Source organism: Megalops cyprinoides, chromosome 20 (genome assembly GCF_013368585.1).
Source record: "Megalops cyprinoides isolate fMegCyp1 chromosome 20, fMegCyp1.pri, whole genome shotgun sequence".
Classification (NCBI taxonomy): Eukaryota; Metazoa; Chordata; class Actinopteri; order Elopiformes; family Megalopidae; genus Megalops; species Megalops cyprinoides.
Genome location: NC_050602.1, coordinates 19,027,331 through 19,285,000, shown reverse-complemented (window position 1 = coordinate 19,285,000; position 257,670 = coordinate 19,027,331). Strand labels below are relative to the sequence as shown.

The following is a 257,670-nucleotide window of genomic DNA, read 5'->3' as shown; positions in this document are numbered from 1 at the left end:
CTGGGGACAGATGTGTACAAATTGTCCCAAAAACACAGTGCTAAAAATAGGCGGTCAGTCCTTGGCATGGACACTCAGTCCACGTCTCTCCCTCCCTGTCCTCCCCCTGCAGGTACTGCTGCTGTCCTTCTCCCTCATCCTCTTCCCCAGCCTGCAACCTTTCTCTCACGGCAAGGTCAGCGCGGCGGAGGACTTCAGCGCAGTCAGGGGTCAGTGTGCTAACCTGCGCTCTTTCACATCACTGCCGGAGACGCAGGCTTCAAGTGTGCGGTGCTGCCATTAGGGCCTCTGTGCCCCGCGAAACACATTAACAAGTTATAACGTACATCAAAGCTGACATTTACAAAGAGAATGTGGGATCGTGCTTCACTGCTTCAAGTTTCTTGAACTGCGAAAATATCTGATCGCTACCTCAGGCCCCTTAAAAGTAATATTAAATTTGTGGCGGCGCTGTTTAGTGACCGCTGATCACCTCTCGAGCCCCTGGGGTTTTGATTGCCAGTGTGCCGCCTTCACTGTCTCTCTTCTGCCCCCTGCAGTCCAGTCACGGTCCCTGCGCTCGGTGGTAGAGGGGCAGAGGACGCTCCCTGGGTTCTCGATGGACAAGGGGGTGGAGACCATCGCGTCCCTGCTGGCGAAGCTGCAGCTGAAGCAGGACGTCTCCGACGGGGTGCCCATCCCTCACAATCTCAACCACAGCGTAGAAGAGGGAAGCCATCGCCATGGCGACCCAATCACTGGCCACATCGCCACCGTGACTTGGACCACGCGCAGCGACTCCCGGCTCCGCCCCCATGCCGACGATATGTGAAGACTGCGGTGAGCCGGGACCGGGCGGTCGATTAAGTGGACTTCTGCTGTCGTCATTATTGAATGTGCTCCTCGCTGTGCCCAAGAGATTTGAGAGGACCATCACTGCGTTTGTTTTATTGATGTGGTTTTCTTTTACTATAGTGTGGTATTTTGTTTTTGATATGCTGTATTAGATCCACCAAGATTTGAGCCTAGGTTTTATGCGCCTGAGAGAAGCTCGTTGCGCAAATCTCAAACCGGACTGGAGTATCGGAGTTAATTTTCCATAAACACGTTCTTTCGCTCACCGCTTATCACATACACCCTAATGAATAGATGAGGCAAGGTCAGTAGACACTGGGAAACACAACACCACAAACACCAATGTCCTTGCACAACGAAATGAATAAATGTTTATCCCCCATACCGGGAACACACCTGCCTCAGAAAAATAAACGGAGGTGGAGGTGAGGTGGATTATACGTGAATGCTGATAATAAGAGACAGAAGGTGAGTCTATTCAGATAGTAAAGGTGCAATAATGCTATTTGAATGCATATGGACATGTTTCTGTATTTTTTATTTGTTGTAAATCGTAAATATTGTAAAAAAAAAAAAAACAAAGTAAATACATGAATAAACCATTTAAAACATCTGTTTAACTCTATTATATAGTATACGTTGATTTCATAAAAGAAAATGATTAAGTTTATGAGGAAAAAATTCGTTCTCGTCTCAGTTCGTGGTGTGTTTTAAGACTTCAACATTGCGCAGTTTTGGAAGTGTTCCAGGCAGGGCTCCTGCAAAGCATTCCGCGTCGCTCTCATGCTCTAGATAGCTGTTCTGAATATTCCCTTTACCGAAACACTTGAAAAAAAACCCTTTCCTTACAAAGGATAAAGCGAATCTACTCAGACAGCGATCATAACATCCAGATATAAATAAATACGCGGAGTTGCGGGTATCTCCAGCAGAAAACACGCTTTTGCAGAATCGCAGCACGTCTGCTTCTGTTGACAAAGGCCGGCGCTGCACTTGTACAACCTCTGGAATAGGTTCTCCGCCCCCGTTGCTGCTAATCAGAGCAGACACTTGGCGCTTTGATCCTGCGCCCTCCACAGGCAGCGACTCCACTACTCTAGAGAAGAGAGCGGGGACGTGGCCGGGCAGTCCACACGCACAGGTGCGCCTCTGATTTTCGTCCTTTTCATGCGGGATTTGTGTTAAATTCCCAGAGCATCATTCTCAGTCGAGTATGGACTCTCCATACGAATTGGCGAGAAGTCAACAGTTGGTTTTTCGCATTTTGTCCAAATAAATAACGATATATTCAGCGCCAGCAATATGGGGATGTATTGCACCCCCAGACTAACCTCAGTGTACCCCCAGTTGTCTCCTTATATCCCGATGTCTACATAGGATTTATTAGTACTATTTTGCGTTTGAATATCCCTACAGCAGTGGAGTTAACCTATGAAGTGACACAGTGCTGTCATTTACCCTATGCATTGATGTCGGTGTCACCCAGGCCAAAGTGCTGGCTATTAGGTGAGATCTGAATGTGATAGCTATAATTAACATAGGCTTATCTAGATTTGTCATCATGTAATTTATTTGCTCAACGTCATGAAGTTTATGCAATGAATTTGGGTGCAGCGATGCGAGTGCTAATATAAAAAGACAAGTAGGCCACTCTTGTTCTCCTTGAATCGTGGTTGTATAGTTTTGCTCCTTGAAAGTAATCAATAGTAGAGACTTGTATTCAGTCTAATTAAGATAAATTCGCTACCTAAATCATGCTGTTGTAAAGCCTAGAGCAATTAATGTATTGGGTAGTGCACTAATCTTAATTGACGAAGATGAAAAATAATCTGTAATTCTTATTTAGTGGATACAAACTGGAGCTGTGTCCATTGACCCGCCTGTAAGTCACTCCTCTGTGAGTGACTTATGTGATCTCAACTATTGCCCAAGTTCTGATGGTCTTAGAACATGCTTTAGCTATTGCTGTTTAGAGAGAGAGACAACTGCAACATGTGACTGGTAAACGATGCCGGTATCATACAGTTCTGGCATGTAGGCTATCATACAGGGAGATAATTGTTCACGGTCTATTTGAGGATGGGTGATCATGATGCTACATAACCGGGAGTATGCATTGTTGAAGGTGCTTTCTGACTGTGGCATTTTAAAGGACACATCTACACAAACACAACGTCTTCTGTCTTGGGATCTGGGGGGGTAATATAAGGTCGAATCTGAGGTTGGCCAGGACATTGTCAACCACTGCCAATTTACTGGCGGCTGTATCTGCCCTGAAGCATAGCTGACCTACAGGTAAGGCAGGTCAGCAGTAATCGGTCTCAAGTTACAGCTCAGTGTCGGGCTTTGCCCACAAGGTCCAGCGGGCTGCCGCAGGTGTATGCAGGCTGATTTGTGCCACAGTTCAAAAGACATGTTAAATGAACATTTGGAACCTCTAAGGTGGGACAATGACTATACAAACGTGAGAAAAGGCATTATCAAAACAGGGGAAATTTAAATGTTAAACTGCACAAAGGAAAGTTTAAAAAGTTGGACATTGCGTTTCATTCCTTATTTTTCCAGTTTCTCGTTAAACACTGATTTAAACATTGAGCTAAACATCTTTTGAAATTGCGCACAAACCCCCCTCCGCACATGCAATTTATTCAATTTGTCCAACAAGTTATGGTGGCAATTAGGAATAGCCAAACCACCCAATCGACAAATTCACCTAAAAATATGCAAAAGCGGCTTCGTCGTTCATGCAGTCTATTCGGACTCTGGTGCCTTATGACCTTAACTTTAAGTAGGGCCGCCGCTATGGGGGTGCTTAAGGGTACACTGCACCCCAGACGAACCTTGGTGCACCCCAAGTTGTCTCCTTATATACCATAGTATTTACTACGCTTTTAAAAGCTATGACGTTTTGTGCCCCTCGTGGATTGCAGTTGCCTCCTCTGTATTTTCTCCTGGCGCCGTGCCTGATCCTACCTGAAAACGGTTCGTGTGCAGTTACAAATAAACTATTCACATTTGCGTATTCATGCGCATTCATTCATTGCATGACTATGTTGTAGAATGGGCGTGGAAAAGAAAAGAAACAAAAATAAACACATGTGTGCGTCAGAAACAAAACGAAACAAAACAAAAACAGCCAGCCAGGAATATAACCATAGGCGTCATTTACGCTGGGGACGCTGGGGACATGTCCCCACCACTTTTTGTCGTGGCCCATTTCGTCCCCACCACTTTTTGAAAGCCTTTAGTTAGGTGTGAACACGTCGAATCCGTCGTTGTCCCGAGCACTGTTCAAAACAAACGGACGCCCATAAATATAGCGGCACATTCTGCGGAACATAATTCACTGGGAAATTCGTGAGACACTGTGTCCTTGCAATGTTTTTGTCCTTGCAATGTTTGAACACAAAGCCAACATGTTTACAACGAAAAGCCCATTCAATACAACATTTTTCTTAATAATGTGTTCCTCAAGGTTTGGAACAACGCGTAAAAGCACACTTTGTTTCGTCTGCAAGCCACTCATGGAACACGCATTTTTTAAAAGTGTCAGCCTCCTCATAATTCAATATGTCTCACCCATACTCACTGAAGTGTTATACAAAGAGCATCCAAACTGTCATCGTCAATGGCCGTGGTGATGTTTTGTTAATTTTCTAATTTTCCTACGTTTATCATGCCTAGTTCATTTAATGCCTAGTTCTTTCACTGAGACTTTCTATATGCTGCCTATTTTGTATGAGAGTAAAACGTCACAATGGACACGCATTGATTTTGAGCAGCGCGGCAGCGGTGAGCCCGAGGCATGCGCATGCACGCAGCAGGTATATAAAGCAGTGCATGCTCCGCGCAGCTCAGTGAGGCACGGGAGAGACCGGAGCGCCGACAAGCTGACACAGCTCGCGTGGAGGAAAAACTTGAACTGACGGGCTGGGAAATCTTCGCAAGGAAAAGTCAAGAGGAAACCTACTGTCCAAAATGGACTTGAAAAAATCTGCTTCAGTTTTCCCGCTGGTATTAACATTGCTTCTCCCAAGATAAAAATCCCAATCCTTCTGAGCAGTCTGGTCTGTGGAGTGAATGTGTGAGAAGCTGAGCTATGCTGAAGAACAGCACGTCGGTTCCATTGGGTCTGGGAGTGTGCGGACTGGCGCTGGAGGACAGCAGCAGTCTGTTCAACCGCACGGACGGGGCTCTGGGGAACCTCTCCCTGCGCTGCTGGCTGCAGCTGCTGTCGAAGGAGTCTGACGCCGAGCTGCACGGCGACGGCGCCAACGTGGCCTTGCGGGTGGTGATCGCGCTGGTGTACTCGGTGGTGTGCGTGCTGGGGCTCGTGGGAAACCTGCTGGCGCTGTACCTGCTGCGGTCGCGCCACCGGCACAAGCAGTCCTCCATCACCTGCTTCGTCATGGGCCTGGCGCTCACGGACCTGCAGTTCGTCCTCACGCTGCCCTTCTGGGCGGTGGACACGGCCCTCGACTTCCGCTGGCCCTTCGGCAGGGTCATGTGCAAGATCGTCAGCTCGGTCACCACCATGAACATGTACGCCAGCGTGTTCTTCCTGACCGCCATGAGCGTGGCGCGGTACTGCTCCCTGGCCTCCGCCCTGAAGATGCACAGCCCCCGCAGGGCGGCGGCCGGCGCCAAGTGCGCCAGCCTGGGGATCTGGGCCGTGGCGCTGGTGGCCACCCTGCCCCACGCCGTGTACTCCACCACGGCGCAGATCTCGGACGAGGAGCTGTGCTTGGTGCGCTTCCCCGACTCAGGAACCTGGGATCCGCAGCTGCTGCTGGGCCTGTACCAGACGCAGAAGGTGCTGCTGGGCTTCCTCATCCCTCTGGTGGTGATCAGCGTCTGCTACCTGCTGCTGCTGCGGTTCGTGCTCAGCCGGCGCATCAGCGGGGCGGTGGGCTCCGACGGCGAGCTGGGCCGCCACAAGCGCCGCTCCAAGGTCACCAGGTCCGTCACCATCGTGGTGCTGTCCTTCTTCCTGTGCTGGCTGCCCAACCAGGCGCTCACCCTCTGGGGCGCGCTCATCAAGTTCGACCTGGTGCCGTTCAGCAATGCCTTCTACAACGCCCAGGCCTACGCCTTCCCTCTCTCCGTCTGCCTTGCCCACACCAACAGCTGTCTCAACCCGGTGCTGTACTGCCTGGTCAGGCAGGAGTTCCGCAAGGGCCTCAAGGAACTGTTGCTCCGGGCCACGCCCTCGTTCCGGAACCTGGCCACTCTGGTGTCCCGCAGGAAGAAAGTGGCCGAAGCACCGCCCACGTTGGTCCTGGCGCAGATGGATGTCGCTGTCTGATTGGCCGGCTCTTGCTGTGGCTCACAGATAATGGATAGTGGTATTTATCTGAATGCAATTTATTAGAATGGTTTGGTGTGATTGATAGAGGCGCATTGTTATTGGAAATCTCCACTGGGCCCTGCCCCAGATTCTTCCCTTTCACTTTTGTTCAGGAAGAAAATACAATTCTGTGGTAAATGTGATTTCTGTTTTGATTTGCTAGTTTTAGCTGCCTTACATATTTTTGCATGTGAAACTAATTCACATTCATCAGGTATACAGCGTGGGACTCTCCTCTCCTATTCCACCTGCTTGTTAGCCCGCACCTTAGCTGCGGATTTACCCGAAGGAACATAGAAACCATTCAAAGGTGTCAATCAAAAGAGAATCCAGTCCTTGAAACTGTCATAACAAGTCACTGGATCCGGGATAATAATCAGGGTCTCATGTGGAAACTGGTGCATCGGATACGCATGTCTCGCTGTGAAAATGAATTGTGGTCATCACCAATTATGATTGCTCCTCTTTCCCCAACACCTATCTCCCTCGCGGGTATCGCTGCAGATGTTTGAGTCATCGAGGTAATTATAATAACGTCTGAATGTCTTAAAAATATTGGGGGAAACGGATGAATGAGAAAAGGAATATTTCAGTGGCGGCTGATAAAGTATACACTGATATTAAGCTATTATTGAACAACTACCCTGGTGAAAAGGAAAAAAACACTCACGAGCGCACTTAAGCTATCGACGGATAGATTTTTTTTTTCGTCAGACATGTCGCAGTGACAAATTTAAGTGTTGGATAGCCAAGGTGCATCTCCGTCAAAGCAAAGCAAAAGCCTTGGCTCTGACTGCATGGGCTTGACAGATTGAACGCTACGGTGACCGTCTCCCCAGTCTCAGCGTCTCAAGCAATTATTTCTTTCATATTTCATGGCTTTGTAAAGGAAAAACGTATGCTTTGGTTTTTTTTTTGTTATAATAGTTAGAGTGGTACAAATCTGACAGCTTTAAAACACGTCTCGACAGTTTATGATCCATGCAACTTTTTTGACACTTGCTAAACTGCGCATGTAAGCGATGGTAATAACCGCATAAATAGATTCACGTTTCAAAACAGTTAACAGCATGATTTATAATTTATAGAGCTCCGGGATTGACAGGTCGTTGCTACACATCCGACATAGAAATTTGAGTATGAATTTAGTGTATTTCTAGTGTTTCAAAAACGCACTTTTGTCAGCACAGTTAAGGACTTGAAGGTCCAAAAGCAACGGCGAAGAGGACACATCTGGAAAATATACGCATAGGACACGTCAAACTGGTAATGAAGCATGGCATCATTCTGTTCGCAAGTTTGCCACATTAAAATATATACTTATGTTATATTATACGATAACATCTGAGATTAAAGAAGTACTTTTCCATTTTTCTCTGAGGTAAATATAAATCTCGTGGTGTGTAGGTTACTGCAAAATGTATGTTCGTTTATTTTTGCCTTGCCTCAGAATGAGTACGGAGACTATTTAGAACAGAATGGCTGGTGTGAGAATACCGGGAGGACTTCGGACAGAACCAATTACTCACCTTACCAGGTCAAGATAATTAGCAAATGACTTCAAAAATACACACATATATTTAGCGGGTAATTAAGTCTTGTGGGAGGTGTTAACTGCGGTGTCCTAGAGATGCAAGCCATTAACTTTTGTTACGGTGTATCCCTGTATTGCGCACGGCATTCATTGAAACACGAAACTAGAAAACAATACAGAAACACAACAGGAATCACAAAAAAGAAGGTAGACGAAGGCAGAATTTACAAAATGTACCAAGCGCTTTTGCGTCACTGTCCTTCAGAACGAAGCAGGCAGCATCACCCGAAGTTGCCTGCCTTGCGCACCGCCGTTTGTCCTTCATGACAAAGAACCAATTGCCCATGCCATTCAGACTGTCTCAATTTACTCTAATTTCCAGATTTAAAAATCAAGGGCGTCTCCGTCCAAACCTTTCTTGCCCCACAGTCTATCTCAACAAGATTCTCTCGGCAGCTACGTGGCTCCACGTCGCTGTGCCTATCGGCCAGACTTCATGGCGAACAGTGGGACTGCTCAGGTCACCTCTTTGTTTCTCGTATTTGATTTTGGAAATATTAAATAAGTGTTATTTCTTTTTTGAGCCTGAAAGCGGTCAAGCTTGATCTGTGTCCTGTTCTGCAGCTGAATTGGAGTTATGAATAACAGTCTTCACCTATTCCCGTTACACATACCATGTTCACATGAAACCACAATAAAATGTCAGAACACCTCTCATTCGCTGTCTATAATACTTCACTGTATACTTGCATTTGAACTTTATGTACGTACGTAACTTCAAATAAACGGTGAATCTTGAATTTCCCCCTCCTGTTTGTTGCCCAGACCCGAACACAGCAAACATTCAAGATTGCAGTATTGTGGGTTACAAATATGAATTTGCATAAGAATTGAAAATGAAATATCATTGTATTAGAACGGCTAAAGAATGAACTAGAAGAAGAACTAGTTAAAATGGCGATAGAATTCATGCGCTATAGCGAACTGTTTTTGAGGTTCTCAATAAAGAATCATAATTTTGCCAATAATGGCAGAAGCTGAGATTTCCATTATGGACAGAAACACACCTGTTAATAATCTCCCTGCAAGCGCTTCATCACAGCACAAAACGTGTAAATAATGTGCAACAGGTGTGCTACATTATTATAAAATTATGAAACATGTTTGAATAAGGTTCACCCAAAGCAAAGTTTAAATGTTTTGAAACAATGACATAATCCTATCCATAAAAGGTCTGGACTGGAAAGGAGGTTCAAGAGTGTTCCTGGTAGTCAATCAATCTGTCAAACTACAAATTAATCAATCAGTACTTGTTATGATGCATTTTTACTATTCCACACTCACAAAATGCTGGGCAGCATACATTTTGAGTGAATTAAGAACAAAAGCTCCTGAGCCAAAGAGAAAGAACAGGAAAATGATTCTCTGATAAAGGAAAAAGATATACCCCAAAAAGTGGAATAGAGACAAACTCAATACCAAACTAAAAGTATCAATAGCACAAATCAGATACTAAAAAACAACAGCAATTGCTCATGTAGCACACAAGTGTTTGTGGTTCTGCATAATTGCCCCGTTACTGGTCAGTTTCACTACTGGTTACCTTCTCTGTCTTCTGTCTCTCCTGCCAGTGCAAAGTGACTTTGGTCTAGGTCCCGAGAGCAGCTAGACTGAGCTCCGGGTCTTTGTATCCGTGGTTGTAAAAGATCATCATCTCAGAGTCTGGTCTCTGGGGCACAGGGAAAATGATCAAAAATGTTTCTCTTTGTCTCCAGCTAGGATCAGACAGACACACTTCTCTGACCCCCTTTCAGGGTTGAGTAAGTTTTGCCTGACTAAAATGACATTGCATGTTTGGTCTCTTGAGGATCCACCAAAAGAGCACAAAGCCCTTGTTTTAAAGAATCTTTTAATCATAAAGTCTATTTCCATATGGCTATTAGAAATTTTTTGAGCTGAAGATATTTGATTTCACCCGTGGAAAGTTAGTTTGACAGAAAAACCATTAAACAGGAGGAATCTGTACGCACATCAGGCTAAAACATCTTTAAAAAATGACTTCACACTCTCCTGCAAGCCAATTAGGAAAGCCCCCATGCTAGCTGCAGGTCTGTTGGCATAGCTGTTGCTGGATCAGGCTGATCTCAGAGTGGGCAGCTGTTACTCCGATATCTATGTAAAATGTGAAGTGATCTTTCGAGTGGCATAAGCCTGCACTACAGTTGACTGCTTTTTTCTTTCTCATTTTTCATTCCTTCCTTCTTAAGGTGTTGATGAATATCTTCAAACGCTCTTCAAATATTTCGATCGGCGCCGGCCATTCAAATGGCAAACGCGTTCACTTTTCTATTCCATTTCTTTAGGTTTTATAAAGAAGTCCAATTTTTAATGAAAGAAAAAAAAAACTTTGCAGTGTATTGCCTGGAGGCAGGAATGTGCTTATCTGAGAGTGCATTAAGAGCTCTGTCAAAATGAAGCCAGTAGACAGCACCCAGGGCATGATTACTCTTCCTGACATCAAACCCCATGCATATTTATTACACACCACCATGACAGACTACACCACCTCCTTAAACCTGCTAACTCCACATGCAGAATTAAAGCGTACCTTGGGTATTCAACTTTTGACACATAGTAATTAAAAACATTTAAAAAATCATATTTGCACATCCATTTATAAAAAAACATAAAGCCCTTCCTCTTACAACATCTTGGAACACATCAGTTCATTGATATATACCCTCTCAATCTTGGGACCTTTTTTAGAAACATTAGTTATATATTTTATAAATATACAGACTTTTTGAAACAAGAAGAGTAGAGACATACACATTTTCAGGGGAATTTTAGTTTTTTTAAGCTTCAGGTGAACCTGAAGCTTTATTTTTTTATTTTCTATATTTACATTTACATGTATTCATTTAGCAGACGCTTTTATCCAAAGCGACTTACATAGGTTACAGTTGTTTTACAATGTTATCCATTTATACAGCTGGATATTTACTAAGGCAGTTGTGGGTTAAGTACCTTGCCCAAGGGTACAGCAGCAACGGCCCAGCGGGGATTGAACCAGCAACCTTTCGGTTACGAATCCTGTTCCTGTTCCTGATCCTGTTCCTTAACCACTATGCTACACTGCCGCCCCTATATGATTTACATGTCAAAGTTAAATTCCAACATAGTACTCTGCAAAAAAAATGATGCCTAATATTAAGAATTATATGACTGAACTATATAATTTTGCATAACAGTACAGATGAGGCACCACCCATTGCTGATACTGAGAGTAATGCTAGATGCTAGATGCTAGATGTTCTTGCCATATAAGTAAATGTGAATGACTTCTCAGGAGAATGTTTTCTTTGTAGCTTCTCTGTACCTATATGCTTGCAACTTGTCAGATTTTTTGGTCATACAAAGGCTTCAAGGTAACCAGCCTTCCGTGCTTTCTATGTGGAAAATATAAGCAATCAAGCAATAAACAGACCTATTTTTGTCACATTTTAAGAGAGGTCTATCAGGGTCAAGAAAAAAAAGAAATAATCAAAGTCAAACCACCTCCTTGATCCCTACGGGTTTTAATTTTAGATGAGCCAATTTTAAGAAGATGAAAGAGACAACTTCTACACTGCAGAACGGCAATAGGGAATGGTGCAAATTCATAGAAATTATTCTGAAAGCAGTCATTCCAAAATTTCGGAAAAAGAAGCTGACTACGGTACGCATGGATCATTATGGAGGAACTTCAGACAGACGAAGAGACTGTAAAAAATAAATAAAAAAGACAGCTGAGAGACTGCATGAGTTAGCATAATATAAAATGCAAGCCAGTATTAAAAACAAGCGAGGGTCATTAAAAGGCTCTTGGAGAAACAGAGCGCTGAGGATGCAAAAACTTACATTTTTTTTACAATACTGTAGTAGAAAAATTAAAGTTAAGTGTGTTAAACCAAGAGAAGGGGTTTTGCTTTATAACAAAATATCTCGCAGATTCAACAGTTACCTAACAAAGGAACATGTTAATCGATGTGATAATCACAAATTATTGGATAATAACTGTAAACAAGTGACGTATTGTGGTTGTGATGTATTGGAAAAGTTAAATAAAACTTCTAATCAGTCATCATGTCATCATGCTGATATACAAAAAATAGTTCTTAAAAAAACTACAGGAGATTACTGAAAAACCATTAACATAAAGTCTTCATGCCATCTCTGAAAATGACTAATGCCTGGAAACAAGGCAGTATGATGTCAATATGTAAAACAGGAGATCACAGTGACCCAGGAAACTACAGGCCAGTTAGTTTTACTTCCAGCTCCTGTAAGATTTATTTTGGAGTCTAACATTAGGAGTGGGTTAGATTTATTCCTAGAAAACAATAGTATCATAAGGGAAAGTCGACATGGTTTGAGACATGGGGAGATTGTGTTTGACAGATCTCCTAAATGTCTTCAAGGAGACTACAAAATGTGTTGACTCAAGACACGGCATATTAAAGATATTACGTACTTGGACACACACATACTGATCAGTGTGACACATGGGGGCACAGCGCTCATGAAGCTCTGGGACATCCTGTTTTCTCCACACTGTTTTACGCTAATTACGAGCTGATCTCGAACAACTGTGTTGCTTTCCTGCTTCAATGAGGAAACACCAATTATTTCAAATGCATTGATAAGAGCTAAGAGGGGAAAAACACTGATTAACTCCGCTGCTATGTTCTGTTGCTGAAACCTCTTCACCAGGCTGCTGTAGAAAATTCACCTGGCAGAAATTCAGCGCTACCTAGTGGGACGGACTTCTCGGCCCAAGGCTTGACCCTTGCGGGTCAGAACTGGCACCGGGGTTTCATTGTACATTCCACCCGCGTCATCTGTCAAACAGTTTTAATACACGCATAAATTCCAGGCCTTGGCAAGAGGTTCGGCAGACAATCAGTGGGTAATTACGGTGGTAAATGCCAAGCCAGGACGGGCGATGCTAATGGCAAAGATTACCCCGCGATCTGTGCCCCATCTGACAGCTGAGGATCATCGCCCGCTTTTTTGGCACACGAGGCAGCGGGCGCGCGGTGAGCGCTCATCTCTCTGAAAGATAATAAACCCCACGATCATAATTACCGTTCTGCTTTATTACATCAATGGAGAGCAGGATGTCCAGGAGCACTGTGCTGTGACACAGGTTATGCATGTTTGCTCTCTGATGCGCAACTCCCACCGGAGCCTGCACCCTGCATACCGATGGCTCATCTCTACCCATGCATGTAATCCCAGCCAATGAATTTATTTTCATCTTAAAGAACCTTATTTCCCTGCAGCTTATTTATTTATTTATTTACTTACTTTTTAGAATAACATCAAGAGGCATTTCGCCAACATGACTTATTTATTTTTTTGAATTTAGTTATTTTCCTCCCCAGAGCCACATGCAAAGCTAATGTGGGATCATATATTCAATATGTGTCACAGGATTAACAAGAACAATAACAGCATTGGTGCAGCCTGTCTAGAGTGACAGTAAATTAGCATTAAGGCATCATCACATGCTATTAAAAGCATCCTGCCTGACACTTATCCTTCAGAATAGCACATTAACATCATCCTAAAGTCAAGACAGAGCCTGACAATGATCCATAAAAGAAACCTTAGCTGAAACCATAGTGTAACAAAGGGTGAGAGCAGCACCCCACCCGGCCTTGAACCCAGGTCTACGGGGCACCAAATTGCAGCTTTGACATCAACGCCAAAGAGCCAGGCTTACTGGTATGGCAGTCAGAGCACATACTCAACTGTAGTGACATCACTCTGTTACACTGTCACACTGCCCTCCCCTTCGGGAAGCGCGCCCATGCGCTTCACGCACAGAGGCGTACCTCACGCATTCCCCCACCGTACTTCTCCCATCCCAGGGTGCCTCACTCACCAGCCAGTGCTTCACCCACCTCTGGGGTCCCTCACACCGGGGTCAACCTATGTGGCATTGCGGTCAAAGCTGCAGTTTGGGACCCCGTAGACGCGGGTTCGAAGTCGGGTGGGGTGACTGCTCTCGCCCGTCGCTACACATAGTGTTTGCATGGTGCATAACATAAAGCAGCACTAACTAGCATCATACTGTCATTCTTATAGTGAATAACAATGGTGTGAGAGAGCCACAGACCACTCCCCAAGAAAGCCTAGTCCCAGCACTGATGGAGACTAATGCACAGAATTTTCTAGAACACTACAGATTCTCCAATGGACTAGTTGGTGTGCCCATGAAACCCTGAGCAGTTAAACTGTGAAAACAAGACAGCAGCTGCTCACAGCTTGTGGGGACGTGTTATTGTGACGCGCGTTACGTAGTTTTCCATAGTTTTCCACAACTCACAAACCTTAGAGTTTCTGAAATGATTAAAGAATATTTTTCATACAACAGTAGTTCACGGGTTCACGTCTGTCTGACAGAACTTTTCAGTCTGGTCTCATAGGAGCCGTCCCTTGTCTCGAGCATAACTGATTGTTTACTAAAAATACTCAGTGCATTCTGATCAGATGCAGAGGATATATGCATACACAAACAGCATAATTTAATCGAAATTTACACCTGTCCCTTGATAGATGTCCTCAAATAACTTTCTGTGATCCTAGAGCCTGCAGTTCTTCAAATTTGTTCGTGAAATTACCTTCTCGTTTAATGAAAGACAAAAGCGTGTGGTTTATTCTGGGATCAGGGCTAATTGAGGTGCACGGCATTCCCCAGTGATCTGCGCCCCCAACAATCTAATAACAAAAAAAAAGATCTGAACACATCAAAAAGTGAGGCAAATCAATACCGGCTTGCCCTTTCTACACAAGTAGGTCATCTAATAGTTTTCCAGGCTGAGCTCCATTTAAAAAGAGCTACTGAAGGCAAATCAGAATTTCAACTGTAACAGGTGGCTGTGGCCTAACAGAATGACATCTGGCATTAAATGAATCATAAAGAAAATGAGCAGCATGATGTCTTTCATATGTAAATTAATCTAAACCAAATTAAACAAACCCTTTGTTGCCATTTGTATATTGTGACTGCTCTGATCATTTCTGGCATTGGATGAAAAATCTACAGATTCAATCTACTAATATTTAAAAAAAAACATTAATTAAAACAGAGTAGTCACTCAGCAAGACAGTATTAAAAAAACAAACTAAGACATGCTGTTAATGAACAGAGAAGACTTTCCAAAAAGGCTGGATTCACCTGAATTGCAATCACTTTGAAATTACAGCTATTTCTTCCATATCAGAGTGTCCCCAGATTAGGGCATATTATTTTCAATGATGAATTTAAATTGATTAACAAGTAACCACCCATACATTTGCGGGTAACCGCCCAGCTTCTGAACATGGCTGATTGGTGTAAACCCATTTAATCCATCAGTTTTCGACATTCCCCCCCGCTCCCAGAGCTTTCTGTGAATTAACACGACTATAATGAACTGGCACACAGTGATGACAACATCATAGCATGGCAATCGGTCACACAGCCAATTATCTTCAACACGTCAGTCTGCTCAAAAAAAAAAAAAGTGAATTTTCTCTGATGTCCCCATCAGCATGTATGATGCAGGAATGCAAACAACATTAATAAGCAGACATTCTTACAGGGAGGAAAACAGGATAAGGAGAACGGCATTGAATACTGTTTACACTGTGATTAGAAAAATGGAACGCTGTTTAACCTAGGATGATAGCTGTTAGCTTTCATGCTTAGTTGACAGCATCACAAATATGAAAGGAAATGTGTGGGTATGGCATCATAAAAAGGGAAAATATCATTGTCATTGAATCAGGGACCCCGCACCTTGCATTGGAACTCATACAAACAGGAATATGTATATGACAGTCTACTGACTCACTGACACCTCAGAGACAAAACCTCTATGAACAATAAAACAAAGCTACAATGAGAAGTTCTATAATTCTATTTCATTTGGCAATCCAAGCATGAGGAATGTAATGATGAAATGGCCCCATAAAAACATATAACACATGCACTGTATTGATTTCATTCTGCTTGTCACCTGTACGGAGCATTGCAAAGTTACTAAACTAACTTCATACAGGAATTGATGCCCATGAACAAGCTAAATATTTCAAATCAATGTGACACATTGATTTCAGAAAATACCAAACTAACAAACTACCCTCAAGCCAGAATAGAAAAAGTTAGTCTGGAAGTAGGAATAGCACTGTTTTACCGTTGATAAAAGGATGTGTGCCTGAAACAAGCCTTTTTACTCTAGGGAGAAGCTGGAACTCCTAAACAGCAACATCAATACACCCCGAATTGAAGTCAAAAACAGAAAGTCCATGAACCGGGTCCACCTGAGGACAGTGATTCTGGCAGGTTCCCTGAGGCTTGGTATAGACTGTCCTCAGACATGAGGGCTAATTAGCGACCAGACCAGAGTAATGAGGACCTTGTTCAAACTCAGCCTACTGTTTATCAGGAAACAACACCACAGACAGGACACAATAACTGGAATCACTCAACTACGCAATATAACCATAGCAAACCCTCTCCCTGTAATGTCCTGACACAGATGAAGCACAACACAGAGAAGAAGATTCTTGTCCAGAGGAAAGACAAAGAACTGATTCTTTAATAACCGCTTGAATGCTAATACACTCAGAGCTCAGGGGATGAAATGCTCTATCAATAAACATTGCCACGTCTGACTCCGTGACTAAAATGTTGGCATTAACATGAATTAAAAGTAGTAGCTCTTTCGAGCATGAAGATACCCTGAGGAATAATTAGTGCACAATTAAATGCACCACGTTCTCACACTCACAGCTTCAGCATAAATGGTCACCCCGTGTGTCTCCTATGTGTCAGGTGAAATATATCTTGTAGAGTGTCCTTCTGGAAAGTAAATGTGATCAGTGCAGAGACAGCTGTACAGCAACGACCAGGAGGAATCCAGACAGCTGAGTGACACTGCATTTCAACGAGGTAAAACACACAGTAACACGGTGACAGAGTTGGCCAAGGACACTGTCTTGCACATCAGCAGAATAGAAGTTTGCGGAAAGGAGGTAACGTGAGAGACATGTGACCCATTATGCACGTAGCTAGTAATTTCTGGAAATAAATATGTTAAATATAGCATTTCTGTTGTTGTTATTGTGGTGGCAGGCACCAAAGATTTTGGCTTTTTTTATTATTGTTATTATTGTTATTGTGCATCCTATTCTTTTGCAATTTTCCCAGAAACAATTGTAATGCAACTCCCTCGGGACAGTGTGATAAAACTGCAGTCTTCCTGTGTACCATCCAATAAGATACATGAAAGCCACAACCAACTGAAAATTCAAAATTTTAAGCAAATTTTAGTGGCAGAGAAAGTAAATGTAAAAATTTAATTAGTATGTATGTAGGCATGGCCATCATTGATCAATCTGTTTGAAGAGTTGATTTTATGCGTGATAATGAGCAGGCAATGTTTAAATTGAAACACAGCACACTTCTGGTGGGCTATGGTGTTTTCTGATGAGAGACTCTCATTTCAATAGATCATATGGTATACGGACCATATTAAATTAGTCAGTTTTCACAATTTTCAGACTACAAATGTAAATCTACATTTGAAACATATTTAAACACTGCATAATGGTTTGTTGTATTTCTTATATTCTTGCTTCTTCCTATTACAATATCAGATTCTCAGAATAAATACAAATATTGTTTTTAAAGATCTTGCCATTCACATCGTGGTATTTTACACATTTTTCTGTAAGTTTTTCAGTGATACTGGACACTGAGGATGGGAGCAATTTAAAGCCTTAACTGCTTCACTTTAGAGAGTTTAAGAAACCAAAATGTCTGTTTTTTACCTACCCCTACACTAGCAGATTGAGGCTGGTTCTGTTCTGCCGCAGGGGGCTTCCAGTCATTGTCAGCTCAGACTCCGGCTATAGGCCTCTGCATGAGCTTAGAATGGAAATTTCCACTGTTTTGATAACAAAGAAAGAACTTCATGTCAACCGCAAATACTGGAATATCTGTAGCTGTTGGATCTTGGTCCTTTTCTGGATGAAACCCCCCCCCTCCCCCTCTACTTCTGTAACTGGTGAATGAAGATCAATCAGTTTTGCTCAAAGGCAGAACTGCAGAATCCCACCTGGGATTCAAACTTGCTACTGCAAGCCCCATTCCCTCACCAGTGCAGAACAGCTCCATACCGCAAGCACATTTAGAGTTGATAATTGAGGAAGAGGGGAAATGGTGATCCGTGATGACACCTGGAGAGACAGGGGACTGTCTCCATATCCATTGAGCGCAGATCACATCTCTCTGGTTATTTTAACATTCACTTTGGACAATTTCTTTTTTTTCTGCTGCTACAGCATGGTGGTTCTTCCTTTCTGGTTATATCCACTCTGTCTTGAATTATTTACAGGCACTGTGTGTCTGATGCAGCTCTGTGACAATGCTTTTGTAAAACGCATGTCAGAAAAAATTGGTTTAACTGCTGAAGGTGAGACTGTAGGTGAGGCTGAGAGACAGCTTATGAGGAGAAATAAGGTGGGGACTGTGTAGAGATGTAGTTTAATGATGAGAATGGGTCATTCAGCTCAGCTAAGCTTGCCAACAGCTATATCTAGTAAAGGATCAATCCTAGTCTTGGATACTGTATACTGTTTTTTTCCCCTACTTATTAAAATACTTATTTTTATTTATAACTCATATTCCCCTATCTCCCCTTGTTCTGCTGACATTCAGCTTGAAATAGTTTCTGTAGCCCACTTTATTAATCCATTTTAAAAAATTTAAAACCTCAGTCAAATCTCCCGAGTTTCAGTTGCTAAAAGTGAAGATATGTAGTTCATATCTAGTATCTCATGAGTATTTCCCTTGAGAATGTCTACTTTTGATACCTGGAAGCAGGTATGTACGCGTGTGTATGTGTGTTCAGAGGGGACAGCTGGGTACAGGGCACAGAGTTCAAACTGAAGGGTCTACAGCAAGAGGGCCGTGCATTGTGCATGTTCTCACAACAGCCATGAGCCACCGGGCGGACCAGGCATTCCGTCATGGCAGTTTGCCGCCGCTGCCGCATGTTCTTGTATTACTGCCGATGCCTGCGGGTCATTGTGACATCACTTCACTCCTGCGGAGACCAAAGTGCCTCTCTGAAAAGTTCAGGCATCTCCTAATGGAGGGAAATTAGGGATGTCGCTACCAGCGCGGGTTTTAAGCACCAGTCGCTCACAGAGGCTTTGCAGTGGCAAGGCACGCCGTGCACCTGCATCCGCAGCTCCTTATCTCTCAGCACAGTGGTGTCCTTTGACACTGTAAGCCTCTCAGAGGTTTGCCATTAACTCATTTATAAATATGCATTTTTTCATTTGTGAATACGGAGCTTGGGCTGTGGTACACCTCTTATTTCTATTTCAAAGGCGTGGAGCCAGTACAGCGTCACGGCCTGGCCCACGTTCATCGCCCTGTTCGGTGGTATCTCCTCTGATGATGAACACAGACATGTTGCGCTCACCCATTCACAATCAGGCACTGCGTGAGCGCAGCATTTAGCTCTTATCAGGCGGGGAGTCCTAAAGGTCACGAGAGGATTGGTTACAATGCTGGGTTTGAACCACGGGTAACCATGGCGACGGCAACGTGTTGGAACGGAACGGCTCCTGGACGTCAGGTCTGGGCGGCCTTACCTGGTCACAGTGACTCTGTGGTGGCGGTGCGCGTGACTGTGGGTTGGCAGGTTGTGGTGTCCTTTGCTTTGCCTTCTCAAACATTCATCAGTCTCTGCGCGGTCCATTGTGTTATTCCAGATGTGTTTACCCTTTCAATGTGCACGCGTACAGGATGAAATTAAAAATTTATTACATTCTAATGAGAATTTAGCATCTCTGTACTTCCACTTCAACATAGTGTCCTGAAAGCCAGAGATACGCATTTTTATTCCTGCTTGACTGACAGAGCTGCCTGATTGAGTTATTTGAATGCTAAGGAAAATGAGTCCTTCTCAGTTTTTGAGACTAGAAAATGAAATAAATTAATAAAATTCTATTTCGTGCCTTCTGTTAATGCAATACACTTATGTGACATTGTAATTGCCATGGTAATTGTAAAATAGCCAATAGATATGTGTTGGATGTCAAGGTAATTTCTCAGACGGAAAACAAATAACATTTCCTAATTTAAATAATTAACTTAAAAATGAAGTCTGATGCAATCCAGACCTTTAAATCTGGCCAATTCAAATTCAGTTAATAAGACTTCAAGTGCTAACAGCACAGTACAATGGATTTCGTTTTAGCAATCAAATGTGAGCCATGCTGAAGTGTTTTCTTTTCAAATCATAATCACTAAACAGCTCCTCAAACGGAGAGACACAGGGAATGCTAGTTTGTACATGAATTCAAAAAACTTACCCAGCTTACTCCAAGCAAGTACTTACAGAACTACAGATGTAACTTTTAAGGCCACTGAAATGACTGTAGACAGCACACAAAAAATAAAAATAGAAAACTACCATCTACTCCATAGTAACTGGAGGGAGCGGAAGATATTCCCACAAGGCTGGCTCCTTTATTAGAACAAAGGCAGACGTAGGAGCAGTACATGGGAAGGGATCCATTAAGAAGGAGCAAAGCAACAGACCTTAAAGGACACAGAGCTGAAAGGGGGGGAAGAAATGTAGAGAAAGTCATAGGCAGAGAGCCAGAGAGACACATGGCAGTGAAGCATGAAATCCCCTTATACAGCAAAACTTTGCAAAAAGGGACGAACGCCTCACAGAAACCCTGCATGCCAGAGGTCTGCAAAAGCATCCTTTCGCGTACAGACAAAAACGCCAAACCACAAAAAGCGGTGCAGATTACATCAGTAATTAACACTGATAAAGAACCCATTCAAATCTGGGAATGCCCACAAACAAGAAAACTCCTCTCTGATCATGATATAATCCCAAGAGCTAAGAGCTAATTTGGAACCACAAATCAAAGCACAAGGCAAAATGGAAAGCTATCTATAGGCCCCAAAAAGTGAATAGTCTCTTGTAGAGAGTACGTGACCATCATCTGCCAATGTGGTCTGTTTCTTTGGCCAGGCTGAGCCTACACTTCATCAGTGTTTTTTTTTTTCGGCTTTTAATTTCTGTCCTAAAGGGACAGGTCGTGCTCACGCTGCAAACGAGATGGAGACAACAAGGTGTAAGAAATACAAAAAAGGTATCTTCAGCTTTCCTCTGAAAAATGAAAAAACATTATAATTTTCCCAACCCTGCGGTACATTCACAGAATGAGAATGAAAGCTATGCGCATCTTTTAGGCAGCACAATACATCACTGACTGTCAAAGCCTGAGGGAGAGACAGAGAGGCAAGAGGAAACAGCCAAGGGAGGCAGTTTAGGGGAACTTTATTTTAACTTCAATTTGAACAATTTTAGATAAATCCAATAAAACCAAAAAGGCAAACAAAATAAGCATACACAAAAACAGCTGCGGAAACAAAAAAGGATCCCGCATCATGATAAAAAAAGGGGAAACAGCCGAAATTCAGATGATTGCTAGGCTTATAAAAGAAAATGGCTCATAGGAAATCAGAAAGGAAAACACATCTGAGGAAATAACAATGCCCCCCCCCCCCCCCAAAAAAAAAAAAAAACTTGTATCACTTTATAATACAAAATACACAATACAAAAATTCTACCTAAAGTCACACAGAGACAGACCTTTTTATGACCTCTACAAGGTCGAAGAACTCACCTTGTATTTTATTTCTACTACCTCTGCTTGACCAAGCACAAAATCGAGGAAGCAAACCAGCCATCTTTGGAGAAAATAATGATAAAAAGAAAACACAAAAACACCTTGGTCAAAAAAATAACAGTGGTCGAGAGAACTCCTCTCCGGTAATTCTGGACCACCCTTGACACCAGTGATCACACAGTGCAAAAACATGAGCTAGTGCTTTGATCTCAGAGCAGATACCACTTCTCAGTCCACACTCCTCAGCCAACTTTGTGATGAGGGCTCTCAGCAAAGCCACTTGCCGAGTATAAGCACCCCTGACTCAAAACAGGGCGTGAGGGGAAAAAAAAGGTTCCTCCAAGACCCATGTCCTTGGTCCAGCCCTCTCCTCTCTGGACAGTGACAAAACCAGGCACATGCCCAGAAGAATATAATAAAAGGATATTACGCCTGTAATATCTATTTCATTTGGCCTCATCACAAATTGTCCGGCCCCAAACCTCATTAAAGCATGGGCGTCCCTCCAATAACGGATAATCTGACACACTGTACGAGTCTTAGGGCTGCTTGGAGCCCAAAAACATGCCCCCCGCCCAGCTGCAGATATCAATCGGACCTTGCCCTCCTTCCTCTAAGGGAAAGTACATCATGGCTGCATATATCCAGTGATGTCTGTAGATCTGCAATAAACCCAGCACAATCACAGTGTTTTGGCAGACGGATGAGGCAATAAAATCGTTAACAGAACTCTTTCCTTATCATAGAGCTGGCATGGTGACCATTTCCATCTAGGGAAGAGGCAGAGAGCTCAAGAGATGATGAGAGACAGAGACAAAGACCACCCACTCACACCTTAACAAAGCCCTGCAACGCTGTCTGTTCCTAAAAAGAGAACACACCATAACAGACAATCTGACCACAGTGAAAGGCCATTAACAAAGAAAAATATTGACAAAGGATGGGCTGAGAGAGAGGCTGATGTTCCTCTGGGGAGAGAAGGGGGAATGTGAGGCATTAGCTGTACAAAACGCTATAGGGCAACAAAATGAGAAAATAAAGATGTGTTTCTTTTTGGCCCCATGGCTATTTTAATGTAAACATCTTTTTAAAAGACATTTTTTAGGTTTTTAGTGTTGACCCGTTTATTATTTCAACATATGCTTTGGCATATGAAAATGTACACATTTAACGGCCAATAAAACCGACTGAATTGAACTGAAAGTTGAGAGAGCAAAGCTAGGTAAATATGAGCAGCAGTGAGGCAGACAGAGGGAGGGTAGAATGGAAGAGAGCGAGAAAGGAGGAAAGAAAGAAGAGAGGGAGGGAAGGTGGGAGAGAGAAAGAACGGGGATGGGGTGATAGCTGCTGGTGGTGGGGAATTAATGAACAGACAGGGGGTCTGTTTGTCGGTGAAATCTCCTGTCCCTGGCTGTGAAGGAAAGAGTGACATCAGCCGCCCCCGTAGCGCCCCGCGCCCCTGCCCTCCCCTCAGACAAACAATCCGCCTCAACATCTCCCCCGTCCACGGTCCCCGTTTCAAACAGGTAGACAGCTCCCCAAAGACTCATTTCCAGATCAAACAAGGTTTTCCGGCTTGCAGGCTGGTGGATCTCTTTGTACAATGTCATCCATCACAGCTTCCCCACACATCTGCTCAAGAGAGCGCAGGCTTTGCACTCAACTCTCCATGAACTCTGATTACTCCCCTTCCCCCACAGTGCTCATAATTTTGGATTGCTGTCATAGTTTAGAGGAGTTCATAGTTTATTTGCCATCTGCAAACAGGACGGTTTCTCAAATGAAGAGAACTCTTTATTAAAAGAAAATAAGACTCTTCGATATGGACTCCTACATTAGTCCTAAGGTATGGAATGATACATTAGTTTGATAAATTGTGGTGGAACTACAATTTAATTACTCTGTAATTACAATGTTATTACTCCACAATTATAATTATTTTCTTCCCAGAGGGAATCCACTCTAGAGGCGGAGTTGACTGTTGTCCCTGAGACAAGAGCTTTTGGCAGTTAAGGAGCAATTTAGAGATTAATTTGCGTGGTGGAGTGTCATTTTAAACTTGGGTCCCCGGGACTGCCTTCTTCCACACAGCCTTGGAGCACGTCTGGAGCAACAACTCTGCATAAAATGCTCACTGAAATAATATGCAGTCATTTCTTTACAGTTGGAACTCTGATTATGATTTCCTGTTAAGTTTAGACCGACCGACTGCATTTTTTCCCCCACTTATTGTTCATTACTTATTTTCAGGCACGTCTGAGAAATGGAGTTTTCCTTTATATTCTGCCACACCTGAAGGTTTCTAATATAATCGGAATATACTGTACAGTTTGATGAATGGGGCTGCGCTGTGCCTCCTGTTTTGAGGCGTGCATCAGCGCCCAGGGTGGTGATGCGAGCAGATTAGAGGAGAATGGGAAAGCCAGCCAATATTATGTATTGCTTTTTGAAAATTGCTATTCTAGACTTCTTGGGAATTTTATGAAAGTTACGTTTGTGAAAGTGTTTTTTATAATGGCAGGTGTTTTTTTTGGCATTCAGTTGATTGCGATAGTGAAATCATTGTAAAAGTCACTCATCCTTATAAGCTTGTTGTTTGTGTTTTAATTTTAAAAGGTCATAATGCAACTTAGCCTGAAGCTCCGCTCATGTCTTGGACCTTTTGGTAGGCATGGCTGTGTTAAAATGATTAAGACTCAAAATGGCAACAAAGTTAGTCGGGCTGCATTTAAATCAAAATTAATCATTTGCCTTTTGCAAAAGCAAAATATCTAAATGTCAGCTGACTTTTGCTTTCATAAACGGCAATGGATTCAGGCAGTTAACTTGTGCACAACAATGGATGGTGAGGATATCCGTCATTTTTTACACATGCTTGCCAGGCACAATAATGCATCCCACTACCTTATGTTCTATGCCTTATAGCATTCAACAGCGCTGGTTCGGAATCAGGAAAATCTGCTGGAACATCTATCGATGCTAGAATCTGATGCAATAATAAGCTGACACCATAAGCTAATACACCTTTTATGACTCACTGGCTAGGGAGTAGAGGCCACAGCAAAGATGATGTCTCTGGTGATGGGTTCTGCACTGCGCTTTTTACAGCACTACTTAAACACTTGTGTTAGTCATCAACCTGATAACACATAACAGTTTAAAGAACAGGGCTGGGATCAAGCAATTACAATAATAGTAAAGTGGCATCAGAGAGCTTGATTTTTGTCTCTTCACAAAGAGTAAATGTTACATTAGCTGATGGAATACCATAAAAGATGACTAATTAAGACAAACTCAAAATTACTACAACTCATTTAAAAAACCAAAAAGCCTTTTAGAACGCATTTATTCCATCCAGTGAACTTTTCTAACAGAATCCATCACGTTAAATAACAAAGCTAAGTGCCCTGTATTTTTTGTTTTTTAACAGACTCAAACCACATTTACTGCCACTTAAACAGCCCCAAAACATTCATTCTGTAAACGTTATGGATGACTAACCAAAAACTTCAAGAACAGGCAGTTCTCAGATTGGCTACTACTTTCCTGGGCCGTGACATTGAGCTTAGCTACTAGCATTTTTAAGATCATCTGACAGGTGTTTTTTTTCATTTGACTCAGAATTATTGTTTACTTGGCATGAGCTGCAGAGAACCTTAAACAAACACTTTCAAGGGCACAGTGACTGTTCAAAGGCCTTGACAGGGTTAAAGGCTGCTGCTTCTTTTAGAAAAGAATCAGCAGAGTGGACACCTACGGTGGCGCGCTGGGAGAGCCCTGGGAGGCTCCAGTTAGAGCACTGAAAATAACGACAATAGCGGAGCCAGGGGAAAATAACCGCCTTTGTGGCTCACACACACAGAGTTTGATTTTGATGCGAGCGCAGGGACAACCTGAAATAACTGAACAAACAGAACAAACACAAAAAACACAATCCCCCCCCAGCAGCAATAAGAGGTTATGAATTTTGCACATTACCCGGCTGTGAGTAAGCTGCGCTGAGCACCAGGGAACGGTTAGGACGTGAAGCACTCTCTGGCAGCCTTCTTCCTGCCATCACTATCATCCTGGGTCTAAAACCGCTGGTCCAGAACCAAGGCACTTCCATAATATGCCTCACGTCACCTGGAGACACAGCTGCACAGACCACCGATCTTCAAATTTTCTGGATGGCTGGCCGCACGGTCTGTGGCTGTTCTCAGCTCATTCAGGTTGTATTAGGTTCAGTGGACCTGGACAGGCTTGCTCTTGCTCAGGTCTTAGGTGACTGAGAACATCAGGGAGGCTAGGACTCAGAATCACACTTGCTTCACAGAAAAGGAGTAACATGACTGCTCTGTAGTATTTCCCTTTTTTAACTCTGGCAGTTGTTGGCAGCCGTAACGTCTTGCAGCCCTCTAGTGTCAAACGTTTATGCTAAATTGGGTTGAGTGTGGTTAGTACTTATATAGGATACCTACTGGAAAAAGCAGTTTCATGCTGGACATAGCATTGGTTGGCCAGTAAGGGGCAGTCTTCCCTCTGGAATATAATAAATCCAATGCCCCAGCAGTGATTATGGCACTGTGATGGTGTCATCCTTTGGGTCTGACTCATTGTTTTCATTAAGGAACCCCGGGGCACTTACTGAAAGTGTTTGGGGTGTTAAACCAAAGGGAGAAAAGAATGAAGAGAAACATGAAGAAAGAGAAGGAAAGAGGAAAGGTGTTCTGGCCAGAGGGGGGCAGGGAGATCAGAGAGATGACACAGAGGAGGGAACACAGTTTGCGAAGAGAGCTTCTTCACAGAGTTCCCTTTCCTGATAATGATTCAACATCAGTCTGTCAAAACTTTTGCTGCCAAAAATTAGCACAGTTAACCTCTTTTTCTTTCATCTCATTTCCAGGTTTGGAATAAAAAACCCCAGAGGAGGTTAAATGGAGTTGGATGAATTATATGAAGACTTTGCAGAAGGTCAGTATTTGCTAATAAGCTCTTGCACTATACTTAATTCAGCTTGTCATGGTTGCAAGGGGGATCAGGAGATAGGCGCAAAACCACTTAGACAGATAAAAACTTCTGGGGGGAGGGGGCATTGGCAAACACACACACACACACACACACACACACACACACACACACACACACACATTGCTCCACAAATTCTTTCAGATTGCTTCAAAAAAAAGCTATACACACAAAGACATTAGTTAATGGACTCTAATCCTCGGAACAGCTCCTCCCCACAGCAGGTTGCGACAGCCCTGCACTTGAGGCTTTTTCTGTGGCGCTTTGCCATGACAGGAGGGCTTTGCCATTCAGCTCCCTCATACCCATGCGTCTGGTGATCTCGGTGGAAGGCTGGAGCAATTATCGCCCGGCGGTGCATGGTTTACGACGTGCTTCAATGCGCTGGCAGGCGACCTCACAGAGGTGCCCCTTTCCCAGGGGGGGCCGCAGGGGGGACGCTCTGCACACCTGCCTGCCCGTCTGAGTGCAAATTGAATCCCTTTCCCCACCGACGGAAAGCAGGTGCGAACTTGCCCTACATGCTTTTAGTCTCTCTCAACATGCCTTCACCTTGAGACGGGCTGGTTACAGCCAACCACAGGAGAGGGAGTTTATTATTTGAAGGCACTAAATGTGAACACACATAAATAAGCCTTTAATTCAATATTGTTGAGACTGCTATTGATAAGTATTACTAAGGATAGTCCAAAACACCATAATAACAGTTCCATCTAAGAGAATGTTTACAGGTAAAACATTGACAAGTTGCTGCCTCTACAAGTGACCCATCTTCACTGGTCAACTGAACTGTGACAAGGGGTGCGCTGTGCTTCCATGAATTCATACATGTCAAAACAACCATCTTTGAAACTATAATTAACCTTCAGATGAACGCACTTCCAAACACTTAAAACACCTTATTTAAAAACAAAACAAACCCCTCTGTTTAACATGGCGTCAAGCGTACCTCATTCATTGTGAAATACACTTGACAATTCATGAACTCTTCAAGGCATGGAGTTTCCAGGCCACCCAAACCGCAGTTCCACAGACAGCCTAAGTAATTTATTACCAACACGACAGAGGAGGACAGTCACACTGGGTTTATTTGAATGTAATAAACTCTAAAGTGATACTTGGATTGATCTTGGCAGGTTTGGATTCTATTTTATTAACTAGTGGAATAGAAGCATAAAATCCCAGGATAACTGCAGGACAGAAGACTGCTCTTTTGTCTTCATTTAAGTATGGAAGTATGGAGCATCACATAGTCTGCACAAGCAGGATGCTCAATTATTCTCCCCCCCCCCCACACACACACACACACACACACACACACACACACACCACCCTTCCTCCACAATCCAGTTAAAAATAAGAGTGCGCGCACACACAGCAAAAAAAACGAGAATAGTTTATTATAGAACGTATAAAAGTAATAAAAATAAAAGCATATGATGAGGTGAATGAGACGAGATGAAATGGAATATGCGTGAGGCGAGTGATTTTTTCTCCCCCGAGCAGAGCCAGCGCAGCTCTCTGCCACGCACGCTGGAGTGAAAGGACTCCACGCTCCGCGGAAGACCTCCCGCGGCGGCCCCTCACTGATGAACCCTGCAGAGATTTGGCCCACATCTTCCTCCCATTCACTTAAGAAACACTTATTCATTCACTTTGGGGGGGGAATAAAGGAGCCATGCAAATAACGGTGATAGGACAATGGTCGCAATTAACTCACAGTATGGGGCTTTGGAACAACTGCAACAAAAAAAAGAGAAATCATTTCACAGAAGGCGTTAAATGTTTCAGGATGGACTTTGAAAACGAGCTTTGATTTTTCCACCCAAGTGCTTCCCCGGTTTCAGTGTATAGACTAGGGGCTTTGCAAATCCCCCCCAAAGGAGACTTCAGAATTGGTTTTTCAGAATCCACACAAATGGGACAATATAACCAAACTGTGAGAACTACATAAAAGAAAAATAACAGACCTTTGATTGCTAGATTAAATCTACACAAGGGAGAAAAAGGCTATTATAAAGCACGGCTAAGGAGGGAGTCCTGCCTGGACCAGTGCACTAGTAACAGACAGTTCATTGCATCTCATTTCTCTTTGAGCCCCTGGACCACAGCTATAAGTGGAGGGTTTACACACAGGAAAGCCTCCTGGCTGTGGACTAGCTTGGTGTGCGTAGTGAAAGGTTCCGCGAAGCACTGTTTTACACTGCTCCGTCACTGTCAGTCTCCACTGCGCCCCCTACAGGATGTTTTGTTCACTGCCGCTCCAGCGCGTGCTGAAGTGCACACTAGGTCATACACAAGGGCTCTTCTGTGCCAGGAGACCAGCTGTGCGCGGGCTGCTCTCCCCCGCGCTGGATCCCCACGGCCGAGGCTCTCTCAGTGGCTGCTGGCTGGAGGTGGGGGCTAGGGCAGACCTGGCTCAGTTCTGGGTTTTTTGGGCAGGGGAGGGTCGTCTGTGCCGTCAGAGGGGTCGGAGCCATTGGCAGAGGTCAGCTGCTCTCCCTCGTGTTGGCGGCGTGTGTTGTCCGGGGGAGAGGGCGTGTCAGTTGCGGAGGCGGGGCTGTCGTCACTCTTAACCTCCTCTTTCTTTGCCACAGCAGACTTGTCTGCTCCTTCCTCCTTCGTTTCCTTTTTCTCCTCCGTCTTCACGGCAGCCAGGAGAGGGGGCTTGGCGTCGGTGGAGCTCTCGCACAGCGTTGGCCCCTCCCACTTGGGAATTTCCAGTCCCAGCAGCTTCATCAGCTGGCCCATGACCTCGTCCACGTAGCCGCTGATGCGCAGGTCCGCGTGCTTGTCCTAACGGGACAAACGGTGTACAGCTGTGTTGGTGACCGCATTCAGAAAACAGGGCAATGTCACAGCGTAGAATATTCTAGAACTAACAATGTGACCGATAGCAAGGGAATATTGAAATTCTACAGACAAAGTGCTATCCTCTTTGTACAATTTCATTCCACTTCATTAAATGCATTTTGCACTCGTAATTTGTAAGTTTCTGCTGATAAGAGCGCCTGCCAAATGACAGTTTGAATGCAAAGGGCACGACAGCTGGTTTATTTTATTTGGCAACAAAGACACACACCCAAAGAAAATAACTCAACCTTTCCAATGATAAAAAGTACTAAATAAAAACCTTCAGACATCAGAGCAAACAAATGAAGGGAAGGAAAAAAAAGCGAGGGTTAACAGCAATGGCAGCAATCACAAGCACAGAAAAACACTTAGTAAACCGAAGGAAACCTTTAAAGCTGAATGACATTGAAGGAGAACGGAGCCCGCTTTGCCAAAACGCCGGCTGCTTAACACTCACAGCACGTCTGGCTCCAGTGGAGCCTCTCACTTCTCTGCTTCTCATTCCAGCAGCTTTTTTTTTGATGGCTTTAAACAGCCGATTTACCATGGACTCAAGCCCCCGTAATTCAATATTGTAAAATCGTTAGCTTTGGTAAGTGATAATATTAATCTGTGCGACCGAAGCCTTCCTCTTCGTCACTGTCACCGCTCTCTGCCACACACACACATACACACAACTGTTAATGATCTGTAAACAGAGGGCCGGTCAACACCTTCCTGTAACTTCCTGTCACTTCCTGTAATGTTGCACCCTGCCCCTGTCTTCCCACCCGGGGATGAGACCAGATAGCAGGTCCCCTGCTGTTTCAATCCTCCTTTTTATTCATGAGGTGGACTTCCCTCTTCATTCATCATTTTCATTTGCCTTGCTCACTCCCAATTCAAAACTCCTTGTTCGGAAATTCCTCCCTGGATTTGAATTTCAGACTGTTGGCCATTTTTGCAATTAAGGGCTCACATATTTCTTGGCCCTCCCTCTAAAGATAAAACGCTTGTGAAAGCCAGCCCCCAGGACATTGGCTGTGCATATACAGGCAGGTTGACACATGTGTAAAATCAACTCAGCATGTACAAAAACAGGCCACCTACATCTGAGATATGGAGGCGTGCATCTAGGATGAGAATACAAATAAATTAAAACTGTGCACCTCAGAAACCACATAAAAGCATGGGAAAAAGCACTTATCTCCTCTGAGTCAGAACCCGAGAGAGAGATAATGTTTTACGAACATTTCAGAATCGTTTCATGAGTTTGATAAATTAAATTATCTTTTAAAGCCATCTGCAAACTCAGTTATAGCTATAAATTGGTAACACCATGCCATAATGTCAGATGTGCCCTTGTCAGAGAGAGAACAAAGAATTCTGGAAGTTTCAAAAACAGAGCTATTTCCGGTAGAGGAACATCAAGTTTTTTTTCCAGAATATGTTTGTGGTTTTATTTTATGCCTTATCTGAATTGAAAATTTTCCAGGCTTATACATTAAAGAGTACCATGTATTGAAATGTAACCATGTTGAAAGGATTTAAAAAGAAAATTTTCCTGTTCAGGCAAGTTTAGAGGTGATTTAATGGGTTTTCTGTAATCTCCAGAGATCTTCCTTCATGAGTCAGGCAGCAAAAGGTTAGCTCAAAATGAAAATAAAAAATTGCAGATGACGAAATCATGTTGATGTGTTCAGTGACCCATTTTGTGAACTTATGCCAACATGATGAAAGTTCATTTTGCTTTACAACTTCTGCTGGGCACAGAGTAACAGCAGATAGAAAATTAACCAAAAAAAATCCGTTGTGGAAAAACATGCCTTTACCCCCTTGGCCACTAATTACTACCACATTACTTTTTTCTAAAAACATCCATAATCATTTGAGCACTGTGGTGTTCAATTATACATCATGTATCTGATGCAGTTCCACTCCAATCTTTCCCAGCGTTATCTTGGTTTTAGACAGACATTTGGAATGATATTTTTGATAACATCTTAAAAAAACAACTTTGGTTAAAAGCATTTTGGCATTTTATCTTTTAAATGGCATTATGATTTGTATGTGCTTTTATGTCTGTGGGTTGGAATGCTAGAGCTGAAACCAGACTGGCTCATCTAGCAGCCACCACTTGGAACTCATTTGAGCCAGCTCTGGCCCTACAGTGGAAAAGGGGTACGATGAGCCTGCCTGCTTTCAGCTCTACAGCACAAAAAGGATACAATGACCCACACTGGGTCCAGCTCTACAGTGGAAAAGGGCAGTAATGAGCCCTCCTGGTTACAGCTGTACAGAGCAAAGTCTGATGAAATATCCTCAACAGATTTTTGCGTCTGATAGCCATGGTGATATTCTTGACAGCAAGCCTGACGATTACCAATGCATCTACACATAGTCTTTTCATAAGCATCATCAAAGGTTTGGCAAGAAAAACAAATATATTTGGACTTCTTATTTATTGAAATCCCATGTTTCAAAAAACTTGACATTCTCCATCAAAACAAAACGGCTTAACATCTAAAATAAATGGTCCATTCTTAAAAACCTGTGTTGGAGTTGGACACGTTTCACTGACTGTCAGTACTTTATGTAGGCATATTTTACACTTCCCACCCCCTATTTCATCTTACATTAGACAAAAGTACAACACGACATGGTTTCTAAAAGGACAGCTGGATTACTGTCACTGCCTTTCCTAACAATGGAAATCACTAAACTGTAAAAACCCTACTACTGCAGCATAAATGCAGACATATCCTCCAAACTAGTTTGTAACATGCTTACACCACCGATAGATAACCTAGTTAGGGTTACTATATTTACAAGCAAGAATTAGTAGAACTAGTCTATTTGCATATTTAGCACATTTAACAACTATTGCATTGTGTATCTCCACTGCTCGGTCTAAACACTATTTAGCAAACAACTATTGCTGGATACACATCATTTTAAAGTACGAATCAAATACATCTGATTTTCAAAGGGCATACTTTGATGTGTTAAGGGAGCAGCTGTGGCTTTTTACGTTTAACTGCAGCACGCCAACCCACAATCAACTCAGCGATACAATCGACAATCATGACATTTTCCTTCGCAGCCCTCAAACAAGCCGGGGTGAGAGCTTTGGTGACCGCTCGATGTTACGGCTATGCAAGGAAATAAAATTTTCTAGAGCAACTGATTTGATAGAGAACTCGGCCACAGCCTGTCCAAGGCAGCTGTATACACTACTCTACTCAACTGCTGCCACCATGTGAAACATCATGTGAAATTTGAGGTCCATCTATGGGACTTATGAATGAACACTTGTTTCACAGACCCAGACCGCAGAATGCACATGTTTATATTTCCAGGGATGACGAGGTTGTTTTCATGGAAGGCTGCTTTATGGCAGCCTAATAAAACACTGGCATATGATTGGTAGGAGGAGGGCACATGCTGACAGGTTAATAAAACAGCATTATCAATACACTGGTCAAGCTCTACAACGAACCAGCTTGGTTCCACCTCTACAGTGGAAACCTGCCAATTCCATTCATTTTCCTCAGTACATTTTTTTTAGCCAAGAGAAATAACAAGACATTAGTTTCAAGGCAGGCTTTGCTCCTCCAGCTTGTATTATATGACTCATTGATTTACAGATATATTTGAACTGGAACGTTCTAATCATGTGAATGTTTTGATGTCACTCAGCACTTGATAGCTGGTGCTATGGCAACTGTAAATTGCAAACGCCTCAGGCAAACAAGTTGTTCATATTTTCCCTTATCTTTTCCACTCAGTGATGTTCCAGGAATTTTACATTTTCATCTTTTTGTCCTCTTTCTATCTGATATGAACTTATTCATGGGGTGCTCAACAACTTCAATCCTCTGCAACTTTAAAAGTCGAACTTTTTAGAACAATAGCGGCTAAAAATAAGATTGCTGAGCATATACGTCCCACAGAAATATTTAATACAATTTCCCATGTGAGATGCACTATGATCTCTGAACGAAGGCACTTTCCCATAGCTATCTGTGAAAGCAATAAGGGAGACTGATAAGAAATCATATTAAGCTTCGGTAGAGGTGGTACATCCTCATGATTAATTTAATGAAACTGCCAGGTGAGGAAAAAGCATCCAACTGTTTTCATTTAGGATTCCACCTTGGAGTGAGACATTCATGCTACGTTCCATTTCTTGACATTGAATCTGTGCTTAACATTATACACCATTCACACAGAACATGCTACACGCTGAAAACATTACACCATCTACAAGGATATATATATATCTTATATCTTATATCTTATATATATATATATATAAGAGATGTTTATTTTCCTCAAGATGTACGATGGCAGTGTTCTGCCTTGGATTCAAACCCACAACACTCTGGGTAGGAGTTGTGTTTGCTAACCACTGCACCACACTTTGCAGTGTCTACTGATTAGCTAGACTGCCTGCCCTCTGCCTCTGTCTGCGGTGGGTGTGTGTGTGTGTGTGTGTGTGTGTGTCCATTTGTCCTTCTATCCCTGTGTCTGTGTGTCAGTGTGTTGGTGAGTGTGTTGCGCCACCTAGTGGCAGGGTGGGGGCGTGTAATGGCACTCACGTGCTTGGTGGGCTGCAGGTTGACGATGACGAGCTTGCCCCCCTTGCGCTTGGTCACTAGAGGCAGGTTGCCACTGGGCTTGATCTGCAGGGAGGTGCCCAAGGTGAGCGCCAGGTCCGCCCGCCTGCACATGCAAAAACACAGACACACACCACCCTCTTAGTAACGGTGCTCCCTTAACCATCTTTGTGACTGTCCTCACACTACTCCCACCCCTGCACACACAGGCACGTACGCACACACACACCCCTACGCACGTACACGTACACGTACACTCACACACACACACACACACACACACACACACACACACACACACAAATACAGTAGGAAAACCAGAAAGAGGAAGCTGGATCGCACCTGCAGGCTTCATCAGCACGGTTCAGGTCCCGGTCCGGCAGAGCATCCTCCCAGTCCAGGATAGTACTGATCAGCTTCCCCCTGCAGACACACATGGTGCGTTCACACTGTTCTAACTCAGCGTCTGGACACCACGTTCCTTCGGCTCTCATAACCGCTGATGGCGAAATGAGATGGTGAGGGCTACACCTCCCCCTGCCACTGCATTATCACATCTACCCATCTTATGCAGAGTGGCTTACACGGGTCACATTTTAACATATCCACTTACAGAGCAGGATATTTTACTGAAAAAATGTTGATAACCTTGCTCAAGGGAACAAAAACAGTGCCCCGATGGGGACTTGAATGACAATGACACTAAACGCCTTACAATGACACTAAACATGTGAATGCATGCACGCGCAACAATGGCGGACCCATGAAACACGGCTCGGGTGTTTGTGGGCGGAGCAGCGGCGGATCAGGAGGGAAGTGCTACCTGCAGGCGCGGAGTCCGCGGGATCGGACCACGTCACAGCGCCGGCCCGTCGGCTTCAGGCCCATCGTCCCGATCACCTTGTCCCGCACGTACTGCCTGTGAGAGCGAGATCGCACGTCACACGGCAACGTCGGGGAACGCAGAAGAGAGCACAGAGGTACTGTCAAAGCTGCAAAACTGCGAGTGCAAGTAAAGCTGCAACAACAGGCAGCCTACCTTTTACGCAAACTTAGCTGGGTGGGTGAGTACTGTAGCACTGTATTTGTTTAGCAATTAGCATGACTTTGGATACAATACACCTTCCATCAGATAACACTGCAGCTCATCTCCGCTTAACCAGCGGGCATCTGTCAGCGTGCCAACTCTCAAGCCTTCTCTTCACCCACACTTCTTTGTACCAAGGTTTGCCAATTAAAAACAAGACATTTCAGAAAACATTCTGTCTGGGGCATTATCTGATTCTGTGCTGCTGCTTTGATATTCAGGTGGACTTTCTGCTCAATTGTCCCGGTTGCAACAGCACCGCGCACCTGCCGATACCTGCTACGCACCTGCCACATTTCCCACACTCCTCCACAAACATGTTCCCATGCAGCTCAGAGAGCAGGTCCCTGAGAGAGAGAGGGAGAGGGGGAGAGAGAGAGAGAAAGAAAGAGAGAGGGAGAGGGGGAGAGAGACAAAGACAGAGAGAGAGGGAAAGACGAGGGGGGGAAGAGAGTGAGTGAGAACGAGAGAGAGAGATGGGAGAGAGAGAGAGAGAGAGATGGGAGATTAATGTAATGATTTATTCATTGCAACCAACATTAGGTACAGAGTCTGAACACATTCTCATAGCAGGACAAACAATGCTTGAATGATTATTTTTAAATGTGAAGTAAGAGTAAATAAACAGTACGCTAATCTGTGCCAACGAGCAAAATGACACACAATCCACGAGGAACAAACATGGACTCTGATTTCTTCATGAAACCCCTGCTTTACTGAAGCTGCGTTTGAAGTCTCGAGCCACCCCTGGTCCTGTGTACCAGTGTGCTAATTGCAGTAAAAGTCTCAGAGAGAAATGAAAGGTGAGTTAAAGGGCGTGATGAAGGCACTGAAATCAAAGCCAGTGTATGTATTTTTTTTCTTGAAAGCAAAGATGAATTGGAAGGATCTGAAGTAGAGGGCAGCGGAGGAAATGAACGTGGGTGCGTTTTTTTTCAGCACTAAGCTGATTCAGCACAGATTCACTGATCTTTATGTGATCAAGACTACTTGTGCTTAGCGAGCCCACCATATCAAACCAAATCGCATGCTATTAAAATCGGTGCCTCTTTAGCCCTGTCATCCTACTCCCCTGTGGCGCGTACCACAGATATTTATTGAATAACTTGTGCGCTGAGCTTTCCAAGTTCGGTATCCTCTGCTGCTGAAGCGTTCTGATTTAGTCTCATGAATTTTCATAAAGAGCCACAACAGGCAAGACAGCAAAGCCATGCCTGGCCTCCTTAGATCCTGACAGAACTGGAACCACAGACATTCTATTTAACGAACAGATATTCAGCTCCAAGCGCATAACAGTTAAAATTCTGTCTGCCTGAAACTTTCTGTCTTACGAATATACATAAGCTTAGTTTATTAGTTCATAAAGAGGCGTGGTAACATACACGTCATCCGTCACAATTTTCTCTGAATGCCAACAGTACTGGGATCTTCCATTACCAACCAAAATCTCCCTAAGTAAGACAGTTTGCAGTCTCTGGTTTAGTGCACTCTGGTGGTACCTGGGGAAGCCTGAACGCACATGCAGGCCGTCCACGTTTTGGCTGATGAGGTATTTGAGGTAGCCTGCTCTCTGCAGGGCCAGCAGGGCCATGTGGGTCAGGCTGGGACGCGCGTCCTCGAACGTGGTGTCAAAGTGGGGCGACTCGCCCCTCTCCTCCATCGTCCACACCCCATTCGGGCCCCTGTGGGGGAACACGGCACACTGGGTCACACCCACACACGCTGACACACATACATGTTCACCCACACACACGCTGACACACATACATGTTCACCCACACACACGCTGACACACGCTGACACACATACATGTTCACCCACACACACGCTGACACACGCTGACACACATACATGTTCACCCACACACACGCTGACACACATACATGTTCACCCACACACACCCTGCCACAAACCAACTCTCACACACACAAACACACAGTTTCACTTGTATCTAGGTGTGTAGGTACAGGGACGCTATGATGTGGTAATAGTTTTAGGACCAGAAAAGAGGAAAAAAAAAATCATACCAAAAGTCTAAGGGTAAGGCCAAATGATTAACTAGTTTCCTGCCCCAAAGAAATGTACTGAAGCATCTGACGAAAAACCTCTCGTTTCCTAATGTTTAAATGAGAAAGGGACATTGATTTTGCTGTTCCCTTGTACCTTGTGCAGACAGGGCTGGTCACCCCTGCTCTCACACATACAGGCCTGTCCCCAATGCACAGATGCGTATCCCTGATCAGGGACATCTGATTAGGGATGCGCATTCTAAATAGAAGTCATGAATATTCTACAGCCCGTAAGAGCTACTAATCATAATCTCCCCCCTCCTGCATAAAACTGCAGCCTTTTCTGTGTAAACAGTGACTTGCAGCAAAGAAACCTGCATTCACTCACACTCTCAGGCAGGGAAACTGGCAAGCAATTAATTATCTTTTATATAAAGCAGCTCTGCTTCAAGAATACTGATGAGAGACAACTATGGATTTTTATGGGGCCAAACAGCACCGGGCAGTACCCTTTTATTTTAGCTGAGATTACATTCTCCCTTCTTTCTTCTTCTGCCACTTTGGAAACTTTTACTAATTGGCAGTTTGGATAGCACTCTTCAAATGGTATTCACACATTTTTTCCTTTACACTGAACAAAGCCGTACTGCTTCGAGCCAATCAATTTCTTGTATTTTTTGCATAATATGCAAATAAGACCCCCCAGGCTTCATACAAAGCAATTTTCAAATGTAATACTAGGGTAAACAGTACGCTAATCTATTGCAAGAAACCAAATGATACACAATCCTTGAAGTACTGACATTAAAACTGATCATTGACTGCACGTTCACATTCAAAGAAAATGAGCATCTCAAAGTGACCCTTTTTCAGAAATACAATGGTGCGACTGGAGTTTTTCAAACAGAACATTTACACACAAGAGATCTCCTGCTTTCCCTTTCTTGCAGAGACACTCCATGCTGGGAAGTTAACAAACAGCAATTTTTCCTGGGTTCTAATGATCTTGCGTTCAAAGCCATCCTTCATCCAGTGTGTCAATGCGCTAACTGCAGTAAAAGTATCAGAGTGAAATGAAAGGGGAGTTCACTGGGATGGTGAAGGCACTGATATTAGGTTAGTTGAACATATACACCTATATTTAATATTTAGTTCTAACCGATCGGAAGACATGGATGTGCAAATTGGAAGTGAACTGCAAGACAGAGGTGAAGGCCGTGATGTGGCCGCCTGATTCACTGATGCTCATTTTGTTCTCCGTCTGTCACCTCCCAGCCGAATTCTGATTCGATTTTTTTTTGCAAAGCTGGTCGCAAGGCGATTCGCAGAAACCCCCACCTGGCACAAAGGCCACGCAGAGCATGCTGAGGGGAAAAACCCGAACACGGGTCAGCTGTTCCTCATTTCTTTCCAGCCTCATCTATTTGCCCGACAGGTGGTGTAAGTCAGATTCACGGGAACATTGAGCCACCTACAAATCATCCACTTTTGCTCCAAGGTTGCTAGTGAATGCACTTCAGAGCAGAGCACTCGAAGGTTACATTAGCACCACAGTGGCAGAATATCCCCATGCTAACATAATGGAATAAATGAACTGAAACCAACTTCAAAATGCTGCCTTACGTTGCTGAAAGAGGCACACCCCCCGCCAGCCAAAAACATTATCACCTTATTGGACCACAAACTGTCCCATTTTGTCCTTTATTTGAGACTGAAATAGCAGCGTGAGTGAAAATGGCTAGCTAGATGAAACTGTAGGTCAAACAAAAAAAAAAAACACAACCAACATGGTTCAGACACATCTGAGACAAGATAAAAATGATCACTAACAACAAATTATATTTTCTTTCTCTGTTGTGCACAGAAATTTGCATTGCATTAGAACTGCAGTTCATTATCTCATTTAGTTGTCTTGCACAATAAAAACAATGCAGAACAATAAACATATTCAAAAACATTTAGAGACAAAAGCTGCCACCTATATTGTAAAAAAGAAAAAAAAACTGAAAGAAAAACATCCAATAAGTACTCAACACAAGTTCACAAGAATACATATAATCATGGCATTTGGACCGATTTTTTATACGTTATACAGGTTATACATGACAAACCAAGTGATTTATATCACCACAGCAGCTAGACACAATGAATAACCTATTTATTTATTAATGGCACTTGCAAAAATTGTACCTGGATTATGGCTCAAGGGATCATGTTGGGATGTCTACAAGGTTATATGTATTGGTTGTTTTTTTTTAGATATTATGATCTAAAATTAATGGGATAAATGATTGGTTTCATCTATAAAAACCAAACAAATTTGGAGAAAAGATAAAAAAAGTAATTTGTCTTCCTTGACAATTGAGTGGGATCCTTATAACTCCACTATTTATTGAATACATGCACCTATTACACATGCACACAAAATCTAGTAGTTTACCTGTATACCTATGGTGAACATGCTTCTTCCTGCTTATTTAGACAACAGCAGACAATGCAACGTGAAATACTGTATGACATGCAGCAGACCCATACGGACACCTGTGCGCTCAGATATTTCATGACCCAACATTTTCATACAGAAAACAAGAACTGAACACTGAATCACTGCTGCCACAAGCCTGGACTCTTCTGCTGGGCTTTGCAACCTCTAGCTCCTCTAGATGTCAAACATAACAGCACAGGTTGCTACATCAGTCAGTCAATCGCTGATGCTCTGAGCGAACAGCTACTGTTTCTAAGGTGCAGGTCTTCCAATAACATTTAAATGTGTAGAAACATTTTAGTGCTATGTCTCCCCCTGATGGTGATGATATACTACCACAGCTGACTGGTTACTGGCTCTCCTGTGGGACTGAATATGCACACTGAAGGTGCTGGTAGGCAGACAATTAGCTCCTTTTCATTGCCTTGCCAGTAAATCACCAAGTCCCACAAACGCAGATAAAAACTGATACAGATAAATAGTATGAGGACTGAAAGAAGCATTAAGTAATGCATTTACTGGCAACACAAAATAAGACCGCTTTCCCATTTCCGCTGATGGTAAGTTACCTTCAGAACCAAGAAGTTTCCAGAACAGAGGCTACTCTTTGAGAAAGGTGCAGCGTTCATTACATGACAGGATGTGAGAGAGGGAAATACAAAAGCCCCAAATCAAGTGGAAAGGAAAAGCACTGCCTAGCTTTAGATTTTTCAGACTAACTGGCTCAAAATTTTCTTACAGGTTGTAACTTTTTTTTTTCCTTTTTTTGCTTTTTCCAAAGCAAACCTTGTTGAGACCTTGTTGGGCTTTTATTATGGATGTGTCATGGTTTGGTCTTTTTCCAGTCTGACGATGACACACTGCTGGCTCGGGATGTGGGTGAGGGGTGAGGGGTAGTGGGGGGATGCGGGGCACATTGTAGCTGGGACAGGGTGTGGAGTGGTACATTGTGTAGTGTGTGTGGAGTGGAGATTGCCGTACCTGAAATCAGGTATCCCTGTGGAGGTGCTGATCCCAGCGCCACTGTGCACTACCATGTAGTGGGACTCCCGCACCAGCTGGGCCAGCTTCTCCACCTTGCTCTGTAGCTCCTCGGGAGTGTCAAACACCTAAAAGGGGGGGGGGGGTAACTCCTGTTACCACATCTCCAATGCACCCTAGCTTACCTGCCTACACCAGTACCTTCTACATGCATTCAATTACTGAATGTATTAAACCCTGCAAAATGGTAAACTACAAATTACTGAGCTCCTTTTGAATCAGTGGAGTTGGGAGAGGCCTATTAATACAGGAGTGTTTGATATAATTGAGGTTAAGAACAGTGGCACAGCAGACAAGACGCCTGCGCAATTTTATGTTGTCTTTAATGTAGAAGTGCATGGAATAAAACAAACAGCCTACTCATCATGAGCTAAATCGGACAATTCTCGAATCCTAAAATGCATGTTTTGATCTTGCACCTCGGTCACTGAGGCTTAGAACACGGAGGGTAAACACAATCCCTAAAGCAGTATGAAGCTAACGTTAGCCAACCGCACGCGTTATTACACCTGTGCGGAAATCTTAATTAGAATACGGTAGACCTGAAAAGGAATTTAAAATTGACGTCCACAGACTGCCACTTTGAAACTGTTTTGTAGATTTTTTCCAGATCGCTAGTTATGGTAGTCTCTGTGAAGTTTATGTGAAGACTAGTAAACTAGCTAATGTTTTAAGTCTTTACCACAACGTTATTAGCTACAAAATGTTATGTAAAGCTAAAAACCAAACGCTTTCTAAAACAGCAACAGTTTAGCACTGTTACGCTGGTCAGCTAACCGGGCTAGCTAGCTCGCTTATAAATTAATTTCTAGGTAAGCATCCTTAATTTAAAAGATTTAAATGGATAACCGCATATCGTATGGAAGGTCCAATAAATACTATATATTAAATGTTTTCATTTATACTTCTACACACGCTGCTTCGCGGCACACAGGAAACCTCAAACCGGCTATCTAGGAAAGACCGAGGCTACGGCCTATCTTCCCACCGCTTACCTCTGGAAGTCCGCATATGCCTTTGTCTGGGTACGGAGATAGTCCTGCCGCGTAGTTTACAGACATGGTGGGTATGCGTTTACTAAGTGGAGTGTCTTTTTTGTTTAGCTATTTTTAGAAACTGCTGCAACCACAACGCTCCTTTTCTTATTAATAACTGTGTCTCTCACATCCTACAACACACCGAGCATGGTTTTTCTTGCCAGATTTTGCAGAAATTTGCAGACGCCTTACGTCACAGTCTGCGCAGCTTCTTCTTCTTCGGTGGATTCAGTAGATACAGCCAACCTCAGTGTGCATGCTGCCACCTACAGTACTTGAGCGCAGATCAGAAAATACCCAGAAGAAACTTGTTCCTTCACCCCCGTGTAGAATAGAAACCTCAATGCCCACTTGAGCATGTAAGCACGACCCTGTGCGAATCTTAACCACCCACGCATTGTCAACTCTGACACCCAAGGCGAAGATGACTATCATACATCACACATACACAGGCAGTATACATTGAGGTCACTATACATGCGCCACCTTTTAATGCACTATGCACACATCACAACATTCTGCAGAATATCCTCAGCTAATACTACCTTTGTTTAATATCATCAGTCCCTTCAACATTTCACTATGAAACATGGACACTACTACTACTACTACTACTACTACTACTACTACTACTAATAATAATAATAATAATACTTTAATAATAATAATTTACTGAGGCAATTGTGGGTTGACTACCCTTCCCAAGGGTACAACAGCATTGCCCCAGCAGGGAATCAAACCAGCAACCTTTTGGGTGCACGTCTTGCTCCTTACAACTATACTACACTGCCACTGTGCTACACTGTTGAAAGATACATGAACACCTGGGGGAAGAAGTTGATATTGTAGTACAAATATTCCTGTGGTGAGAAATATTTGCATTACTATGGTGACCATCCATCAGGTGTGGTCGGGCTGGCTCGTGCTGATGAGGTGATTGATGACAGCTCGATCAGGCCTGACCTCTTCAACCCAACAGCAGAGCCCACGTGAAAGCTGACACTGAAGCTGTGTAGACAGGCAGCCCATCAGTCAGCCGTTTACACACTCCTGCATCAAAGACGTATAGATAAACCGCAGAACCTTCCTCATTTAAATCCAGGCCTCTAGATCAACCTATGAAACCTGAGGAAAAACATCTTGTACAGCTATTTTTTTTAATCAATGTTGACTGATATTTACAGCTCAGGATTGGCTAATACAGAGGGTACACATAGTAGGATGATCCATCCTGATGATAGACAGATCACTGAACGTGTGCAGTATTGAGTGGTAACAAGTCCAGAAACAATGATGAATATGCATGGCAGTTTTGCTGCGGTTCGTTTCCCATTTTTATTTTAAAGACAAATAAGCAGTGATTCTTATTTATTTATGAGATGCACAACTCAACATGTTTGAGTTAAAGTTCTCTCCCTGCATCGTTAAGCCTGAAGAGTTCTGGGGAACGATTTAAATATTCAGCTCTAATGAGGCTGGTTTAGTGAGGATGTGAATGTCATATAGAAACATACAGCACTGTGTTTTTCCAGTCAGTCAAAGTCACATCTTGACCGGTGCTGCGCACGGCTCAGTGAAGAGTAACACGTTAGCTCATAACACAATCTGTTTCCAGTTCAGTTTAAAAATGTTTAAATTCATATTTAATCACTTAGCAGATACTCTTATCCAGAGCGATTCACAAAAGTGCACCCAAAAAGCTTAGGCTAAGGATAGAGATGGTACCCAATCATCAGTATTGCAACCATTTGTAGGAGGGAATTTGAGGCTGCAGTGCTTTTACTTAAATTATTTTTTATATACATATATTATATTTTACACATACTATATCTGAGGATATACTACGAACGATCAGAGTGCAGGTTTGCCTGAACAAAGATGTGGTTTAAACAGATGAGATTTCAGTCTGCGGCAGAAGACGGATAGAGACCCAGCTAACCTGACTGCTGTGGGGAACTCATTCCTTCACTAGGGGGCCAGAGAAGAGATGAGACATGACCAAGACTGCAGATCCTTGTGGGAAGGGATGGCAAGGAGACCAAAGGGTGTGGAGTGGAGTGGTCTGGCAAGAGTATGAGGTTTGCTAACAACTGTTGGTTGCAGCTGTGTAATGAAGCAACTTTAAATGATCTAAATGGACCACAGTTGACTGCATTTTGTCAGCAGGGCAAGGGAAACATGTCAGCAGCAACAATCATTTCTCTGGCTTTCGACACAGACACAGGTTTATGCGCTACCCTTCTTCACCACATGGGGGCAGTAGAACAAAGAACAGCTGAGAGTGGGCGAACATTGTCTCAGATGGCTTTGTTTTCACTTTAGCAGGTGAACTTTTGTTAGGCTGATTTACCTTCTGCATAAAATTAAAAAGCAAGTCTGGAGCCTGGAAATAGAAATTACGCTTAGATTAGCTTGTGATTACTGAATTCTAAATTCTCCTTGCAACACATGTGTTGCCCTTCCCCACAGAATAACACAAGAGGAGGTATGTTAAGAGTGTTTTCCAAGACGGCTCTTGGTTGACATCCACAGGGGCAGGTGTCAGATGCCAGATTGGAAAATGACTCTTTTCACATGTGTTCTTGCAACAGTGACGTGAGTGGCTCATATTTTTATTGAGATGTATCTAACCAGGTGGTCTCACTGACATCAAAATGTCTCTTTTCAAGAGGCTGGCCCGTTGGCACACTGAATTTGTAGACCCTCCACACAACGCTGTTGCTTGGATTTGATTAGCAGAAAATGGACATACTGTAATATTGGAACAGTCACTGCAATGCTCTTTTTTATAGCTTGACTTTGACTCCAGCTGTTGCTGTGCCAGTCAGTAGGCAAAGTCAGCTTTTGAAAAGGTGACATATAATTTGTTTCATTCACACCACCTACCCAACAAACACCTCTCCCCCTGCCTGCTCCAGCTTAATTGGTCCATGTAGGGCAGTGATCTCTGTCCTTTGTCCTGGCAATCTACTACCCAGATTGTTTTTCTGCTCACCCAAAACCACTGATGATTAACAAGCCTATTCTGAAAAAAAAAGAAAGGTGATTTATGCCTAAATGGTATTCTGATGTAATTCTATGAAAAACTGTGTGTTGCTTATACTTGTTTGCATTGAATGAGCACTTGTTAACATTTAAGATTGGAAGATAACGATAAATAATGTATGAATGTATAATGTATACAATGTATAATGTATAAAAATGTGCACTTAAAAAAAAATCAGAATAAACTTGCCTTCTGGTTGTTATGGAAAGTTAGGGCTAATAATTTCTTGACTTGAATATGTAAGTATCACAACATCTGGACATCATTTATTACTTTATTCACCCTACTGTAGTCATCATAAACAGCGGAGTGGTTGTTTATCCATGTTAATCAGGTGGTGCCACAATGTATGAATTATGTATGAATATATATGCATGTGTGTGTGTGTGTGACTGTATGATGGGGTTTAGGTTTTTAGGTGGTTGTCAACTGTACTGGATTTCATAGGAGGTATTTACATAAAAACCACTAGATATATGACAGAAAACATGTCATTATGTAAAACTGTACTGTGTTGATCAGTCACTCCTCTTCTAGTGACACCCACAGTGCAGGGCTGTGGTGTCAGTGGGTCCTAGCGCTCTGCTTCTCTCTAATGGCAAACCATTGAGAGACAGTGAATACTTCAGATGTGGATAATAATCCAGGGAAAGCACCCCCTGCCTATTTTAGCAACTTACTGTCACAAAGCCTGCAAACAGATCATGAAAAGGCACTCAGGTTTGTCAGTGACAAAGTCGGGACAACAGTCCAAAAAGTCGCTCAACGTGACAGCAAAGTTGCTAAGCCGGCAACTACAACCAAGGCTGCTGGGAGCGAGAACGGGTCATGTGACCTCCTCGGCTGCCTGCCTGCCGCAGCTCCCCACTGGAGTCCTGTCAGGGTGGACGGAGCAGATCAAGGTCGGCAGGCGGTCCTGGGGCCGTGCGGGCGTGCAGGGATCGGCCGCGCTAACGCGACCGCGTCGGACTGCATGTAACTTTTCAGCTCACACCAGTTTCTGTGGGTCCTATTGATTTCATGTCTCACCCCCCCTGGCCTGGCCAACCATTACTGGCACTGGTCAATAAGCTACATAAACTCCCCTGCTCCGCTCTGCCTTTACCTCCCAGCTAAAAATAACTGTTCAGCATCCCTGCCAGGCTGCCTCTCTACAGTACATTACCCATGTGACAACATGCAGACCTCTTGCCTTATGGCTTCTGCGCTGGTTAACCCCATCTGAGTCGACTCTCTCCTGCCCATCAAAGCGTGCCCTTCAGCTATAATAAGGCGATGAAGCTTCGGCCAAAAAAAAACTGATTTGTGCAGTAGGTCACTGTCACACGCCATAAGTGCCTCAGCTCAAATGGCAAGGAACACCGTGTTCCGTGTGTCAGGATCAATACGCCATTGGCAGAAGTGTCTAGCGGAAAGACCCAGAGCCAGCTTCATCCACACGTTTATAGTGTGCTCAGAGATGCCCACGGTCCCACTGACAGTGTATTTTTTAAATGTAAATGTGCATTGGCTATATGCCGGCACACTGACACTGATGGATTTTTTTGCCAGCGAAAGCAAAATACACCTGACATACTGATCCCATAGCAGTTCCCCCTGACTGAAACTCCTTCTGTGCTAATTCTCTGAAAAACTCTGCCATGCACTTTATATTGAGTCCCTGAGCCAATGTGAGCACATCTAATGAAGGCCCTTTCCCCCATTACTTTCTGGTGGCATTAGGAAACCCTGCACTGTATGTGCTGTTGACTCTTTGCAAATGGCCACAGAAAATAAATTTTACATGTCTGACCAGACAGTTAGTTGATTATACATGCTTATTCAGAAATGATCAGAACAGACAAAACATGGGTATGTTCTTTAAAAATAAAGCATTGAAATTTTTAGACAACAGCACCACTATCATTCATTCATGCGGTTGTCTGACCAGCGCAGGGCTCAACAACTCAAACACCTGAAGGGGAAGCACAGAGAGCCCTTCTTCAAGCTTATGTTCCTATACTGCCTGTTTTCTTTCCTCTTGTTTCCCCTTCTGTAGGCTAAACCAGTCAGGACTACACGCCTCCATTCTTGTGTCAGGAAAGCTCCCTTTGTAACAATAAATAACGGCCTCAAGATGGCCAAATTTGTTCTGTAAAGTTTTTTAACGTCCATTTTTTGTGACTTAAAACACATTCTGAAGTCCCTGCCTAATTGTGTTGTTGTTGACCAATGCTAACATTTCACATTCAGTCAAGAATTGTACACATTTTGTAATGACATCAGCTGAATGTAATTCCAAGTTTGCTTTGAATTGTCAGACACCGAGGTTGCTTGTTAGACACCTTCGTAGTGCGCTGTCGTACGAGATGATAGATTTTGAAAACGCAATGATGCCCATGGTGTTTTTTTGTTAGTCATGTATGTACTACCATAATTCCACCAGAGGATGTCGCACAAGAGCGGTTAACGGGATGATAAGAGAGACCCCCCCCCCCCCCCCGCCCCCCGCCCCCTTTTCGTGTACTAAGTGCGAGCGAGCGTGTTATGTGTCGGATAGAAAATGAGCTTGAGTTTCCAGCTGAGTGCCTGCTCTTGCTCTGTGTGTGTGTTATTATTATCCCGCTTGCTCCCAGCACAGAATGGCCAGATTCACCCAGACTGAGGCGAGACGGCAGCAGCAACCACCGCAGCCCAGCCTGGTTTTCACTGGACCAGGGTCAGCGCCGACCCAGCCTCCTCTGCTCCTGATCCCACACCAGCACCAGTACGCGCAGATCACATTCCCCAAACCCATGAACGGATCCGAATCCATAACCATCCATCCGGACAGCGGCAACATGAAAGACCAAGATGCCATAAAGCTGTTCATCGGTCAGATACCGCGGAATCTCGAGGAGAAAGACCTTAAGCCTCTTTTCGAGCAGTTTGGGAAAATCCACGAATTGACGGTTCTGAAGGACCGGTACACAGGGATGCACAAAGGTAAACGTGTGTCACTCTTCAAATTATGCAGAATTGTGAGGGTTTATGGTGTAACATCAGTCTGTTTTAAATGTGCGTATGCGCGTGCATTTATTAGGCACTGATATAGTTTTTGTATTGACTTGCCTACTGGTAGATTATTCAACCTTTTATGCATGTATCTGTCATATCAAGCGTTTTGACAGGAGTTGTTGCCTTAACTGAGTGTATCATTGTCTCATAACTTATGCATATTGTAGGCATCACGAGAAACAATAGTCCTACCGTTATTCCTGTGCTCGTGTTACATACATTTCCAATATGCAACATTACTCTCTCTATCTGGAGTGATCCAAACAGATAGCTGTCATGAATACAACATATTTTGCTGGATTGATTCCTACGAAAAGCTATATGCTGTATAAACGTGATCGTGTGAATCGATCTTAGTTCATTTGAGCTGGTCTACGTTCACAACTGTACAATAAAAGATCAGCAAGTGTGGACTTAGCGGTTATATTTGATGTGATGTATTGAAATTGTGTATTCCCCTGTCGCCCCTCATCTTGTTCTACTACAATATATTTGCTGTCCCAAAACTAGGGCAGAGACGCTCATGAGACGCATTTTAAAAGAGCCTACCACGGTCTGCCCCATCATTTGAGGAGGGGGTGGGGTCTGGCATCATTCATTTCTCCATGTACTTTTTTTTTTACCTAGCGGCATGTACCAGCAGCGCTTTAAAGAAAAAAAAAACACATCTCCGCTTAATTGGCTACTGAATCAGGTTTGTGTCATAAATATTTTCAAAAACACATTTCCTCTGTTCGTCGGTGCTGTGTTACTGCCTGTGAGAACATGGCTTAAGAGCGCTGGAAGATGGCAAATACGCAGCCAGTAAGCCAAAGGTGATCATGCTTAGATTAGATGTTGTACAGCCTTGTCCAGTGTACATGTCACCGCCATCTGATGATGCGACTGTCGACAGTTATTATTGTTAAATCCTAATATCAATTAGGATCACCAGTTATCTTAGTATGTTTCAGAGAGTAAAACCAATGTTTTAATTCAACTGGATTCGAAATCTTCGCATTTTGAAAAGCGTCGGCGGGTGGAACGGAGCGCTGCTGAAAGTGAATTAGCGTCGTGCAGTTACACTTAGTCGTTCATGTTCAGTGAAACCTATAGCATCTTAAAGTTCATCCGTGAATAAAGTACTGTACGTACGTCCAACAAATGCTGAGTTCATCATCTTTTGTCAAAGCATACAAGCAATGAAAATTAAATCCTGCTACGTCTGTACGCACGAGGTATAGGCCATGTCTTACACTCAAACTCACTCATCTGATGAAGCAAGTTATTTGACTTCTGAATCCAGAGAATGCCATATTCTCACTTATTTTGCAATGCTGTTTTTTTCCAAACTAAAGACCCAAACAACAATACTAATCACAAAAAGCATAAAACATACAAACCTAAGTAAACATTTTAATTCAAGAGAATGTAAAAGGCGTTAAAAGTGAAATCGAATGTCATTATATTTATAGAGAGACAGCTAAATGGCGATTAAATCATAGCAATGAATAGAAGCTCGGTGGTATCCACACTGCGCGTCAGCAGAGCGCAGCTAGGAGCAAAGGGGATGATTTTGAGGGGAAACCTACCTTAATTTACCAATAAACCCACAAAACCCAAACATGTGAAACACTTATGACAGAAGTGCTGTCGTGGCTAACTGAGCACTGCCACAAAATCTCAATTGTAAATCTGATACATTCCACGTTTGTAATTATTGCCGGTGAGAGTGCTATTCTCATGAGCTATGCTTGTGCCTGTTTTCAGATTACAACAACACCCTTTCAGCCTAAAAATAGTTAGCATCTGATGGGGGGTAACGTACGTCTGTCATAGATTTAAACTGAAATGTTGCATCCCAGGAATGAAACAAACAGCATATTGTCTACCATAGGGGATTCCGGATTAGATGAAACTCAACCCTTCTGAGCGCTAATCACATAACGTCAACATTTGTCTTTACATATTTACCACACACATTAACAACGATCACGATATAAAAGAAAATCACAGGACGTGAACACAATTGATAATGTCACAGCTCTCATGTGTGAGAAACTGCATATGCCATATGCGCGCAGGGACACACACTGCCGCGCGCACTCGCACTCGGCAACACACGCACACACACACACGCACGCACGCACGCACGCAGGCACACACACGGCTCGGGCTTTGTGTAGACTCAGAGGTAGAAAGGACTCAGGCCGGAGTGATTCAGCAGAGTGTTTGGGGCGTGCAAAACCCGCAGCTCCGTACCGCCGGCCTGGTGTCAATATTAAGTTAGCGTGGACGGATCGGTGCGTTAATGCATTCACGGACGGACGAGAGATATCGCCGTAGACCACTGCCAAGGAGAAGCACATTAAATCATTGGAATAATCTCATGAAAAATTTAGTCCGATATTCCTTTTTATATCCTGGCTGATAGATGGGCCATACGAAGGGGGCTGTTGTAAGATTAAAGAGGGCAGAAGAGAGAGAAAGAGCGCGGTGTGAACACACAGGGCCCCGGGAATGGTGGAATATACAGTAGGTAGGTAGGGGACTGGGTGGCCATGTGGAAGTTACGCTTCACAGATTGTTGACAAAAATAATATCGAGCTTTCCCTCCGCCCTTTCATCTTCCAGTTTAGAGAAAACGTGTGCTCAGGTGTTTATTTTAGTCCTGACGATGAATAATGTATAGCGACTATGTATTGAGCCTTTCTTTTGACCGTTAATGTTTTTCGAATATAAACATTGAAAGTTGCGGAAGCGCATCCCTGTCAGTCAAAACCATTACTTATAGTTATCCACCATTATGACTTATTTCCTGTCTAGCAAATTGCCAGGATCATTTGTCTGCGGTGTTAAACAATGTAAGCATTCCCTTCAGTGTGATCAGGATCACATGCGTACTGCATGTGACGGCGCTGGAAATAACCATTGATCGTTGAGTCAAAGAAATGGGGTATATACTGAACACGCACGCACGCACACATGCACAGGGTCAAGAGAGTCAAACAACTCGTCTTAATCGCAGTTAATGTATCCTAAAATTGTGGCTAGCAAAGAACATTTATTATAGCGTACATATAGACTGATGAAGCAACACAGCAGGGCTGACATGCACACACAGATATGCACGTTCCAACACATGCACGCACGCACACACACACACACACACATACACACACACACCTCTCACGCCCCCCCCCCCCCCCCCCCCCCCCGCATCAATGAATCATGGCTCTCTTGCTAGCAGCAGATTGCTAATCTGATTTGATTATACCCACAGTGAAAACCTTTCACCTCCTTCCCTCCTGAACTTTTGTGTGAAAAGCGCAGCGTCCCCCCTCCCCCCCCCAGCCCCAGCCTGCGCTCTGCCATATTTATCTATAATTTATCATGAAAAATGATGCTGGCGTGTGTATGGCTGAGCAGAGGGAGACGACCAGACCCCATTAATGCAATAATAACCCTCCGCTCGCTCGACACAGAAATGTCTGTAAATATTGTAAGAAGCAACAGGGTCTCCTTATAAAAGATGCAGCGCGTCAGCTGGATTTGACAGGAGCTGGAGACCTCGCATTTACAGATGCGATCACACTCACGTGGTGGATAGTGCTCACGCTGGTGTATGGGTATGGGGCAGTACCACCCAGTTGCCTGTCATTTGCTTCCCATCACTGTGCAGTAGTGTGGTGTGGGGGTTGTAAGCCAAAGGTTAGTGGTTCAGTCCCCCTCTGCAAATATCCAGCTGTATAAATGGGTAGTTTGGGGTGGCATTGTAGCATACTGGTAAGCAGCAGGGCTTGTAACCTATACGCTGCTGGTTCGATTCCCCACTGTGACACTGCTGCTGTACCCTTGGGCAAGGTACTTAACCCAGAATTGGCTCAGTAAATATCCAGCTGTATAAGTGGATAACATGTAGAGATTCTTGCCTATGTAAGTTTCTCTGGATAGGAGCATCTGCTAAATGACAGTACTGTAATGTATAAATGGGTAATAGGTAAAAAAAGTATGCTATAAGTCACTCTGGTTAAGAGCGTCTGCTGAGCAAATGTCATATAATGTAATATACTCTTCTTTCCTTGATCACGAGGGGGTAACATGGGTTGACTGACAATACATTCTGACCACTGCAGCACCAAAAACACAATATAACCAAAATGGTGGACTGTTGGTCAAACCAAAGTTTAAACAGCCCATGGAATTATTCAGGTTAAAGAGTTTAAAGAGGACCTTTAGGACCTCAGGGTGAGTAATCCTCGTAGTGATGAGTGGGCTCGGGTGTTTTTCCCTGTATCAGCAGTCATATTTTAGAGAACTATAAAGACATAATAACCTAAGAGTGTTTTTGAGTGCTATGGCACATCTTAGGAGGCGGGCTGTCACCGTGTGAGTCTCCAATGTCATGGTGGTGGATGGGAAAGAAAGGGGAGCTCAAAAGAGGAGGGAAGTTTGGCTAATTTGGCTTTCTTATGTCTTGTTCTGTGTTTCTCTACTTGAAGAGCAGTTTCTCTACTTGAAGCAGCTCTTATCAGTTGCATACGTCCCCTTGCCAGAGCCAGACTGCCTCAGTGTTTTTCTGTATCCGGTGTGCCCCGTTTAGCTAGAGTAATTCTGCAGTAATTTGTGTTACAGGGAAGGAAGTCTGTGGCTTTTATACATCTGCTTTGCACACAGATGCCTCACAGCTGCTCAGCTGGAGTGATGTCATCACGGGAGAGCTCGGGGACATTTTCTGCCAGGGCAAGTGTCCTCTCAGTCGAAAATGTGCTGACTCATCACTGAACGAAACAGAAACCCCTTTATTCTTTTCGGAAAGAAAGTTACTTAATCCAGAATGTGCTTTTCAAAACACACACAGTCTTGTCCTGCAGCGTTATAAATTTGTGTTGAGGAGAAAATGGAATAAAGACATTTGAAACACTTGTGTGGGGGGTGGGGTGACAAAACACAGGGAAAGTGATTGGTTGGACATACTGAGCATTCAAAAATCATGTCAAAGCTCTGAAAAAACTGTGATCAGTTTATGTTACTACGATCATTTAACCTTAATGTCAGTTTAGAGCTCAGAATTATTTTCAGGTTTCAGGGAAAAAAAGCCATTAACGAAATATCTCAAAATAGAAAGGTTGAAAATGTATACGGGGTCAGTAGCCTGTACTTGTAAAAGCTTGGCATATCCAACCAAATACCTTCCCTGTTACTATTTTTTGTAAAACTGCCTAAAGTGCTTTTTAAAATACAGGAAACTAGACTGTTGACCAAGAGGATCCAGGACAGGTAGTAGGGAGGAGAGAGAGGGGTGCTGAGGTGATCATTTTCAGGTCACTTGCCTGCTTTTAGCATTGGGATAAATGTTGGCGTGGGAGATTTATTTTAGCAAAGAGAATGAAATTACAACAGGTAAGGAACTGTAATGCAATTCTGCTCCTGTAATCCTTCTCTGTTTTGAAACAGTCCAGAAGGAGCCATGCAATAAAGGATTAAAAAAAAAAACAAAATGTACAAGCCCTAAAAATAAGGAGATAACAACTCCTTTCTTTTAAAACCTTCTGATTTGTCAGGGTTCCCCCACTCTGTGGTTTCAGATGAGCCAATCAGTGATCAGGGGTGTTATCAAAGGGGGGGGGGGTGGGGGGGTGGGCAAGGGGGTGTGGGTTAATGGAAAATGATAAGGACTGCAGATAGCAAAGCAGTGCCTCAGTCCTCACAAAGCCGTATCGACCGGGCCGTGAGTCAGGCTCGTGGTGGGAGGCCGGGATGTAAGGAATATGCTCTGCCATGTTTGAATTTGTGTTTCCTCGTGTTTCTCGTTCTTTGTTGAGGGGAGGACTTTAGGGGAGTTTTCTTTTCTTGGCCATAAAATTAGCATTTTTGCAAAGGATACAGATGAAAGGTAGTGCTACAGCCATGAAAAACATGCCGTGCTGTTCGTGTGCTCAGGTAACGCAAATCTGAAGGAAAAGAAACACACACACACACAAACACACACACACACACACACAGATTTAGGCACAACAGACAGATGGACTAAGACAGATAAGGAGAAAGACGGAGCTAACAGAAATGTTTGCTTCAGTGCTGAAGAGCCTTGAGAATGGATGGTAGCAGTGTGAAGCCACTTGGTGTTTGTGTATGCGTGTGTGTGTCGGGTGGGGCGGGGGCATGTGTGGCAAAGAGAGAACAGGACATGCCTAGCAGTCATATGACATCATCTTCACCTTCATCTCTTGAGACAATGGAAGCGCTGTACTAACAGCGCCATTAACTGTAATAACATCAACATCATCACCATTGTTGATTATTATTATTATTATTATTATTATTACTATCCGATCTGATGGTAGAATTAAGGTTACGAGCATGAATTAGTGATACCTCTTTTCCTGGCAGTGCCATCTGTGATTGGTTTTCCTCCTTCTATCTTTCCTCCTCTCAAATGTGATGGAGAGGGAGGAAACAGCGGGAAGCGTCCTGGGGCAGGGGAACGTGAGTAGCTCGACGCAGCTATTAATAGAATCGCTGGTATTTCCGAAAATAGGTTAAGCTGCCATCCCTGCTCCGCTGGCATGACATCACTGACTGCCTGCCAGCCGCCCCCTCCCCCTCCCCCTCCGGAGGCTGACTGGAGGGGGGCGGAGCAAGCTGCTACCCACTGCGGCAGCGTCTCCACACCTGTGCACACCTGCTCCGGGCACTGCGCGGACAAGCCATTAGACACCACTTAGACACCAGGGTTTACTCACCTTTGCCTAGCTGGGGGCTGAAGTATTTGCAGACGCATCATTATTAATATTTGAGGCAGTTTTTATTTTTATCATGCACACTGTGTTCTTCGCTGTACCCAAAGAAGTTTAGCTTCGGGTTTTGTTGATTGTGTTGTAATTTCCTCATGCATTAGGCAATTCACACTGGAAAAGGATAATTTCCTAAATGATAGTAATGATAGTAATGATATAATAATATTAATAATAATGCTAATACTGAATTTCCTCCTACTACTAATACTACTATTACTTAATAATAATAATAATAGTAATAATAATAATAAAGAGAAGAATTACTATTGTATTGCATTGTAAGACTGCCATTACTGCTAATATTACTCATCATCATTGTCATCTTTGTCTACAGGTGTGTGTGCCATAGCCAGTGTACAAGAATACTATAATGGGGGGGAAGGACAGAGGCAAACCCTTGGCTTCTTTGCTGTGGTCTTCACTCTTCCATCTTTGCAGTTTGTTCCAATCAGAGTGGGATTTACAGAATTCTTCTCTGATTATTTAAGGGATTAGAGTCCCGAGAGTCACTTGATGATGCACAGCTGGTGGGATTTTTTGATCTAACACAGCAGAAGTGTGGAGAGTGGTGTGTAAGCCAGCGTTTCTGTGAAACCCCGTCTCCTCTCCTGCGCTGTGCCAGCCGTGTGCTTCAGAGGAATGCGGGAAGTGATTGTAGTTACCAGTGTCATTCCGTATACCCAGCACGGTATAGCCTGATAAATCATAATCATTTCTCTCAATTTTTCCTCCAAGAAGTGGTTTCTCTTTTTAATATAATAATTACTTTTTGGTCACAAAGAAAAAAAAAAAATGTTTAGAAAATCAGGGACATTTTAAATGTTTTACGGGATGTGTATAATTGTGTTCAGAGTTACCATTCTTGTGATATGCCGTATTATATGCCGATAAGACCTCAATGCAGTGTTCTTACCTCAAGCTGTCTGAATAAAGCAGTTACTAATCTCACTAATGATCACACAACATAAACCACAGAGACACAGAATCAGGCTAACAAGATTCCAGTGCCCCCACTGTTTGGGATTATTACAGCATCCATATCCCCCAGAGAGCTTTAAGGCAGACCCCTTATCTGATAGACTGCTATCAGCTATGTGGGGTCTGTAGTATCACCTTATAAATCATCAAAGCCATGCAGTGAAAGCGGTGCATTAGATTTACAGTCTAATACTGTACAAAACACAGAGCACAGGTTTGTGTGTAGGTATCAGAATATACTGTTTCCTTCAACAAATTCTGTGAAGAGCCAAGGCAGAATTTTGTCTGCCGGGCCCAATTAGGGTGCGATTTTCGTGACACTGTTTCAATTAGTAAAATCAAAGCACCACATAGAGCGCTGAGGTTTAAGAATATGCATTAATTAATGGAATCAATAACGGATGCTGGTCTTGCAGTAAATCCAGGACTTGACAGGTTAGACATCTTGGTATTAGGTCTCGTATCTTGTTTTCTTGTACCTTGTATATATTAGATATTATATATATATATATATATATATATATATATATATATATATATATATATATATATATATATATATAATAGCACACACACATGCACGCACACACACACACACACACACACACACACACACACACATATACACACACACATACACACACACACACACACACACACACACACAACAGGACACTCACAGTCAATGACCCGCTGGTTTTCTAAATGATACAATGATATGTCCATCTTATGCATGATGTGTCCAGCCACACCCTCTCTGTGGGTTTTCACTTCGTTTCACAGTACAAGCCCTTTTGAATCCCTTTGTGTTCAGTGCACCCTAAACACTAATTAAACGGGGACTACATCATGAAGCAGATCATAAGATGGTACTCGGCTGAAGTTGTTGGATCACGACCCTGGGCTCCTGTTTTCTCTGTTTTCCAGTTTTACATGTTGTTGGATTAGCTGATTATAAACTCATCAAAGGCATTAGGGGTTATTGTTCTCGTGTCATGCTACTCAGCCAGGTGCCATTTGGTGTGTGCGCCTTCACAGTCCACCGGAATGGTGGATAAACATTTATTTTTTAGCATATAAATTATATGAATGCATGCAGGGGGGCTGGTCCAATGTGTCTGTCAGGAAGTCTTCCTCCAGCGGTTGTCAGGAGTGCTTCCTGTGTGAGAGGTTTGTGCTCTGACACAGTCCTTCACTCACAGGGCTGGGTAATGGCTGAGTGGTGTGGCCAGCGGGATTAAGGTTTAAGTTATCCTTGACCATGGTCTATACCAGTGTTTCTCAATCCTACCCCTGGAGGCCCACTGTCCTGCATATCTTCTATCTATCCTTGCTCTACCTACCTGACTGATGCATCAGTGGCACTTTTGATTAGCTGAGCACACCTGATTTAATCAAGCAGCAAGGATAGATAGAAGATATGCAGGACAGTGGGCCTCCAGGAGTAGGACTGAGAACCGCTGGTCTATACAATGGGTTAACAAACCACCTTTTGACAGTGAGGAGGTTACAGAAATACCCAGACTCAAGGGGGGGGGGGGGGGGGGGGGGGCAACCAGATGTTAAAGTAATATTAAATGTAATCTGTCACTTCTTTTTCCCCGCGACAAAAAAATATCCTTTTGTTTTTATTTGCATTATGTCAATTAGAAGATGCTTGCTTGTGGTGTTTATGGACTGAACTCAGGGGTCCTCTTTGCAGGCTATCTTGTGAGATCGTAATGTGCCCTGCACATGCACAGTTAGAGCCTTGCATGTGTGAATGACCTGATTACCAGGTGTGTTTTTTTCCTGGCTACAGGCGCCAGGTTGGCAGTAATAACTGTCTCACCTCAGCACCGCTTACAGTTTTGTTAACATTTGACCTACAAACTCAGGAACTGCAAGAGGCATAGAATGAGAGAGTCCTGCTTTTTTCTTTCCGTACAATGTCAACATTTGGACCATAATTGAAAATGCAGGAGATCCTCACCATTGGGGGGTGTGGTCTTGAGATGAGGTGATCTGCAAATGCTGCACTGTATTGATAATATACTTAATACAGACTTATGCACAAGGGAGCTTTGTTTTATTACACAAAATATCTACATGTTCAGTGTAAAAAATAATATAATGCAATATACTTGTGATTAACATATTTATCTGATAATCCTATAAACACATATAGTGCAGTTTGCTTGTGACTAATATATATATTTATTTTGATAATCTTGTAAATATGTGAAAAATATAAGTAAATGTAAGGTAGTGTTTGTTGGTGCAGTGCCACGTGGCCTGGGGACAGTGAGCAGAGCCGGAAGCAGGGAGCGCTGCTCGGTGGGGAATGTTCAGAACTGTGATTTGCAGATCTGCAAATGGCAAGGATCTCCCGAACGCTGCGTCAGCAACGTTTCGCTCAATTGTCCAGGCGTTTTGCTCCCAATGTCATCATGCCGCGGATCTCTAATTAGTAGATGTCCGGATTCCAGTGGCAAAGCGGATAAGGCCTGTATCTCTGGACTGCACGGCCGCCGTACTGCTGTGCTGCTCTGTTCATATCTGCATGGGGAAAATGCTGACTTTAAGTTAGGATGCCCAGGAACGGTAACCTAATTGTTGATTATTACATTCCCTTCTATTCATTTGATGAAACGAATGCAAATAAAGTGTTCCAAAACCCTTTTTTGGTGCCAGTCTATTGACAGTTTTATAATGAATAAGCACTGCACAGCACTATGTAACCACAGTGAAGGACTGTATTAGACATGTAAAAGGTGTGTGAATGGTTGATCTGTTCCGTTGCCTTTGGAAATCGTTGTGTCCTGACCTGCGGCATAGAGGTGAGGTACGACCACGGTGAATTGATGACACCACAGGGCCACCGAGCATCCAAGAGATCATGACCTCAGACAGACGACATGGCTGCCCACACCTAGAGGTCGCGACCCAAAGAGCAGAAGCCGCTAGGAGGGCAGTAATATAGACAGCATGACAGGATAGGTAGATCAATTTCTGTCTAACCCCGCCCTCTCTCTGTATGGTGAACGTTAGCGTGATGCGGAGATTCACTGCGACCTCCAGTTTTTATTAGGGTTCACATGTCAAGGGGAAATTGATTAAGCCATTGGAGGGCTAATTTCTGCAGGTGAGACTGTAAGGCTGGTAAATGTGAATTGCTGGCCTGGTGTTTTCAGCTTTGCAATAGGGGGACTGAGGGCTAGTTTGTATACTAGCCAGCCATTTTAGTCATTCTCAATGATCGCTCATCGGAATATTTGCATGACAAGAATTTTATACAGAATAGCACAATGATTTTTTTTGCAGTAAAATCCCAGTTGACCTTGATGGTTGCTGGTGACAATCCTTCGCCTTGGGCTCGCTAGCCATGCGCTTAATTACCTCCATGTTGCTGTATGAAAATCATGAGTTTGTTTTTGCTAAGCTTCTCTAATTATAACATGATTGCTTTTTAGCCAATGCTGAGTCTGAGGTGGAAAAATGAAGAAATTAGCAGCTCCTATATGTTCTCATTTTGTATGTATCTGATTATGCTGCATGTTTCATGTTGTTAGAACAAAGACCACACTGTAATTTGATTTAGACTTAAGGGGGGAGGGGGGTGAGAAGCTTGATAATTACAGTGATAGCATGTGATTTCTTCATTCCAATATTAAGATGTGCATTTTTATTGTATTAATATAGTGTTATGAACTGTTAACTCTAGTTAATACAGAAAGAGAGAGCGCAATTACCTATCTGTTCCTGTTTCTCTCAGTTGCTATGTTTGTCTTTCTCCCTCCCTCTCTCGCTCTCTCCTTCTTTCTCTCTCTCTGGCTTGACACAGGCATCAGCAGTAGGTCTCACTTTTGTTGGGCTGTATGTGGGTGTTGTAGAGGGGAGAGATTAGGCTTTGTGTTAGCCAAGTGTTTTGCTGAGAGAGTAGTGCTGTGTGCGTTGGTCACCCGAGGTCATGTGGTAGCTGAGTGTTTTAGGAGCCCGGGGGGCCTGGCTGTTCTCTTCTCTCTCCCTCTCTCTCTCATCCTCGTTCCCTCTTCTCCCCCACCATCAGAGAGATTTAGGATTCCGCAGCACAGACGCAGCATTGTCTCTTTGTGGGCGCCGTGGAAACGGGCGGAGGTTGATGCGCGCCGGTGACAACCTGCCACGGCACTGCCTGCACACGCTTAGACACGCTCCCCATGGCAGAAATAAACCATCTCCATTTAGACTGCCTGCAGCCATGAGTCAGTCACCGTGAGGGACTCTGCTGCTTCGTGGGCCCATTGCTATGATGAATGGGGAGGGCTGTTGAGCTTGGGGGAATTCTGCGGGCTCAGGACATCCATCTGCGATCCCTTAGCTCTTCTGAATCTCGGTTTTATTGCACAGAATGTCCACTGAGCTTTCTTTTAAATGCATTTATTGTCACATTGAGGCTCCCTGTTGCATTGATTGGAAGACGTAGGTAGGTAGAATTAGCACCGTGTTGTAATACAGAGCCACTGAGAGTGAGGCAGTGCACATTTTTCCTCTGATGCGACTTTCCTTTCTAGAACACCATAGCAGCGGGCTCATCCAGATGAACTGTCAGGGCCCATATCTGACAGTACTTAGCAGGAACTTAACCTCAGTACCGTAATAAGTTCAAGGGATTCAGATTGTTCCAATTTCGTCTGCCAATTCATTGATGTAAATATCGAACAGCGCTGGGCTCAAGGTGCATTCTCGTCTCACTCCACACCCCTGTTTAAAGAATTCTGTTTTTGTGTTGCTTGGTTACTCACATCCATGCCTCTGTTCCGTGTCACTCTGGCAGGCTGCGCGTTCCTCACCTACTGCGCCCGAGAGTCGGCCATCAAAGCCCAGAGCGCCCTCCACGAACAGAAGACCCTGCCAGGGGTGAGTCCCAGCCATTCACACTAGCACACCCGCACCCCAACCTCAAAATGCTTCTGTTTTTTTCAAACTGTGATCAAAAAGAGAGATGTGGGAAGGTGTGCGCATTTTGCTAAATAGATTCAATAACATGCACTTAAAACTGCATTTATGAGATGTATGTTTTTATTGCATACATTATTAAATCTATTATTACATTATATATGTCCACATATATTGGACAGTGTATTCCAGTGTATGTCCAACTAAGAGACTGAGGCAAAAACTATATCTAAATCCATTACCGTAGATATTCTATTTTATGATATTTGATTTGATTGATTTGCATTCCTTCCAACCTTCCCTGTGTGTCTAAGAGGTTCCGGTTGGTAAAAGGAGCTTCAGGTGCCATCTGCTATACTATGCCAGCAATGAATATTTTGTTTTAGTCTATGCCCCTTCAAGAATGTAGATGAGGAGGCAACAAAACAGAGCCCTTATGGCTACAGCAATGGCAGAGACAGAGTTTTCTGTGTGAAGCACACAGATCTAGATGTTTGGTGAACACCTGTGCTGTTACTTCCGACTCAGTCTGCAAGACAGACAGGAAATGAATTAAGTCAGCACAATGCCACATCTCCCTGTAAATACCGTGAAAAGTCTCGCAATGCAAACCAAACATTGATGCCACTAAATCACAGCCACATTTATGGAAACAGCCTTTTTTCCCCTCATCCTTCACATTCGCCAAACTTGACATCTTATGAAGTTTTAGTTCTCTCTGAAAAAGCATTTGTACTGAAACAAAAAAAGGTTGTTTTTGCAAACACTACAGGACGTGTTGGAATGTGTTGGCGGAAAGTTCTTACTGGTTATTGCTGCATTAAACAATGGGATTCTGGGAGTGCTGGGTGCGTGGTATCACTGATCACTGATTGCGCCCACTCACCAGCCTCCGAGTGCGTTTGAAAGGGTTTGACTCACTGTGGGGGCTGGAAAGAATACATGTGTATGAATTTGTGAACGAAGAATATGGGGATGTATGTGTATAAATGTAGGAAGAAAGGTCAAATGTCCATGGCAAGACTGTCTACTGTTTTAAAGATTAAAAACACACAAAAAAGAATTTTCAACATTCATGAAAATTATTTCTGGTTGTGTGTATCTCACATGCATACAGACAAACATGGGCACATACACGCATACACACACACACACACACACACACACAGCCTTTTGCTGGAAACGGTCTCTTACCAGTCCTTTTCAGCCTTCACTAAATCTCTCTCAAATGACCCCCTGTTGCTCTGTGCTGACGGTAAGTAGATATGCCAGTTGTTTGTTTGTGAAATACTGCTCGATATGCAGTTTGCTGGAGTTCACTGTGTGATTAAAATAAAGCAAGATTTCCCATGGGGAGAGTTATGAGTATGTCATTAACTCTTCGCCCGCTGTTAGACTGCTCTGTAATAGAGTGTGACGGGTCTGAGTTTAGCGGTGACCACACACACAGAAATTAACATGCGTGTGCGTGCATGTATGCACGTGCACATACACACATACACACAGGCTTTGATGGAGATGCACATAAACACATACTCATACACACACACATGCACACACACACACACATTTACACGCACATGCACACACACACAAACACACACGTACACACACACACACACACACACACACACACATACACACACACATACACACACACACACACACACACACACACACACACATGCATATACACACACACACACACAAACACACACGCACACACACACACACACACACATTTACGCGCACATGCACACACACACACAAACACACACGTACACGCACACACACACACACATTCACACACATGCATAAACACACACACACACAAACACACACGCACACACACACACACATTTACACACACACACACACATTTACGCGCACATGCACACACACACACACAAACACACACGTACATACACACACACACATACACACACATACATACACACACATGCATATACACACACACACAAACACACACACACACACACACACACAACATCCATTTTTGTTTCTTGCAGTGGAATAACAAGGCAAATGGAATTAAATATTGTTATGGCATACTTTCTTCAGAACACTCAAAACCTAAAGAATTCTCTAACTGAAGCTGACACTGAAATAAGCACATTAATATATACCGCTGTAGGATCTGAAACGAGTGTTGGCAGTGAATCGGGAGCGAGTAAATGGATCCTGACTGTGCCTGGCTGTGGGGTAAATAAAGACTGTAGAGAGTGATCTGGGTGCATGCGCCGCTATCGTCTGCAGGTCCCCACTGCGCGTAAAGTGGTACAGAGGAAGGGCATGCTGGGATACTGACAGGCGGAGAGATGTATATATGTGGTGAGCCAGTGTTTAACACGTGGGTATGTATGGCCTGGGGGGAGGGGACATGGGGGTGGGGTGATGTTAGTGAGTGTGAGTGTGCTGGCACATGGCAGTGGGGAGGGCACGGAGGGGGGAAGGTCACTTGGGGACATGTGAGGAGTGTGCCCCAGGGAACCGTGCTCCAGCTGCTAATGTTAGGAGTTGTGACAGTCTGCGGTTTTGCAGAGCAGGGCGCCACCCCCCCGCCCACACGCCCCCTGCATGCTGCCCCCACGCCCCCCCACAGCCAGGTTTACAGGCAGGTTTGAGGCAAGTTTACAGCTATGACCCCCCACTTTCCTGTTCATCAGTCTCACAGAGTTTTACCCCAGTTTTACCCACTTACACCCCGGGAGATTTACCAAGACGTGTGCACACTCTCAGCTAATCCCTCACAATCCTCTTCCTCCTTCAGGAGTGCTTAGTGCTTCATTTGAATAACAATGTCCTTCCCCCGTTTAGCATGCTGAATTTAATTCTTAAAATATAGCTGTGGTGTTTATTTATTTATTTTTTTCTGACGACCCACGATGTATGAACACAAACACGAAGGCCACATGCTCTTCCTTTCTGGCATTAGTGTCGCTAGACCTACTTCTAAAGGAGGGATTTATTTTTCTTAGAGATGACAAATATTCTCTGGAGGAGGATGCAGATTTATTGGAAGATTATGAGAGAAAATATGCCACTCACTCCCACAGCATTTTTTTATGATTTAGCATATGCGCACACACACACTTGTCTACATCTGGCAGTTGATCATCAAGATTGCCTCACAATTTCATCTCCTGTAGTCACACAGGAGGTGTTGAGGCGAGGCACGTGTGATCCTCTGATTTGCCTACCCAGTCTATGTAGTCCTAATTAAGGGAAGAAAAGTAAAAGTAAAAGAAAAAGTATTTCATAAATAATGTTGCTGCAGTTAGGCAGTGTCACCCGGGGAGAGACATTCACAGACCCCTGAAACCAAATCTGGGTGCTGGTGGAAAATTACGGGTTACATTTCTCTTTGTACTCGGCTGGAATAACTACAGAATTCCGCTTTCCCTGTGGGGTTTTCGAGTTATTTAGAAAAAAGCACTAAGGTTTGCACTTTTCACCTGCATTTGAAAGGAAACAACAACAATTACAATTTCATCAGCAAATGTGGCAGGTATACCTGAGGGAAGGACGCAAGATGGAGCGGGAGCTCACAGTAACCGAGACAGAGAAGCCAAGGCAGGGTGGGGCCCTGTAAGTGGAAAGCCAGTTGGTGCATGGGAGTTCATACCCGTTCTGTTATGTTTCTGATTTTCATCTTTATGCCACCATTTTTTGGGAATAGTCACTTATATGTTACGCTGGCCTCACTGCGACAACCTCTACAGTTGGAGGGAGAGGATTGCAGTCCATGCATACACTTGCATGCAGCCAACAGCTGTTTCTCACACAGTGCCTCACAGTGAAATGAGTGCCAATTGGAGGACAGGCGCCACTCTACTAATCCAAGCAAATCATAGATACCCACATACCCACCCCTGTCTTAGCACAACAAAGCATATTTATTTTGCTACATTGGGTTCTTGGTCATTGTCAGCTGATGTTGCAGTCGGGATTGAACCTGGGCTGTAGAGTTTGACAGGCATGTTCTAAAAGAGGGGGAAAGTCTGGCTGGCGGAAGAAGGGAAGAGGCAAGGTCTACCTGTCAGCCGTGAGGGCGGGGCGGGAATAGCTCTGCTAATGGCCCTGAGGTCAGTGCTCTCGGTGACCTCTCCCATTAAGCAGAAACACTTCCAGGTCACCTCTAACAGGACAGAGTCATGGATCATGAGAAGAGAAGAACAGGAGAGTAAAAAGGCATCATTTACCAAACCTGTCCGTTTAGCCACTTCAGAGCAGGGAAGCGTGCTATTTTTGCCCGAGGTTGTAGGGTTGAGGTGGGGGCGGCGAGCGGGGATGGGGTGGAGAGTTATCTTAAAAATGAATTATTCATCTTATTTTTAGCCCATTTAACCTATTTCCGGTGCTGGGTGGAGACTGGCCCAGTATCTGTGGTGCTCAGTCACATGAATAGACGATCTGGGTTAAAGAATGGGAATGTGTGGCCGCATTGCCCGTGATCTAATTGGCTCCATGAAGGGCAGGATTTATGGGTGGGGTCATGGAAACACTGCCGAAGGGGAGGGAGGGAAAGAAGGAGAGAGGGAGACAGGGAGAGGGAGAGACAGGGTGAGAGAGACAGATCACTTCTTCAGCAAGCATGCAGCCAGAAATGGGACAATAGACATGAAAAGGGTTGGATGAATGTGAATGGTAACACATTACTACACTACAGTAATGTAATGCTCAAAGATTTGCTTCGGGGAAGGTTTGATCATATGACAACCAGCAGTTCAGTCAGGTGCCAGGTGTATTAGATATTTGATTTGTTTTTAAAGTCAGTTTTGTCTACACCTTATTTAAAATGGCTTATTTAGCCCTTCATGATTTCTTTATGAACCCCCTCTGTTGAATGAGTGTGCAGATTATCAAAAATGATGAGCAAACTATTATTTCACAAAAGTGAAAGTTGTGAAAAAGGGCTTACTAAGTTATGAATTGCTTGTAAGAAGAAATTGAGATACTTGTTTGAGCATAACTAAACACATGAACAGCAGCCATTACAAATGATCATCAGTAGTTTGTGGGTGATAAACTGGAAGCATATTCCTTAAATAAACGATCACTAAATGCTTCTTTGATGGTTAATTCATCGCTCCTAAGGTAAATTCCCAGTTCTATTCAAAGAAGAGTAAACGCTGTTCACCTGACAGCCAAATATATTTCCTGTAGTCATAACCTGAGGAACGATGGGTACACAAAGAAATGAAAGGAAAAAAATGAAATAATATTGTTTGTATCGATGTTCCGCTTTTTAAGGAAATGCTTTTGCAAAACAGTTTGTTGACTGTCATGCTGGTAAAGCAGCTCAATTGTAATTAAATTGAATTAAAGAGAGGGAGAGAGAGAGAGAGAGCATGAGAGTGAGAGAGTCTGAGATTTAACCCCACTTTATTTGGACATTATATCAGGTCACAGAACATTCATTAACAGAGGAGACACAGCTCATTCTGAAGATCCCACAGAAGGCAAACCCTCAGTACCCCTACACTGAGAGAGCTGGGGGAGGGAGAGAGAGTGAGAGAGAGAGAGAAAGAGAGACACATGCTAAAGACATGCGCAGGCCTTTGTTGACAGCTTGGATGGGTACCTTCAGAGAGCACGGGGAGCTGCGTGCGCGAAGGAGCCCCCTAACAGCAACCTCATTTGTAAGGCAGATGTGATGAGGCTATGGATGGAAGGGGACAACATGGAACATTTGTCAGCAGAAATCAGGGCTGATGTGGTACCCTCCCCACCAGGGGGGATGGGTATGGGGGGGAGTTGACTGTTGCTTAGTTGAACTAACCCCCACCCACCACTGCTCTTGCCCAGCTCCAGAAGGCCCATGACCGGTCTGCCTCATGGCTCGGCCAGCTGTAGGCCTGCATCAGGGTGTCATTTGAGAGAGTGAATATGGATATGTATGACTGATTTGATATTCCTCTTAATAAGCATATGTGTGTGTGTGTGTATGTGTGTGCGTGTGTGTGAATGCACGTTTGTGTACATGTGCTCCCTAGTACAGGAGTGTGTGCACTTGCATTTGTATGTGTGAGAATGTGTGTGTGTGTGTGTGTGTGTGTGTGTGTGTGTGTGTGTGTGTGTGTGTGTGTAAGTGCATGTATGTCTGTAAATGCATGTGTATACCTACGTGCATGTGTGGGTGTACATGTGTGTATGTGTGCAGGCCCATGTAGAGGTGCCGGCGTGTATGTGTGCGTGTGCATGTGTGTACATGCATGGGTATCTGTGTGTGTGTGTGTGCTTGTGTATGCGTGTTCATGCAGACGCACCTCTATGTCCGTGTGCGTCTATGTGTGTCCACCTACGGCGTGTGTCTACATGTATGTATGTGTGTATGTGTAGGTGCCTGCGTGTGTATGTGTGCGTGTGTGTGGGAGGGTGTGTAACTGTGCACATGTTCTGTAGGGTTGTTCCACGTGGCTGCAGTAATAGACTTTTCTGCGGCATGGTGCTGTTATGTAACAGCCCTCCCTCCAGTGCCCTGGTCTCTAGCCCCCTGCTCATGGCTACGTTGGAAGGCTGCAGTGATCGTGGCCAATAGTGTGACACAGCATTTAGGGAATACTCATTACCAGAACATGTCAGGTTCCAGCCCCAGTGACATCTGACCCCTGCTGTTCTAATCCAAGATAATTAAACTGAATTCCTGTGGTAAACATTTAGCTGTGTAAACGGTTAATATACCAAATGTAAAACCATTCATTGACGTTGTTCTACAGTGTCGCTAAATGCAGTGGATGGGTACAATTGGAAGTATGGCACTCAGGCCTGGATTCAATCATTTGTCCCCAACTTCATCTCACAGTTAAATGCAAGTGTTACTTTTTTTCCCTCGAGAACACAAACACCATTTGGCGAGTTCAAACATCACCAAAAAGAATGAAACAAATTGCGTTATAAAACAGAAACACTTCCATTCCACAGGTTTAGCTAAATAGTTAAAAATACACATGAAAAATACGTACTTCAGTTGATCAACTGTATTGTGGGACATCACAGCATGGTGCCAAGAGCAGCACTCTATCTAAGCTTTATAGCTTAGATGTACAAGATGTGTTTAGATGTACTTATATGCTCATTTCTGCCATGTTTTCCTTTACCTTTTCTCTCGGCTTCCTCCAAAAACACTCAGGAGAACAAGCCCGTGTGGAAAAGGTGAAGTGACAGGAAGGAGAAGCATCCTGAAATTCTACAGGGACCCTGAGGCTAGAGAAAATATATAAGCACCCAAAAAAGGCAGAGAAAAAGTCAGAAATGCGATAAAATAAGATGAAAATGACTGCCAGCAGAGCACTCTCTGGGCCTCTAACTGCTTTGACCTGATCTGCACGGAGAGCTGCATTTGAATAATTCACCGTAAAACAGCCTGCTGGATGTCCTCCAGCTACCTTTTGGCTAAAATACAAAATGTTGCCTTTCAAACAATAGCAAGTCCGTCTGAAACTCTTTAGGGATACGACAACGTGTTTGATTGAGGTGCTTTCACTCTCTCTCGTTCTCTCTGTCTCTGTGGCCCAGATTCAATCTAATAGCAACACGCTCCATCCCTAACAAAGTAACACATTTAAGCAGGTGTTATAATCCTTTTTTTTTTGATAAACAGCCCCACAAGCTTTGTGCTCACTGAAACGAACAAACCATGTTGTTTAAGAATTAATGTATAATTTGTGTAAAGAGGAGTTTAACAGCGTTCAACATTAATGTGAGCAATGTATTTGTCCTTCTCACTTAAGTGATGAATGAATATTTTGGACCAAAACTGAAATTTTACCTATTACTATCTGCTGTCTATCAGTTGTCTTGCTTTTTAAAAAAGGAAGTCATCTTAAATTGGTCAGTGACAATATGTCCCTCAGCTGCTTTTCGAACTGCACAGAAAGCACATTAAAATAATATTTCCCCCATCTATTTTCCAGATGCGTTTATTGACATGTGGCACTTCTGTTGATTTGGCTCATGTCATGCAGTGGACCAATCAGCTGACACTGCTGCCCTCAGTCTGACCACTGTGACAGTATTCAGAGGGTGTGGCGCTGGGTAACGGTGGATGGCAGAGAGCGCTGTGATTGAGTCGTCTCTCATTACGCCTCCTCACTAACGGGCTCGCCAGAGAGTCGCCATGGCAACGCAGATAAGCAGCGTGGCACGGATCACAGTTGCTTAGAGCAGGTGTGAGTGCGTGTGTGCGCGTGTGTGTGTGTGCATGTGTGTGTGTGTGTGTGTGTGTCTGCATTGTCTGTGTTGGTGGAGGCAGGGGGTGTCAGAGGTCAGATGACATGTTTATTTACTGCGTTTATATTACCTGCGCTTCCTTATCTATTATTTATCCCTTTATCGATCTGAGCAACACTCCACACGGCCTTCCCCCTCTTCCCTCTCCAGAGTCCGGTTACCTTGCTCCCTCACACTGAGGGGTGGCAAACCACACAGCCGGCACCATCAACAAGTAATAAGCCTCAGTACCATCTGACATGTCAATTACCTGCCTTACCAAATAACATTAGTACCAAATACAGTGCAAACTATCATTAGTAGTCTTATGTATGTATGATGATGATGATGATGATGATGATTATTATTAGGAATCCATGTGTGAGGCTGAATCTCACATAATAACAGCTTATCCTGGCTGTTGTGTGAAACACCCTCATATATGCCCCATGAAATCTTTTTAATTTTAATGCTGATTCACAAACAGAGGCAGTGGTTATTGATATTATTATCATTATTATTATTAAGGAGCTGACCCAAGGAGCTCACCCAAAGTTTACAGGTTATGGATAAATATGGACATTCATACAATCTTCACGTCATCTGTGGTGTGTGCTACTGAGACGTACTATAAATGTATGGAGCTCTGGTTCTGGTGTTGCGGTTCTGAGGAGACAGACCACAGAACAGTGTTGGGAGCCCAGATTCCATTACCGATCAAAGAGCAGCAACAGGGACAAGTTAACTTTAAGGAGCCTTGACCTCATCTTCTTAGCATGTCCCACAGTCTCTCCTCCGCACAGCTGAGAACTTCTCACCTGGAGCAATGAGAACCCATGAGGATTCTCATTCATGAGAATCTACCTATGGGTACAAATAAAGTAACCTTAACCTTGACCTTGACCAGGCTTTTTGCATCCTCAGATAGCACTTTGCCTGCTCCAAATGGATGCCTAGCATCAGAGAAGGTCAGATTCATAGCAAAAGACTTCAGAGCTAATGCGCTGAGGGTTTCGGTACTTCTGTGGATTTACTCAGCACTGTGTTAAACTGGCATGAGCCTGCAACAGATGCCGTTACAATGCATTACATTTTTCATTTGCCTAGCAGACACACTCATCCAAGACGATTTACTTGCAGCAGCTCACATTTTACATTCTATCCATTCAGGCAGTTAATTGTAAGACTGAAGAAATTCAGGTTAAGCACCTTGCTCAAGGGTACAACCGAAGTGTCTAACTTTGGTTTCAAACCAGCGACCGTGTGGTTATAAGCTCACCACTCTACACCGTTCCATTATTAAGCTTAGCATGCTCTGCTGTGGTATTATCAGTGCATTGCAGTACATACAGCCAATATGTGGGTGAGGTGACCGTTAGATCAAAATCAAGCATGTTTTGGCAACACACGTCCCCATTGCAGCAAATGAGTTAAAGGCCTGTCCGTAATACATCACCACAATTGTTCACCTGCGCTGAGGTTTTTCAGTTTTCATGATGAAACATGAAAAGAACGGCATTCAGCAGACTCGGGTGGGCCTTTGGTTATACTGTGTAATCTGAAGCTACCATGTTACCATGTTGCAATCTGAAGCTACCATGTTGTTTTGAGGTTGGCGGCGTTGTTTTTGGACAGTAGGCCACAGCTGCCTGATGGTAAAGGGCACCAGTTAAAAAAAATGCAGAGGCACTGTTACAGCAAGGCTGCTGAACATGAGGCAGTGGGAATCTGGTCTGGTCTGGTCTGGTCTGGTCTGGTCTGGCGGCTGGTGGCACTGTGACGTTTTTTTTTTTTTTTCTGTGCGTAGGCAGCACAGCCTCAGTGTGACAAATCCCTTCTAAAGCGAAGCTCCAGAGCCGGATGAAGGCTGGGGCTGATGCTGAGGGACAGACGGGCGTGGCTGATCTGGTATCTCTGTCTCTCGTCCAAATGAAAAAGTAAGCCCCCAGCCTTTAGGGATTGAGTCACTCTAAGTTTCTATTAGTGCTATCTGCACAACACCTCAGATCTCCCTCTTTTAGATGTGGCAGGAGCTAAATAAGCTTGTGTCAGGAAAAAGAAAAAAAAACCCAGTGAGAACTATTGCACTATTCCATACTGCTCAAAGGGAAAATGGGGCATTTTTGTGTACCGGGGGGGGGGGGGGGGGGGGGGATAAACATGTTTGCAAAGGTGGTGAGACCGTTTCTTTTTTTTTTCTAAGCTTGTATTAAATATGAATCATATTGGTTGATTTAGACTATTCAGGAGTCATGATTTACTTCTGTGAGGAAAATTAACATCAGAACCACAAAGGTTCACCAGCAAAGGGAAGACAATGCCCCAGAGGAAAAAAGAAGCCCATATAAAGACTTAAGAAGGATCATCCCACCACCCCCCCTCCCATAATGCACCTGGGTGTAATATGTTTTTCTGCTAGTTGAAACAACATTGACAGGCGACTGTTCCAGGCCGCTGCACAATCGCGAAACAAATGATGTGCAATTTGTGCGTTTCATTTGGAGTGTCCCTGTCTGACTTGACTTTAAAGGCTTTTGTCATACATCGTACGATCAAAGGGAAGCGCAATTGCTTAGATCAGGGGTGGCAGACTTAACTCCTGGAGGACCATGTCAATGCTGATTTTTCCTCCAGCTATTTCCCCAGATTGAATTGGTCCAAGAATTTCATTAGCTGTGTACACTTACACCTATGCAAGAGCAAAATATTCCTTGCTCACACTGCAAGAGCTACTGCACAACCTTCAGCTATGATTTATGGCTTACATTACGTTACATTTGCTTAGCAGATGTTCCTTGTCCAGAGTGACTTACATATCTTAAGACTTTCACATTTTCCATTTATACAGCTGGATATTTACTGAGGCAGTTTGGGTTAAGAACCTTGCCCAAGGGTGCGACAACAGTGTCCCCCCTGGGGTTGAACCCAAAACTGTTGGCTTATGAGCCCTGACTTGCAGAAATGTGAAGAAGGTCAACTTGAAGGAATGATTGGGGTAGTCAAATAATTAAGAGCAGAGTTTGGAGCAAAACCCAATGTACCCGCTGCCCCTCCAGGAAGTCTTGACACCGCAGGCTGAGGATTGCCATTAAGTGAACTTAAGTGGTGGAGCAAGAGAAAGATTCCCATTGGCTGCAAACGGTGGCCATGCACCTCCTACCAGGGCTACGAGGTGTGGTGATAGAGGCGTGGTTTTTATTGAGGGTCTCAGGGGAAGTGGTTATGAGGCAGCCAGTTAAATCATCTGCTGGCCTCTAAGCCATTTTACCATGAGCCTAATTAGTTAGACTTAAGTCCCCCTTTGGCCCACAGGATGTGTTTAATTAAGCTGAGGTGAATGGAATTAAGATCATAGCTCTGATTTAAGTGGCTCATTCTAGCCTGAGCAAAAGCTGTTCTTCCATTCCTGATTGCTGTGGGCTAGGAAGGGGGAAAGAGGTGTGTAGGGGTCGGGGTGGGGGATGGTATCGTGATTGGCAGGGGGATGGGGCCTGTTGTCAAAATGGAAATACAGAAATACGTGGAAATACATGGAAAAACTGCAGAATAAACATGTATCGCAGTCATACCAGCATATTTTAGAGGGCAAATGTTAAGAGAACATGGACATAATTTCAAGTCAATTAAAGAATCCATCGATGTAAAAATGCAAACCCTTGTCCTTTTTGAGCCCTAATGTCAAGGCTGCATGTTTACCAGAAGACGCTTGTCTATTTTCTATGCAGCAGGTTATGCTGAGAGAGGCACCCAGGGACTCTACCAATATCTTAATATTGGTATTTTTTCTCTAATTCTTTTGGTGTGTGAACGCATTTACAGTTTAAACAGCTACATCTGGATTTAATTTAAATTTGGCTTAAGAATTCTCTTACAGATCAAGGTTGTATTTTATTTTTAATTTTTTAAAAATTATCTCTGCCAATAACTATTACTGAGGAATGGACTTTGTTATCTTTACTAGCAATTGCATTAGGCCACGTGATAAATAGCTTGTAACATGGTGTATTTGCTTTACATTAAACGTGCTTTACTTTACATTGTAGTTTAATTGATAAGCAATTGGTCAGCCAATATCCACAGCACATTCAGGATGATACTTGTTTTTCCAATGTGGAATCCATTGCAAAGAAGGTTACTCTGGCTGTTACAAACTAAGAGGGCGCTGATAGTACACTGCGCGAAAGCGGTCGCTGTCCGTGGTACTGACAGAGACGTGTTTGAGTGTTTCTTCACGCTGTGATAGTACGCTTCGGGGATTTGTTTCTTTACACTTGGAGAAACTTAAGACTCCTACCAAATACTAATGGTATCTGCCTAGAGTTATGACATTTTAGTATAATACATCTGCACGCGCATTTGCCTCGCTGCCAACTGTAATTAGATACATCGTTTTACTCTCACATTTCCTTCACTTTTCTGTTCTGTTCTCTCTTTCTGTCCGTCCCATCCATATCCCTTTCTCTCTCACACACACTGTCTCTCGTCCTCACCAAAACCTTTCACCGTAGTTTGCTCAGCGTTGGCAGTTCCTCTCCTGGGATAACGGGCATCTAGGCGCTGCATGCCGCCCTACAGCCAACGCGCAGCCAAGCACGCTCACTGTACGATCGGGCACGACTCTGAACTAGCGCTCAATAAATATGGGTGGTAAGCCAGACACTCAAAAACCGGTGTTTTTTAGCTTCCGAGAAACTGTAGAGGAGCAATATCAGCGTGCTCCCAAACCTAAATATCTGTTTTCTGTTCTTTGTTATGATCAAATGAAAACATATTGTAAAAAACGGTACAAATCGGACCATCATCAGCGACAGTTGCCATAATATGAAACTGCCTCATTACAGTTTTATGAGCCATATAAAAACAGTAAATATAGTATAACATTTTTTACGATGGTATTGTTATATGCACATAACTTATAACGACTATTAATAATCTTGCACCCAGCTGTTGCGGAGGTTATGAAGAAAAAGATGAGCCTACATCTTTTTCCTCTGAAAGAAAAAAAGAAGCCAGGCCCCGAGCTCTGTTACACAGACTACAAAGACTAATGTTCTCCGTCTGGTAGGAGTGTCCCACTGATTTTTTTTTTCTCTTCTGTACATCTTCGCGGCTGCAGAGAGCGTTTCCTCATATCTGCTTATTTTGGTGGAGGGAAATGCATGATAAACGGTGAAATATGAGCAACATCTTCCTCAAAACGGCTAATATGAAAACATGTAAGGTAAATAAATAAAATATTTTCCTTCGTCCGGTGTAAGGAACCAAATTTTTTTTTTTTTTCCATCCAGTGTATGGATACTATAACCGGCTTTCGTCTGTGCGTTCCATTAGGCGAGAACCATTAAAGCTATCCTTACGTAGCACATAAAAAAGATAACGCTAAGGCATGCCCTGGATTATGGTATAAATGAATAGTTTTGGTTTTCCAATTAGGCTTATGCATCGTAATCAGTTTGAAGGATTTCAGGAACTCCCCCACCACCAAAACCTTTCGAAGGCCCCCAACCCCCTTTGCAATTCTCTACATCACGACAGATAATTTTCGCCTATGCGTGACGTGGAGAGCATCATATTCCCTCGCGTTTTAGCTGTCGCTTCTGTTTACACACCAGCGTATTACCCAAACCTCTTACCACGTCTGAAACGCAGTTATCATTTGCGGAAGCCTATTTTAACGCCTACCCATAGTCAATTTTTACCCCTTAAAAAGCTACTAAAAACTCATATAAGCTGTAAAAAACAAATTGCATTTCTTGTAGTCAAGACTGTGAGACACTGGAGCGTATTAAAGATGGAATTATGCATTTTAAAAGCTTCTGTGAGTTTTTCAGGTCGCTTAAATAAACTGTCGGTAATGGGAACCATTCAAAATCACACAAGAAATAAGGGCCGCTGTTCCATTATATCAGCTCGGCTATGAAAGGTTTTGTGCTTTATCGTTTTCACCTTCGTCGATGCCTTCTGTAATACAGCCATTCTCTCTGGGAAGCGCCGTGCCCCTACAGATGTGAAGGTCTAGGTTATTACTTTTTCAGACTCTTTTTACAGTATTTGGTTTTTTAGATGCCTCTTTCATTTCACCGGGAGAGAAGCCCATTAATATTGTGTTGCTCTCTCTCTTATACCCTGATAATGCAGCCGTCGCCTCCAGATGGAAAAAAGAAATAGTGCATTACGTTCAGCTAGCCTAAATGGCGTATTTGTTGTATTGCACTGAGTCGCCTTGATATACAGGTAATAGATGCGGGGGACAACGCCGAAGACAACAAATGGAGAGTACAAAGGTAGCCTGGCAGGTGCATCATGGAAAAGCCTAAGAGCGGTACGCTACTCATATCTGCGAAAGAATGAGAAAATGGCCCACACTATCGTGCTGCTGTTTATGATGGCTTGACTGCTGATGCTAATACAGCGTGGCCCGGGTCTTGATGTGTAGCAGGCTACAGGGACACTGTATTTGTGTGGCCACACTCCCAAAGCAGTGTGAAAACAACTGATTGTGAAACAAAAAAAAAATGGAGGGTAAAGCATTTGTTCAGTTTCAGGCCCCCCATCACTACTCTCACGATCCTGCTCTTCATCTCCTTCACCCTATTCAGGGTGACTGACAGCTTCATCAGAATTAATTGGCCGCTTGCACCATGCAGCCCTCCCTCTTCCTTCCCCGCCTGTAATGTTTTATTCATCTGTAATGCTGTAATGCAAAATTAATATTACTTAATAATACATCGGTGCTGCGTAGCGTAGACAGATTCACATTTAATTCGTGAGTGTTTAGTGGAATTGCTTGCGCCTATGTGCAACAAAAAAGTCATTAAAGAAAATGGTTTTAAATTCATTATTTTGTTTGCAGCGTAGATGGTTACAAAGAGTAAAGGGTGAGTTGATTGGAAGTAATTGCAGCAACGTGGAATGAGTGTGTCAATTACCCGATCACTTAAAATCACGTAAAATGAACACACAGATCTAGCTGACCTACAAGAAACAGTATAAGTTAACCTTTAACTTAAAATAACCTTGGTCCATCTAAGAAAACCTTTCACTATTCCTTATCATAGTCATTCCTAAAGATATATTCTTTAGTATATATGATGTGTGCTTCCATAGGGTAGTGCCATATGTTGTCTCTTGTGACCTGCTATCTTAGCCACTCTTGGCTGCACTCTTGAAACTTGCAGCCATTCTCTGTGATATCACCAGACAAACATTATGAAGTTATTAACATGAATGCATTTATCGTTGGTGGCCAAAAGTGAAAGAGAAGAACCGTAGAACTGTACAAATGAGTCGAGACTACTCGGCCAAAGAGAAGTGTTAAAACTGATCTTTCCCATTTAGAAAGCACTCATAATAACCGCCACAAATTCACAGCAATTATGTCACAAACATTTTACATAAACCTAAAAACTCTTCCGGCCTAGGGCTAGAATTAACACTCTTCAGATGAGTTTCCAAACACATTAAAAGGGAGTTCACTCTGTGGAACTTTTCTATCAAACACTGATGGAAAAAAAGAGAGAGGGAGTAACTCATTGCATTCCAGTGATCTGGACTCGCACGTTTAGACCTGACATCTAGCAAAGCCACCGCTTACATGTTAATTTGCTGGGAGCATTCAGCCACACTGAAGTGGGAGAAGTTCCCTTGAACCTCGCCGCAGCTTGACCCAGATCCTCTCGACTCAAACGAAGATGGACCTCGACTCGATAGATCAGCGGACCCCACCCCGCCAGCCACAGCTCCGGCTTTATTTCTCTGGTGGAAATATTGAGCTGTCACAGGCAGATCAATGCCCGGTGACCAGGGCGCTGCGGGGCTCCTCTCTGATAGTGCTGCTGCGACCCATGCAGGGCCAGGCTGGCACAGCCGCAGGGCAGCCGCTGTAACAGAGGCAGCACTCACACAGAGGGAGTCCAGAGAACGGGGCCACAAACACATGCACGCACACACACATGCACGTACGTGCACACACACACACACACAAACACACACACACGCACGCAAGCATGCACGCACACACATGCACATATATACGCGCTCACCTACATAGACACACACACAGACACACACGCACACATGCACATACTTACACACTCATGCATGCTCGCTCACACACACACGCATTTGCACTCACCTGCATACATGCATTCATGCACACATGCACATACTCACACACACACACACACACACACATGCTTGCTCACACACGTTTATGCATATGCACTCACCTACAATCATACACACATGCACACACACACACACACACACACACACACACATGCATACATTTTGCACTGCAGAAGTTGTGCTTTTTTCTGTGAGGCTCATGTAGAGAATAAATGTTTTTCTGCATAGGCCATCATGTGTATATTCTGGCAGTATGTGTGCATCTGTGAGTGCTTGTAGAAGTACATGCATGCATGTGTGTGTGTATGTGTGCTCATGGATGAGTGCCTGTATGTGTGTGTGTGTGTGTGTGTATGAGGCACTGCAGGCACTCATGATGTGATTTGCTGTTCTGTCAGTTTGCACAGTGCAGACCTCTTTCTGAAAATCAAAAGCTTGGAGCCAGTTTGTGTGGGTGTGACAGATCTGTGCTAGCTGTGCAGGTTTGTCTTGAAGGCGCTGTGTGTATCTGATGCACGGTGGGAGTGTTCTCTCCGGGTCTGGACGGGGCTTGTGTGTACTCCACGGCGAACTCAATTCACAAGACAATTCTCACTCACTCCCCCTCAAACCTTCAGCCTTTTGTTCTCTCATACTTTTGTAAACTGATGCCCCCCCCCATGTCTCCCATCTGGTTAGATATCACTCACAACATTGTTGTACAGTCTATAGGGACAGAGATTGAATGTGTAACAGAACAGAGCTAGTGTGTAAGAGGAGAGAGAGTGAGTGTGTAAGCAGAGAGAGTGCTAGTGTGTAAGAGGAGAGGGAGTGAGCGCGTAAGCAGAGAGAGTGCTAGTGTGTAAGAGGAGAGAGAGTGAGTGTGTAAGCAGAGAGAGTGCGTGTGTAAGCAGAGAGCGAGACAGTGTGTAAGGGGAGAGGGAATCAGTATGAAGGAAGGAAGGAGAGATTCATGGGACACGAATTTCACACTCTTCAGCTTAACAGAGTTATATAAGCAGATGCTGATGAGTAAGATGCTGCCACTGAGGCAAAGGAGGAAGAGCACATCCAGAAAGAAAAAGAGATGGAGAAAGGGAGGGAGAGAGAGGGGGAGAGATGGAGAGGAAGAAAGAAAAAGAGAACAGGGGGGTAGATGAAAAGGGGAAGAATGGAGAGATAGGGAAGGGAGACAGGAAAGAGAAATAGAGGGGGGTGAAATGAGAGGGAAGGAAGGTGGAAGCAATAGTGAGGGGGAGAGAGGAAGAGAGATGTAGGAAAAGAGCTATGAGAGACTTTTTTAAACAAAGAACTTGGAAAAAGGTGCTATTTTTATATTTACATGTTTAAAAATATGAAGTAAAATGGGGACAGAAAGAGGAAAAGATATAGAGAAAGAGAGAAGATAGTAGCAGCGAGAGATATAAGGGAAAAATTACAGGCTGTAGAAAGGAGAGTGGGAGGCGGAAGAACGGGAATAGGGATGGAGAAATGGAGAGAAGGGGAGCAGGAAAGAGAGGCAACTTTGTGCAGCATAATGTTACTAAGATATGAAAAGGTGCCTTAAATAGATCACACACTTCCTTTCCCCTGTTTCAGGGGGTAACAAACAAGCTGCTGGCATTGTGTTAGTGTGTGTGTGTATGTGCGTGCAATCTGCATCTGTGTGAGACAGATGCCATTAGCATTGTAAACTGTGTAAGCTTGAGTGTGTGTGTGTGTGTCTGTGTGTGAATATAGTGACTTCCTTTTCTAAGAATTTCTGTGTGGAAACAGCGTATAGGAGGGATAAAGACAGGAAGCACTCAAAAACCTTGTGAGGCTCTAAAAAAACCCTTATTACCCTGCACACGCTGTTCTACCTGATGTGCTCAGTGTGTGTGTGTGTGTGTGTGTGTGTGTGTGTGTTACCCTGGAACTCGTCTACCAGGTCCTCAGATAACCTATCACAAGTTCTCATCTCATGTGTGATATGAATTAAGACTTGACACAAGGAAGGTAACATGAGAGGGAAATCATGTTTTCCTGAGAGAAAAGTGTCTCTGCTGCCCTCATCTCTCCCTTCTTTTCAGTGCGCCTGGCTGCTGTCCTTATTTTATTCACTATAGTAGTTTGTCTTTCTTAAGTCAAACCTGTTTCTATTTTTCCTCATTCTTTTCCTCTTTGTCGTGTCACCACTCCCCCTCTCCTGCCTCTTCATAATCTCCTTACACCGTCTTTTGCGTGGCACATGTCATTTGCCCTCACACACTACAGTCTGTTGATCTTTGACCTGGGGTTAGTGTGACCATTGTCCTATCAGATGTCTGGACCCAAAAGATTGTCTGGTGATAAAAGGTTGCTGACATCATGCTCCCCTCACCCACCAATCCTCTGGGCCACTAGCTGAAGAGGGGCAGATGCCACCCACCAGCTCCCAACAGGCACAAACATACACATGAACAAACACACCCTTCTATGCTCCCGTCTGTTAAGAGCCCTCTCTTTGAAGCAGGAGGGATGGAGAGGTGGAGGGATTTTTGTAGACAATAGATTAGCATCTATTGTCCCACATAGTTTGCTGGCTGTAATTACACAGCTTTAGTGATATAATGATGCCATCTGGTCTCAGGAAAGATGGCAGCTTGTCTCCAGCTGATAAAAAATGGACTGTAGAGATCCAGTGACATTAAAATGTTACCTGTCAGTTTTGTGCCTGTTTGGTTTAGATTAGAGATCCAGATACCCTGGATAGTACTGAAGGCTCTATGGCATTGCACGAGTATTTTGGGCTTGCATTTACCTGCTTTTGTGTGTGTGTGTGTGTGTGAATGTATGCGTTGGTTTATGTTCGTACATCTGTGTTTGCATTACCTTGAACATGTTGTGCACACATGCGTATGTGTGTATTCGCAGGAATGTACATGGGTGTTGATCAGGAGGATTCACACGCACACACACGCGCACACACACACATGCATGCGCACGCGCACGCGCACACACACACAATCACTCTATCAAATAATAAATGCATAGAGAATAACTGCGGAAAGGAGAAAGGACTCCTATAATTCCATCCTCTATCTGGCATGTAAGGAGTTAAAATCTCAAACTGCAGTACAACCAGCTGAAGTACTGAGAGGACCTGTTGCCATGGCAACTCTATTGATGTTTCTCACCCAGTTTTGAGAGACATTTTCTCTCTCTGTGTGTGTCTCTCTCTCTCTCTCTGCCACTCTCTCACTCAGCCTCTTTTGTGAGAGGGTGAAGACGAGAGAGAGAGGTATACTGTTAACGGGGAAGACAAGCCTGTTCACCCCTTCCTGCCCACAGCAAACCTCTCCTTCCCTTTTTTTCCCCCAGATTGCTGCCATTTAATCAAATCAGATGGCAAATACACCTCACTCACACACTAATTTCCAGATTATTGTAGCATATCTTTCCCCTCATATATGCTCTTTACAAAAGACAGTCCAACACTCATTATATCTGTCATTTTGACTTCAAAACAGGCATATGATCATTCTGAGCCCTTATAACAGAACCACATTTTCCCAGTTTCTGTATGGAGGTGTTGACAGTCAAAAGAACTGTAACATTCAGTAATAGTAACTGAAAAGAATCTGATGCGAGAGGAGGAGGGAGGGGTGGACTGAAAGAAAGCAGCATAAAATTCAGGGGAAAAGACAAAGGATGGTTTCATGTTTTCTGTAGCGCTAACTGTAGCTCCTCTTCTACTGCTCCCAGGAAAGGGGGTGTGAGGGTGTGACACCTGCATGCAGGAGCGCTGTAGTTTGCGTGCATCAGGAGAGGTCTTATGCAGTTTCCCTTTCAAATCTGATTCTTTCCCCCTGCTTCGTTGCGTTTAATTAGCCTGGGTGACAGTCTCTCATCCGGCGCTAGCCCTCGAAGCTAAACATGCATTTAGACTCCAATTTAGACTCAGCATCATCGGCTGTAAAATTGGCCCCAAGCTTTTCCATTTCCTTTCGCTCCCCGAGTTCAATCCCCTGATCGTGGAATCTCTCTCTGCCCATTTTATATGGCAGTACAAAACAAAAAAAATCTATATATGTATAAATAAATGAATACATTATGTATTATGTTCATCTTTATTTTCTTTCTCTTCGTGCTGGTGTTATCGCCATAGTAATACAGGGCACTTCCTGTCGGAATGTGAGCTGATTTTTGAGCGCTCCCCAGCGCTACCTTTGGAACCGTGCCATGCTGGTGCAATCCACACTGGGAACTGTGTTCCTACACAGCAAGCGCTATCGGGGGGTGCGTGTGTGAACGCACCCACATTTCTCTATCGCATTAAAGATTCAGACCATTTGCCTGCTTTATGCAGAAAAAAGAGCATGCATGGAAGAAAAGAAAAGAGGAAGATGGAATGAATTTGAATATCGGGCCCTCACAAAGGTGATTGATGGCTCTCTTTCCAGTGTATGTTTTTCTTGTTAAAATCCAAATCCTCTGTTTTAAAAAAGATTGTGAGGTATAGCAAAACTAAAAAAACATCTCATTAACTCTGTGTTGTGTAAGTAAAGGAGAGAGAGACAGAGAGAGAGAGAGGAAGGAATGGGAATTGTTAGGCAGACAGAAGAGAGTCATTCAAAGCCTATCCACTCCAAGCACTCGACCTTTTGACTGAGGGAGGCTGGATTGCACATCCATTTCAGCTGGGTTGTCCTGCTTTTAGGCTAATTTTAGGCTAATCTCTGCGGGGGGTTGGCATTTAACAATGTAAGAAGGGCTTACAAACAGCTGTGCCACAACACATGTATTACAAACAGAGGGAAAGAACCAAAGCTGTGCACACATATGGGGGCCTTGCCGTGGTGGGCTCTGCCTCCATTCAGCGCGGTGTTGACAATGATGGAACACAGAACGCCGAAGCGCAGAGGCACAAAGAACAGATGATTACGATAATTCCTCTGTCTTTGTGAGCGGCCGGGCGTGGAGATCGGGGGTTGTGCTGCAACAGCTGCCCTGGCTTCAGCAGTCAGTCCCCTAATTCCACCCTACCTCTCTGAATGACCGGCAGCAGGGCGTTGGGTTGTTGGGGGTGGGGGGGTGTGGGGGTGATGGGGGAGACTACAGTAAATGAAAGCATAAAAAAAATGACACCTTAGTAAAAGATACTATAGAAGCCCCTAAAGGCAGTGTGATAGGCGCCAAATTTCTCCATCTAGTGATTGTAAACAAGCTTGAATTGCACGGCTTTCATAATTCTGGCCATGGGAATGCCGTGTGGCGTCCTGGGATCAGTGTCATGTGCGACAGAGTGGAACTGGGCTGGTGCTGTTCCTGTGGGGCCAGAGAGACACATGGAACAAAATCACCCCTTTCATTGGCTGATTCTGACTTTGCGTAGTTTATGCTGCAGGCTGGATTTTCACACATATGACATGGAAGGGAATACTATGTATATGTATTTTTTTAAACTGTCTAAATGTTTCAATGAATGTCTGTACTTTCAAAAGGAAAGCAAGGGTTGCATTTTTATTTTGTGGAGGTGGAACTTTTTTCAGTCAGCTTTCATTCAGCTCTATATTTCCAATGTTTATATCAGAGGCACAGATGATTCATATCACATTTTACATAATAGGCGTTACCAAAGAAGTATGTTTAAATTCAAAGGCAATGTAGATATCTTTATTCCTTGATTTCCCCCCAAAATTACTGTTAATACGATGTTCCTCCTCTCCAAACCCTCGAGCAGTTTCCATAAGTTGGGGATTAAACAGTGTGTACTAATTCATTTTCTCTATTTAAAGGATTCCCCTGTTTTCAAAGGAATTGTTTATTCAAGCTAAAAGAGGATGAAATGATGGCTGTTGTGTAAGAGGCAGAGAAGAGAGAGAGAGTGGAGAGGGACAAGTGAGACAGTGAAAGTGACTTTTCATCCTTTGATTTGATGCTCGTTGTGTGATTGTGTGCATATGTGGGAGTGGGAGTGGGAGTGGGAGTGTGTGAGTGTGTGTGTGTGTGTGTGTGTGTGTGAGAGTGTGTGTGTGTGTGTGTGGTGAGCACAGTCCCACATTCTGCAACCACTAATAAATATGCATTACATAAATAGTGTAAAGAAAACCTGACGCCAAAGCCGTAGAAGTTGTATTTCCAGGAGCCTCCTTCTTACATAAAGGTCAAATCTGCTTCAAAAGTCATCCATGCCTTCCCGTTGTCCAGTAGTGATTCCCGCAAAGCAAATTTGTGTCTCATTTTTGTTGATCTGAACTGAAAGTTCCATCACCAGAACTTCTAGCGTTCAACATTTAAAATAACGAATGTAACTCCTGGTTTAACTCATGGTTAACTTGACCAGGAAGGGACCAGAGGGTGTGTCATCTCCTCAGTGATAAATGTTCTGTGGCAGAAACATTACGATGGAGGTGCTAGTTTTAGTTTTTTTTTCATTCTGTAGATGCTGAGTGTGACAGATAGTGAGCTAAGCATCAGGTCGTGCACAGTATCGACTCAGTAGGGTCAGACTCCTCATCATACTCCTGTTAATGGACAGCTGGCATCGCTGTGATTGAGTGCATATCAGCCTCCACCCTTAACCTAACACAGTTCTGTCACATCCATACTTCCCCAATCCTGCTGCCTGCTACTGGCCAGTAAGACAACCCGTCAAAGCAAGTTGAAAATGTCAGAATGAGACAAAAGAAAAGAAAAGAAAGCAAAACAAAACAAATGCTCCACATTTTGACTATACAGGATCCCTATCCATCTGTTCCCTGCCAGTCCACATGTAGGCAAAAATGTGATTGGCTGGGATGGGGAGAGACTGACAGCCAATAAGAAACAGAGCCTGATTCAGTTGGCAATGAGGAAGTGTGTTCATGCTAGAGGGTTTCATATGTTACTCCATACCCCAACCCTCCATTTCACAGCTGTGTAGATTTACCACAATTACAAACACTGCAGCTTTATACACATGCATGCACACACAGACACACACAAACACACACACAGATACATACTAGGGATGTGCATCTCCATCACTGAGGCCGACGCGATACACATTTCGATGCATTGCCAACGATATGATTCACCCCTATTGCGATGCAGTGCGATTCAACATAATGCGATTCACTGCAATACAATGCGATGCAAAAGAATATGATCCTATGCAAGTCAACATGGTACAGATAGTTTGATTTTATTTCTTTGGTTCTTCTTAAGCAGACAGCAAATCATAAATGAACTAAAATAGTGCCGTTTACTTAAGTGCTGCCTGTGTACTTTATAGCGGCACGACATATTTTGCAAATCTTGTCAAATTGTCCGTCTCTCTTGAAAAATCCGAAGTGTTGTCAAACATTTGATTTGTAGCAATTCGGTGGAACGTGTGGCTCTTTCTCCTCCATGATAATCTGTGACTCGCCCGGACACGCCTCCAACTCGCGTGAGTCGTGGCCGAGAGACTTGAGACAGCAGTGGAGATGAGAGAGCGCGCTTGAGAAACAGTTTAGAGAGGAGGAATGAATCTAAATATAAAATTATTGGTCACAAATTATTGGTCACATTTCTAAATAATAAAGGCATAGGGCCTCTACTAATAATTATATATAAATAAATTGAATTTTACCAAAACGATTCAGAAACGATGCATCCTGAGTTCATCCCAAATTGTATCCGGTACACACTTTTTTAACCAGGGCAATTGCATCGTGAACTTTTATGCTGGTGCACCGATGCGAATCGGTGAATCTTACCATCCCTATTACTTACACACATGCATGCACATGCACACAAACACATGCACACCTGCACAAACACACAGACACACACACATACAGACACACACAGACATGCACACACACACACACACACAGACACACACACACACACACACACACACGCACACGCACACATACAGACACACACAGACACACACACACATACAGACACACACACACAGACACACACACACACACACATACAGACACACACAGACACACACACACACACACAGACACACACACACGCACACATACAGACACACACAGACACACACACACACATACAGACACACAGACACACACACATACATACACACACACACACATACACACACACACACACACACACAGACACACACACACAGACACACACACACACACACACACACACGTTTTGTTTTCCCACCATTGCCTTTCACTGTTTTCCTCTACAGGAGTGACTGCTCATTAACCGCTTCCATCAGGCACCATGTAATTGGCTTGAAAAGTAATGACATGCAGGTTTATTTACAAGGCAATTAGGATAAATAGAGCTTTTGTGCTGATAATAATCATTTAAGACAAACTGATGAGAAAAACCGCAGCCTTTGATCGACACATTTCTAATCTGTTTATGTATGTTGTAGAAACAGTGTCCACCTGCAGTATTAATTAGCTGGTTTATTTTGCTATATATTGTACATGTATATACCAGTATATATACTCATGCTCTAATTGGATATGTATGTTATCTAATACTACAAATAATACAGATTAGGTAAACTGCTGTTTTTTTCTGGAACCACACAGATAACCTTTAACTATGAATTCTTTGACTTTTTCTGGTCCATCTAACCAACTTTACCATATTCTGCTGGAATAAATGGACCTGTCCAGTCAATGTGATTATTCACAGGGAGAGTCTACGTCCTGTAATTTCCTCATTCCCTCCTTGAGTGCCAATCAGATCTGAGATGCCTGTACTGGCCAGCGTTTTGGGACCAGTCAGATTTGAGGAGATGTCTACGTCGGCCTGTGTTTTCGTACCTCACTCTTTCCCTCTCACCTTGACAGATGGAAACGCAGTATCAGGGCACCCCGGGGTGACCCGGGACACCCTCACCCTGCCGGGTTCAGTGGGAGCAGGCAATCATCTGCTCTGTGCCTTTTAATAGCTTTTCTCTGGGCCGCTCCTCCGGGGGAACCTGGCATGCTGTTTGTGTGCCCATCAGCCTGGCACCTCCAGGTAACCCCAGGCAATACCTGCCTCCCACGGCCACTCTTTCAGGATCAGGCGGCACGGCTATCCTTTGACTCCACTCATTAAACTGCTGTATTTGCAAGTTAACGAGTGATATGGGACCGGCACTCCTCTGGGCCTGGCATAGCTCCACACAGTAGGTAATACCTGGAATGCCCAGGTAAATCATAGGCTGTGCTGTATGTACATTACATTAGATTACTGCCATTTAGCAGACGCTCTTATCCAGAGTGACTTACATAGGTCACAATTTATACATGTTATCCATTTAAATAGCTGGATATTTACTGTGGCAATTGTGGGTTAAGTACGTTGCCTGAGGGTACAGCAGCAGCGGGGAATCGAACCTGCAACCTTTCAGTTATGAGCCCTGCTCCTTACCACTATGCTACACTTCCGAGGGTTCTTGGTTCTGCTTGTTTGTTACCATGTCACACTGAATGCATTCGGTTTAATAATGCAATAGATCAACAATTCTATCCCATAATAGTAATTTCTGAAACAAAAAGGGAAATCAAATAAAAAGTTCAAACAGTGCATGCCTTCCTCCACCTTTGCGAGCTGTCAGTTTACACTGCTATGCTCTGATTAATAACACAAAAATTTTACTCAGCTTGCATTTTTATATCAATGCAAACCACTTTGCACAAAGCTGATAGCTGGTAGCCCTTATACATTGCTTTCAGGGATTACACGGTCCCACACCTTGTACTCACCCAGCTATTGCTGAGCAATGGCTGTTTGGCCAGGGTAACTGGCAGGCTAACTTGAAGGGAAGACCTGCTAGAACATGTGTGCTCTGTGTGGGGAGTCAAAGCAGAGCTCCAATGCTCACATTGAGGGACTGGAATGTAAGAGAATGAAGTCTGTGTGGGTTCATACGGCATGAAATGCCGTGAAAGCGAAAGGGATGGAGAAAAGACTTCATTGCCTCACATGAATCAGAACTCATACCTTATTTATTACCCTTCAGAGGTAACTGAATGCCGGAGCGCCGTCGGTGTGTTACAGGGAGCGGTACCATGTTGCCACGCGGGCTTAAATATTGGTGAAGGTCTCCTTGGCAAAGAGCTGTCAGTAAAATAAGATTGACAGGCACGTTACAAAGCCAGGCTAATTCCATTAAGCTATTGATCTCCTGCCTCCCCTCTCCCAGCTTGGGTCATGCTGTGCATTCTAGCCTGATCCCCGGCGGCCATTGACCCACACCCCACTGTCGTCGTCCCCCTGCTGGGATATTGTCATTTTCCCTCTGATGTGGTTATGGGGGTTGTGAGAATGACACGGACCGGAGAGCAACTCAGTTGTTTTTTCATTTCCGAGGTCGAAGGTCAGTGCCACAAAGCAGGCCAGAGACCTTTATTAAGAGAGCTGTGACAACATCAACAATGGAGGTCCCAATAGTTCCTACTCAACCTTGCGATGTGTACAAGTCTATAGAAAAACAATCAGATTTAGTGTCACATTGAGAATTCCAGTTTTCAACGAGTTCAGATTTATGATACACGAGCACACTGCTGTCCATTTATGTCATTGACTATGAACCACATTGTCATCAATTAATCTGTAGCACATGGTACAAATATTATCTCTTCCACTCTGCATTTTATTGTCATTTCTGCTGGAAAAAAAAAGAAACAGAATAAACCAAACAAAACCACACTGCATTGATTGAGTGCTACAGAGTGAGGATGAGTTTCACATGACAGCTCCAAATGACAGGGGATTACTCATACTGCTAAACGAGGACTTTGAAACCAGCTGGCAGGGCTTCGCATCATGCTGTATGTTAAATTGCACGCTCTCCTCTTTAAGCACATTCCCAAGGGTGGCTTGGTAGACTAAAGAGCAGTTTGTAATAGGCTAAGGGACGGCACCAAAGCCCCAGCGAATGTTAAGTGGGTGAGAAGAAGCTGTAGATCTTTTTTTTTTTCTTTTATTAAAGCCAATCAATAACCTGTAGTGTCCTGTCTATTTGTTATACAAGAGTGGACATCAAACCCGCAGCCCTTGTTTTTTTTTTTTTTTTTGTTCTGAACGTTCGCGTGGTTCTTTTGCAAGCAGGAAAGGCGAGAAATCCAACAGGGCACCTCAGTGAGTCACGCTGGTACGCAGCCAGGTGTTTCCGTGGAAACGGCGAGATAATTACAGTTTGCGCCGACGCCCCTTCGTTACGAGGGTGCCATGACAATTATCCATGCAGCGTGCGCGAGGATTGGGGGAGTTGGGGGGGGGGGGGGTATTTTTTGGCGTCCTTGTCCTCTGCCTTTTCAGGTCAATGCAGCTACGCATGTTCTGCACAGGTTGACTGATCTTTAAATCACCCGGATAGCGCAATCTATTGGGTGAGTCCAGCCTATCACCTGATCCATCTGCTCATAAAAGCAGCGAATTTGTCCACAATCTGTGTACCATTGATTTTAAAAAGCCACCAGAAAACAAATCCACTGCAATTACCCTACTTGCCCGTTCTGTGTAAATCCCTGTAATTATTCCCAGCTCACAGATTGGTAGCATGTGTTAGGGGACTGTAACCCCTCTCCTCTAACAATCCCACCCCTGCTTACCCTACGCAAGATGTCCATTCTTAGATTGATCCAAAGAGCTCCCCTTAAAGCAACATAACAGATTGTTAGATTATGTTTACTACCTTTCATTTTTTTGGTGGTTACTAAGCAGCACTGACAGACAGGAGATGAGACAGTAGTGCTCACTCACTGACTGACACACTGACAGAGTGAGTGGCTCCCTTAAAGTAACTGCAGTACCTGCATGCTACCACTAGGTAGCAAAAGGCTTTAATAAAGGGACTCACAAAAGAAGTGGCAGCCCCCCGAACAGCACCCACTCTCACATGTAACAGTACATCCCATGTCAAAAATGAAAATAAGCCACTCAGAATCAAACAGAAATCCTCCCATAGGTGACATCAGTGTGTAATAGTGACATTTGGTATACATGGAAAAAAAAAAAATCATTTGCAATTTTGCACTGACACCGTGGATTTCGAAATGCATCCAAGTCTCGTCACTTTTCCTTTTGTCCCCCAGGGTGATACGTTTTCAATTGAATTTTCCCAAAGGAAGAAGGGCTGAGCCTATAGCCCAACGGAGATCCCCCCAGAGCCCATTCAAACCACCAGGAGAGGATAAACTCATCTACAGTTCTGCGCTTGAATTCCCAAAAGAACAACCATTGAATCTCACAGTACAGAGCCTGAAGTGAATTCATTCTTGGGCAAATACAATACATGAGAAGTAGCTTAGGCAGCAGTGGCAGCAACAACTGTAAAATGAAAAAGGCTTCAACTACAATAACTGTTTAGGGCCAAGATGTCAAAACACCACCAAGCATGCATGAGCTTTATGATCTATGATGGGTGTATCTTCACATAAAGCTGAATGTCTCTCCTGTTTCACCTACCTATGATTTATTATTGCCTTATTTAGTTTTGCCTTTATAACCCTAACCTGTTATGTTTTGGACTGGAGAAGAGAGAGTTCTAGTTGTAACAATTTGAAAAAAGGAAGTTTTCTAATATCAGGGGAAAAACCTCCAAAAATGCATAGGGGCAGTGGCTTAATACCTGCAGCAGACTTACCTCTGTTATATAAGTAAGAGTAATGTCAGTCATATGCTGCACGACTGACCCAGGATCAGTAGGAAGAGTGCTGCATAGCTGACCCAGGATCAGTAGGAATAGTGCTGCATGACTGACTCAGGATCAGTCACGTCCTCTTCTCTAAATCCCTCTCGTCTTCTTCTGTCTCTTCCTCTCTGCTCCGCTCATTTGACCAGGGCGCCACGTTCAAACTTTAATGCTGTTTGCATTATATTCCCGCCTCATTTTCTCCGTATAAAAATTTATGATGACATTTTCCACATTCGATAAAATATTCATAAATGTCATTACTAATATCTTTTCATAGATCATCTAAATCGATCCTTCTGCCCGCCTCTCCCGCTGTGGCACCACGCGCGTCCGGCAGAGCGAAGCGCGTTGTGACGAGCCAGCAGCCTCACACCGCCGAGGCTCGGGGCTCAGGGTCTTTATTCCCTCCCAAAACAGGCTGCGCTCTCTCAAGATTTCTTTTTTTAACTTTGTTTAATTTATCAATACTTATTTATCTCCTCTCTTCCTGTATTCTATTATTCCATGTTTCTTTTTCATTCATTGACTCATTCCTCTCTCGTTCTGCCTCCCCACCTTCCTGCATCTACCCCCCAAGGTCTTCTATATGCTATAAACACCTTTCGTTTACCCCGTCCCCCTGTGAACATTTGACCTGACCCGTGACTCATGCCGGGCCTAAGGTCACTTAAATGACAAAATACATAACAACCCATGCAATACACCATGTCCCCGACATACGGTAACATTGTGCACACCTGGCACTCAGGGGGGCTAACCAGAGCAGGCTACTCTACCTAATGTTACTCTGTTTCTGTGTTGGGGGGGAAATAATAAGCCTAAACTGTTTTTGATTATACATATACATTTTCATGACAAGTATCATAGTTAAATTGACCTTTTTTTTCCCCAGTTTTTCGATTAGTTACATCATCAGTTGAGGATTTATACAGCCTTTCCTTTTACTGGAGCCAAATTTCAATAGGCCACAATCATGCAGACACGAGCAGAAAGGAGCAGAACTGTGAAGGCCTCTTAAGAGACGTGCCTGAACGATTCTGATTTAAGAGGAGCTCCGTGCAGAAACCTCCGGTCCTTCCTCTCCTTCACACGTGACGACTCGGGTCCTGTCTTTTTCTGCGAAAATGAATTCAGCCTGTCCTGGGGTCAGTAGAGCCTCTCTCTCCCCATCTCCCGTTGTGTCAGAGAGGAAAGATGAAAAGGGTGCGCCGTGACTGATGCAATTACATGGAGAGCTGATTGAAAGGAGAGGTCAAATTATCACAGGAGTGATTGCGTTTTGTCTGAACCAGGAGTGTGGCGCTCTCTGATTAAAGTGTCAAAGAGAGCAAAGAGAGAGAGAGTGTGTGTGTCTGTCTGTGTCTCTGTGTGTCACTCAGCGGTTTTGCAGCAAAAAATAAGTCCTGCTCAGGAAAGGGCCAAATCTCTCTTCCTGTCTTTACCATAAAGATCCTCTTCACCATTAGTGTATCAAAAATAGTTAAAAACAGTTGAAAGTCTGTATCCAATGAGTGCCCAATGTGTCGGTTTGTGCAACATGTGCTCTTGTTCCAAGCCAAGGTCACCCTTTCTCACAGTGGTCCCCTGCCTGATGATTAAGTGCTTGTAGGTTGCAGTTGGTCCTTGCTTTCCTAGCAGTCTCTTCCAGAGAGCTCCAAATCACTGGACATGACTGGGATGTCTGCGCGTGCAGCAGACTTCCTTTTTGAAAGTATTTTTTTTAAAAAGAGTTTCACTGCACTGTAATTTCCAACATTGAGTCAAGAGACAACAAAAAAGTGTTTCAGGTCCCGTGTGCAAGACATTGTTTGTTTATCATCATCAGAGCAGATTTGCATCAGCACTTTTGGAGTTCCTGGAGCGTAAGCTTTAGAAGTCTTTGTGCATTTTTTTTAGGTGAGCTCTGGCCCTCTCTGTTAACATATTGCTGTGGCTGCTGCTCCTTGAAGCATTTCTGGAGGGCTGGTAGCTGTTTTGGGTCGCACAGAAATCACTCTTCGCAATATACCTCAATTTAATGGGACCCTGGACTCAGGACAACATGAAAGGAATCTCTCTCTCAGAAAGAGCTCCCCGCTTCCCCTCCCCTCGCTCTGGTCTCTCTGTAGTCTGTAATACAAGGCCTTTTAATAATTACATTGAAAATCCCAGCAGTAAGCGACTCTAGGAAGTGCAGGCTACTGTGGTTAACCCCTTCTCTGTACGAAAATGGCTGAAGAAGACTCTCTTTGTGAATAAGCAGCTCTTTAAACCAGTGTCCTGCAGTCACTTATACCCGGTTTTCCACCAATGCACTGTGCCCTTGGATTCAGAAAAAGTCATGGTTTGTCTCCACTATCGGGTGGTCCCACTGAGCAGGAACCATCCGTGAAATTAAACTGGTGGCTTAACTGGGACTGTATCTCTGAGATGGAGACCACCATTTTCCTTAGTAGTAACTCCTCCCAGGGCCTCAGTCCTTGATCCTGTGGTGGAGATGTATGTCGTGCTAAACAGGGATATTTTTTGTGGTTCCCACTCACCTTGAAATTGCCTCAGTTGCTGTGAAATGGGAGTGGAAAAGGATATAACTGACCGCTTGTCTTGAGCGAGAGGCTCCCCCCCAGATTATTGGCAGTAGCATCCTGTCACCACCAGATGGTAAGAGGGCATGAATAAGGTGATCCAAGTAGTTGCATCCTCAGAGCAGAGCCTCCATTCTCTCTTGCCACTGGTGCTGCCAGGCCCTTGCAGCTACTACAAAGACCCACTTCTGGTAGAATCATTGAAAAATCATTGCAGCAGAAGCTAATCTATGTTTATCAAAAAGGGAAATCTGTTGATGTAGTGTGTTTGCTCCCACATAAATCAGACTACCAATATCTGCAGCACATGAGTATTTCTGAAACGGGATTCTACACAATGTATGTGTGTTGAATTGTAAAAATGTTTATTGTAATCAAATATTAAAAGCCTTGCATACCTACAGTGTAAACAGTAATCATAAACTCTTACTATGTCAAGAACACTGTGTTGTGTTGGTATTCTCACATACAAACTGCTGTATTAAAAGATCTAGCTGTGTTACAGAGGAGCTGTCTGGTCATCCAGTGGTGCTGAAACTAAGAATCCACTGACTGCCTTTCTGGCCATGAACTCCCATGGCCATAAAACTGTCATGCTCTCATATGTATAATGATCTTAATTTATCCATATTGTTTATATCATAAATCAGTGCCATTTAGGCTCACTGTAGAAAGCAGCAGATGAGATCAACAATAACAGCAATAATAATAATAATAATAATAATAATAATAATAATTACACTGGGATCCTTTAAACTATGGTGCGCTGCATGGCCTGCTCCTACACTGCTCCGTAATGTTCTTAATGCTGTTACGTAACCCTGGTTCTCCCTTGACCGGTTCATGCCATGCGCTGTGGTCAGTGTCGTAGCAGAGAGAGCGGCACCTCGGCACTTGCGATCACAGCGATTTGCCATAGCTGCTTTGGGTGAAAGCAGATACATACCCTCCACGCAGAGAGAATGGTGGGAATGAGAAACAAAGCTTCTGCTGATGCAGATTTATTAGAGACATGCATGCTTATGAACATTAATGTGCTGTAGGCCCTTATTAATATTAATGCTCTCATGCCTGTGTAATTAATAGCTTACTTTACAATGATCATTTAACATGTAAATAGTCAATAAGTGGACACCAAGCCAGTAGCCTTTACAAGGCAGATAATGCTTGGTGCGGTCAACCAAACCTTTTGTTTGGATTTTATACTTGTATGTCTTTTTTATAGTAGATGTGTAGAAGTCCACTTCTGCCATGTGTTTTTCCCAGGACAGGGGGGACAATGACTGAAGTATTTGGGTGTTCACACTCAAGTGACCCCACATGGAAAAAGTAAATCAGATATTACTATTTTATATATATTTTAATTAAATTTAGATTTTATCGATTTAAAATAAAAATAATTTATATTATTATTAATTAATATTACTGCCGTTACTGGTTCAAGAAAACAACATCTATCCACACTCCCAGATGGCACAAGTATAACACTCACATTTAAATATTATCCATCTGGCAAATGCTCCAATCTAGAGCAACTTGCAGGGCACAGATACACAAGTACAGACAATATGGCCACCTGATCGACTGTACTGTATATAAGAAAATGAGAAAGCATCTCTTCATTACGGTTTGTTTCTCTGTTGCACGTGTATTGCAGCACGTGATAATTAATATAAGCCGTGAATAATCAAAGCCTTTCCTTCTTTTTCATGTCACTCCTGTTGTCCTCGGTTTATCTCTTCAAACCAGGTAAGAAATGGTCTTATACTTATTATCGTGCAGACAGTCTGTGATGGTGTCATACAGTGCATGTCCAGTCAGTTTAACAACAGTAGGCCAGTACCCCAACCATGGGATGTTCCAGCGAGACATAAATACCCAGAAATCAGTTTTGGTGCTTATATTTCACCCAGACAAGATCACTGATAGTTAAATTCTAGTGTCATCCTGTTCCTACATCGTTGAACCTGAAGTTCAGCCATTTAAACAGTGGCTCCAGAAGCCAAGAACAGTAAGGAACTCTGGATATATTGTCTCTCTGGTGATAAATTGGCTCTGTTTGGGTTTTTTTTTCTGTCCCATTTTACTCTGGAAGAGCTGGTTGTCCCCTCACAGGGTCTGATGTCATCCGGCACACCTGAATGTGTTTTGTTATGTGATGTTGTGCTCTGTTCTGTTCTCTCTTAGAGTGATTTACTGAACACCACAGAAACCCCCAAAAGACCTTTGAACTCTTCCCCCCTTGCCCCCCCACCTCCCTCCCTCCTCATGAGGCTGTTGTAATGGCCCTTGCCTTCTGGTCTTAATTCCACCTCTAATCGGCACCTCCAGCCAATCAAAACATCTTTTATTGATGCTTAGGGAGCTCCCCTAACCCTCCCCCCCCCCCCCACCACCACCACCACCCTGTCCTAATAATCAATAGAGAGGCTCGCGCTATCCTCTCATCCCTTTCTTTCTCCCCGGCTCCCGCGTAACGGCCTGCCGCCGGCGTAGCTTTCTATTAATAAATGCTGTTAACCACCTGGCCCTTCAGGGACTGTGCATTGGAAAGATGAACTACCCTGATATACAGCACAATGCTGCTTCATTTCTGCTGCTGTCCCCATACAGCCACCCCCCCCCCCCCCCTTTACCTGGACTACTAATTCATTTCACCCTCCCCACACACATACAGGCAATTACTTCCTTTCTTCCCTTTTGTGATTTGGTTGGGGGGGAAAAGCAGAGTGATAACGATAAGGGTGGGAATTTATATTTTTTTCTTATTTATTTATTTATTGTCCTCAGACATACATCTCAGCAAAGTGCCTCTGAATAGCCTGTTTCCCAATTCCCACCTCTAAAAGTGCTAGAGTAATTGTGCTGATAAATCTAAGCCACTATATTAAGCTATCTTGCACTTCTGTAATTATCATATATTAATCTTATTTATTACATACCTGCATGCCATATGGAACCATAGGTTACCATCCTGTCGCAATTACTCTTAAAATGCTGGTATTATCACAGCACTTTCACAACATAAGATGGCCTTCCAATTTACCATGATTCATGACAGCCTACTTGTGTGGGTAAGCTGGTGTCTTACAGAGTTAATTAAGTCCTTCTTAATCAAATGCAAAATATCACTGGTAATTCAAAGCAAATGCTAATATCAGGATCACAGAGGGATAATGCAATAGAAACACTTCGTTTATGACCTCATTTGCAGCACGTCTGGCTTCTCCTTTAATCATTTTGATTTGATGTTTGCGAGCCGAAAAATTCTTGGCATGGAATGGCGCACACCTTGTGTTCTTCGGAGTCTGAAGTATTTGTTCCGAGATTAGGTTTGCTTTAGGAGCCCGCTGATTCGGCGACAGGGAAGGATTGAGTTTGTAGGCGGACAGGCTCATTATTCCCGGCCCAGTGCGCAGTTCGTCTCTATGAAGTGCAGATAAAAGGAAGCAAAAAGCTGAAAGCAAGGAGAGCAGAAAAGGAGAGGGGGGAAAAAGGCATGAAAGAAAGGAAGTGACTGGAAGAAAAGACACAGGAACACATCTGAAAGCGAAGGAAAGCAGAACGTGTCTCTCAAAAGCAAAGAAAAAAAAAATGGCAGCGTTTATGGGAAATGGAAGCCGCTGCCTTTATTGAGACTGAAACCTTGAGATCTCTGTGATGTACGCTGCTCAGTGTAAAAATGAGTCTCTTCTGATATGGCAAAATTGACATGTTCGAATGTTTTAGCTTTTTATTCCTTTTAAAGGTTTTCCTAACCACTTCAAATTCCCTCCCTCTTTTCTTGCTGTGCCCTTTCTCTTTTCTTTTTTATCTATCTTTCTGACATCTGATCTGGCAACAGGGAAACCAGGTAGAGTGGGACAGTATACTATAGTGAAAGCAGGCGGATTGGGAAATGTTTCAGTACAGAACAGGGAGTATATCACAAGGAAAGTGAATGAACTGGGACGTGCCTGAGTGAAGTTTGCAGTTAAGTGAACTGAGATGTTTTAGAATGGTACAGGGAAAGTGGTGAAATGGAATGTGATTTCGAATAATGTACAAGAAGCCAGTGAATTGGGATGCTGTTGAGTATAGTACACAGAAAGCCAATGGATTGGGATGCTACTGAGAATAGTGCACAGAAAGTCAGTGAATTTAGGAGTGATTGAGCACAGTGCACAGAAAGCCATTATATTGGGACATGATTCAACACAGTACACAGAAAGCCAGTGAACTGAGAAGTGATTGAGTTAGGCACAGAGAAAGTGGTGAATTGGGAAGCTTGAGTACTGTACAGGGAAATGGCGCATTGGGATGTGATGTACTGTAGTACAGTTGCTAGAAAGTTGGTGAATTCGGATATGTTTGAGCACAGTGCATTTAAAGTGATGAATAAGGTTGCAATTTAGTGTGATACAGGGGGCATTTTCATTTGGACAGGTAACGATTGTTATGCTGCGTTAACACATCAACAGTCAGCAATGAGTGAAATTCCAAGATAGCAGTGTCCACAGAAGGGTCTGTCCAGGCCATATTTTAATTCATCATGTGTTCTTGCATCATAACACTGCAAAAGAACCTGAATTCTGTTTTCAATATACAGGAGAAATATGGAGCAAATAATCTGCTGCACACAGACGCATATTCGCATTCACATGACCACATACCCACATGCATGTACATGCACACACAGACATGTACACACACGCACGTATACACAATCAGCTACATGCGCACACTTGACTGTTGCATAGATCATTAAAAATTAATGTTGGAAGATCATGAGACAGGGATTTGTTATGTCTCATAAGTAACCAAGCAGCTATAACTAATGCTAGAATTAGTTTATTTCTTTGCAGATAATTCACTTGTGCACAGTCCCTGGTGATTTAACATGAACCCTGGGATATCTTATTTATTGCTTTAATAAAGGTTTAAGAACCCATGATACCATACCCAGATCTTATATACTGAACTCAGGGCAGCTGGTCACAGGTGGTCTAACACAAGGTGAGTGCACTTTGGCCAAATCACTGTATTCATTGTGTGACTGTGGGCCAGACCAATGTGGATCAACCCAGATTGTGTTTAACAATGAATCATTTTTTCCTCTTTATAACTGAAGCAATTACCATTATGATGGATGTGATTGTTCACTGAATTAGATGCAATTAAAATGTGTCATCAGCCACTGTTTTAAAAGGAGGACGATTTGCAACGAGGACAGCTGCTTCGGTGCATTATGATAGGGCGGGGAGAAGTGTGCTCAGCCAATCAGGTAAATTAGATCCATTAGGTGGCCGAGGACTCGGTAGAGCAAGGCAAGAAATCACTGAGCTTTTTTTTGGTCTTTAATTTGTCTGTATTAAATTGTCAGTGATCCACACCCAGGACCAAGGCTATTGGACCAAGGAAAAGAAAACTGAGAGATGTCACAATGAGTTACATTCCCCTTCACTGACTGCACTGAATCTGCACCCGAAAGCAGAGTACAGACCCTTTGCTCAGTCATTCCATCTTTTATGTTGCCATCTCTTTTCTTATTAAATACTCATTTAACCTGATATTTAATTTAACCTGAAGCCGACAACCTACATCCTGTCCAGCACCAATGGCAAGCAGGCAGCCACCATATTTTCTGATAGAACTTAAGGAGAGAAGACATGGACATATTTAATATGTGATGGAACTCAAACAGGACCTGACCCCGACCGAGTGTATTTAATCCTTCCACCAGGTTTTGCGCTCCAACCCTAACGTACAATTTAAGTTTGCCTGAGAGAATTTTTTCCTGGTCAAAATCACTGAAAAGCTGCCAGAATCTGAATTAAAACAGAAACCATCAGAGAGCCATTCGAGGGATGTAAAAATGAGCCCATTCAGCTTAAAAAAAGAGGTTAAAGTGACCTAAAATGTCATGTTCTTTCCTCTATTGACACGAGAAGGTAATTGTGCAAGGGTATAACTTCATTTCTGTACAGTTCTTCTGGAACCTTAGTGCAGTTTACCGCCTGTCCCCTGGGCCCTGGTTCAGCTGATTAATGAAAACATTAATATGCACTCCTCCTCTTTAGCACCTCGTTACAAGCTTTTTTTCAGATGTGCACAGCTGTAGTTCATGTATTATTCAGCATTAATTGCCACTTCAAAAAGTCATGAATAAAGACATACATTCTTCCTTGAGAGGGTGGATGGAGAGGCAGGGTGGAGGGACGCCAGGTGCTTTGGAGGTCTTGAAGGCCTTGCATCCTCCTGAACGAGCCTCCCTGCTTCTCCTTACTGCTAACTAACTAATAACGATATGCTAACTATGATGACAGAGAGGATGGTGATGATGATGACGATGATGATGACGACGGTGCTGGTGATGATGAGGATGACAATGACGGTTATGGTGGTGACAATGCTGGTGATGATACTGATGATGGTGATAATGAGGATGATTCAGTTTGATGACTGGTAGCTCCAAGAAGCTTGTCTGACTGTTCTGTTGTACAGGTTATAAAAATATTTGTGTGCATGCCTCAGGTCATCAGTTCATCGGTTTCGATATTTATCTCCTGACCTTTTTGATTATTACCTCTGACACTGATAGGTGGAGAGGAAGTCATGTGATCGACCCTGGCTGTCAGTCTGCCTGTCTGCTGGCAGGATTACTGAAAATGTTTAATATGGATTTGGACGATGTTTGATGAAATTATCTCCCATTGGACAGAAAGGGTGTGATTTGGTTTTAGGACTGCTGTGACTGTTTAGGGTGACGGATATGTGCACTTCACAGAATGAGACAGTAGTTAAGTGTCCTGCCATAGCACGCCCTGGGCGATGGCAGCTGGTTATGACCACTAGGGGGGGGGGGGGGGGGGGGGGGGGGGGACAGGGGGGCAGGGCTCTGCCTGTGCCTCATGACCGCAGGAAACCGTACATCAGCAAATCTGCACTTTCTCCAGAACTGCTGACCAGGAAATGCAGCTGACCGTCTGCATTCAGTCCAACGTGATTCTCACCCTCTTGCTTGTATGCTAATCGTGTGGCGTGCTCTCATTGTGGTGTACCACGCACTGCAACGAGCAGGAGAGAAACTGCCCATGGCAATCGAGTGTGGCGGGATGGCGGGGGTGGGGGGGGGGGGTTGTATGGCGATAGAGGAAAAGCTGGTGGAATCATGGAATCATGGTGTCAGAGTGGTTCTCAAAACAGGAACATCAGGTTTCTGTGTTGCTACAGGCAATTTCTGTGCATTTGTGCTTGTACACAGGCTTTACGAGAGCAGAGGGTGATCAGTGGTGTGTGGGTGGGGTGGGGGGGGGGGGGGGGGGGGGGAGGCTGTGGGGGTGGTGGTTGAGTCAGAGTTGTGAGGGGGTGGTGTGTGACAGAAATGTTCTGCCCCAGTCAGATTCTCTGACATCCATTCATCCTTCTCTGAGCTTCACTGTCACTGCTGCTGGGGGCAGAGAAACACACACGCTCATGTACATGCGCACATATGCATGTGTGCGTGCGTGCGTGCACACACACACACACACACACACACACACACACACACTCCTTCTTCCCTTCCTTTGGTACTTTAATCAGAGAGCGCTGTGCTCTCCAGTTCAGACAAAGCGTGAACACCCCCCTGTTCTCAGTTGCGTCTGTGCATGCGTTGAGTCAGTTGTGCCCTCCGGGGTTTAGGGTTCACTGCTGTGTGAATAATCTTCTCCCTCATTCCGCCTGCTCCTTAAGAGACCAGCCTGGGGAGTTCACCTCTGACCTCCGCACATGAAAACATGTTTACATTAACAGCATCCTGCGGAGAGACGCATGATGAAATTCAGCTTTTTTTTTTTGCTGGGCCAGTGATTAGTCACTGTCTTCATTCTAACTTCAGAGGCATGAACAGTCACTAGCTTTAAGAAAGGCAGCAACTTATACGAATGGACAAACGAGAATACTGGGCAGGCCCACAGATGGATCTTTGCAAACATGAGTGAGAAAAGCTGTGAACGTATCTCAGTCCTGCTTTTGTTGTTTGAATGGCTCTATATGTGGACAGCGGGATCTATGCTTTTGATCAGCTGTGACTGAGAGAGTGACAGTCCTGCAGACTGATCTGGCGGTGTGGGTTTGAATAGAGCTGCAGCAGTGCAGATCGGACAGATAGCCCCGTTGTGTTAGCGCTTGTGGTTCTGTGCTTAAGATAAGTCCCAGCGCAGCAGAACAGAATTAAAAGGTATAATTCCCAGGGTGCCGGAGTCTTTTAGAATAGATTACAGTGAATGTATCTGCCGAGCCACACTGCCGAGGGTAATGGCTGAGACCGCTCTCGCTCCCAGCTCTGCTCCCTCACAGCTTAGACAAACCAGGCTGCGCTGCACACATCATCACATTTCCTACAGTGTGTGTGTGTGTGTGTGTGTGTGTGTGTGCACGCGTGCGTGTGTGTGTGTGTGTGTGTGCGTGCGTGCGTGCGTGTGTGTGTGTGTGAATATGTGCCCGTGTCAGTGTGCATGTATATGTGTGTCTTTATGTTAGTAAATGTGTGCTTGTGTGCGTGCATGCCCGCATATTAGCAAGATTTTGTGTTTGTGTGTGTGTATGTGTATGTATGTGTCTATGTGTGGGTATGTGAGTGTGTGTGTGTGGGTAACTGTGTGTATGGTTAAAAGAGTGTATGCGTGTGCAAGTATGTGTGTGTGTGTGTGTGTGTGTGTGTATTTGAGTATGTGCGAGTGTGTCTGTGCGCGTGTGCGCATGTGTGTGTGCGTGTGTGTGTGTGTGTGTGTGTGTGCGTATGTGTGTCTGTGTGCGTCTCAGGCTCCCTGATTCTGCTCCCTGTCAGGGGGGCTTAGAAGGCTCTCGTCTCCCGGAGCGTCTCACACCCCTCCTGACAAACACAGGCATCAGAAACGGCACACGTGACTCACCGCCACCGCCAGCCGGGTGGAGGAGTTCGAGAATTAGCAGCTCCAGCATTTGGCAGTGTCCTCTTGCGCTGATCCCCGCACTGCTGGACTGAGGACATGGATCAGTATGGCCTTGGCCAGGAAATGATTCCGCTTTTCAGAAACAGAGAGTTGCTCTCTTTTTGTGCTCAAGCCTTTTGGCTTGAGCAGCTACAGTGTGTGAAGAGGCAGGGCTACTGGGATCAGCACCACAGAGTGTGTCAGGGGTGTATGCTTGTGTCTGTTCCACCTCTTCCAAGTGGATGCTGATTGAGGCTTAGTTGCCATGTTTTGTGGCGTCAGGGACGTTACAATAGGAACCCTATTAAGAATAAATTCACTGTCTGGAGATCTGCCCCCCTCTCACTGGTTTCAACTCGAGATGGCCACGCACAGCAAAAAAAAAAAAAAAGCCACCGAAAACACTGTCCTTAAAAATGTCACTAGACTCTCAAAAGCTGCATAACCGTACCTTACTGTTTCAGGTGTGTTACTGCCCTTGCATCATGCCCCAGACACTGCACAGTCACAATACAATCTCAGGGTTCACATCACAAACCACTTTAACACCGGACACAGAGTGGCAGAGGTACGGCATCATGTGAAGGTTAAAACCATAAATAGCATACTCATGCTTAATTAACTTACGTAATCTTTCATTACTCGTAGTGTATAAACATGGAAAAAAGCTGGTTTCAGATGGAGGAGAGATGCTGGCTGTCTCTGGGATGGAATGTGGGACAGGGCCTTTCCTGTGTAGGCACGGCTCTAAACCGAAAGCGATGGAGGCACTGAGCTGGAGTCCAACGCAGCGTCCGTTGCGAACACGTTCACTAACCGCTGTGAACGCGCTGCTGAAAACGCAGCCCAAAATGCGCCAGTGGGAATTCAAAGGCCCGTTGCCATGGTTACGGTGCGAGATACAAAGGCAGCGCTCTCAACAACGGGTCTCAGAGAAGAGACTTCACCTGGTCAGCTGCTAGAGTTTTCCCCAGCACCGTACTGTATAATACACCATGTTTCAGCAAGTTCAGGTTATGGGGTACAGTGGGGAAAATCCATTTTTAGGTAAAACAGGAAGGAGATTGTGACAGGAAGGGACTCACTGTGTTCCTTTAGGTTGTCTACTGTTGCTGCTCTAGACTGTTTCTTGCTTCTGCTTTGAAATCTTTGCAATCTTCTCCATTTAATAACAATGCTCCCAGTCCTGAACTCTGAGAGCACACTTAGATTTTACTTGTTGTTTGTATAGCATTTTTCATTCATCTCATCAACTGAAAAACTCACAAGGATGTGTGCACTAAATCTCCTGGTATATGGCTGTCTCCAAGGTTATTTAACATTTACATTACATTACATTACATTACAAGCATTTAGCAGATGCTCTTACCCAAAGCGACTTCCAGCACAATAGAACAGAAGCGTATCCATTCAATTTAAATGAGCAACAATGTCAGACCAGGCTAACACCACTGCCAGACCAGTGAGTGTGAGCATAACACTTTTTGAGCTCTACCACGAGTTAACTTCTGCAATAGCAGCCAAATGTACAACAATTCATCAGAAATCAAAATACATCAAAACACTACGAATAAATGAAATATCAAATACTAGAGGCAACAGGTGTTTGGGGGCAAGGACTGGGGTGGAACCCAGATGCAGTTTGAAGAGGTGGGTCTTCATTTCTGTATTAATGGCTAACAGATTATCCCTGCTCTTGCCATGGATGGAGAGCCACTTGATGCGACCAGTACTGATCTCTCAGACTCTCTTCTGCAAAAGAGTATGTAAATAACATAGTGGAGCATAAATCATGTAGCACTGTAACACCGGTAACAATGGCATGCTAATTATGCTGGTGATAAAGAGAGTCAAAGGACGCATAATTCTCCTGTGAAGATTGGTGGAGGCTGTGTGCTCTGCTACAGAGCCTGTGCTTGAGATCGTCAATAGAGTGCGTGGCTATATGTTTATAGGGTTGATTTTTGATGGTATATATGTGGTGTTATTTTAAATTCCCAATCGTCTCATTAAAATCATATTAAGATGGGCTACATAGTTATACAGTAGCACAACACACTCCACCTGCCCAAGCCCAGTCCTGCCCGACGGTCGGTGATACTGTTTTCCTGTTGGATGACGTGCGTTGCTTCCAAGACAAATCAGAAGGATGAGTGTTTAGGTCAAGGCAGCCCAGTTTGATGGCACATTTACATTTACATTTATTCATTTGGCAGACGCTTTTATCCAAAGCGACTTACACTGTTATCCATTTATACAGCTGGATATTTACTGAAGCAACTGTGGGTTAAGTACCTTGCCCAAGGATACAGCAGCAGTGTCCCAGCGGGGATTGAACCGGCAACCTTTCGGTTACGAGTCCTGCTCCTTAACCACTATGCTACACTGCCGCACATGCCGAACAGATTCCTCCATCTCTGAGCTTCACTGTCATTGCTGCTGGGGGCAGAGATACATGCATACACACATACACATAAGTACACACTCACACACGCACACACGCACACACACACAGACACACTGTCTTTGCTTTCTTTGGTACTTTACCCAGTCAGCACTATGCTCCTGGTTCAGACAAAGCACAAACCGCCCTCCTCTCAGTTGTGTCTGAGTATGCAGTGAATCAGTGAGTTACTTTTATGTAACGCTAAACAACGGCGTCTGACGCCGTTCACTTCAACGTGACAATAGACTTTTATGCTCTAAAAGAAACAGAAATGTAGCCCAAAGATTCATAACCGAACGTGAAGGACAAATTGCTCTGGAGCTAGATTGAATATGGGCCTGCATCCTGGGTTCCAGCGTTGAGTGTGGACCATTAGTCCCCATATTGACAGCAGGAGATGTCCGATAGTGCTGTTATGTTGCCATTGGATTGTGGATCCTTCACAGTAACAAATTCTAGCTTCATTGATCGCCCATCCTCCTCCAAAATAACATGTTGCTAACCACGGGGTTGGTGCCAGGTCTCTCTAATCAAATGAATGAGAAGACGTGAGAGATTACGGAGAAAATGGAAAATGCTACTCATTAATTTCCACTTGGCCGTCCCGAGTTTTCATGGATTAATCAATGCTAACCTACTTTATCAGAGCCACTTATCTTCCAGATACAGAAATCTAAGCAGGCCTGTGACTGCGAGGTCGATGAGAGGAAATATTTCACGTTGCAAAGCCCTTCGCCCCTTCCCTCTGTCTGCTCCTCTCCTCTCGGCCTTTTCCACACCGCATCCCTCAGCGTGAAGCTATCGGAGATCATTGCCTCATTACTTTCCTGTCACTGTTCTGTAACACCAATGCTGTTTTCTGAAGGTTGCGTTTCGAGCTTCTCCTTTCACCACGTCTTTGGCCCATTCTTGTAAAAGTTAAAGATTCAAAGGAGACCTTAAGTCGGAAAATATCAGCAATGATTATTGGCTGCTGCTGTTTGACATCTTATCCATTTACTCTGCAGGGTAGCTATTGAAGCAATGCAGCTATAGTACTTTGTTGAAGGACAGAGTAGCATTTGAACCTGCAACCATGGTTAGTATCCCAGCTCCCTAATCTGGGCCAGTACACTACATCACTGATTCTCAATCCTGCTCCTGGGGGCCCCCTGCTCTGCACGTTTTCCATCTTTCCCTACCTGATTGAACTCATCAGTGGCTCTTTTGATTAGCTGAGCACACCTGATTTAATCAAGAGCATGTTAATCATGTGTGTTTGGAGCAAGGATGGATAGAACATATGCAGGACAGTGGGCCTCCAGGAGTAGGATTGAGAAACACTGCACTACACCACACTGCAGGCTACAGCTGTAATTTTTTTGTAGTCATATAGCCCCCTATGACGTTTTAAGATATACCAGTCAGTGTGGATGTTTGGCTTTCTTGTTTCTCAACCATAGCAGACACTGACCTGTACTTAAATCAAGATACAGAAGGCCATTTGGTCTCAGCCTGTCCCTGCAAACCCCTCACCTCCCCGCCCCCGATATCGCTTCAAAGGAGGCCTTGGTCTTCGGTCTCTGAACCTGTCAATCCCGAGTCAGACGCAGCTGCCAGGAGACGTGCGAACGAGCTTCCCAGGAGCCTGTGGGTGCTGTGTCATGCAGAGGGGCTGATTCCGCATTTATTTCTGTTAGTTTTGCACTCGGCAGCATCGCTTGCTGTGCTCTCCAGGGCAGCGTGGCTGACCGACTGACAGGAGTTCACTCATAACTCATTGGATTTTTTTCCCAGGGTTATAACAGCTTAAATGTTTGAGATGTTAGCATCTCTTTCCTCCTTCAACCCATCCTCCTCTCTCTCTCTCTCTCTCTCTCTCTCTCTCTCTCACTCACTCACTCTCTCTCTCTCCCTCTCTTTCTCTCTCTGTATCTGCCACCCCCCTGGGTTCTCTGTTATCTGGAGAAATAACCTGCTCGTTATGGATTGTAATATAAATCCACTAAGAGATTATGCCAGATATAAAAGGCATAAAAGCACATAGGTGAAGGCAGAGGGACTCCCTCAGCATCTGTAATGAGGTGGGGGACTGCAAAGTGTTCTCTCCAGAGACCTGCCATCCTCCCCATCCTTCCCTGCCAGAGCCCTGCACGGCTGTGTACAGCCCAGCGCTAAGTGCTAATTACTGTGCTTACTGTTGCCACAACTGGCCTTGCCAGCTACTGTCTGGCTCAGAGCCATCAGAGACAACAGATTTAACAGGAGAGAGCCAGAAATCTGTAACCAAAGCAGCACTGATATTTTTTCGGGCTTGTATTTGTCAGTGCTGAGGAAATCGGAATGAAAGAACGTTTCAGGTCCAAACGTACCCTGGGTTTAGCTTCCAGTGGTGGGGAGGGGCTTTGGTCTGTTATTCCTCCTTGGGGTTGTAATTGGAAGCCGTACTCTTGTGCCTCTCACTGCCAGATTCACACCGAGTTCATTAACATAATCGGATCATCTTATTATGTTTATAGATTGCTGGGTACGTTCCTTTCTTCACCTGATGAAATGCTGGGGAGAGGCCTATAATCTTTGTAAACCCTACACTCAACATTAGGTGAGAATCTTACCAAACTCTGAAATTCAGTTGCCAGTCATGGCAGTGCACTCTACTACAGCAACCAAAAATGTCTGGTCTCCCCACTGTGGTGTAAGAACATGTCTCTGTGACCAGTCACCGCTAACTGGAGTCAAAATGAATAATTTATTATTAATAATAATAATAATCATGATAATAATTATTGTGGTAGCTACAGTGCTGTTCCTATGAGCTCGTAACTCTGACAACTCTCAGTTATTGTGGCAGCCCTAAAATCGAACCATTGTCTTGGCCCCAGAGCCAATCGCTTCACCAGGTTTCATCCAAATCTATCGGCAGCTTGATCAGTTCTTCCTTTCACAGACTAACAAACAGACAGACGCACAGGGGGTCTTGTTCCAGACCACAATAATTTATGTTGCTGCCGTGCAGAGAGGAACATAGGCGCTCCCCCTGGGGCTGTTGGTGTGGAAGTGAGGAATGCACATACCCATACATACATTACTCAAGAATGCACATAGCCCCCGTCCCTTCTCTACCCCCCCCAAAGCAGCCTCATCCCACAGGGGAACAGGGAAGGGCAAACGTCTGAATCATTTAAATCTCCCGAGACAAGGATCCATTGCTGTGACCAATCATGAGCTGGCACAGCTGCAGGAGAGCGCAGGTACCCCCAAGCCTCTTGTCCCTCTGAGGTAAAAGGGGGGGGGGGGGGGGGGGGGATGGGGGGGTGTGGGGTTGTGGATAAAGGAAGCGGAGATATAGGAGTGTTCAGTAAGACTTCCTGTGCCCTGCCAGCAGTCTTTCAGGCCTCTCCTGAGCACGTGAACGACATAGCTGCCTGAGGGTAAAGGCCAGTATGTGTTGTCGAAGGTCAAAATTACTGTGGAATCTAACAGGTTGCAATGAAAATTTTTCATTATCTTTCCACAAACAAGCAAAAAATAAAACCAACAACAAATGACTGCCATGAAACAGCGTAGCATTAAAAAGAGACTGCCAACAAACTGTTTAATTGCTGGGAAATTATCCTCTTAAAAGATGTTCCTGAACATGTGGTATTCAGTGAGAGTTTATGTCAAATAAAAAAGACAAACTTACGCCATGCGCAGGGAACTGCAGACCATTCGAGGAATGAAGTGACAGAGTTTAATATAATGCCTCATCCTCTTATTAACTCCAAAAAGGCTGTTTTTTTAAATAAAGTACTTTTGGAGAAACTATGCAACCCTCTCTTAAATTCTGAAATTCGATTACTAGTGCAGAACTCAACTCCACTCACTCCACTCCAACTCCCAGCTCACACTCTCTCCCCATGTAGCACGGGGATGCTAACTGCCCTGACATGATACTGTACGATTCCAAATGTATGTATATTTTACACATTACATGCAGTATTTTACATATAGACATGGTTATTGCATTTTTACATCAATATAAAGATTAACGCTAATAACATCCTAATTGCATTATTACATGGTTTAGTAGGCAGAAAATGCTGGTTTTGTCTTGGGAACATTGTTTTTGTGGGTGAGTGTTTATTGTTGATACAGAACGTTATTTGATACAGTACACTACTGTTGATACAATACATTTCCTTATTTTCAGGGATGTGTGGAACTTATCTTCCATGAACAGTGGAGTTCTGTACATTGACTGATTACAGGTGTAGATGCCATCGTGCTCTGTCATCTGAAATTAAAGGCGATGCTGAATGCTTAACATACCGTGATTTGAGCTGCAGTCCCTTTGGGAAGTTAGCGCACCTCCATGCGTCAGCTGCCGAAAGGGTTAGACCCCGGGGATCTGCGTCTTCGGTCCTCAGCTCGGGAACACGTGCAACGCAGAGGTCTTTTTTTTGTTTTTTTTTTAGACCTGTCACTTTCTGCCTGGAGTCAGGAACCTCCCCTTTACCCGTCCCCTGCAAAAGAAGGAGAGAGGGAACTCTGTCCAACTTTTTGTTCACCTTTAAAGGTCAGATGTTTCCATGGCAACACTTCTCTCTCTCTCTCACTCTCACTATTCTTTCTCTCTGCAATCACTCCTTCTTCTTTGTTGGTGAGGGTTCAGAGGAGCGATTTTGCTAGAGGCTTAAGCTCAGATGGTAGCCTTGACGTTTTTATTGAACAACATTGTTACAAGCCATAGAAATGGAAGCCATGGAAGGCAACAGGCACGTGTTGGACCTGACCCCACAACCTCCGCCCCCGTGCCTCCCCCGCACCTCTCCCCCACCAATCAGATGCAGAGAAGTGCTATACCGTTGATACTACATATGCCCGATTTAAATGGCTTTTCTGTATTCAGAGCTTGGCACCTGCTACAGGCGGGAAACCACAAAAGCAAATCATACGTAAATGTTTCTTTGGGACTTCACAGGAGAATAAACCTAAATCCCTACTGGTGTGAGCTGTTATAATACTTCCAGTAAAACAAATACATGGACCTTAAGTACCTCGCTTGGTCTTTCACCTCTGGGTTTACAGACACGGGACAGGACAGGAATTAACCTCCCAAACCCCAGCAGGATCCTCACCTCCACTTCAGTAGGGCTGGTAATAGCATAGTATGATTGTTGTAGCATGAATGTACGCTACACTGGTCAGTTTTCTCCTTGCATGAAGGGGCATGTCTAATTCTCCCCCCTCAAAAGAAGAAATCAAGCAGAGCCTCAGTTGCGATAGACACATTTCCAGAGCGTGCCGAGGAGCGTGAGGTGCTGTGATCTGATCCCCAGTCATCTCTGGCAGCCACACAAAGGCTTTTATGGTGTGCTCCTTTCTCCCTGAATCTTTTATGCCACGGCCATCGTCAGGGTGGAGGGGAAGTCGTTTTCAGGTTGATTCAGTCCATTGATTGCTCTGTGTGAGGTTCTGTTAGAGGTGATTTATGAGGATGTTGGGGGTGGAGGGAGGATGGCTGGTGGTAGACAGTAGATGAGGAAGAGGATGGGGCAGGGAGAGATGGTGGTTATGGGGAAAGCGGGGGTGCGCTCGACGCGCCTCGAATCACCACGAATGCTGCCGGGGCAATAACTTTTAACACCACGTTTAATGGCAAACAATGTGGAGTTCCTTCTCCTTTACTGATGAGGCCATAAACCTTAGTGCGGTGGATTAAGAGAATGCAGATAGTAGACAATAAAGCCGGCCTAAGAAGTGTAAGGAGCACATGAGCACTGCAGGGATTTTGAAAAGAAAAATTGTGAAGTCCTATTTATTAGGAATTATCAGATTATCAGTTACTGTTTCATGCACTTTTATTGCTTCTCAGCTTGGGGCTAAGGGACAGAAACAGCAGACTGACTGTGAATGAGAAAAATGAACGAGAAACAGAGACTGCTTACACAGTGAGAGATTATTCACATAATTATTTATTTGCTTAGCAGACACCTCTGCCCAGAATGGCTTACAAAGCTCACATTTCCACATATTGGTCTTTTATTAGGCTGAACACTGACTGAAACAGTTCAGGTCAAGTGTACCTTACATAAGGGTACGCTAGTCATACCCCACCTTAGAATTCAAACTGTAACTCTGTTCTTTATTTGTTTTACCACACAAGTGACATATGCAATCTGTACACCTGTGATAAGGGTATCCGGTTTAATTTATTCAACAAAAAATTGTCACTTAGATAGCATTTAGTTAATATTAAGTGGTTCTTTTTGGACATACATATTTTGCTGGCTAGGTAGCTGTCTATGAGGAAGAGGTGAAGGAGCTACTGATAGAGACTCTGTAAATAACTGCTAGCTAGCTATTCAGTTTCTGGAACTTACCTAGACAATGGCTGCTTGCTAGCCACACAATTTATTCATGTGTCTAGCAATCAAGTCCCTATATCCAGGAAGTCTTAAACCATAGAGAGTATGACTGTTTTAAAACATTGCACTACCCATGATTAAATGTGAACAGAAATACTTTGTGTTTTCAAGAATTTAACTACACAGCTATTCAAACTACACACTAACATGTATTTGCTGCTGCTATCTCATATAGTTACTTCAGTCTATCCCCTCACCATTTTCACTGCCATATACTGCATTTTCAAGCTCTTACTTCATGCAAGCAAAAAGTCATGGCATTTTGCTAAGAATAAAGAATTTGAATTTTTTCCTGATTACTCATTTGAGAGCAGCTCACACTGAACATTTTTACAGCCACAGAAGTTGAGCACTGTTTCCTTACAAAACTAGAGAAACGCATTGAACATTGTGGTAAGGAAGGACAGACCTGAAGGAGGGGTGGCAGGTCTGAGCAGAGAAAGGCAACTAAAGGCACCTGCCCTTGTAACAGAAAGAACAGAATCATATGGTTGGGTTGTGTAGGAAATATTCAGGTTTTGTCCAGACACAGGGAGTGGCTGGAGAGAAGGAGAGAAAGTGAGACCTTTTACTCCTATAAGGGGAATGTTTAGCATTCATGGACCATACGGCATTTACATTTAGATATAGCTCACATATTTAACATTAAACCGCCCTCCCCATGCTTGGCTATGACCCAGCTGTACAGCAGATGGATTCATTCATTATTTACCGCACTTAAATCACAAATATTTTAGGGTCCAAAATGCTGAATTATGCTGTCGTTCCTACATATTTTATTGATGGGCTGAACATAAATAAACAACTAGTACAGATATGTCTTGGTACAGAAAAGAATTTGAAGTTTTTATAGCAAAATGAATACAACATCACAGGATTGCCTTCATAATTTATTGTACTATGCAGTATTATATTTGAAACTATCCTGTAAGAAGTCCTCTTGAAATGAGCAGGAAAAAAATGAGCCAAAAGCTTTGCATTTTCACAGCGCTTTGCTGAAAACTTATCATGCATAGCACTTTGGGTATTATTTTATAATTTATTATCTTAATCAATATGTGATTTACAGGATTTCCATCTCCATCTGATCTGTAGTAAAAGTAGTCAGTTGAACTGCTCTTACTCAGTTTGCCCCCAGCCGGGCACCCAACGCTCTGGAGCTGGTGCTAGTAAGTAGGCCGCAGCCTGGCAGTGGAGTTGTGAGTGGCTCCAGAGAGAGGGAGAGTTGGAAGGCAGCCGACTGGACTCTGAGTGGGTGGCAGCAGGAGCGGCCGCGATAGCAGCAGTGTCATTTACATATAAATGAAAGTTGTCGATCACGCGCCACTGACCTCGCGGCGGGCGTCACCGAGTAACCGAATTACTCCAAATTACCGCGTTTCCATCTGCATCTACTCTGACAGCCTCATGCTCCTTCCTACCGCCGCGTTTTTTTTTGTTGTTGTTGCCCCCCCCCCCCCCCCCCAACTCAGCGCCATGCTAATTGGCAGTCGTGAATTTAGAAGACACCCCGTTCATTACGCGAGGCTGACAGCGCGGCGTCACCTACCCACCAGATTAAAACGTTCACGCGGCTGTGTGTTTGTATATGTACGGGGGGAGAGACAGCGGCGGCAATACAAGCCTGCTGTGTTCAGAAATAAACGTCTCACCCATTCGGCGGGGTATCAAGGCTGTCCCCCCCGTCACGGCACAAACAAGCTGTTTGTGCTAGCGTCTCCTGCAAAGCCTGCTGTTCCCCGCGCCGCCAGTTTCGTCAGCTGTATTAGACTGGGGCTCTGTGTCCCCTACAAATCACGTCTGTCAGTTTGCCGTGACAGTGTTCTGAGAATCTGAGGTTTTAACATGACGGCTATGCCGGTCACTTGCAGGCAGCTGGGATCCCTGTGAGATGAAACCTATCAGGAGGGGAATCTAGCTGGCATGGGCCTGCCGGTCTCTTTGCAGATGTTCACGGTCAGCCAAGATTGTCTCATTTGATGAGTGAAATAAGAATGCTTGGATTTAAAATAATAAATAAATAAATAAATAGGTGAAGATGAATTTGTTCACTCTACCGCTGTATCCATCTTTTATTGGTTTAATGAGAATAAATGTGATTAACAGATGACCTCCCTCACTGGTCACTAATGTGCACAACACAAGACTCAAACCCCTGTTGAAGTCATCAGATTAGAACACTGCTATAGACTCTCTCTCTGGGACTCAGTCCTCTCCCACGACCACACACACGTCTGGCTAATAGCATTGTCTGTGACCCTGAAAATTTAGCAGGCAGTCCCGTGGGAATGAAGACCTCACGCCCTTCAATGGGACAGTAATTAAATCACAGGAGCGAGGGGAGGTACTCCTGTCCCTCCCTTGGGACTCAGTTTGAATCTCCCAAAAGCCCGCGGCCTCTGGCCCTCGGCTCCAGCTCTGACAGCACTGGGGATCAGAAGGTCAATTTTAACAGCGGACCCCGAAATAAGAGGGGGAGAATGTGACAGGTATCACTGGCGCTAATTATTTGTGACTAATACGGTTCATTTGCTGTTGAATTTCAGTGGGAGAAGTCAATGAGAACCACAGGATGTGGTTACTCCTCTACTATGTCTACATCTGGAGCTCTTGAAGCAATTAGTACAGAGGGAGTCGCCTTCCTGTAAAGAAACAGAGAATAATTGTACAGAGAAGAACCTCGACTAATGACAAATGACAAACATGGACAAACTGAGGCTGAATAATCTCTTACCACTGTCATTTTATTTCATATCTCTCCTTTTCACATAGTATCTTTTATTACATTTGATAGGTTGATAGGTTGATAGGTAGATTCTGTGTTATTTTTAATGCATACTCTTGTAGGCCCACCTGAGCTCTGGTATGAGAAATTAGCTGTGGTTCTAAACACTGTGTGCAGAGTATGCCATTTTTAACCAATGTGTCAATGTTTTAATCATACCTGTAATTCGTATAATGTAACTCTACTTGTCCCCACAAAATAAATAAGCAGATAAATAAATAAATAAATCCACTTAACCTTGTCACTTTGCATCAATGTAAATCTCCCACGACGTGATGCTTGTCAGGTTATACAGCCCCGGACTGAGTCGCCTCACGTCACTCTTCTTTATCTAGTTTTTTTTTTTCGGCATTATGCATGGCCGTCCGTGTACGCTGCTGAAATGAAGATGGGGGCGCAGGGGTAAAGGTGAAGCTTTTAGCGACGCCGGGTTGTGCCGTTCGGCTGCGTGTGCGCCGTGACTGGAGTTAATTGGGTCATGTTTGCCTTGGAGTGGCTCCGTGATCTATTTCGGTCCAGAGATACTTTGTCATCACAACCTTTTAAACGTGGAATGGATGTTCCATCTCTGGTGCGGGTTCCACAGTTCGGCACACGTGTGTGATTCGCGTTGACATCCGGGTAGCTCGCCCCCCCCGTACACACAGTCACAAAGTACCTAACCATATTGGATAATGAACAGGAAGCAGGAACAGGGGCTCTACATGAATTAACAGTGTGGGAATGCAAACAGTGCTGAATGCCAAAATCTCCCCCAAAGGGCTGTTTTCTGTGGTTGGAGCTACACAGACGTTCCTCTGTGTGCCGGGTGCCATACATATAAAAATCTCACAAAATCAGGTTATGACATGAAAGACATTTCCTCCTCGCCGGGCCGGTCACTCACATGTGCTATCACCCCCCCGGGGACTTTTCCCCACCCCTCCCCCTCCTGTGTCAGAGTTGTGCTGCTGAGCACATGGCCCTGATTGTGGGAGTGCGCTGCCGTCGCCCCTGGCTGCAGTACACGTCGATGCGTGGCTCTGTTTTTTATTATTATTATTATTATTGATTTCATTTTAAACAAGAGAGAATGTGTTTGAGATATGAGAAGCCCAAGGGAGCTGAGGAAAAGAGTGGAAATAGAAGTTTTAACTCTTAATCTGCCTTTCCCTTACAGTCACAAAACGTCTCGCATGATGCCCATAGGATGCTGTGCAGAGCACAAACTCTGGAATAGCCTTTCCCTCAAAGTCTGTTTCTCCCCCACCTCTGCTTGCAGCTCGGTGTCAGTGAGTGTGTCTGGTGTGAGGACATGGTGCAGTTACTGCTTTTAAAATGTTTCCCTGCTTACTTCAATTTCACTTGCACTTGGAATAATCAATATGGCCATTAATTCCAGCGAGCAGGGCAGGGTAGTAAAGGGGAGTGGTTCAGCACTCTGTGCAGGCCTCCACCGTTGATTGGCTGATCTCTTCCTTCCTGACTTACTGATTGGCTGCCTCCTCTGCTTGCCTTGGGCCAATACAGAACCTCACCAGGACCTCCTTTGATGAGCTTTTGGTGAAGAAGCAGGTGAAAATAAGCAAAAAAGAGCATTTATCACTCTCTCTTTTCTTTCTCAGCCATCTCACACTTCACTGGGGCAACAGTGTAGCATAGTGGTTAAGGAGCAGGACTCGTAACCGAAAGGTTGCCAGTTCGATCTCCGCTGGGACACTGCTGCTGTACCCTTGGGCAAGGTACTTAACCCACAAATTGCTTCAGTAAATATCCAGCTGTTTAAATGGATAACATTGTAAAGAACTGTAACCTATGTAAGTCGCTATGTAAGCGCTGTAAGCGTCTGCTAAATGAATAAATGTAAATATAAGCACTCTCCCTCGCTCTCTTTTTTTGGTTTACTTGATAAAGTTCAGTCTTTGTCGGGTGTTTTAGAATGCGCACAAACACCTCAGCGAAGTGTCGGAAGAAGACAGACACAATTTCACTGTAATCTGCACTTGCCGACTGGGAAATCCTCCTACGATGACTATAAGGGACATCGGTTTGTTACATTTATGGATAGGCTGGAGCGAGATTCTTTATCTGTGCTTACAAGACACCTGGGCTTACCGTTCCACGGACAGACTGCAGAGAAAGACACACTGTAGTGTCCCAGAGTGAAACTGCACACCGAACAGAGGAGGGTTTTGAATGCATGGTACAGCCTGCCACAGAAGGTTCAGGGCAAGGGCAAGTGAGGAGGCTCTTGCTGTGAGGTGTGTGTTTAATTTTGTATGTGTGTTTATTTTTATACGTATTTGTCTGGAAGTGCTCACTTTGGCTGTGAGTAACTCTGCCATCCCTGCTCCTGGAAACTCGTAATTGAATTTCAACGGCAGTCTTAATTTGGTGCCAGAGCTGTTGCTTCCTGTGCTCAGCTTGAACACCTTGGGTAAAATGAGCACCTTTCAATAAAAAAAAAGAGGAAAATGAATGAACATGATGAAATTTTTGATGAAAAAATGAAAGACTTGATGAAAGACGATTTAGTGGAGGGCAGTTAAAAATGCGGCAGCTCTACTGCTCATTAGATGTGTCATTTCAAACGATATCACGGACACCTCCATATCAAATCAGAAAGCAAGTACATCTTAATCACAGTATTAATGTTCAAATCTCCAAGGTGAAAAGCCATTTGGTTCCTTTCCTCTTCTTCTTTGGCTTACCACTGGCTGAACTTGGTCAAAAGGAGTTAAACATCTTGAAAGAATCTAAAGCCTCCTTGTGTGGGTGCTGCATGCAGGCATGTAGGAGGATCACTCCCCTGGAATGTAGATACCTGTGGACCCTCAAATCAGCCAATCAACCAATCAGCCAATCAGGAATCAGAGGAGGAAAAAAAACCCCTGTGATGCGTTCCGGGCTTCAGGGAGTGTTTGTCCTCCTGCAGCTGGAGTGTGTCTGTCACTCTGAATAAGAGTATCTGCCAATCACATCAGTGATGTAATGCGCTGTAACCAATTTTATGATGGTGCTTCAGAAATATCTCACACACACACACACACACACACACACACACACTGACATGATGTTCTAAGCTGCCAGGCTGATGTAATGTTTTGTGTTAGGTAGAGTGCTGGGAACATGGTGGTGAAGTGTTTGGAGTGTGCCAGCAGGTGGCAGTGTCATGTAATGGGTTCTGGGCAGGTAGGCATGTTGGGCTGGGCCCATGGCAGCAGTCTGAGGTCTGACCATCTCTCTGTTCCCCTTAGAATCTACATGCTGGCAAAGAGAATGAAAGCCAGGTGCACATTCCCCTGTTTCTTTAATGCGGAGGCCTAGATTTACGTCATTATTGATGATCATGACCGTAGTGCTGTCTTGCAGCTGGGTCCCGCTCATGCAGTACACAGGAATAGACATGGCTGTTGTGTCATAACACATTTTCTCTTTGACTGATCCCAAGAGGGTCACTTTTCACAGTACCGCCTTTAAAAAGCAGTGGAAGCGCAGGCGGTAGTGCGACGGAGGAGGGATGTTTCTGAAGGGGAAAGCGGGGCTCCTGATGATTCTAGGAAGGCGTCCTCAGGCAGAGAGAGAGCGAGGCAATTCCAGCTGCATAGCCCCGGGTGTCTCACCATTTTAGATCTGTCTTCCTCTTTCTTTTTCTTCCTTAAACTGCCATTCCTTTCAATTTTTCTCTCTTCCTCTCTTTCTTTCAAAGTGATTTCGGTTCAGATCTCTCTCTCACCCTCTCTTTCAATCGGCTGATTGTTTAGATCTCTCTCTCTCTGTTTCTTTCGAACTGACATTACTTTAGATCTCTGTCTCTCTCTCCTTCAAGCTGCTGTTGGTTTAGAACTCTCTCGCTCTCTCTCTTTTTTTCTTGGTCAAGACAACATGCTTCACTGCCTCTCCTTTTTCTCATTCCCTCTCTTCTTCTCCGTGTTTCACTCCCACATGGCTGTTGTCATGGTTCGTGGTGGTGGAAGGCGTGTGAAGGGAAAAGTGCTAGCTGCAGAGAATTGCTAATAGGCTATCATCGTGCTTCAGAGAGGCAGGCACTCGGGAGGTCTGTAGACCATTAAAGAAATGTCAACTCTGCATGGGGGAACACCGGGAATTATGGGTCAGTACCCAGGAAACATTGCCTGCTGCTTACTGGCCAGATCGGCGACCTGTAACCAATCTCAGCCTGGCGTCTGTGAGTGGCTTCATTATGAATGTCCTAAATGAATCACGGAGCAGAGCAGGTGAAGGAGGTCTGTGCATGTGTGTGTGCGGGAGGTGACGGATGAGACACGCACGCAGGCACGCAGGCCCGCATGCACAAATCCATGCGATACCAAAACTGAATGTGGCGCATGTTCTGAAGATAAGATTCACTAGATAGCTGCGAGATTGGGGTGAGGAAACATCTGCTACTTCAGCATTTGTGGCCATACTAGCCTTAAAAGCAGCTCCCCAGTGTGGCAGCCGTGACTGGAGCAGGCCATGCGGGTATCTCTCTGACTGCTGCGCAGTGCCAGCTCTGGGAAGGCTCTTTCCACAGATAACGGTGTGTATCTGTAATGCCAGGGGGCAGCTGCTGTGGGTAACAAACAGTAACGCAGTGCATGATGGGAGAGGAGACCTGGACGGTGAGCATCCAGCTTCTAATGGTGCAAGTGTGGACTATTGGGCTGCAGTGTGGAGCGGTACTGAGCTGCATGTGGAGTAGCAGTTTGGCAGAAAGTAGTGTGTAGTAGTGGTCAAAAGTAGTGGTCCCAAGTAGAGCCAGCTCTTTCAAAATCTGGAGAGCTCTACAGGGGCGCAAGTAGAGAGAGAGCCTGGCTGCCACAGGCCCAGGCCAAAGAAGCCCTTATCAAGCACTGCCAGGGTGGAGTCATCAGCAAACTCACTGGCAGCTTCCCCTGCCTGCAGGGCTGTGTGACTACTGCAACTGTCAAGGCAAGCAGTGAGCCACTGCATTGGTCACTCTATCCTCTCTCTCTCTCTCTCTCTCCATCTCCCTCTCTGTTTCTCCTTTGTAGTAAAGACCATAAAGCCTAGAGCCTCCTAAAATCCCCTTTGTATTCTTACTCTCTACCCCTTTTCATTTGATTCGGATGTTGTATCTCTGTATCAGACGGTATACTGAAACAGGGCCCCTTTAAAATCAGAGCCTGCACTGTACCGAGAGCCGGGGCTGTGGTAACCACAGGACTGGAGAGATGGCTGGTTCCTACACTTTCACACCTCCCTCACTCTCTGTCTCAGAGTTTCTCTCTGTCTGTTTCTCTGCCTCTGCTTCGGCCTGTCTTATCTCCTCTCCCTCGGCAAAGCCTCCCCCTTCTCGACTCTGTCTGTCTTTTCAGCTTTTGATAGATTTCACACCTCGCTCTGCTCCCCCCTCCTCCTCCTCCCACCCCACAAACAAACAAGTCATGTACACCCATACATGCTCCATCTCTCTCTCTATCTCTTGTCTCCATGCCTCTCTCTCTCTCTCTCTCTCTCTCTCTCTCTCTGTCTGCCTTTTAAGGAACCGTCTATATTGGCATGACAGGAGTTATCCAGGAGTGCTGCCAGTGCATTTTAGGACACGAGTATACAGCGCTAATTCTCCCTCAACTTCTGATTTCAAAATCAAAGAAGACAGCGTAGATGAAAAAACTATAAAGGTAAACGAGAGAGGTCTGCACGCTGTCTATCATATTTGACGGACAGTTACATATTGCTCAGCCATCTAAGTCTCCCCTCCTCCAGTCTGTAATGGTCTGGAAGCACTGGAAATTGTGTTACCTGTCTTGAGAATATAGGGAAGTACAGTATATGTCTGGCCAACTTTGGATAGCAAGAAATGGCCCTTGTTTCTGATCCCCTCCCGTTCCTTCTCCCTCTCAGCCTGGTCCATGTACTAGCTAAACAAAGGCACTGTGCTGTCACCAATTACACTTGCTGAAATCAATAACTGTAAATATTAATTATCACAGCTGGGATGCTCAAGTCAAAAAGTGATTATTCTCTTATTAAGAATAGCAGAGGTCTTTGCCTACCTCATTACACATTTAAGTGATGGGGTTTTGTTTGTTATTTAATATCAAATTAGAATAAAGCCAGGGACATCTGCTCATTCTTTTTGTAGTGCTGCATTCCACAAAATGAAAAGATAGCCACACACTATCTCAAATAACTTTTTTTTTGGTTTGCTCACTTATATAATATGGAGTGTATATTATATAAATCTTTCCATTTTCTCCATACTCCTCTGCTGCTCGCTGTCCCTGGAGGACACGCCTCCCTGTCACAATCACCCTCCACACTGTCATATGCGCTAATACTGCTCTGCTCAGAGGGCAATCTCTTTCTGCTTCTGACCGCACTCAGTCATTGAACATTTTACAGTGATGCTGTTCCATCCTGCACAACAAAGCATGCAGAACCCGGCAGCTACTAATTGTTTAGCCATGTCTGTTTAAAGCTCACAAGGCTTCACTTTTTGGTTGGGTAAAGCAGGCTTTGAGCAGAAGAAATAGTACAATAGAATGTTTTCTTTCCTGTTTAAAGCACTTTCATTTAATTGTTTAAAGCATAGTTCTGTTTCTCAGATGGGGCAACTGCACTAGGGTTCAGCGCCTGGTATTCGGATCCCAGGACTGGCTGTAGCACATTTCACCCCTGTCCATTTCATGTTCATAGAGTCATACGGAGACCTTTTCAACTCAGATGAAATATTCATTTTACGCGAGCGTCTTGTCTTTAAGGCTGACCTTTTTTTAGCTTGTTTGTGGCATTGATTTTGAATTCCTCTTCATGTTTCGGCATTTGAATCAGAGGCAGTAGTTAGTTGTAATGAAAAGGTACTTATTCTAGGCTGCAGGTGCCATGAAGGACAGGGGGATTACCTCGTCCCCTTTCGGGGTAACTTCTCTACCAATCAGAAGGGATCTTGGCGTTTTTATCCATGGAATATTTGCCTGCTTCTTTTTACAAAAGCAATTTACTCAGGGTTCAGCACAACGTTGCCCAGAATCACAAGCACAAGCCTCGAGATCGAGAGATGGCCATGGTGAGACATGTCTTCAGCTCTTTTTTCCCCTCTTGGCATAAAAAGCGTTATTGCACCTAAAGGAAAAATATTTCATTTCATCTGAAAACTTTTCAGCACCTCCTCCTTCTGCATGTCACAAACGCAATCATTTCAGTGTTATCCTGGTGCCTGCCGGATCTGTAAACAAAGGCAAAGCGGACATTATCCCACCGGAATCCTTGTGTTTTCTGCACGCTCTAAAGCGCTGCGCTTTTTATTCATGAAATATAGGCCGGAAACAAAAGCTTTGTGCAGCGCATCTTTAGATGAAATACTCGGGAAACAATTCAACCAGAACTACAATAATGATAAGAAAAGGAGGGGGGGGGGGGGGGGGAATAAACAGCCGTGAAAGAGAGAGAGAAAAAACACGGCCTAGTGCAGACCACGGTGACAGAAACACGGAGCACAGCAAACTGCCGTTTTATCAGTGTGGAGCAGGAAAAAGCAGAGCTGTTCCTGGAGCGCCAATGATCCTGCAGATATACTTCCATCTCTCTAAACCGTCAAATACCCGAGCTCTTGAGCGTGCGAACAACACTCGTTTGGTGCTGATAAAATGGTTGCCAGGCATCATTCAGATCACCGCTACGCATTTGCGGTGGTTGGAGTGAATCAACCCCCCCCACCCCCACCCCCACCCCCACCCCCGTCACTGTGAAGTGCTTTGAGATCCATGTTAGACACTATACAAATGCAATCCATTACTGTTAGTGTTATTATTATTGATTATTGATGATGTGGAACAAACACACGCTTGCCTTGGGCTCTGCAGCACTACGGTTTCTAATGCTGGAGGGGATTTTAGAGAGAAGCTTCACTATGGAGTCCCACCAATCCCCGCTCTACCCCCGTGGGCAAGTACCGGGGATGCATGGAACCAAATTCATTCCATCTCTCCCATAGCTTTCCAAACATTTCCCTCAGCACCGCCAGCACAAATATTGTGCATACAGGAAGACCAATCAAAACATAGCCTTACATCAACTAGTCCATACGCCTGTGTTGTTATGCAGTCGGTTCATTAAGTTGTTTCATGCCATTACACACTAACTGCAAGCCACTGCAATGTAAATAATTATGTAATAGAGTGTAACTTCATATATTACACAGTAACAACACTGTAATTGTTAGATACACTGCAACTACACTGATATAGTGTAACTTTGTGTTAAAGTGTAACCCAAAACCCTGCTGTGTGGAAGGATTTTTTTCCCTTTTGCTTAGTGGAAGGTAAAGGGTGAACTGCAACAGCAGCCAGACCACAAGATTGCAGGCTGTGGCTCTGATGCCGTGCGCTGGAGCCAGGTACTTTGCCTGTATCGCTTCAGCACAGATCCAGCTGGACTGTACACAGGATATGAAATGCAAGCTATGTGAAAGGGTGTCAGCAAAGCAGACAGAGAGTCCTTCCTGATTCGCCTGAGCAATTCTGCTCCCCATGCACTTTGTTGAAACAGAGAGTTTTGTTGATTGAGCTGAAGGTTCAAGGAGCCATCTTACCAATGACTGATATAACATGTTTGGTACGCTGCAGTGTCAGGTGAATATTTCCTCAAGGGAGCTGAAAGGCCACTCTCACTCCCTCTCCATGGCCACTTGGTGCACGGACTGGGAACTGCTGTTCACACATGAAATATAGGCACTGCTCGAAGCTGGTCACCCCGCCCCTTCTGTCCTTACCTGGACTGACCTCACCTTCTCTCTCTGTTTTTGTTCCAGATGACGAGACCCATCCAGGTCAAGCCAGCGGACAGCGAGAGCCGTGGAGGTAGTTGTCTTTTTTCTCTGTGCCTCTCCTGGCCTTTCTCTCTCAATCTCTCTCTCCCTCTCTCTCTCTCTCTCTCGCTTTCTCTCCCTCTCTGTTCCTGTGCTCCTCTCTGATGGATGCTGGGGGGTATTCGTTTGAATTAAGGAGACACGATGGCGCGGACTCCAGTGCCCTGCCCACTATACTCACCTCTGCCAAGTGCATTAGCACTGCGCTGTAAATTAAAAAGTCATTAGCCAGGACTGCAGAACAGGAGCCACCCACTCCACACACCACCCCCATCCCCCCCCCCCCCCCACCCCTCCTCACCCCACCCCCATAAACCGCTTTTGTTAAATATATGAGTATGATCTGCGCAATAGAAAGTGAACAGCAGGAAGGGGGGGCGGGGTGTTGAGGGCTGTGTGTTGCCTGGCAACCAATCAATAAAACAGCAGGGTTCTTGCCGGGAGCTCTACTTCTTTGGTTCTGAATCCGTTTTGATTCGTTTGATTATCGGCTCATTCCAGCGATGCCCTTCGTTTCTTCGCTGTGGATTTCTGTAGTTGGTGTCAGGATGTAGAAATACGCCGCTGCAGTTTGGGACATTGATTAAATGTCGGCTCTCCTTCACAATGAGTCTCAGGTCTTCGGGTTCTGCCCGTCCCCCAAACCAAAGTGCACCTGAGCCATTTCACTTATGACATCAACAATTGCGCCTCTTCACCAGAATCCGGCAGGTCATGCTGTTTGGGGAAACATCTATGGGTTGGGCAGCCTGAATTCTGAATGGATTCCTATCCTGGCTGAGTAGACATCTCCAGGCTGCAACACTGACATCTCAACACATTGGCTGAAAAGCTGGTGTGGTGACAGTGGGGGTCAGTATGGAAGACTACAGTGAAATGCCATGGCATTCATTTTATATTTGGGGAAATTACCTATGCCACAAGATGGAGCTGGATTATTTTTTCCATAACCATATTGTTTAAAAAAATTCATGAAAAGAAATTCAATACAGACTATTTCTCAGTTTAGATTCCCCCGTCATACTTTGGCTCATATTCTAAGTTACACGCCCACATTTTGGAGGAAAACACCTGAAGATGGAAAGAGAAGCCCATCTAAGTGACACGACACAGCCAGCTCAAGACCGGGATCTGAGAGGCCGGCCTGAGCCCTAGACACGCGGGAGAGATTGATGTCCCATAAAGCGCCATTGATTTTCCCATTGTGGCCGTGCATGCAGGCATTAACGGCAACACTCTGCAGAATGTTCGCTCTCCTGCGAGGCTCCCGCTTTAGGGCTCCCCAGATCACTCTCTGGTCAGCCGGCGGATTTCCGGCAGACGTGTTGAACAAGGGTTTTAGAGTGGTGTGTCACGGCTAACAGCCGGACAACTGTTACTGTGGGAACTGCCTCCGATAGCCAAGGTCACGGCCCCTCCACGACTCAATATCTTGAATGTCGCCCCTTAGGCTCTCTGTCCTGCAATGTACACCATACCGACACCCCCTCCCCACACACCCTCCCATGCCCCCTATCTGTCCCATCCTGTCACCGGTGTGGTATCCAGCAGTGAGTGAATAATTACATTCCTTCACGAGTAGGCGAGATGACACCAGGGACAAGTCCAGTGCTGTCCTCCGGGCCTCCGGGGCCGAAGACAGGAAGGGGGGGGCGGCATTTTTAGTTCATCTCCGGCCCTAATTACTTCATTAATCTCATTAAGTCGATAAGAGGTCAGGGCAGCAGTTTTTTAAAAGTCAGTCGCTAATTGAAAGGAACCAGAAACCTACAGGAATCCCCCCGTCCATGTGGACCGACCATCGCCGCTTATTAAATGCGACTAAAATTCACACGTCCCATGGCTACTGCAAATTGTACGCACATAATTAATCCGTCCATGTATTTCCCCTATGTCAGATTAACTGGGAACAAATCGGTCTGACTTATGCCCGTTTCAAAGTAAATATCCTATTTCTATTCTTTAAATATTACATTTCATCTGTCAGCAAGGACTGATGAAAGAAAGGCCAATTCCGCTCGTCCCTTGATGCGTGAATAGTAATATCAACAGCAGCAGCGTTGAAAGACCGAAGTGTTCATGTATCACTATGCTCTCTCTCCCTATCACTGTGACTTGTACAAACAGGTGCATTTAATATCACATGCAAACAGACAATTACACCTTCAAAGATATCTGACAGTAAAATGTGTGGCTTGAGTCACGGATATCTAGCCATGCTACATATTACAGAGCACTGAGGAATTGAACAGAAATTAATGTGTCACAGTTTAGGGGGATTCAGGGAAACCCTAATCCCTCTTTACCACCAGCATGCTATACTGTGAAATTCAGAAAGTGTTCTTGTTTTGTGTGTCTGTCAAAGGGCTGGTCTCCTTTTCTCTCAGGCCTTGGTCCAGTTTAAGGGCCTCAGTTGGGCATTAAAGATCAGGGACACGGAGAGGGGAACCAGGGGGCGCCGTATAGCACCATGCAGGCTCCTAGTTTTTAGGGTATTGATTTCATTTTAAATGCAAGGGTATGTGTGTGGCAGTGGTAGGAGGGAGAAGCCACCCTAATTTCTGTTTGAGGGGTTGGCCTGCTTTGCTATGCGGCCTCTGAGGCTTTAGTGGAGATCAGTCACCTCAAACCACTTTAATTTCCCCTGCACACCCCACACGCCCTACAGTACGCTCCCCTGCCCAGTCCTCCACCCCGCGTCTCTCTGTCTCCCTCCGTCTCACTGCCGAGGGCCACTTCACAGTGTTCCGTCTCCCATCTGGGTGCTAACACGTGGCCCTCATCGCAGAGTGTCTGTCTGCAAGGCCGTCAGAGTGTGACAGACAGAGACATTAGCGCTGCAAGTCACAAAAGAAGCTCTGTCTGGATTACGCACCAATCCAGGGAGTCCTGCCCCTGCCAGAACACACACACACACACACACGCACACACACACACACAGAGGCATGTGCGCACACGCACACACGCACGCACACTTACATGCACAGGCAAAAACACACACATACACATGCAATCACAGGCAAATATACACACACACAAACAAATAAAAAGCGGTATTGATTGATGTCCTCTGCACTGGACTATCTGCTGAAGGCTGGTACTGAACAGCAGCTGTTTCTGTGCGCTCTGATCTGAAGTATAATAAAAGCTTATTGAGAATCACTGAGATGAAACAGCTCTAAATGCATGGTTCAGATAGCACAGCTTGTTTCATTTACAGGAGAGAGAATTAAAGCAGAGAGAGCACCGTTCTATGCACATTGGTTGCAATAATCAATAAACGGGCAAGAAACACAGATTGCGGTGACACAGAGGCATGCCTGTAATGTGCTTTAAAAGGCATCTGTGGCTGCTCTAGACAGTCATTTAAAATGTGTTGTGTATCTGAATGCATCTTAATATTGGATTGAAGTTCTCTATAAAAAAGTACACAATTATAAAAGAGAAAGGGTTTTCCTAAATGTCGAACGCACAAGTACAGTGATCCGACGCAGCAGATTAATGAGTGTTTGGCATGTCCAACAAAAGGCCATCGCTGGGTTTGATTTTCTCATCGAGTTCCCCAGGGTGACTGTTAAAGACCCAGCTTGAAAAGAATGGCACAGTAATGATGGAGCCAGGTCTTCAAGCTCTGCTGTCTCTGTTTTCAAACCTCAGCTGTGATGTCCCATAGAGATGGGTAAAACGATGGGACACGCTGTTTTTTTTTAACTGAGACCACTGACATGTTATTTCTTGATTGGACAGAAATACGAATTTAATTAGAAGAACTCTATACACAGGGGATAAAGTAATCTAGTCACTGGACCAGCATGTGTTTTTTTCACTGTTTCTTGCTGACACGTGCCTTTGTACTGTGATATAAACTGCATTTCCACAGATCCTTGCAGTCTGGTTGTCTCACTGCCCTGGGTCACTGACACTAAAGCACAGCACCACCCCCGAACTCCCATTTGCTCCAAAAAAAAACAAACTAAAGCACCAGCAGTTAACATAGCTGAGGGAAGCCTGCTTATTGCAAAAGCACCTTTGTAACTCTGCATGCAGGCTTTCAAAAATGATTTTTAAAAAAATACCTTAATCTAAACAGTTTTAATAACTGGTTTTAAAAAGAGATGGAACATATACAAGAACGAGTAAGGGTGACATTATAGTTTTCTGTTAGATGGTCTTTCAGACAGTGGCCATGCACACGTATGTCTTTGGAATTGCTCATGTCTGTGCAGAGACCCCTGTAACAGGCTAACCTCTTAAGGTCAAAGGTTATGTTGGACACACAGGAAAATGGCCAGAAATCCCCCTGGTTTCCCTGTGGGACTGTGGAGCTATATTTCCAGTGAGTAGATGGCACTGTAATACTGAAAAGTAGTGGCGTGATCCAAGTCTCGTTCCCAGGGTTACCCAGTCCAGAAACAGCCCCCCCCCCACGTCATGCTTAATCACACACCCCCAATCACTGAAACAATCAACTCGACACAAAAACCCTTCAGCTTCTGTGCCGACGCCTCCCTCCCGCCCCCGCAACATACAGTACACACGCAATTCTAATCAAATTCTGCCTCCCTCTCTGTTTTCCAAATTACTGAGGTTCAATTTATTGTTTCATTTCCAGAACTGTAAATTAACAGACAGCTGGTGCCCATCTGTACACAGCACATAGCATCTACACACACATGAACAGAGCATTCTTATAGCTGTACTGAATGATGCACCTAATATTTCCTAACATCCAAGGGTACAACCTTGTAAAATATGTATGACACCTTATTAGTCTGAGGCACTTTTACAGCAAAAGGGTACACAAGGGTGCATTCCTATAAGAAGTAATTTTGTTGTGCCGTTTTTTTTGCCAGGTTAACCTTTTCTGTGTTCCATAAATAGTTTTTTTTTTTTCACATTGTGTAGAGGACATAAACTGTAATCCTAGCACCTTGTAAACTGTACAGGTGTGTGTTATTAATTTTAATATACAGAATAGTGAATAATGAATAATGAATTGTGAATACTGCTTTTGAACAAAGGATATATAGTGTATTTTCCTCCTTTTTCTCCCCACTTTGGCTATGGACAATTGTACTACTTAAGCTCATCCCACCACAATGTCTGCTCTCGTGGGGGAGTACAGCGTGAGGCGACTGTAATCATCTACACACCAATGTGGCTAATTTCACACTGGTGCGCTGTGCACCAATGGTACACTACAGTAAGGTGCCCCCCAAACTGGAAGATAGGCCCTCATCCACTGGCATCAAGTTGAGTGACCTCAGATGAGGCCACTGCCTCTGTGATTGAGGTGGGACTGGAAATTATTCCAGGCAAGTTGATTGGTTGGCTGTGTCGTTGTGACCTCACAGTCAAATTGTATTAAAGCAGTGCTGCAGGCTGGGTACTGTGTCATTATTTCTTGAGCTGTTGCAAATATTACACTGCTGTTACACTATACCCAGGTTGCAGAGCGACTTTGTCTAAGCCGGGGCATAAATTAGATGTTAATTTATGTCAAATATTAGCCTGCTTCGTGGATCTACTTTAGGGAGAAAGAGGAAGAAAGTAAGAGAGAGGGGAAAAAACCTGAGTGAGAAAGAGAGAGCATATGAGAGCATATGGCTTGTCCTTGCCTGTAGGCTGGTGTCCTGTTGTAGCTCAAATGGCCTCCCTGTATCCAGAGCAACCTATGGAACAGTAACAACAGCACATAAATTTTTGTAACACTGATTCTGCCTTGCTTTTAGGCAGATAAGTTCTCAGAGCACTCTGGGAGGAAGAAGATGAATACCATATCAATTCACTGAGATTCAATTTTATGACGAAAATGGAAATACATTTGGGCATTTAGACAACACTTTTAAAAAAGCTGATATTAAGATATTCCCTAATGGACTTTTACAGAGCACAGATTTTGAGTGTGTAAAACAGGCGTGGTTCAGAGGCTTTGGCCACTTTGGGTTATGCTTTATTTGTGCCTTTTCCCATTCAATGGTCAAGCAAACGAGTGAGCAACTCTGTCAGTCACCTAGCCAGTAAGCCAGTCAGCCAGCTACCTAGCCAATCAGACAGGGGCACTACTAGTTATTCAGCTACAAAGTGACTGTTGACGTCATAAAATTTGAAGGATTTCTAATTTTATGAATACTACATTCTATACTGTGATGCAGTAATTTATTTGGTTGTTAAATGGCACTGGAAAAACTGGTTTGAATTCCACAACAGCCTCTCCAGAGCATAATACTGAACTCACGTCTGACCCCACCAAGCCTGATAAAGCGATAATACTCTAAAGAAACCCTCTGCACAGCTTTTAAAATGCCTTCTGCCTGCTCCCTCCCTTTGAACTACTCTCAGTACCTCTTAGAGCTACATTATTTATGATCTGCAGTGCAACCCCAAAAGCACATTTCAGTCGGGCCCGGTGCGCACCTGTGTCCCCAGGCCGACACCCCTGCTGTGATCACGCGCAGCACAGGGCCAGTGATTACACACCTGCCACTCAAATGACTGCACATGGAATGGAGAGAGGGAGAGAGAGGGAGGAAGAGAGGAAGACAGTGAGGGAGTGAGGGGGAAAGAGAAAGCGAGAGACAGGGAGAGGAAGACAGGGAGGGTGGGAGAGGGAAAGAGAGAGAGAGGGAGGGAGAGAGAAAGGGAGAGAGAGAGAAAGAGAGAGAGAGGGAGAGAAGAGGACAGCGAGGGAGTGAAGGGGAAAGTGAAAGGGAGAGACAGGAAGAGAGGTGGAGAGAGGGTGGGAGAGGGAGAGAGAGAGAGGGAGGGAGGGGATAGGGAGAGAGAGGAGAGAGAGGAGAGATAAGGAGAAGGAGGAGAGAGAGAAGAGGGAAAGATGACAGAAAGAGAAATGTAGGATCTGTGGGGATTCAAAACTGTTGCATTTGGTGGAATTCTTTTGTCTTGGATGACCACAGTGCTTAAGTGAACAGGGAATGCATTAATATTCATAACTCCTTCCTAATTATGATCATACCATCATATTCACAGAATTTTTAATAAGAATTGATTACCTGTATGGCAGTCAGAGTAGCATTCATTTAGGTCCAACTGAGGTGTGACATATCTTTAAACAATCTCTGGTAAGTACAGGAAGGGTATTGGTAAACAACTTAATGTGCTTATTGAGGGTGACTTACATAGTTAATGTGTTACATACGATCCTGTGATACTGCTGGATCATCAGTTAAGGATTTCAGTGTAACTGCATTGCACAGTACAACGGCATTGGCAGCATTGGAATAAAATCTGCAACATTCTTGTTACAAGCCCAGCTTCTCGGCCACCACCCCACAGAACACTGCCCAGTTACTGAAAGATGTTTAAAAGTTGCTTTCCCTGGGGAGCAGGGCTGGGATGTTCCTAATTGCTCATTTGCAGTAAACTGTGAGTCTCAATGAGATGAATGGCTCTGGTGTGAGGAATTCCAACGCCTGATCAAAATGTATCCTACACAATCGACTTCAAAGAGTACTTTGATGTACAGCAGGGATGCAGCTAGCAAGAATTATTAGCATCTGAATGCTCCATATCCTATTATATAAACTGTTCTTATATTCTGAAAGATATAAAAAAAGAACTGAAAAAAGAACTGTTGTTCACCCTACAGAATTTAAGGAAACAGACTCAGAGTCTTCTCTCCAAACAAAAATATGAAGTTTTACAATATGTTATTATTATTATTATTGTTACAATTATAATGTATTGCACTGGCAAATTATTTTATTCACGGCAAATACAGAAGTCACAGTGTAGAAACACATAGCAAATAACTACAAGGCAAAAGCACTGCGGTAAGAGTACAGTACAACCTTCAGCATAGAATACCTCGGCCGCAGCACAGAGCCATTTTATCCTAGATGTCAAAGTGACATGACTGCTGGCCAGCTAGCAGTGTTTCATTCCTGGGCTTATTGAAATGAATACAGAGTACTACACGTGTGGCTGCTTCTTTACAGATGTCTAGCACAGAGCTGTGCTGTTGCACAAGGACACATCTGTCTTGGGAGGACTGCGGCATGCATGCCTTTGTGTCTAGGAACAAATCCTACATAATTGATGACTTAGTTTTTATTTTTCAGTCTGTAGTGAACTTGCATGGGCAGGTAAGGTATAGAAGGGATGCGTGTGCAAGTTCATCACAGAGTGAAAAATTCATAAGGTTCAAATGCGCGTTGTGTTGACACAAATTCAGAAATGGGTCATTTCAACATGTTGAAATTCTGGGACGGTAAAAGTATGTATGAGGTGTTAATTAATAAAATATTTCAGATTTCCGCACAATGTATTGGGCACACAAAGCAGGAAAAAAAATAACTATTTACCATTATTTTCTTATGTTTTTTTTCTTTTCATTCACACTCCAGTGAAATGTACCACAGTAGTTCTTTTGAGGATATTTCAGCCCATGGCATTCTATGGATACGATCAGCATTTTTTCCTGAATTCCTAAAAATGCATTACTCTCTCCTCATTTCATTATCACTCGAACAGCGTGATGATTTCCAATGAATGCTGTAACCTGTCTTATTAAACCACGTTATAATTCAGCAGACGACAACCTTAGCCCTTCCTTAGCCCCTGTCCTTTCCACCTCCAATTTCAAGTGATAGTCCCGCTGTTGAGTGGTTAGAAGGCTGATTTGGTTGCGCCGAATGAGCGTGTTCCTGGCAGAGGTATGTGCTCTTGGCAGATGTGATGCGCTGCGAGCAGCAATATTGTGAGAAAAGGGTCCCCCAGCAGTCATTAGCGTGTCACCAAACAGATGACCTGACACGTTATTGCTGTAATAAAAAAAACATTCATTTTTTTGAGGCATTGATTTCTCTTATTTTCCACCACAAAGTAAATGTGCTGTAGCTCAATAAAGCTCTCTGTGGTCTTTGTGCCGCAGTGTTGCGCTCAGCTCGATTCGTTTTTTTTTTTTTTTTTACTTCAAGCACTAAATAACTGTCTCGGATGGCGAGCGCTGTAAGCGCCTGGTGTAGATGCTTCTCGGGAATAAGGCAGAGGCAGGTAATACTGAAGGGGTCTTTGCTTTCAGGAGACACCAGTACTTCTGCATCATATCTCACAGTTCATCCTGAATTTTAAAATTCACTGACTAAAATAAGCCAAGTGTTTGGCTGGAATAACCAGACCAGAAACCAGAGCAATTTGTATTACATTTAGCACAATGTTGGCTTTGCAATTCCAGTTTCATTTTGTGGTACCTGATGTTTTTTTTTTGTTTCTCTCAGAAAATATAATTAATTACAGGCTCCTGTGAGATTCACATGTTCAATGATTATAGTATGTTAAGTATGTTAAGTATGGACCTGTTTCAAAAAGAGACAGGAATGGATGTGTCCTTGTGCAAGGTGAGATGTATGTCTATTGGAGAATTTGCCTGTCTGATTGGATCTAAGGCTTCTGCCGCTCTGTAGTATTTGACATTATTTAGTCGCTTAGCAGATGCTCTTATCCAGAGCTACTTAACTAGCTTACATTTTATACAGCTGGATATTTACAGAGGCAATTCAGATTAAGTACCCTGCTCAAAAATACAATGGTAGCTGGGAATCAAACCTGCGACTCGGCTCCTTAATCTGATACTGTCTGCTTTCTAAAAGCCATCTAATGAGGAAAACCGCTGCTGACAGAAGGGGTCATAAAGCCTTGTGCGTTTAATGTTAGGAATCTAGGAAAAGTTCATTAGGATGTGTGTAAAGAAGAGGGTCATGCTCTCTGACCTCTAATCTTTGACCTCTGAAGAGTAGCCCTGTTCTAGTGTCAGTCCCTAGTGTGTGCTGTTTGTGTGGGCTCTCTCTCTCTCTCACACACACACACACTCACGCACACACACACACTCTCTCTCTCCCTCATTATTTCAGAAAAGCTTTTCCACTAAATTAGTCATCCAGAAGAACATGGCTGTTGCATAGCAATGAAACAGCATTTTATTTGTGTCTCAAATTCTATTTAAATAGGGTAAACATGCTGCTGGCCTGTACTGAGGCACGTCGTATTCTTAGCGTTGAGCGTGTTTCCTGTTTGTTCCTACTGGAAAGAACAGAATTTGACCCAGCACAGGCATAGGACACTGTAGTGGTACGCCATCTCTCGTGGTGACCGACCAACACGCTGCGCTTTGATATATTTATCATTTTGATTAACAATAACTAAATATGTTTGTAGCCAACGATAATAAACTGAATTCCTGTGTGCTACCTTTTGTGTAAGTCACTCTCCTAATGAAGGTGTACGAGGTAGCTTCCAGATTTGTGGCACAGAAATAATGGTGATTTATGTAGGCCAAAGTGTGTGAGCGTTTTCAGTTGATTCCCTTGAATGCACCCGAAAAGTGCCTCTCAGTTGTGCAAATGCCGTTTATTTCGCTGAAATCTATAAACGACAATATAATGCTATGCAACATTCTTAGGAAGTTGAATGGAAACAAAATACTCCTTTCTCCAACATGCAATTTTTCATACACACAGTACATATGGGGTTTATAGTCTCTTACAGCACACTAAACTGTACACTGTAGAATATGTTCACATCACATACACAGCCACACACACACACAAGTCTTGTGTTAACATGGGGGTGTTCTGTGATGGCAGTAATGGATGCATTAAATAAAAATCAGTTATGTCTGTAGTGCAGCAGTTTCCCTCTTGCAAGAGAATTTCTGAATGCACATATGCAAAATTTATATACATAAAATCATGAAATCAGGAACAATGACAAGCAGTTTTACTTCAGTACAGCCCTTAGCCTCTCTCTCTTAAACGATACTAACTTACGAAAAATATTGGCCTTTTCATTTTTTTTTTTAAGAGAATGTGTGCCGAGGATATTGTGAAGAAATACAAACCACTAAGCTGTCACACATGCCAAAAACAAACAAGCAAACAAACAAAATCTCTCTTAATTAACGGTGTTCCCAGCTGACATGTTGCAGAACAAACAAAACGAAATGTGTGAGACCATAGCTGAAAATGACAGAAACATCTGAGAGACCCTAGAGATTAGCTTCCTTGGGAAGACCATCCTCCATTTTCACAAGTCCAGCAGTTTAGCAGTTTAGCAAATCTTCTATATTTCTTCCAACATGAAATGACAAGGCTAAAAAAATACATTTCTTCTATAGCATTCTGTTGTGTCTGCTGGATTCTGTGTTTCTAGTGCAGATGGACTATGCTTACTCCTTATGGGCTGGGCTGACACAGCCTACTTATCAGCTTTGTTGACAACTTTTTCCTCACTGGAACTCAATAGAGGAACTGTGTCATCATGCATACATGGCAACATCATTCTGCATCTATTACAACTTTGTTACATGTCTGTGTATATGCCATGGCTTGTGCACCCATCAATCTCTTATTTACTGTAGTGAATGCAGGAGAATTGCACAGAGGCAGTGCGCTGTTTCAATCCATTCACTTTGCAAAGTTCCCAAACCGATCTTAAACAGCAGCCACTTTCAGGAAAAAAAAGGCGCCAACGAGTTCGGAAATGTAACCAGGTATAGAAACCAAATCGCCGAGATGTCAGCTCCGCTTATCAGAACAGGAGGGTGTGGTGATTAGTGGAGTAACAGCAGAATACAAAAGCAGCATGTGTGAATAGTCATTTCCAAGGCCTGTTCTCACTGCTTATAACCAGAGAGGACATGAAACCCTTGGAATCTGTGGACTCTGTCCTCTGTGTATCGCCCCGTATTGGTGGGAGTTTTGTCATTTATGCCCCTCTGGCTGGTGTGTGTGTGTGTGTGTGTGTGTGTGTGTGTGTGTGTGTGTGTGTGTGTTTTAGCTGGGCAGGACCATGGACAGCTCCTTCCCTGTCTACAAATTCAGAGTGGGGATGTTCACGGCAACAGCTCCCTCTTACTGTAAGATACAAATGAAAAGGGTCTTGAATTTGCTGTGATTCACTGGGCTTTTTTCTTGTCAGTCTGGAAATGACTGTCCGATAGCCCCCATGCCTGTAATATTTTGAAAAATATTGCAGAGTAAGTACAGGGGTCAATTTAACTACACATTTTTGGGGGCATTTGGGGACATTTTCAATTTCTGTCCATATCTTAAAAATTAATCCCAATGGTAAGAGAAAATGGGAGAAAAAGGTCAAAGTTGTTGGTGTTAACAGCAATATAAATGCTCTTTAATTTATTCACCAATGTTCTAAGCACATCGTCCAGGTCAATATCTAGCTGGTGTACAAATGTGTATTCTTTAAAATCTTTTGAATCTTGAAATTTTGGCTCTCTGTTTATAATTTCACCTCACTAAGGCACAATGCATGAATATATTTATGTTAGGGGCCTTTCAAATGATGATTTTCACTTTGACAGTCTCTTTATCATTTTATTAGAGCCTTCCCTTGTAAACTAGACACAAAGATTTTTTTCTTTTTATTGCCAGACTGTTTTTCGTTTGCTTTGAAATGAGAACTTCATGCTTTCATTATATTGTCATAATTCATAAGGATGTGTTAGAGTTTGAGTTTTATTATTACTGAAGAAGAATATAATTCATTTATTATAAATTCTTGACTATGCCTCTGAATTAATTTCTTGATCTATCTGATAATAAAACAGCAGTAAGTGTATGACTTGGAAGATGATGAAATTAAAATGGGAGTGGGAAGGAAAACTAGCTCTTTATTAAGACACACACACACACACACACACACACACACACATAGGCAGACATGCATGCACACAGACACACACACACACACACAAATACCATTTCGAATCGCAATGATAAGCTCTTAAAACAATACCGAGCATTTTACTTTTTTCAGCTCACTGCAGATACAGGAAATGAAATTTACCAGGCTTCATGCCAGGATCCAGCTACAGAATTATGAAGACAGTCATGTGTGCTGCATTTCATATTTCATACATTTTAAAGATACACATCTCGCCACCTATTCTAGTGAGCTCTGCATTGAACAGAAAGAACAATCGGAGACCCGTCCCACCTCACAGCCATTAATATTCACATGTTGGTGAGGGCACATGAGCGTAGCGTTCTCGTTGCACAGACCTGGAGAGGGGTTGGCATGTAATAACGGGGACAGCCATATTTCGGTGTGGCCCTGTCTGTTCCATGCGTTTCTCAGAGATTGCGTTCCTCTCGCATCTCTGGCAGTCGTGCCTCACTGATGCAGGTGCCCTGTTATTCACTGCGTTGCCTGGCTAATTTGCGTGCTGTTACAAAACATACAAAGATGTCAGACGGGAGATGAGCCCCCCCCCCCCCACCAACTCCTCTCAGCCTCCCCAGGATCATTAATCTGTTGGATGGTGTCATCTCCTGGCACACGTAGCGCTGTCAGAAAACTGCTGCTTTTAGCCCGTTTTACCTCAACTATTTATTTTGCGTTACAGACTGCGCTCGTCACCAGAACCCAAAAAAAGAATGTGGAAAAAACAACGGAACGGCGCCCTAAGGGGACGGGGACGAGCGGAGAAACGAAAATAAGAAATGGCAGGAGCCGTCCCGGAATTGATTCCTGAATGAGAATATTACTGAGTGTGATAAAATAGAACAGAACGGGCTGCTCACTACTTTGAAGACGTAGCGGTAAAGCATTTAGTTATTCGCTTCGTAAGACACACGTAATGCTTCACAAGGCTTGGTGTAAGCAATCATAAATTATGATAATGATACAACTGCAATAATTTCAACCACCCAGGTTCAGTACAATAAAAATATTAATAATATATTTTAGAGAGTATTTTTTTTTTTACCTCAGTCAAGATATTGAAAATACGTAATTATTTCCATTTAGATATATTGCAATATATTTCTGCTTTGTATTAATATATTTTAAATGTATTTGCAATATATTCTTGAACCACCTTTTTCCTGATACATTTCAACATATTTCATTTTCATATGGGAGGGCAGGAATATATTCAGGCAATTAAACTGGGTAATGATTATATGACCAGATTTAGAAATTTACTAGGAAACTGGTCTATAATGACAAAAGGAAGTCTTTATTTCAATATATCATCCAAAAGAGGGCATCTCCTACAGTACAGTATCCCCATTCATAAAGTGGGACATTGGTTATCTGCCTGACCTAGAGGGACAACTATACCCCACTGGTCTACCAGCACCACTTCTGACAGCAAGCGCTGACCAAAACCAATCCCACATACTGTAGCTTCAGCTATCAGGCAGGAGAAGGCTATGGGATGATGTTTCTTTATAACAGCTATTGCCACTTCTGATGTTGTGGTTCATTTCAGTGCCATTAACTCCAAATAGGCTCTCCTAAAGCTGTGGGAAATGATATTCATTTCAGTGTCATTAATTCCAGAGAGCCACTGCTGAAATGGTAGGCATTGATGGTCTTAAAAAACACTGCAGGTATAAATGGAGCACAGTGCTGGACATAGTTTCAGTGGTGCAGTGCATGGATGCTACTGTGTGAGGCTGGGGATTGCAAATTACATCTGAGATTCCACATTGAAAGTATCCTTTATATGGTCTCTGACGAGCGGCATTGCTCTCTGGAAAGGTCAGTTGATAACTGCAATTATCCTAATTGCTTGCTTATCAATAATGGATTCCAAGTTCACAGGAATCCATACATTGCCTTCCCTTCAATTTACTTTGTTAGAAATGGAAAGGCACACAAGGGAGCTAATGGCATTCAGACATAGAGCCAAATACAAGCCAAGGCTGACACGACTGCTAAACTTCAATAGCAGCATTGATCAAGAGTCCAATATCCTTATTGATCACAGACTGATAATTAGAAGAGATGACATGGAATAAAATATGGCAAAATAATATATTTTGTGTGTAATACGAAGTTTAAAAATAACAAAAACAACTTTCAGCTAATGCTGTGTGGGATTCATTTGCAGGCAATCATGTGGTAATTAAATTTTACAAGGATAAATCCTTGGAGCTGTCATTGAAGTCTAGACAGGCTATTATATAACGCGTGTCCTATCTTCTCTCACTGTGGAAAAAAAAAATTATGCAATAGCTACAGCATGACAATATGAGAGTTGCTCGCAAATGGACAATGTAATTTGGGTCAGATTACTAGCGTGTGCAGTTTGTGATGCCAGCCCAGAGGAGCTCTCAAATGCTCCACATACATTCCTAATAATGCCTGCCTAGGGACCATCTGAAAATATCACAGCTTTACTGCACCTGATCAAAACTGAAAACTTAAACGGAGACCATTTTCTTTTTTACTTTCTTATTATTTTGATTCACCTTTGGTATCAATGGTGACCACCACATCAGATATTATTCTGCCGGTGACATTTTTCTGCTGTGAGCATCTCACTGTGGTAGTTTCATTGCAAAAAGCATCATCGAGAGAAAACTTGGTGAACAGTTCATGGGTGCAGAGAGAGAGGGAGAGGAAAGAAGAGCGGGAGAGAGAAACAGTGAGGAGAGAGAGACAGAAAGAGAGAGAGAGAGAGAGAGAGAGAGAGAGAGAGAGAGAAAAAATTTGGAAGAAATGGGGTTAGAGGGAATGAGAATATGAAATGCATGAGTTAGTGCTAAAGACAGATTGGAAATAGCCAAGCAGTGAAGTTAGTTTAGAGTAATTTCATTAACATTGTAATCACAAACATTGTAGCATAAGCACTCAGCTTTAATCAACACCAACAAAATTTCATAGATTTCTTGTGTGTGGTTTTTTGCTCAGAATATACTATTTAGAAGGAATTCACATAAACATTCAGGATGAATATTGACCCACAACTAATCTTTAAACAACCAAGTGAACAAATAAACTAATGCCCCTTATGTGTGCAAAAATTAGGCTGATGTTCCCTCAACCATCTGTGAAATACGTCTTTAATGTATTACAGTACTTCACAACAGCAAAACATGCCTCGGAGGTAGCACTAAAAAATTAGGTCACTGCTCTCAAGAATGAATTTGAATTCAGCAGGACTCATTTATTTATAGTTCAATATGAAAATGCCATGGATTTCTCTGAGCTTTGGTTTTTAGATGGATGCTCTTAATCACCGCTGACTGCGGTGGCGCAGTACTTTTCCAGCTTTACTTCAACACAAAGAACGTGTCAGGGTAGATGATGCAGGGGACGCATAGCTAACGACAGGAATCTTTCATTTTTGATGATTTATTAAGAAATTGCATTGTCATTAACAATGGAGGAAGGACAAGTCACGCAAGAGCACGTAATGCCTGTGAGGGAAAGCGGGAAGTGAAGATTCTGAACATACAGGAGGAAAGAAACTGACCCCACCCATTTCTCATCAGCTTCTCCACCCACCTCCACTTACTCCACCCAGCCACTCCACCCAGGAAGCGGCCCCTGCTGCTCCTCTACTCAGACTACTGCAGTTCAATCATTGTAGACAATATCTGCCCCCTTCAAACAATCTAGCACTCCCTCCCTACCACTTTTCTCAACTCCTACTAATTAAAACTCAACAACCACTCCCAACACCCATAACCTCCCCCTCTAACACCCCTTGTACCCATAACCCTTGAACAGCATCTTAAAACACCCCCAAAGCCCTGTACTTATAACCCCTTTCTTTGTCTGTAGTATCATGGGCACATAGTTGTGTAGGTATCACGTGTTTCAAAATGTGTGTGTTGTAGGTTTTATAAACGTGTGTGCATTTTGGTATGCGTATGTGCATACAGGCACATATGTACATGCAAGACTTGCATGTATGTATGTGTGTGGGTAGATCTCACATGTATGTGCTTATGTGAGCACCTGTATTCTTGCATACATGCAAGCACATACTTGTTTTCCTTTGAATGCGGTGCAGTATTAAAGAGAACCAACTGGATTCTAGATAATAACTAAGTGAATGTCAGAATTTACAGCATTCATCTTTACATGCGACACTTCATTTCCAAGGTGCTCAGCAAGGTGTGACTGAGGCAGAACCTCACGTCTGCAGGGATAAATATCTCTCCTTCTTTTTCTGATAGTCTGCAGCAAATGAAGCAGTGTCCCTGGCAGTGTAAGCACAGAGACAGCGCTATGCTTCACGCTCGCACTCCAGCATCAATATCCACACACACACACACACACACACAAAAGAAAACAACATGACTGCACTTATTATCCGGTGCCGCACGCTGAAAATGTGCTTGGAGAAGCGACCAGGTAATCGGTTTTGGCTGATTTGATGGCCCCGTCTCTCTGCTGCTAAATGGTTAAAAGAGGCTGCCTCTGAAATTAAACACTGGCTCAAGCTGGAGCAAAACCCTCTCAGATCCTCCAGCAAGTCCATCAATTAGCTGCAGATGTGATCTGCATAGGAGATTTAAACCAACTTCCCCATGTCCGGGAGACAGCCAGTGATAGGAGAGCCAATTATCAATTTGCTTTTCAATGACATATATTCCTATGCTTAATATCTATTTGGACATTAATTTGTCTATTTTATTATTCTAAATATATGGTATATTTCCACCTCAGGATATAGTGCATTACCTTTAGAGTGAAACTGAAGTACCATGAATGCAGTGAGGCAGTAATATCTCTCATAACCAGAAGGTTGTAGCTAGGCATTGTTGTAGCTCCTTTCATGAACGTGCCTAACCTGAATTGCTTCATTAAATATCCAGCTCTATCAGTGGACGCTGTGTAAAGCTGTGGATGTCACCCACAAAAAAATTAGCCATAATAATGGAATGAAGGCTTATGGCCCCAGGAAAGGAGGCTTCTCTCTGATTGGCTGGAAGTTTTGGCTGTGTTTCAGTTTACTGTCAGAGTCGGTGACTTTACTGAAGGACTTTTCACCTTCAGACGCCTGAGACGGAACAAGGAGTGGATTTCTGTGACAGTGGTCAGTCAATCGCTCTGTCATTTCTTTTACGGCACAGTCTCAGACACACACACACACAGCCTCAGCCACCCCCCACTGACTGTTACAATGGGCGTAAAGAAAACCGCACACAGGCTTTATGCTGCAAAATGTCAAATCAATACATTGACATGTGAGAAATCTTAAAGGAGTAAGAAACCATAGGTGGCAGGACCGCATTCAGGCCATTGTATCCGCAGCAGCAAACTGAAAGCAATTGACTTCTGGGTATGGATTGGCCTGTGTGCAATTAAATCTAATTTAATTAACCTGGAGATAGCAGCAAAGAAAAGTTTGTGAATGGGTGATTAAATTCAATCAATGGGTTTTATAAAACTGGAAGACTCCTGGCACAGCTGATTTTGCGACTTTAAGGTGGCATACGGTAAGCACAATTAGGGCTCTCGTTAGGCCTACCAAACAGCTGCACTTTATTACAACAATCTTTCATTAAAGGTTTATGCGTTTATTACTGACCCTGAACTGTGCAAAGTCAAGAAATTGTGTGTGTGTGTGTGTGTGTGTGTGTGTGAGAGAGAGAGAGAGAGGACAGACAAAGGGGGAGACAGGAGGAAATAGGCGAGAGAATCACATTTTGGCCTGAACTTTAGTCACTTTACACATTAAATAATTCAATCCACAATAATAGAGAAAAATATAGTATCATATTTTGCAACATGAGATCAATCCAAAAAACATCCATTATAAAGGAGAGGAGTGTTATAGCTTTTACACAGTTGTATGAGTTCTGGTAGCTCAGATTTGGAAAGTAGATGTAAACAGTATTGCTTCTTGGTGCGTGCCCATCATTGCTGTAAAATCCCATATCTTCTTACCTCAACAAGGATTTTGGTTATTCTTGTAATATTTGAAATGTAATATAGTTCTGCTTTCAATCATTTCATGGTGAAAAATAATAAAGTCCTGATATATGTGCTCTAACAACTTTCATTTCCTGCTCTGACATTGCCATTTTTAGCTTGTCTCAGAAGGGCATTGGCCAGACAATGAAATTAGCTAGTTTTAAACCTTTTACCCCATGGATAATATGTTTGTTTAAAACAAGGCATTCTCAATAGAAAGGACCCTTCAAACTCAATGGAAAGCACAGGGCTGTGACAATAGAAAAAACACCCTGCTTCAGATCACCACAGTTCTTTCTCAGTGACCCTGAGCTGAGAGAGAGAGAGAGAGACAGAGAGAGAGAGAGAGAGAGAGAGAGAGAGAGAGAGAGAAAGAGACAGGTAGTGAAACAGAGATGGAGAAAGAGACAGAGAGAGAGAGACGGAGAGAAAGAGACAGGCAGTGAAACAGAGATGGAGAAAGAGACAGAGGGAGAGAGAAATGAAGCATTCACGGGTGTACATGACTTGTTTGTCAGGGGGAGGGGGGTCAGTGTTTGCCTGCTGAGCGGAGCGAGGGGGATTTTCACAGTCATAGAGCACATTTCGTTATAATTAGCTGAAATTTGTTCAGCCCCAATGCACTACAAGAGCCTGGGCGCTCAAACGAGCTGCTGTCCGGGGACGGCGTGTGCATATTGATGGAGTGGGGTTGGGTTTTGGAAGGTGGAGGGGAAGAGTACGTTGAACGAGCCCTTATGTTTGTGCTTTTCTGTTTGAAACTCTATCTTTATTAATATTAATCTTTAAGTTTAATAGAGTGATCTCTGGGCGGCTGAGTGAAGGGCAGCGGTGTAGCAGCCCCCCCCCCCAAGTCAATATTAATGTTTTATGGCTTTTTAAAAGACAAGCTAAATGAAATTATATTTGTGGCTAAAAGCAAAAGGGTAATAATAACATGCTCTGTTATTATAAATAGCGATGTGTTCTGGGAGGGTCCGGCCGGCCAAGCTGACAACAGGCTGAGAGGGTGAGAGGAGTCACTACAGGCAGGGCCTTAAGGGGGGGGGGGGGGGGGGGGGGTGATATTTGGGTAGGTTCTAAAAAGCAACAGAATGGGCTCAAATCCCCTCACAGCCACCTTTTCAAATACATAAATGGCCCCGCCTCCGCAGGCTCAGATTTAGGGGAGAAAGGTGCAGGCCTGGCTTACAGGGACGCTGTTCAGCCTCTCCGAACCCCATCGTTTACCACAGTGCATCTGCGCTTCTTTCTCACAACCACTTACTGCGGTTGTTTGCGAGCCCCACCCGAGGCTATTCATCACCCTGGAGACCAGGGCCTGGATTCCGTAAACATTTGCCCTTAACTTTGACTCGCAATTAAAAGCAAATGTTACTTTTTTTTCAATGCGAGCTCTTTTTTTTTTCATTGAATGCCAAACTGTGTTGGTGAAGGAAAAGAGTGGCACTTCCATTTAATTGTGAGTCAGAGTTAAGGAGAAATGCTGACTGAATCCAGGCTTAGGCACTGGGTTGGCTTTGGGATTCTGGTGATGCAGCTCTCAGTGGAACAATGCAGGGCCAGAACATTTAACATGTACCAGCTGAACTAGGATCTGTAACATATTGGGAGTGCTTTCTTTATCATTTTTTGGTCTTTTTCTTATCCATTTTCTTTATTGATCCCTGAAAACATAATGGAGAAACATGACCAGAACAGCGAGCTTGAAAGCCAAAAAAGCTTGCTTAAATTGTAGCTCTCAGTATTGACGTGAATTGACGTGAATGTGCTGTCAGAGTTAAATTAAGCCTCATCTTGGGATACTTATTTGGGCAGTATTTTTAATCTGTCATAAGTCAAAACATCACAGATGACATGCAGAAAATAATGGGGCTCACTCCCGGTCCTGGAGATTCACGACGCTGAACGCTTTGGAGATGCCTTTCAGTCCATCTAGTGACTGTAATTAATCGCCACAATGAGGACCAGAAACTCTTAATGTCCCTCCAACATAAAAGCGGACTATCGCAAAAGACACAGCAAGGCCGAGAACAGAGGGGTGATCAATCTGTGCACAAACACAATCACCTGTATGTGAATATGTTCACTGAGTGGGAATAACCTGACCCTGGTTCTGTTATGCTGATTTAATGACCTACATCTCTGCAGGGGGCACAGCATGGATGTCAGTGTGGTTTTCTGATTTCCCCCTTGTTCCTCACACTGGATGAGGAGAGAGTGTGGAGAAAGGCCCGGGGACCTGGGGACAGGGACGCACAATAGGGCACTAATAGCATGGGGGCCCGATACACTGTTTACATGGAATATGAGTGTCACAAACCATTCAGCCTAAGGGTACAAAATACTGAAATATTAGCTCATGGTCTCTTTTGTGTGTGGCCCAAATCTAAATGCATTTCATTCCCACCTTTGGGCTAGGGGACATCTGGAAGTGGTCTCCTTCAGCCTGTTGAGCTCTGGGGAGAGGGTGGCTTAGGGTGGGTAAAACGAAGAAGAGTAAGAAGATATTTCAAAAAAAAAAAAAAAAAATGCTGCAATTACCTCAACACAGATGCTGTGCTGACAATAACTAATGTAATCTTGGGGTTTATTGAAATGGATGTCTGTTCTTCTCGTTGGCGACGATTTGATTTTTGCTTCATGCCATGGATAAATGGATAAAATAGACTCTGGAATCGGTATGCGCCCAAAGATTAGCTCCCTAAATGAAAACCGCCACATCTCCGGAGTGCTCTGCCCCGCGCGACGTGTCTAATGTGATGGAGAAAAGTGTTTAGAAATCAAACCAATTATATGTGCGGTTTATTGCATCTCCCTCTTCCCATCCCTTTTTCTGTGCTTGTTTTATGTTATGTGGAATGTGTTCTGCATGGCAATCAGCTCGGCTTTCCACCGCGCAGTTATCTGTCACACCAGATACGGGCTCCACCAGCATGCCATCTGACTACGGCCCCTCAAAGCTGAAAGGCAGGAAATGACAGCACTTTGGGAGACAGGAGCCACGGTGTGCATACCAAGTGCTGCATGGATGACTCCGATGCGCGTGTGACACTTAAAAAAAAAAAAAAAACATTCCATTTGGAGTTCCTCTGACTCAGATTTTCACATTTCCAAAGTTTACATGTGAAGAATCCTGCATCAAGAACAAACACACACACACACACACACACACACACACACACACACACACACACACACACACACACAAAATGCAGATAATCCACCATCCATCAAAAGCGTGCATCATGGGAAGCACTCTTTGCGTGTTGCCGTGGTGAAATCCATTGTAACAGGGAAAGATTTTTCAATTATTCCCTGAAACAGAGGGAAGCCAGCGTGCCTGGGGTCTCAGAGGTTCCACAGAGGACACATTTTTCTGCAGTTTGATGGGGATTAAGTGATGTACCCACGCCTTTGAAGCCTCTATGTTCTTTGGAAGTGTCTCAGAAATGTAAATAAAACCACTTTTTTCTACAGAAATGGAACTGTCTCCTCTTAGTGGGAAAGTGTCTCTTTCACACATCAGAACTTCAATGGCTCTCACACTTCAGTTCCAAATCTTTTTTTTTTTTTTTTAATCTACGTAACGTTTGATGCAGGGGTATCTGGAGTGGGTATCTTTCACCACAACAGATGGGCTAAGGGCTAAAGGCTAAAGGCTGATTTGGAGATGAAAGGTTAGGAGCTGTGTAATGCACTGCTACACTTACTCGGACCACAGCACAGGAGTTTTCTGCATTCTGTTGCCTTCTGATTGGCTGACTGGCTCACAGCTGCTACCTTTGTCATGGTCTGTCAATGGCTGGTGGTCTGGAGATTCCGACGCTCTCTATTGGTATGGGCACCATACGTCAGAGGTCTGTTAGAATCCAAGAGTGGTTCTCATTACTTTTATTTTTTCCCCTAATACATTTCGGCATTTAACTTAAAAACAGAGTGGTAGCATACAAAGATCCATGATCTATTGTTCATTTTCTCTCATATAAAACTGATTTCAGACATTTTAAATGTGTTTGGTACATTCATATGAAAAAGACTGAAATGATTATAGAAGATTTGGATTGCTGATGCAGCTTTGTTTCTGGTGGTTAAAGACTGGTGTTTCTATGCAAGGCAGTACAGGCTTGGGTAAAGGAGAGAAGTTTTGTGAAGGGAAATTTTTTGTTTCCAGCTCAGGAACAGCAGGAATGCTTTTTCTGTAGACTATCCAAAGTCATGAGAGAAGCGATTTGTCACCTCTGCCTGCGTGAATGTGGAGATTATGAAAATAACATTTTCCTCACTTTTCAGCTTTCCTTTTAATCACTGCTATTATGGTTACCTTTAGCTTTTTTCTTTACCATAATAATCATACCTCATGTCTGGGTAAAAAGGCTATGGAAATGAGGCAGAATCTGAGAGTGAAATATGTGTGAGATGGATTCATAAAATGAAACTGACAGGGAGGAACTTGGCACCAGCTGCCCCACCCCCATCTAGCCCACAGCGCCCCCTGGTGATAGATCCTGAAGAGGGCCAGCGACTAAATGGGTGTAAAGGGCTGAGAATATCATCATCCATAAGCACTAGTATGACTGTGGTCCAGGCCCTGCCACCTGTGTACAGCATATACTGTACTATGTCTTGTAGTGTTTGGCATCAATGTGTGATATGTTACTGTACTCTGTCTTTATGTAGTGTACAGTACATAGTATGTAACATACAATTTGTAGTGTACAGTGGCAGTACTGGAGTGAATGTGTGCAAATCACAGGGGATTACACAGATGGGGGTTTTATTTGAGTGGGACATGATATGACCGTTTGAATCAGGTGTTCGGGGAGTGTTGTTTTGTGACGTTCTGCAGATGGTGTTTTGTTGACACACAGTGATGGACAGAGATTGCCGTGGAGATGGTTTCCATTTCGGTGCTAGGTAGCCCTTACCCCTGGTGCTTTGATTTTAGTGGTTAGTGCAGGTCACAGGCAGGAAGCTGAAACTGACAATGCTAGAAAATTGGGCCCAATCATTTATTTATTTTTTCCACAGAATTTATGTATTTATGTCCTTATTCATAAATCATTTTGCGCACAGCAAAGCCACTAATGGGAACAGGCATCACTGTCAAGATGTGTTTTAATGAACAGTCTGAATATGACTGACATTAATAACCAAGGTTACCTCCAACCCTGTGCTTCTAAAGCGTATCCTTATGCATGCATTACGGCATATTTTTTACTTGATTTTTTTTTTTGGACTGAAGCTCATGGGGATACAACTACAGAGCTAGTGTGGAATAAAATAGGAAAAAGACCCAGAAAAATATACAGACAACAACTGAAATGCTGGATATCTTTTTAACCCTTTCTACAGTGATCCAGTGATAGAGGGCTGGATTTCATCTTTTATTGTTTACTAAATGCTATATTTCGGAGTAAGATATGTATGTATGTATGTATGTATGTATGTGTGTGTGTGTGTGTGTGTGTGTGTGTGTGTGTATGTGTTGGGGGGGGGGGGGGGGGGGGGATGAGGATTTTTTGTGAAAGAGGAGGATGAGAGGATCTCTCTTGAATTGTAAGCATGAATATTTAATTCCAGCTTTTTTTTAACACCTCCCCTGACACAGCGCAGTACTGTACAGTAGTTTGATGTGCAGTGCTTTGGTGGTGTAGCATTTGTGATTCTGTTTTTAGTTTCTAGGACAGAGCTGGCAAGAGTTTCCTCCCCCCCCCCCCCCCCCCCCAGGGACTTGAGTTACTACTACGGCCCTCTTAATTAATTAATGAATTAATTAGGGAGCTCTGGTGAATAATTGGACAGTGTGAACACTCCGTAAGCAGAAGGTGTTTCTTTCCTGCCTGTGCTCATGCTGAATGTGAGAGTTCCTCTTTCCTCACATTATAGTGAGGAGAATTCTATTTGGGGTTTTAATGTACAAAATTAGGAGCAGTATGAGCAGCACACAGAAACACACACCTACACAGACACACACACCATATACACACACCTTAATGCAAAATAAGGAAGTGTAGCCTAAGATGCTCCTCGTTCCATCTTTTTCTTCCTGTACTGTACAGCAGCCGGGGTCTGTACGATGCTCTTATTCCCAGGACAGCCATAATTGACAGCTGTGTACAATAAGTAATCAGCAGCAGTCCGGCTACCCTTTGAAATGATGAACTGACTAAACTAATTTCCCATAATCCCTCAAATCACCAAGCCTGCGCTGACACCGCCAATTGATATTTGAAATGCAGCCGTCCTCGGCTCCAGTGTCCCCCAGTCATTTTAATATTGCACAAACCCTTTCAGAAAAAAACTGGCGCCATTGTCACTGAACCGCTGACAGAGCTTAGCGAAGATTAAAACTTTTTCATTCTCTCCCTCCTGTAGCCCTGCACTTACGCTGAAATGGTGATTGATTCATTACTGAGGGCAACTCTTGAGTTCCGCTTTACAATCCAGCATTTCCTCATAAAAGTGAATACCTTAAGAGGTTTACCAGCCCCAAATCCGTGCTTACTGTTGATTTTAACTTTTCTGCCTTAAGTAAACACAGAATCCAATCCGTGCAAAAAATGAGTATTCCTCTGCTCTTACAGGAACAGACAGGAGAGATCACAGGATCACAGGAGACAGCCACCTTGATTCACAAGTGATGATTAATATTTTTAATGAGGTTTTTAGTCAGCATAAACCTCACAGCTTCTATCGTGCACTCAACAGTGTAAAAAATCTACAGGACTACTGTATGCATTATAATTTGTAGTAATATATCTGGGTTTATAAATATGAAGAATCTGGTCAGGAAAAATTCTGGAAATAGTCTGGAATCAGAGTTTTCCATCTTTTCCCCCATGTCATCTTTTAACGGTTTTTATAGCCTCCCCTATTACAAGCTCTTGCACCTCACGGGTTCGTGTATTCTGTTAGAAAGTAGACACAGCACAGGGGGAGACCAGCAAGGTTTGGAACCCTGCAACGCCCGTCCATCAGCTCAGCAAGAAGGAGACAGCCTGAACAGGGGTTCCCTGCAGAGTCTTCCTGTGTCGGGACCCACACTTCCCGTTTCCTGCCTGGGTTCACTGAGCTGTTGGTTTCATGTGCTGACCACTTATCCATATTTGTATCTTTATGCCTGTCTGGCTGTCTGTCCGTCCGTCTATCAGTCGGTCGGTCTGTCTGTCTGCATCTCTTTCTCCCTCCATTTCACTCCACACACAGGGTCTTGCCTTGCAGAGGTGAGCGGGAGTGTGTGAGAGGAGTACTGTGTGTGTTGGTGCATGTCTCGTGTGCGTTCTCAGCGTGCTGCACTTTTACATGGTGAGCACTACAATGCATAGGCACTCCAGGGCCTGGCTCTTACTCATGGTGAGAGCGCCAGTGCTCCAAGCAAAGGCGAGAGGAAACAAATGCGTGAGATGCTTAGCCGTTAACACACTTCATCCACCTCCTGCTTCCCTTGGGTGTAACTACGGTGTAACTACAGGGTTTCATTCTGAAATGGCTTCACAAGCTTTCCCCCAAAACAGCACCTTTATCACGGTACAGCAGTGGTGGGATAGAGAACAAAACCAAAAAACAAAGTAGATCTTGAATATTGCTAGGAAGTTTTGTGAATAATGGTGACAGTGTAAAGAAAACTAGATGGGAGTATAATGAGAGTGCTGTGAGTGATGGGAACATAAAGACTCACTGATTCTTTTCCCCATATATAGGTAGTTAGTTCATTAGATATTGAGCGAAACGTCTCAGACATGAAAACAAATGTGTCCGTTGACGGACTGGTAGGCCCAGGGGAAGGGCGGTGGCTCCTGGCTCTCTCTCCTCCCTCTCCCTGTAATCTGATTTTAATAAGCAGACCATGCGCAGGGAGCTCCCCTCTGAACTGAAACAATCACCACGGCGACCGTGGAAAATAACTGCCAATGCAACAGGCCCGGACTCAGCAGGTGGGGCGGTTATTTATAGTGGGGGGGGGAGGGTCCTGAATATTCTCAGGGACACCCTGACTGGCCGGCTGAGCTGTCTGTCTTCTCCTCTACAGCGTGAAGGTGGGAGAGGGGGGAGAGAGGCTTTGGCTGTGGGTGGATGTCAAAGTCAGGAGGACTGTAAACACTTAAAGGGAGTGCCTGTCCTAATTGGTCTTCATGTCAGGGGTGGTTGGATGCAGTGTGGTACGCTCCATGTTCATCGATTTATCCTCTGAAGCCCGTGGAGTGTAGGCCTCTGCCCCCTTGCACTGCAACCTGTGAATGCAGCATCCAGACAGCAACAGTGTGAAATGTTTTGCAGTCGAGAAGACTGAGAATTCAGAAATTGAGTTAAAAATGGAATTCCAAAAATGCTCTCTGACGTACTGTTTGGAATTTGTGTCTATTTATTAATTTTTACATTTGTTGATTTGACATAATCCAGCAGTTTTTCCACTGATAAAAAAACCACAGTTTAAAACTAAAACTGCAGTTTTAGACATGAATATTATAACTAACATAAATGACTGCATGAATATGGACTAAGAGGGTTAAATAATTATGGGAGTTGGAGTGTATGCAACTGGAACTTCTGCAGTAGATATTAAACCCGCCCCCACTGAGGTCTTGAGCAGATCCCGCCTGCTCGCCCACCACACCCCCGCACCGGTACGGGTTCTGTTTTTGCTTGGTGTGACCTCTGAGTCTCTTTCATCCATCACCCTCAGGATCTACAACAATCCCAGCTTTCTCCTACACAAGGCTGCGCTGATAATCCGCTTAGACTTCCTCACTTCTGCCAGCTTATACCTCTCTCTTTCACCTCAGCCTCGCGCTCTCTCTCTCTCTCTCCCTCTTCCCCCCCCCTCCATCTTGAATTGTATCTGTCTGTCCATCACCTCTCCTTTCCATCTCTCCCATATAGCCTCTCACTCGCCCTCCATCATGCATTTGACAGACATACTTATGAACCAAGAGGATGGGAAAGTATCCCAGCCTTAGATGGAGGTGAAAATCTTGTGCACTGAGCTGCCCGTTGCCTGTTTGGGTCGCCGCTTTGATGAAGTGTACTTTCTCTTGCCGTAGCAGGCTTCCTCCACTGAACAAAAAAGGCTAATTGCAGGAGAGCCACTTCTGCATGAAGCCGGCTTGCTAGCGTTCAGGAGTCAGGGAGAAGTGCAGAAGAGAGAGGGGTTGAGTCAGGAGGAAGGGGGAAGGGCGGAGTCAGGGAAAGTGGATAGACTTGGAGATGGAAGGGGTATCTGCCTCAGTTTTCAGGAACATAATTAGGAAACTGGGTATAAGGTTGTATTCTGCCAGAGGGCAAGGGGCGTAGGTGTGCATATGGATGGTAGGGGACATGTCCCTACCAATATTTGAACGAACTCATTCGCATTATCTTTGGAGTGAACTCACATTAGATAATTCCGATTGTTGTGTCCCTACCAATGTTGAGACCAAACCTACACCCTTGCCAGAGGGTAACGATACATACCTCAAAGGGTTAAATAGTATGCACATATGCATGTACATTCTCGAAACTGATGCCAAGTAAAAAAAAAAAAAAAGAGAAAATGGCATTCTGAAAGCACGCAGTATAAATAGCACTGCAACAGCACGTGAGTTTATATATATGGCATGTAAAGAGGTTGCACAGCACTTTTAGGATTTATGTGTGGCAGAGTAATGCACCGAAGCCTGTGAGAAGCACCGGAGCGATATTTCATGTTTTTTTATCATACTGAGTGTAGATATGCAGGCGTGTAAACGCAGCCGGTAAGCACAGCAGTCTTTCTTTGTCTGCGTCTTTCTTTGCTGCCTCTCTGGGTAAGCGCATGTACAGTAAGCACCGTGGGATTCGCCGGCTCTCCCTGCTAACACGGGAGGGTTTGGCGGCGCGATCTGGAGCCGTGCGCTGAGAGCAGGCCGCAGCCGGTTGACGGCGCGCTCAAGGCTACCAGCGCGGCCCCTCTCTGAGATGTGTGGGCAGGACATTAAAGCCGGTCGATGCAGTTCATAAATAAAACGAGCCCGGCGCAAAGGAGAATCTGATGAACTCTCCTGTCATCAGGCAGAGCAGAGAGAATATCTGATCACAGTGCGTGTAATCCAGCTGCAACACTGGGCAACACCGGCCCCTCCAGCTGCCAGAAGCCCTGCCGTGAGATCCCTCGGCCGTGGCCGTTTGATTAGTGCCTCTGATCTGCGCTGCCACCTACAGGCCGGGTGTAAATTAAACAGGTGATGCAACAGCCTGTGCAGCATCTCTCTTTCTTCAGCAGGGGGGTTGGTCAAAGCGGTGCTGCCTCTGTGTGTGTCTACTGGGGCATGTGCGGTATCTGTATGCACATGCATATGTATGTATGTGTGGGTGCGCTTGTGTATGTATGTGCGTGCATACATACATATGCATGTGTGTGCATGCTTGTATGGCAGTGAATGGGTGAGCTCTGTAGTGGCTGTCGGCCGCTGTGCATTCTGACATACTAATAAGCTAAGTGTGGAGACAGTGGGGTTGCAGCACCCATCTGGAGTGCTTACTGAGGGGGTTTTACTAAGATATATCACCAAGCACAAAGCAGAGCACACACACACAGCTTCCTGTGTGTGCTAGGACGGATACTAGCTGTAGAATGAGACTGAAAGACTACATTCCAGAAGGTTTTGCAGCTTTCTTTGAACCACTGACATTAGGTAACCAGGGAGGCAGGCTGACCTGGTTCACTTAAGACAATGATGAGTTGAATCAGGTGGTTAGGTGCCCAACTAGAATGGAGCCCTGGGGTTGAGTCGTCCTGCAGATGCTGTGATCCCTCCAGGACCAGAGCCAAGTAGCCTTCAAGACAACGCATGAAGGTCAGATAATTCCTAACAGAGGACAAAGTGCCAACTTTGTTCTGAATCCAGACAGGTGCCGGGCTATTGACATGTTAGACCCCGACAGTGAGATCTACAGTATCTGTACTGTGGTCATTCTGAAAAGTACAGGCACAGCACGAACCCTTTTTCCACTTTCCCTTCACCCCCTCGAGGTAAATCAGCCCAACCACCCCCCCACCCCTTTAAATAGGAGTTGCTTCACCAGAGACCCCCCCCACCCCGTTCTCCCCACCCCCGCAAGCCCTGTAAGCATGAAGCATGTAAAAGCGTGATCACACAGGCCCCCCTGGCCTCCTCACCCACACAGAGCAACTCTGCCAACCCCCTCCCCTCCTCTGGAGCCTCTGGAGTACAGTCAGTCTGACAGTTTAAAAAAAAGGGGCCAAAATAACTGGAACAGGATGAGATGCTGATCTGGGAGCCGGGGCTACACCTGTGCTCCTCATGGCATGGAGTTATGTAGCCAGGTGTAATTTTTCCCCTCCCCTTTCAGATTTAGTTATGCACATAATGACTCACAAATATGGTAGCGTTTCTATTAAAAGCGCATTACATAAGAGCCGGTTGGTGTTCGGCATTTCAGTCCGCTGTTGCAATTCCTGAGCCCTGACAGCAAAAATAAAGAGAGGTCATTAATCAGGGAGTCTACGTGCACCGTGTTCCTTCCTGGCTTCGGCTTAAGGAGTTCCAGGTTTCTGTTGGAGTTGATGAGGAGCTAAGCCTTTCCGGTGAAGAGATTTTTCAACGTACAGAATTTAGAGGCTCATATCTTGTCACTGTGAAGAATGTGAACGGACAGCTAGCCTTGCCTAACCTTCCTCATCTCTACATCTCCAGTTTCTTTTCATCAGAGCAAAAGGGGTAGTGGCTGATCACATTCAGGTTCCTTGACTGGAAGTGATTATTTTGAAACATAATTAAGGATTTGTTATTAAGACATTGCTAATGATTTGTCCGTATCTCTGTGGCTGATGGCCGAATCGAATCTGCGCCTCTACAGGCAAACAGGAGCCTGCCACACATGGCTCCCAGGCTGCTGGATGAGTGGTTGTCACGGCAACCCTCTCTCTGTCTCTCTCTCTCTCTATATCACACTCTTTCTGCCGATTTCTCTCTCGCTCTGTCTCTCTCTCTCTGTCAATCTCTCTTCCTCTCTGTCCGTTTCTCTCTCTTCCTCTCTCTCCTTCTTTCATGTGTATGCTTGTTAACATGAGCTGAGGAGATGAGCAGGGTCCTTGATTTCTGCCGCTTGCAAGCCGATGAATTACCACGCACCGCTCGGTCTGCTGCTGCCATGCTGCCACACACACACACACACACACACACACAAACAAACACACACACACACATGCACATATAAACACACACACACACACACACAAACAAACAAACACACACACGCACATATAAACACACACACACATACACTAACACACACACACAGCCTCCTCTCCACCCTTTACTAAAACAAATAAGCACGAATGGGAAATCACATTAGCACAGCCTGTCTGTCTCCAACAGACCTCACTCCGGTGCTTGTGTCAACATCTGCTTGCAATATCTGGCATAATACACATATCCATGTTGTTAAACAAGCCTTAATGCCATTTGGACAAGTAAGCAAGCAACAAGTGTCATGTCTGATGACCTGTGTTTCGCGGTGTTGAGTGAGAAAGTACCAAAGGATTCCAGTCCTGCTAAACAGAGAATATTTTACCTTTGTACATCGAGTATGCTAAACTGCAGTCATGTGAAGCTGTACAGATCGGACTGCAAACTAGAAGGTTGCAGGTTTGATTTCCTGGCGAGGCAATTCTGCTCTGCTCTTGAGCCAGGTGCTGCTGAATTACTTCAGCTAACACACAGATGGATAAAATGAATGTTGTGCCCTGATTAAGGAGCCAGCCCTGCAGTCTTGTTTCAGAGAGCCATGTATAATGTTTTAGTACTGTACACTGCAGTCCTGATTCCGCAGGGCTGCTTCATGATTGGTATGAGGCAATGCCGATTGGTCAGTTAACCAACCAAATATGGGGAACCATTTTTGTGTTAAAAGACCTACATCAGATGAAATGTGTATGGTAGCAGGGTGTGTGTGTGTTGGGGGTTGTGGGGTGTATGTGATTAAAAATTAGTTTTCTCCCTCCAGCTACATACTGTAACACGCCCAAGCAAAACACAGACACATTTTGGCCTTTTGCTTTACAGTTCAGTGCATCCTCATTGCTGATAAATGCTCTCCCATCCACTGTGACCGATGTCACATTGAATGTGTTTATGTTTGATGCGCACCCTCTGATCCTGTCACTAACAATAGAGCATGCTTGGGGGTTGTGTTTGTGTGTGTGTGTGTGTGTTGGGGGGTGACACTGCTGATCAGTAGAGAAGTGCATCATGGGAATGAGGTGGGGTGAGGAGGGTGGCCTGAGGCCTCGCGTTCAGAATGTGTGCTCCAGTAACTGGGATATGTCCTTCGGGGTTACCCACAGTACGCGAAGCTTGGATTTAACATGGCGTGTTACCTGCTTTAAAGTTACACGTGACAGCTCTGTGATGCAGCACCGGGGTTATTCACTCGCTTGACACGCGAGGGATGTGTTTGTTCGAGGACTTTAGCGAGATTGTTTAGCGTATATTGAAAACACTGGATCAGCAGCAATAGAGCAGAGTTTGTGGAAAAATTATTCAGAAACTAGCAGGCTATATGCACAGATATTGCAGGTCAGCAGTTGCGGTCTAGCGTGAATGCCTACAGCTTGTTCTGTATCACAGAGAGAACACTGCTTCTCTCATCAACCTGCCTTTTACCATTATCTGTGGGAGTGAGCACTTGCAGTGCCCCAGGTCTGCCCAGGACTGAAATATAAGTGAACAAACCCAATTATCCCAGAAATTAAAATCAGCAGCGCTAGTTACAGGGACAAGGCTTCTGTGACTCCGCTCCACGAGCAAAATGGAGCAGATGAACGCTGGCACCATTAAGCCTACACTTTACAGTCACTGAGCAGAACTTGACTTAAAAGATAACTTGATTTTTTTTTTTTTTTTTTAAATATGAAGTGTTAATAGAAGAATATTGAGGAGGGCGGTGTTCTAGTTTAACCCCTTGTCTGTGTTTCGTTCCAGAAGACAGGAAGCTGTTTGTGGGAATGCTGAACAAACAGCAGACCGAGGAGGACATGTACCGCCTTTTTGAGCCCTATGGAGTCATCGAAGAGTGCACCGTACTAAGAGGTCCTGACGGAAACAGCAAGGGTGAGTTCCACTTCATGGGGTCACCACAAGCGCATTACTCTCGTCTTCTGCATCAACAAACTGTTACTGTTTTTCTTTCAGTGATGTGATTTTTCTTTGTAAGACCATAGACATTTGTCAGAGTTTATACTGACATGTAGCTATAACAATGAGTGGTACTGCCAATATTGTACATTTATTTAAATGCATTTGACAATGACTACGGTCATGATGATTTCCTGTTTTTGGCACAGTATAATTCTTCAGTATTTGAAATGTTTTCTGGACAGCTCAACAGCTTTCCTGAGGATTGTCACCACTTCAGTGCATGAAATGATCCCCAAAATCCCTTTTTATCACATTTCCTTTATTCAGAAACTGCTCTCAATAGCACCTGGAGAGCACTTGGGCCTCCAGAGCTCGCTGTTAAGGGCCTTATTTTATGAATATGATGAGAAATCTCTGGAACTACTCCAGGGGAAAAGAACACTCATTCTATCTGTCAGAGCAATGATCTGGCCCTGTCATGGTTGACTTATAAAGCACCTCTGGTTGGTCTATGGCACATTAAAACTCAGGGAAAGTGTCTTGTTGGACGTGTCGAGAACTTAAAATTGACTCCAGCTGATCACTTTACCTGGGGTTCATTTTCAAATGTGTGTGGAATTTTTTCCTTCAACGGCTTGACTAAGTAATACCAGGCTCCATATCACTGCACCCTCAAGACAACAAAACCCAATTTCACTGGACATGTGACGGAGTCAAACTTCATTTCATTGGTCCTGAAGGGCATCAGGCAGCCGGTAGACAATGTCAATATCACCTGACACGCAGCATAACACAGCGGGAGCGTTCAGCTTTCATGTCGCGTACAAGACAAATTTCCCAGACAGTCCTTATGAAAATTGCTGTGGAATTATTTCAGTGACTGAGGCCCCAGTGTGGCTGTTTGCTTGAAGGTCGTACGAGGTCACGCATTAGTCAACAGAAGGAAATGGATGTCAGAGCAGTTCCAGCAATTTGTTAAAAAATACATGCCTTTTTAGCTGGGACACGCTGTAATCTAACCGTACATCACACTGTTGTGCGAGTTTGGCTTTGTTCAAAATAGTCTGTTTTTTTTTCCACACAGATATTTGAGTGACAGTGTTAGGATTAAAGTACATATTGAAAAAATAATGTGGATTTTTTTTAACAAAAGAGATTTGAAATTGGCCTCAGTTCATTTCGTATATAAAAGACATGAGGATAAGAGCTTGGCCTCATAAGATGCTGTTCTTATCTAATCTTATCTATATCCACTGCTCTGGCAAGGCAGATTTATGTTAAAGAAACGTTGAGAAATGCTGGTGAATTTAGCCGATATCAATCAAAGGGCATTTGTTTGAACCCGCATAGCTGAACACCCTGCTTGTGAGATTCATCAGTGTTATCTGTGAAAGAGCCAGTATGTTCTGAGGCCCTTTTCACACCCTTGACTTCTCCTCTCACTGTTTAATAAAGCTGTGTGTGTGTATAGTACTGTCTGCGTTTGTATGCACATATATGTGCGTGTGTGTGTGTGTGCATGTTTATATAACTGTGCATATACACTGTGTGTGTTTGTATGTACTGTTTGTGTGGGTGTGCGCGTATATGTACTGAGTGTGTGCACTTGTGTTCTTCTGTGTATATACTGTATGTGTGTGTCTTTTCCAGGCTGCGCCTTTGTAAAGTTCTCCACACACGCCGAAGCCCAGTCTGCGATCAGCGCTCTGCACGGCAGCCAGACCATGCCAGTGAGTACTCCTCCCCACACACACACACACACACACACACACACACACACAGAAACACACGTCAGATCCGGTCAGTTCCGTTACATGATTAAGGGTGATCTTGGAGCCATTGACTGAGGAGCTCTGAAAAGGAGCTCAGCTTTTTCTCTCTCTATGCAAGTTCTTTCCTCACTGCTCTCTGCCTCCCTAACTGCAGTCCTGTCTTCCTCTCCTCTCTTTCTGTCTTTTCTCTCCTTTACTTCTTCATACTCTTGGTGTCCCTGAACCCTGTAGAGGCTTTTTCTCCACCCAAAAGCAGTCCCCCACTGCTTTACAAAGAGTGGATCAGGACTGGAGAAAGGTCTTTATTTTGGTTATGTAACATCATTCTAATATTCCCTAGTTAATATCAGACTTCGGTGGGAGCCACTGCAGACAAGACCATAAAAACCCATCCTGAAAATACCCATATTACGGCTTACCCCAGGAAAGAAATATAATCTGCAGTCCGAGGATGGCAGCATCACGATATTTCACGCAATGTGATTCTGCGCACGTGATAATCGTTTTTATTTCCATTTATGCATATCCTGCCTATTACTGGCATTTCCAGAAAACTGTCCTCTTTTGCCTCTGAGGTGCAGATCCCGGGGTAATTTCCATGATAAACAGGCTTCCTCTAATAAATTCATATGTTATTCCACACAGGAGGCGTCGCTTATTAAGACGCTCTCATTCAGCGGCTGATGCAGCCGTAAGGCAGCATATATCATTATTCTGTAGAACACCGGCAGTGTCATGCAAATGAATATTAACAAATAAATAATAAAAAGAGCAGCGCAGGGCCGCTCAGGCCGGCTGTAATAGGACCAAACAAAGGCCCGTCTGAGAGCCTCGGTTCTGCACAGACCTTTGATCCGCTGCAGGTTCTGGGGGGGGGCGTGGGCTCGTATCCAAGGGCGCTGGCAGGATGAGCTTGTTACCTGGCTCTGCTGTAATGCACAAAGGCAGACCTGTGAAGTGACGGCGGTACCCCCCGCGTATCTTCAGCGCACAGTCGCACTGGGAGAGACACCATCCAGCCCTGCAGTGGGAACTTCATTATAGAGAGTCTATGTTCTTACGATCCGGCTGTTTTTCCAGTCATTCTTTTTTGGCTTTGTTAAGCCAGGATGTGGCTGGGAAAAGCCTACACCAGGTTTACAGAACATAGGAATACCAGAACAGGCCATTCAGCCCAGCTAAGCCAGTCATTTAGCCTACAGCCTAGAGTGTATCTAGGACTGTCAAGCCAGCTCTTGAGCACTGTTCAAGGAACTTTACTTCAACCATAAATCCTGATAAGCCACTCCATGCATTAATAACCATCCCTGTGAAGAAAACACTTCCTAGTCTGTGTGAAATTTCCTTCCTAGCGTCTGTCATTTCCACCCAGTTAGGAAAGGGTAGTGAGAAAGAAAGGGGCACAAAAAGAGTGTGGCAACGCAGGAACACAGTGTGTCACACCGATAAAGGGGGCACTCGTGCAAATTCACCACGGCCTCCTCTCTGCGTGTCACAAGACCGCTGTGCGAGTTAACGACGGGCCGTGGGTGGTACAGCTCCAGCAAACCGTGGTGTGGCTACTCAGAGGACAGCCACGAGGAGCCCGTCCCTGACAGCGGACATCACAGACTCCAGAGTGAGCGGGGAGGAGGGATTTCTGACCGAAGAAAAAGAGAGTCGGAGAAGCCTGCTTCGGCATTGCGCTCACACGCCGGCACCAATTAACGGCATTTACATACTCCACCAGGGTCCAGATTGCACGATAGGAGAAAAGTTGCAGAAAGTCCTTGGCCTTGCAGACAGTTTTTAAAGGCGTCTGATTATGCATTCCGACGGTTGGGAGCAACCCCCAAGGAAGGGCTCAGGCAAACACAGGACGAGGCTCCTTATCTCTAAAACTCGTGCTTTGATACTGTAGTTTCCATTTAAATGCTGCAGAGTAAGGTTCACCATACACTCTGTCAGATTCCTGTATTTCAGTCTGCTGTTATCGTCGCAGACAGAGGGGGAGAGAGGGGACATGAAAGGAGATGTGTAGCTTTGGTAGCAAAATACAAAGCCTGAGGGACAGTGACCGCTGAAGCGTACATAAATACATAAATGATTATTATTATTGCTGTTATTAATTCTATTGTTATTTTATGAAAACAGTCATCGTTTCTAGTATTTTTATCATTACCATGATTACCATTTTTTTCCTAGAGAAAGGGAGGGAGGAAAATAGGAAAGGAAGAGAGGGAAATGGGAGACAGAGACAGAGAATTTGAGGGAGAGAGTCTATGTCTTCATGTGTCCTGTCAGTGCCTACAGCATCTCTCGTCTACCCAGAATAAGCAGAAACTCTGTCTGCAGAGTTTGTATTGAGGTGGAAGGCTCTGAGTGATTGACACATTCAGGACCCACACTGAGCCAAATCTTCCTCATCCCCCCCCTTTGTGACACCCAGGCTGAGCATGTCATACTGGACCCCCCGCCCCCCCAGGCACAGACCGAAGTGCTGGGGCGCCACTCTCACCTCTATCACCTGCAATCTCACATCAATTTCAGAGAGCAGGCGCTTATCTCGCCGGACATGTGACCTTTCCTCGCTGTCGGACCGCGGGAATACTTCAGCCCTTCGGCAGGATCGATTGGTTGGTTAGAGGGAAGGGGGAAGGGGGGGGGGGGGGGGATGAGGAGTAGGCAGACCACAGGAAAGGTCAAGTGTTTCGCTTAATCCTCTGAGGACCCCTAATGAATGATGCACCTGTGGGTTTTATCATTGAGCTGCGGAGAGGACGATGGGAGACATGGGGGGATTAGGTGGGAGGAGTCCGAGCCGAGCAGACGGGATCCCTCCCCGCTCTGGCACAGTGGAATCCTTGACCAAGGTCAGCGTACACTCACCGGCAGGCCAAGCCTAAACGCTGGTCCCCCTGCCTTCTGAAGTTAAGTGACAGAACTAAGAACCAAAGTGTGCAGTCACAGAAATAAATGATTCAATAACTGCTGAAGCAGTTTGATATGCATAGAAGAATCTTAAAGTTGAGTTAAAGCTTAAGTTAAAATTCAAGCTACCTTTAGCCATTTCTAGAATAGCTCCAGACAATCATTTTTTGCATTTCAATCAAGTGATCAGCTAGACTGTCTCGAGCTCAAAATACTTTTTTCCCCCCACATATTGTTGTGCTTCCTTGTTGCTTACAGTTTGTAAAGTAACAGCGAATGAATATGAATATGCAGATGTGCTTCCAGATGGGTTTAGCGGAACTGAAGCACTCAGCTGAGAAAGAAGGGTTGTGGCTCTGCCTCGGTGTGACAGCACTCCTCCAGCCCATTCTGATCAGAATATCAATACATCCCACAGCTGTGGAGTCCTCACTGGTCCAGGATCAGTTAAAAGAGACATCACACTTGTGACACACAGTCTGATCAGGAAGACACAGCGTGATTAGTCCTTGTATGTCTGCTACACTGTCAAGCCTGCAAAAGCCAATATGTCGATAGGATGCTTCCTGCTTTATAAAACCGCTGTAAATATTATCTGCAAAGCAACCATAGGTGAATGAAAAAAGTGGTGTTTGAAAAGACTGGAGGCTTCAGATGTGCATTTTGCCCTTAAATTCCGTCAAGGAAGTTATTTTTTCCTTCCCAGACTGTTGTAAACAGTTTTATGTATTTTACCAAAATTGTGCTGGTCAAGTTTAAGGACGAACTACAAAAGAAGAAAGAGTGAATACTGCCCTTTTTCTCCCTTTATGCGTTTTTCACATTTTACAGACGTAAACGGGTATTGGATTTTCTCTCTCTCGCACCACCTCTCATTCTTTATTCTATTTTGTATTTATGCTTTTGTTCTCTTTTGTTCCTCCTTTTTGATCCATATTTTATTTATGCTCTTCATGACAGCTAGTCAATAAAGAGCTTTTGACAGTAAAAAGTCTCCGCTTTCCTCTCTCTCTCTCTCTTCTGCCCTTTCTGTGAAATAAGGAATTTTAAGATGCAATAAGTGTTAGATTTGGAGCTGTGGAAAGTACCTTAATTAAAGAAGCACTAAGGTTCAGAGCCCTGTTGTGCAATTTTGATTACTGTGAATGCCAAATTGTTCGGCTATGTGCCTTCTCCTGATTGGTTGTCTGGTTGACTGATTGGCTGGCTGGCTGGCTGGCTAGCTGGCTGACTGACTGGCTGGCTGGCTGCTCAGTGCTTCAGAAGAGGGTTAAGCGTGAATGTCCCCCCTCTCCTCAGACCGGGTCCAATTCTCTTCCCTTAGGGTGCCTCCTCCAGTCTGGTCGTCAAGTTCGCCGACACCGACAAGGAGCGCACCATCCGCCGCATGCAGCAGATGGTGGGGCAGTTCGGCATCTTCAACCCCACTGTCGCCCTGCCCTTCAGCACCTACAGCACCTACGCACACGCGGTAAGTGACCCCGTGCAGCGCCCTGTAAAGGACCTATTCAACCTTGGCCCTGGAGGGCTGCAGTTTCTTCAGGGCTACTCTGTCCTGGCCCTGGAGGGCTGCAGTTTCTGCAGAGCTACTCCGTCCTGGCCCTAGATGGCCATAGTTGCTTCCTCCCTAGATCTCTGAGTGTTCACAGGTTAAAGAGAAGTCAAAGTCTTACTTTATGATGACCATGGAGTAGCTCTCCACCAGCCTCACGACTGAGGGCTTCAGAGAATAAACCCCACTGTTTCTCAGTGCTCCTCTACAGTTGCTACAGCTTTAAGAGAAAAGGTCTCCTTCAGACATCAATAAATACTTCATCTCCCTCCTGCAGCAATGGGCTTATACTGCATGCATAAATAAACAGCGTGTGTGATACAGCAAAGGCATATACATCTGTTTATACAGGGATGGGGGGGAGGGGTGGCAGGGTGATATGTGTAAATCACCTGCTGGAGTGAGCGCGAGGCCACCCCCGTGCCCACTCCGATAAAACTCTCACCTTCATTGCAATGCATGAGATGCATCTCCTGCCAAGGAAACATCGGGGATGTCAGCGTTCAGGCAGTGCCTGGGGCAGTAGCGTGCCAGCAGGAAGTCCTCTTGTGTCCCCGTAACACAAGCCCTGTTTGTGTAACATCCGACAATGCAGGTCCTGTTCCTGTTACGTCCTGTAACGCCAAGTCCTGTTCCTATAAAGTCCTGTAACTCTAGTCCTATTCCTTTAACGCCCAATATTGTAAGTCATGTTTCTGTTACATCCTGTAACACAAGCGGTGTTCCTGTTATATCCTGTAATGCAAACCCTGTGCCTTCATTATGTCATAATTAAGTTTGTTCCTTTAAGATCTTGTAATGTTCATTTTGTTTCTAATGCCTCCTGTAATGAAAGCCTTGTTCCTGTAATTTCTTGTAATGCTAGGCCTGTGCCTGTAACATCCTAGAATGTAAGCTTTGTGATCTTCACAGCCACAAGGTTCTCCAAAAATATCCTCATCCACTCTGTGAACAACAGTGAAAACAGACTTAAAAAAGCTAATACATTCACATAGCTCTAAGGCTAACAGTCACATGCGTTCTCGTTTGGTCTCCTCAAAATCTTGTGAATAATTCATTAACATGATTGCAAAGCCTGTTTCATGAATACTTACTAATGAACCCAAATTCACATGCGGTGTGCTGTAATTTTAACTAATCTATTCACTCCTGAGAGGCAGTCTTTGAAGTAGGTCACAAACAAATTAAAACAAACCTCAGCTTCAAGAATGACTGGCAATATATTAGCAGGGCCATTGACAGCCCTCTCATACAAAATCAACATCAAATTTTTTCTCCTCAGTCTTAAGTGTTTACATGTTTCTTTTTATACATTTTTATGACTATGCAATCAATGCCAGTTAGTCAATGGACAGCATACCATATACACACAATCTACACAGGCACTGAGATTTTCAAGGCTTTTATGGAACAGGAATAACAGGGAAAGAAATGGATCTGAACAGGACCAGTAAAGAACAGGTCCTAATGCTCCCATCCAAATGTTAGGCAACAGGCTCAGTGAAACTTGGTAACATGCTTTCGCAACATAACCAGAAAGATCACCCTCAACTCTGGTCTTTTTGACTACTGGTGTAAAACTGAGGCTACACAAACCCCAAAATGAGTGGAGCCATCACATGCTGTCAATCACTGACTGGTTTCAACCAATCAAAAGGCCCTGTTCACCACAGCAAAAATACTAGGATTGGCTCAAATCAAGCAGTTACTGATGACACATGCGAGCCCCACCCATGTCGGATTTCACAGAGCCTCACTCTCCCATTGCTAATTCTGGCCACTGAAGGAGGTCGTAAACATGCCTGACCTTTCCTCAAGTGTGCTGGTCAGAAGGGTTTCGCCACGGAGGCCGCCGTAACATGTGACGGAACGGAGATCCCCGTGTGACGATGACATGTGAGGAGAGGGTGAACAGAAGGAGACCCGGCTGGCGTCCCTCTGGCCACCTGTTTCCTTGTCCTTGTGACAGGCGATGAGGAACATGCTCCATGCTGAAGTACTGCTCACCTGCTGAAATCTGCTAGAGCGCCACAGATCACCTGCAATCTGTGTGCGCTTCGTAAAAATGCTATAAGCCGCTAGTGGCACACCACAGATCTCTCTCAGTGTTGTGAGTGTTTCGCATAAATGGCAGAAGCTGCTAGTAGCACGCCATGGGCTTCTCTCAATGTGCATGTGTGTCTTGTACAAATGCTATAAGCTGCTAGTGTACCACAGACTTCTCATTGTGTATGTTTAGCATAAATGCTGGAAGTTGACAAGAGTACCACACATCTTTCACAAGGTGTGCATTTCACAGGAAGCCTATCACACTGCCTCTCACTACATGATCCTCTTTGTTTATTCTTACAATGTGAAACAATATTACCTAAAATGTCCATAAATGTCCTTAAACAGTGAGATAGTGCCTCACCCAAGCTCTGAGAGCAAATAGAATCCAATGAATACCTGAGGACACAGTAGTATTGAGGGTTAGACACAGCTTAAATCATATAAATGTGCTTTGCAAGAGTCTGAGATATAATCAATTTGTTTTTCAGCTACAAATGTGAGCAAACTGTTATCATTAAGCATATCCTATAATCAATAGGAACCAAAAAACACGTGTCTCTTTGTCCCACAATACTGACTTAGGCCCATGTCTGTATGGTGCTAAGATGCTATGATAGGCAAGTAAGCACATAAATGATTATTATTAAAATGTTTTTCTTTCCCTTTTCCTGGTGATCACATTGTCAGAAGGAGCTGTAATATTATCAGCCCACATGCTATTCTGTAGCTGGAGAATGTATAAGTACAGATGTAGTGGTTTGTACAGAGTATAGGCCTAGTAAATGGGGAATTTAAAGTGCTGCTTCAGAGATAAAGTGGTGGATAGGATTATACGGTTGAGCTGACATGCAGTAAATTGGATTTTAGTCAAACCAGGGAAGGACACTGACGACAAGTGGTGGGGGGAAAAAAAACGAGGTACATTTTTCAGGAGATGCACAACACCATTTTGACAAGTGAAGCTTCCTGTTCGTCAGGCTGATACTGTACTGCGGGGAAGAGAGATGAAATACCAGGGAGAATATTAACCTTTCAAAATATGTCATTCTATGCTAAAATGAAAATGATGTGGAAAAGGAACTATCCTGCACTGTGATTTAAACCTGTCCCTTTTCCTCAAAATGGGAGTTCAAACAACTTGCCTTGAAATTCTATCATTACATTACCTGTCCCTGATTGGCTACTGCCACAACTCTCAAGAGATGATTAATACCATGGAGATGTGCCTTGCATTCCTTCCTGGTTTGGTGGGATTCTGATCACTCTTTAAATCTTTTGAACGGGTTCCGGAACTTTCAGTTGCACTGTGCATGGACGAATATTTCACTGTAGAGGATAGGCTAACATCAATCAATCACATGCTCACTCAATCAAATGTGGTTTGATATAGCGCTCCCAACAAATTAATCTTCAGAGTGCATCACAGAGTGTACTTAACAGAAACAATTTAAGTTACAGTGGACATAACATTGAAGGATGAACCAACAGAGAAAAAAAGTCACCTAAACCAACAGCAGCTATTACAAGCAATGAGAAGTGTTTAAATTATGCTGGTTTATATCATTATTTACATGTAGTGCGGATTTGCTCTTCGGAGGGCAAAAACATTTTAAAGAATGTCAACGAGGGAAAAAGGTTCCCTAAATGCAAACAAAGCCTAATGTTTAAGAGACACTATTTTTAATGCTATATGCACCTGGACACCCTAGACTCTAAACCTTCTCCCTAACATGGTGGCAGCCTTAGTGGTAAAATTGATGGCAGTTTCAGCATTGAAAGTAAAAACCTGATGGCTGCTTGCTCTGTGGTAAGCACATTGTGGTGACACATGATTGGTGGCTAGATATCGGTGGTGGTAGTTTAAGAATGTGCACCATATGCCAGCAATTATTCTCTTTGTGACAATGTTTTCCACAATGCCATTAGATTTCATGGATGGTAGTAATGATTCAATGTATGCACATACACAGCTACTTGCCTAATGCTATGGAATTTACTTTTTTTGTAAGTCGCCCTAGGTAACAGCTTCTGCCAAATGAACAAATGTAAATGTAAACATAATCAAGTTTGACATCTAATTTTTTTATAGAATATATTTGCCTTTGCTGTACCACACCCCGTTCAAGGCTAATCAAAGCCAAAATAGACCCCTCCCATCAGAGGTACTGCATCCGAGGGAGACACATCAAATGAAAATGGAACAGGAACAAATGGCTGCCATGCGTTTTTAATGTGGTGTTTATGTGGAGTCTGCATGGGTGGGCGTGTTCGGGTGGACGCGTGCTTGGTTCTCAGTGGTTAATATTGCCCTCTGTTGGGCAAACGGGGAATTGCATTCTGCTAACGCCTACGGCTAGCATTAGAATTGTCAACACTTGAGTAAAATATCACAGGGTTATTACAATGCATCTAATAATACACCCGCACCACACTGCTATAATCTACCCTATATAACGGCAACGGTACTGGAGTTCGTTTATGTGTTCTCAATATGTGGTTAAAAAAACTTACACAAAAGTAATAGGCATAGAGAAGGCCTATAAAAAAGATGGAGCAAAGACATTCAAGACTGTCATAGGAAAAAAAAAACAAACCTACTGCTCAAACCCAGGCAATTTCAGCAGCAGAGCACCATGTGTCATTGCCAGAGCACACTCCACACTTCCATTCCAGGCCATCTGTAGATCTAGGACCTCAACGACTGTGTTATTCCCTCCCTCCCTTCCTCTCTCCCTCCCTCCACTGCCTCCATCCCTTCCTCTGCCTCCATATTGAGAAGGGTCTGGCTGCAGACCAGCAGTCATATCCAAAGAGGCCAATCTCCACCATGGTGATCTCATCCACAGATGTAAACCCTAACGGAATTCACAGAGAATAACTAAAGACTTCTTTTCCATGGATAGGTTCACCTGGTTAGGGTTTCTTCCAAGCACTGATTTGTCTCGTGTCCATGCCGACGCAAGAGTGGCTGCTCCAAGAGCCACAACCTCACCTGCATGTCTGACTCACTCACCCCACCTGTTTGAACAGAGAAAGCTGCTTACTCTGGTACAATGAGGATTTCTGAACGAAATTTTTGGTGCAGCTAGCTGGGAATCACCTGGTTACACAAGGGATTTCATATGTTTAATATTCATAAGTTGTCCTCACAGGAATTTTGCATTGCTGATGGTAGCCATGTGGAGTTATAAATATAACGGTTATAAAACTGGCCATACAGCTGTAAGGTTTCACATTTGATTCCTAGATTGGGGAGTGCAGTCACACCCTTTAGAAAACCACTTAATCCGTTTTTCCCCAGAGTACGTATTTAAGTGTATAAATGGATTCCGCGGTGTATTAACAAAATGTCAGCAATGCAAGTGGCCTAGCAAACGATAATCTATTAGTAACGATAGTCAAACGATACTCTATTAGATAATCTAGTTTTAAATAAACAGGTGGCACACAGATAATTGTGATGTCATAAGTAGACCACCCGCTGGTGGCAGGGGAGAGTGACATCATCAAGCTGAAAATAAGCAGTCCCCTGACGCTAAGGGGATGTAACACCAGGCACCATTTCACCACCTCCCCTTTTGTCTCTCTTTAACAGCGAGAGAGAGAAAAGGTTACATCCATGGTGACGAAAACTCAGCCCCAGGCAATTCAGTTTTCTTGCCAACTGAGGGCATCTGCAATCTATGCACGCACTTTGAGAATAAATAAATCATCGTACAGGTTTCTGCTAGTAAAATAAATATGAACAGCCAGATAAAAATGAATACGGATTGCCCTATCAAAATAGCCGGTTGCTGTACCTTTTTCTTCAGTTTTTTTTTTCCCCTAAAAATCACATGCATAAGTCTCCAGCTGGTTGTACTGGTGTCCTGAAAGAGCAGCGTAACTGGATTGAGAGGTCGCTGCAAAAGGTGACATTAACTATGCAGCGCATGTACGGAATCTGGCTCAGGGAAGCGCTCCCTTTCCATAATTCATTGGCGCTCTCTCTCTCTCCTGCTTTTATTCGGTACGTCACTAACTAACACGCTGGAGCCCGAGCTCCAAGAGTCAGCTGTGAGCTTTACTCCAAATTCCCACACAGATCAGCGCTCTGCACATGTGACATACTGCAGCCCTCATCCTCTTCATATTATTGATATTAAAAAATACATTAAACTCAGACGACACTATTATCCAGTGTTAGCAGCGGATACAAACTGAAGCAATACAATGCTGGGCATCTTGGGTACAAAAAGAAGAGTTCTGCTATGGGATTTAAACTTGTGGCCATGGTCCCTAACCACTATTCACTTCTCCATCCGCATCACAAAGCGAGTTCAGACCACCTGCTGAGGCGTGCCCTGCATCATTTTCCCCGCATTTATTTTTATTGGCGTGTTTGTATTCTTCTGTCCCCTCGTCTGGCTTTTTTTTTTCCCCCCTTCTCCTTAAATGCTTGGTTCGTTCTGTTCTGCACAGAATGGATGATCCCCACCGGTTAGGTTGATGTGATTATGCAAATGTCAAAGGGGGTTAAATGCGCAGTGGAGGCTAGGCCAGTGGCTAATGGATAAGGTGCCAGAGGCCCCCTTTTATGGTAGGACGGCTGCTTTCAGGATACCTGATAAGGGCTATTGAGGGGAAATAATTTGCTTTTTCCCAGTCCAGGCACTCCATGTAAATAGAGCCAGGGGAACTGCACTGTGTTCCTGGCAGAGCTGTCATTAGCATTAGCTGTAGGTGAAGAAGCACTTATTTTCTCTCTCATTTTCTTAGCTTCACTGAGTTTAAGTGAGGAATTCAAGGTAAATGCCGAAGTTCTAAGGGAGGCCTTCAATCTAAACATTCTGGTGCTTCTTCCTTCAGTAAGTCTGATCCAATCCCCCATTCTTACACATGGTCCGCAAGATCATCAGCCACTAAATAAATAAGGATATTGAATAAGAATAAAATAGGATAAATTAAAACAAAAACCCCCAAATGCAGTACTTGCCTGAAATCATCACTCGGAGGACAAAATGCCACAGCAGTTAGACTGAAGTGCTGTACCTCACACACTGTGTGAACTGGCCTGACCCATGCAGCAGAGTCCCGCAGTGCGGAAACCAATGGGAAACAAGAGTGGAGAATTGTCCAGTTCAGCCCCTATTAAGGCACCATCAGAGCGAGGTTCCACCAAAAAGGCCGTTCAAGGCAGTTACACACACTCATTCACAGCACTCCCGTTCCTCCATCCTACGATCCATTTACCACCCCGGCCCTCTCTCTTTTTATATCCCTCCCCCTCTCCCTCTCACTTGCTTTTCTTTCTCTCCCTCACAGCTGATGCAGCAGCAGGCCGCCATCATGGCCGCCTCCCAGGGGGGCTACCTGGCCCCCAGCGTGGCCTTCCCCACCGCGCAGATCCACCAGGTGGGGGCGCTCAACATCAATGGCCTGCCGTCGACCCCCGTGACCCCGGTGTCGGGTGAGTTCCGTGAGGCACTGGGTGAGCACCTCCTCTCGAGCCCTTTGGGTACTGGGACTGTGGCTATGATGGCCTGAGACCCACCCATTTTTGCATTTACACACCTGCTGTCTATGTGTGTGTATCTGCACGCACCACAATATTATGGAGAACTGTGTTTGGTTCCATGAAAAATGTACACACTCACAAGCGTATTTAAGGTGGATTTAAGTTTGACTGGACTCTCTGAAGTGACATGAAAAAGGATAAATAATCAGAAGTTTTAGTGAGACTTGGAACTAGGCCTTCCTGGGACTGGAATCTCTGTAACACTTCCATAAATCAGAGGGCTTCCAACCAGGCGTACTTCACAAGGTTGTAGGGGGTACTTTCAATCAAGCTAAATAATCCTAGATAATAATAAAGTGATGGGACAGACACCAGCAGGCGGTAGCGGAATTAAAGTGTTGGGCTGAGCTGGATGCTGTTCTGGAATAAGGCTGAAAATCTCTGCCATAAATAGCCATGAGATAAAGGCTGCTTCTGGTTCTGCAGCTTGAATCTGAAGCTTTAATTCCATTTTCAGCCTCCTTCCAAAATTCCAGCTCATTCATCCTCTAATCACCTCTGTGTGAATCCACAGCCCTGCATACTTAAACAGGTGTGAAGCTCAGGTACTTTACCGCCATTCTGCCCTTGTGCTTGTGCAAGAACCACATACACGCACAACCGTTCCGGGTCCCCGTCTCGGTTTACAAACACAGCACAATTGTTTAACCGCACGCTTAAGCGGGTTTGATTTTGAGGTTTATGAAGTATGGGCGATATCGGCTTTCATGGGGAAACCGTGACAATCGATGCTATGGACGAGAAGTACCTCAGGGTTTCACTGGGTTTGTGTGGAATCAATGGCCCAAAAAAAAAAAAAGGTACCTGCCAATGCAGCCGTCTCAACATGCCACATCATCAACCAAAGGACATGCACAACCAGGTGGAGGGGACAGGGGTCTGTGCATGCTGTTTTGGAAGCATTTTGGCTCCCGTTAGACATTTAAACAAATGTATGTGCACCATTGCTCAGCTGCAGAGACCGACTATATTCCAGGATATAATAAGCTGTAAGTGTAATACGGGGGTTTCATTTAAAATTCATCAGTTTTTGGGTTTTAATTAATCTGAGCTGTAACTCTCAGAAAGGATGTATTAATATCCATCGATTTCCATACTATCAATCATACATGGATTCACAGTGGCTCCGATGATGATGATATCGATTGATACAACTACAGCTATGACTACGACTACAACTACGACGACTACTACTGCTACTACTACTACTAATAACAATAATAATAATAAGACAAATAGGGGTACAAACAGGGTAAACAGAAAACTTGCCTTTTACACCTTTCGATGGTCAGTTTTTGTGAGGATTGTCCATTGGTTACTGATGCTGGCCAGCATGTGACTGCTCCACTGCCATCCACACCCTACCCTACCTTTATGGAAAACAAACCCCACACACAGAACACTCTCCAGTAGCCTTCATAACACACCGTCAGATTCTCCTGTCTGATCCTCCTTAACTGCACGTGAGAAAAAAATAAGAGTCGTTTTGCATTAAACCAGTCAAACAAGGCAAGGGAATCCGCTTCCACAGATACAGTACATCACTTATAAATGCCAACAACTAATGTCCACCGTATCTGAGTGTGTGAGCAGTGCGCAAGGTGCATTACCTTAAATTACACGCATTACGTCCCTGCACGTATTTTGCGTTCATCCTCTCCTGGTTTGGCCAGTTAGCCTATGCACCCTGCATTCCTAATGCACGGTGCATCAGTGCTGAAATCGTTCTCAACAGGGGTCTCCCGGTACAAAGCGATAGTGCAATACCCTAGTAATGTGCGCACTGGATCGTTCTGCCACAGCCACACTCAGCAGCAAACAGACACACCTCTTCCATTTAGCACTGCAGAGGAACCACAAATCCCTCCAACTCCCCGCTCCACAGTGCATTGCAGAGCTGAGATTGCAGGCCGGTTGCATCATGAGCGTTCTGGAAAAAAAAAAAAACAGCAGGCATTTCACACGCCGAGCTGTTCCGATGGCTCCGCGTCGCCCTTTAGGTAGCCGTAACACAGATGTTCTACGTATTGACCAGACTTTTCCGTGTACCTCACACTGAAAGTTCTGTCTCTTCCATTGTTTAAGCTTATAGGATTCAGATTTGCTGGCTTGTCAAGTATAATCTTGAAGGGGCGTGGACAAAAACAACATAATATCCTGTTACTAACTGCAAACTCCTAGATCAGACAGTAAAGGACAGTAAAGAGGAAGGAAGAAATACAGGAGCTGAATATCTGGTCATTATATATAATATCTGTGGTCATTACATTATTGGCATTTAGCAGACGCTCTTATCCAGAGCCACTTACATCAATTACAGGTTATTACAATGCTATTCATGTATACAGCTGGATATTTACTGAGGCAACTGTGGGCCCAAGGGAACAGCAGCAGTGGCCCTGTGGAGAATCAAACTGGTCCTACTCCTTAACCACTATGCTACACTGATGCCCCATGTCATACTTTATGTTAAAGGTTATTTTGCACTTGCTTCTGTGCCAGTAGTATTCTGTGCTATTGCTCTGTAAGACTGTGGACCAAATAAGGGCACTTGCACAGTGAAAAAATAGTAATTTCAAGCACCATACAGAAACCTTGATCGATACATCACATTGTGAGCACCTGTTGATCCTCGATAGCACTGTTTACATGCGGCTAGATTCCTCCCTCACCTTGCCTGGCATTATTGACTTTCACCCACCTCCATAAGTGCTGTCCTGTGAGACTTCTCCAAACAGGAAAGTTTGCTGACATTACACCCCTGGCTTCCTTGGCTACAGTACTGTTTTATCAGGGCGTCTCAGAATCTCCCCTGAGGCTTCGTATCATTGGATGCCTAACATCAATTCTCAAGCTTTTTCACTCACAGGAGAGCCTTAAACTTAAAGAGAAAATGTGGAAGCATTTTTTTTTCAAGTAGAAAAAGAAAACTTTTCTTAAACAATGCACTGACAATTAGAATACACAATTAATACTGTGTTCAGCAGTTACATTGGTGATTTATGTCTACTTCCATGACTGAACACTAACCTGCTACTCATAGTGCTGCCCTGTAAATCACTGGAGTATCACATGATGAAAATTGTGTGTTTAAACTGCTCGCACCAAAGGTAGGCCAGATGGGTAAACCAGGGCCATGGGCACATGGCTCTGTCACATATTAGATACTGCATCACACAAAACACTGTCACGTGTTAACCATGTTAAGAGTGTGGCCCTATCACATGTTAGACACAGTTAACAGGATGCTCTGTAACACTCTCCTGTGCTTGTGTCACCAGGCCTCACCTCCCCGCCCGCCAACATCGCCACCTCCGCCATGCCCAGCATCGTCACGCCCATCGTCAATGGCTTCACCGGCATTCCCCACCAGCCTAACGGGCACCCTCCGCCTGCCGTGGAGGCGGTCTACACCAACGGCCTGCCCCCCTACTCCGCCCAGAGCCCCACGGCGGCCGACACGCTCCAGCAGGCCTTCACTGGCGTCCAGCAATACACAGGTACCAATTCGCTTCGGTGGTAACAAAGCCAGACTCAATCACAGCACTGCAGGTTCAAATCCAGGGCTCTTTGGAGACCTTACACTGAAATGATTTGGCAAATATCCAGATCTAAACCTACATGAATGAGTGTGGGATCAGTGGGTGAATGATATACCTCTCCTAAGTAAATCTTATTTTTTAAAAAAGCAGCCAAAGATCAGAAGTTTATTTTCTTTTTTACTGTCCATCCCATAGAGTAATGTGTATGTAAATTCACATGAATGTGCACATATAGCAGCATTACTAAGGTAAAACTGTTGCCAGAGTAAGACAGTGAGAGGTCTTTCTGCTTGTACTGCCATGAGAAGCCTATATGTATTCTGAAAGAAACTGTACACGTTCTGATTACCACCTTCTGTGTGCGCGCAGCCATTTACCCAGCGACAACACTGACCCCTATTGGCCAGACACTGCCACAGCCACCTCAGGTCATCCAGCAACAACAGCAGAGAGAAGGTAAGAGAATCGTGCTGAACACAGCTGACCACAGACAGCTGATTTTACAGGATTTAGTGGAGACAGGGGGGATATATCACCAAAACACAGATCATGGGGCATTGTGTTTTAAGATAGCAGGAAGTGGGCCTATTGTAAACTGGGAAACTCTGTATGTGTGTGTGTGTGTGTTCCAGGGCCTGAGGGCTGCAACCTCTTCATCTACCACCTGCCGCAGGAGTTTGGGGACAGTGAGCTCATGCAGATGTTCCTGCCCTTTGGGAGTGTCATCTCCTCTAAGGTCTTCATGGACAGAGCCACCAATCAGAGCAAGTGCTTCGGTGAGCGACACACGAGAGAGGGGAAACACCAAGACATGCGTGTCCAGCATGACGGAGCTACAGCGCTCTTACACAGAGTTATTCCAGCAAACTGTTTTTTTTTTAAATGATTAATGCACATGCTTTTTTCAGTGGGTTACTATGAAACACCGCCATGCCAGATATACAGTACAAATACTTTGCCAAATTTCACATTTCTGTGCAGACGGGTCTTTAAATAATAATGACAAAATGGGTTTCGACACAGAGCTTATAAATGCCCCCGAAGTTAATGTTCCTAGCTTGGTGCATGGTACGGTACGTGCCAGAACAACATGTTCACATTTTGGCTCAATAACTTTCACTGAGCGCCTCGTGTAGCAACGCAGTATGAGCTGCTGAAACCGTTAAATGCAGAAGACGTGTGCTCACTCACTGTCTATGAAAGTGAAACAGTTTCAGTTTCCTCCTCATTTTCCCAGGGGTGGATTTGATCAGGGCTTATAGGCTCTCCTGTCTTTTCCCAGAAGAGCTTGTTGCAGCGAATTCTTATGAATTTATACAGAAACTCTGGGCTACCGGTTTAGTTTTCAGAATATCAATAGAAAACCTGTACATGAACCTCTGATGTATCAAAGCGGAGATAGTCCGTCTTTAAAGAGCACCTAGGGCTCTTTGACAAAAAAGCAATATGCAGTTTACCTCCCAATTACCATTTCATTTGTAAAATGTGAATTTTTGCATGCATTTTAAGCGGTCCACATGACCATCAACAAGTGCTTGAAAATGAACTCCAGGGAAAACATTTATTTGGATGTGCTAAGTACACACCCAAGTTAATGGCTCTTACCAGACTGATCTTTAAAAGGAATGGGACACTACGTCCAACTGAATATATTCCCCCATTTTATCATTGTCATTTCCTCACTACAATTCCATTTGCTTCACAACCCATCTGTGTGCCGTATCTGTTCATGGCTCTGGGAACAGGGCTCACATCCCTGCAGTGCACTGACTTTCCAGAGCACATTTAAAGGCCTTGGTAATGTATAAATTTATTGATAGCAGCCTATGCATGGTATTGACTAATGCTAATAAATAACATAACATCTAGGGGTGACTGGAGACACTTTAGGGTAGTTAATTCTCGGCAATTTGCAGGAGGTTAGACCAGGTGGGAGAGGTGAGGTTGCCATGGTGAGGGCCCTGTGAGGAGGCTCCTGCATTACACACTTCCTGGTTAAGGTGTGGGGTGGCTAGTTAATGAACTATTGTTTAACTGCCATTACGATAGCCACTGGAAGCCACTCTCAACCACTTTCTTCAAACCCCTGACTTCTGCTGCTTCATTCATGTATTTACCTCTGTATTTATTTAGCGTGCTTAGAACACGATGCATCGCTTCCTGTGTCTATGTGTCTGGGTGCCAGTCTTGTGTCACATGCTTAACACTTCATGGATGAATTAGTTCAATTCATTCATTTGTTCATTCCTTTCCAAGAAACAATAGTCACTTCTTTTTCCCCAAAGGCTCTGTTTTTTCCCCCTAGCCAGCAGGGGGCAGTGTGTGCAATGTGCTGTTGTCTTAGGGGCAGTGTTTGTGTGCGTGCTTTCACTATGCAGGTTTTGTGAGCTTTGACAACCCTGCCAGCGCACAGGCTGCCATCCAGGCCATGAACGGCTTCCAGATCGGAATGAAGCGCTTGAAAGTGCAGTTAAAGAGGCCGAAGGATGCCAGCCGCCCCTACTGACAGACCCTGCCCTGCCAGTGTTCACCGCAACAGCACAGGTGAGTCTTCCACCAACAGCGGGGAGTCACTGACAAACATCAAGCACATCGGTCTGCTTAAACAAATTACCTGAATGCACTAATAACCCACACTTGCACGCATTTCATATTCGGAATATGCTCCAAAACTTTCTGACAATGATGTGAAAGTCATGATCGTATCACAACGCCAAATGTGCACATTAGGATTGACAAAGTAGATGTAATTCCTACATTTGATTACCTTAACTAAACAGATTAAATCCAAATCAATGTGTTTGGTGGTCTCCCAGCATTCAGCCTGTGGACTTTTGAAACGGAGTCACAGAAGTGCCAGATTCTAACTCGCTCTGTTCGATCTCTTTCCTGTAGGTTTTGAGGGAAAAAAATGAAGATATCTGTAAGGACTTAAACCTTTTCTTTAAAAACAAAAGTTGGAAAAAAACGAATTTAAACGAAACACAAACTGCGTCAGTAAGGGATTTCTAAATACATATCAGCATTTATTTTACGGAGACGTAGCGCAGCGACGGGATCTGGGAAGAAAGGGGCATCAGATGGAGGAGCAGCACCAACAACAGCAAAGGCAGGATTAGAGCAACGTGAAACGCGTTCACCGAAGACGTGAAACTCTGAACAGCGCAGCTTCTTTCTCATTGAGACTTGAACTGTTAACGAAGCAACAAACAAAACTAAAGCAGCAACATCAGTGACAGATAGATTTATATATATATATATATATACACACACACACACACACACACAAATACACACACAAATTATAGAAAAATTATATATATAAATATAAACACATATATCTAACGAGGCGCTTGTGGCATTGTACTGAACTGGACAAATGAGGGTTTAAACTTGAAGATCAAGGAGAAACTGTGGAGAAAACGAAGCTTTTCTGTCCCACTGGTGGATTTCCACTTTCTTTCTCTCTCTCTCCTATTCCTTCTCTGCCTGTCTCTCAGCAAGCGCAGAACAATGACTTTCTGAGGTCACGGAGGTTTCCACAACAACAGTGAAACTCTCTCACCCCTTAGGGACCAAAGGACCAAACATTTTTATTGTTCTCAACAGTAATGTATAAAAAAATATTAGTGATAATATTACTACAAACTACTAAAATATTACCAGTAAGAAAGTGAAGAAATACAAGCTTCAGGGTGGAGGACAAAAACCATTTTGGCTTCTTTTCTTTTAGCTTTTACAGCTTACTGGGTTTCAGAACATTTAAAAAATGAAGGGGAAAAAAAGAAAAAAAAAAAGGTTAAAAATGCTATAATAGGAGAATATTTTAAACTGTTTTATCAGTCTAACAATGTTGATTGGAGGTTGTTGCTGGCATGTTTTGGATCTTCACAATCACAATTCAACCGTGGGAACAAGATTCAACATCCAGACGCCTCCTCCAGGACACGTCTTTCTTGCGCACACTGCCACGATACAGTCCGGGTAAAGCTTCCTTTGTCCAACAAAAATAAAAAATAAATACATAAAAACCACAGGCTGCAGCTTGGCTTCAGGACACATGCAGGTTACTGCCACAATGCTACCAATCACTGTCTGTGCCACTGAGTAAGATGCCACTCCATCACGTGCTGTTTATCTCGCCATCCTGTTAGCTCTTTCCTTCATTTGCCAAATACGTGCAACACTTCCGTTGCTTCGACCAACTTCCATAAAACGCGTTTTGCTGTGGTCAGCCATCTGGAACATTTTTTTCCACCGAGTAAAGTCATTTTGCTTTTATCACATTGTTTTTGCCAGCGTTCGGCATTGATCTTTGGAGCGGTGTTGAGAATGGGGTCATGTGTACGGGCAGCGCAGAGCAACACATTTTAAAAATTGAATCGAATTCAATTTGATAGTGTTCTAAATAAAGGAAATGCCACAGATTGCTCCACATTTTACTGAAACAATTTCACTGAAAGTTGCAGCAAATGAATCGCATACGCTGATCTAGAGTGGATGAAATTCCTAACATTTTTGGGGGGCTGGTGGGGGGGGGGGGGGGGGGGGGGCAGCACTCACAATGATCTAAAATATGCTTTCTTGTTATTTTTCATATGTCCTACTTATTTTCCTTACTGTCCTACTTTGAGGTGGCACGTTGTCTTTGTAGATTAGTGATCTTATCTGCTGTGGTGAAGATACCCCAGAACTGAGAGTGAAAAGACAGCCTTGTTAATGCAACAATAACACAGATAACGTGACAGTTGAGGTTAGTAAATGCTTAACCCAGCCCCTTGACTATATGCAGCAGTACAACTGCTGTAAGAACAGCTGATAAAAAGCATATTTCGCGGTTATGTAACTGCTAGCCACCTTTGCATGGGGTCCCTGAGTTTAGCCTTAAGGACACTGCAGCCACTGTATGGCTTGCTCAAGCAAATCACTCTCCATAATGGATTATGATTATTATGTGCTCCAGCAGACGACGTTTGCAACCAAAACAATACCCCCAAAACACATGTAGGTTGCTACCTACCATATATTTGCAGGAAAAAACGTTTTTGTTTCGTTCTTTCTTTATATGGTTGAAATTATATATGTGCGCCCCCCCCGCGCCCCCCCAAAAAAAAACAGACCTTCATGGCTGTAAAACGGAAATAGCTAACTTGAGTTATTTCCTCTAGCTAACAGTTAACGAATATAGCTAACCTAACTGGTTGTTGAGAGTGTGCAGAAAAAAACAAACAAACAAACCCAAAAAGTGGCACCAGGCAGACCTCCCAGTCCCGGTGAACCTACCAATATCCTTGCGGGCCAGCTTCTTCTGGGCTCCACAGCCACCGGAGCCGCGGCGGTGGTTTTACAGATTAGTTCATTTTATTTGAAATCGATGGCACGACGGCGATAGTCCAAACACTAGCTTCACGGAACCGACGGCGAACAGGTGACTCCTACGATGCCGTCCTGAGAGTCCCAGTGATACGAACAGCACGTACATACGACCTAGGGTTGAGGTGGGCCCCAGCGTCCCGACTAAAACTAATACAGTTTAACAAACGACTGAAAATCGTCTAAGCCCCCGATGCTGTGGTCTGATCCACCCATCCAAAATGTATTGTCCCCATTCGGTTCAAGGTTGGCGCGACGTTTTTCGCTTCCCCCCGCCCCTTTCGTTCAGTAGTTCACTTATATATGCTGCGCAGTTACGTTGCTGGACGTGCCGAATAAAACCCAAAACAAAAAAAGTGTACCCTACATGGGAGTTGGGAGTGTTTTATACAAGTTTTAATATTTTTATTTATTTATTTATACATACATGCGTACATACATAAGCATTTAAACCCTCAACTACGATGTCTTGTTAGCCATGGGAAATGGTGCCAAAGGGTTGAAATTCAGCTGGTATGCATAGTCAGGGTACTGCTGTTGCTGATCAGACAGACATCATCACTATAGTGCGAGAAATTCACAGTAAGTCCCACAGGCCAGTCCCAACAAACACAGTGACACAGATTATTTTGAAAACCATGCATGTCCAATACAGAGCTGTTACTCCATGAAGTACTAATTTCCTGTTACCAAAATAGTTACTTAACTCAAGATTTTTAAATCACATAAAATCACATAAGCCTGACAAGAACAGACAGCTTTCTTGTTTTATTGGGTTGTTAAATACCCTTCATGTTGCTTTTGCTGCTGGAAGAGTAAAATGCATTTCCACTTAACCACAAAAACAGCTTGGCTTTAAAAGACACCTAGATAAAACCCAGGGAAAGTTTGTAGCTTATCAAACGTTCATGAAACAGTCTTATTGGGACCCCACATGTGATGTGTGCTTGGTATGTCAAAATAAACACAGCCCGGAGTTCATTTTCAAATACTTATTGATATTTCTTCAATTATGTATAGAAAAATATTAACTGTCTGGCAACTATTAATACATCCATAATATATCAAATTTGACATGATATAGATATCCTCTAAGAGCCCTGTGCAGTGAGATCAAGAATGTAATGACATGTTGCCTGCACTGCGTCAGACCTGACACTATGTGTAGGCAGGAATGTAATTACTGCAGCTAATGTTGGGGAAGTGCACCCATGAAGAGACACACAAACCTAAAAAAAAACAGCTACCCGAGGAAATACTCTCAGAGGACGGTTCTGAACGTAGCACCAAAAAAGTACCTGCATGCACTGAAAGCCAAGCTTGGCCTCTAAGGAAGAGGAAACCAAAATCACCAATTGGAAAACCTCATTTAGAGATCATTCAGTCTGGGAGGGGGTGACAAGCGTGTCCTGGATGAGGCCTGTTTGCTGCTGTGTGGTATTTCATTCCCATATGTATATATTTTTTTGCTTTTACTGTCATAGTTTCCAAATGTTCATGATTACTGCCTTTTTGTGAGGGGGCAACTAAAGGTTGTATGACTGCACACCACCCGGCCACTTGCCACTGACACCCTGCTGTCTGACCAAGTCTGACCAAGAGGCCAAGTGCCATTTTCGGTAATGAGTCTGATTGCAAGCCAGACATGCACCACAGACAAGCTCTGCACACCAGACCAAACCAAACTGCAAGCTGTCTCCCTAGTGAAAAACAGCTTAGAAAACATGAATTCCAAAACAATTAAGGTGTCAACTATGTACCCAATTTCATACACGCATTTTAAGCAAGTTTTCAAATCTACACAATGTATCGCTTGATGACTAGTTCTGTACGGATACAATGACACATACAGATTTGGCTTCAGGGTGATGTTCTTTTAAACGTGTTTTGCATTACGCATTACATTTGACCCATATTTAAACATAATTCTTTTACTTTGGGATGTTGTCATTGTGTTGTTGTCAGGGCTGCTAGTGCCAGTGGCATGGGTGCGGCTCTGTTGCTGGTGGTGGTGGCAGTTGCGGCATGCAGTCAACAAAACAACAAAAAAAAACATACAAATGCCTTTAAAGGAGATATTGCCAAACTATAGGTACAGAATATACTGTATCTGTACAGCCACTAAATGTAGGGAAACAGTGGTACTCTCTGCCTCGAAATCCAAGGTATAACACTATAATATTCAGGTTATTGCTCTTGTGAGATTATCATTTAAACATCTGTGTTCAGACAGTACATTATTCACGTTGAAGGTGAGGAAATGATATGGAGACAGATGTTCAAATGCTTTCTGGTGTCAGTGAGCTCAGCTTTGTGCTTACATCTGCAAAGGCCTTTTGACAAGTGGAACAAAAATGATGTGTGTGCAAGCTTTGTAAATCACCAAACCCTTAATTAATCAATTAATTAGTTCTCTAAGCCAGATAAAATTGCTATGGAGAGCAAAAAAAAAAAAAAAAAAACACTTTTTCCTTTGGACGTAGTCAGATTTGCCAAAGGTGAATAAACACAGGTATGTTGCTTTTTGCTTCTGACTCAAGATAGTCTAATCTATGATTTAACTAAATATGGCATGAATTGAGCTTAGTCCAATCAGAAGAGAGTGTGTTTCGTGTGCACAGAGAAAAGCAACAGATCAAGGACACGATCCCCTCTGCTCCTTCCAGCTTGTGTGGGTGGAAGTGGAGGAGATTGTGATGCACAGACATGGACCCACTGGGGATATACGGTTGTATATAACTCTGCTCAAACAGGGTTTTATACTGCAGCTCCTCCGCAAGGAGTTATTTACAAGGTTACTTTTTAATTATTAAAATGCAGTTAAAATTGGCCTTCCCATAACAGCTCGGGTGATAAAGATTATTGAAGCCAGCCTTTGCAGCAGTGCTCTAGTCAAATGGCTGGTGGTGGTACTGGTTATCCCTGCACAGCAAAACAGTGCATGTACGATGACTTATTGGTTAAAGGTATGTGAGTGGAGTCGGTTTACACAGCTGAAAGCCAGTTGGTTAGCAGGTGCCACACGTGAAGCTGTCTACAGGTTGTCTGACTTTGAACTAACAGCAATAGTTCTCATTGCACTAATAGACAAGCCGTGCCCTAGATCACTGAACCAGCGGTTAGGTTGAGCCTTGCTCTCCATTTAAACAGACATGAAGCCAATTTTCTGCTTAAGGCAAAGGACACTCAGTTCAAAACAAAGGCATTCTAACTTCTGTTCAGGTTGTGGGATTGTATATGGGAAAAGCATTTGTTTCTTTATCTCCTCTCTTAACTGCCTGTTTTAGGATGTGTTCATTCCAATAGTTCCACTTCTCCATCCATGATGCCAACCCAGTTTCTAAGCATGCTGAGTTGGGGGGAGGGGAGGGGGGGGAGGGGGGGAGGGGGGTTAAAGGTCATTATATGGATAATACTCGTATGAATAGTATGGTTCTTTAAATATGGTTTTGAATGCTATGGAAAAATAGGAATAGCTTACTATAAATATGAGATCTGTATATTTAGGGAAAACGCGTCAGCACAGGATTCTTTTTTGAGGGGGGGGGTTAATGGAGTAAAGGGGGGGGGGTGAAAAGGGAGGGGGGTTTGGGCTGCTTTTAACGATCATGTTAAACTTCAGGGCTCTCAACACAAAACATACATGACAGAACGAAAGTATTGGGTCTGTTTTACGGGAAACGTGAAACATTGAATGGGAGAAGGCGGATGGGAATTTCTGTATTATTACAAAGCTGTCCACCAGAGGGTGCTGTTCGTGGGCTTTCTTCGACAAGGCGGGGAGAAACGGAACAGTACCTTTTTAAATTATAGCCTGAGAAACCAAACGCTTCTCTCCTTTTCAAATCTCTTACACTTGCTGCTTTCACATTTTACAGTTACTGTGGGTTTCATTTATAGATTATGTAATTTATCTTATCTATTAATTTATTTGAGGGATTTTTATTTCTATTTATTAATTTATTTATTATCTATGTATTACTTATCATTTCTGTTACAAAAAAAGTCTGTATAAAATGAAATGCTTACTGGGGCTTTTCTCTTTCTCTCCTTTTTCAGTTTTACAATAAAAAATTTCAAACAGCACCTTTGCCTCTCCAACAGGTGTCTATTTAATAGCCAAACATAAAAAGGATGAACTATTTCTCTTGTCTGGGGTAAATTGAGTTGTGCTGTAGGTTTCAGTCAGTCCGCCGGTATTTGCTATGGCGCCCTCAAAGAAGGAAGTGTCACAGAGCACATCTTGAAGCAACAGACATTAAGGTATGTACAGATTTAAAGACAGAGCAATTGCATTTATTTATTGATGGATCAGGTAGTGTTAGATGCTAATAGGATGCTAAGTACTGGAGAGAGAGAGTACTGGGAAAGTGGCAATGTATAATCCAGGATGGGGCATGGCTTTTATGACCTTGAACACAGCACTTGACCCGTGCTGCATCGGTAAATATCCACCTGTGTGGATGACTGCTTTGGAGGCATTGATAAAAGAAAATTTACTGTATGTTGCACTTTTAATTGTGAATATAAATCTATTCATTCTAGACAATGACACACTTTTGTTGAAAAAAGAGGAAAACTGACCCACAGGCTCATGAAATGAACTGACCACATTCACAGTGTCAAAGTGTGGCTGCTAGTCAGCTCACCTTCATTGCCAGCAGCTAATGATACCATTCTCATAAACCTTCATGGTCTCTGTGCTCCACATGCAGGCCGAAAGTAGATTCAGCCAATCTTGACTTTGATGAGCGCCCCCTGCTGGCCCGCTAACATCACATCCAGCAGGAAGCCACTCGTTTACCTAAGAGGTCTCACATCCAAGCACTAATTAATCCAACCCAAAGTTAGCTCAGGCCATTTGGCAGGAGAGGACTGTCTGCGGAGAAGCTGTAAATGAACTTCACCATGACAAGAACCGATCGATGAGGTGGAAGTGTTTTTAAAGTCATTACCGGCGTAATGGTCCTTGTTTATCTCAGAATGTGCAGGAGGGGGTATGCAACAGAGACAGACCTTTTAACAAAGGAAAGCTACCTTATCTTAGTCCTTGCTACTAATGAATGGAATTGGCATTTAGTGCTGTTTTGGATGCCATAGTCACTCACTTATACTCATATAAAAGTGCAGACTCTAATGCAAATAGGATGGGTTGTCTGCATTTAATAACTACTTTTAGTAATAAAAACAACACTGAAAAGAAAGCAAATATAAAGCTAATATATGATGCGAAACATACATATATCTTAACCCACTATGTAGGCTAATGAGAATCCCCCTTCACAGCTGCCGTAAACACAGATTAAGCCTGTGTGCCTAGGCCAGAATAAATATGATAGCAGTCACTCAATCTATCTTAGAGGGAGCTGTCACACTGTACACACACTACAGCAAGAAACAATGCAAATTCACATAGATCACCATTACGTGGCCCGCACACGGAACAGTGCTTCTACCCAGCCTTAATCTGAATTTATCTCCCACGTTGGCATGCACATTTTTCAAGAGCAGGTTTCCAGTCTTTTTTTTTTTCTCCCCATGAATAAAACCCATTGTTCACTTTCACATAGTGGTCAAAGGTGGTGCCATTGGCCAAAGTGCTGTGAGCAGCCAGAGGTGTGCATGAGACAGACATTCAGCATCATGCAGACAACAGGGTTTCTCTTTTTCCCCCCTTGGAATTTATAGTAAAGCAACAAGCTTGCCACACCGCAACACTTTCCTGATCCGTTGCAGAGAGCGATATTCAGCCTGTGGCAGGAGAGATTTCTTCCCTATTCTGCTCTTTGAAATAGGAGGTTGCCTTATAATAAGGCTTATAATACACCGCCAGTATATATTTGTATATTCTGAAAACTAATGCAATGATGCTGTCAACTTTCACAGGGAACTTCAATATTGTATTTATGGTCCACTTCTGTTATTGTCCGACCCCATGTGAGCATTTACTCCACGTAAGTTATAACGCAATAAATCCAATCTCAGCACTGTATTTGTCTAGAAAAATACCTCCAGGAATGGTGTGGGGTGTCCTGGTTGAATATATGGAGGAGAAGGGTTTAGGGGAATTGAAACTCAGAAGAAAAATATTCTTAACCGTGTCCTGCCTGTTAAGGGCTGTTTTTAAGCAAAATAAGGATTTCAGAAGCAGAGATGTAGAAATCGAGTGGCTTCAATCATGCAATAAAATGTAATTGCCCTTCAATACTGGTACCATGCTCCATTCTGGACAGCAAGTTTTGTTTTTTTATGGTGCAGGTAGCATGCTTTTTTAATCTCAAGGGCAGAGGGTTTTACCACACATATCAGCAGGATGTTGAGTAATTCTCGCTCTGAGAGTCTGCTGTGTTTAATATTACATCACTCAAGTACCTCTAAGCTGTGCCATGACACAAGAAAGGTCTGATGATTCCTTTCACAAAGAGCCAGGAAATTCTTATGTACCAACCTGTGTACACAATTTATGTAAAGCAAAACATATTCATACATGTCAAATAAAACCATAAATTGTACAATGCAACAGGGCTGCACTCACACCATAAAAAAGGATGAATTTGAAGAGCAATATTTCACCTGGATTGACTAAAAATCTGTACACAGAGCAACAGGGCTAGAGAAACTGGCTTGACTCAGGCAGGACAGAATATAAATTTGACAGGGATTCATCTGCTGAATCTGAGCCATTTCGGAGGTGCAAACTGCTAACCTGCCTTCCCTCAGATCTGCTGCCGAAACAGAAACCTTCCTGTTGTGTGGAATGAATTACTGACTTGCTTGTGTTCTACATTTTTAATGAGGAAATTAAGAATAAATGGGAACACATTCGTTAATTTTCATTATTTTCTTACAAATATGCAAAACAATACGACAACAAACAAACTGGCAACTAACAGCAAAGGTTTACAGCAAATTAGCGTCAAAACAACTATGTACAGACACATGTACACATTATAAAACATTTATATACAATGTTTTAATATATTAGTGTATACAGGATCTGTTTCTTTCTCTTGAACAATAAGGGTGGAAACAGCAGCTTGAAAAGTGTGTTAACAGTACATTAAAGAGATACGGACCTTTATGTCTTCACCCCAACCATGAAGCACAAAACAGATCTTTTAAACACGAAAACAGGGATAGGTAGTATTTTAACAAGGTTGTTGGATCCCATAGCCAATTCCTGTACATTCTAAATTCATTTAATCTCAAGAATGTTAACCATAAACAAAGTGTTAAATATAAAAGAGATTATCTAGGCATATTCCTCTCAGACACAATGCCTGTCTGTACTGGTCCCTCAGTGGTGGAATGAGGTTTAGGACAGTGGAATCGCTGGCCATCTTCCGACGCAGACTGCATCCCGGTTCCACCTCAATCCCCACCCCAACATCTGCTACCTATAGTATTTTATATTTATTTTACGCGTAGTATTGCGATGTATTTTGGATTCTGTGTTCTAGGCACTGACGTATTGTAGTACACTTGGCTTCCGTTGCCCAAGTTAACTTGTGGTAGGACTTGAATGGCGATATGCTCACACTCATTGGTCTGTGAGTGTTGTCAGCCTGGTCTGACACTGTTGCTCATTTAAACTGAAAGGATACACCTGTGTTCTATTGTGCTGGAAATCGCTCTGGATAAGAGTGTCCGCTAAATGCATGTCACGTAATATTCATGGCCTTTTGGTGAGTGTTACGCAGTTTTCATATCATCTTCATCTAAACACCACATTAGTGGTAGCCTTGGTACCAATTGGTACAAAAGTTACCATTCAAGTTAGCGGGTGGAATTTTTTTTTTTTCCTTTTGATGATCGGTGGCATTATATGTGAAGATATGTTGACTAGCTGCCTTCATTTCCCTTCCACACTGGGTTTCACATTACAGCAGCCCCTGTATTTGTGTCCTTGTATTTGTCTAACCCATTGCAAGAGGCGGGGTCTGGCAGCTGGGAGCAGCCAATGTGTTAGCGTGGAGATGATCCCTGATACAGACATTCAGCCTTTTCCTCTGAGCAGAACACTGAGGACCTTCACCAGCCCCCAAGATCATCCATGCGAAGTGTCCCTATTTTAGCACATGCCAAAGCGTCCACCTTCCAAGCACTTATTCCTCAAGCTGAAGTTACCTCCTCTTTAATATTTATTTTTTTAAATGTCTTCTTTGATTTATTTTACAAGAGCAGCAGAGCTGGGATCAGCCAGGCCAGGAGGGGGATGAGGGTGGCGGGCCTGACGCCTGTCCCGGGCGGGGCGGTGTTAGAGAGTCGGGGTGTCCTGGGGGAGCTCTGTTTGAGCCTGCTGGGGGGCAGGGCCTTGAGGTCCTCCAGAGCCCCGAAAGCAGCCAGGGAGAACTCGGGGTCCCCCGTGGTGAGCAGGTCGAAGACACAGGACTGGAAGTACACGTCCTCTACCTGCAGGGTCTCCCGGCACATGGCGGCGGCCCGCTCCACGCTGTAGGCCTGGCGGTGGGGCGTGGCAGGGGCAGGGGTGGGGCCAGGGGCGGGGCTGGGAGCCGGACGGCTCAGCATGTGTTCCCTGATGAGCTCACTCCGCGGGCAGCCGTGCAGACACAGCTGCAGCCCACCGCTCTCCTCCGCCCAGCCCAGCGCGTCCTCCGGCATGCGCACGGCGAAGGTCAGGTACTGGCCCACCCGCCGCACGATCATGGACGTCCCGATGTAGCGGGCCTGGATCTGCACCTGCCGGCCCCCCGCGCCGTCCCGCTCGCCGATCCACAAGCTGCCCCCCTCCCCGCTGCTGCGGGTCCCGTCCAGGAAAGCACAAGGCAGGTCCTCCGTGGTGGCCTGGTACACCTTCTGCTCCGTACAGCCACGGAAAGCCTTAAAGATCACAGTGATCTGAGCAGCAGGGAGGGAGACAGAGTTAACCGCATGATTAAATGATTATTTTTCTATTTATAACCTGCTTCTAAAGTTTTTTGACCCCATATACTTAATACCACAGGCTATTCGTTATTCGGCACCATGGAGTGTTTGCTATTCAGATCATCCATTGGTAGGCCTGTGTCATGCATAACACAGGGAGAGAGAGATATGTTCCTGTCAACAGAGGAGAGCAGTACATCGTTGTGGATTCCTGCATTTCCATGTGTGAATTTATTACCCACCTGTGTTAGACTGAGGTTTATCACACTGCCAGAGAATGGACTCCACCAAGGATCACTAAACACTTTAAGCTGTCATCCCACAAATACACATAAAAACAGCTCACTGAGGGATGAGGTTTACAGCCACAGAGTTCCCACAACCCTGTAAAATGTTTTTATCCTAAAAAGTGATAGAAAATCCGAAGTCCTTGAAAAGCCGTGGACAAATGTTTCCACCGTATCTTTTAGCGCGTTCATGTGAAATGCAAGTTCAATTAAATAAAACAAAGTACAGGCCATTCCAAGTAGTTCCCTCTCAAATGTTTGCAATGGTTTTCAGCATAACCTACTTCTGTTTACCCTGGCTTCATTGGGGATCACTTTGGGTTGAATCCTACCTGTTGGGCTGTCTAGACCCCAGAGGCTGTCTAAGGCTCTCTCAAGATTCTTCCCTCCTCTTCTCTCTTTATATGCACTCTCTCGGCTCCGTCATCTCCTCCCACGGCTTTTTGTACCATTTCTATGCTGACGACACGCAACTCTTCCCGTCTTTTCTGCCATCTGACACACAGGTGTCTGCATGCATCTCAGCTTGCCTGAAAGACATTTCACAGTGGATGGTGGACCACCACCTAAAGCTGAACCAGGCTAAAACTTAGATGCTTTTCATCCCACCCAAGTCCTCCCTTTTTCAAGATCTGTCCCTCAGCCTAGACTCTACAAGCCTTTCCACCAATAGCACTGTCAAAAGCCTTGGTGTAATGTTTGATAGCAAACTGTCCTTGTCCTCTCAGGTTGCAGCGGTGAGTCAGGCGCGCAGATTCGTCTTGTACAACATCCAAAGAATCCACCCTTACTTCACTACATATTCAACACAGCTCAACACAGCTGAGGCCCTGGTCCTCTCATGTTAACTTGTGGTAGGGCTTGAATAATGCTATGCTCACACTCACTGGTTTGGAAGTGTTGTTAGTCTGGTCTCACACTGTTGCTCATTTAAACTGAATGGATACACTTGCTCTCTATTGTGCTAGAAGTCGCTCTGGAGAAGAGCTTCTGCTAAATGCACATAACGTAATATAATGTAATAATGGCTGACACTGTCTGTCATTGTGTTGTTTGCATTGAATTAATGTGAAAAGAAAGCAAGCTTACATCGGTAAGCCACGCTGCATTCAGTATTCTCTCAGATCGAATCACCCGGGACTCATTTAACCCCTCCATACAATACAATTAGCTGTGCCTGCACCCCTACAATGTGGGAGATGGTGCCTGTAGTAACACAGAGCACCAGAGGATGGCAATAAAATATCACAGTGCGTGACATACAAAATGAAATGGGGAACATGACATTACAATGTCATTGACATTAAGCATTTGACGCAACATTCCCTGTATCTAACACTGCCACGGTTTACTTTGGCAGCTCGTTGCAGTTTTCCAACCCAAATCAGCAGCTACAACAAAACCTGTATCACACCTGCATTTATTGAATGCCTGGCTCCATTTCCTAGCCTGAGGAAACTAAAACAAATGTAATGCACCACAGAACAAAGGCCCACTGAGTCTCCTGTTAAAAAGTACAATATCACAGACCTCACCGTGAGTATTTTTAATGCTAAGAAAGGAAGATTACATTCCCTAACCCCGGGTGCAACTAAACTGACAAACTTCACAGCAGATGAATAGAGAAATCACCCTTATAGCATATCACAATATAGCAATTACACAACATTTCTCTCAAAGTAACCCTGTAACAGAATCTGCAAATGAAGCACATTGCTGGCGAAGGCTCATTTTTTTTCGCCAAGAGTTACTCAATTTTGGTTTCCCGCTATCTACTACAGTGCAGCTGTGCCATTAGGAGAACACAGACAATTGGAGAACCCCATTCATGTTCACAAAAGGAGCACATAGCACAGATAACCTTAACAACCCCCATGACAGTGCTTTAAAATGTAATTACAACTCAGTTACCATCAATCAAATTTAATACTTTGCCTTCCCAGTTCTACGGTCATAAAAATTTTACTTCCAAACACCGCAGGTAACAAGCATAAAATATTACACTCAGAAGTGCTCATGCACTGCACTTCAGTTTAAAACTAACACCATCAATTCGGATCTACTATTATATTAACCAGGAGGGCTGAAATCAGGCACACAGCCAAATGTAAGCCATCCAAATCCTTTCATGATCTGTGAATTTTCACTGCCTTTCGCTTGGGGAGAACACCATTGTAAACTATCAGAAAATACTTTGGATGATTTATTAGCAGGGGAAAAAAGAGAAGGGGGGGAAAAAAGCCCAGAAAAGTACCGAAACTGCCCAGGTGTTTCGGTGGCTCCTGTACCAACTGACAGCTAAATGTGGAACACTAAGTCAACTTCATTTATGCTTTCTAAGTTTTGTTCTTTGAACTCTTCCAAACAGGAAGAATAATCATAATCAGAATAATCTGAATAATCATTACTTTGTACCGTTTATTACAGTGCCCTCTTTTGTGTATTACTTGTTCCTGATCTCGTTTTTTTTTTTTTGCCAACCTACGTATCGTGCCACAGCTCCCCTGCATCCTTTTAAAACATCACTGTTAGTAATGATTTATGCATTTAGCTTGACTACTTTGTTATCATCTGCAAAAACAGATTTATTGCTGGGCAAGATGAATAAAACCAGGTGTAACTACTACATACAGGACTGTGGTATGTATTAGCAAAATGTTTGAGTAACTTACTAATGAGTAAACAAGTAAGCACAGGGAAATAGATGTGAGTGGAGTTGGGAAGGTGTGGTTTTCTGGAGAGCCAGCACAATGTGGCGTACCTTGCTGGTGGCTGTGGCGCTGGAGCCCAGCACGACGGGCACATTGGTCACCTGCACGGACAGGTAGTGGTTATCGATGAGGGGCCAGGCGCCCTCCACCTTGCAGGTCTGGAACTCGTCTCTGAACGTGCGCAGGTGCGGGTCGCCGAACAGCCCGCAGTGGGCGTACTTCCCCTGTGGGGCCAGTGTCCGGCTCACGTAGTCGCACAGCACCGACGCGGTGGGCGGCGAGGTGGCGGCCGCCTTGGCCGAGGACGTGGGGCCGTCGCTGGAGCAGTTGTGCTGGGAGAAGAGCTCCTTGATGCGGAAGACAGCTGAGTGGTAGACCAGGTCACCCCGGCAACCGCGCGCCGTGCGGCGGGTGCACAGGGAGTAGGCACGCAGCGCTATGCAGTAGTCCACGCTGGCCTGCGGTTCCTCCTGCATGCCAGCAGAGGGCGACGTTGAGGCCACGTACTCTGCATTGCAGCGCTGGATCCGGCACTGCTGGCAGTGCACTGCAGGGAGGAAGCGGGGACAGAGATTAACGTTACACGCTCAAACATAACAGTCACTTCCTGTTCCTGTAACAACTACCTTTCCCCACAATCACACAATCAAGGTATGCAAGATATACACAAAAGCATGCAAGGTGCCTTTGTTGAAGTTTTTACGATTTATGTCTATTAAGATCAAACAAACTTGATTGTGACCAATCCCAAAAAAAAAACAAGGATCAAACTCTACAAAGGAAGTCAACCATCAAGACACATGAAGATAGTCTGCATAATTGGTTTTTATGCTCTTACATGTATTGAATGTCTTGGCTGTGATGGCCCATTGCCATTGTTAAATAAATGAAATCATCCAAAACTGGATCTGACATTCCTGAATATTCATCTACGCCTATTCAATAACCAGCGCATAAATGGATTTGAGAAATGCATGCAGCATGTCTGCAAAAATCCTGGGTTATCCTTATAGTTTTATTCCAAGATTACAAGACATCAAAAATCCCTGAGAGCTCCCAACTGGCCCCAGGGGAACAGGTAAGAATTCGCTCGTTCAAAGAAAATACAGCAATGTACACAGGGTACACATCACCTCAGAACAATTTTCATTTGAGTGGCACTGTAGTTATGGAGCTGGGCCTCTAACCAGAGGGTTATAGGTTCAGATACTGTGTACGTCAATGCTGCAGTAAGGAAACTAATTTGGATTACCAATAAATGCAATGTCCAGCAATACAACCGAATGACTTTACGTGAAATGTAAATGTTAATCGTGCAGGTTACCCTGAACAAGGGCATCTACTGAGCAAAAGAGCACTGAGCATAAGAGTCATTTTATGCATGTGTTTCTTCCAGTACAATGCATGTTTAGGTAACGCTTTTCAGTAAAGGAGTGCTGCCATTCTGGGGCAAGGCTGGGCAGAGACTGAGGGGCTGTGTATCACCGTGGAAGTGCAACACGACCACTCACTGTCTGCTCCAGAGGGTGGAGGGCAGCTTCTGTTTCTAAGCACCCTCTCTTCACTGTGGCCCTTCAAACATATTGCCTTCTGTAAAACAGTGCGATACCTGCATATCACCTAGCCCGATTATCTGGAGTCGTCTCCCCAGGAGCGGCACACCTGCAGAACACGTATTATATGAGCTTTATGCACTGACCTCAGGACAGTCCAGAAGGATTGAAAAGCTGTTACCATAAAAAGTGTCTTCTGAAGCACTGTGCAGTACATTCTCTGCGCTCAGCACCTAACTAAGGGATGTGGGTATGCTTTTGTTCCAAATGTACAACAGGAAGAAAAAGCCCCTTTCCTGCAGTGGCTGGGGCCATTTCAGGGCTGGGTAGAGTTTGGTGCTCTGGTTAATCCAGCTCCGGGTGTGAGATATTCCACACCCAAATTACTCAGTGTGCCTTTGCATAGATGCCTATCTTGGCATTACCGTAAAAACAGGTGTGCCAGCTTCATCTGCAACATCCATGCAATTTACTGGATCTCAGTTTTTGAGTGGTGAAACACGGGCTTTCGTCTCATTTTCCTTCCAGTGTGGTAATCTATTCCTAACTTTCTAATCTACTCCTAACACAGGGTTTTTGCATGGATGGTTTGGCTCCCATAACCTCCAAATCCTCTGGAGGAACATTGTAAATATTAAATATGAAGAAACTGTGGCCTGAACACCTCCTTCCAGAACAGACAACAATGTACAAAGAACAGGACGAGCCATCAAAGAATTCTCAGTGGTAGTAACTTCAACCATGACACTTTCGTGTTCGTAACTCCGCCAGCAGTCAGTACAGTCGAACCCCCCCCCCCCCCCCCCCCCTTCCCCAGCCTCCAGTGTGTAAGACTGCATAAATTACTTCTTACAGTATTCCTCCAAAACTCATTATCCACGTTAGTCTACGCCAACATCTCAGAACAGCTCCCTTCTGAATTCTTACCCGGAAACTCTTCCTGGTGGTCTATCTTCGCCTTGGCCTCATTTTCACATTTTCACGCTAGTCATACTCCTCCCTTTACCTAAGCTACTGACTCCTACAAGTCTGAACTTCCCTATAGTTGTGGAAAAACCTAACATTACAGTCGTTTCCCATGTAAGTTCGTCCCAACTCCCAAATTTGCGGAGCTTCAAATACTACACACTATGTTTCTGCACCGACAAAGGTATAACACATGACGAGGAGCCCCGTTGACTTGGGGAATTTGTTTCCTGAGAAAGAAAGATGGACGTTTACGACTCAAAATAAGACTTCTACTTCGGTGTTCTTCAGTATGGTGTACAAAGCAAATAAGTCTATCCTACTAAAATATGCCTCTTGTAAATCTAACGAATAAAAACAACATGCAGGTTAATTCACACATGTCAAGCTATACAGAGCATCATGTTTTAAAAATAAAATAACAATCCCATAAAAACCAGAGAAGTTACGAAAAACACACAAAGCTCCAGTTCTCTTTGTACACTTTGAATAGTATTTCATGAGTAGTATGAAAGGTATTCTGTCTCCAGACACCAACGCGAGCCACCTTCCTCGTTTTGTTTTGATACATAATTGGCTACAAAATATTCGCAGACCACAGTCACCCACAACAAAGGCCAAACTGTTTCTGGGGGCACAGGGAGAAAGATCAACATCAATAACATTAGCTGAGCAGGGAGAGCGAGAAACTGCCAACCTAACTGTAAAGATGGAACACGTACTCCTTTCGAGATATTGTAACTTATTTCGTGCAGATACTTGTATTCGAAGTAGTTAGTAATCTCTTCTTGACAGCTTTTCCAAAACATACACGGATAGGCTAATATAATGTTTTGCGAAATATATGTCACTAAACTCACTCACGATGGTTCAAATCCATTCACATAAAATACCACTTGGAACACAGCTAGCCTCCAAAAAGAATGTAACAAAATGTCACAGCTATACATTTAAGATACATGTCTTGTTACAGCAAATCGGTCTGATTAAGGATGCAGCAAGCTGCATATGTTTCAACATATATACTTGCCTCGGCGAGCACGACTAACTACTAAAAATCATTAACAATGTAATGACCGATGTGATGTAATATCTTTGGCAGGAACTTTGGTGTTTACGAAATTTGAGTTTACGTTTGAAAACCCATTGTAAGGAAATGAAGGCTGGCACACTGCGTAGAGTGGAACGGTTTCTCTTCACGCATCTTTGTCACACGATTTGCTAACCAGCTAAAGAAAAAAGTTCCCAACTCAAGAGTGCGGAAAATGCATGCAAATAAGAGAGCGCACGCATCGAACGGTTCGCCTTACCTGGTCCGAGCCACAAGGAAAGGAAAACCATCACAAGATATATCGAGACCCAAAGCCGCCGATTAGCCCGGTTTTGAGATCCGCTCTTCCCCATGCCAATCCATTCAGTTCGAATGGAGTTCCTCGACTGTTCCGCGACGCTGTTCCTGTGGGAAATCAATCACGAACTCAAATCTCTCCAGCAGGCTCTGAGATTCAAAAGTAGCCTCAAACCGCTGGCCTGCGCAACCTAACTGGGGTGGAGTTTGCAAGAAGAGAGGGTGGGGCAGCAGGAGGGGAGGGATCTTGACTAACGAGAGGCCAAACACGACTGAAACACTAAATATTTAGATTTTCACTCAACGTCAATCCTTGAGAAACGCCAATTGAAACAGAGCATTTTTCCTGGGTCAACGGAGTAGGTGGAGAAAACATAAGTACAAAAGAACTGTTACTGTTTGAACATAAGTGGAGTAAAGAGCAGTGGCATGTGGAAATAGGAGTACTAATTGGATAATTCCAACTTCCAAAAACGCACGTACTAGTCTAAATTTAAAATATAGTAGTTGTTGGTAGTTGTAATTCATACGGCCTGGATGGATTATGTACTGTAGTAATTTATAGACAAGAGCCTAATTCCCCAGGAATGCAAGCCTGCGCTTGAAAGCTGCCTTCGCGATCTAACACAGAACACAGAACGTTTTCAGCTACGTCAGGGGTTGTTTGATCGTGCCAGACCATAATGGGAGCTGTAAACCAAATGGCCAAACGTAAACAATCCCTGTGGTTTCTGGCAACAGAGTTAAATTACCCTGCCCACCTGCTCGAAAAGTAAAAGTTTACGACACACAGAGTCGGGTAGGCCTATGACGGGCCGCACGTGACAGGGTTGCCACCAAGGCTGTGTTATTTGCGCTATGACCACAACATCAGATGAAAGGGACCATGCTGATGAGATCTAATCAGATTGCAAAAACGCGAAAAATAAAGTTAATTCTTATGTTTGTGCTAGGCGTTGTAGCTTGCGTTCCCTTTAAATAGTCCCTCTCCATAGTAGTTTATATAATATACCATGTTTATTAGCAGAAAAGAGTAGATAAACAAGGTCAAGTACTTCTAGCTCCAGCTGCCATTGTTGGGTGCCCTTTCTTGGGCTTAGGGCTGCACAAGGAGTTTTATGTCCTGCTTGTAAACAGGAGCATTTTTTGCCAGTGACATCTGAGATGAGTGAGAGGAATGGCTGCCATTTTTTTTTCTTATAGCCATAAAGTTCCTGTGTAATCAAGTTACTGTGAATTTGGTGAGCTACAACTATGTTGAGTCAACAACAGTGCCCTTAAGAAGTCATTCACTAAAGTATTAGACTATGGAGAGAGATAGACAGAGCTCTCTGTCCTGGGATGGGTCAGGTTTTGCAATGACACCAAAGGAAGGTAGAGTCCAAAGATAAATTATGAGCGGTTTAGCATGAGCTATGGGCTGGATCTTCCATCAGCACCTCATGTGGCAGGATGGGCAGTGTTTTGCCTGTTTAACTCATCACCGGTATCCTGGGTTTCATGAGATTCTTTTGAAGAATCAAAGCTCTGTGTGTGTGTGTGTGTGTGTGTGTGTGTGTGTGGTGTGATGTGGAGGGAAGATAGAAAACAAAGACTGTAAACGCAAAGAAAAATGATGAATTGAAAGTATGTTGGACCATTGAGGTCAAACAGATGAAGTAGGGATATGGATATCCCGTACATATTTGTGGTTATGCCGTTCCCTCCTAACATACCCCAAACAAAAGTATGACTAGATTTTTTGTGAGGGAAGAAAGGAAACAATGACTCTGGAAAAGAGTGTAAATGAAACGGAACTACTTGAATAAGGGTGATCCAAGACGTGCAGGGCTGGAGCTGATGGAAACTTCTGAGCTTCAGGCTTAAAGCACTGTGTGACCCTCTACTAAACTCTGGCAAAGACCAAAGACACAGAGACCAAAGGCAGGCGGTCTGGGGTAGAAGGATGGGAACGATAATGACAGAAGGCCATCCAAACAACCTCATTTTGGTGGTTGTGAGATTTATGCACATTGTTTCCAGAAATAATATCGTTTTTGTTCTGTGATGGTAGTGGCTCTTAATTCCTTTATTGTTGTAACGCAGGAAGAAACAAGCAAATCCAGGCCTAATTTTGTCTACCAAGCAACCCCTCATTTTCTTTTCCGAGACATTTTATTTTCCCATTTCGGATTACAACATGTGCGCTCTTTTTCTGTGGTGCGCGGCCAATTCTCTCTGTGGTCTCGCCTCTTTTCACGTTCTAACAGCAGGAAAAAGGAGGTGTCGAGAAAGGCCACAGAGAATTGTTTGGTTTCTGCACTTAAATCACACCCACTCACTTTCCAAAGCCTCATTCAGTCATAATGCCATCAAAATCTGCATTATGTATGTTTAATGCATTTCATTGCAGGAACATGGGGGAAAAAAAAAGTGGAGATAGCATGAGCAGAAGTCTGATAACAGTCAATTAAAATGGTTACATTTCATGCCATCAAAGGAAATTTGCATTACTTTTCTGTTGCATAAGTCCGTCAAGAGCTGCACACAGGAAGGAGCAAGACAGAACTGAACATTAAGGAAAATATGCATAGGCAAGCTGGAATGACAATCTGTCTTGAACATCAACTGGCAAATAAATACATGCTTCAAAATGTGTGGCTTGTTAGCCAATAGGCTGGTACCCCACACAAGCTAACACAAGTGCACACACTTAACAAGTGATTGCCATCGATTAACAATGATTGACATCAATTAATTGACGTTTAGGCTAAGGAAGAGGCGGTGAAGGCTCTCCTTCACATACCTGTACACACTGGAACCCAGATGGCACAAGCTGAAGCCACATAAGCTGACTTAGTCAGTACCATTGCTTTATCATTGCATTATGCACAAGCAGAGCTGTATCACTTGAGGTCACAAGCATTCGGAAGTGACGCATTGCGGGGAGCTTTAAATGAATGATCAGTCTGAGCAACCAGGAAGTGAGAGTAAGCAAAGTCCAGGTGTCAAGCTCAATTAATGTGTCATATTGTTATCTTTCAGTAATGCCTTTTGCGTTAATCTAAGGCTCACGGAAATGCTTCTGATGTACCGCCGATTTGATTGTAAGAGGGATTGTGGTGAAATTAAAGCGCTTATGTCAGAGACATAGTTTTTTTTTTCATCAGGACATTTAAAACACCTTGAGGTTATGGTGTCTGGGGGTTTAAAGGTTGCACAGTCAGAAAGGAGAGGTGAGGGATTCAAATTTTGCTCAGGGCTCCTTGTGAGAGTTCTCACTCTGAGCCTCTCACCTATTCAACATGGCGGCTGTGTCAGGCTGGCCTCTTGAGTGTGTGCTTGCATTGGTAGTTAATTTCAAGGTTTATGGTTGATCACTGGTTGTTCATTGTCATGGACATGCCTTAAATACAGTGTCACGATCCCTGAGTGTCCATTCTCAAACTCACCTCTCAATTCATCTCACTATTTTGGGATGTCTGTGGTTTCCAGTGAATACAACAACAGGAAATGTGTGGAGGATATATGATGGATTTGGTTATGTCTATGTCTATGCATATCCTGCATATTGATATGAAACAGTGGCCCTAACTCAGTAAAGACATAATTAAAAACTAAAAATTTGTAAGTGCTCAGTCACTCACTAGCTGCCCTATGAAGTTTTGGTAAAGAGCATGAGCAGCATGTGTCAGTGAGATGTCGTATTGCATGTGCAGTCTGCAGGGATATATGCACTGTTCTGAAAGCACTGCTTAGACATGGCCCACTGGAGCACGCAGTTTCCACGTCCAGGTGGACAGGAAGAGTCATTAACATGAAAGCACCAGCCCAGAGAGGGCTTTGTATAGGTTCTTGGGTGGTGGGGTGGTGGTGGTTGTGGGGGGGGGGGGGGGGGTCGTCTTTCCCTCCTCATATTTGAAGCATAGTCTTGTAACACAAAGGAGAAGGGGTGGTAGGGGAGCAAACAAGTTGCTGGGATGCATCAGGTAAAAAAAAAAAAAAAAAAAAAAATCAAAAGGCTGAATGTTACTCTTGACACTGGATCACTTGTTCCGGCAGAACAGAAGAATGAGGTCAGCATGGTAAAATTAGCCGTCCGATTCATGGCGGCCGCGGGCCTGCATGCCAGACCGGTGAGAGGGAACGGCTGATCTGCGCTCGCCCAGTACGAGGAACAAGAGAGAGGGGATGCAGGGGGGTGGGGGGTTTGTGTGTGCGTGTGTATGTGTGTGTGTGTGTGTGTGTGTGTGTGTGTGTGTGTGCGTGTGTGTGTGTGGTGGGGGTAAGATAGAGAGGGAGAAGGAAAGGAAAGAGAAGAGAGAGAAGGTCAGCTCAAAAACGGGGGGAGGCAGGCTGATAAACATATTGTGGAAAAAACTGAAAAAAGTGAATTATAAAGGAAAGATCACAGAGAGAGAGAGCCAGAGACAACATATCAGAGGGGACAGTGGGAGAAACAGCTGGACAGAGTGAAAGACACCGAGGTGGCGAGCAAGCTAGCCAGACAGAGGGAGACAGGGAGAGGGGGAGGAAGGGGGTGGGAGAGAGAGAGAAAGAGGGAGCGAAGGAGGCGGATTGGGTTTCCCCGGACTGCGCGTCTCGACGGCTCCACATGTTCCTGATTAGTTTCTTCACACTGCCAGGCCTGCTCCGCTCCACGCTGCTTGTTTTTGTTATTAGTCCCATTGCTCCGCAGTCAGGATTAAACCACCAATCAGGGCCACCTCTCTCCAAACAGCCACGGTGAACCCCTCCCCCTCCTTCAAAAACAAAAGCCTCTTCTGGATCGATGGGAGCACAAGGCTTCATGAAGTAGAGAATAAGTGAAGTTGCTATGTGCTGTCAGTCACTGGTGCGTTTGAACCAATGAAAAGACGCTCTACTACAGCAAAAAACATGATTGGTTCACATCGGTGGAAAAACTGGTAACAAATGACGACTCACTGGAAACATGCAGTCTTTCTAATAATTCCATATTTTATGCATTATTTATTTGCATGTCAAATACCTTTTTACTGTGCAACTTACAGAGCGTTTATCTTTACGTACCATTGATGCAGCTCGGTATTTTCTGAGAGTTCAGGTTAAATACCTTGGGGTAACAGCAATGCCAAGCTGGGCTGGCCAGTTCCTCAGCAGGGAGCAGCTCATGTGGTGACACTAGGAATTTGTTTGGAAATTACCATTGACTATAACAGCATGTGCTTTTTTGAACCCTGCAAAAATCTCCCTGTGCCATGCCTTCCACACCAGTGAGTGATATTCACTTTAAAAAATTACATTTGGAGGTTAGGTGCTGTGGGTAGGATTATTATTGTCCTGTAGTGGTCATTTCTCCACATCAAAAGCTGGCGCTGGATGTCAGGTAAGAAAACTTCCATTAGGGACTTAAGTGGCTGTGGGAAATAAGTTCTCATATTTCCATGATATCCATCCCAAGGTATGATATCATATACTCTTTTATCACTTTTCTTTTCCCGCTTTCTCTTTCTGCTACGGTTTCTTCCTTTGCACTGATGACTGTCCCCCACTGCTTACTTAACTAATGCTGTCCTCACAGAGTTTAAATCCTAGTGCATCACCTGTAGACAGGTAATGTAAGCTTTGGGGTCAGGGGTCACACTGTGAAGGTGAAGGCAGGGGGGCTGTGGGATGAAGAGGTTGAAGGAGACACTAATCCGTCTGGGCTTGGCTGACTTTGACTTTGGCATTACTTTCTGAACCCAGATGAAACAAGAGGTCAGAGCTCTCCATAGCGGGAACTGGGGTTGGTGAGAAGTTGAATAAATCTTTTTTATATATATATATATATATATTCACCCCATGCATAACACAAACACACACAATGGAGGTGAACACATTCTGTATCTTTTCTTGTAACTTGCTAAAAAAGAATTTTGGTATGGATAGGTCTTGTTCTCGATATTATCAAGGCCAAGAAGAAGGAATCTATATTTATTAACAAATATAAATAGATGCATTTCTTCTACCTCTTTTCAGAAGTCGAGGTGATATTTTGCATTGTCATTCCGTACAAACACTGTGCTGTGTTAGTCCCTAGTGTGTACATTAATGATCCATAAATGACCTCTCTCTAAGAATGCTGTTCCTCTGTATTTTATTTGAACCACTCATATAGCACCCCAGCATTCACCCACTGCCCATGGCAGTGGTGATGTTTAAATTTGGTTTACTGCTTTCATGGGCTTGTGGGACTGGTGGCCACGGAATTGCAGTTCACCCCGGTGAAACCGCACTGCGGAAGGCTGTGGTTTTCTCATGGCAGGGAGCAAAGAAGTGCGTACGCTTTCTGCGCGTTCAGAGCAGAGGGACATGCTGGAAGTGCTGAAAACAGCGCTCGTCCCGTGTAAATAAAAATGGCCTTTGAAACCACCCCCACAAGTTTATTAAAAACAAGCGCGCAGACTCAAACATTCGCAGATAGGTCCGCAGTACTTACATATGAAGAGATTGCTATCCTGACTGCAGCTGGCACTTGCATTGGTGCACTGGCGGCTTTTTTCAATAGCCGTTTTTATAAGCTGGAGTTTCATTACTGGCAGTGTTTTTCTCCGAGTGTGGAATGAGAACCATATCAGTGTGACTCAGCGACAGGGCCTGGTTTTAAGATGTTTTTCAAAAGAGTGGCCGCCATCTTTGGTTTCAGCAAGTTGCCTGCCCTCCTTTTTCTGTCATTCTTTTTTTCCCCTTTGCTTGCTTTTCCCCCTGTGGTTCTCCCAGGCTGGCATATTTTTATTGCCATTTATTCATTTTTTAACAATCGGAAAACTTAAGGCTGAAGGGTGTGTGTGTGTGTGTGTGTATGCGTGTGCGTGTGGGTGGAGGGGGGTTAGAGTGGGGGAGGGGGAAGAGAAAGACTAATAGCTCATTTTTCTCCCTTTAACACCTGTTCTCTCTTTCCCCACAAGCCTTCCACTGTAGCAGTTTGGAGAGTGTGAGGGAGCTGCAAGAGAAATACACGGCATAAAATCCGCCTCTGTCTCAGTGCCCCTGTCTCACAGTTGAAATTCTCTGCATTACCTCTAACATAAACATTTTAGAATAATAACAATACTTTACTTTATAGTGGAAATAAGGCTTTGCAGCTTTGATAAAGATGTCAGTTAATTTCCATCTATTTTTTTTGTTTTTGTGTCTGTGCAAAAAACACACACTCCCAGGGAAGATCATCTAATCACATAATGTTATCACAGTTTTACCACATTATTGTCTCTTTATCCTGAAATGAAGAGTGTATCCATAATAACAGTACACATCTCAGGTGTATGTTCCCGCCAATTGCATCTCATTGTCACTTTGCACCAGGCATGAGAATAACAAATAAATATAATTCTTAAATATCATCTTGCTTACAGGAAACTCACAATTACAAGAAGTTGTTATTTAAAAAAAAAAGCAAAAAAGCCTTTAAAAAAGCCAGCTCCTCTTCCTGCCCCACCCTGGTCCAGCCCTCAGCATCTGAACCCTACAGTCACTTCTAACTGGTGTAGTTTGAGCAGAGACTGACACCTCTGTCTCAGGAGCAAGCAGAGAGAGAGAGAGATATAGATAGGCAGACAGACACACACACTCACACACACACACACTAACACCAGCCCTAACACTAACATTGAATAATTCCTCTGTTATGACTCCTGAGAACAGTTTGCACTGTCCCCTGGAGCGCGTAGCCAGCTCTGCTAAAGATCTTCATTAGCCAATAAAATAAGATGATGGTAAAGACATCAGCTGTAATAAAACATTTTCTGTAACCCGAGCTTAGCGACTCTATGTATTCACTAGCCCACTAAGGGGTTTACCAGAAATGTCAGGGGGAAAGATCTAATCTTTGTTTTAAATAGGTGATTTATTACCTCACGAATGGAGTGTTATTGTGCTTATTATATGACATAATCTTGGTTCCGGTGGGAGTCACTTTCCTTTATGCTGTTAAAATACCATTGTTGTTTTTGTTTGTCTTTATTTATGAATATTGTCTAGGTGCAAATATCTGCTCATATTCATTATTGTCAAATCTGTATTTCATTTTTAATGAGTTTATGTCTCAAAGAAGCAATTATAGAATGATGGACGGGCATACATTATAAACCAATATGTCTATTGACTTAACTGCAAACTTGTGCCAATGTTATTTCAAGAACATATTTGCCTAACATATTAAACATTTAATTACACTCTTTGGACCTTTGTCATTAGAATACATCAAATGAATTACAGCTGGAGACACCTCACCAAAACCAGACACCATTTATCATTTGAAGGTGTTTTCTGCCAACAGCAGAAAATCTGTATAAATGGGAGTTCCTTTCCAGTTCCAGTAGGCTAATGTCAACACTCGTAAATAACCAAAACAAATCTATCATCTGCCCTCAGCTTGCCTGTGTTTGCCACACACCTTCACTGTGGTTGAAGCTGTGCATAGCTCTGTGCGTCACCGCCCTGTGTCAAAGGCATGATACAGTGCCTTTCTTGCGGCTGCGTTTCATCCTTCGGATTCAGTGTTGAATGGTGGAAAAGACCTTTCAGCACACTCTCGTTCCACCCCAAATAGGCCAATATGGATTTTGTGTGTTTTTTCAACTTGCAAACACATCTGGACGCATCACGGTCCATCAGCCGAGGTCTTCCACATGCAGGAGACCCTCACCGTTTGTGGGTTTGGAAAACCGACCCAAACACAACACTCTCTGTTTCCTGTTTCTGTCTCTGTTCCCTGGGCTAGCAAGAGGCCATGCCAACACCCATACACTTAGGTCAATTTTATGTGTTTCACAACGTATTGATTATAACTCAACATGTTAATCATTTGTTTATTTCATGATCACATTACAGTTAATGTGGACTTTCGTGTGTGTGTATAGAAAACAATTACCCCTTTGTGCATAAAACTGCTATCTGTACAGTACAGATTTCTCCATTCATAGGGATCTCAATAACATATCCTTCTTCCTGTTGATGTAGAGATGCTGCTAGTCTCAGAACTCAAATGGTTCCATGGTTGCTTTGCTGCTGTCATTGCACCTGGATTCAATTAAATCCACCAAGTCATCAGTCGATCAAAGAAAGAATCTCTCTCATGAATTAATTCACTGCAGTATTACAGTATTAGTAATATTTTCCCTGAAAAAAGACTTGGTCACATTGATTGAATCCAGAGGTCTCTTTATTGTAATCTGGTGATGATTTTTTTTTTTTATCCTTATTGGAGTTTGTGATTTTGATCTGCTTAGAGGTCAGTCTCAATGTTTTTTCTCTTCCTTCAGCTGCTACATTGGAAGACAACTGCACACCTGGGATCAGTGTAGAAAACTGTCAAACCCAAACAAAAAAATGAAGATTGTCACACAATGTAGTGCCTTCCAAGTTAACTTGGCTAATTAATTTAACTAAATATTAAGAGGATTAGAAGCACTAGTAGTAGACTGTAAGTATTGTTCATCTCAGTGACACTAAGCTTTAAAAGCAGATTTTAAAATCTTAGTTTTTAATTCTCTACACAGATGTACTGTGCTCAGAGACCACTAATTCAGACTAACAGTCACTGAGAATAAAGGTGAGGAGAAATAAAGAATCAAATAGAATGAAATAAATCAAGCTTCAGGCAACATGGCCACAGCTGGGGTATGCCGTTAGCTAATTTAGACATGATTTCATTAACAGATGGAAAATAACCTCTAGAAGAAGCCGGCACCTTCAAAGCCAAAAACCCAGAGAAGGATTTGCCTTTGGTCCAACAAATATCTCAGCCAAGCTGGGTGTCGTGTTTCACTGAGCAACTGACTTCACCAGAGAACCATCACAGATACCACAGGAAGCAAAAAGAAATCAGAATTAGTGTGGAGACATGTGACACACACACACACACACACACACACACACACACACACACACACACACACAACATGCATGCACCCACAGACACGCACATTGATATGCATGGGCACACATGGCACACACACAAATGAATGCATATTGACATGTGTGCACAAATTCATGCATGCACATATGCACACACATGCACAAAAAACTACCTGGCCCAAGAATCTGTCGTCTTTGGACAGACTACCTTATTTTCTCAGGGCCAGTGAGACTGTGCCCTTCTTGCTTTGGTGTTAGATGTTTTCAGTTTACAAGGCTTTTATTTTTGGAAGCCAGGTTTTTTGCTCTATGACTAGGAAGAACCAATAAGTCTCCCTTTTTTTTCCTCCAAAGAGCAGCATTTCAAAGTTTCAAATCCAAAAAAAACTGTGTTCATTTTTTTTCTTTGCATTAAAGCTGTTAAGGTAAACTTTAAAAAGTAAAAAAGGATGACTACAGTGTTTCAGTTAAGTTTTTTTTTTGTCCTTACAGGTCAGAAATGGACTCTCAGTAGGTTTTCAGGATGCAGACTTACGTCCTATCCATCCAGACTTACGTCCTATCCTCCTAAGTGTTCCAGATCTGAATGCTGATCTGGAACACTTTTTTATTTGTGTAAATAAAACATCACCACGGCTGTTTAAGGACAAGATTGCTCATGTGCAGTTTTCCCCTTTAAAAATGCTTTTGAATGCAGGGCTTGTCATTTTGCCCAAACGCGAGGGATTCTGGCAGTGCGACGGCGTGTGTGGTGACGGCTTTGTGGGGTTCGCTCCAGGGCAGAACGTGGGTGATTTATGTGGAGCCCGACAGACAGGAGGTTCCAGGCAGCAAACTCTCAACAGGTCTAAACTTCAACCTGACTGACAGCGCCTTACAGGAAACCAATCCCCACTGCAGCACAGTGCCAGGTCCAACTGGTCTCCAACCTGCAGGTTTAACAGAACCGGTCCTCATACCTGATTGGGTGTGCAGAGAGGCCAATCACAGGGCATCCACACCAACGGGCAATTATCTCCAGGTTTAAAACTACAAAAATCATACCTTTAGAGTGTAGGATGTTTTCTCCATGACTTTCTGTCTGCTTTGCAATTTACCAGCTTACATTGACATCACTGTTTCCATTTGGCACAACAAAGATACATGCAGCAGGAGTATATAATTGGACTAATTTTACAACAGTACACGCAGCATACAGAACTAAGAATCGATCATATTCTGTGATTCAGGCCTGCTCACCATGTTTTGAAAATTGCAGCTATTGTAAATGAATTATTCAGAAACAAAGTTCCAAATGAAGATTAATTAGCAGGATTTTCAGATGATCCCTACACAAGTAAACAAGCCCAGTTAGTTCCGTTTACTAGTATAAAAGTCCTACTAACAACTTCCTTTCTGTGTCAACTGTTCACAGAAGCCCTCCTCCACCCCATTTCTGCCTTTTATATATATGTCAAATATACTGTATACCGTTTTCCATATATATCTACATAATGGAATGCAAGTCCAGGGGTTATGCTGCAGTAAGAGGGATACTTTCCTAAGACAGACAGCCAAAATGGCAACCACTCCAGCTCTGTTGGATTTGAGTGACCACTGGACCCTGAGTCTCCAAAGGAAATCCTGTAATCTTCTGACCTCGTTGGTCCTCGGATCATGTGTGGAAACAGTATGCTGGTGACAGAGCAGCATAGATGAGGGTTAAAAAGCAAAGGGCCTGATGGTGCGCATGCGTGTGTGTGTGTGTGCCTTTGTGTATGTGTGTGTGTGTGTGCATGTGTGTGTGTGCATGTGTGTGTGTGTGTGTGTGTGTGTGTGTGTGTGTGTGTGTGTGTGCGTCGGGGGGGGGCACCACAGTTGTGTGCCACACTTGTTCCTTGCTCCCTGCACACAGCAGGTGTCAGAGCAGTCTAGGGGGGTGGTGTTAAGTCTGTGCCTCTTTTAAGAACAAACATTGGCTTTGTGGCCGCCATAAGTTCTGCTGAACAGACTACAATCAGGCCATTCAATATGGGCCATGAACTGCAGGTAAAGTTTATTTGTGTGGCTCGATACTGAAATATTTTTATATCCATTTAGACTGAGTATCGTGAATTGTGTATAGGCACAGCAAAGACACTATGATTAGGAATCAAGATGGTGAACTCTCTGCACTTTCTCCCGAAAGCTCTGGCCCTGCATTGCTGAAAGTTCCTCTCACCATAATGCCTCATTAATGAAACATCTCTGGATGTGTGTCCAGTCAGTAATTTCTCTTTTAGACCTTTATCTTGTGGTGCAGATTATAGATTTCACATTTCGGTCTTTTTTTTGTCACATGCTACGATGCTGTAACTGACCATTAAATTAAATTTACTAAATTAAAGTCACTTTATTGTAATATGGTGCTGGATTAATCTGGGTGATTAAATAACCCTGAGATGGCTTGGTGGTTCCTGTAGATGACATGATGACATGATGATTTAAATCCAGGGTTACATGTATGGATATTCACACTACAGTTCTGCCTGAGATGGACTTGATTTGGAGTTATAGATGTTGAGGCCTTTGTAAGAAGATAATAGTATATGATCCATTGTGACAGGGACACATCTTCCTCTTCTCTTAACTGTAAACCCTGATTGTCTCACTCCCATGGACTCCTCAGCATTCCCCTGACCGAGCAAAACCAGATCCAGTCTTAGCTGGCTTTGAGCTCCATCCCTCTTTGAAAACGGGTTTTAATTGTGCTCTGTTCATTCGGTTATTTATTTTCTCCACTCTCTGCCTTTTCCTCTCACAGCACTTTGTCTTTGGCAGCTGTGGAGGAGCAGGGTGGAAGCCAAATCTTTCTCCACCCACAGTTACAGCTGGACACTTGGACTCAACTAAAGACAAAATGTAGCACCTTGCAGACAACAAAGCTGGGATGTATGAAACACACGAGGCGGCCATTCGTTGTACTGAGTGAATCACTGTCTGGCCAGTCTTCATTCACTGCTTTGGAGGGTCTGTGTCTCTGACATGGTCATTTATTGGCATATTAGTACTGAAAATGTACAATCTCACGTGTGCGGAGGACACATTATACTGTGGGATAAGCGTGCTGAGAGAATGAGATTGATACAAGCTTCCAAAGCACCGGCGCAGACAGAGTGCTGGGGGAGCCGAAACCTTCAGATTTCTTTTCTTGTGTCCTCTGAATAAAGGCAGCTGTAATGGAGGTTGGAAAGAAGCTCTCCCATTCCACAGGCCCCCCACCCCCAGCTCCTGGCTCTGAACCCCAGGCTGTGCCAGATGTGTTCTGCTTCATTGGATGGCTGGGAAGGGGAAGATGAGCTGCCAATCACTGTGATTAACGAGCCTCAGCTTTGCTCAGAGAGTGGGGCCTCCTGTCCCCCCCTTCCCTCTTTTTCCCCTCTGTCTCCCTCTTTTTCACTCTTTCTCTCTCTCTTCCTTTTTTGACCCTGTCTAGCAAGTGTTGAACTATTTAATAAAACATGCATGTGCTTGCTTAAATGTATTGCTTGAAGTGAAAGACTGAGCCAATTACAGTTTGATTGAAAAGAGGCCTGATTGTATGTGTATATGTTGATATGTTTTGCCTTAAGTAAACTGATATGCCTTTCCTCATTAAAGTGAAGCTGGCATTAGTATAACCTGAAGCCAGACCTTGTTAACAGTAAGGCTCTTTCTCCATCACACCGGCTAGAGCTGCAGCACAACATCACACATCCACTTCCTGGACTTCATCTGCCATCCAAGACTGTGCTTCACAAAAAAAAAGAGACCACACATTTTTCCTGTTGGACTCTGGTTGCTATGATCAGCAATGGCGATGTTCTTTGTTCCACCTCCTGAGAGATTCTTCTCAATGTTTATCCTCAAAGGAAAAAAAAAAACAGCCCAAATTCCACCCACAGCATTTTTCTATGCAGGCTGACATAGCAGTAACAGACATGGGTCAGCATGACATAAACTTGATAGAAAACCACCTGGAACATAAACCAAGACAGCCAGTCTGGTTAGAGTTCTGCAGTGGAAAAAAGCTGGTTGGTTTCAGCTCTACAGTGGAAAAGGAGTATAATAAGCCAGCCTGGTTCCTGCTCTTCAGTGGAAAAGGGGTACAATAAGCCAGCCTGATTCCAGCTCTATGGCAGTAACACAACAATGTCACATATGAGACGCTGATCCAGTGCTCTCATACACATCACAGAATGAATGTTTCAGGTGGATAAAAAAAAAAAAACCTACAATCCCTTCAATGTGGCAAGAAGCTCCTCTGAAATAAAAGAACAAGCCTGGTTCATAACTGAATATAGTTCTGCTTGAATATGTCTCTAGAATTTAAAAGTATAAACACCTTTCCCACATGTTCCAAAGGCAGCTGTTTAACGCCTGACCCTGTCAGCTAGCAGTAGAAATTTGGTTTGGGAGTTTTTCTTTTAAAATATGCATCTGGATGCAAAGAAACAGCACAGGCAGGAATTGAGGTGGTGTGTTATTTCAGCTGCTGGCAAACAAACTGTGTTTAATTCAGCACCCACCTGTCAGCACCATGTGTGTGGTGACGAAAGCTAAAGGCAGGCCCCGAGTCTACATGAACTAGGCGGGCGCTAAAACTGGTCTGATTCTCTGCCATAGTCATCAACTTGTCACATCCATTAAATCCGTATGGCTATTTTATAGTTTAATCCTTTATCACAACCCTCTACTTATTGCATGATTTATATGCCTTTACTCACAGTGAGTGACAGTATGTAGCCTGCGTTTTATACATTATACATTACTACAGCTGGATTTGACTTAAGAGCATAGCTTGAGAGTGCCACGCTTGGGAGTCAAACCTGGTACCTTCTGGTTGCCAATGTAGTTCCTTAACCATTATGGTACATTATCGCCATAGTGTTGGAACTCTGATTTATAGCTCCCTCCCTTGTGATGGGAGGGTGTGGGGGAAGGGTCTGGAAAAAGTGAGTGGTGAGACATATGCGTGTGCGTGCATGTTTCTGGGTTCCATGCGCGGGTATGGGTGGGTCTGAGAGGGTGATGCGCTGTTCGCTGAGAGCCCACAGTCTCATCGACAGGAAGGAGTCAGCGGACCCAGGGGGATTGGGGAGGGGGTGGGGGGTGAGGGGGCGGGACTATGAGAGAAAAAGAGGGGAAGGGAGGAATGGGGGGTGGTGGTGGTGGGGGGGTGGGGCAGGGGGAGAGACTGCTCCACTCTCCGCATGGATTCTATTTTAAATGTGAGTCCGAAATCAAAGCTTTGGCTCTGTGCTCAGATCCTGGCAGCGAGAATTCCTGAAATTCTGCTCTTTGTTGTGGGCTGCAGAATAAAGCAGCGTCTGGACTCGTGTGAGTCTGAACTCTCCGCTGAACCGGGCCAGCAGGCGGGCCTGCCCGTCTCCATCACTCAGCAAATACTCAGCACAGAAATGATATTTCTGTAACTTTAGTATAATGATATTGTAAGAAAGTCACAATGTACATCTTAGGATTTTGGGATCTTTCAGCAAATCGGCTGAATTCAGCAATCTCTTATGTGGTATGTGTCAGTCCTGACCAAAGCCAAAGTGTACATACATCTAGTACATACATACATACATACATACAAAGGCTAGTTATGTCCTAACTTGATGTTTGATTGGCAAAAGTAGTCACATTGATACTACAGCTTCAACAGAATTACTACAGAGAGCACACACACGCACACATACACACACGACCGCACACATACATACTTATACACACAGTTTTGTTGTGTGTCTGACATTCTTGCATACTGCATGCATACTGCATACTGCTGCCTTACTAAGATAATTCAGGTTAACTACCTGGCTTAGGAATGCAACAGGTGACATGTCAGTTCCCAGGGTGCAGAGTGGATCCCTGGATTCCCCTCCACAAAACAACTTTGGAAAGAACACTTTTGCAGGCAACACTGTGAGGATGAAGTGAAAAGGCATCACAGATTATTGGGGCTTGTCGTTAGCGCTGGGGGAAAGAAAAACATTCAAGATGTCAGCTGCAGTTGCAGCTGCATTCGGCTCAAACACTGAACAACAAGTGACTCTGTCCCCACCAGTGCTGATCTTTGACCCCTGACCCTGACATGCTTGTACTCTATGAGGGGGGGGGGAGGGGGGGGGGGGGGGTGACAAATTATTCTTTGTTAGCTGCTCCGAACACTCTGCCAGTTCATGAGAGCACCCACCCCCCAAAACAAAACAAAAAAAAAAACCCTGCCACACACAGTATTCCCTCCATAGGCCTGTATGTGAAAGAGTCAGCCTGGGTGGGTCATCTAAAGCTGCCTTGACAGTATTTGGAAAACACAGTCTCTTTTCTTTGGATTTTGGAACCATATTATTTCCTAATAATCTGTTTAATTCCATTTAATCATCCACTCTTTGCCTCCATTACATAATCATCTTTTTGATTTCCGAGCAATGGTGTCACCCCCTTCAGTGCTGATGGCAATTTAGAGTGAGACAGCAAAGCCATATTATGGCTGAGTGCCCTGGCAAAAAGTGTGAAATGCTTTGTACAGGACCGAATGCACATGCCGGATCCCAAAACTTTCACTCTTTACTTCTGGCGTCTGGAAAATAGCGATTCGAACATGAGGGCTCAGGCTTTGTGAAGGAAAAAAAATATTGGAAATTTATGCCACAGCAATTAGAAAGTCGCCAGCCTTCTAACCCTTTGAAATGAGTCCCGTTCCTCTCTGCAGCCTTCAATCAAACCTGAACGTGCCTCCAAAAATGTGTCAAACACAAGGATTTCCTGGAGAGACATCTGCCGAGCCTCAAAGGGGGAGGAGCCTGGGAGAAGGCCTCTGCCGGTGCTGTGATCCGAGGGGGAGCATGAGGCACCGGTCTGAGGTTTGCACACATGCGGAGGAGGGGCCGTTCGGCTGAGATCGTTACCAGATGTGCCCAGTCTGTCAGAACGGGATGGACCGGGAGGAGGCAATTTTCGGTCATTTGGCAAGTTTGAGGACTTATTCTGGGGCCAGTGATGGTGGAGCACAGTGCTGAGAGCCTTTTCATCATGGACATAGGCAGCGCTTTCCTCTGCATTGGTTTTATTTGATCGAAACAAGAAAAGAAAGATTTTAACGTGTCAATCAATTTAACATGTCTCAGCACGCCATGTATTCATTGTTAACTATATATAATACAATTAACATAAAATGGGCACTACAATTTTTACTTTCTTTAACATGGATTTGTATGTGTTTGAGTGCTCGTGTGTGTGTGTGTGTGTGTGTGTGTGTGTGTGTGTGTATGTGTGTGTGTGTGTGTGTGTGTGCATGTGCGTTTGTGTCTATTTTCAGCTGTGATGCTTGACGTGTAGACCCCTGGAGTTCTGGTGTGCAGCGTCTCTACATTGAACTACCTTAGTGGTGACCACTGGCTCATATCATTACAGATCAACACAGAATCACAGACAGGCCCCTGCACAAACTCCAGCCCCTTCCTACCTTTCTGCTCCACTAAATCTGTCACGAGGTGCTAACACAGACACAGCAAAAACAAATAAATAAATCAGAAAAAACAGGTCATTACTCTGCTCCGTGGCACCTCGTAAATATAAAACTTCCCTCTTCAGGCCAGAGGGAAGCGTTTCTAGGCAGGAATTTCTTCTCTTTTTTTTTCTACGCTCTTTTCCCCCTCAATGTACGGGTAAATATTTTTTCAAAAACAAAAATAAGTAGGAGCCGTGAGTAATAATCAGAGTTTCCTAGCGTGAGAGGTGAGGGTGAAAGTGCTCTTTGTTGCCTGGGCCTGGGCCTGGCCTGTCCCTGGGGGGAAGTGTGGCAACTCAGCAACCGGGGGGGGGGGGGGAGGAGGTTAGGCCTTCCACCTTCTCCTTCCACATCCCTCTGTCTGTCTAGGTGTCTTTCCTCTTCTTTTTATTATGGGGGAGGGACTTGAAAACCTGTTTATCCTCAGGGATTCAGAGCTTCAGATGATACAAAAAATGATAGATTTTCTTGTACATTCAGCAGCTGCTCTGAGAGCTGTATGTTCCACTATAGGGCATTAAGATTTGATTTACAGCATTTGCAGAGTGTGCAATAGTGGTAGTAAACAATGGATTTTATTCGTATTTAAGATTCTACACTAATGTGTTTGGACACCAGTTCCTCTGTTAATATCTGAAATCTCTAGCCTATTTAAGCTTCAGAGGCTGAAAGCTACAATTGCCTTTCTGCTGCTTTTCTTATTTTTTTCTTTTTCTCCTCCTTACTGTGCATAAATTTTGAACAATAATGTCATCTTCCCTCTCTTGTCTGGTTATTCCTTACCAGGCTTAGACATCCATGAGGGTGTCTTCAGTTTTTCAGCATAACGGCAATAATTATAAGTCGAACGGAGCAGCAAGAGTCTGCTTTTCATACCAGTTCTATCTCTCATAATGCAAACCTTTCCCATTAGAAAAACATAACCATTTCAGGTCTTCAGAAGGGACCAGATTAGCGATGTACTGCAGAATACCAACTCCCGGCTGCACAGCCTGACCATATCAGCTCCTGTACACACACAACACGTATAATGGACTCCAAATGTCCGGCTACAGCTACACAACGCACAATAGGAAACAGAGCGCGGTTTTCACGACTGGACGCCAGTCCTTAAGGGAGGGAAATGACTATTAAACGCGTTAGCGGTAAGCCGGCGGATTAATCAGGCAGCACTCGGAGTGTGAGGCGATATTGCGCAATTAGCAGGCGTGTTGACAGTTCCTGTGGATGGGGTGCATGGCTGTGTGCTGCAGGAGAGCTGAGGCCGGGTCTGAATAAAGGGACACTTTTATTGCTCTGGCAGTTTAGCCCACACTGCCCAGTTTTAAGAGCTAAGAAGAAATTTTGACAAGGAAAAAATGTTTTTCAGATAGCTGAAAATGCCAGACCATTGGGCACTTTTTGCTTGTTTTGCCAGAAGGTTTTGTTTTTTAAAATGTCACACCCACTGAAGGAAAAGAAAGGAAAAGGCAAAGAAAAAAAATTAGAGACCTTTAAGGGATGTATTATATATGTATTGTCAGCTATAAATGGGAGTGTACATGTGATGAATGGAAACAGGAGGACCCTATACATTTTTAACACCATCGCTGATTTCAGAATACATAACATAGAATGTGTTCATCTATGGTGGATTAGGACAATTGCAATAAGATTTGCAAATGCCAAACACTGTCCTTGAGGGATGAGACCCTCTTTCTTCATGTATTTTTTCTTTTTTGTAACTTTCCTATGTTTATCAGGACATTGTGATAGCTTATTGGGACATTATGGGGTCAGGCAATACATATACTGTCCCATTCACGTAAGCCACTGTCATGACTGGATGACAGTTTTGTGTTAGATGTTTATTGAAGTTTGACCTCCCAGCTGGGAGTTGAACCTGCAAACTCTTGGGGTACAAGCCTAGCTCCTTAATCACTGCATCATGCTGCCTATGAAGATATGGCAAAATAATTCTGAGAGAGAAAGGGAAGGAGGTGGGGATGGTGAATTTTGGCAGTTTGAAAACAGTTGTTTTTTTTGGGGGGGGTGGAGATGTTAGAGGAGGGTGGAGGTGGTATTTCTTTAACATATGGTGAATCAGGAAAGGGTCGGTTGACTCTTTAACCTGTGACTTCCCATGAGTCTCCTGAGACAGCAGGCCTCGGTTGTTAGAGAGGTCCAGGTTCAATGAACAGCACGTCGCTGTTTGTGACTGGAATCGCAATTAGTCTGCAGCCTCTCCTCCACCCCACCTCTAATTCAGCTCCCAGCTGCCACATTATTCAACTTAGCATTGCTGTTTGCAGCCTCTTTTCTCAAATTTTAAATCAGTTCATGTTTTTTTTAGCTGTGATGTTCATGTGTAAACCCTCATTGTGCAATAGGTTGTCTTTCCTCTGCTGTTTTTGGTGCTGTTGGCTAAAAACTAGCATACACACACATGTGACCCATTAAACTAGGTTGATCGCTGAGAGTGTACAGGAAACTCTGAGAAGCCTCTGGCTTCATGCACTGCCATTTCCTGTTCAGGGGTTATGGATTCAGTGACCTTCAACTGTGACCCCACCCATTTGCCCGCAATGACTACACCAACAAGGCATTTCATACCAGAAAACCAATTAATAAAAAGACAAAAACTAGGCAAAATTGTTGATTCCAAGTAGACATACATAACCATGTATGAAGCTGGAAGGGTTTAAATGATCAACTGAACAAAATTATTTTGTTAAGAAAGAGTGGATGTGACATCCTTTACCAGCCACAAGCAGTGACATATGAGAGGATGGGGGGGGCACAGCACACAGAGGTATTCCACTATAGGCAAGATGAGGATGAGAAATTTCTCCTAGTACAGCCAAGGCTGGACTGTAATTTTGTCAGGAAGCTGTGAAACCAATCACTTATGGTTGTCTGAACACTGTAGTTTGGGGGAGGGTCAAAGGTTGGTTGTATGATTTGCACCCCAGTAACTACTACAGCAACACAGCAGAGCAAAGCTAACTTTAGCCAGAAGGGGGCATGCATTGACATGTTGTTGGTATATCAGTGAGCAGCTTTTTTTTAATTGCTTCATTAAAAGTTGCATTTCAACATGATTGTGAGAAGAGAACAGAGATGGGGAAATCAGCAAGGATACACAGCATGATTCATGTGTGTCAGTATGTTTCGATGCATGAACAGCTAAATGTGTGTGTGTGTGTGTGTGTGAGTGTGTACGTGTGTGCGTGTGTGGGTTATTAGGCTGACATTCTGGCATCCTTTATCACCCTGCCTGAACATTGCGGACAGACTTACAATCGCCAGGGCAGCTGAATTTGACCTCCTCCAAGCTTGGCATTTTTAAATCCACTGCGCCTGCAAAAAGCCCACAAAAACCTCCAGAAGCGATTGGTTTGCCAGCGGTCTGTGCCAGGAATGAGGCCTGCTAAACCTTCCAGGGGAATGAAAGGGAGATGTGGGGAGGAGAACATGACAGGCTGTCTGAGAGCGATGTGTGTGGCAGTGGCACATCAGTGACCTTTCCTCAGCCTTTAGTGTTTCTGTGGGCATACCACTGGCATTTTCTCAGCAGTAATATTGCCACCACTTACATATTTCACAAGCCTCACATTGATGAAAAACAATTCTCTGAACTGAAACTGAACTATTTCCACATGATTTTAGTTTCTTCAGAATTATGTCAATTATGTCTGAACCTGTCATAGGAGGGACTTTCACATCTGTCACGCATATGGGACTTTCCCCTCTTTAAATTCAAATGGAGAATTATAAATCTGGTCACAAAACAGAGGTTGAAAACATTTTCAGGCAGAAAATCATGAAGAACGAATTAAACAGGTGTTGCAGTTCAGCTCAGAACCATATGAAAGGTTGCTGAAAAAATCTAGCAGTCTTGCTATTATGCTTGACTAGACCTGTACTGTTTCTTTGAAAGGGGGATTGTGCTGGGGTGAGGGGTTAGGAGGGGAGGATATGCATGGTAACCTGGCCACCCATGCCCCAGGCAATCTCCTCTGAACTTAGAGACAAATTTGACCCACATCCATTCCTGTGGAGTTCTATTTGTCCTCTTACAAGGGTGGGGAAATAACCATCTCTCCTGCTGGGATGAGGATTGTTGGCTGTGTATGTTTGTGTGTGTGTGTGTGTGTGTGTGTGTCTGTGTGTGTGTGTGCGCACGTGTGTGCGTATGCGGGTGTGTGCGTGTGTGTGCGTGTGTGTGGGTGGGTGGGTGGTGCAGTGAGGGGGGGGGGGGTGTCGGGGGATGAGTCATGTCGAACTTCACGTCTGGACATCATTGACACACTCTATCAGTGTCAGTGTATAGCACGCCTGCGACTGAGGTCTGACTCGATCAATCTTCTCATCAGTTGTTCCATTCCGTTTCCTCCCTAGAGAGCACACCCTGACAGACTGCTCCCCCCTAACCCCCCCCACCTCCCGTCACAGAGTACCTGTAGGAATATATGGGCCTACCTGCTGCCAACTTTGCACGAAACAGTTGTACTATTATATGTGCTGCCCACGGGAGGACCGTGCTGCACCAGCCAGGAGAGACTTGGCTCTTGTCCTGGCTGCACATCTGGATAAATCTGGGCCGATGTTCAGTGTGCAGATGCTCTCCAATCGCGCGCAGATTCTCACACAGTTCAATAGAGAACCGATTGTTCTTCAGCCCAACAGACGGCTGTTTGCAAACTTCACACGCCAGTCGATGTTCCGTGGGAATAAACTCGAGCGTAATAAACAGCTCGTAAAAAATGTGTACGTGAAGATAATTGTTTAGTGTAGGACAGCTGACATGCTCTCATCTCTTAGACATGCCCAACACAGATGAATGCTGTTCTTTGTCAGATTTTGAAAAGTATATTAAAATATTAAGTAAAAATGTGTTTCACAAATGCTTGATATGTGTGATGTCAACAAGAATCCGCTGACCCAGTTGTGCATTGGATACCATGCATCATGTCACAATGGGTGCTATACACACAGCACCCTGCCTTTTCGTTCAGTTATAATAATAATAATAATAATAGACTTCGTTTATATTGCACCTCTCAAGTATTGCAAAGCACTTCACAGTGAAATAGGGTATCTCATTTCACATGCCATCAATGTGTAGCATCCACCTGGCTGATATGCGTCAGCCATTTTGCACCAGAACCCTCACCTGTGTGTTTCGTTTTCACTGTCACTGGTACAGACATAATAGCCTCTGATGTTCTGTGTTATTTGTGAAAGTTTTTGAAAATGGGAAAATTTTCCATTGCAGAAAGGAATTCCAGTTCAAATAATTAAAACCAGATGCTAAATATTGCTGGTGGCAGTGGCTGTGGCATTGCGGTAAGCGGCAGGGCTTGTAACCTAGAGGTTACCAGTTCAAATCCCAGGTGGGCTGCTGCTGTTGTACCCTTGGGCAAAGTATTTAAACCAAAGTTTCATTTATATTCAGCTGTTGAAATGGATAACATGTAAAAATTGCTAAGTTGCTCTGCATAAGAATGTCTACAACAGTGTAATGTAACAGCCTACTGAGCAACTTTGAATACTGTCTATAGCTGGCTCAATGTGACACCAGAACTGTCCAAACGGGATTAAACTATACAACCTTCTGGTTCCCTAATTACTATACTGTACCTAATTATCCAAGATTCTATTAACATTGATCCCAAACTCTGTCCAACCAGCACATGCAAGAGTTACTTTTTACATTACATTACATTATTGTCATTTAGCAGATGCTCTTATCCAGAGTGACTTATGCAGGCTACAGTTTTTACATGTTATCCATTTATACAGCTGGATATTTACTGAGGCAATTGTGGGTAAAGCACCTTGCCCAAGGGCACAGCAGCAATGCCCCAGTGGGGAATTGAACCTTATCACCATGCTACACTGCTGCCTCTTTTTCCTAATAAAAACAAACAAAATGTTGCAACAAATATTTTTTGCAATAATGAATGGTAGTCACATTAACATCCTATAAATATGCCCCAGGATGCAGCCATTTGCGTGCCTGGCTCAATTTAACATCATATTGGATTGTTGTTTTATTTCTCCTCCCCAACCCATTCATTCATTGCATACTGTTCTCCGAGAGTCAATCTTTGCATGTGTTGGGCTGTCCTTAGCTAATTTTGTTGGGATTTCTTTGGATCCTTGTGTTGGGCTTTGTTTGGCTCAGGTATGCTTTTTTTCCCTGTTTGTTTGTCTCCACTCTGAGATGTTGATGGACATTTTGGGATAGTTCACTAACCCCATTGGAGAGTAAGGCAATGACTCAAAGCACAATTCAGGGAGCAGGTTCTTCATAAACTTGACAAATACTGCAAAATAAAATGCATTTTCCATTTGCTTTTAAATTCAACAAAATCCTCATATCAGCATTTCAGAACATATGCCCAGAGCTGATGTGGTTGTGTCACATTTATCATCAGAAACCCCCCCCACACACACACACACCACCCTCACCCCTTCCTCCCAGCTTGTCTCCAGCCCCCCACCCCCCTGTGCTTGGGGCTGCTGGGACGGCCGGGGGCCTGCAGGATATTGGGGCCCATTTCTGGCTGGTCTCCAGCTCTCACATCTGGCCAGCACCAGCCCCCACGTCTACACACACACTCCTCTGGGCCGGGCCGCCATTCTTCCACAGAGCCGTGTGTCAAGTGTGGGAGGAGCCGGGCCACTGTAGAGGAGACAGAGCTCTACTAGTTATAGCAGGGTTGCGGGTTTGAGTTCCAGCTGGGGATCTATTGCTGTGTCCCCCGGAGTGAAGTTCTTAATGTGTTAAGTTCTTCAGTAAAAATATCTATCTGTATGAATGGATAATAGGTAAATGTAAACAGCACTACATATGGACACCCGCCAAGTGATTGAGTGATGATGGCAATGCAGGAAGTGATGTAGACAGTGTGGGTGGGTGTAACTCAAGATGGCACTGAGGTGATGGCCCTCTGTTTCTTTGATATTTGCCCATGTATGGCATTGCCTCTTTATCCTGGGGCAGGAGTGCACTTGTTCCCTCTGTTAGTTTCGTAACATTACATGATTTATTTGCTGACCCTTCACTAACTACTACACCACACTGCCTCAGTAAATGGGGTGGATGGGGAGGGGGGCAGACACAAGGAATTGGTTGATTTGCGACCAACCTAATGAACCAAAAGCGCGCTGTGCAAAAGTACAGAGACAATGAAACGAGCCCTGACATTCGTTTGTGTGACAATTAGGGCGTCTTAATCAGCGGGTGTTTAGCCAAGCGCATCCCGCCCCGCTAGGGCCATGCGGCACTTGAACCTGCAGCGGGTGCCAACCGCGGATAATTACCCACAATCCTCTTCTCCGCAGAGAGGAGGAGGCAAGGAGCCAGGTCTGAACCCCTGACCTCTTTCACACACCGCGCGTCTGCAGTGGACTGTGGGAGGTGTGAGATGGGTCACAGCGGGCCGAAAGGGGGCCCGGGGATGCCTGGAGGGGCTGATGAGGGTCGAGGGGTTGTGGCTGGGGGAGGGGATGGGTAGCACCATTCAGAATCGCTCTGCTATAATGCTGAATTCGAGAAAAGATGGGACATCCAGTTCACTGTTTTTATCATAAACTACGTTATCCATACAAGATAAAGATGTTGCTCGAGTGATTTTATTACTTGGCTGATAAAATGGAAAAACTTTTCCCATGGATGTTGCATAATCCCATGCAGTTTGCATCACCCAGAGCTGTTGACACGTTTAACCCATTTATGATTTAAGTGACAGTAGTTTAGCTATAGCCACAGAGTCTACTAAAAAGGTGAACATTCTGTTACGCCGGAGGATGTGTGCGTGCTCCTTGTTTTAGAGAATGACTGGCTAAATAAACCCACTTCCTGTGGTCCTCTAAGACAGACCCAATGGAGAGAGACGTGTCTCTAGGCGTAATGGACAGTGGGGAGGTTCTCCCAGCCATGCAAAATGAAAAAAGTGAAAAGGTCCATGTGGATCACAGCCCTGGCCACACACACCCCCTACCCCCAACCCCCAAGCTCTAAGGACTAAATCCCCTGAGATTCTGCTGGTTATAACCCGAGCAGATCTCACGTCTGATCCGTCTGGCCAATTCAGTGTGTTTATATCCATGAAATGATTTAATTAAGACCAGATAACCCCCATCCGTCTCATCTCCTCTGTCTCTGATTGGGTTTTATTGTGAGGAGGGGCACAATGCAAGACAGTGGTGTGGGAATATCGGCGTACTTTACAGGAGATGTTTTCTGATGTTCCTGTAAGTGACCGTTTCTTTATTTAAAGATTTATGGCTCATGTCCCACATCAGCACACATATTTCATCGGCATGCTGCGCTTTTTTTAATAATTACATTAAATTTCATTACATTCATTTAGCAGAAGCTCTCATCCGGAGCAACTTCCAGCACAAAAGAGGAGAACTGTATCCATTTAAGTTGAATCAATGTATTTGATGCATAAGGTTACCTACGATACACCTATTAGGGCAGTAGCCAGATAATAGATTGCTACTTAATAACTGTGGGGTCTGCCAGAGAACCACAGATTCTGGTGTCTGCTGCAACTTGGATCTTAATTATTTAGTTGGAGCCACTTATTTGAGAAGAAGATGAATAACCTGTTGTCTCTGGTGTCAAATTCTGTTGGTAGAAATGTATTTCTAAAACTCTCATAGCCATGAATCTCCAGGACCAGGGGTGAACACTACTGTCTGTGTCTGTGCATACCTACCTTTGCTCATACTGTGTACTCTGTCTGTGTGTGTGTGTGTGCGCGCATGTATGTGAGTTGAAGCGAGGAGTATGTGTAGAAAAGCTGGGTACGTTTTGTGTGCAACATCAAAAAAATCCTCAAATCCCAGGCAATTATCATTTCTCTTTTTTCCCCAATTTTCTTTGAAACTTGTCTGGAGTAATAACTGCCATATGGTAAATATTAGCTGAAACCATCTCCATGGCACCACACTTCAGCTCACACTAAGAGGTGGTGTGATGTGTCTTTTTTCACTGATGTGATTTATTCCTGGATACCCTGGCCTTCACCCCTACAGACATATCACCAGATGGCACCAGGACCTCCTCTTAAATATGAATTTGCGGAAAACAATCATATTTCAAGAACCAAAGGCAGGGGCTAAATCAGCCTGAGTGGGGCAATCCCAGTTCTTCCATTTCAATCCATCTCATATTTTCACTCTACCTCAACTCATGAATCAGACAGGCCCACAGCAGCGGGGGAATATAACTGAGGCTTAATTATGTATGTTATTTAAGATACTGGGAGGATACATTTCCTGGTCAGTTCTGAGGAACCAATGCTCTTTCTTTGTGGTGGAAACTGTCTTCATGCTGAAATGTCAGTGTCATTTAGCTTGCTAACGCACCAATGGAATGTGCCGTATTTCAAAAATGAGCAGCAGCAGTGACCGCAGACTAAAGACCAACCTTTGCGTGTAAATGAGGTTTCTATGGTGACATGGACCAACACAACACCCTCATTACATCATAAGCTCTGAAGTGGAGGAGCCCTTATCCTTAACATAGAAGCAGTGAATGCTGTCTTGTCCCTTCATATATACAACAATAAAGTACTGTTTCATTGAGTGTGTTGTATGAGTGAGAGATAAGGTTGCTGCTCAAAATTCAGACGTGCCTCTTGCAATACCGTAGGAAATCAAAAACACGGAGCACACACATAGCCAGACTAGAGTTCACAGTATCAGCCTGCTGCGTCATATGAGAACCAGTCTGCCTGGACTTATTCCAAACCCAATAGAAATATTGCTTCTTATTACTTCTTTGAATTCTTCAAAGGCATCTTATATGGTTGACATTTTTATGCATTTGTACAGTTGGATATTTAGTAAAGCACCTTTACTCAAGGGTACAACAACAGGGCCTACTCTCAGGGCATTAAACGAGCAGCCTTCAGACTAGCAACTTATCTCCTTCACCACTCCACCACACAGACTCCATGATGTGTGGAAACCCACCGCAGAAGGGGCTTGATGTATGGGACAGTGATTGAGGGCTCGTCTCAGAAGACTGCTGGAGCTGAAGTGGTTAAAAGTGTCGCTCTCCCCGACTTTCATGTAGGTGGAGGATTTATAGAGCTATTCCAGAGGATGGGGGCGGTGGGGGTTAAGGGGCTGGAATTTGGGGATTCCCACTGCTGCGCCCCCCCTCTTCCCCCTTACTCCAGCAGCCTGGCTGACCTCTGCTTCACTCTCCCCCCCTTGGCACTGTCCGCAAGCGTGGTGAGGTTTCCGCCATTGTGTGGAGCTGCCTCTCTTTAATATCTCCAAACATCTAGGTCCCACGAGGCTTCGGGTCTTAACGACCATGCGGTCACGTTCACAAAACAGTCCATACACGCAGGCTCCACCAGCTTCCCCACTGAGCCCCTGGGAAGCAGTATCAGGTAACTGAGACTCAGTTGTGCTATTTATGGCACTGCGATGGTCTACATCCTGGACCCAAGCAGAACAACAACACAACCAACCCAGCCCAGGGAACCTGCAGCTTTCTCTGGGTTTTGCTTAACAGCCCTGTTAGCCAAGGTAGCCTTAGCATCCAACCGGTGAAAGGCCTGCGTGTGATATCACACTCTCATGGTTCCTGACATGACATAGGCTAGATCAACAGCAAGAGGCTAAATGTTCCCTCTGTTGAAATGGAAAAGACAATAGAATGGAAAATTATACACACCAAGAGAAGGCCATCATTACATGACATTATATTGCAGTCATTTAGCAGATGCTCTTATCCAGAGCGACCTACATAGGTTATAGTTTTTATATGTTATCCATTTATACAGCTGGATATTTACTGAGGCAACTCCGGGTTAAGTACCCTTGCCTGAATGTGCAGCAGCAGTGCCCCAGCAGGGAATCAAAATAGCAACCTTTCGATTGTAAGCCCTGCTCCGTACCCCTATGCTACACTACCACCCGTTATTACTCTGATGCATTTCAAAACTCATATTAGCCTCTGTAGTGACACAGTCTAGTAGCCAATTGTAAGATACACTTTATTGTTAGGTGTCAATTTTGATGAATGCTGCTTGCCCTTTGAGCTGGTGATTTGGTAAGCCCAAAATTCCACCTGAAAACTGGTTCAGATTGTTTCATACTAGTTCTGTCTGGTTCAGCATCCTTATGAGTTTAACATTTTCCCTGACCCTTCAGTGTGTCCTACAGACTAAAAACAGTGCCCACTGCCTTTCTGGCATTGAAAGAGATTGAGAAAGAGACTGTGGGTATTATCCTTTAATAGCCTAGCATCAATGTGAGTATCAGGACGCTGGTAACCTCATGAGTTCCCATGCTCACACATGGCTCCCTGTGGCCTTTTAGGCCAAACTCAGCTGGACCTGTAGATCTCCACACAACAGTCACTGTAATTTCAGGGTATAGGTTGGGGCTTTGAGACTGCTGACCTGGTGGGGCAGAGGACATCATTGACTATAATGGAATGCACATGTATTTTCCATAAAACCCAGTGAAAATCTTCAGTCAAGGTAGAGGTTACGTTATACGTTTCCATCACTACACTCAAGTCCTGAGGCAGTCTCCATCTCAGCTGGCTGCTACTTCCTCAGATCTGTGATTCAAGACATGTTGATGCAGGGCAAAATGTACCCCCATGCCTAAAGTAAGAGTCTCCCTTTTCTTTTTCTCTTTCTGAACTTTTGGTGTTCACCCACCCACACACACACAGACACAGACACAGACACACACACACACACACACACACACTCACCAAAGCTGCTCCAATCAGCCCTTCTTCTCTCCAGTGAAAGTCATTTTCTATCACCCTTTGAACGTGCAATGAACTGAAAAATCAGCCCATCTGAAAGCAAATGAAAAGGGCCGGGTGGGGGAGGGGGGGGGGGGGGTGCAAAAGGAGGAGAATTCTAACTCTCTGCAGGACTTTGGTTTTAATCCAAACACCAGAGCTGTCAGAAGCCCGGAGAGGGAGGTGTCAGGGGCAAACACTGTGTGTTAATTGGCACTTTGTCGAGCCCCAGGCCCTTGGTGAGGACGGAGGAAAGAGAGAGAAAGCAAAGGAGAGATAGCGAGAGAGAGAGAGATTTGGAGAATGTCTGGTGTGTAATCAGGCAGTATTTGGGGCGTGTTTGGGGTGTAATTGGGGAGTGTTTGGGGTGTAATTGGGGAGTGTTTGGGGTGTAATTGGGGCATGTTTGGGGTGTAATTGGGGCGTGTTTTGGGGTGTAATTGGGCAGTGTTTTGGAGTGACCTGTTTCACAGAACCTCTGATGTAAACAGGGACAGCAGCAAGATTGGAAGGCCACAGGCGTCTCCCATTGTGCCCAAGTGGAGAAACTACAGAGGGGATCAGGGGGGTGTGGGGGACCCCAGCATTGGGGATGCTGGAAGGTTCACACTGTCTGCTCAACCATCTCTTCATGTCTCGGTCTTTTGTTATACTGCCAAAATGCTTCACATCGTCTTTTTTAAAAGGCACTGGGTTTCTTAACTGCCGATTTCTGTCAGTAAGTACAATTAGAGCTACAGGTGTCTGCCTGCAATAATTGGTGGATGGCAGCCAGTAATAAATGCAGCACTCTCCTTCAAGTGGGCTTGACTTTTTAACCTTTAACCTGCAGCATCATTTTGGGCTTCACTGGCAAATTTTGCTACAACAGGAATGAATATAACATGACTTACATAAACCAATGTAATGTTCATGTAATGTGCCTCTGAATACAGCATTTTTATATAACATCTATTGCTAGGACAACTGACTCTGACCCTGTGGAATCTTGTGCAGCTTGTCTGGGTTGCATGAAACAATGGGTAGCAAGAAGTTATAACAGTCAAGTTTTGGAGCTGTACAAATACTCCAAAAACCTTAGATTTCAGCAGGTTGTCCGTGACCAGATCTTTCCAGCCGACCTCAGCGGTGATGTCATCACCTAGAATGGGCTCACTGTATGGTTCCAATGCCCCCTTGTGCAAGCAAGCACAGCTCCCTGATGGACAGGAAACCTGCATCCACAATCCATAATCATCTGCCAAATCGCCAAAACCACACAGAGCTACAGAGCTGATCAGTCAGCTTCACGTGGTGTGCTGGGTATGTGTCTCTTGTGTGTAGGTGTGTCAATGCCTAAGTGGGCACATCTTTTAAGTCAGAGTCTGAGTGAATCAGTACCTCAGTGTGCTGGTGTCTCAGTATGTGTCAGTGTGTCAGAGACTCAGTGTCTTGATGGAGTGTCAGCGTGTGTCTTTCCACAGTGCTGAATAGTGAGACTAGCGGAGGGTAAGGCCATTGGTGGCTGCAAATTCTTGCGTTGTTTTTTTTTTTCTTTTTTTGCTGACATTTAGAATACAACATTGCATCACTCATGCCAAATTGAATCGCTACATTTTTTTTTGCTGGACAACAGCACCATCGCATGGCCAGAAATCATACGACTTCATCTTCTCTGAATAATCAATAGAATTCCCAGAACTGCTCAAAGTTCACATGCTGCTCAAAGCAGCCAACACTTAATTATGAAAAAACAAGAAGGGCAGCTTGCAGCACACTTTTCTTAGGATCTCAATAATTGCTTGCAGCATTGCTCCATACAGATCATATTTATTTATGCTCACAAGGCCATGGCACATGTCAATCAAGATAAACGCTTGGTAAACACCTTAGTCCTGAAACCGAAAAACTAGATCTTTTAAAAAATATATTCAATACTTCAACCCTTTCTCAATGTCATACAGGCTCAAAGTGCTTACTTCTCCCCCCCGCCCCCCACCCCCCAATCCAGCTCACACACCTCACTCCAGTGCAGTAAAAGATTAAGGTAGCCAGTGTGTCACTTATCTCATAGTCAGTGGATTATTTTATCTTGGATCTGACAGATCAATCCCAGTATTGCACTTCACACTTCCAGTTCTAGCTTCAACTACTAAGCAACAAACATAGAACATTATGAGTATTATCTTTTTATTGAGCAATCAATAAAATTGTTATTGTCCCTGGTCAATTTATTTTGCTTAAGGCCATTTCAGACTCCATTGCAGATAATCAAATTTGTGACATTTATGAGAGTTTTCATATATTCTATTTATATTCTATCTGATCACTTTCCTTAACCCTCACCCTCACAAGATATTATGAGAAATTCACTTGGTTTCACATTGGTTAATTGCTACCTGTTTCCTGCCCTCAAAATACCTGATATAGTTTCGGTGTTGAACTGCAGTTCCCAACATGCAAACATAGAGTTCAGAATTGTGTAAGCGCTATGAGCTCAATTGTTTAGTTGAAAAATAGAGCCCAAAATAAGGAATTACTGCCAGACATTATACAGGCTGTGTTTGTAAGTGTTATTCAGGAGAATGTTTCCAGGTCACATTACAGTATGTATCTTTATAATAACTCTATGCTGTTAGCTAAAATCTGCAAATATGCTATGTGTTTACATTTACAGTTACATTTATTTATTTAGCTGACGCTTTTATCCAAAGCGACGTACAAAAGTGCATACAGTAAGTATAGCGACAGTACGAGGACAGGATGTGTACGGTTCCACAATGAGACGGTAGTTCTCAGCTGAGAGCAAGGTCTGTCTGAGGACACAGTACTATCTGATTTGTACAACTACAGCGTATAGGGCAACTAATACGATACACCATCAAACAACAAACTTCAACAACTTCAAACAGCGCAATGAGTGTCAGAGTAAAGTTCAACTGAATGCTTTGTCATGGTTATTTGTTATTGTTGACAGTTATTACCAATTATGCCATTTGTACAGATTGTGTGATCAGGACTCATATCCATTCTGCACCATTCAGCCAGCATTTTTCAATCTCAGATGCAAGTTTATTTCAAATACCCTGTTCTCTGTGTTAACCCTGACTGAACCTGCAGGGTTTGGTCCAGTTATGGCTCATAGTAGTAGGAGTTCTTGATTACCAGGTCCCGGAAAAAAGGGAACCAGTCCCTGAAGAGGCAGGTGATGTACATATACCAGGGGTAGAAGGACTCTGCCTGGTGGGTGGCGCCAGCTTTGATGATGTGGAGAGCGGCTTCGTGGGCAGGATGGGCTGTCATATTGGTGTACCCCCTGCAATCAAAAGACACTGCAGCTTTTCACTCATGATCTACATGGAGGGGGGCTCTACACAGCAAAGCATGACCCAATTTAATTGGGTATGTAATTGGGTGTATGACTGTAGTGTGCACTGGACATATGACCCATTGAGCTACTGAAAAGGAGTGGAGTTTCAGTGGCTGCAGTTTAGTGGGAGGGGTCAGTACAGCTTACTCAGAGTTAAGTTGGTCACGTGACCCTTTGTTTAGGCATGCTTAGCTGATGCCCTTGACCAGGGAGACATGTATAGTTTGCTATATATAAAATGTATTAAGTAATTAAGTGTATTAAAAAAATCATAATAAATAATTTGCTCAAGTGTACAACAGCAGCATGCCAACTTGGAATTGAACCTGCAATCTTCTGGCTTTAGTCCCAATTCCCTAACCATTACTCCACACTACTACACTGCCAACTGATACTTTGAATTTTCTGCTTTCTATTGTATGCCACCCGTTGAATTTCGAGGGTTTGACGTCTCGACTTTTTAACTGTGTACATGCGTTAGTTGTCACGTGGACTCACTTGACTTTCTCAAGAGCGGACTGCGTGTCGATCAGCCCCAGGACACTGATGGTGATGGACACGTTCTTCCTCTGCATGGCGAGTTCATGCTGCAGCACCCCGAAGAAGCCGTTCACCGAGAACTTGGTGGCGGAGTAGGGCCCCACAAACGGGGTGCACATTTTTCCTGGAGGAGCAAGGTACATGTTGAGAAATGCAGAAATCATCCCGCACAGCACTGGAATGGAACACATCTTAGATCCTGTCTTGGACAGTACACTGCACATTATTATTACTACACAAATTCAGTCCAGGAGGGCCACGATCCAGCATCTTTTCCAGCTATTTTCACAGCACTGTGATGGCACTGGCCTATTGACTACATTTAAACCTTTTTAAAGTCAGTACAGTGTTTGTGGGAATAGGCGAAGGTTAATTCTTCACACACTAGCACTCTCAAAACAATGGAGGAAGGGCAGCAGACACTGTGGCCCTCCAGGCCCAGGGCTGAGCAGCCCAGCAGACACCGGAACCCTCCAGGCCATGGGTCTGAGCAGCAAGGCTGTAACACTGTGAGTCATGATAAGTGGTCCTGAAGATTGCAGACAAGGGGCAGAGCATGCGAGGAGGGTCAGACTCACCCAACAGGGAGGAAACAACGACAATGGTGCCTCCGCTCTTCTCCAGAGAGGGCAAAGCAGCTGAAGTCATCTGCATGTAACTGAGGAAGTTTACCTTGCGCAGCAAAGCGCAGGAACAACGCAGTTAACATGTGTTCACATGCGTTCACATTTTTCATATGACAGCAAACCGCATTTTAGGAGAATTTTTTTTTTCATTGATAGTGCCTTCCAATCTTATCAAGCAACAATTATCTGCTCTTTTGACAGATAATTGATATAAAGATTTTTAAATAAACTTCCATACCTTATCCATTCCTTATCACTCTTCCCCCCTTATACTTATTACACATAACTATTTTCACTGTTACCACTGTTAACAACATAATTAATGTTGTTATAATAATACTATAATTAATAATAAAATTAATAAATAAAAGTGTGTTCCTAATCAGAATTTTGAAAGGGCATTAAACTGGGTATTGTCTACTAGATCACATTAGTCTGCAAAATTATGCTAATCCTGCAAATGATTAAATGTAAAAGATTATTCAAATTTCAGCTGAGTACTAAGTGCCTTGACAGAGTGATCACCCCACCAATCTCTCTCATCCCTATCAGCGCTAAAGGAGGATTTGTTGCAGAAGCAATAGTTTTAAGTAACGTAATTCTCGAGAACTCCTCTCTGCAAAAAGAAGCATCAAAAATACACAACAGCCAGACATAAATGCAAAACGCAGAATTGTCATCTGGTAATAGCACAGGAGACGCTCCCTATGGGCAGGTTTGTAACCTACAGTTTAACATATTCCCTCCAGACACCACTCCCTGCCCCGGGCTGTGGAACACCATTCCAGTTAACACTTGCATACATTTATTCAACATTTTACATGCATTTTTAACATTACTGCATAAACACACAAGTTAATAAATTGTTGTATTATTATGTTGTATTCATACTGAAAAGTGATTGTTATGTGTCTTTGTGCAAACAGCATTTACAGATTTCCCCATGGTTAGAACCACCCCTCGCCTCAATACAATACAATCTGCAAAAGCCTGCAGTACCTGCATCAGCCACCTGGTGTGCTCAACATCCCCATCCCACATGGCGAATGGACTGGGTCCAATGTGATTTAGCACAAGGTAGTCCAGTCCCCCTGCAAGCCAAACAACCACCCCACAGGTGGAGTCATCTGTTCTTAGGCCTTAGACGATTCAAGAGCACATACCAATCATTTCTCAACCACAACAAAATCAAAACATCAAGAAAATCAATGGCTGCTTTCTCCTAATATATGAGAGTAATGCCACTCTCTGCTATTAAACAATTTCCAGAGTCCTGAGAGGGACAGAGTGACTGGAATCATTATCAGGATTCAGGATGACAGCTGAGCTGTTCCACTTGCCCCTGCTGGCATTTTGGGACATGCATCGCTTACCTAGCTTGTCCACAGCGAACTTCACCACTCGTTCAGGGTCGGAGGTCAGCCCCATGTCTGCTGCTACATACAGCACTTTCTGTGCCCCAAGCTTTAGACACCTGGCTGCCACCTGAAAAGGGCAAATCACAGCACCAAACACCTGTCACATAGAGACCAGCAAAAGCTTTGTGCATCAAACAAATGAGTACTACAGAATTCACCAGAATGCATGTGTGCAATAGCACATTACCAAATATGTTAATGCATTATCAAATGTTTTAGGGTTTGATTCAATATCCTGCATCAAAGCACTCCTCCTTCACTTGTGTATGCATAAGCACAATGGTGTCAGGGATAAAGGCTCTGGAATACATATTAATCCAGTATGTGTTGCGATCTGACCGGTGATATTTTAAACAGAATCACAGAAATCACACACTTCACGCAGAACACGCTCTCTCCTCGCTGTGATGACAATTTGGGCACCGAAGCGGGCGTACTGGTATGCCAATTGCTCGCCGATTCCTGTGCTGGCTCCCGTCACCAATACCCTGGCACCTCGAAGGGACTCTGTCAAAGATCAGGTCACATAACACATATGACAAACACCAAGTTACGTGATACATCTGACAAATTCATAGGTCACATGACACCTGATGAAGAAATGGGTCACATGACTCTTTTGCAAACACACTTCCCACTACAGACCGCCTAAGTGTGAATTTCTGCCACCACATGTGTGAGCATGGCCTCTGTCCACAAGCCTATTTCCAATTTAATTGCACTCATTGATTGCTTATAAACACGCAATATGTCTGTCAGTTTTCAGGGGCCTATCTAGATTGCATTTTTCAAAGGGTCAGGAAACAACTTGTCATTTTTTCCCACTTCATTTTTTTCTGTTGTTTACAAAAGAGTATTATATACCATAGTGTTCTGTGAAAATCTAACTAAATCTAATCTAGATAGATAGATAGATAGATAGATTCATTGACTGATTTTGTGTTTATGGTACAGCTTTGGTAATAATAGATGTGTGATCATTAGAGTGCTTAAAAGGAAATAATAACTCTAGTCTAGTCATAGGAGACTGAAAGCAAGAGACGTGACCTCATCTGCAAAACATGCACCCCCACCCACACTTTTCCAATCTGAAACAAAGAATAAATAAGAGAAAATTGATTCATAACTCACAGCCTGGAAAGAGCAAGAATTCTGTCAAAAACAACAGTGCAGATAAATATATCCAAAGAGGTCTAGGGCCTTTTGATCAAACTGCACACTTTATCGCTTAGGTTGACATATCATGGGACTCACAGCAATCTCTGAGTTAGTGTTATCTTTACCCTTCTTCAGTGTCGCCCACCCTGAAAGAAGCACTGAGTTCAAAAACAGCACTTCAGGTCTGAGTGTAAACACAGACGGGACATCTGTAACCACAAGGTCCTAGATATATTCCAATATACAGAATGTGAATGGAGCCCTGAAGTTGTTCCCTTGGGTACGGCACACAGACTACCCTGAATGGGTTTGGGTGCTGTCCAGGTGTATGTCACTGAAATATGTAAGATATCTACTGAGCAAGATAATCACAACAATAAATTAAGATTTGGAGGACAGACAGTCTCTCTGGCCAGTTCTGCCAACTACAGTGCAATATACACATCTATAACTCATAATTCATAATTAACATTCATTCCCTACACTCTGCAGTGTGTGCTGAGAGCCAACCAACATTAAATAGAGGAAGCCTACTCTTGATGTCCACTGTTCAGGACCTCTTTAGCGTAAATCTCCACCTGGAAATTCTCATGGTCTCCATTCTTCAGCAAAGGCAGTCACACACTGTACGCCTGTACACTGTCAATATGTGATTGAACTCACAGAAATAGTGTTGGTACCTGCCAAACCTCTAAAGGAGTTCTGACATACATGTTTTCAACTTTGATTGTGTTTTGACTTAAATGTTAGTGAAAATTTTAAGCACACTCACAGTAAGTAAAACGAGTAGGCCTACAGAACATTGCTTCACACTTCAAATCCCCCGCAGAACTAATTTTCTCTGTTATATTTTTTTTTTCTGGGGGAAAGATTGGAGTGGATTAAACTTTGGCCGGCTATGAAAGTGGTATTTACAGCATACGGTTATGAAAGTACAGTCACGTCATTGTTTATCGTGGGTTGCGGCGTGTCATTTTTTTTCAGGCTGCAGTTTCTTGCGCGCATTGAGAGCTGTCAGTTCAACTACCCAAGAAGGTACAAACTGCCAGGCACCCGCAGTCGCACAACGAAGTTATACAACCTTGAATTGTTAAAGTACGCGACAAACAAATTAGCGAACCCACCATAAAGCGAGATAACAGATATGAGATGAGATCAAAGATCCAATTTCCGGTAATACAATTAAGATAATTTTTACAGAACTAATGCCTGCCTGCTGATGCGTCGTATATAACCATTGTGTGGAGCGATTACAGAAACAAGCTTAGAGTGGTTTTCAGTTCAGTATGTAATTTACAGTTTTTGTTGGAAATGCTTGAAAAAGAAAAACCGAGGAGCCTGGATCGCGTCATTTGTCTGTTTTTAATCTATGTGTCTTTTTACTTAAAATGAATAATTACAGCCAACCATCTCAAATAGCTAATCGTTTAAATGTGCCTGCACAAGGGTCCTGACAAAATCCAAAAACGCGAACACACTAAAAACAGAATCCATACATTCACAGCACCGTCAAAACTCTGAGCCAGGTGGAAGTTCACACGTGCACGAGAATCTGGCTGTGCTTTCGAAGGATTCATTGCCAACATCATTGTTGGCCGACAAAGTGTCGTTTTAATATTGAACGAGGTTTTGCTATTTACAAGGAAGCTAATTACCTTCAAGAACATAAACATCAGTCACTCACCCGCCTCAAACGTATCTCTCCATGAATACGCCATCAGCCCAGCGGCTATGCTGATCATTAGGAATTTTGCATGAAACTTCATAGTCTTTTCCTTTAAAAAAATAAAACAATAGTGGTATGGCGGGTTCCGATCCCGATATCTCCAGCACCGCACTTACTGCGGCAGTGGTCAGATCATGTGTTGTTTTTGGTAGTGTCTTCCGTAATGAAGTGTGCAAGAGCTACTCAATCCAGGAGTTTAGATTTCTCTAGATTCCTAAAGAAGAGTAAAATCTTGTCGTTTCTTTCGGCTGCAAATGAACAACATCCATTAGTTGACCAAATTCTCTAACAATGTTACCGGAATGACAAAGAATGCAACATTTCAATTTCAATAACGCCTCACAATCCAGCAAGTTGGACCTGGGGTCTCTATGGGGATGGACCTTCTCGAAATCCAAAGCTTGAAGTCCAAACGAGAGACTTTCTCAGTGAGAAGTGAGCTGACGTCCCGACCCTTGGCCATGAGTAGAAGTATGAAGTCGCACCTCAACTTTATTGGTCACTGACGAGAACAACGGTCCACTAACAGTTCTCGTCGGGTAAACGACCGCTACAGTGACTGTAACACGCTGCCAAGGACTTTACATGTAATTTACCGAAGAACAGACTCGCAGTGTCCGCCATTCCCTGTTGCCTGATTGGGATGACAGGTGTGCCATCCATCAAGGTACGGGCTAGTGGGCCACGCTCGTACCTATACAGCATTATCCGATGTTAGATTTGCATATTAGATTTGCTAGAAAGTGCGTAAACCACGATCTGTACATGCTGCAAAATAAATCTTATTCACTGAACAAGTGATTAGTTTATGTTTTGAATAAATAAATAAATGGCTCCGTTTGTATGACTTTTGGAAAACGTAAGTATTGTGGATATTGATCTAACGTTTTTTAGCATCAATGTTGTACTTAATCATTCCTGAATGAACCTGCTACGTTGGAGTTACTTTTCAAAGGTGGCAAGTCTGTCACGCGTGCATAAATATAGTTAAAGGATAACTGGACAGAACAAGTGAAACCTTATCGATGAGTGCGAGCTGCGATACCGAGTAGCCTACCAGCAGTCTGTTTATGCAACGCTCTCGGCAGACGTTGTCTTTAAATGCCATGAGTGCAAGAGCGTCTTCTGCTGGCTCGGAGGTAGAGCAAAATAAACCTTTCTGTACCTTGTGCATACCGTTCTCAAATATACTGACCTGCCGTTGCGGGCGCTACTAACAACCTCACAGTTCATTGGCATGGGTGTTCCCCTGTGTGTTTGTCTTATCCCAGACGATGCGTCTCTGCAGATGTGTCTTATGTCTTTGACATTTACCAAAACAATGAAATACCTTGCTTGCTCATGTCCCATTCTGGGTTTTGAACCAGCACCCATCTGGTATTGCACCCAGCTTCTTAACCACTGCTTTCCCACCCTGCCCCTTGGAGGGCTTGGAGCCCCCCTGTCCTGCATATCTTCAACCTATCTTTGCTCCAAACACACCTGACTGAAATGACTAACATGCTCTTGATTAAAGCAGGTGTGCTCAGCTAATAAAAAGTGCCACTGATGAGTTCAGTCAGGTAGGTACAGCAGGGAAAGATGGAAGATGTGCAGAAAGGGGGGGTGGTCCTGGCTGGTGTAACCTAACCTGGTGTAACCTGGGTGCAGGAGCAGGATTGAGAATCAGTGGCCTAAACCAATGAACTTAAATACAGTGACTGTATTTTCTTGGAAAATATTTAATACAACATAAATCATACAACATAAATAATATATTAATATATGCACACATATAATCAGGTTATATGCAGATTATATATATATATATATATATCTTCATATAATCTTATTATAAAAACAGGAACCTGCAGGCTTGTAATTTACAAAAAAAAAATGCAACATTCAAATTTACTGTAAGCACAGACAAAAAAAATACTGTAGTTTGCAGTGAGGAAGTATAAACATATACACACACAAACACACACAAAGACATGCCAACTGCAAAAAATATCTCTTTATTAATGACAGCATCATTACACAAGTGGGATGATGAATTCTACACTACTTGAAGTTACTGAAAGGTAAGCTTTGGTAAAAAGCAACAATAAATCAGGTATTGCATGGGCAGGTCGTGATGCTTAGAGTTCCCAAAGGCCTTGCAGCCAACACAAACACACATTACAGAGAAACTCGCAAAAACATAGGTTATCCACAAATGCCAGAAAACATAACAACAAGCTATTTATATTCTTCAAATTTAGATTCAAAAGTTGTGATACTGCATATGCAAATGTTTCACAAACTGAATGTAAATGAGAACAATGGAATCCTGGAAGAGATGGAGAGCGAGACTCATCCTACGTCTTCAAGAATGGACAACTGAACCAACAAAACGGGGAAAAATATACAGACTCTCCCTGGATTCATACATTTTAAACCCAGCAAGATTTGGGTCGGTCCTTTAACTTGCACAAACCATGTTCTGGTTTTGGACATGAGCAAGGTGAAAGGTCAACAAATACGTTCATCCATTCTTTGACAGGGGTGTCTCAGACACTTGCTTTTTTGGCATATTTATACACAAATGAATCCATGTCCAATTATCCAAGTTTTTCTTTAAATAAATATACTTATCTAAATATCTGACTAGTTTTAAACATTAATCATGAAGACCCTGATTCGGAAGTGCCCTTTCAAATAAACAAAATGACATAATTGAAGCCTAAAGTGCAACTGCAATGAGATAGTTAAAGTTACTTGTCTAAGACAGTGTAAAAATGCAGTTCTAAAATAACTGAAATCAAAGAATGAGCATCAACATAGATGTATATACAAAAGCTCTTAAGGATTTCAAACAAAGTTAAATTTCTCTGAAATCTTTTTTTTTTTTTTTTTTTGCTTCTGGCAAAATCACATTTCAGTACAATACATTGTCTGCAGGGATGTTCAGGTGAGAATTCCTACATTTCACAGATTAAATATCTTGCACTGGACTCTGTTAACAACGTGTTAATAATACAATTCCAATCGATATTTTTGTGCAAATATGGTTTTTGGCTCCATCTGAAAGATTAATATTAATCAGAGTTAATACCATTTCAGCAACTTTCTCCTGGCTGGTGGCATCTGAATGCCACATTCGCACATTCAGAATCAAAATTGCTCAATGACTAGGGGTGAAATAAGTTAAAGTGAAAAAATCGCTCAATGAATTTCAAGGACAGGGAGGAATGGAAGGCATGTAATACAAGTCTAACACAACAGGATCTTGAGCAAGAGGTGAAGTCACTTTTGAGCTTCTCTCCATGTAATATTTACAAGAATACACAAAGTCTAAAACCTCAATGCTTTGAGGGTCTAAAACAAATAGCTCATTTCATGGGCAATCAGATTATCAAACAGCAAAGAAATGATATGCAAGAATGCAAAATATTTCATGCAAAAAACAATTTTTTATCAGATTACTCAGAAGTCAATAAAAATATCTACTGCTGAAATATGCCACGCATGTGTCTGTAGGAACAAGTATACATACGAACGATAAGGATAGGCTAAAAAGAAGGAAACATTGGTAAGCTGCGAATGAACACCTGCAGCCAGCCCTTTCCCAAACGTTAACCGAGGGTAGCTAGCTTCTGCAGTGCTTATCAAACAAAGAGGATAATTACCAATGTCAAAGATCAATGTTTCAAAGCTCAACACTTGATAGTTGCCAAAACATTTTTTTTCTTTTTATTATGGCTACATATACTTTGAACAACACTTAAATTAAATATACATTTGCACAATAGTCTGCTTCAGTATTATGATTGCTCACAATGGAACTAGCTACACTCTCTTTTAAAATGTGACAAATACTTATGTACAATTCTGTGGTACAGACGGTTTTTTTTTGTACTAAGCCCAGCACCCTTTCAGGGTGTGTCCTCTCTGTCTGGGTTCAATGACGCGCAACTTTATTTCAAGATTATAAACAGAATATAGTATTTGTGTATGCTGACTACGTTCTGGTTTGCAACGCCTGAGCAAACTACTGTTGAGTACACAGGGCGGGGCTACATTTCATGACAAAGAGGGCGCCCGTTCATATTGCCTGCAAGACAAGTCTTGCTGCAGCTACACTTTTTCTGCATATTGCGTTCTTCTGTAGGCGTTATTGGATTCAATATTAGAAAAGCGGGATTTAATACATTAAAGAGGGCCCTGAGCAGTTCTCGTTGAGTTCTGTTCACACTGCTGACAATTCTGGTCCAGCCGGCTGGACTTTGCACTAAGGTCTTGTCTAGTCTTACTTGGACTTTGCAGGGCTCAGTCTATTCAAAGTGGCCATCTACAATTAGTGACTTAATATATTGTCACAAAAGGTTCAACCTTTTTCAAAGCACTACAGCTAAAGGCTTAAAATATTTACTGCAAGTTACCCTGGCTGGCATTATCCAATGCTGTCACGTAACACAACTTCCATTACTCGAATAATTTGTCAAGTCCAGTACTACGTGCGTCACTTAAAAAGAGATTAAAAAGGGTATTTCATTATCAGAGACATTAGAAGAGTTGGGACAATTTAAAAAGCTACATTCGGCGTACCTCAGATCACTGCTAAACGTGAACATGAGCATGCATCAGTAAATGAATTCCTGACCTTCTGCCACTGTGATTCTTATACGTAAAAAAAAAAAACCTTTTCAACCTGTAACTTTCCTCCTTCCTGTCTCGGCTATGGACCTAAAGTAGCATAATTATCGGCTAATTAGCGTGCAATTACGATCGAACAAAGCGACGGGAAATCGAACAGTAGAATAAACGGATGCTATGTTTTTTTGCGCGGCAACGGAAAACGGAAAATGAGACAATCATCGAAAGAAGTCAGGAAAATGAGATCAGTATCGAAAGAAGCGAAACGCTGGTTCCTGTGGCAGAGGCGTAAGGTGTGGTTATGCGTTTTCCTGATGCTTTCGCACTCCGTTCGCAGAGGTGTCGCGGAGGTGCCGTGATTACAACGCCGCTGCATCCCCATAGATCACGTGTTCTCAATGTTGCCCACAGGGAGGGGCTGGAAGTGAGTGTAACTGCGCTACATCTCCGAGAAATAGGAACGGCAAGGGAGTGTTATTTTAAGTCATAACTTGCACAACACATTCCGTCAAATAGCAGCAACCGCCAAGATCGAGGTTGTGTAAAAGATTTAAAAAAAATGTTTCAGTAATTAAATTTGGCATTCAAAGTCAAGGAGAAACTGCAGTCTGGTTAAACTGAATTCCAGCAACACAACACAAACGGTAGAAGTTTTCAATAAGAGTGGTGTTAGGGACAGTCCATTCTAGCCAGAACATCTTGTGACCATAAGAACGGGTTTCCAAAGCATCAGTAAAGGGTTTTAGATGGTCAGGTGTTAAGAATTAACAAAACAATTTTCAAATAAAGGCCTTATCACCCTTTACATAAAACATAACTTTCAGCTCATTCTCATATTGTCTCCCTTTTTCTAATACTAGAGAGGCCTTATTCAGGGTACAATATGTCTTAATAATTTCCATATCTCATTTAAAAGCCTCCATCTAAAGTTCCAGAGTCACTAAAGGTCAGAGTCACTCTAATGGTTTATGTTTAAAATCTCTTCCAACATATACTGGCTAAGTAGTTCACACAAGACATCCACCATGTTTCACCTCAGTTCTTAAGAACATCCAGCTAAATATGATGAACTTATGAATGTCTACAAACCCCTTCTCTAGAACCACAACTTTCAATTGGAAACTTCTACCCTTTTAGAGAAGCTGCTCCCCTACCCCTGACCCACTCCCTCTACTGGCCGCCTGCAGTATGACAGCCAAAGTGAGAGTCACATGAGCCATAAAAACTATACAGCGAGCCAACTTTCCTGGGATTGCCGCAGCAGGAGACAGTAGAATGACTGGCAATGACAGGTGAGCGATGGGAAAGATGCAGTTGGGTCCATTTTAGGAGGTCTTGACAAGGTCATAGACATGGATGTGAAAGTCGTCGTCGTATTTGATGTAGTAGACGGACGGCTTGGCAGGGACTTGGTAGATGACCAAGCCGGTTCTCTTTACTCCTTTGTCGGTCACGTATTCCACCTGCTTACCCACAAGGCTCTCTGTCTCTTCACCTGGCTTCCTGTCAGCTGGGAGCAAGTGCTTATTCTCTGAGAGGAAAAAACGGATGAGAGAGTGAGACAAACAAGGCTCTCAAATTAAAATACAAGTCTCAGTATATCTGACCAGTAAAGTCTAAAAGTAATTCACCAAATACATTAACTTAATGTTAGCCAATTTTTTTTTCAATTACATCAAACAACAGAACTGAAGATGAAACTACACATGAGTAAAATCGATTTACTATTCAAGCAACATGAAAAGCACAGGAGTACACCAGGCAATACACTGCAACCTAAAAAAAAGAATAAAATTTAATCTGACAACTGTGTATTGTCAATGCATCCAAAAAGGTTTTTACTTGGTGCTTGAGACCACTTACCTGCTTCAGGTAAAATGCGCAAATCTCCATCCTTGTAGTCGTCCCACAGCTGGTACATGTAGAGGACCGGGTCCTTCTCGTAAGTGATGTAGTACCAGTTGGTCATGATGGGGGCTCTGGAGAGCACCATGCCCCGCCACTCGTTCTTCTCCCCGTCCTCCTTTTCGAACAGGTGCTCCACGGCTTTGCCCACCAGCTCCTCCGCGTCATGCGGAACCTTGATCTTGTTGTTCACTGTTTGAGAGGATGGGGTGCAAAGAGGTCGAGGGTAATGCAAATGAAGAGGAAAAAGCAAATTTTGTTTGCATGTGATTTTCCTCTGAAGTGATCGGTTTCGGTGCTTTAAGATGGTTAGAAGTACTAAACGGCAATACTTGGACCTCTGTTAATGACGAACCAGTTTCAGGGAATTGGGGGGGGGATTAAAAATACATGCTGCAATCACCCTCACTTCTGTCACATGAAACAACAATTAATGTTTTCTTCCTGAGAGCAGAAAACAAATCAGATGCACCTCATTCTGGGGCAAAACAGACGTTTCTGCTCTTCATCAATAGCAAAATCCTCCCTGACTAATTACACTGCCAAGAGCATAGGCCTCCATCTCTGCCCGCTGAGAGAGAGGAAGGACCACAGTGCACCGGTTCTGTTTCACCTCGGGACCCTGACAAATGAACCTCCACAGACTGCAGGTAAACTAAGTAAACTAAATTTGTGGGAAACGGTATGATACACTATAGTGATAGTTAGCTTTGCATCGCTAGCCCAGTGGTTAGTATGTACATGACACATTTATTACATTATCTATAGTTGAACTATCAGAGCTTATCGATTTGCTGTTGAAACACCTCTGGCTCACTTCAGGCGTAAGTGAGATACGGCTAAGGTGGATCAGTAGAAACACCTCAGGTAAGCTGGGAACTCCACTCACCCACTTTCTCTGTGAGGACCTGCAGGTTGGACACCCTCTCGTCGTTGAAGAGCTCGATGCCATAGACACAGTCGAAGCCGTCATACTTGACCATGAAGAGCGAGTTGTTGACACTCAGCCTGTCCAGCACGGTGCCCTTCCACTTGGTCAGTGCCCCCTTCTCCCTCCAGCTGTGCTGGATCCTCATGCCCAGCAGGTTGTTGGGGTCTGGGGTCAAGGTGTCACTCAGCTCCCCGCTGCTACGCTTCCTGGGGGCACAGCATCGTGCACACGCCCCTCCGTCAACTGAACACCTCCACGCACGTCAACGCTAAGTGAAAGCTAGAAGTAGCCCCCTGACCTAACATCACAGTCCAAAATAAAAGTTAATGTGGGCCTTTGAAACCACTGATGAACGGCAATTTAAACAACTGAAAAAAGGCATGGATGTTCTGCGTCAAAAGTAGCATTATCACAACAGACACCATTTACATCTGTATGGATCTTCAATAGGACCATGTATTAAACAGCTGTCTAACAAGCAAAGTTTAAATTGCAGTTATAGTGTGTCAGTGCTATGCTTTTTCATGGCACGTTTGCTCCATGTTCAGCACCATGAACTAGAGCGATGTGCATATGTTTTGCAAAGTTCAGGGATACTCTGCATATAATTTTACTGTTAAGATGCTTATCTGACCATATGGCAGGTGTAGTGCCCAGAACAATGAGAAACCACTTCACTGCAAGGCCCAGCCCAAGTCATCACTAGAACATACAAATATCTTTGTTAAAATAATATTTGCGCAGGTTGAGAAGTGGCAGAACAGGAAGCATTTGATCACTATAATTTCCATCTCCACAGTGCATGCTGCTTATAAAACATGCAATATGCTTTTTCCGGCAGGAATTTTTCTCTGTCATGCATGCACAGGTATGCACATTTTTATAAATGTGCATGTATGCATTAATTTGTGGTCTTCTCAAGATCCTGGGCTGTTGGACAAGGAGGCTGAGTTCATGTAGCAAAGAGAAACATCATGGGAACAGCATGGAAGCACGACAAAAAAGCAAAACTTTCTCAGCATACCTGCCTTTTTTCTTGGACATGTTCCCATATATTCAGACACTGCTACAGAGAGAGGGGGGGGGGAGGGGGAGAGAGAGACACAGAGGCCTCAGCTTACAATTGTATGAATCATCACAAACAGTCACCTCCACGAAGACAATAACTGATACAAAACACACACATTATGTATAGTTCTATGAATGTTACTTCTGGCAGAACCATAAATTACGGTTCCCATGAACAGATGAAGCATTTTTTACTGACAACCCTAAAACTTCTCGTTCCACAGCAATGTTGGCTTCAAAGCGTTTCTATTTTATGGTCTCCAATTCGTCCCAACGCTGCAGACCAATTCCAAAATGTGCCTATTCTCACATGTCTGATTCATTGACTGTAATTTATTTCAAGCCGCGTCAAACGGCTGCTACACTGTGACATTTAAATTGCCATTACACTGATTAGGAGGCATTGGAAGGCGATCTTTTAACGCTTTCATCTGACACCCGCATGGACTCAAAACTAAACGAGGAAGTTCGAATGTCACCCAGCAAAAAGCAATTCAGTGTTTACCGTCGCATTTAAAAGACACTTAATTACTTAAAATGTGTTATGTTTTCACAGTTATTTGGCAAACTGTCAGTCCGTTGGAAAATAGAAAGAAAAAAAAAACACTGCGTCCGACTTCAGGCTATGCCCAGAGGCCTGTCCTTACTGACTGAAACAACAAAAGAGGCAATGCTACCAAATCATTAACTCTAGAAAGACTAACTAGCAGCAGGAGATGTTTACAAGGTACAAGACGCAACTGAAGATTATAAGCCTTGGTGCCTGTAGGGGCCGAGGGAGTTGACGAACTTCCTGTATGTGTTGTTCCTTGTACGTTTCTATTTTGAATATCCCTGTAAGCGGCCAATGTGTAGGCAGCACATAATTATGCTAAACCTGTTCTTGGTCCTTTGCAGGACGAATACGAATTCGCGGAAGAGAACAGATACGACCACCTAGCTAAATGACGAGCTAACTGTCCAGCTCATGCTACAAAATAGCCAAGCGAGCCTGCCAACAAGGATATCTCATACAGCTCCCATAAAGCAAGGCAAATGAGTTAGCGAGCTAGCCAACTAGCAACTTATGTAGCTGAAATAAACACACCAACTTCGTATATGTACACGATATATAGGTAGCAACCTGGTTTCAATGTGACAGGCTGGCTGCGTGTGGTGTTACATTATCGACAGGTCTTTATCCAGAAAGCGTATGCAGTACAACCGGATATCAACAATAACAATGTCCTCCATATTGCATAACCTTGCTTCATAAAATGCTGCAGTGTCTGAGAGAACAATGTTTCTATTCAGCGCTCGCAAAACGTCATTTTCCAGGAGTCCTCTCCTCGCTCGGCGGCTACCCTACCGCACCCCATATCTACACAATCTTGCAGCGATTATTCATTATTATTCTTACTTCACATCGGGAAAAAAATCCCCCAATGGTGTCATGCGTGAGTGCAGCAATATTTTTCTCTTGTGCTGATGAATCTGTCCATCCAAATCTCTAGTGATCAGAAATACCAGCGTTAGCTAATGTTATAATCAAATAGTAGCCTGGACAATACCGTGGACTACGTCACGTAGCTACCACAATACAATTGTTTTGCATTTATTAAAGATACATCAAGCGACTACGCTGTCATGGAATTTACCTTAGCATGCGCAACAGGCAAACAGCTTGCCCTGGGCGTCTTAAATGTCCAGATTGCAGTCTCCTTTATTCGCTCAGTCTGACAGATAGAAAACTGATATGAATTGAGATTTACCTGCTCACTATTTTCATGTCTGTGTGATGTAATTCTCTCTGCAGAGTGCGGTCTACCTCACGCGAGCTTCGCAAAACCTTGAGGAAAATGGGTAGAAAATATCACGGGAGAAAAAACTACAACTACCGAGCTCAAAGGCCCTAAATAGGACGTCACTGGTGCGGATCCCGGAAGAATTTTTATAATTACATTAACCACAGACGACACAGACCAATTAAGCAATTGTTGTTTGACGTATTTGCACAATATTAAAATCACAAATTACACGAATGCGGCAATAATTTTCCTTAGTTTAAAATGTTGTGAGATTCATTGTTTAGCCTGTCTGCGGAACCATAGTTTAGGTCAAGTTCACGCCTTGCGCCAGGGATTTGCACAGGGAGATGTAGTTCTGCAGTCGCGTATGTGCCAGGCTTGGTGCAGCTAATGCTGACGGGGGAAGTCGTACTGTACAGATATGTGCTGTAATACAGGCTCATGCATCTCCGCTCTCAGGTTGCTTTGTTCATTTTCATGTAGTTCGCTCAGACGCTCATCTTCAGTTTTAAGCGACGCGCATGTCCTGGGAAAAGCCGTCACGCATCATGCGTCTATGCCCCTGCAATGTCAAGAACTATATACCACAATACTTACAATGCCAAGTGTTGTTTAACAGGATTTTCCCGGATAATTTCAGTATTCTGTTTCAGTGCGCCTACATACTCTGACAAATGACAGCAATGCTATCTATTCTATGCCTATCAGCACTGTTACAGTGGAGGTTTACATTATTTTAATTTTAGTTGAATCTTTTAGTGAAATCTTTGTGGGTAAAAAATGTGTTTCTCCTCGGCAGGAAAAGTGATAAAAGTATTTTTGTGATTTACAATGTAACAAAGAGGGAGTGAAATAAGTTAGGGAACGTAATCTGTAAAACAAAAACACAACCAGAAGCTGATATTGTTTCCCCAGACTGAGACATAAGCATGCACCCCAGTTCAGATGGTGCTGGGTCTCCAAATCTACATTCAAAACATGCATACAAAACACAACATACAAGTCTTCATGAAACATGAATGCATGAAATACATGAAATGCATTTCTCCTGTAGCCTGTACCCACAAAAATGTCTTTTTAGAATAAATCACTGCTGCTTAACCCCTGAACATCTGTGTGTATTACAGAACACATGGAAATGATGGAATGTGTAAAAAATGAACCTGAAAAGGAAGGAAGTCCCATGGTGTCCATATATGGGTGTAACTGTCACAGAGAGGGAGGACCTCAGTAAAAGCTTTTGTTTGGTTTAAGTTGTTCTGAGAGGTTTGGTTAGAAGGTTCTGGAACTGATTCAGGAGATGTATAAAAGTCACTGCACCAGTTCAGATTTTTTTTTGGTACCTCTGAACTTTTGGCAGATGACAAGCTTTCGTTGTCTTCATACTAATTAATTCTCTGTGAACACATCATTTCCTGGGTAGTGTGTAATGAGCATGATACATTTTATGCCAAGAACACCAGGAAATCAATAGAAACAACAGCCCTAAATACCTTTTGGAATAATTTGTTAAAGACAAAGACAACCAAAGACAACTAATCCGCAGTGTATGTAATACAATGACTACTGCTGGGTTAAATTTTCAGGAATTGAGGTTCCTTTTAACATTCACATTTGTCTTAATTTGTTAAGTTAATTGCATTGAATAAACAAACTTTACTAAAGTGATTCCAAATTAACCAATTGCACCAGAATAATAAACAGCTCAACATACTGAACAGTCTATAGTAGTAATACCGACATGTTAATCCTATATTATACAATTATGTATGTATGCAATTTGCATATTCTTCTTTCATACTTTATCAAGTTGAAAATGAGGAAGGTATTAGCAAGTGAGAGGCATCTTATTTAGGACCCAGTCACTGCAAACTCTTGAGGTCTGTTCTCACATACATTGATGTCAGTACTAGAGTTACTGTTTTGCCTTGTTCATGTAAAAGTGAAGCGTAAGAACGACCTACTGTTCCAACACTGGCCACTAGATGCCAGTCAATCTCTTTTGTGGTCTTCTTCCACGCCCCACTGTAGCTGTTAAACAATTAAGAGAAGACAATCCCACCGTTATGAGGTATATTCAATTCATTATAACTGTCAAACAAATCTCATCATTTATAGTGCATTTTGACATTTCAGGCTCTTAGCAGACTCCTTTGTACCAGTACTGAAATTTTAAATCAGACATTTCAAGTTCATTCTTACCTTTTGTGTTAGTCTTTCTCTCACTGCAGCTGCCATATGCTGTGCTTTGCATCACCTGAAAAAACTTCAGGCTCAACAGAAATACAGCTCAAAACCGCCCTCAAAACTGCTGTTGTAAGTCATGCGCCGTTTTGTTGAGGTGTTTTCTCTTCCTTCCACAAGGGTACAGCACATTATGTATTTTTTTATCCAAAATTTTATTTATTTGCTCAGCATATGCTCATGACTTTCATTTGTATATTATATAACTGGAGCTTTGTAGGACATTGATATTACATTCTTTGTTCAAGGATGTACTAGCAGTGCCACACTTTATATTTTAACCACCAGTATTTAGATTACACAGCCATCTCCTAATATAGTATGCTTTACTGTTGCCTGTTACCTGCTGTATAAAGTAGTTACCCAGTAGTTGCACATGAATCAGATTGTTAAAGAAGGATATTTTTTTTTACTGTCTTCTGGTATTTTGACCTAGTGAAATAAGATTTAAGATGGTATCAGTGCTGGGCTCAGACCTTAAGCGGCAAGAACCAAAAACCAAGGTGGTTTATGGATTTGTGTATGATAGAACCAGGAGAAGTTAGCATACTTTGCCCGAAGAGGAGAAACATTGCACTGCTGTTGATTGCTTTGTTTTTACTGTACTTGTCCTTGTCACTTCCTGCTGTTAATGTGAGAATGCACCCACAAGTTATTGCGCAGGAGAATTTAACTGTTGAAAAATTCCAGCATTTTATAGAAGGAATCCAACTTTCCATAGCAACAGTCTCACTGTAGCTTCCTATAGTTTCAGCTGAATTCCAGGTTTATTGCTGACACCAGCTAACATTTAAACCATCACCTAACCCTATTTAGAATGTTAGTGAGTTCAGACATTCTAAGACCAGTACACCTCATCTTAATAGGGCTTTCCAGTGTGAATCCTCTGTTCCAGTATAAAGCTCTGATTCACAGCCTCCCCCACCCCTGGTCCATGGAGAGGAATCCCAGGAGAAACTAGTCACTGCACAGCAGAAGCACTTTGTATGAGCAGGGGCCTTGAAACCATGGCTTCTGCTCTGCTGTCCACTGTCACTCCAGAGCCATCACTCCTGTCACCATGGCAGCTGAGTGGAAAGAAAAAAAGTATTTGATGTGTAACTTCTAATCTGTGGGCAGGTTTACAGGTATTGCAAACTCTTTTTCACTCTCTTTCAGTACATCATCCATCTGTCCTCAAGTGTATTTTGGCCTTGAAAGTCATGTATTGCGTGATGTCAAGCAACCACAGTACCTCCCTGCTTTTATTAAAGTGCTTTGTGCTGTGTGAATTCCCGTCCAAGCTTTGGGTTCTCATGCTTCTGGTGGAACCCTGTACAGAGCTATATAGAGTGATGTCATAAAGGTTCATAATATCTGCTGCACAATAGCTCTCCATTTTTATTTAGGACCTTTCCACCCATAAAGAACCCCCTTTGAATGTTAAAGAACATCCAACAGTAGCAGTGTGGTGTAGTGGTAAGAAGCTTGATTCCTTTGTTCCATTTTGTGTCCTTGGGCAAGATACTTAACCCAGAAGTGCCTCGGTAAATATCCAGCTGTACTAATGGATAACATGTAAGAATTGTATCCTCTGTAAGTCACTCTGGATAACAGCCTCTGCTAAGCAACTAAATGTAAATGTTGAGCCATTTTGACATCTTTACACAGAAGCCAAACAAAGATCCCAAAAATCCTCCTAAACTGCAGAGGGATATAAACGCCTCTGATAAGATTGCATATGATTGCATCACAGCCATGAACTGTTGTAAGCGCCTCCCATTTATGCGTGGCTAATTTCTTCATGTTAAAAACGTTATGGCTAAAAACGCCCTTCTTTTGAATTGAATTCATATGGAATGATTCACGCAAAACAAAACAAAACAAAAAAAAAGAGGCAGACTTGCTATGTTAGCATCAAGCACAAGTAATTCAATATGAGAACTGTGTCCATTTCTCTCTCCCCAGGAAAGTTTTCAGAGGAGTCCTTTGAGAAGCGTACCCTGGACACAAATGTGGAACAGAAACCCCTGAACCTGAGGTGTTTCAGGTATTCTTTAATTTCACATTCCTGTAGGGGATGCTGCTTTGGGGAGTTAAAACCAAGCAAATATTTTTCTTATATTTACCTTTGTATTTGGCTTTATTGTTTTGGGACTGATGTCCTAGGCCCAGCCTGCTCAGGGGCCAGCTCTTAGCTCTCCATGCTGGTTATCTCCCACTGAGCTATCAGGCCTGGTCATCTGTCATCCACACACGTCTTCAAGATGAAGTCCTGGGAAAAAAAAACCCCTGCAATCAATACAAGATCAGTGCCGTCCCCAGACCATGTCCTAAAAGTCATTTATTCTGCAATGAAGTGCAGGAATCCTGGGGAACAAGCCTTGATTGTGATGCTACTGATGCTGTCCGACACTATCTCAAAGAATGATCTGGCTTTACTGCAACTCCACATTAAAGCGGGGAGTTGTACAACAGTATTCCTGTGCAGGCAGTATTGATCACATGTACGGTATGGGAAGGAGGATGGAGGGAAGGGACAGATGTGCAGGCATTTCGCCTGATCACATATCGCACACGGCAAGGTCATCCTTCCAATGGCCTTATTGATTTAATTGCCTGTGCAACCGAAAATGGAGCCATTGCAGGATGTGTGCCGTGATCATGGGACATCTTACAAAATGTTCATGGTGTGCTTTTTAATATTAATCATTGTACTTCGTTGTCTGTCGTAAATGGATTTTTGCTGGAGTGGGCGGTTGGTTTACCGGCAGTAAAATTCATCCACAAAGATGGACAGATTTATTTAGCTCCTCTACTGCCAGAATCAAAAACGTTCACATCAGATCCCATGGTTTTCGTTACCAGACTAAGCTAGGACTGTGATATTTTTGTCGGAATACTCTCCTAATAGCTGGAATACATACATGAGTGATTGGAATGACCTGCTTCTCCTTTATCTAGGTCTTTCCTGCCCTGAAACAGTGGGACAGTCCTGCTTGTCTGTATGTAAACGCAGCCATTAATTACAGATCTATAGAGATCCCTCTGAACATGCTATGAATACCATCTGCTTATGATGAGTGAGATTTCACAAAATCCAAAATGGATGAAGCTTTCATGTGGCCATCAGTGATTTCACTGATTCAAATAAAACATCCTGTGGTTATTTTCCAGTGGAGAAATCATTTCATACAAGACAGTGATTTACTGCACATGGAAGCTGCCTCAGTAAGTCTCACCATCATTACTTCAGTTATTAAAGGTATCATCCTATGCAATGTCATTAGCTGGGAGGAAGGTGATACTGGTGACACTGTTCTACTGTAGGGTTTTTTTTCACACTCTGTTTCCCCTCTGTTTTCTGATACCTGTCTATCACTCACTGTCTCAAATTTAGTGCTATTTTTCCCTCTGTCACTCGATCGCGTGTCCTATGTCTCAATTTCAGCTCTACCTTTTTTTTTTGAGCCTCCCACAGTCTTTCTCTCTACCTCTTTCTCGATCTCCCTGTCTCACTCTCCTCCTCTCTCTCCCTCTGACTCTCCTGCTCTGATGTGGCTCTGTTGCAGTTCCCTCCCACTGTCTTGGGATGCCCTTGTCGCTGCATGCCTGTGTGCCTTCATTAGGCCTGCGTGTTCTTGCTCTCCTCTTTGAGCTGGGCCGGCCAGCCCCCCCCCCCCCCGCCTGTCTTATGGCGGCTGTCTTCATACCCTCGCTTCCCTCTCTGTCACACACGCCGGACAAGATGGGACAAATCTGAGCTGTTCCTAAAGAGAGACATCCTTCAAGGTTCTTTGAAGGAAGTCCGAGCTGATTACAAATCACATTTACTGACAGCAGTAGCGTTTAAGAGTGCCCCTATTACAGCAATTAGGCCTGTAAGAAATCTGCTGACAACGCCAGGGGAGGTCAGTATTGCCAGGAGCTACAGTATATCCTTGGCTTGAATTAAATCCCTGGCTGAAAGGGAAATAGCTGACCTAACCTGGTGTGAATGCTGTTTGCAAGGGACAAAAACAAGCAAACAAAACAAGCAAGCCAAAACATAGCAAGAAGTAAAACTCCTGAACCGGTGAAGTAAAGGGGAACTCAACTCTCAGCATCTCATCTCTACCCTGAGCTGTCCTTCAGGCTCCAGTAGCCACCAGAGCTGCAATGGTGGTTCGGTTCGATGTTCAATTTAACCTTAATTTTAATTTATTTAAAAATTATGGCAGAGAGGTGAAAGTCTAAATCCTTGTGTCATATCTGTTCAGGGCATGGTGAGGGACAACCCTTCATAGAAAATCACTTCATAGAAATCAGGGGGAAAAGTGACTGCAAGAATGCAGAGGTAAAAGAGAAAACACAACATCACAAATAAACAAACCCAGGACTAGCACACCAAGGGCCTAACCAAATGCTGTCCACTGGTCTTTCTACAAAAGAGCACTTATCAAGCACAAATTCTCAACAAAAAACCATACTTGTCCACTAATCCCCAGTTTCTCCTGTTTGAATTCTTCTTCCATTAATCCTCCCCTTTCCTATCAGAGTGGCCTTTATGTAAATACTGGAAGGTACCTTTGTACGCATACAAAAAGGGCATCTGCCTCTAGCTGCATGATGATGTCAGCAGCATGTGCCAAATCAAAGATTCAAAGCAGGTGTGTGTGTGTGTGTGTGTGTGTGTGTGTGTGTGTGTGTGCATGCGTGTGTGTGTGCCCATGTGTCTAATGTGTCTCTTACTCAAGCCTAACTATTTTCTGCCAAGGGCTGTGGTGTTACTATGGGCGTAAAATGGTTTGGTGGCAAGGGAAAGGGCTCTTGGCAACCATCCTGCACCGAAGTGACAGTGCACTATAAACTACCATCACTGCAATTATCGTAAACGAGAATGCACACATCATCTGCTAATGAGACTTGCATGATAGTTCCCATCACGTTCTGTGTTAACTTTAACCATAGTCTTTGGACCATGGCTGAGGCACAGAGTGGCCAAAGTTGTGCACATGCACATGCACTGACTTCTGAAATCATTCAGCATCAACCTGCAAATGCATCCACTGCCATGCGAAGTTGTCATCGGGGCATGTGACATTAACCTTAGAGAAGGTCACAGTGAAATGGTACGCTTGCATGCGGACAAACCATCATGAGTGCTATTCAGCTTGGAATATAGAGCATTAAACTGAAAGCCTCATAGAAGGTGCCCATAGTCTGTGATTAGACTGACACAAACACACACACACACACTCTCATGCACACAAGGGTTCTGCACTATTCTTTTTCAAGGTGTGAATTCTATAATTAGGATGTTCCGATTGCTTTTTCTACATCATTAATTAGCAGGATTCTGCAGAGAGCGTTTTTTAGCAACCTTTGCAACATCATTACATTTTTATCCCGGAGACACAATGACAGATTTCCAGGCTGACATCTGTATGCCTCCAATACAATCTATAAAGTCTGCATCGGTGTGTTGTGTACTAGCAACAGGTCACACATGTAACAGGCCTGTGGAAGTGAGTGCTATGGACCCCTGTATGGGACACCTCAACCTGATGTCTGTGGTATTCACAGCTGCTGAAGATACAAAAAAAAGTTTAGCAAGAAAAGATTAAAGATTAACATTTGATTACAGACATTAAAATTTCAGACAAAGCGTCATTCTGGTTAGATTAAATGCCCCCCCCCCCCCCCAGCTGGGATCAAATTACATAAACTGTTCATATAAGCAAGCGTGCCTTTTAATTTGGCACCAAGCCAGATACTGCAATAAGTATACTTATAACTAAACCATGCAATTAACTATACTCAGGTGTTGCTCTGTAATTATCTCTCGCCAGCGCAACATTGAATAATTCATAAGGTCCTCATGCTGATTACAGCCACTGTTTGCTTTTTCCCGTTTGCCCACAAGGTCTTTGCCTTCTCGACATTCTCAATTGACCGTGTTAGAAAAGTGCCGTTGACCTGCTTAGAGTTTTCATGTGCCTGAAAGCATAATTATGGTGTACACTTTGATTGGTTCTTTGAAAGTGCATGTGTGTTTGTGTGTGTGTGTGCGTGCGTTTGCATGTCTGCATTACCATGTCTGGCACAGGGCGGTGGAGGAAAGAATGTGAGAACCATAGAGTTTCTCACCAAACATGGTATTGTGGTATAGTTACCTAGTTATGGTGTCTAAGTTTTTTGGACTTAGAATTTTTAGTCCAGAAACAAATTAATATCTGCACAAAAAGCGCTGCATCATAATTATGCAACCCCTTGAACTACAAAGTTCACTTCTATACACGTACTCGTCATTATTTATGCATTTGCTCAGCTCTTGCAATACTGAATTTCTTAGTGTCATTTTCCTGCTTTATAATCCCTGTGGCTCCAGCTTGTATTGGTTAAGTGTTAGTAATGCTCTATTCTTGGCAGACTCCTACCCACAATGCACCCTGATCCACCAGGACCTCTCCCATGACATCATAGTCTCTTCTTATTCAGCTCACATGTTCTGTGTCATCTGGTGAGGGCTGGAGACTGCACTGTGAATCTCCAGACAGACTGAAGGCAGCATCGACAAAAAAAAAAAAAAAACCCCACATGGTCTCTGTCTGCCTCTCTTTGCTGCGCATCTTGATGAAATAAATTCAGAAAACATTGTTTCATCTTTCATCGTTTTGCTTATTTTTGAGTGAACAGGGTCAGATGAAATGCCATTCGTGCAAATTAGACCCCATGTTTCCACCCTTTATATTTGCATATGTCATGTTTTGATTTGACTCCTGCATAACAAGTCATAACCCATCTTAAAATTTACTTCACACGTACATACCCTTCCTGGTCCATTCATACATCTGGGTCTTGGTAAATCACAATTAAGGTTGCATCAACAGCTGAACTCCATATTACAGTCAAACCTAAAACCATCTGGACAGTCCAGTTCCCTTAAAATGGGAGCTGTGTCAGCCTCTGTTATGCCTCCTCCACAGCAGAAAATCCTGTTAGCAAGTGGTAGGAGGGTGAAGCTTCATGAACTCTGTAGAGAAGCTGGCAGACACTTCTCCCATAAGTGAGCAGAAAAGAACAAAGGTTAAAAGAAACAATTTATTTTAAAACCAAACAACGACCGAAAAAAACCCCCCAGTTTCCACAAACCAACAGTAGAGACAAAACAAACCTCTCTCGTGTGCTCCAGCCACACCTGTATTTAATCAGCCTTCAATTACTCAGGTGTGGCTTGTTAGCCAATAGGCTGGTTGCCAGACCAATTACAACATGTACACACAATTAACAAATGACTCACACAGTTAACATTTGGTTTCTAGGGAGAGGTGAAGGCTGTCCTTCACAAACCTCGAAATGACTAATGCCACCATGTGCTATCAGTGTGACTGATCTGAACCAATAGATGTGTTCTGCCAAGCACAAAGGCTTTTGATGGGCTTATATGAAATAATGATTAATAAAACATAGTAACCCTGACCATTGTGGGTTTCATTTCCAAGCAACTGTGTGGTGATATGATGTTCTGTCCTGCATGTTGTGGATGGCATCTTCTGACCTATGACCTCCATTTGATCTTTTACCCCCGGTTAGAGCCCCTCCTCCTCAGCCAGCAGACTGGAAATTGCCAGCGACAGCATGGCTGCAATCGTCAAACAGGCTGGTCAGCATTCGCCTGGGACCACAGCCTCTTTCAGGCAGTGCACAGTCACATACAAAGTAGCTACAGGGAATAACCTGACTCATTTGCAGGGGCGAACGCACAAAAAAAAGCCTAACAGCTAAAAACGCTGGTGCCAAATAGTCTATTTCCAGACCACGTATGATCAAAAGGTGTTACATCATTTGATTCTTTCTCTCTCCAGGACTCATTTTTATCACTTGTTAATTAGTCACTGTCCCCCATTGAGCCAAGCTTATTTAATTTCACTCACTTGACAATAGCCTATCCTTTTCTTGCGTTTTATAGTGAGCATTAATGTCTAAAGAGGGGTTCATCACCAAATGTCAAGAGCAAATGAAGGCGATAAGATTATTCCAGTGTAACACACATAGACTGTGCCTGCAGTATTCCATCATCTGAAACGGAAAAGGTCTGTGTCTGTCTTGTGGGTCTATTATTCAAAACCAGTTTCTAAGGATGTGTTCATTTATTTCTTGGCAATTGTTAATAGCTCAATGTCAGCAAATTAATTCTTCACTTTCAGAGTCCAGCGTAAGATAATTTACTCATTTACTTTAGTCACATTTTATCTGCCATTTCTCAGAATAGTAATTCAGGACTGTCACCACAGGTACAGACAGGTTGGGCATTTGGCATAGTCACTTAGTAATTTCATTGTAATACGTGTATCTAGATTGGTTCAGGCTCAGATTCCGTCGGTTTTTCTGCATTATCCTTTCTGATCTTACTCGCTTCATTAGACTCAGGATATGCTAAGTGCGCGCGGTGTACTTTTGTCCTGAGTGCTGAAAGCGGATAATGCCTTGGCACCGTGCTGCTGGTGGGCAGGAACAGGTGTCACGGTTTTTAGCTGAGTCACTGCCCCTGTGAGGCGTCCGTGTGCCACGAAAGAGCCGTTTTAACAGCTCAGCATTCAGAGCTTTGCCTCGCAGCCCTTTACAGCGCGTGCTGTCACTGCCCGTTCCTCTTCACCGCTGTGAGCAGAATTTGAGAATTTGAGCCCAATTAGAGCCAGTCTCTGTGCAGCCCCCCCCCCCCCCCCCCCCCCCAATCTGCGGTAGTTAAAGAACTTTACTCTAATGTTGTGTCAGCAGGTGGGTTGTGTTGCTGTTAAATTAGCTGGACTGCAACCAGGAAGCTGCTGGACCACTTTCTGTGTGGGCTGCTTCTGTTTCACCCTAACTTGGTTCACTTCAGTAAACATACAGCTCTGTTAATGGATGATAATGATGAAGATTTTTGCTGCATACGTTTTCCTGAATATAATTGTTTGCAGAGAAACCAAGAAATATTTACTCAGGCCATATGCAGGTATTGTTTTACAATGGCAGGCATTCTGCAGCCTCACAGGGAGAGCTTTCACTTCCTCTGTTACTTTCGAAACCTGTGCTACACAAATATTTAACCGTATCAGCATTTATCTGCCTGCCAGCATTAACCCCCATCCCTGATTTTACGCACGAAGGCCTAGTGTGGCCGATGTGAGTCTCCCCTGGTCTGTGATGTGATTGGTCCCTACTTTTTTAATGTCGCACTATGCAGGATGCCCCAGGACATCTGACATGGATCAGCAGAGCACCAGGTCAGTGAGTGACCACTAGGAGGCACTCATGAGCAGTAGCAGCAGTGCCTGCCTTGCAGTAACTCGTTTAGAGTAGAAATTGACAATTGATGAGATGAGGTGAGTCCTGTGGTGTTGCGGCCCGAGGGGTTTGCCTGTACATTTAACTTCCATTCTTTTCAGAGAAAGCAAAAAAAAAAAACAAAAAAAGTAAGAAAGGACTGAGGTTAATTTTGTGGCTATTGATTTGAGTTCCCACTGGAACGGGATGGCTCAGATTAGATGAGCATCAGACGCTGGCCTTTGCAGACTCTCTCTGAACTCAGACCTGCTTACATCACAGTGAACAGAGTGGATTTTTCTCACAGATCCAATCAGGAGTGGATGGGGAGTCGGTTGCAGCTATCAGTTCCACAGTGAAATGTTGGTGGGGGGTGGGGACTAGAGGCTAGCTGTTCAAAACCTTAGGACCTCTCCCCTTCTCATGTAGGCAATTAGAAAGAGTGTACAGTCTCATGTGGTCTTCGAATCAATCAGTCATGTCCTCTCTGCTACACTCTGTCTTATGGAAACCTGATACTTTTTAATCACTTATTTGCGCCTGGTCTCAAGCAAGTATATCTGTTACACTTTGTCATTTCATCTTGTTACATCCAACTAGGCCTTTTTAACGGAAATCTTGATTATCCATGCAACAAACAGCTTGCATCCGCTCATTAGTTTTCATGCCTGATCAGTACCTTAATCACTGGCAATGCTGTCTTGTTTTGATTAACTCCTCTCTGCAGTGACCCCCATTCACAAACCCAAAGATGGATTGACCGGAATTCAGAGAGAGAGAGAGAGAGAGAGAGAGAGAGAGAGAGAGAGAGAACACTGTCAGTGACGTACTGTGGAGCATAAGTTCACCGTGCACGGAAGGATTTTCCACTCACTGTTGCACAAATCCTGCAGATCTAACTGGAGCGAACAGCTTCTCTTTCCACGCAGCCAACGTATGAGAGACACCTAGCTAAAACACACTGGCCTCTCTCTGATAGAAAGCGGCTTCCCACATGTGATGACACGGTTGCCAGGTTACATATGAAATATTACCCTGCTGGGTCATCCGCAGACCCCAGTGGAGAAATTGCTTGCTTGTGGGAGTATAATACCTGTCAGTTTCACCTGCTATAAATTACACCCTTTTATCAATTGCCAAGGCCCTGTGGGGTCAAGGATGAAGGATGATATTGTAAAACACCTTTAGGTTTGGAGTGTCAGGATTCTATTCTTTTTTTTTTCCACAGCTAGAGAAGGAGGCTCTCAGGCTTTCCCCCTGCTGGTGAGATCGCTGCAAAGCAATCAGGGCTTCCATTCATCTTCATGAGCAGGTGCCACTCGCGTGAAAAAAGGGCCCAGTTCAGTCTGTGCTCCATGGGGACCCACACACAATTCACCATGGAAAGCAGTCTGGATCTTACTGCAATACTCAGGCTTTATATAGTGATGTTTCTGCTTGTACTGAGCTTGGATTAGTCTCTGTGGGGTTCAGACTTCAGGAAAGTAATATACGATAAACAGCTTGTATCGGGCTTGCCTGCTGACTGAATAACAGACTTTAGGATTTCCATATGAAAGAAAAAGCAGCTCCCTGATATGATTGCACACTGAATTGCTTTCCTTCTGAATGTGAGCTGCCCTTTAATTCAGTTTTGAGGATCATTACAATATGGCTTTATTAATGTACGGAAAAGCACTTCTGTCTCGAGGCCATTGCTGTTATATTGCGGGTTTCACGTGGTTTCAGGACCCCTAAGTAGAACTAACCTTATGCTGGCTCCCATTTTCTGTGAAAATGGTTCTGTCAGTGAGGGTGTTCATCTCATTCATTAAGACGAATATGCTTCACCTCTGTGACTCATGCCTCTGGGGGAGGTGCACAGACTGTTTGTCCTCTGCGCTGGGCACCACAGCATGCTCACAACGTGTGTGTGTGTTTGTGTGTGTGTGTGTGTTTGAGAAGAACAGTTTGTGCATGTGTGCATGTTTTTGCATGTGTGCATTTATATGAAAGTGCGTTCATGCATGTGTATGTGTATGCATGTGTTTGGAAATTATTTGTGCTGGATGCATGTCTGTATTTTTGGGGATGTGTAGGTGTGTGTGGTTATGTGAATGTGTGTATGTATGCATGTATGTATGTATGAGTACATACAGGGGCATGTGTGTCTGAATTTGTGTTACTGTGTGTGTGTGTTTGTGTGTGTGTCTGTGTGAAAGAGAGAGAGAGAGAGAGAGAGATAAAGATGTTTTTGTCAAATAGAGGAATGTTGCTTCAGGTGAATATTTGTTGTGAGACTCACAGAAGAGCAGAAAGCTCTCACATATTAGAAAGAGAAGGATAGAGGGAGGCAGAACGAGACAGCCTAAGAGACATGCAAAGAAGGCATCATAAGGTCTTTCTTCAGCCATTTTGTTGTGCATGTTACTGCTGATGAGGTGTAACACCATGCTGTTACACCATGGACACCCATCAGCAGCCCTGCCTAATGTGATTGTAGGCTGCTAATCATATCATGGGCTTGCTGGGTGGTTCAATGGAAGTGTGCCAGTCTGTATGTACAAGAGTGGGACCTATGTTATACAGGCAGCGTGTGTGTGTGTGTGTGTGTGCGCGCGCGTGTGTGTGTGTGTGTGTGTGTGTGTGTGTTTGTCAGGGCTCTCTCTCTGCATTTCACAGTTCTACAGTGCCACAACAGCCTCATCCCACCGCAGCAGTGGGTGTGTCCTGCTTCAGGTCAGTCCAGGGCCCTGTAGTGAAACCCAGTCAGCTCACTCTTTGGGGCATGTAAGCTCACAGCTGTGCTACCATTCACCATCAGCCTCTAGAGGTGCCTGTCAGGGTGTCAGGGAGTCATGGCCAAAATGGCTGCCACTCCCATGTGGCCCCTAACCAGAGAACAATGCTAGCAGGAGAGATGTAAGCATAAAGGCAAAGTACAATGCTGACAGCACAGTAAATACACCTGCTTATGCAATTAATAGCACAGGATCATGCCTTACTGCATATGATAAGAAGACAAGACAATTAGCCTATAGCGATAAATAATACTGTTGCCTTGGACAAAGGCGTGTCTCTCCACTTCTATGGGCTTTTGCTCACTGGACCTCTGAGATGGGGCAAATTTTTCAGAGAACTCTCATTTCTCTCACGTCTTGTGGTCTTGTTTTGGGAAAGCAATACATTTCTGCCCAGTTTCAAGGACGATATAAGGAGACAGAGTGTGCCAGCAAAAGGGTATCCCTCTGGGGGGGGTTGGAGGGATCAGATCAGGCTGTATCTCTTGGCATAGCCTGGTGAAGGCCAGTGCAGTACTCAAGATCTACAGCTAGAGCTGTGTTTATGTTGTGCTTCAAACACATACATGCGTACATATACCCTGGATGACAGGTATACTGATAGATAGCTGCGCTGTGGTTGTGAGGTACTTTTACTGTTAGATTAAGTTGTAAGAATGGTGGCATCAGTTCTCTTCTACATATATATATATATATATATATATATATATATACATACACACACATACATTATATATATATATATATATATATATATATATTATATATATATATATATATATATATATATATATATAAGAAATGGGGCCCAGGGTGTGAGCTATATTTTTACGGGGAATTCGAGAGATGCTGTTGTTCTTTCTAGGCGGATCTGTTCGGCCATTAGATTAAGATATTGCTGTGATGATATTTTATCTCTGTCCTACCAGTTCAGTTCAGTGCTGCTTTTCCAGCATGGTAAAGGAGAAATGTCGACGTTCTGTTTGCCTGGAGGGTGTACACAGTGCTCATAAATTACCAGCCAACGCAGATGGGGTCACAGGAATGCTGTAACCAAGGACGTTAGTTAGTTCTGCAGTGATGTTTTTTCCAGGAGAGAACAGGTGGGCTATTGCAGAATGCACTGAGGGAGTTGGCTGGGATGTCACTGATACACTGCAAGTCAGAACTCTATCTATGAGTCCACTGACGAATGATTTATATTTAGCGTAATGTGTTCTGTGTATCACTTTGCATTCAGCTATTTGAGTGTTGGAATTGCAAGACGTGGTGAAAGGGTTTTTACGTTTTGTGAAACCAACAGGGTCTCTTCAGTAATGCTTAAATCCCTTGGCCATTTTTCTTTTGGGATAGGGTTACTCTTATCACAGAGGAGATACATCTGTGTGTTTTAGAAAATAGATGTTTGTTGTGCCTGAGGGCTTCCTCACACCATGATATATGTGTGGTGGATGTAGATAGCAGGGGTTGGGATTATTTTATTTTTTATGGCTTCCATGAACTGTATTTATATCAAAACGCTGCTGTGTATGCTGTATATTATAAATGGGTTATGACTTTTTGACCAAATGAAGGTCAGGTTGCAAAGGAGATTATACTTCATGTTTACAGAGGTCCGCCAGGTCCTTAGCATGACCGAGACTGCAAAATTATACTGCTATGTTTTTTAATTGTTGCATTAAAGAAGGGAAAATCACAGATGGATCATTTCTGGCATCGTGGTTGGTGAATGTCTCACCAGGATAAGTGTTGTCTCATCGGTCTTTTTAATTGAGAACTTGTGGCAGATTTGCGAGAAAGTAATGTAGCAAGTCGCATTTGCCTGCTTGACCTTGTTCAGTACAGCACACTCCTCAATTGATCCGAATAAATTACTTTGCTTGTAGCTGAAATCTTATCCTGGGATTTATTTCCGATACCTATAACCATGGACAGAAAAATGTCTCCCAGGAATCAGGGAAAGCAGATAGGAGATAGACTGATTATAGCGAGAATGTGCTTTTGATGGCAGTCAATTCTACTGTAGGGGAACTCAGATCAACTTTTTGATCTTGCTAATATTACTCACTTATTAATGCTTCTGTGTCAGGCACTCTGGCGTAGAGTGACAGCAAATGAGGGATGAAGAATGTGTCACAGAACTGGGAAGGGGAAAAGGGATCAGGCCTCCTGGCTTCTTGATTGACAGGCTTGTCTGGTTGGCTCCTCCCCCATGTTTGACTGATGGGTAATCAGGCTGTTCCAAAATGGTTTCCGTAATTAATACCCTGGCCTTCACTGCACTTGGCATAGGAGGGCAGTCATGCTGGTTCAGGTCAGTGTCTCTTATGCATCATTGTTTGGCACCATGTCAACATGATGTCGTTGGGTGATATAGTTTAATCTCAGTATGCCAGGTTTCTTACGTTAAGGGGAGCCTTGGTGTCTTTAAGTGTGACTCAACCCTAATTACATGAATGCATGTTGCATTTCTCTTCTTTATTATTGTTGGAATCCAAACAGAATATGGTACTACAGAATGAAACAGGTAATGGT

The 257,670-nt window shown here is 43.7% G+C and overlaps 7 protein-coding genes across 14 annotated transcripts in view; 3 read left to right on the top strand and 4 right to left on the bottom strand.

Annotated features, from left to right (window-relative positions):
• The window catches only part of LOC118796123 (cyclic AMP-responsive element-binding protein 3-like protein 3-A), a 9,156-nt gene extending 7,807 nt beyond the window's left edge, over positions 1–1,349 (top strand). Inside the window, exons 9-10 of the mRNA XM_036554953.1 lie at positions 113–209; positions 540–1,349. Of these exons, the coding sequence (XP_036410846.1) occupies positions 113–209; positions 540–811 (369 nt within the window). The 3' untranslated portion in view covers positions 812–1,349. The remainder of the gene's footprint in view (positions 1–112; positions 210–539) is intronic.
• A 3,514-nt stretch (positions 1,350–4,863) lies between these two features.
• On the top strand, positions 4,864–6,853 carry LOC118795784 (relaxin-3 receptor 1-like). The gene has a single exon (XM_036554514.1). The coding sequence runs from the start codon at positions 4,934–4,936 to the stop codon at positions 6,137–6,139; it is 1,206 nt and encodes a 401-aa protein (XP_036410407.1). The 5' UTR covers positions 4,864–4,933; the 3' UTR covers positions 6,140–6,853.
• A 21,576-nt stretch (positions 6,854–28,429) lies between these two features.
• sirt6 (sirtuin 6) lies at positions 28,430–41,795 on the bottom strand. The gene is made up of 8 exons (XM_036554484.1): positions 41,549–41,795; positions 40,494–40,621; positions 36,518–36,700; positions 35,306–35,365; positions 34,755–34,850; positions 34,274–34,354; positions 33,914–34,037; positions 28,430–29,276 (listed from the first exon to the last, which is right to left on the bottom strand). Exons 1-8 carry the CDS (start codon positions 41,612–41,614, stop codon positions 28,884–28,886), a joined length of 1,131 nt encoding a protein of 376 aa, XP_036410377.1. The 5' UTR covers positions 41,615–41,795; the 3' UTR covers positions 28,430–28,883.
• A 5,356-nt stretch (positions 41,796–47,151) lies between these two features.
• Positions 47,152–174,733, top strand: LOC118795325 (CUGBP Elav-like family member 5). Of its 4 annotated transcripts, none has more exons than XM_036553736.1 (12): positions 47,152–47,600; positions 60,225–60,307; positions 121,182–121,230; positions 153,902–154,027; positions 155,705–155,784; positions 160,061–160,207; positions 167,645–167,789; positions 171,179–171,397; positions 171,809–171,895; positions 172,072–172,215; positions 173,818–173,983; positions 174,335–174,733. In XM_036553736.1, the coding sequence occupies exons 1-11, from the start codon at positions 47,258–47,260 to the stop codon at positions 173,943–173,945; spliced, it is 1,551 nt and encodes a 516-aa protein (XP_036409629.1). In that variant the 5' UTR covers positions 47,152–47,257; the 3' UTR covers positions 173,946–173,983; positions 174,335–174,733. The 4 variants fall into 4 exon arrangements, with proteins under 4 accessions (XP_036409629.1, XP_036409627.1, XP_036409628.1 ...); XM_036553734.1 differs by having other exon boundaries at positions 167,645–167,810; XM_036553735.1 differs by having other exon boundaries at positions 153,899–154,027.
• Positions 174,734–184,984: 10,251 nt separating this feature from the next.
• LOC118795398 (RGM domain family member B-like) lies at positions 184,985–192,737 on the bottom strand. The gene is made up of 3 exons (XM_036553857.1): positions 192,526–192,737; positions 188,747–189,243; positions 184,985–185,671 (listed from the first exon to the last, which is right to left on the bottom strand). The coding sequence occupies exons 1-3, from the start codon at positions 192,617–192,619 to the stop codon at positions 184,985–184,987; spliced, it is 1,278 nt and encodes a 425-aa protein (XP_036409750.1). The 5' UTR covers positions 192,620–192,737.
• Positions 192,738–224,830: 32,093 nt separating this feature from the next.
• Positions 224,831–230,576, bottom strand: LOC118795957 (hydroxysteroid 11-beta-dehydrogenase 1-like protein). Its single transcript, XM_036554780.1, has 7 exons — positions 230,495–230,576; positions 228,029–228,159; positions 227,608–227,719; positions 227,234–227,325; positions 226,187–226,280; positions 225,567–225,732; positions 224,831–225,014 (listed from the first exon to the last, which is right to left on the bottom strand). The coding sequence occupies exons 1-7, from the start codon at positions 230,574–230,576 to the stop codon at positions 224,831–224,833; spliced, it is 861 nt and encodes a 286-aa protein (XP_036410673.1).
• A 1,989-nt stretch (positions 230,577–232,565) lies between these two features.
• LOC118795646 (spindlin-W-like) lies at positions 232,566–241,023 on the bottom strand. Of its 5 annotated transcripts, none has more exons than XM_036554279.1 (5): positions 240,695–241,023; positions 239,014–239,055; positions 237,948–238,195; positions 237,017–237,250; positions 232,566–236,684 (listed from the first exon to the last, which is right to left on the bottom strand). In XM_036554279.1, the coding sequence occupies exons 2-5, from the start codon at positions 239,031–239,033 to the stop codon at positions 236,479–236,481; spliced, it is 708 nt and encodes a 235-aa protein (XP_036410172.1). In that variant the 5' UTR covers positions 239,034–239,055; positions 240,695–241,023; the 3' UTR covers positions 232,566–236,478. The 5 variants fall into 5 exon arrangements, with proteins under 5 accessions (XP_036410172.1, XP_036410173.1, XP_036410175.1 ...); XM_036554280.1 differs by having other exon boundaries at positions 239,014–239,052; XM_036554282.1 differs by having other exon boundaries at positions 239,014–239,052; positions 240,809–241,023.
• Between the last annotated feature and the right edge of the window lie 16,647 nt (positions 241,024–257,670).

Coding starts and splice junctions, on each gene's coding strand:
- sirt6 (XM_036554484.1), bottom strand. CDS start 41,614: ATGTCTGTAAACTACGCGGCAGGACTATCTCCGTACCCAGACAAAGGC. Junction 36,701..40,493: donor ACAGGGATACCTGATTTCAG/GTACGGCAATCT, acceptor GTTCCCCCACAG/GGGCCCGAATGGGGTGTGGA. Junction 34,355..34,754: donor CGCGGACTCCGCGCCTGCAG/GTAGCACTTCCC, acceptor GTGTGTCTGCAG/GGGGAAGCTGATCAGTACTA.
- LOC118795398 (XM_036553857.1), bottom strand. CDS start 192,619: ATGGGGAAGAGCGGATCTCAAAACCGGGCTAATCGGCGGCTTTGGGTC. Junction 189,244..192,525: donor TTCCTTGTGGCTCGGACCAG/GTAAGGCGAACC, acceptor TCCTCCCTGCAG/TGCACTGCCAGCAGTGCCGG. Junction 185,672..188,746: donor GCGCCACAGCCACCAGCAAG/GTACGCCACATT, acceptor CCTGCTGCTCAG/ATCACTGTGATCTTTAAGGC.
- LOC118795646 (XM_036554279.1), bottom strand. CDS start 239,033: ATGTCCAAGAAAAAAGGCAG. Junction 238,196..239,013: donor ATGTCCAAGAAAAAAGGCAG/GTATGCTGAGAA, acceptor CTGTGCCCCCAG/GAAGCGTAGCAGCGGGGAGC. Junction 237,251..237,947: donor GGTCCTCACAGAGAAAGTGG/GTGAGTGGAGTT, acceptor CCTCTCAAACAG/TGAACAACAAGATCAAGGTT.
- LOC118795784 (XM_036554514.1), top strand. CDS start 4,934: ATGCTGAAGAACAGCACGTCGGTTCCATTGGGTCTGGGAGTGTGCGGA.
- LOC118795325 (XM_036553733.1), top strand. CDS start 47,258: ATGGCCAGATTCACCCAGACTGAGGCGAGACGGCAGCAGCAACCACCG. Junction 155,785..160,060: donor ACGGCAGCCAGACCATGCCA/GTGAGTACTCCT, acceptor CTCTTCCCTTAG/GGTGCCTCCTCCAGTCTGGT. Junction 160,208..167,644: donor ACAGCACCTACGCACACGCG/GTAAGTGACCCC, acceptor TCTCCCTCACAG/CTGATGCAGCAGCAGGCCGC.
- LOC118795957 (XM_036554780.1), bottom strand. CDS start 230,576: ATGAAGTTTCATGCAAAATTCCTAATGATCAGCATAGCCGCTGGGCTG. Junction 227,326..227,607: donor GTTCGCTGTGGACAAGCTAG/GTAAGCGATGCA, acceptor TTTGGCTTGCAG/GGGGACTGGACTACCTTGTG. Junction 225,733..226,186: donor CGTTGTTTCCTCCCTGTTGG/GTGAGTCTGACC, acceptor TTGCTCCTCCAG/GAAAAATGTGCACCCCGTTT.